This window comes from Podarcis muralis, chromosome 13, assembly GCF_964188315.1.
Source record: "Podarcis muralis chromosome 13, rPodMur119.hap1.1, whole genome shotgun sequence".
Classification (NCBI taxonomy): Eukaryota; Metazoa; Chordata; class Lepidosauria; order Squamata; family Lacertidae; genus Podarcis; species Podarcis muralis.
The window spans coordinates 54,653,021-54,941,378 of NC_135667.1; the positions used below are offsets into that span (position 1 = coordinate 54,653,021).

General features: G+C 44.0%; 4 protein-coding genes and 3 long non-coding RNA genes across 18 annotated transcripts; 5 read left to right on the forward strand and 2 right to left on the reverse strand.

Annotated features, from left to right (window-relative positions):
* Positions 1-6,141: 6,141 nt before the first annotated feature.
* On the forward strand, positions 6,142-41,317 carry TEX10 (testis expressed 10). Of its 7 annotated transcripts, none has more exons than XM_077917631.1 (16): positions 6,209-6,225; positions 8,657-8,728; positions 8,954-9,143; positions 10,909-11,621; positions 12,184-12,430; positions 12,614-12,726; positions 13,443-13,702; positions 16,327-16,462; positions 18,828-19,003; positions 20,605-20,782; positions 25,924-26,012; positions 27,800-27,933; positions 33,177-33,257; positions 35,983-36,164; positions 37,787-37,997; positions 41,101-41,317. In XM_077917631.1, exons 3-16 carry the CDS (start codon positions 8,964-8,966, stop codon positions 41,212-41,214), a joined length of 2,814 nt encoding a protein of 937 aa, XP_077773757.1. In that variant the 5' UTR covers positions 6,209-6,225; positions 8,657-8,728; positions 8,954-8,963; the 3' UTR covers positions 41,215-41,317. The 7 variants fall into 7 exon arrangements, with proteins under 7 accessions (XP_077773758.1, XP_077773761.1, XP_077773757.1 ...); XM_077917630.1 differs by having other exon boundaries at positions 6,211-6,229; XM_077917632.1 differs by lacking the exon at positions 8,657-8,728 and having other exon boundaries at positions 6,142-6,225.
* Positions 41,318-42,359: 1,042 nt separating this feature from the next.
* On the reverse strand, positions 42,360-107,267 carry INVS (inversin). 3 transcript variants are annotated; one of them, XM_028702156.2, is made up of 17 exons: positions 107,138-107,267; positions 98,220-98,354; positions 89,033-89,199; positions 73,166-73,339; positions 72,414-72,581; positions 71,793-71,973; positions 70,987-71,096; positions 67,307-67,478; positions 62,049-62,204; positions 60,762-60,991; positions 59,189-59,295; positions 55,953-56,165; positions 51,224-51,540; positions 48,892-49,651; positions 45,428-45,663; positions 44,349-44,432; positions 42,360-42,657 (listed from the first exon to the last, which is right to left on the reverse strand). In XM_028702156.2, exons 2-17 carry the CDS (start codon positions 98,323-98,325, stop codon positions 42,524-42,526), a joined length of 3,315 nt encoding a protein of 1,104 aa, XP_028557989.2. In that variant the 5' UTR covers positions 98,326-98,354; positions 107,138-107,267; the 3' UTR covers positions 42,360-42,523. The 3 variants fall into 3 exon arrangements, with proteins under 3 accessions (XP_028557989.2, XP_028557988.2, XP_028557991.2); XM_028702155.2 differs by having other exon boundaries at positions 48,892-49,654; XM_028702158.2 differs by lacking the exon at positions 98,220-98,354 and having other exon boundaries at positions 48,892-49,654; positions 107,138-107,230.
* Positions 107,268-107,509: 242 nt separating this feature from the next.
* On the forward strand, positions 107,510-140,525 carry ERP44 (endoplasmic reticulum protein 44). Its single transcript, XM_028702167.2, has 12 exons — positions 107,510-107,652; positions 119,325-119,397; positions 120,133-120,172; positions 120,554-120,669; positions 126,983-127,167; positions 127,917-128,032; positions 128,457-128,514; positions 130,789-130,905; positions 132,796-132,907; positions 134,398-134,539; positions 137,378-137,480; positions 140,012-140,525. Exons 1-12 carry the CDS (start codon positions 107,593-107,595, stop codon positions 140,111-140,113), a joined length of 1,224 nt encoding a protein of 407 aa, XP_028558000.1. The 5' UTR covers positions 107,510-107,592; the 3' UTR covers positions 140,114-140,525.
* A 30,073-nt stretch (positions 140,526-170,598) lies between these two features.
* On the reverse strand, positions 170,599-195,888 carry NR4A3 (nuclear receptor subfamily 4 group A member 3). 3 transcript variants are annotated; one of them, XM_077917636.1, is made up of 8 exons: positions 195,691-195,888; positions 193,253-193,387; positions 190,511-191,418; positions 187,073-187,202; positions 184,754-184,926; positions 178,717-178,916; positions 177,855-178,033; positions 170,599-173,616 (listed from the first exon to the last, which is right to left on the reverse strand). In XM_077917636.1, exons 3-8 carry the CDS (start codon positions 191,414-191,416, stop codon positions 173,354-173,356), a joined length of 1,851 nt encoding a protein of 616 aa, XP_077773762.1. In that variant the 5' UTR covers positions 191,417-191,418; positions 193,253-193,387; positions 195,691-195,888; the 3' UTR covers positions 170,599-173,353. The 3 variants fall into 3 exon arrangements, with proteins under 3 accessions (XP_077773762.1, XP_028559068.2, XP_028559067.2); XM_028703234.2 differs by having other exon boundaries at positions 173,479-173,616; positions 177,855-177,912; positions 195,691-195,825; XM_028703235.2 differs by lacking the exon at positions 193,253-193,387.
* Positions 195,889-197,885: 1,997 nt separating this feature from the next.
* On the forward strand, positions 197,886-201,834 carry LOC114581710 (uncharacterized). The gene is made up of 3 exons (XR_013390492.1): positions 197,886-198,511; positions 199,407-199,471; positions 201,597-201,834. It is a non-coding gene; the product is annotated as an uncharacterized LOC114581710 (long non-coding RNA).
* Positions 201,835-201,892: 58 nt separating this feature from the next.
* LOC144325169 (uncharacterized) lies at positions 201,893-210,108 on the forward strand. 2 transcript variants are annotated; one of them, XR_013390495.1, is made up of 4 exons: positions 201,893-202,624; positions 202,782-205,039; positions 206,084-206,187; positions 207,976-210,108. It is a non-coding gene; the product is annotated as an uncharacterized LOC144325169 (long non-coding RNA). The 2 variants fall into 2 exon arrangements; XR_013390494.1 differs by having other exon boundaries at positions 201,893-205,039.
* A 32,565-nt stretch (positions 210,109-242,673) lies between these two features.
* Positions 242,674-249,235, forward strand: LOC144325168 (uncharacterized). The gene is made up of 2 exons (XR_013390493.1): positions 242,674-244,204; positions 246,088-249,235. It is a non-coding gene; the product is annotated as an uncharacterized LOC144325168 (long non-coding RNA).
* The last annotated feature ends 39,123 nt before the right edge of the window (positions 249,236-288,358 follow it).

The window sequence follows — 288,358 nt, forward strand, 5'->3', positions numbered from 1 at the left end:
AACTCCTCATTGGTCAGGTGTTGATACAAACCCTCATGGTTGAATAAGCATTAGAACCCTGGTCTCCCATGTCACAGCCTGACACTCTAACCCAGGGGTAGTCAACCTTTTTATACCTACCACCCACTAATGCATCTTTCTTGATGGTAAAATTTCATTACCGCCCACCAGTGCTCGATGGAAGGAGGATTCAGCTTGTGTTGTAGAACCCCCTACCACCCACCCTGAATCCTGAAACGCCCACTAGTTGCCGGTAGAGACCAGGCTGACAACCCCTGCTCTAACCACTACACCACAATGGCTCTCAAAACTGGCTCTCCCTGGAGGGCATCAGGTTGGCCAAGGCTGCTTTAGCCCCATGCTGTGCTCTAACCATTTGTTGTTGTTGTTGTTAGTCGTTTAGTCGTGTCCGACTCTTCGTGACCCCATGGACCAGAGCACGCCAGGCACCTCTGTCCTCCATTACCTCCCACAGTTTGGTCAAACTCATGCTGGTAACCTCGAAAACACTATCCAACCATCTCGTCCTCTGTCGCCCCCTTCTCCTTGTCCCCTCCATCTTTCCCAACATCAGTGTCTTCTCCAGGGAGTCTTCTCTTCTCATGAGGTGGCCAAAGTACTGGAGCCTCAGCTTCACGATCTGTCCTTCCAGTGAGCACTCAGGGCTGATTTCCTTCAGAATGGATGCGTTTGATCTTCTTGCAGTCCTTGGGACTCTCAAGAGTCTCCTCCAGCACCAGAATTCAAAAGCATCAATTCTTCGGCGATCAGACTTCTTTATGGTCCAGCTCTCACTTCCATACATCACTACTGGGAAAACCATAGCTTTAACTATACGGACCTTTGTTGGCAAGGTGACGTCTCTACTTCTCAAGATGCTGTCTAGGCTTGTCATTGCCCTTCTCCCAAAAAGCAGGCGTCTTTTAATTTCGTGGCTGCTGTCACCATCTGCAGTGATCATGGAGCCCAAGAATGTAAAATTTCTCACTGCCTCCATTTCTTCCCTTTCTATTTGCCAGGAGGTGATGGGACCAGTGGCCATGATCTTCGTTTTTTTGATGTTGAGCTTCAGACCATATTTTGCGCTCAACTCTTTCACCCTCATTAAAAGGTTCTTTAATTCCTCCTCACTTTCTGCCATCAAGGTTGTGTCATCTGCATATCTGAGGTTGTTGATATTTCTTCCGTCAATCTTAATTCCAGTTTGGGATTCATCCAGCCCAGCCTTTCGCATGATATATTCTGCATATAAATTAAATAAGCAGGGAGACAACCATTAGTCTCCCGCTTTCACTGTTGTTTTATCTCCAGTATCTGGTATTCAGAGGAATATTGAACAGAAGGCTCCAACATAGAGGCTTATAACTGTTTATTGTTCCACCTGTCTTCAGTATAAAGATGCACAAAAATGTGGCTAATAAATATAATATTAGTAATAATGGTAGTAATAATAATAACAATAATGTATTGCTTATGGGTGATGAGCTGAAGAGGCCCTCATAATTTTTCACTTTCAGCCCCTAGACCTCAGCAAAAATAAACATTACTGGGGCCATGGACACACTTGGAAATTTGAGGAAATATCCTAGCTAACAAAAAATTACTGCCATGTTGGGACCACCATCCAGCTCCCCCAAAGCAATTCCTGTTGGTTTAACTCCCAGGCTAACCACTAGACTGCACTGTCTCTCCACTTGGACTGGAGCATTCTGGTGCTATGTTGCTAAACTTGGCAGACAATGTGGTCTAGTGATTTGGTCCGTGGGCTGCTTAAACACATCACTTGCATCTTGGAGGGAGCTGGGGGTAAATCATGGCCCCACAGCAGTTTTCTACTCAGGTTAACTTGGCTGTAATGCCAGAAGGGTATTATAAGGAAGCCCTGTATAGGGAATTTTTTAATGTTTGATGTCTTGCTGTGTTTGATTTTTTCAATTGCTGGAAGCCGCTCAGATGGTGGATATTATTACTGTTATTACTGCCATAATTTGAACATATTTTGTCAGAATAAAGACTTTTTTCATATATTCTTTAGTTGTCATGTGTGGATTTCTTAACTCTTGACTCCTTCGTTATGGAAAATGAAAATCAAGATACTTCAACTTAAATGCCGTACAATGTCACTCCTTACTACTGTAATGTAAGTATTGTGTCTCATGCTATTGAAAGATCTATGAATGATTTTTAGGTATACCTGAAAGGATGCTGGAGGATGCTCTCCATTAGATAACTCTATCTCTTGACGACAGTACACTGAATTTCCTGGAGAGAGGGATTGACTCTTAAAGTCTGTAATGTAGATGTGTTCTGGTAGTGTCTTCATTGAAATCTGGCATCCTCTTATAAAACAGTCCAGTTATAATCCTGAAGAATGGCATCCACCAGAATCACAAACTGGACTGATCCGTTCCGGGGGAGGGAGGGGGCAAGCTGGAATGTGGGGGAACTCTTTGTAATTGTGTTTATACACTGAAAATCAATAAAACTCCATATTAAAAAAATAAAAGAACATGTGAAGAGTCATTGGCCCATCTTGTCCAGCATCCTGTTCTCACAATGGCCAAACAGATGACTGTGGGAAAGAGGAAAGCAGCACAAAGCATTCTCTTTTGCAGTTTCCAGCAACTGGTGTTCAGAAACCTACTGCCTCTATCTGTGGAAGCAAGCTAGTAGCCATGAATTTGTCTAATCCTCTTTTAAAGCCATCTGAGTTGGGGGCCATCGCTGTCTCCTGGGCTTGGCCACAACAGAGTTTACTGCATGTTTGCAGCTGTTTACATTTCCATTTAATTTGCATAGTTCACATGACATTACCCTCAAACCACAACAGTCTAAATTATCTTCCTCTGTAAATTCGGGTTCACCTGATACAGGGATAAGCTGCAGGAGAAGTTGGGCTCCAAACTGCTCCACATTGGGGGTCACAGATTATTAGTTTTGGTTTCGGGGGTGTGTGTGGATGGATCAACTGTCACTTTCTACTACTCTGCTTTCCATTCTCACCCACTACTTTCATTTCTTTTCTGCCTGTGCTCATAGCTATTTGCAGTGCACTCCTGAATGGAGGATTTCCCCCCCTTTTGATTCCTCAGATTTGCACAAAACTGTAGAATGCTTTCTCACACTTCTTGGCCCAGGAATGCCACTGAATAATAATAATACGTATGTTGTGTAAAATAATAATTCTTTTGTTCTGTTCTGAACCTACTGTGGATCAGTGTAATTTGTTGACCTGAAGGTTTTGTGATCTTAATGGAAGAATGTTGTTCTAGCACATCTGCTTTTAATTGGTGAAACATTTCTACGCAGATGTGAACTGTGTCTTTTCTTAGATGGAAGCTTCAATTTAGAACATTTAAGAAACAGGATTGGCTTGAAACATGAACCTTTTCAAGTTTCTACCTTGTATCCTTCAACAATGGAGTTTAATAGATTGTCTTTCTCTCCCAGATTTTTTAAAAGAACAACCTCCTGTTCAACCTTCCAGTGAAGATATGGGAACAAAGTTGAAGTTCAAGCCATGATTTAAGTGAAAAGCATCACAGTTGGATGCAAACATCAGTACTAGCACACATAAAATTGGTTAGTTTGTGTCCACAATTAAAGAAGTACCTAGCGAATAGGCCTCTCCTGATGCTGAAACACAAGCACCAGCTGTGTTCTAAGGAACATTTATCAAATCCTACACCAGACAAGCCAGAGAGCCACTCAGACAGCTGCACCCAGTATCTCTCTTCCAGGATCATCGGCAACATCTGACAATGACGTACCTGCAGAATTTTTCAGAGGTATAAGAAACATGGAGGTTGATGAAGTTGCTGCCATCCTACACAAAATAACAGCATCAAACCCATCATTCAGTAGTAATTTTTTGTCTGCAAGCCACTTTGCAGCATATAATTATATTTAATATAATAGATATATAATGAATCAAATCAAATTTGAACCTTAGTGAGGCTGCTGAAGACATTTCTGTCAATCTTCCATTCTCTGACTCTCTTCACCACAAAGCCAATATCAATCCAAAAGTATTCCTATAGCCAGGAAAACCCAGCCATCTGTCTTTAGGGGTCTTCGCCCTGGCTGTGCAGTTTCCCTCTGTGGTCATGATAGCAATCCAGCCACTCAGTTCCATGTTAACCTGAAAGGCTGCCTGAGATCTGTATAGACACATAGACTATCTGGGGAAATAATACTATTTTTTTTAATTTTCAAAATAATTGCATATATTTTTGGAACAAAAGTAAACCAAACCCAAGAAACCCAACAGAGTTTCCCCCAGATCTCCAAATGTCCATTATGAAAGTGTATATTTCCATCCAATGACCACCACTTAGACTATAAATTTGTAAAACAGGTTTTTATTAAGTGATCCACAAGTTCGTATAAACCCTTGGAGCGGGACTTTGGTTTTCCGGAGTATTTGTGAACAAAATAAAACTCCACCAAGGGTCTTTGTACTTTGTTTGTCTTGTCAGTCTCAATGTGTGCACCAACTTTTCTGCAAGAGCAAAACACCATACTCTCTTGTACCAAGTGTTCAAGTTCACAACTTTTAGGAAATTCTGCTTTTGGAACTTTAGCCCTCTTAATATGGAAGCTGTTCATTCTTAATTTTTGTTTATGAGGAGCCAATTATGGCATTCTGCACATGTGTTGTAGCACGTGTTCTTAAATAAGTGCTGCACAAGCCCCATTTTGAAGGGGAAACAAGGTTATAAATGGCAGCCCTACCAAGTCTAAATGTCATCAGCCACCACAGCTGATGTGTAAGTATGCATACAATTGCAGCCGTTATAGGAAAACCCTTGGACTCACTGGAATTACCAAAGAAACCAGCCAGGAATAGACGAGCAAAACAGCAGTCAGTAGGCCTGTTGTTTTTTAGTCGTTTCCGACTCTTCGTGACCCTATGGACCAGAGCACGCCAGGCACTCCTGTCTTCCACTGCAAGAAGATCAAAGCTATCTATTCTGAAGGAAATCAGCCCTGAGTGCTCACTGGAAGGACAGATCCTGAAGCTGAGGCTCCAATACTTTGGCCACCTCATGAGAAGAGAAGACTCCCTGGAAAAGACCCTGATGCTGGGAAAGATGGAGGGCACAAGGAGAAGGGGACGACAGAGGACGAGATGGTGGGACAGTGTTCTTGAGGCTACCAGCATGAGTTTGACCAAACTGTGGGAGGCAGTGGAAGACAGGAGTGCCTGGCGTGCTCTGGTCCATGGGGTCACGAAGAGTCGGACACGGCTAAACGACTAAACAACAACAACAATTGGGTAGGCAACCTAAGGCCCATGGGCCGGAAGCGGCCTGTGGAGGTTGTTTGACCGGCTCACAAGCCACCCCTGAACCGAGCTGTCTGCTCTCACACTGCGCTAAACCGGCGTGGCGCGGGGACTCACTTTTGTGGCGCAGGAAATTGCATCTGCGCATGCACATATACTGAAAATCGTGTCTGCGCAGACGCCAAAAATCATGGGCACACTCACGTTCATGCGCAATCCAGCCCACAGTGGGATCGGCGCAGGACCGATCTGGCCCAGGCAAGATAAACCTTGCTGACCCCTAGTTTTAATGATACTCTCTGTGTGCGCGCGCACAATGTTTAAATTCTATCTATGTTTTATTTTTTCTTAAAATATATATGTACAGTGTAGGTACAGTGGTACCTCGGGTTAAGTACTTAATTCGTTCCGGAGGTCCTTTCTTAACCTGAAACTGTTCTTAACCTGAAGCACCACTTTAGCTAATGGGGCCTCCTGCTGCCGCCGCGCCACCGAAACACAATTTCTGTTCTCATCCTGAAGCAAAGTTCTTAACCTGAAGCACTATTTCTGGGGTAGCAGAGTCTGTAACCTGAAGCGTATGTAACCTGAAGCGTATGTAACCCGAGGTACCACCGTATACGTATTTGCTTTTAGCTGCTCTCATTTTTTCCTGCAAGATGCCTCGAGTCCCTGTCAGGCTGCTGTTCCACCTCCGCTCCTGAAGGCGGCGCCAGGCGCGAAGCCTCCCTTCCCCTCACGCGCTTTCCCCAGTCAGCGCTCCGCCTCCCTCTCCGGAGGAGGGTTCCCGGTGGACTACGCAGCTGCTGGGGGTCACGTGCTCCACTACGCCGCCCTGCTGATTGGGCGGGCGGGCGGCTTCTGGAAACCGTGGCTCCTCGTGACCCGGAAGGACTCCCGGAGCGCGTTTCCTTCGCTGCCGGCCGCGCGTGCAGGAGGTGGGTAAGTGGGAGAAGCTGCTTTCTTTCTTTCACTGCGCCGGCGCCGCCCCCGCTTCTTGCTTTTCCGTTGGTCACCCCGGTCCGTGACAGCCCCTCCCCCCCCGCGCTGCTGCTGCTTCTCGCTTGGCAGCGGGAGGGACGCGAGGAATCCGCCTCACGCCGCGACGGGACAATGGTTCCCTCCGGCTCAGTACTGTCTGCACTGGCTGGCAGCAGCAGCGGCGGCTCTCCGGGTTTTAGGCTTGGAGTCCCTTCTCCAGCCCTACCTGGGTCGCTGTGGCTCCTCGCCCTTAACGACAATAGTGGTCGTTCCGAAAGTCACTTTTGTCTAATTAAAACATCTATGGCCTTTTAAACCGGAGGGGGTGTGTTTTGTTTGTTTGATACTATACTTTTGTGTTTTTATATTGTAAATCTTTCTCCTGTGATCCTCAGATGAAAGGACGGTATGGAAATAGTAGTAGTAGTGAGCGCCGCAATCCCAGAGTCGGCCACGACTGGACCTAATGGTCAGGGGTCCCTTTACCTTTAATAATAATAATAATAATTACCCTGATGATAATCATGCTTAGGGGAGAGCCCTGAGACACGAGGGCATCACACACACACACACATATATAAATAAAGGTAAAGGGACCCCTGACCATTAGGTCCAGTTGCGGACAACTCTGGGGTTGCGGCGCTCATCTCGCTTTAATGGCCGAGGGAGCCGGGGTACAGCTTCCGGGTCATGTGGCCAGCATGACTAAGCCACTTCTGGCGAACCAGAGCAGCGCACGGAAACACCTTTCCACCGGAGTGGTACCTACTTATCTACTTGCACTTTGACATGCTTTCGAACTGCTAAGTTGACAGGAACAGGGACCGAGCAACAGGAGCTCACCCCATTGTGGGGATTTGAACTGCTGACCTTCTGATTGGCAAGTCCTAGGCTCTGTGGTTTAACCCACAGTGCCACCCGTGTCCCGTATCGATCTATCTATCTATCTAATTTCAGAAAGTTTTTGTTTACATACTGCATTCATTCCAAAATACAAAACAATATCTTTTAAGAGGTTCCCAACCCCTGGACTTCTCACCAGCCCCCCCTCTGGTTTCAAATCATTATCTCTTTTATTTTTACCTCTTTATACCTTTATCTGATTTATTCATCTCCCTTAATAAGGGACAGGCCCTTTCCTCAGGCTTTCAAGCTTCACACACACACACGGAAGTGAGGGCAAAAATGGTAAAAAAGCAGTTTTTGCAATGCCCAGAACAAAGTGATGAGTTCTAAATAAGTCTTTACGTGAAAGTTCCTGCCAGGCAGGTCTTTCCTTACTGGTGGTTTTTGCATGCACAGAAGTGATGCTTTTGGCCCATCCACCCTTGTTCCTCTGGGCCAATGGCAAAGTGTGGCATTCCCCTTCTGCTTCCCAGTCCCAGGCCAACTGGCCATTGGGGCCCAATGTTCTGATAGGGAGGTGGGAAGGCAAGCTTCCTGCAGCAGTTGCTTCATTGGTTGATAAGGTGGGGTTAGGTTGATTATGGTGGAGTTGTTCCTGAGATGCAGGGGTGTAACCTCCCAATGGCTCTTAAGAAATATGGCTGATAGTTGGGGCTAGAATATGCCTCCCTATTTTATCTTTGAAACAGCCATGCACTCTAGTTATCCAAAAAGGTTTCCTTTATATGGAAAACCGGTGTGTCAGGTTGAAGGTTAGTCTAAAACCCTTCCTCCAGGCACCTTAACTTCCTGAATGCTGATAAATTCTGTTTTTATCTGGTTGAGTTTTTGCTTATGTGACCTTCCTCTTGTGGTCTGAAACAAGCAGCCTAATTACAGATTTGCAGCTTAACTCTTAGAGGGAGTGATTTTGGCTCCGGGGTTTTGAACCAAAAGGTTCCCAGTTTGCATTCAATACTGTTCACTAATACAGGCATTGCCTCACGGGCAGTCGTTAGGAAATAATAAAAAAAATCAGTTCAAACCCAGAAATGGCAGGAGAGAGCTGGAAAGTCCCTGTGGCTTGCAGGGAGACCTTCCCTGGAGACCCAAAGAGACCAGCTGCTCAGCCCCTCCGTCTTAACAGCTGATGTGCAGGGTAGCGCAGTAGTAGCAGCCGCCACTTTTCCACGTGTCCTTCAGGCTCCTGCTGGAGGTTCAATTCTAGTCGTGGATATTTTTGAATGCAGTATTTTTTGTATGGATTTCAGAGAGAGCATTTAAAGGGTGCTCCCCACTTTATGCAATTTCAGTTATGCACGCAGGGGCCTGGAACATAACCCTCGCTTCAGTGGGGGGATGCATGTAAAAGCCTTCAACTGTTAATACCTTTTTAAAAAAATGTGAAGGTGCTAGGCTATGTTGATATTGATGATAAATGTTTTCTGTTGTGAACCCTTTGTATGTGGAGATGCACAGAATTTCTTTTGCCATCCATCACAGTACCTTACACTCTGAATTTTCAGAGTTGGATCTATTGTAACTTCATCCTGAACCCAAGAGAAACTTCATCAGGTAAGCTGCAGTGCCATGAAGAAGGCAGCCATTTCTAAATTTTTAGATGACTAGCATTAAGGAGTAGAGCATAAGGGTGTACATTTTGCAATTTCTTTTTAGATTATGTTGCGGACCCTGAAGAAAACCAGAAATTGACTTTGATTTCAAAATGAGTCTGAGTAATTGTTTGCTCAGTTTAGTTGCAGGAACTTTCCCCCCTTAAACATACATATTTTTCTACAGTGGCTTCAAAATGACAAAGAAAAGGAAACATCAAGAAGATTTTCATAAGGTGAAGCTAAAAGTTGGAAAAAAGAAGCCTAGACTAGAAAATGCAACAGATACAAACTTCAAAACAAGAGCCATACATCTATCCGAGCAGCTTAGAGAGGATGGAGTGCTTCCAACAAATAATAGAAAGCTTAACATAAAGGTACAGTGAAATACAAATTTATATGCCAGCAATTATTGTTGCACTTTTGAGTTCATTAGCATCTGTGAGACTAATTTTGATATAGTGTGAGATTTGTCAAGGGTTAACATACTACTGGAGATGCCAAAACATCGTATCTAGGAATCTGGACAGCTACATAGATAAGTTGGAGAAGACAATAAATTTCAAAATACCTAATCTTTTTAATTTTAGCATTATTGTTAAGCTGAAATCAGAGTTACAAGGACCCTTGCTGAATACAGTGGTACCTTTGGATACAAACAGGGATCCATTCCGGATCCCCATTCGCATCCTGAAACAAATGCAACCCACGTCCGCGTGTCTGCACGTGCACGGGTCACGACTTGCCGCTTCCGCACATGCGTGTGACATCATTTTGACCGCATGCGCGAGCGGCGAAACCCGGAAGGAACATGTTCCGTTACTTCCGGGTCGCCGTGAATTGCAACCCGAAAGCTCTCAACCTGAAGCACATTTAACCCTAGGTATGACTGTACCTTACAACCTCAGCTAATAATCTCTTACTGTGTCTTTGTTGTCATGAGGTGAGCTTCCTTAACCCAAAGCTGTATCAGTGGTGTTCAACGTCTCCATCTCATGAGTTGTATTGTTACAAGATAGATGCTTTTGAATACTGCTTTCTGTCACAAAGTGTCTTCACCATGTGGCAAAATTCCAACAGTGGTGAAGCCATCAGTGCCTTTAGAAGAGGCGAGTTCCATAAGAGTTGATTTGCCCAAGGTTGCACTATGAGCATGCTCTCTTGAAATGCATTGAGATTCTCAGGTACTTTGAATTATGTCCATCTTCCAGGTCTAGTCTATCAAGACTCTTGGTTATTTGAATGACCCTTGCGACCATTGTTGATAATCAGCTGATTATCAGCGGTTGCAGAGCGCTGATTGCCAGGATTTTCAAAGTCCAGGGCACAGGACTTTGCAGGTGTTGCCAATCAACTAATAGGTGGTGCCTATTTGGTGTACAGCGCAGGGCAAGTGGGCATGGCTTGGCCAACATGGGCTTGCAGACCAAATGGCAAGGCCTAGTAGGTCTGATTAGGACCGCAAGTCAGAGGTTCCCCACTACTGAACCAAGTCCTACTCCAAATAGACCCACTGAAATCAATGAACTTAACAGGACTTGCGTCCATGGATTTCAGTGGGTCTGCTCTGTGTTTGACTAATGTTCATTAGCTTTATTTTTAATTGTTCTACTATGATAAGATTTCTAAGCAACTGGGCTGGGTTTTATTTATATTCTGATTGTGTACTGAAGACCTATAAAGTTACATTCAATCTTAGCATTGATTGCCTTGGATTTTCATTGACTGCTTTGCAATTTAAAGCATAAACACTCTGTCATTTACGTAAATGCAGATTTATGTCTCCTGCTTGAATTCTAGTAATTTCTAAACATCGATTAAACAGCAAAGGTGACATCTAGCTCCGCCTCTGAGAAATGTTTGTTTTGATGTATGCAGCCTAAGTCTGTGCAGAAATAGGTACACTTAACTGAAATATGTGAGCTTATTTCCCCCAGTTGTGCAAAGGAAGAAATAGCATGCTTACAACATGTTTGATGGTTTCTTAATGTTTTAATGCTTTGTTTTTGCTGTGCTAGTGTGAAGGTTGCTTTTATTTCTTGCTTTGGAAGTGTATAAAACCTTTCAACCACAAATGTAATAGTTATAAGTTTGTGATGTAAATAGTTTTTTAAGCAATTACTAACTCTGTATTTCTTCTAGGATCTGCTTTCACAAATGAACCACTATAGTGCAGGAATTAAACAAAGTGCCCTTTTTGGACTCAAAGATCTGCTGTCCCAGTATCCATTCATCATTGATGCACACCTTTCAAATATACTAAGTGAGCTGGCAGCTGTGTTTACAGACAAAGATTCTGCTGTACGAGCAGCAGCAATCTGCCTCCTTAAGTTCTTGGCTCCAAAAATACGAGCTGAACACATCTCTCCATTTTTCCCATTACTTAGTGCACATCTTTCTAGTGCCATGACTCATATCAGCGAAGGAATTCAGGAGGATTCTTTGAAGGTATTGGACATTCTGTTGGAGGAATACCCTACTCTCCTGACGGATCGCAGTAGTGTGTTGCTGAATAACTTTGTAGAACTGATTTCTCATCAACAACTGTCAAAACAACTGAAAAACAAAGAGAAAATATGCTGGATGCTGTCTGTTAATCCTAATCGTAGGGTAACGTCGCAGCAATGGAGGCTTAATGTGTTGGTCAGGCTCCGAAAGTTCCTTCAGGTGCTGGTGGAAGGATCCAGTGAATTAGAAACTGACAGTGAAGGGCTACAACAGCCAAATGACAACCCACAAGTACCAAGAAACTCCTTGCATGTTAATTGGCAGGAATATGCCAGTGGCCAGCAGCACATCCAGTTGTATGAAAATGGTGGCCCACAACTCAGAATTCATTCATCCTTCAGGCTAAGGTAAGAAATAGCATGCTTACAACATGTTTGAAGGTTCATGCTTTGTCACTGATGTGAAACGTAGTGAGCAGGCTGCTGCTGACCAGAGCAATATAGTGAGGCTTATTGCAGTAATGCTGTGCAGTCACACACGTGGGTTTTGTGCAGAGCCTCTTTTGAGAAGACTGCAGACTTGGGCTGCCATTCATATGGGTGCCCCACGAGTTATGCTTATGCATCAAGGGGTGTGGCTCCCCCCTTTCTGCACCCAAATGAGTGTAATTGAGGAGGCTGGGTTTTCATTAGCTACTGCCTATACACGTTTCTCATGAATCACTCACTTTCATGGAGCAATGTAAGAATAATAGCACAATTATAACAGTAAATAACCTGTACATGGTCTCCTCCAAATTGACATCATTTTGTATAAATGGCTGTTCTCCTGACCAACTTTCATACATGCTCATACAGCTGGGTGTATACTACTTCAAAATAAGTCTTACTGTGTGCGTAGAATTATAACTCTGAATACATTTCTTTCTGTGCAGTAGTTTTGTAAAGACTGTTTTGGCCTTTGTTCTAGGTCTTTGGTAAGTATGACAGGCAGTGTTGAAAATGGCCTGTCATCTCCTGAGAATTTAAAACGATTTATTCAGATTATAATTCCATTGCTGCTTAATTGTTGGATTGAAGCATCGCCTGCACAGCTTGCGACTCCCATTCTTGGAAATCTTCTGGAACCTGGATCTCAGCAGCTAATGGAGCAAGTACTTGGCATCATATACCTGTTGTGGAAGCTTGTAAAGCAAAATGAAGATCGGGATGAAATGGTAAGAAACGGAAGTTGCTGAACTGATATGTCACAGGAAATTATTTGCATCCTTGTCCTCTTACCTAATCAAGTCTGGAAAGAAGCCATAAATTAGACCCTTATGATCTTTCCATTTGTATACCTTTCCTTAAAACTCTTAGCACTTGGAGAAAATTATTAATGTGTGGTGTCTTTCTTCTAGGAAGTGTGGGTTCGAGCAAATTACCTGAATGATTTCAAGCACCATTTCATGTCTCGTTTTCCTTACTCTTTCCAAGAAACAAGCAAGCACCGAAAGAAAGAGCCATTGAAAAGGTATTGCTTCTAAGACCAGGAAAGTCAGAGTTGAGTGGTTCCCTTTTCAGATAATCAGTAGGTTGTGATCCGAGTTCTTAAATTTTCACAACCATAGAAAAATCCTGGAGTAGCAATGGAGAAATCTCAGCAGTTGGTTGATCAACAGGCATTTTTCTCACCCCCATAATCCTCACTGTAAGGAATTTTTGTTGCTGTTAACTCAGAGTAACAGTAATTCCTTCATAAGTAATGCATAATGCAGTTTTGATCATAAGAGAATATTTTCAGACAATAAATTTGATTGAGTTCTGTTTTTTTTTATGTGTTTGATGTATGGTATTGCATAAGCCAACTAACTGGAGAGAGATACCTGTGTACTCCATAGTAATTTGTGCTTGTCCTATATGGATGAAAGACTGATTTATGCAACCAGCACTTTTCTCTTATACTGCGTTTGTTCAAATATGTGCTAAATTCTAGTTTTCCAGGAATAGTCCCCAGTGAACCTTGGGTTTGCAAGGTTTCTTCCTGCTTTTTGGCATTGCCACCAGGAGAAATTCAGAAGCTTACTCTTCTGTGTTCATGTTGCAGTGGAACCTGTTGAAACTTTTAAGGCTTTGGAGTATATGCCTTCTTATTTGACATCTATAGAGTTATGGGCCCCAGTAGAATTCTTCACTATTGAATAATACTTTGTGCCAGTTTTCATAAACACTTCTCTGTCTTTCATTTAGCAACAAGTATTGTATGACGTCGTCAAACATTGATCATCTCATGTTGAATTTAACCTTATGTGAAATCATGGTCTCATTGGCGAGTGCTTCAACACTGCAAATGGATTCTCATTGGCTAGATATGATTAGAAAGTTTGTGATAGAGACCCTCCACGATGGTTGTAAGCTCCCCCTGCACAGTGGCTGTAAGTTAAACAGTAAGCAATTGAATAAATTGCTCAAAGTGACTTGGAGACTTCTACAGATACAAATAAACAAAGGTAAGACCCACTGAGTGTACAGTCTTTGTCTATGCATTTACCAATATGTGGCATTTTTCTAGGCTATTTGCATTACTTCCCTTTGGTGAGCCAATCCAGAAGTGATTTAGAGCAGTTTTGTGCCTTAGATTAATACAGTTCACCTTCTCTCCTAACCATAAAAGATACGATCAGGACATGCACCCTTTTTGTATTTCAGAACTCACTGTGGTGCCAAACCACTGTTTGTAGCATGGGTTAGCAGCAGGAAAAAATGGTTGCATGCATCGTTTTACAGTGATAGATTCTCCATTTGAATATGCTTATAGGTACTAGACTTTAGAAATGTTTAGATTCCCCCCCCCCCTCTCATGATGTTCAATAAGGAAGTTACCAGCAGTGGATTTTATTGTAAGCTTAGAATTATAATGCAAGGCAAATTTGAGATATGCAAGACTGACACAGCTATGACATTCTTATAATGAAATTAGGCCAGGGTGATGTATCAAATACATCACCCAGGACTTGTTTGATGGCCAGAGCACAATGACACCTTCACCTGGTAGTATATCACAAGTGAAACAACCACCGCTCCTGAGTCCCTCCACCGTCAGCACATGGAGGGAGGAATGAGCTATGTCGGCCCCGGCCCCACGCTGAAATTGCCGCTGAAGAAGCTGAGGTGGTGTCACCCCAGTGCCTTGTAGAACCAGGGCAAATGCAACTTGTTCCCCCCCTTTAATTTTTCAACATGTGTTTTGTTTGCTACTTTGCCCTTCTAAAATACATGCAAGAAAAAGCAATGCAGTGGTACCTCGGGTTACATACGCTTCAGGTTACATACGCTTCAGGTTACATACGCTTCAGGTTACAGACTCCGCTAACCCATAAATAGTGCTTCAGGTTAAGAACTTTGCTTCAGGATGAGAACAGAAATCGTGCTCCGGTGGCAGCGGGAGGCCCCATAGGCTAAAGTGGTGCTTCAGGTTAAGAACAGTTTCAGGTTAAGAACGGACCTCCGGAATGAATTAAATACTTAATGCAAGGTACCACTGTATAGAGAAATTCAGATTTTATTTCATGGTTCACATACTTCAGCATTTATTGAAATAAGATTCCCTCCCCACCCTCCGTGTGTAAATTCAGGGCATCAGGCTGAAATATGATACTTTGCCTAGGAAACGTGGGATAGAAAGGCAATAAATAAAATCATAATGTATAATCTGGGGCTGTTAAAAGCCCAGATCTGTTATTTGATGTCCTGACAGCTTCCCTTCCATATTCCACGGAAATTACTGAACCATATTGAAATCTAGGGGGCAAAGGAGCTGACAGACAAACCTTTTCGGCAGCCGCTTGAAGCCTTTTCACTAGCCAGTCAGTGTAATTCTGTTTTCAAAGGTTTTAATATGTTTTTGTACACATATTGTGGTACAGGAATACTTGTATACTGTAGATAACGTAAATTTGTGGTGGCAGACGAGGGAATTTGGACGTAAGATATGATGGATAAGGCGTGTGCTCCTTTTGCATGCAAGGAGGATTTTAGAGGGCATACTGGCATGGAAGGATTGTGGGCATTTGTGATGCTTGCTGAGGGGGAAGAGGTTTCTCAGACCTAGAGTGGGAACTGGCAGACGAGGTAGCGGTGTACAGTGCTACCTCAGGTTAAATACTTAATTCGTTCCGGAGGTCCATTCTTAACCTGAAACTGTTCTTAACCTGAAGCACCGCTTTAGCCTCCTGTTGCTGCCACACCGCCAGAGCACGATTTCTGTTCTCATCCTGAAGCAAAGTTCTTAACCTGAAGCACTATTTCTGGGTTAGCGGAGTGTGTAACCTGCAGCATATGTAACTTGAGGTACCACTGTACTGATTAAAGGATTTTTATGTAGAAGGGGTGGAAGGCTAGCACATTAGAGATTGAATGCGAATGGGTATTTTCCCAGACACACACACACACACACACACACAGAGAGAGAGAGAGAGAGAGAGATGGAGATGTTAAAAACAGTGCATTTTCATAGTGAAAGCTTACGATGGGGAGACCTGCGTGTGTGCCAGGAGATGAGTCCTTGATGTAAGGACTATGATGAACTCTTTCTCTCTCCTGCTCCTCACATACTCCAAGTTGGGGAGACAGCAATGGCACTCTTTCTTTATCTTCAAGACAAGAGAATGTAACGTGTGCCATTTGGAAGTAGTCTCATTTTCATGATTAATTTTTTTTAGTAGCACTCTAGGTTTTCACATAGAAAAATGTGGTGTTTAAGAGTGGGAATCTCTTTGAGTTGCCATGGCAAAAAGAAAACGACTAATAAATGACATATATGTACCGGGGCAGGGGTGTATTTGTACATTGAGATCATAGCTGTCAACTTTTCCCTTTTCTTGCGAGGAATCCTATTCAGAATACGGGAATTTCCTTTGGCAGCTATGATTGAGATGTCAAGACACTCTAGCATGAAGATACAATAACATCCACACAATTGCATCTGATACCACACTGGCCTTTGCTATAGTTTCATAGTTACCCATTTTCATAGTTACCCAGATGTGTGGTTTGGTGCAAGAAATTGCTGAATACTTGTTCCAAAGAATGGAGAGGAGGTAAAACATCATTTTTCATTTGTCTTCCCTCTTAGTGGCAGCAGAGACGCTAATGAAAGCCGTGTATACTCTTTACCAGCAAAGAAACCTTTCTTTCCCTATTCGAACATTGCTTTTGAATTTTTTTAGCAGAGTTTATCAGAAGGAAGAGTTGAACCTTCATACGAACAGGTAACAATTATTATTTTTCATTTCAGCTTTCAGTTCAATTTCTCAAAGTATAAACTAGGCTTTATATTGATTTTTTTAAAATAAAAAAAATTGTCCATATAACCCAAATAAGAGAATAGAACAAACACATAAAAACTAAACCAAACCAAGGCTGGCATGGATGTTTATATTGTAAACTGCCCTGTTTACCTCGGATGAAGGGCTTTACATAAATTTAATAAATAATAGGAAGAAGGTTACATTCACAAGAAAAATGATAAAGCTGGTTTCCCTCCCCTTATGGTTTTGACTATTAAAATGAGGCTGTATTTTAAATTGCATTTTAACCTGTGTTTTAATTTTCCCCCCTTACTATGTTTTTACTGAAATTTTATTGGTGTTAGCCACCCTGAGCCCGGCTCTGGCCGGGGAGGGCGGGGTATAAATAAAATTTGGTATTAGTATTATTAATAAGATAGGAACAAGTAAGTGGAGAGTGTCCACAAGTAAGTGTGGTGCACACGACTTAAAACATCTACAGAAGTAAAAAACCTGTATTTCTGTACATAAAGGCTCTATATTACATCAAGAAAAAATTTCAATGATTTAGATGTTGCTTAATCCAGATTTCTTGAGAGGCTTGTGGAAGAGACAAATGTCAATTTTCTTTTTTTATGTATTCAATAAAATCCCACCAAACTGGGACAAAAGAGGTTACACTTGTTTTTCATTTCAAAAAACATGTGTACCATGTTTATTCAGTCATGCTCTCACGTGCGCTCATATTATTCACTCATGCTGGGAGAATGGAGGGGGGGATGCAGCAGCGTAGCTGGGGGGGAGGGCCTGGAGTTTTGCTCTGTGTCCATCAGCTTGTGTGCTGGTGATGGAGACCATTCTCTTGAAGCGTGGCCCTGTGGAGGAAGAAGGACTTGGTATCCTCCTGGCAGAGGTGGGGAATGGATGCCCAGTGTCCCTGCCCTGACATTGCTCCCAAAGAAAGCTTGGCCAACCCACTTCCGGACGAGACCATCTCCTTTCTGCTCTCATGCAGGAAGGTTCTTCTCCCATTCTCTGTTGACACTCAACTTGTAGGGTGTTCTCCCAGCTCCATGCAAATCTTTCCTTCCTCCTACCTGTTTTATTTACACAGACTGCTTCTCCAGGAGCCACATGTTCTGATGATCTTCAGAAAATTGTGTTGTTTAGAAAAAAAATATAAATGGCTTAAATAAAAAAATCCCTAAGGTGACATACATAAAACAGTTATCAATGATACACAAATGAAATCAGTGGAATTTAAAAATAGGTATACAGTGGTACTTCTGGTTGCGGACGGGATCCATTCCGGAGGTCCGGTTGGATCCTGAGGTTTCCGCAATCTGAGGACCGCTTCTGCGCATGCACGTGCGGTGAAACCCGATAAAATACTTTTGAGTTTGCCGTTCGTGCATCCTGAAGTAACCAGAGGGTTACATAAATGGAGGTATGACTACATAACTAAATTATATGTCTGGATAAACTTGCTAATTTTTAAAAATAAAAAGCAGGTGTCTGAAACAGTATAATGCGGGTGCCTGCCTAACGTTAATAAATGATTTCCAGCAGCTAACAGAATCAAAAGTGTGGCAGTGCAGAACAGAACACTCCAGAAGTAGGGATAGGAATTGGGTGGGAATACTAAAAATAAAGGAATGCTGAAGGCTTAAATTGTAATTTTGTTTGTTTATATATGATATGATCAGCCTTGAACACTTATGGAAATGTGTAAATCATATGTACTTAATTAGGGCAAGTTCTTTTTTTGAACCTTCTAGCTTGAGAGGGGAGGGTGGTTCTCAGTGTTTTCAGATGCTTCTTACTGTTTGCAAGTGGCAGTAGACTGGCCATGGGTTTTGCTTTTTCGTTTCCTTTATATCGTATTTGTGTTGTCTCATGGTAGCAACTGCCCATCAGCTACTACTGCCTGCCCCCCACCCCCCGCACCCCAAATGTCCATAGAACAGAATTGTCCTGCAATTCAGCATCATTCCAGGGACACTTGGGGGAGAAAGAGTGGGGGCTGCCATCATGCAATCAATCAATCAATCAATCAGTCAGTCAGTCAGTCAGTCAATCAATGAATGCAATAAATCAACTTAGGCCACAGTAAAAACACATTGTACACTTAAAAACCACAGAGGGAAACTGTCAGTGAGTACCTTGAGAAACAGTTCGACACTCTCTTCCATTGAGGAAATCCCTGCCAAAATTTGCCATGTGAAAATGGGCTGATGAATTGGGGCGGAGGGGTTCCTCCTCTTCAAAACCAAGTTTCCCATTCTCTGAAACCATATTCTAATACATATTCCTTTCCCCTTGCCTTTTCCTCCCTTGCACATACCAGAAGCAGGAGCAAAGTATTAACTCGTTGGCTGGCTGGTCTACCTCAACAACTTGTTCTTCTTGGTTTGAGAAACGCCGAGCTTTCGGACCAGTTGATTGGTACTATTTATTCGGCTGCATCCCGGGCAAACAAGGAAATCCTGCAAAGTTTGCAAGCTGCTGCTCCTCGAATTTACGGTACCTCATTTGCAGAACTTCTTAAATTAGCAATAAGGAATAAAGACTCTTGGTTTCTGAGGAATCCCAGATGATTATTTTTTGCTTTCTCCTCTCATAATAATAGGCTGCTTCCTTCATATTATGGAAAGCCATCACAGGAGCTGTAGTGTTCTTTGGAAGTGAGAAGTACATGTGCCAAATTAGTTTGTGGAAAGAAGAAATCTGGAGAAAATGCTATTCCCCCCCCCCAATAAACACACGCGCGCGCGCACACACACACACACACCATTATTTTTAAAAATTATATGTGCTTTCCCAGGCAAAGCCCTTCCAAAGCTGCTTACAAAAAAGTAGTTTCTTTTTTTAAACCAATATTGCTCTATTGCAATGTGTGACAGCTGTGGAAAAGGTGGATTTCATGCTAGAAATCATTAGGGAAAGGATTGAAAAGAAAACAGCCATATTTTAATGCCCTCCACCTACATGGGCCTTTGGTGTGATCCAGCTTCAGGTCTCTGGTGGCTTTAGTTACACCGTGTTAAATGCCCCTCAGATTTCCTGATTTCACACTTGTCAATTGGAATCCTGTAACCATCTCTCAATTGTATCATGGAAAAAAATCTGGAAAGGGAGCAAGAATTTGATAAATTGGTTTCAGGTGACGGATTGGGCAGGTGCAAAGGAAGAAACATGTGCTTTTCACTCTCCATTTGAAGATGCTGGCTGGATCTGGGTTTGTTCTTTGAAGAAAATTGAATAGTTCTTTGGCATCATTCAGTTTTAGCTGGTGTGCCTTCTTCCTGGGCTCTGTGCACAAGCAACACCCGGAACTTCCTAGAGCTAAGTGAATGAGTTCTGGTGGGACCTTACTCCTTGCCCCAGCCCCATGTACAGACTCAGAAGGGCTCCTGCTTCTCTCAGGTCCTTTTTGAAATCTGCAGTGGGAGCATCAAGCAGAGCCTTCTTTTCCCTCCATTCCTTTCTCTCTCAACTGCTTTTCTGACTTGTACATTGGTGTTCATTTTCATTCTGTTCTGTTTCCAATGGGTGTCATTGTGACTCTGGTCTTTTCATCTTTTATCAAGGCCCCCCAAGGGACTGCTGCTGCCCACTCAGTCTTTTTCCTGCTAGTTCCTGTCACCTGCTTCCCAGTGCCAACCACTGTCACATTTCCCCGTAGCTTTCTGGGAGGAATCTCTGTCCCTGAACTATGCAGCTTGACACGTTGATTGGACCTTGTGTGATAGGAATCTGGGCTCCAGGAGATAACTTCTTTGGGGTGGACAATGCTGAATCTGTTACTGCCTTGGTACCACCTGCCCTGGCTCTTTGTGTGTGGGATGGCACACACCATTAATAAGTGGGTAGGGTTGCCTAGCGGTAGCTGTGGTTCTCTGGAGTGGCCCCCGTGCAGTTACACAGCCCACCCTCTTTCTCCACAGTAGGTGAAATTTCAGCCTGCTCTTGCTCTGGGATTTCCTGATATGGCTCTTGTGGTGATGCAGCCAGTTTCTCCTTTACCGTAGTTTAGAGTGGAGCGCGGAAACTTCTGCCAGCTGAAAAAGCACCCCATTCTGAGGTTTTCAGATGATGTTAGCTGCTGATTCTTTTTTCCCCAGATCCACTAGATGGTGCTGTCGCTATTTTGCCAGAAGAATCACAACAATGTTTAGTCCAGCTGGTCTATTTTCTGCCACAATTACCAGGCAATCTGCTTTCTTCTCTCAGCCGCTGCTGCATTATGGGGAAACTGTCGGTAAAGTTATCGACTACTCTTATCGGGATAGTGCGTATGAGGTAAGCAACCTATCCAGTTTCGTTTTTCCATGGGCAAATTTGAATATTGAAGGAGAAGCTTAGTGTTGCATCTTCTCAAACCATAATTTGTCAATGTAATTTTGAAGGTGCGTGCACATGAAGTAAGGAAGAGGATGTGGAGAAACCATTGTGAGGGAAAGAGGGGAGCCGCTGTGGATGGGAAATGGAGGAGACGGCAGTGAAGGATCAGGAAAATAGATGAAACGGGTCAGTTGCATAAGGAAGGAATAAGCGAATTAGAGGGGGGATATATTCAAACCCTGAAATGCAGTTGAAAAATAGGGATGGAGGTTCATTGTGGGTGAAAGAAGTTGGAGAGGCAATGATATAAGGAGCAGGCTCTTGCTGTCCCAGCGAAAGGGAAGATACACCGCTGGCACTTTGACAGTCGTGCTGCTGCTATGTGCCTCACAGCAAAATGGCATGCTCTTAAAGGCAATCTGTTGTGACGGACAGCATTGACTGTGCCTAAATGCTATTACTTCTCTTCTTGCAAGCTCCCGAGGAACGATGACAGGAGCGTTCCCTCCCTCCCATGGAGATCTTGCAAGCTGGCGATTTTGCTGTGGGTTTAGGCTAGTTGTTAATCTGTCCCAAGGGCGCCCGTCATTCAGGCATCGTGTCTTTACCCATACTTTTGGAAAGGGGGCGAGGGGAGTTGCTGATTGAAAATGTTTTTTACTTGGATTGGTTATGGATTCTGTGTTGCCTGCTTTACTTTTGAAATATTGTTAATTGTGGTTTTAATAAACTTACATTCCCTACCCTAGAAGGCTTAAAATACGATCTTATCTCTGACAAAATACTGTTTCTAAAAAACCCCCACTGAGTTACTGTAGCAATCTGTTTTTACAAATAATACATTACAAAATGAAATGTTATTAACAAAATATATAAATGATTAAACTGCAATTTTATAGGGTTTATAGAGACCAAATCCCCATTGAAACATATAAATATGAATGTTAATAATGAAAGAGCAAATACATTTCAACATTGAGTCCTCTTCAGGAGCCAGATATGTTTACAGTTAAAATAGACTCAAATCATTGTGGTTAGTACTTTGGAGGAATATGCACAGTTTTTTACCTTAACTTCATTGTTCTTGCCCTGAGACCATTTGGTGAAAAGTGAGTTATAAGTATTTGAAATAAAAGAAACCACACCACGACGTTTTCCCTCAGGAGAGCTTAGCAGTTGCTTTCTGTGATTTCATTACATCTCCATTCTGCATTTCTTTGCCATGGAATCCAAGGTGACAGACATGTGGTTCTCCCATCTGGGCACTGACCATACCTGGACCTGCTTAGCTTCAGGAGGATGGTGGCCTTCTGTACTTTCAGAATACAGTGGTACCTCTGGATACGAACGGGATCCGTTCCGGAGCCCCGTTCGCATCTAAAAGCAAACGTAACTAGCGATAGCACGTCTGCGCACACGCGCGTCGCTTTTCCCTGCTTCTGCGCATGTGTGTGACGTCATTTTGAGCGCATGCGCAAGCGGCGAAACCTGGAAGTAACACGCTTCTCCCCGCTGCCGGCCCCACAAGCTCCTGGGGGAGAAGAGCGCTTCTCCCCGCTGCCGGCCCCACAAGCGCCTGGGGGGGAAATACATTTTTTTTTCTTTATTTCCCCCCCAAAAAAACTTGATGCGTCCTATGGGCCGGTGCGTCCTATGGGGCGAAAAATACGGTAACTTTCTTCTTCCTATTATTTATTAAATGCGCTGAACCCGAAGCGCATTCAACCCGAGGTATGACTGTATACCCTGGGACTTTATTTGGATGTTACAGAAGAAGTGGCCTAAGAACCTCCTTGCAGATTCATTTTCTGTGCGCAGAGCTGACCTCTTCCAGGTAGAAAACAACAGAAGCCCCTTAAGGTCTTGGGTCAGTACATTCCTCTGGAACGTCTGGTTATTTTTCTTTTACAAATATATTGTAGGAATAAAATAGCCGTTAATTAAAGACATGCTTGGAAGAAAGAATTGTCATACTGTTCTTCATAAAACATAATAAAAAGTGGTATTTTTATTTGGCCCTCATTTTGTTTGGTGAAATAATGATGTTTTCAAAGATGGAAATGTAAAGTTCACTGAAATGGCTCTTCGCACAAAGGAAGTAAAATTGCTGCTTCTAGTATTCTAAGCCATGGGTAGGCAAACTAAAGCCCGGTGGCCAGATCCGGCCCAATCGCCTTCTAAATCTGGCCCGTGGACAGTCCAGGAATCAGCGTGTTTTTACATGAGTAGAACGTGTGCTTTTATTTAAAATGCATCTCTGGGTTATTTGTGGGGCATAGGAATTCGTTCATCTTTCCCCCCAAAATATAGTCCAGCCCGCCACAAGGTCTGAGGGACAGTGGACCGGCCCCCTGCTGAAAAAAATAGCTGACCCCTGTTCTAAGCTATATATACTCAAGGGGCAGAACCACTTTCATCCAGCAAATCTGATCCAACATTGGTCATTCTTCCACAGGCCATTTTTGGCAGGTCATCTACCTGTGACATCAGGTGAATCTGCACCTGCTGGAAAGCAGCAGAGCTGGCATTGGGCACATTGGGAAGGGCTGCTCCCCATTGATCCTAGCTTGCAGGGCTTGCATTCGCCACTGTTTAAATTGGCCATCAGATGCAGGCCCTGTTTTTATTTCATTTCTATACTGCTGTAAATTGAAAAAGGGGGGGGGGGATACAAAAGTTACTTATAACCCATTAAAATATCAAATAAAACAATCCAGAATAAACCATTACTGAATAAAGTCAAGTGTAAATTATACATTTGAAGCAACATAATTAACAGGAAACTAAAATATTATCTTCAAGATTTCAAAAACATTACAAAGGAGGTCAGCTACAGACTGCCTATTTAACGCAGCAAAGTTGACAACAACAAAATCTTAAACATTTCAAAAGAAAACATCACTGAAGGAAGTAAAATATAAAATGCACATTTAAAACAGCATAATTAGCAAGGGAACAGTGTATTCAGACACATCTTTCCAATCCTTTTCAGCAGATGGAGGTTAACATTGTCACTAGATGGCACTGTGTGTCTTCTGTGTTGAATGGAGGTCTATATTACTCGTATTCTAAACCTCATCCTTCATATTTTTCATGCTTTTTAAGCAATTTGAAATAGAATAATAGATTCTTCTACTGCGTAGCTGCTATTGCCATTGGGTTTTTTACATTGCTATGTGCAAAATATTTGTTTAGAATTAAGTTTAGGCAGTGTAAGTGTCAAAATTATAATCTGGATACTTTAGTCAAGTGGATCCAAGCAGTTAGTGAGCAGATCTGTGGAAAAGTCTGTATTTTATCTTTATGCAGGTAATCTGAACATTTGACGCACCACATATTTACAAAGCATTGCAGCACAAACATGATACATTGCAGCTCATAGTTAACGAAACAGTATTTCACTGACATTGATATAATCTCTATTGTAGAGTAAGAAGTGACACCTTTTAGTCATAATCACATTGCTGAATGTGATTATTAGCCTTATAAAGGGTCATGGATGAGGTTTAACTAATTTTGCATCATCAGAAGAAACTAGTTGAAGGCAGAACAGATTAGCCAATGTCTAAATGCTCTGGTCCATGGGGTCACGAAGAGTTGGACACGACTAAACGACTAAACAACAACAACAAATGCAGCTGTGGTTGAGCATGTTGGTGTTAGCAAGTATTAGCAAGCAGTTGGTGGCATAAAGATAAAGGGACCCCTGACCATTAGGTTCAGTCGTGGCAGACTCTGGGGTTGCGGCGCTCATCTCGCTTTATTGGCCGAGGGAGCCGGTGTACAGCTTCCGGGTCATGTGGCCAGCATGACTAAGCCGCTTCTGGCGAACCAGAGCAGCGCACGGAAACGCCGTTTACCTTCCCGTGGAGTGGTACCTACTTATCTACTTGCACTTTGATGTGCTTTTGAACTGCTAGGTTGGCAGGAGCTGGGACTGAGCAATGGGAGCTTACCCCGTCAGGGGGATTCGAACCGCCGACCTTCTGATCGGCAAGCCCTAGGCTCTGTGGTTTAACCCACAGCGCCACCTTTATTAAATATTGTCTTCAGACACTATCTGCAGTTCCTTGAGATGTACCAGTGGACTCTTGGCAACGTTTTGCATGCAGGTCTTGCTATCCAAACACATTTTCTGTGTTCTTAGGAAATAGTTTGGTAGGCAAGCGTTCACATAACCAGTCAACGGTTTCCATTGCTTTCTATGGGGAAATTTCTAATGTGGTCTTGGCCATGGAATTTTGGCCCCACCTTGGTTTCTGGTGAAATGGCTGCAACAGACCAGCAAAACAGAAAAAAGTAAGGCTGTCTATTTGTTTTTAGTGCTGCACAGTTGTCCAACTCTTTGAATATTTGATTCTGCAGTGTGTATAGCAAGGTTTGGGTACTAATGCCTCGTGTTTGGATAAGTGGATTTTTGCAGAATGAGTGTTTGGATAGTGGGACCTGTGTATTTTCATAACTTTCTCTTTAGATGCTGGTTTTGGCATACCTTTTAGTTCCTTCTTGATCAAGAAGAGTCCATATACTGTGGTATAGATTTAGTATAATTTAGAAAAATATTTTGAGCTCATTTACCCTCCTGACTTTTAAAGAAATTTTTGAATAACTGCCAACACGATTTCATCTTTTTCTCCCCATTTGGCAGGTTCACAATCATACAATGAAAATTCAGGTGTTCACGTTTCATTCAAGAATGCATATAATTGTTATTAACCCTTATTTATGCTTCAAAATCACTTTTACAATATGAGGTTATTAAGAATGGATTGGATTCTTTGAAAACATTGTATTCATATTAATATCCCTTGCTCACTTTTTGCATTCTTTCCAACTTAGATTTTTACTTTCCTTTTGTAGAAAACAAAACCTAGTAAACACCTGAAAAAGGTTACAAGACCTGCTTTCCTGCTTATCTCTGCAGTGTTCCACCACCTGAGCCAGGCATATTTTGGATATTTAGTGGTTGGGTGAGGGAAAAGGGCTGTGAGATGACAGGCATGTGTGGAACAGTTCTACCCCTCCTCTACCATCACATCTTGTTCGGACTAGAATTTTCATGTATCCTAATAACCCTTCCTTTTAAAAAAATTAAATAGATCCTCTTTTGTGGGATGGAAGTACCCAGTGCAAGGCAACTCAGTGACTGATCTGGATTACTTCAGCTTCTTGTTTTCAACTCTTACAGGTAATCTGTGTGAATTTAATATTATTATTTTTTATTTCAGCATAATTTTGTTGAATTTCATTTAGGAAAAAATGCTGCATTAAGTAGATTGAAGGCGAGCATCCTGTAATGCCTTATAGAAACAATGGCTAATCATCAACATAAAAGCGAGAATTTATGAAGTGACTATTATAAGTGATCAAGCACTTCTGTGACTGCTTTATTCACCTACCTGCTGTCAGATTTCAGTTGCCTTCATTTTTTCACTGGGCAGTTTCTCTGCGGGCACCACTGGAGCTGTCTGGCATTGTTTTCTGTTTTAAGACCTTTTGAGATGTTTTATTTCCACAAGACCTGGCAGGTATCCTTTTGCTCTGTACTCCCAATTACCTCCCAGTAAAGTTTCTATTTTGTTATAGTGGTGAGTCCACTGTTTCAACAGTATTCTAGCAGTATTCTAGAACTATAACTAAGCTCAGCAGTATTCCAGAATTTCCCAAATAACTGCCACCAGTATGGTTCTGTACACCAGTCTTGCAGATGTATAAAAGCTGGCTGGATTATGGAGACAGAGGACCAGTAGCTCCTGAATGTCATAGTAAATTTATTTGTGTTTCCAGCATCCCCTCCATTCTTAAACTTTCCTTGCTACCAAAGAGCCTCATTAGTCCTTGATCCTCTTTCTTGTGTGCCCAAAATCCTGTCCTGCCCAAGTAATTCTTCTCATGCCCTTGTATGTCAATATTATTAATACCTTCCGCTTAATCACACTGTTCCCTGGCTTGCTTCAGACCATCATCATCTACAATACAAATATTAATGTGCAGCCACAACACAACCACAGTCTTTTTATATAACGCTTCAAATACGAAAAACTTTTTTAAATACCCTAAACCACTGATAGAGGTTAGCATCAGATCTGTTTGAAGGTTTACGTTTGTCTACCACTAGTATTGTTTTTAATTTCAGCTTAATTCACTATTAAAACCTAATTGTTAAGAAGTCTGGTTGTGAATCCACTCACCTAGTAGTAATCGCCCTGTTGAATTCAATAGGGTTTTCTTCTGATTAGTTGTGGCTAGGACTCGCAAAGTTTCATAGTGAGACCAGACTTGTCTTTAAAATGGCAAAACGTGAGAGTGAGTCATTAAAACTGAGCATTAGTAATGAATAGTTGGCTCAGTTAAGTCATTTCCCCTAGTTTTGAATAACACCCAGGCCCTCAGAGTTATGGGGTAGGATGCAAAGACACATGAAACTCATCCCATAAACCCTACGAAGCTTTCCTAAGCAGTAGCCAAATGATGAACTGCTTTTGAAACAAGAATGCTTCAAAGCATGGGAAGCTCAGTTGCTCAAGAAGTGGGATGTGGAACAACAATTCTACTTGTCTGGCACAAGCTACCAGCAGGAACTTAAGCAGTAGTTATCCCAGTCATTCTAAGGATTGGCTAAAGCTAATAATTTACTAAATTATCCCATGGAAATCTATGCGATTGTAAGCACATACTTAATGCTGTCTCATGGAAACTAATGGAGATTGTGCTTAACTTGGATCGTGTCCAGGGTGTAATACTGCTAGCATACTTTCCTGTTTGAAGATTTGTTTGTTTGCATGTTTAAGTATCATTCTGATTTTGACCGCAGGTCTTGTATATTTCCCTTTATACTTCACAAATATGAACTGTGGGATAAAATCTTTTTAATGAGTTGTTAACCAGTATTTTTTTATTATAGATGGAAAATAGCAGAATGGTAATTCCCTCTGGGGTCTGCTCCTAATGGGCTTCTCTCTCAACTTTTTCCAGGCTTCTCCCGAGAAGAGCTGACTAACCTGCAGAGCATCAGAGGGAGGCCACACATAAGCCAAACACAGCTCTCCCCGGTCCAGATCTACTTGACAGATCTGGATCAGTTTTCATATCACTGGGCAATGACAGAGGTAAGACTGTCCACACAGAGAATTCAGAGTTAAAATATCCTAGGCTGGCATGTCTGTAGGCTCAGTATTGGTGGTAAATGTTCTATAGGGAGTAAAAATATGTTTTTCCCTGACTACGTTGCTCGTGAGAGAAAAAGGATGCCAGTGTAGTGGCTAAAGCTGAATATTAGTGGTTTAGTGGTTCTTCAATAGCAGGCATAGACGGCCCAGCTAGAGTCTTTCCTTTTTTTCTGCAAGATATGGTGGCTGCACGCCCTCTTCACATCAGGGTGCATTGAAAGGTTTGCTGGCCATTGGTGTCCCCTAGGAACTCGGCAAGAGAGCCAGCGTGGTTAAGAGCGGTGGACTCGTAATCTGGTGAACCGGGTTCGATTCCCCGCTCCTCCACATGCAGCTGCTGGGTGACCTTGGGCCAGTCACACTTCTCTGAAGTCTCTCAGCCCCACTCACCTCACAGAGTGTTTGTTGTGGGAGAAGAAGGGAAAAGGAGATTGTTAGCTGCTTTGAGACTCCTTAGGGGAGTGAAAAGGCAGGATATCAAATCCAAACTCTTCCTCCTCCTCCTCCTCCTCCTCCTCCTCCTCCTCCTCCTCCTCCTCCTCCTCCTTCTTCAGGGTGGATTCACTTGATGCTCCTGTGCTGCTGCTAGTTCTGGGCTCAAACTCATAGGACCCTAGTTTTGATTTTGCACAGTCCTTCTCCAGTAGCTGAGCGAGAGTTCCATCTTGCTGGACTGTTCCCTGGGAACCATTGTCACATCTTCTGGCCCTGCCTTCTGAGCAGAAGTGCATACTGTTGAATTGTGCTTAGAGGTGACTCTTCTGTTAGAAGGCTGACATTGGATTCAGAATGGGGAATGGGCCTTGTCTTGAATTTGCACTGCCAGCAATGCCATCTTCTCACAGCTTATATAGCATTGCTTTTGCTTTGCTGTTGTGGTCAGTTTGAGGAGCAAGGTGAAAAACAGCCCATTTCATGTTTCCTTTCTGAAGTAGGAAATGAAAATAAGTGTACAGTGGTACCTCGGGTTACATACGCTTCAGGTTACACACTCCGCTAACCCAGAATTAGTGCTTCAGGTTAAGAACTTTGCTTCAGGATGAGAACAGAAATCGTGCTCCGGCGGCACGGCAGCAGCAGGAGGCCCCATTAGCTAAAGTGGTGCTTCAGGTTAAGAACAGTTTCAGGTTAAGTACAGACCTCCGGAACGAATTAAGTACTTAACCCAAGGTACCACTGTACTTTACAAACACATTAAGGCGTTGATTTCACTACAGTGTAACTCTCCATATTTTGGAGTCTTTGCCACCTGGAATGTAAGCTTAGGCGATTCATGCACTTTACGTACGTGATCTGCGGGATATTTGGTAAGAAATTATTTTTATTGAAATTTTTGCTGAATAAAGACTGAAAATAAAAGTGACAGGGCACAGTGACACAGTCAGTATGTGTAACTGCAAAAGAAGTTACAATGGTAAGTTATCACAAAGCTGCACCTTTGTGTGGAGCAAAGTTACATATAGCTTTCTTGAAGGTGTATCAGTCCATTGAGCCTGCAGGATGTTTATGGAAACAGAAGTAAATAAAAATATTCGGTCCAAATCAAGCAGTTCTTTGTGTTTTTAGAACTGCTCACGTGAGACATTGCCAACCAGTTGTAGGAAGATTGTAATGCTGTCTGGCTGGATCCCTTAGACACAGTGGTGCAAATTTTACTTTGTATGTTCTTCCAGAATAAAAATAGCAATGCTTTTATGTGATGTTATTTGCGTTTTCAAGCAATCCACAATCCCCTGAACAGTTATCTCTGTGTATCTGAAATACTCTGGGCATTGTTACCAGAGCTTTGAGCTTTCAGAAGATGCTTTTTAGCAGTGGCTTGGCTAAGCGCATGAGGTCCAGAAGGGAAGATACTCTTGAGTCAATGATGAGAAGCCCAAAGAATAACATTTGGGGGAAAAAGTTTAATATAGGGGGAAATATAAAAGTTGCATATAAGGCCATGTTGTTTAAGATAACAGGCTCATTTGGGGCAGATTGTGTTAAAAAATATTGTCATTACAGCATTCTTCATTTGAGCAAGTCCAGACTAGCCAGACATTTAATTTTATTACTGGGTGATTTGGGATATCCAGGAGAGTTCTTTTAGGCAAAGAGAGTTGTGAGTCTTTCACTGGTCCTACTGTTTTAATTGTCAGTATCCATATTTTTTTAAAAAATAATAATCTAAATGATAGTGTGATCATTTCATTTGGGATGGAATCTTCATTGGCCAGTTTTTGAATGGATAAAATGAGCTCAACACCCACAAAAATGTGTTTTGTTTGGTGTGAACTAAAATGTGGAGAAAGCCAATTGCATATTAGAAGTAGTTTTTGTAAAAAAAATGAGTTTATATTGCTGCTTGGACTTACCGTATTTTTCGCTCTATAGGACGCACTTTTTTCCCCTCCAAAAATGTAGGGGAAATGTGTGTGTGTCCTATGGAGTGAATGTAGGCTTCAGGAAGCTATCCGCAAGCCTTGGGAGCCCGGCAGGAACTCCCGCAGGGCTCCCAAGGCTTGCGGATAGCAGCCTGTTCTGGGGACTGGGGTCAGGGGAAGCTTAGGCTTCCCCAGCCCCGCGCCGGGGGGGGGAAAATATTTTTTTCTTTATTCCCCCCCCCCCAAAAAAAAACTAGGTGCGCCCTATGGGCCGGTGCGCCCTATAGAGTGAAAAATACGGTACTTTATCATAGCAGCTTTTGCCTTATAACTGCATTATGAACACTTTTGATACAAAAACTTTTCCTAATCCATGACTAGAGAAAAGACAGAAACATCCAGCACCACCGATGCTTGTCATGGAGGCTTCTGCCTGCAAACCAATCCAATAAATTTATTTATTAAATTTATATACTGCCCTTCATCCTAAGATCTCAGGGCGCCCAAGATAAAAATACAGGATAAAAGCACAAATAAATAGTTAGAATAAAAGCACAGCAAAACAATAATGCCCCCTCCCACAAACACATTTAAAAGGCCATAGAATATTAATCTGCCCAAGGCCTGGATGAAGAGGAACATTTTCGTCTAGCACCTAAAGATGTATAATAAAGGTGCCAGACAAACCTTCCTGGGGAGAGCATTCCACAAACGGGGAGCCACTGCAGAAAAGGCTCTTTCTTACGTGGCCACCCTCCTGACCTCTCATAGAGGAGACACTCGTAGAAGGGCCTCAGAGGATGATCACAGAGTCCGGGGTGGTTTATATGGTCAAATCAGGCTTCCTCAACTGGATGCCATCCAGATGTTTTGGACTGCAACTCTGATCAGCATGGCCAGTAATTAGAGATGGTTGGAGTTCAAAACATCTGGGAAGCACCAGGTTAGGGAAGCCTGCATTCGATGCTCAGTGAGCTGAGTTGAAGAGAATGAGCAGAAGAATTTATGGTTATATTCATTCACTTTGTAGATACTCAAGGATATGGAAAAAAGAGCTGTGGCAACAGTTGCAACCTATTTTTTAAGAACCACGGGGCACTAATTGCCCATATAATTTGTTTGAGCACATGCCTGGACTGTGTTGGGATTTTCTAAATCGGAAGGAAGGTAGTAAGATGAGTAAATGTTTTAAGTGTCAGCATAAATGGCAGTTGGGTTATGAGTGGGGAGGGAGGTTGTTTTCCAATTACAGGCAGGGAGTCTTCATTAGCATTGGATCTGTAGTCTCAATATTGACTGTAGCCAGAGAGCAATTTGATCCTTCTGTTGTCAGTGCTTTATCCCTCGAGGCTTCATGTCTACAGGTTTGTTGCCTTTCCAGATTGCAAGATAAGGTTTCTAAGGAATTGTCTATTTATGTCACTTAATTTTCACTGTAGCACTCACTGTTCAGTGCACAAAATGTTTCAGAGTTCTGACCTCAGAAAACAGAAAAAGATGTTATCCTTTACCTCTGTTTCGTTAGCATTTCAAAATATAGCGTTTAAGGCATGCTTGAATTCTTCTTTCCTTTGCCTATGTGACGCATCCGTTCATGGGTTGTTCGTCTCCCATTTGCACAAGGCAGGGACATGTGACTTGATGGCTTCCTCTATCCTGTCCCCTGTTGGCTCTTCTCCCAGTTCAAGCTGACAAGATGGATTAAAGCTTGCATAGCTTTGATCTATGAAGCTCAGCACATACTTTTGCACACTGTCCCAACCGCTACATCTCCCACTTTCACCACTAATGCTTCCATCACAGAGATCTGATAGGTACAATTACATTTGCCAGGTGTGCCTGGTAAAGAATAGACATGCATACCTTGGTTGAAGTGGCCTTCAGGAGGATAGTACTGCAACAGGTACTTTCCTTGATTTTAAGGAATCCCGGTTTGCATCCAGGAGCACATGCAACCTGTGCGTCCGTAACAAACAAATAACAGAGCTCTAGTTGCTCTTGTGTGGTGCATGATGGTATCCACTACCATACCTTGGATAATATACATGGTGGCTGCCCATATCCACTTAGCTCAGTTAGGCCCACACAGATTTCTTTGTCCAGGTTGATGTTCCTTCCTCCTTTCCCTGCTATCTCGCCCTGTCTGAACCTGGTACTGTTGAGGGCCTTCTTCTGCCGCAGGCTCAGCCACAGAACTGGACTGGAGGGAGTCAACAAGGGGAAGAGAACGGGGGAAGTAATCAAGCCACATGTCCCTTCCTGGGTGACGGAGGCGACCCTTAGCCTTCACTGTGAGTCACTGGTGATGCTTTCAGATGGTGAAGAGGATTCTAAAACCGTTAGTGTCTTGTAATGTGAGCAGGAAATGGAAGCCCTGCAGGACTTGACTTCCTTGTTTGTTTTTGCTTTTACGTCCCACCTTTCTTCTGAGGAGTTCAAAGCATAGTGTTTGTGCCTCCTCGCCATTTTTAGCCTCACAACGACCCTGTGAAGTAGGTTAGGCTGAGAGATGGTAACTGGGCCAGAGTCAGTGGTTTAACCCAGGCACAGGCAAACTCGGCCCTCCAGATGTTTTGGGACTACAACTCCCATGATCCCTAGCTAACAGGACCAGTGGTCAGGGATGATGGGAGTTGTAGTCCCAAAACATCTGGAGGGCCGAGTATGCCTATGCCTGGTTTTAACCTATATGACATGATTAAATGCAGCTTTTAGAATTCTGGAATATGTCACTTTTGACCATGTATCCACTATGACTTTGTAGAAACAAAGATGTAGATGTACAGTGAATATTGGCATTAATATTGTTGTTGTTAACAGGTGGTGACCCAGTGTCTGTCTACTATACCTTCAAGAAGCCAGTGCATAGATATTGTACAAAATGGCATTTGCAAATACCTGGTAGGTGGTAATTCTGAATATATTCTATGTTGGTTTTATTTAATTATTGTTTGTGATTGAAACTGTGGCCAATAAAAAGAGTTCGGTATGTGCAGATGTTCCTGCTAGGCTCATTTCTGGCCTTGCAGTTATACTCACTATCCATGTCTTAGTCTGTGAACAGTATATAATAGCAGTTTTCCTGTTCATAAGCGGTTGCAGAAACATTTCATCGCAGTCATGAAAGTCTTCATACTGTGTTTAAATATGTTATATTCCATGTTTCTTTATGGAAATTTCAAAATGACCAACAGCAAACTGTCATAAAAATGGAACAAATGACAACAAGGATTTTTTTTTTACTATCAGTTGGCCATCATTAGAAACCAGCAACAGCCACAGGCCATGAGCAGTAATGGAGGCATTGGGGAGAAGGGGCTTCCTTTGCGAGAGCAACAAAATGGCCTTTCTCTTCATGCCCACCAGCTGGCTGGCGCAACACCTCTGATGTTGATGAGTGGACAGGAAGGAATATGTACAAAGACGTTATCCTCGAGATAAATGGGGGCATTTTAGGGCTTTAAAATGAATCAATTACTAGTGAAAATAGAGCAGTACCAGGTAATTCTGTACTGACCAATGTAACATTTGCCGTCACTTTTACATAATATTTTTTGTGTTAGCTAATATTATTTAACTCCAGTGAACTGTAAACTATTTGTTAACTGCCTTAATCTTCCCTAAAAAAAATAATCAAGAAGTATGCCACACTTAGTTTAAATATTTTCTTTTTCTTGTGTTTTAAAAGAAGTAACAGTTTTGGCACATCAGTAATTTATCTATAACTTGTTTTCTCTAAAAGTATGAATCAGTCCCCCTCATCTGTGGCGATATGCATGAAGAACTTCTGTTTCATGGGCAAGAGCCAAACTTACGGTGTTATTTATTGGATACCCCGGAAAGAGGTTTTCCAGCAGATGACCTGTGTGCAATTCGATGTGAAAATTCATTTATAGACATCCACAAATGAATGCCTTCAAAGCAAGACCCTGGGCACATGACACTTCAGTATGCATTCACAAGTTGCAGGTCACATGTAGGAAGGTGTAATTCGAATCAGAGGATGAAGTGGTGGGTTTAGCATTGCAGGTAATCTGACCCTCACCACTTCTGCTATCAGGAGCAGCACGGGGTCACAGAAAACAATAAAAGCTGCATTCCTAAGAAGTGGTTCAAACCCACCCAGAGCAGGCTGTGCAGCCGTCTCTGAGACAACTGCTTCCAGGTGGACTGCTTTTCTTTTCGCTGGATTGTTTGTCCACATCCCATCCTTTACTGTCTCCAAACATTGATTCAGGGCATTCAGTGCATTACTAGAAACCCCTGACACTTCAGACCAAATCTTCAGACCAACAGTTTCATGTAGATGTTAGAAAGCATGGAAGACAAAACTCACTATGGCAGCACTCCCTAAGCTTAGGGGCCATGGTTCAGAGCAGCAGTCTCCCATCGTGACCTGCTGGATCCTTCGTTTCAGGAAAGACTCAGTTCCAGGAATGACTTGCTACAGTACCTCCCAGCCCCATTCTGGCAGGGTGACCTAGAGGGACAGCATAGTTGGTGATACATGCTCTTCTAAGCTGCACCAGAATCAAGCATTAATTGGCTCCCAACTTTTCAGCTGAAAAGGCTCTGCAAGGATTACAGATCAATAAAAACAAGACAGTTCCTGACCTCAGGTTTCAATTCTAAAAAATGGAACACAAAAGGAAAAAGGAATGGGGAGGGAAGAGGAAAAAGTGAACCAGGGCATTCATTATTTAAAGTTAGCAAGTTTTAAGACTTCATAGTTTCTCCCAACAAAAAAAATTAAATCTATCTACCAAAGTCAAACAGAAAGACAATGATAACAGAACCCTTCATGAACTATATTTCACTTCATTAGGACTGCCACTCTAGACAAGTGTTTTGTGAAAAACTTTGCCATGAATCCATAGCAACAGAATGGACATGAAGCTTGATGTCCTGATTTCTTTGTCATGTCTCTGCTGCTGACACCCAAGGCACAGACCGTGAGTGGGGACCCTCTCAGCCTCTGCCCAAGCATGGGTTTCTTAGGCCTATCTGCCTAGAGAGACCCTAGGAACTGTTGCCAGGCCACTCTCCTCTCTGGCCCTTCTGTGCACTTCACATGCTTTGGCCTGGCTGCAATGTGTCCGTGGACCCTGAGAATACATTTCTTGTCTGTCTGGACAGAGGCTAGAGCAGGCATCCCCAAACTGGGCCCTCCAGCTGTTTAGGGACTGCAGCTCCCATCATCCCTAGTTAACAGGACCAGTGGTCAGGGATGATGGGAATTGTAGTCCCAAAACTGCTGGAGGGAGGGCTGAGCTTGGGGGTGCCTGGGCTAGAGTTTGCAGGAGGTGTGCAGAAACTGGCCCGTTGTTCATCCTACCCACATAGTAACATTCTTCCGCTGTATTTTAAATCTGTGACGTGAGCTTCAGCCCACTGTACAAGGTAGTATGGAAGGTGTTTTGCTTGGCTGTTGCTAAATAAATAAGATGCCAGTTCATGGGATTAATGTGCTCAATCCTCAAAGGAAAAGAGGGGCAGGTTGTAAAATGTAACAGATTGAGGGGGAAATGAAGTTATTTTTAGAATTGTTCCTAGACACAGGCGCAAGCACAGCTAGGGCAGAAATGAGTGTCTGTGTGAAAGGTAATTTATTTGTTTTGTCTCCTAGGCAGGGTTGACTGTAATACCTGACAGTGCCGCTGGATCTGTTTTGTGTGCCATTAGTAAGCTCTTGGATCAGGCGTGCTTGCTTAATGAAAACCTTGCAAAGTTCCTAGCGTCTTTGTGTTACAGTCTCCTTTATCTCCTCTTAACGATAGAGAGAGAAGATACAGAACACCTGCAGAAGAGGTAAGCTTTTAATTTGAGGAATTCTCAGATATTGGCATCTGTAAAAAGGACTTTAGAAATACATATGAAATTTGCTTGTTTTACTTGAGGAATAAAATATCAGCCTGTACCTGTGCAAGTTTTTTTTATAAGGTTGATGGACTTCCATTTCATTGCACCACACTGAGGAATAAGTCAGCTGCATACCGCCAGCAATCACACAAATCTTTGGGATTTAGACTGTTGCCTTATTTAGTTTTCCAGGCTCCTTACGACAGGTTTGTGTGCTATAGCTTGCCCACCGGGAGTCCAAATTTTGCCTGTAAGGCCATGTCCCCCAAACACTGCCCCCTGCCCCACATCTGATGCTATATATGTCAGCTGTGGAGCAGGTAGGGATGTGGGTGCTGGTGCACACATGGGAGCCTTAAAGTGCACTTCAAGAAAGTAAGCTTTGGTTCTGCCGCCCTTGAGCTTATACGCGGGAGAGCCAAAGCCTGCTGGATTGGCTGTGTGCAGCGCTGTGAAATACTAACTTTGGCACTTCAAAGCGATTGTTGGGACAACAGGTGGGAAGCCACATGAGAATAGATCTTGGTGAAGATCTGACCCATGGAGCCAAAAGCAGGCTGGATTTCGAATATCAGCATTCTAAGACACTAGTTGCTTTAATTCTCTTCTAACCCTCTAGAGGGACGTGGGTGGCGCTGTGGGTTAAACCACAGAGCCTAGGACTTGCCGATCAGAAGGTCGGCGGTTCGAATCCCCGCGACAGGGTGAGCTCCTCCGCGACAGGGTGAGCTCCCACCCTGCCAACCTAGCAGTTTGAAAGCACCCTCCCAGCTCCTGCCAACCTAGCAGTTCGAAAGCACCTCAAAGTGCAAGTAGATAAATAGGTACCGCTCCAGCGGGAAGGTAAACGGCGTTTCCATGCGCTGCTCTGGTTCACTAGAAGCGGCTTAGTCATGCTGGCCACATGACCCGGAAGCTTTACGCCGGCTCCCTCAGCCAATAAAGCGAGATGAACTCCGCAACCCCAGAGTTGGTCACGACTGGACCTAACGGTCAGGGGTCCCTTTACCTTTACCTAACCCTCTAGAATGTTATTCCCAGTAAGCTCTTCTGAAACAATGTGCCTTTTAAAAACAAAACAAAACTGATTTTAAAGTAAGCGAGAGATAAATCAGACAGGAATGTTACCTCTGCAATTGGGATTTCTTTGATTGACTACCCTTTGTCCAAACGGTAGAAATCTTACTGTAACTTGCAGCGCCAGAATCTTGAACTGGGTCACGGCTCCTGTGTGCATGTTAGATATCAGGCAGTTTTAATTTGATAATCCGTTCTTTCTTGCACAATGTATTCACGGTTGACTATATAATTGACTCTATGTAGTTAAATATTAATAAGTATTTTAAAAATATTTTTTTAACTATAACTGGAGACAAATTGGTGGAAATGGTTTGCAAGTAACTTTAGTGTACCAGTTTTTGTCATTTTCTGTGCCATTTTCTTCCTAGAAACTATAGTACCCATTTTTGTTCTCCAGAGAGGTGGACTGAGAAAGTTAATTTGAGCTTAAATAACTCCCGTGCCCTTGGTTTCCCTTATAGACTCTCTGGCTGTGCTTTCTTCCTCTGCAGGGACGCATTGTGGAGCTGCTGCATTTCTGTGCTCACTGCCTCGCCTCGCGTATTGAGGCTGATGTTGCAGAGTCTTCAAGTGAGCAGAGTCTGTCCGGAGGAACTGCCTGTCCTTGCCCAGCTCCTCCGCTTGCTAATGCAGCACGGACAGCTTCGAAGTCATATGGTGACCAATGAACTTCTGGTGAAACAGATTGTCAAAGATATCACGGTAGGCACTCATGCTCAATCACTACTTGCTCAGGCTAGTTTTCAGCGTCCCTGATGGCCGTTTAACTTACCTTGGCCTGACGCACACACCTTGAAGCAGACGTGCTCCTATTTGCAAGCGAAGAGCAATGGGCCCTCTGAGAGCCAAGAGAATTTTCCTTTCCTCTCCTGGCCATCAGTGCTGTCTTCGGGTTGGTGGGGATTGTTTCCAAAGCGCCTGGATAACATGTTGGGGGAAGGCTGCTTTAAACTGTAAAGGGGCAGTCCCCCTGTTGAGAAACAGGGATGAGATTGAGAAAGGCACACCTGAGGGGCGTGTGCATTCTCTAGGCATACAGTGGTGCCTCGCAAGACGAAATTAATTCGTTCCGCAAGTTTTGTCGTCTTGCGATTTTTTTCGTCTTGCGAAGCACGGTGTCGGGAAAAGCTTCAAAAACCACCAAAGTCTTTAAAAACCTCAAAAAAGGCTACCACACCGCGTTCTATGAGTTGCTCCTCGAAGTCAAGTCGCAACTGTATTAATGGTGTTAAGAAAAAGGAAACAAACTTGCAAGACGTTTCCGTCTTGCGAAGCAAGCCCATAGGGAAAATCGTCTTGCGAAGCAGCTCAAAAAACCCTTTCGTCTAGCGAAGCATTCGTCTTGCGAGGTACCACTGTATCTCCCTGCTCCACTGGGCCCTAGGCTGAGCAAGCAGCTGTCCTTCCAGCTCCCATTTGCAGTGGGTGAGGGCTGTGCCGCCAAAGTCTGCTTGCAGCATATGCAGCTCTTAGTCCTTGCTGCTTTGAAGGGGACTTTCTTTAAAAAGCAGGGTCACCCCCCCCCCCCATATCTCAAGAATCCCCTTTATAAGGGGATTCTATCCCAGTGCTAGCCCTTTCCATGTTTCAAAGCTCAGTGTGTCCAAATACAATATATCCTGCTTGAAAATAAAAGGAGTGAACTATTAGAATGAACAGATGCTGGTTGCTACTTCTATATGTGTGTGAACCCGTCTCCATGAAATCATTAGCTTTGGGTCAATAGCAACCAAAAGTGGTGGAATGTTATTTCTCCTTTAATAAGCATAGCCTGGTACGTTCAACACGGTTTGCATTATAACACCTGAAGGGATAATTAGGGAAGTGTCCAAGTACAATGATACGATTTGGAAACATTGTTGCTTTATAAAAGCATTTTCTTTTAATTTACTAAATGCAACTGCTGATTAGCCTAAATAATTCCTCACAGCATACCAGGAAAGAGCCTAATTTATGTAATTCCAATTAACTGTGTTGCTGGAAACCATGGAAGGGGCAAGTATTGCTCTTGTGCTCCTATTTTGCCTGCTGGTTTCCCAGGCGCATCTGGTTAGGCGCTGTGAAACAGGATGCAGGACCAGAAGGGCCAAAGGCCTGATCCAGCAGGACTCTTCTTACATTCTTACGTAACTGTAATCCTCTCTCTTCCCTGCCCTGCCTACTTCATGAGAGAAGCCTGAAAAGTTGTACCCAGTGTTTATATTTTCAGAGATGGGAGTTCCAAGTTGTGTTTGAGAAAATAAATATGGCAATATTGTTTTCTCCATAACAAACACTAGTTCATGAAAAGCATCTAAACTAATGAAATTGTGATATTTATAAAAATATATACAGTGGTGCCCCGCAAGACGAATGCCTCGCAAGACGGAAAACCCGCTAGACGAAAGGGTTTTCCGTTTGCGATGCGCTTCGCAAGACGAATTTCCCTATGGGCTTGCTTCGCAAGACGAAAACGTCTTGCGAGTCTCGCCATTTCCCCCCCGCTTCCCCCCCTTTTTCAAAGCCGCTAAGCCACTAATAGCCTTTTAGCAGCTTAGCCGCTAATCCTTTAAGCCGCTAAATCGCTAATAGCGCTAATCCTCTTAGCCGCTAATGGGGTTGCTTCGCAAGACGAAAAAAACGCTAGACGAAGAGAATCGCGGAACGGATTCTTTTCGTCTTGCGAGGCACCACTGTACTGCCAACTTGTACAGCACTAGTATAGAATTTCAGGGTAGTTTACAATAATGTAGACAAGTACAATAAAACACCATAAAAACTATTCAAAATAATCATTAAAATGTCAGTCGCAAAACTATCCCACCATTGAGCTGGAGAGGCTGCAGTAGTATAGGTACCACATTTCACATAACGCCCTTCTGGTAGAGGGTGTTTACAGGAATAAGCTTTATTATGGGTCAACATGAGGAATGCACCCCAAGTTTGGGATTGTTAACTATTTTTAGAGAAGGGCAATCTGACCTTTGTTATAAAGAACTAATTACTTTTAGTAGCGGCACGCCTACTAGAGGCACAGAATTGGAAAGGATTGGAACATCTGTGTATCTCTCATTGGAGGGACGCAGGTGGCGCTGTGGTGACTCTAAACCACTTAGCCTCTTGGGCTTTCCGATCAGAAGATCGGCAGTTCGAATCCCCACTACGGAATGAGCTCCCATTGCTCTGTCCCAGCTCCTGCCAACCTAGCAATTCAAAAGCACACCAGTGCAAGTAGATAAATAGGTACCGCGGAGGCGGGAAGGTAGTGTTTCTATGTGCTCTGGCACTCATCAGTGTCCCACTGCGCCAGAAGCAGTTTAATCATGCCGGCCACATGACCTGGAAAGCTTTCTGCGGACAAACACCAGCTCCCTCGACCTGAAGCGAAATGAGCGCCACACCCCATAGTCACCCTTGACTGGACTTAACTATCCAGGGGTTCTTTACCCTTTTACCTTATACCTCCCATTGGAAACAGAATGTATGGGCTGTTGCTGTATCAGAAAAATTAACAAAGATTACATGCATTGAATAATATAAAAGATGTAGACGATTTTGTTGAAATATGGCATCCTTTTATAAAATACTTTACTGATAGTCCCGAAGAATAGCAACTACCAAAATCACAGATTGGGACTCTGGCAAACTTAACTAGATTGATCTGTCCAAGAGGAAGGCAAGGGGGGTTTTGTTTTTGTATCCCCTCTCTCTTTTTGTAATTGTTATACAGTATATAGGAAATCAATAAAACTATATTTATTTTGAAAAGTCAGAAGCAAGGGTATGTTGAAAAATTCCAAGCGGTAACTCTATTTTCTGTTTCTAGGTATTGAAGAGTGGCGAAGCTCAAGACCAGTGGCTGACAGACCTCCATTACTATTACAATATATACTTAGCCACACATCCCCCAGGATCTGGTGCAGCTGACACAGTATATTAAAGAGAACGACTGCATTTGATTGCAGGTCTCAGTGCAAAATGTCAATTTTCTGTGGAAATTGAAGTTACATTTCATTAAAAAGACTTTTTCATGTAAAAAGCTACTTTTCCTGTATTTGTACCAAAAATTCAAAAGCAGCTGGTTCTGAGCAGCATGCTGCCATCACTAAGGGCCAAACTATACATGATGTAAAACGTGTCTTTGCGTTTCAAAGGTGGAAAGTGTCTGCTGGTAAGACTGACAACTTCTGAAATTGCAGCAGGCCTGGAAGGGAAGCTTCCACTTCCCTCCTGCTGTGGTCCTCAGGAAAATCTCTTGTCTGAAGCTGGTGCAAAGGGGGATTTCTTTCCAGTGCAAATAGCAGCTACCCCATAAGCGTGCGGGGAGGAACTTTCACAGGGATGCTGCTAATGCAGAGGCCAGAAGAGAACTGTGCAGGAAGGTTCTTGCTCTACCCCTTAAGGGATACAGGGCATTTTAAAAGCTGCTTTTGGAGGAGAGTGCGCACTACGTTGGCTAGAGTGAATGAAGAGATTGTGGAGAAATGCCAGTTTCATTGAATGGCCTCCCAACTCCCGCCCCAGGCAAGTTTTGTAACACATTATTCTTGATGTATGTAGTAAAAAAAAAATCCTTTTGCATATTATTTTTCTTATAAAACTGAGGATTGTCTTAACTACCTTTTTATTATTAACCTGAGGTTTTGCCATCCTTGCTCATTTTCATAGTTCACAAAGTTCAAGCCAGAGTTGTCCAAACTAGCAGAGAGCTGCAAAACCTGTTGGATATTTTGGCGAATGCAGTGGTTTGATGAAAGATAATGACTTTATCTGTCAGCGTGGAACTGCTGACTTGTGACTACTTTTGAGCAAGGTGTCTTGAGTACTGTTGGTTCAGATCTGCCTCTCTAGGAAGGAAGGAAGGAAGGAAGGAAGGAAGGAAGGAAGGAAGGAAGGAAGGAAAGAGCAAATCATTGAGAATTTCAGCTGCCAGGCTGGTGCGAACCTTTTGGGCCTTGTATATTACTGATTAAAAAAAAGGAATTCTACTCAAACCTTGAGAAAATTGGTTGTGTGTTTTTTCATTTTATTTATAGGGTGACGGTGGGAGCATTCTAGTTGTTGCTAGTTCACTCAGAAAGCAGAAAGTTTTCAATAATGTAAAAGTTTAATGGATTTTACCGTTTTTTGAGAGTGGAAGTTTCAGAATCTGGAACAGTTTATGATCAGTTATGTGAATACAATGATGAAAATACTATTAAAGGTAATTTTAATATGTCCATATATAATTGATAGGCTCTCCTCTTATGCTATAGGTCAGTCTTGCTTTCATGCCTTGATCTGGTGTGCTTCATTTTTACTGTTGTTGTAGGTTTCATACTGGATGAAAATGGTCTAAATTTCCTTTTGTTTTCCAGCAGGCAAAGGTACTGCAATCCATTTTCTGCAAAGCAACTACAAATTAGTATGTTTGGCCAACAAGGAGTGAAAATACTTGACATTTCTCTCATTAATAAACTTTTATTGAGCACCAGAGCTACTTAAAGCTGCCTCATCCAACCAAAAACCATTAAACCATTCTTGAGGAACCTATATTTCTGCTTGCTCTTTAGGTTAGCCTGTCTAATTCAAACACTACCATTATAATACTCATCTGCAAAATTTTATTTAAAACATTTATTTACCACTAGGGCTTTTTTCCAGCTGAAACTCAGTTCCAGCACCTCTAAGGTGGTGCCATTGCCATTATAAGAGAACAAGGGAGGCATTCATGGCAAGTTCCAGCACCCCTTTTTACTAGAAATATAGTACTGTTTACCACTATTAGTTACACTGCACCTTGAAATTATTTATCACTTGAGGAGTCATTACTCCTTTGCCCAGTAAGAAGTGCTGCATACAGGTATCGGAAATGCAACACACACAACCATATTTTTTCAGTGTTTAAAGCTAAGTATAGCCAAGTTGCAATATATCCTATTAAAGGTCAAAAATGTGTAATTTTTATTACATTCTTATGAACCTTGAGTTACCTTCTAAGGATTCTCGCACTAAGTGTGCGAGGTCTGGGCTTTGAAAGCATTTTCCAAATCAAGTTTAGCAGAAGTTTACAAGAAAATTAAGTTGGATTTTTATTGGTATCCATCCCCTGCCTTTGGCACTTACACACCAACTGAATTATTCCACTTCTCAACAAGATGCCTTACTTTTAAAGGGAATGCTGGTTTACCTTTTGTATCACTTCTGCGACACACATCAAGTGGAATCAAATTCGCTCTAGAAACGTGTCAGATACACCCTATAAGCTCTGGTTGCTGGCAGTTCTGAACTTCTTTGAAAAACCTCATGCTTAAAGGAAAATGTACTGTCATCTTTAGACAGGGCAAAAGTTTTCTGAGTCACCGTCTGGTGAATGAAAGTACTGTTCTTAACAGACTGGGCAAAATCCCTATCACTGTCTTACTCATCACCAAGTTATGAAAAAGCGAATGCATCGAGAAATTGCAAGGCCTACAATTGGACTGTATGGAAAACTCAAGGGGGAGACTGGGTGGGGGGGGCACAAGTTGAATTAACATTTGAGGAAGTTTTAAGGTCTTGCATAGATGGCTGTGTGAAAGTTGGCAGGTGAGAAGTCTTGATAACTCCCCAAGCTATGTTCAGGAGGGCACAACAAAGAACCTTTCTGAGATTACAAAGGCCTCCAGTCACAGCAAGTTAACTGGGAGGGTGAAAACTAGAAGGGAGATCAACATTTCAGCGTCATCAAAATGAATTAATACCCTACACTACAATTTAATAATAAGGAACAATACCACTGTAATTTGCAGCCATCTACAGCATATTGTTAAGAAATGTTCATCCCAATTCCAAATAATCAATTGACCGACTTTTGTTGAGGAAGGTTTCCCGATTGTTGGTTTAATCCAAAATCTACACACTTTTGTAGCAAGAAATAAATTAAGTGCAAGTCCACCCCCTAATCTAGTGAATGGATCTGATCAATAAAACCGAAGGAATGAAGTAGTTTCTGGTGTTGTCTGGCCCATTCTGATTCTAAACCAAATATATCACATTTAATTAAGGGTACACCAGCTATCAACCAATTTTGACTTTTAGGCCAACAAGCGGTACCTGATAGTATCTGTAGTTCAGAAAGCTTGTATTTTGAAGAAGGAGGTCTCTCTGGATGATGCACTCTTCCCTCTTGAGAGCGCCCTTTAAGAACAAGTTTTCAAATCAAGTGTGAACATTTGTGCTTGCATTTCTACATTTTTCACTCTTTGTTCTACTGTAGTTATTGTTTGAGGGACGCGGGTGGTGCTGTGGGTAAAAGCCTCAGCGCCTAGGGCTTGCCGATCGAAAGGTCGGCGGTTCGAATCCCCGTGGTGGGGTGCGCTCCCATTGTTCGGTCCCAGCGCCTGCCAACCTAGCAGTTTGAAAGCACCCCCGGGTGCAAGTAGATAAATAGGGACCGCTTACTAGCGGGAAGGTAAACGGCGTTCCGTGTGCTGCGCTGGCTTGCCAGATGCAGCTTGTCATGCCGGCCACGTGACCCGGAAGTGTCTGCGGACAGTGCTGGCTCCCGGCCTCTAGAGTGAGATGAGCGCACAACCCTAGAGTCTGTCAAGACTGGCCCGTATGGGCAGGGGTACCTTTACCTTTACCTTTAGTTACTGTTCAGCTTTAGAGAGGGGGACATAACAAAACTGAACAGTGTAAATACAACTGCTAGCATGCTCATTTAACCTTTTGTTGCCACCCTTACTCTTAAGACCCGCTGCAATGCCCTCTGAGAATGCCACCTGAACAGGAAGCTTAAATGATGCCTGGGTTTTTATGTTGGGGGTCTCAGTGTGAGAGGCAGGGAAGAGTTAATTTCTCAAAAAAACCCTCCCAACACCCTGAACTCCAGTTAGGTTTTTAAAAAGCTTCCACTGGCACCAATGGAGGCTTTGTATTTATTTTTTTTTTAAGCCTAATTACATCTCAGGAAATGGCCAGGGTGAAGAGCAGGAGGTTCCTGCGAGCTGTGGGCAGTGGATTCCCAGCTCTGTTTCAAATATATTCAGATAGTGTACATCTGCAGGACAAATATATCCATTTCTGATGATGCTGGAGTTGCATTATGTTCCAACATTTTAAACTGGAGAATATGACACAAACAAATCCTTAACTCCTCAAAATAAGTACCCAAGAAAATGCTTTCCTACCGTATATCTGCTTCAAGGTGGATGGCTTCTGTGTAGAGTTTAAACCTGAGTTGCTTTTGTTCGTGGACTTAAGGCTTTTGCTGGAGGAAATTGATTTCAAAGGGGTTTGGCTCAGCTGCTTCCTCCAAGCAACCTCAATGCAAAAGGCAGCTGTTTCTTGTTGCCACTTCTCTTCGTTGTCCTTGCACAGCCGCTTGACACTAAAAAGCTGAAGAAACCGTCGCCTTAACTGGTAGCTGGAAGAAGAAAAGAAAGAGAGGAATGCTCATTTTTAAGTGTCCTCTTACCAACCCTAAAGTTTCCCATAAACCTCTTCACTTCATTAACTGGGAAAACAAAATTCCCCCTTAATTGGATCCCTTTTGTGGGATAAAGAGGTTTCTTCAGCAAAGGAAGGTCTGAGTTAAATAATAAGATCCATTAATTTGATATAACTAACATCAAACTTTAAGCTTGCCAGGCACGTATTTATGTTTTGTCTTAATTTACGAAGAACCTCCAATCCAGAAAGGGGAAAAACTCAATCAGACTAACAGCCTAGCAGCTCCCACCTCCTGAGGGTCTTTTTGGGGGGGTGTCCATGCTGCGCTCTTCTCCCAGACCTTTGATCTACAATCTATTGGGTGATTCAGGTTTTGAACCACATTTGTGCCATAGGAAGCCTGTTACGTCTTTAAAAGTGCCAAAACATGATTTGCATTATTTTTTATTAAAGTAGTATTATTTCGGTTTTGTTGATGCTCATAAATCTCTGCTAATTATGTTTAGTAATAGAAATACATGCCACCTTACTCAGTTGTTATACCGCAACATGTCTACTGTAGCTAACTGGCCACCCCTGCTTGCATTGTGGATTGGAATGAAAAGAGCGAAATCTCCTGCATGGAAACATTGCTCACGAAGTTCAGTTTATTTTGGTAGTTGTTGAGCTCAGAGGAAAGGCAAAGATGAATAATAAGGACTGGACAACACATAGATTGGTGAAGATCTGGATCTATATCACCCATTAATTTTGTATTTATGATGGGATGTGGTAAAATAATGTTGATAGCTATTTTCTGTGACCTGGTGTTCGTTTTGCAGGCATTTTATATCTGCTTTGCTACAATTAAATTATTACCAAGGGCAGCAAAGAACAGGGACTAGGAAGTTTGAAGGAAAAAACCACGAACTTAGACATTAACTGTGTGTTTCATCTATTGATAGGCCCGTGTTTGGATTGCAAGGAATGAACTTAGCTCCTAGGTTAGCCAGCATGCCACAATGTCACCTTAAGGACATGAGACTATTCTCACAGTGGCCTAGCAGATGCCCACAGGGAGAATTCAACTCCCGTGCCCTCTCCTCTCCTGTGGCTTCCAGCAGCTGGTATTTGGAAGTATTGCTGCCTCAAACTGTGGAGGCAGAGCAGAGCCATCATGGCTGGCTGCCAATGGCAGCCCTCTCCTCCATGAATCTGTCAAATTCTCTTATCAAGTCATCTAGGTCGGTGGCCATCGCTATGCACTACGTGAAGAAGCAATTCCTTGGCTTTGTTCTGAATCTTCCAACATTCAGTTTCACTGGAAGTCCGTGAGTCCTAGTGTTACCAGAGGGGGGGACTTTTCTCTATCCACTTTCTCCATGCCAGGCATAATACTTCTATCATACAAGTCTTATTAGAATAAAGTTATAAAATTGAACAAAAAAGGCAGCTGGCCCCTGCCCCCCCCCCCGGCCAGCTTAGTCCTCCGAGGCCCAAGGCAAGTGTACAGTGGTACCTCTTAGTTACGGACTCAATCTGTGCCATTTGCACCCCGAAAAGTCGATAACTAGAGCGCCGCTTCTGCTCATGTGCGAAGCGCGCAGAACGCTTCTGCGCACACACGCGTGGCGAAACCAGGAAGTATACCAACGCGGTTTGCCATGTTTGCAAGCCGAAAAGACGCACCATGAGCCTAACGCAACACGAGGTATGACTGTCCTTGGCTACCCTGCAAAGGCCTGCTTTTAGCATATCGCCTCTTACCTTTTCTCTAAACGAACAAGTCCCAAACGCTGCAACTTTTCTTCGTAGGGGAGTCGCTCCATCCCCTTGGATCATTTTGGTTTCCCTCTACTGAACCTTTTCCAACTCTACAACTATTATTTTTTAGGCGTGATGACCAGAACTGTACACAGTATTCCAAATGCGGTTGCACCATCAAATTGTATGATAACAGATTTAGTTTCAGCTGCTTTCTTAATGGAAAGCATGGAATTTGCCTTTTCCATGGGTCTACATCTTCACTGCGTTACCTATTGTGTCCCCAAGGTCTTGTTCTTGGTCTGTCACCACCAGTTCATGAGCATACACACAGATCCCACGTTCTGAGCACAATGCACTCCCAGGAAATCATTTGTTAGGCAAGCGTTCACGTAACAAGCTAGTAATTTCCATTTATTCCCCATGGGAACGTTTATCTCCCTAGTCCTGCCATGGCTTCTTCTAAAATGGCTGCAGCCAACCAGCAACAGAGAGACAACAGAAGATTTTGGACAGATCCCAGTGCCTGAATTAACTTGCAGGAGGCAAGTCTTAAGAACTTAGGCAGACGATTGTGATGAGGGAAGTTTTAGGCATAACAGACAAAATTAAAACAGACAAATCAATGGATCTGGACAGCATCCACCTGAAAGTTCTTTAAGAATTCAAATATGAAATTGCTGACGTTCTAACAAAAATATGTAACTAATCCCCCAGATCCAACCTCCATACCTGAGGGCTGGAAAGTAGCCAATATAACAAAAAGGTGGATCCTGGAAATTATAGGCCATATAGCTTAACATCTGTTCTGGCAAAACTGGTGGAAAGTATTGTTAAACATAAAATAACCAAGCATATAGAAGACCAAGTCTTGCTGAAGCAAAAGCCAGCATGGCTTCTTGCAAGGACAAGTTCTGTCTCAAAAACGTATTAGATGCACGTTCCCCTTTCACATGATATCTGAAAACATGGAAAGAGGATATTTGAGTCATGCATCCTTCACTGCCAAGTCCTTTTAATACATGAAGTGGCTAGAGGATGAAAAGAGATGCACTAATGCATTCGGCATAGCGGCTTGTTTTTCTACTGAATAGGCCTCCTTCCACTGCCCTTGATACATCAACTGCAAGCTTGGCTTCATGTTGATCAAAGAATGCCAGAACTTCAAGTACAGCCACAACTGTATAGGACTTGATGAAATGAGAAGTGGTAATTAAAATGAAATCAGCTAAACAAGAAGAAATAGCCAAGTGTCCCCTCATTTTGAGTTCTGTAAGCTGGGTATTGTTCAACATTCTCTGTTGCTTTTTCTGCTTTCTTTGTTTGATGGCGTATTTTATTGTGTACTCTTTATTTTACGTTTTGGTTGGTTGCCTTCATTTTGTGTTCTGCATCCCTCTCTGTATCTATACTGATGAAGGGTCAAAAATATTTGTAATAAAGCAAAATAAATGAGTACCTTCTCCAAGCCCGTTGAATTATTTCAGCAGCACAGTTCTTCTTTTGGAAGAGCTCCTTTCTTGCCCTTTCCTTCTCAATTACTTGCTTCAAGACCTCTGAAGGGACAGGTTCGGTAGCTGGGCTCTTGCAGTGAAGAAAGTGCAATTGATGTTCTGAATTCCTGGGTGCCGTTAGAGCTTGCCTGCTGGGTTTTGTACTGTCTCCATGGCCATTGTCCAGTGCCCGTCTGCTGGGTGTTACCTTTGCAGTCCTTGCATCATTGACCAGCAAAGGACAGACTTTGTTATTTGCCACCTTACCGGTTTGTGTAACGGCAGCACTTGAAAGCTCCTTTCTGATATTCACGCCTCTCACTTTGGCACTCCCAGGTCTGCTGAACCCAGCGCGGGACCATTTCTCATCATCTTTGCTTTTTGCCTTCTGCTGCTTGCCTTTAAGGGCCAGCTCAGAGTGTCTTGAATTCCTTGTGCTTCCATCAGTGCATTTACTATTCTGAACCCAAACTCCTGTTTCTTCACAATGGTCTATACTGTTGTTTAATGACTGACTTGGATTTTCTGATCTTTCCCCAGAAGTGGCAGCTTTAGCGCTAGAGTCGTGCCTTTTCCTGGCATGCGTGAAGGTGGCATTTGCTCTCACAGTAGGCTCCTTGTGCTTTTTACCATTCTTGCTAGCAGATACAACTTGAGGCCCATCATTTTCTCTACTGGAACGGGAAGGGGCGCAGACAGTCTTGCATTTGCTGTTTTCCCTGGATACTTCTTGGGAGACAAAGATAAATAATAATTTAAATAATTCTAATTTCCTACAAGCAGTTAGTCAGATTGACAAATACTGAGACACAATACAGTTAGGATAAATGTAAAAGCTTAATTGTATTCAAGGGGAATCATTTTTGGAAGTCAAGGTAGGGGACCCAGTTTTACAATTAAAACATTGTTTAAATGTTTCATAACTAAAATAAAAAGACCATGGAAGTTAGAGAACAAAGCATTCAAAAGGTCAAAACTGTTTTACGTACAGCTTTCTGCTAAGAATTTAATTCATGCTCATTGATAATGTTACCTGCTGATCTAATAGTTCATGGAACAAAGTGCATTATCAAAACTATTCAATACAGAACGTATTCATGCAATCACATATTCTCCTTATTCTATTCAATAAGAGCTTATGAAATGTAATTATAGTTTAATTAATTATATAATTCATTAAACAATTATATAATTGTTATGGCACTCATACAAAAGTTTCATACAAAGTTTCCTGGTCAGAAATCACCCCCTGGCTTGTATCACCCCCAATAAAGGAACATCCTTTGCAAGGGAAGCTCACAAAATACCAAAAGGAAATCCATTCTTCTGGAGATGCCAGGAGTGAATTTCACCCTCTTTTGATATTAAGGTAGCAAAGCAAAGAAACGGAAGCCTTGAAACTGGAGACTAGCTACCCACGACACCCTGGGCTCTCACCAGGCACCTTGCTGGAGAGGGGAGCTGTTGGCCTGCTCTCTGCTGTGCTGCAACACAAGCGCTGCAGAAGACCAGGGGGTGGCATTGCACTGGTCAGGTGACACAACAGCCCAATCATTTTTCAGCTGATCCTATAAAGCAGTGGACTCTGCCCATGGGCATAGCCAAGGGGGGCTGGGGTCAGCCGTCCCCCCTAAATTAAGTAAATCAATAAAAATGCTTAACCAATGTTTTCTCTCCCCCCCCCCCAACATAAAGCCTGCCTCCCCTAACAAATCCGGGCTACACCCATGAGTCTACCCTAATCCTGAGCCTCAAAAACTCACTGGCCAGACACTGACTGAGCTGCTCTTAGACTGCCCGTCCCTTACTCAATGGCAACCAGCCCTTATCAATGGGAGGCCCAGAGGATGGCAACATGGGAACGGACCTTTTTGTGGTGGCTCCCCACCTGTGGACAGCTCTCCCTAGGAAGGCTCAGCTGGCACCTTCAGTGCATATCTTTAGGCACCAGGCAAAAACATTCCTCTTCCCCCTTTGCCTGATTATAATGATCTATGGCCTTCTAAATGTGTCTGGGGCGTGTGTCGTTTGTTGGTGATGTTATATTATGGATTTTGTGTTTTTATACTGTAAACCAACCTATGATCTTCTGAAGAAGGGCAGTATATGATGATTTGTTAACTATTCTATATGATTTATGTTGTACTTGTGATGTTCTATTGTGTTCCATCATGCTATTATTATTTATTGCTTGTAAGCCGCTTTGGGATTGATTTGAATGAAAAGTAGCATAGAAATGTAATGAAACAAATCAAATATATAAATTTAATTAACAACAACAACACTGAGATTACAAACCCATTTCCTTTTTTTGATCTTCGCCAAACAGCTCTTCGGAGTGATGTTTGTTCTTGCTAGTCACTTTGTTTGGCAAGACTGTGGCTGAGTTTCTCTTGACTTTCCCTGTTTGGGTTTGACACAGGCTGCCAGAAGCAGGCCCTTTACCAAGGGCATCGCCCCCTTGCTGGGCGCAGCCTTGCGCCGCCTGAAGTCTCAAGGGACTCTTCTCTGTCTCAGAAGTTAACTGCTGCTGAGCCTGGCCCTTGCTGGACCTGGAGTTCCGCATTTCTTTCTGCAGTTCTGTGGCTTTCCTTCTGTTTTCCTCCTCACGTTTCCTATAAGCAATAGTTTATACTGTTCATTCAAACTGTCTGAAGCACAGTTTTAAAATGAAAGGCACTCCTGGAAACAGGAGAATTTACAGCAAACAAACAAGAATCCCCTCTCGTACCGCACTTTTCCTCTAGTGGATGAACAACCCTGTAAAGTGGTTTAGCATGAAAATTATAACACTGAAAACACACTATTGAATTACAAGGAAAAAACTAAAGGGCCTTACCCGTCTTACTTTCCCTGTACCGACTTGCCCCCCTAACCAGTAAGAAAATTATGAAAGGCCAGGAGCAATGCAGGACAACAAAGAGATGTTTCCTTTTTAAAAAGAAGCTTGGAAAAGGAGAGAGAAGGTGCAGGATTGCTCCTCTGTTCTCAGTTCAATACTGCTGCTGAGAACTCAGCAGGAAGCTGGATGGAAAAGATGAACCCCCTTTGGTTCTCACCATCAGCTTTAGAGATTTTGTAACATTGGGTCTGTGCTTTCGGGTGCCACTAGGTGCCATCTTGTTCTCAATGCTATTTAAGACCTACTATATAAGACAGTCATTAGGAAACTTGGGAGGACAGTATCACCAGTATTCCCCTTGTTCTCTGTATCATCTGAGTCAGGGGTGTTAATGCAGGTTCTGGACCAGTAATCTAGTGGTGGGCTGGATCGGAGCCAGGAAACAGAAGGTGAATCTTGTGGGTGGGTGGTTCCTGTGTCTGGGAATTAGGCACTTTGCCTATTGTGGATGGGGTCATTATCCTTCTGTGGGAACAGTTTGGGGGGTGGTAATAACCAGAAAGAGGGCCTTTTCTTTGGTAGCACTCACATTCTGGAACACGCTCCCCCCCCCCCCCCGCTTCAGGCAAAACGTACATAATTTGCAGTTCTTAAGTAAATTTTGATGACTTAATTGTATTCTGGTTTTCACTATATTGTATATTTTGATGCTATTGTTTTATATTTCACCCTACATCAAGATGCTCAAATATAAATATTTTAATTTAAATAAATAAATAAATAAATGATGCACCATGACCAAAAAAACTGTCTGCAGCAAAAAAATAAAGACTATAAAATGGACATGTAGCCCTGATATTTTTAAACTTTTAATGCTGCAACATGGGTTGTAGACTGCTGAGAAATGACAGGCTAGTTATGTGGCATGCCTTTATCGGTTGTTGTGATTCACAAGTAACAGCAAGAGGTGAAGTCAGTATAAGGGGTCAAGGAAAAGCCAGATTTTTATCTGTCATTGCTATCTTATCAAACAGCTGATTGAATCTGGGTGCGTGAAGAGCTGCTGACGGAGCCACAGACTGGGCAGGTTGAGGCACTTCAGCAGACAGCCTTTGGCACTGACAGAAGTGGCTCAGTCTCAAATAATAGTATCACCAAACAGAAAGCATATGGGTGTCTGTCTCGTACCCAGTATAGATCCGTCTGCCATTTTGATCTGATAAATTAGGCCTTGCTATTCACGGCACAATTATTTCCTTCTCTTTCAAAGAGGCACACAGGCGAGGGCTCCCCTCATCATTCCATAAAGGAAACAAGACAAGCAAGGTACATTCAGCTGCAGTAGAAGCCTTAGCCTTGTCACTCCAGAGTCCATCTGGCAGGCTGGCTAACAGAGCAATTCAACACAATGAAGAGTCACGTGGCTTCTTAAAGACCACAAATAATTAGTATTTTGCTACAAGCTTTTGTGAGCTAGAGCCTCTTTAACAGAAGCATGAAACAGGAAAACAGTAGCCTCAGTTGAGGTGTGTTTGTGATATATTCTCTCTCTCTCTCTCTCTCTCTCTCTCTCTCTCTCTCTCTCTCTCTCCATACCCCCACCCTCATGTACATATGTACACACAAACAAGCAATCATCGCCTGGTTTGTGTGGGGGAATGATCAAGTAGGCCCGATGCAAGAAATAGCTGTAGAGTGGTACCTCGGGTTAAGTACTTAATTCGTTCCGGAGGTCCGTTCTTAACCTGAAACTGTTCTTAACCTGAAGCACCACTTTAGCTAATGGGGCCTCCTGCTGCCGCCACACGATTTCTGTTCTCATCCTGAAGCAAAGTTCTTAACCCGAGGTACTATTTCTGGGTTAGCGGAGTCTGTAACCTGAAGCGTATGTAACCTGAGGTACTACTGTAGTAGGTACGTCACAGGTCATCATTAAATAAGATACCCAATCATTCTGGGCATGAAGCATTCCCAGGGCTAGAGGCCCCTGCTGCTAAACTGGAACACGATTATAGCCCTATTTTGGGCATTCTGTTTGCTCATGTGCAACTATGGAAGGCCTATCATGTGGCCCTGATCATTACCCAATTTACATGCCCACAGGCTTCAGGGCAAAGGTCTGGAGAGCCTCCTGTGCCCCTGAAGGTGCCCTGGATGAGTGAGAAGCCTGGCTGTGCAAAGTTCTAAACTGTGTGGAGAACCTCCGCCTCTCTGCTTCAGACCTGAACCCTGAAATTCATGGAAGGCTACAGTAAATATCCAAAGTGGGAAAAATAGTTTCTGTATTGGGTCACTCCTCGTCTCTAGTGAGTCACAATACAACAGTATCAAAATCTGTTAAAGAATTCTAACTCAACAGCTTCACTGAATTCAGATGCATTATTCCCAGCAAACTTCCCTTTATTGTTGCTGTCCTTGCCTAGTACATTGGTGCTAGGGAAGCCAAAACATGAGATGGATCTATTCGTGTGGATCTCCACTGGTTCAGAAGTCACCTCGTGGCAAAAGAAAATGTGGGAATATGCCTAATGTCCACAATCCAATATTACAGATAACAAAACCTTAAGTCAGAGTGAAGGCTAATAATGAGTAAAAATACTGCATTTTTCGCTCTATTGGACGCAGTTTTCCCCCTCCAAAAATTGAGGGGAAATGTGTGTGCGTCCTATGGAGCGAATGCAGGCTTGTGCCATAGGCTTGTGCACAACCCCTCCAGCAGGGAGAGGCTGCACGGGGCTAAAGAGTAAGCCAAAACAGTGAGCGGGATCCATCCCGCTCGCTGCCTTGGCTTGTTCCATAGCTGTGCGCAACCCCTCCGGCAAGGAGAGGCTGCACGGGGCTAAAGAGGAAGCCAAAACAGCAAGCGGGATCCATCCCGCTCTCTGCCTTGGCTTGTGCCATAGCTGTGCGCAACCCCTCCAGCAGGGAGAGGTTGTGCACAGCCTGTACGCTGCTCTTTGGGGTTGGGGGGGGGGGAAATATTTTTTTCCCTTGATTCCCCCCCCTAAAAACTGGGTGCGCCCTATGGTGCGAAAAATACGGTACTTACCGTATATACTCAAGTGTAAGCCGTCTTTTTCAGCATATTTTTTATGCTGAAAAAGCCCCCCTCGGCTTATACGCAAGTGAGGCAGGCTGTGGCGGAGGGACGAGTGGCGCCGTTTGTCCCTCCGCCACCACCTGCCTCTCGCAAGGGCAGGCACAGGAGCTGCTGTTGGGAGAGGCACTGCACTGCACTGCGCTTCTCCCAATGGCGGCTCCTATGCCTGTTCTTCTGTTCGGCGGCGGAGGAATGAGCAGCCTGCCCCTCCTCCGCCGCCTTTGCCCCAGTTGGCGGAGGAAGATGAACGAACAGCCTGAAAGCAGCCCTTTCTGGCTGCTTGTTCTTCCTCTGCCGCCGCCACCAGGTTTGTGGTGTGGTGAACCAGCTTCTACTTGAGTCAGTAAGTTTTCCCAGTTTTTTGTGGTAAAATTAGGTGCCTCGGCTTATATTCAGGTCTGCTTATACTTGAGTATGTAGGGTATTATTAAAATTAATAAAATGTGTAAGTAACATACATAGGTGCACTTATTTCAAAAGTTTATATCTACAGGTGGAGTTGATGTTATTTATTAGTTTGTTAATATTGTTTTACTCCCCATTCCTAAAGCTTTCTGGCACTCCTAGTGTTCTATTCCACTAATTCTACAGAGGCATTCCTTTTAAACCATCTCATTATTTGCTGCTGTAGCTTTTAACTTGCTTCTTGTTGTCTCCTCTTTATGCCTATCCTTTTAAAGCATGGGTAGGGAAACTAAGCCTGGGGGCTGGATCCAGCCCAGTGCCCAATCAGCCTTCTAAATCCGGCCTGGTCCGGGAATCAGCATGTTTTTAAATGAGTAGAATGTGCCCTTTTATTTAAAATGCATCTCTGGGTTATTTGTGGGGAATAGGAAATCATTCATTATTCTTTCCCCAGAATATAGTCCAGCTCCCCACAAGGTCTGAGGGACGGGGGACCGGATCCCTGCTGAAAAAGTTCGCTGACCCTTGTTTTAAAGTAATAAATCCAAAGTCAAAGGGAGAAAACCTACAGGAAAAAGCAACAGCAGAAATAGCAGATTTTCTGTACAATGGTATTCAGGGATTACTTCATTTTAAAGAGGTTATTTGTTGGGGTTTTGTTGCACATGTGCACCACTTACTTGGCAGCGGCATCCTTCCTCAGCTGTTCGTGCTTCATTAAAAGATTTTTCCTATCTTGGAAAGCTTTCCTAACTTTGTATCCTTTATAGACGGCCTGGATTTTTACAGCTGCAATGTCCTGTATGGCAGCTATGGATAGCGCACTGTGCTCCAACATGAACTGAATTACTTCATGATGAGCTCCCAGCAAGGCGTAATCAAGAGGCGTGTACCTAAAAGTAATAAAACATTAGTTCATATTTGAACCACAGGACAAGGAAATATTGTAATTAACAATATTTTAACAGTACATCAGCGCCACTGCTTTGTTGGATTCGGAATATTGTAGTATTATATGATTAATTATGCTGTTGCTTGCACTTGTGAAATGAAGAGCAGGGGAAATGATTCGGTGACAAAACAAGGAAGGAGGGCAATTGGTGTTGCAATTTCCTTGTTTTCTCTGGCAGAGAAATTGACGGTGGTGCAGCAGGGGTGTCTGGGCAGGTGGGATCAGGTCTCTCCTTGCTATGTATTTGGGGCACAGGCTGAAAAGGGGCTTCCAGCTACCATCAGCTGTAGCAGCCATTGGAACCAGAGGCCACTACATCTTCAAGCCATGTGGTCCATCATTAAATGGCAGCATAAACACTCCCCAACGTGCTAAACTGTCCCCATGCCGTATTTTCCCACAGCCAGTCAGCAGCGCCCACAGGACAACATTAGAAATCAGTGCAGGTGCAACTGAATAATCAAGAGCCATGACATCTTCACTAGCCTCCAGCTTTCACAGCCTGCTTTCAAGGCTAGCTTTCTCCAAATGGACAGAATAGTATCATTTTATTCTATAGCGGCAGATATAAAAGAAGAGTGTGAATGCGGAGGTTTCAGTCTAATACACTTACTTCAGAGTAAGTCACATTGAAGTCAGTGGGACTTATTTCTGAATAGACATGTATGGGATTGTGCTGTGAAATGCCCAAATGCTTTGAAACTTTGAAAAGAAGAGGTGAGAACTTCAAGAGCAGCTGTGATTTAAAAGTAGGCATTTATAATTTTTTTTTAATTTGTATCCCACTCATCTGACTGGGTTGCCCCGAAGAAGTAGATAAAATGATTCCAATCGATACAAGAAGCTTTTATTAATCAAATCATTTGTCTGCCATCACAGTACTCAGGAAGTGCTAACCAAGGAATCTTTTCAACTGACAAGAAAAGTAGCTTAGTGTTTCTATATTATTATTGCAGGAAACTGCAATTAAAATATGTTAATCCAAACAGACATGGTTACAGCAGATGGTTTAAGGTGGATGTGGGAAGGTGATGGACAGATGACTATCAATGAAGAGATGTGGATGTCAATGTGGAGGAATTTTTTTGTGAAATCAGTCCTGGCCTTGATGAAAGGGGCAGTACTTGAAATAATGCAAAAATGGCATCTCACACTGGTATGGGCAGCCCATATTAGCCCCTTCTCCTCACAAAAATGTTGGAGAGGGTGTGAAATGTTAGATTCTAATCAACACATGTAGTGGACACGTGGAAAAGTGGCTCAGTTCCGGGAGGAAGTATTTGTCCAATTAAAAGCACTTACTGGACAAAATGTATCTAAATATCCAGCTGGCTTTCCTCAATCTTTTTCATGGAGACATCATTAAATTACAGTTTAAACCTTTAATGAATTCTCTTCTACTAGCAGCCAGGCTTATAATAACAAGATACTGGAAGAAATTAAATAAACAGAATTGTACAGTTGGAAAGGACCCCGAGGATCATCTAGTCCAACCCTGTGCAATTCAGGAATCTTCTCTGACAAATGGACAAATGGAAAAATAAAATAACAACATAAAATTGACTCAAGGTCTGAAAGCACAAGACTCCTTTAGAACTGAATGGAACAGCTTTATCACGCACAGGGATAAAAATGAAAAGAGAGGACTTCCCTCACATTATAAAACATTCTGGTTAACTTGAACTGTTTATCGCCTTCTGTGTAAACAGTAGTTTGGGATAAGGACTTGTGTTATTTGGCTGTTAAATTGTACAATTAGAAAACAAACCAACTGCCCAATGAGGATTCATTGGCTATGGAATTTGGGGGGGGGGGGTTGCAAACTGGTGTGTGTGTGTGTGTGTGTGTTATGACTAGGGTCTTCAACAAAAGCACTCCATAGTATTTTCCTGCTGTGCTGAATATATATGTAATATTTATATACGTTTACATTTATTTTAAAGCTTACTCAATAAAAGCTGCTTCCTGCACACATTTTGCGCAAGTCCACTTGACAATAGCCAGTACCCATTCCATAGATTTATACAAACAGGATGCACAACAGTCACGCGAGGCAAAGGTGTCTACAAGCTTAAAGTTACCTGCTACAGACAAAACCAATCCATACATGATACATCAATTTGAACCGTTAGTGTCAGTGCACAAGATGGTCAAATTAAAGTTCTTCCTGATGGTAACCAGGAAGGACACAATACAGGAAAATACAGAAGAAAAGAGACAAAAGCCAACCAAATTGGACTTGCCACATGGTGATTGGCTGATAGTCAGATTAGAGTGTCTCAAACTGAAATGTCAATAGAAATTATAAGACAAAGAAGAGAGCCCAGAGATTTGAATGTCAAGATCCAAGATGAGTCTTGGAATGGCCTCTTCTGAAAAACAACATCTACAAACATTTATACCTGTTTTTAAATATTACAGCTAACTAGTTCAATTAATAGTTTTTAAAGTTCCAATCGAAAAGGTGGTCAATTAATTTTATCACAGTACAGGTCTGCTTAGCCCTCTTTTTATCATTAATCACATTGCTTCCAGGAGAGTATTTTGCATATGAAAGGTTACTCATGGAATCTCAACTTGCATAATGTGACTTTAAAATCTAAGAATCAGGCTGTTTATCATCATATTGGGATGCTTTACATAATTTGTGCAAATATGGTTCTCACCTAAAAACCCATCCCTTATCAGGGAAACAGCAAGAATCTGAAGGCAATTCTGGTCCCCCAATAGACCCCCAAATTGGAGAAAAGTTGAGACTCACTCCTATCCAAGTACCTCCCTCCATTTTATCTCCCATTGATTCTCCAATTGAATTCTCTTCTCCAATGGAAGAGGAAACATTTAAAAAATAATCACGAGGGACAAAATTCAAACCAGTGGCTTCCCAATCTGCAATGCTATAGCACCTTGCATTAAACAAACAAGAAGATGGAACATAAAGATAGTAGACAAATTATTCAATACCTTTCTTCATTGTTCTCCATATGGTTAGGAAAAGCACCAAATCCCAGCAGCAACTTTATAGCATCAAGGTAACCATTGTTGCACAACCAATGTAATGCTGTCCTTCCCTATAATCAGTAGGGCAGATGAAAAGTATGTAAAATAATTGCTTTACATTCTGAAACTTCAGTGCAAATATAAAAATGATCTGTTGGTATGTCAGCGCTATAGCGAAATTCAAATCACAATATTTTGAATACATATAAAACCAGGGCTAGCCCAAGACATTTTGCCACCTGAGGCGTATCACAAAATGGACAACCTGGACAACCACTTCAGAAGAATACCATGGTTGAGGGTATCAAAAGCTGCTGAGAAGCTTGGAAGGATTAAAAGAAAACATTTTCCTGATCTCTCTCCCAACAGACAATGAGAACTGCTGGTGCTAATTTCAAAGGATTATATTAATTGCAAACTGAATTATGTGCAAGTGGGTATCAATGATCTTCTAGCAGAAACCATCAGATCCTGGTGTGCTGAGCTCAGATGCTCTTCATCAGATGCTGTCTTTAAAATTAAAATATGTAACTAATTAAAAACTGAATACAGTGGTGCCTCGCAAGACGAAATTAACCCGTTCCGCGAGTCTCTTCGTCTTGCGGTTTTTTCGTCTTGCGAAGCACGGCTATTAGCGGCTTAGCGGCTTAGCGGCTATTAACGGCTTAGCGGCTATTAGCGGCTTAGCGGCTATTAGCGGCTTAGCGGCTATTAACGGCTTAGCGGCTTTAAGAAAAAGGAAACAAACTCGCAAGAACTTGCAAGACGTTTCGTCTTGCGAAGCAAGCCCATAGGGAAATTCGTCTTGTGGAACGACTCAAAAAACGGAAAACCCTTTCGTCTAGCGAGTTTTTCATCTTGCGAGGCATTCGTCTTGCGGGGCACCACTGTATAATTCTTAACTTGTCTAAATTGTTTTTAAAAATCCACAAGTCCTTCTCCTACTTATTATTAAAGGCAGTGCAACAATGGCAGGTTCAGGTGAGATCTCATGAGATTTCATGGAGTGCACCTGATCTCACCAGAAACCACCACCACTGCCACTTCTCTCCCAGTGAGGTGGGTAGGGTGCCAATGGGGGGGGGGTATTGCCTCTTGGGCTTCTACTGCCTGAGATGGCTGCCTCAGCCTGCCTCATGGGTGGGCCAGCCCTGCCTATATTGTGGCTGCAGCAACTAGGGGAAATTATTGGCACAATTAAATGAAACTGCCCCTGGTCACTGTATGGCACTCATTCCATTTGTGTTTTCCACTACCATTTGCACGTAATGTGAGGCATCCCTATCATTCTCATCCCAAGTCACTGGTGGTGGTGGCTAGGAAAATTCCCTAGGGGGTTGCCTCATTTCATGTGGCAAGTCCATCATGCAATGTTACAGTATGAGATGGGGACAGGGATCCCCCAAGGGGACGCCATCTTTGGTCCTATTCACATTTTGGTAACAATGCAAAGACAAGTTATCTCTAACAGTGGTGAGAAAAAGCAAGATTCAACGGCACCATTTTGATCTCATATTACAAAAAAGGAGACATGTACCTCATTATCTTGAATATTTGGATCTGCATTATTCTCCAACAGCACCACCATGCAATTAATGTAGCCTCCGTAGGCAGCACACTGCAATGGGGTTCTACCTGCATAATCCTGTACATTTGGATTTATTTTATTTTCTATCAATATCTGGCAAACATCAGGGTTTCCTCCCAGAGCTGCCCAGTGCAAGGGAGAGTGGCCATCTTGGTCAACCAAATCAACTCTTGCTCCTCCTGCAACAATAATAGATTTTTTGATTATCCAACGCTGTATGACGCCTGATTGTAGCAGCAGCTTATAAAACTGTACAAAACACAAGAAACAGTCTAAAAGGAGTGCCACAGTTCCACAGCAACACAAAAGACAGAACTGGCCACAGAATTCAGCTTCCTGAAAACACTGGTTTTAATTAAAACACAGACATGCTTCTAACCTACATGGGCTTGGAAGCTATTCTTGAAAGTATATGGGCAATACCTGCTGAAATTTCAGAGCCAGCGGAGTAGCTGAATGAGATTTCCAGAGGCTGAGGCTTCATAGCTCCTCTTCTTCTCCATGATTAGAAAAAACAATATAAACTAGGTAAATAGTAACAACTACAAAATAAGCTAAACTATCCACATTTCCTTGATTTATATAAAATTCAGTTTTTCTTGGTGAAGAATTTTGATTGTATATGACTGTCAAATCCTTTTAGTAGAGTATATAGAGCTTTGCCTGTTGGCTCCAAAAAGGCAACACCACACCTAACACAATGACAGAAGATTTGGATATTTGTGCCCCATTAGGCAAAGACCAGGAAAAGTTTTAGAATTAAAGATTGCCTAACCAAAAATGCCTGGCTGGAAGCCAATTCCAATATTATTTATGGGATTTAATGGAGAGAGAGAGCTTTTCAGAAACAAATTCCAAAACTAGCTTTGAAGTTTAGGCTCAATGACAAACTGTCCCTCTCAGTTAGTTTTAAAACATGACATATAAATACTGTTCAAACAGCCAATGAAAAACTCAGAGGCAACTTCTTCCACATTAATCTAATGTTATCAGCCTAAAGGATCAGCATAATCCAGATTTACCTCAAATGTAGCTTTAGGAAGTATTTTGGTGGAAGATCTAATTTTCTGCCCTGATCTTTCAGTGTAGATGCATGATAAATACCTTCTTTCAACTCTCTTCCTGTGCCAACTGGGGATTCACGTTCTTCTTGTCTGTCATTACTGTTTATTTCATTTCAAAAACTGAAGACAGCAGTGTTTCTATGAACAAGTCTATAAATGTGTCACAGCTGACCTTTAATGAGAGTCTGTATCACTTCTTTATGTCCCATCTCACAGGCGCGGAATAGGGGAGTGTGCTTCATGACGTCAGCAGCATCTACCTGGGCATCGTGTCTTAGCAGCAATTGCACGGTGCTGACATGGCCAGAAAGGGCAGCAGCATGTAATGCTGAAAGATGGACAAAAAAACAGGGCATGTAAAAATTAGAGGAGAGCAGTTAGAATTGTGAATGTGACAAAACTTAAACACCAGGGCAAGAAGGGGGATTTACATTCATCTTCACCTATTTTTTAACCTATGCATACAGCTTATGCATTCTTAATACTATCACTAAATAAATTGCTTAATACTATCACTAAATAAATAAAGACTCTGGAGAGTCCCATGGACTGCAAGAAGATCAAACGTATCCATTCTTAAGGAAATCAGCCCTGAGTGCTCCCTGGAAGGACAGATTATGAAGCTGAGGCTCCAATACTTTGGCCACCTCATGAGAAGAGAAGACTCCCTGGAAAAGACCCTGATGTTGGGAAAGATGGAGGGCACAAGGAGAAGGGGATGACAGAGGACGAGATGGTTGGACAGTGTTCTCAAAGCTACCAGCATGAGTTTGACCAAACTGCAGGAGGCAGCGGAAGACAGGAGCGCCTCGCGTGCTCTGGTGCAGGGAGTCATGGAGAGTCGGACACGACTAAACAACAACAACAACAAATAAATTGCACTAGCTGATGAAAAAGCTTAAGTTACGTTGGTGAAAAGAATCTAATCGGGTTACTGGCTGTTTAGAAAAAAAGAAGTCTGGCAAAATTGCCACCTGCTGCAGGAACTTGGCTGCATGGCCTGACCCTACTGTACATTCCAGATCCTGTTTTTCAGCACTACACTTGTGGAGCACAAGGCAGTAAACTACTCAACTGGTTGATGCATGAGATGTTTGCAACAATACATTTAAATAAAGGAGCAGCTATGTCAGCAAGGCCTGGTTTCTCCCCCTCCATCATTCATTCTGACGCAGGCAACTTGCTTCCAAGCCTCTGTTCAGTATTTCCTAGTAAGCTCATTTTTCTTGAAGGGAGTCACAGTGACTGAAGAGATTCTTCAGCCAGCTGGTCACAATGAAACCTTTGTTCCACCAACACTTAGATCCCTTTCCATTGTATATAGTGACGGCAAAGTTATAAAGCTGCCCCTGTGCTGCTCCTACGATACTAATCGACATTCTTTTCCCTTGGTATCATTTTGCTAGACAATAACAAATGTCTTGCAATTCTATTAAAACTTGAATTGAATGGACTCAAATGCAATGGTAGATCTGGGTTCAACTAAGCAAATTTCTTAGCATCCGTATCACAGACCCTTTTGGAAACATGTGCAGCTGGATATTATATACTTTAGCCCAACTTCTTCCAAATTTAAAATTGCCAAATGAGACATGATTATGGAAATTCTGTGTGGTTAAAGAGTAAAACCTCCGAGAGAGAGAGAGAGAGAGAGAGAGAGAGAGAGAGAGAGAGAGTCAGAGTCTAATTTTAAGAGCAAGGGTTGGGTAGGAGTGCAGAACTGCTGCACCTGCAGCTTTCCACTCCCCAAACACTTTTATTTTAGTTGAGGTTCATTCCAGTAAGAGAGCTCGGCTGAGGAGGAAAGCATTTGAGAAGAATAGCTAAGTGAAAATAAGTGTCAGCAAGTGGAGGGTTCTGCACTTGTTAAATGGTTTTTATTTCTTTTCATCATTTTTGGGAGAGGAGAGCATAAATCAAGTACCAACACATCAAAAGTTAATGATTACTAACAATGTGGGACCTTCCATTGGTGTACTTCAGCACATACATGTAAAATATTTAAAAGCAAACTTTCTAGAGCTTGCTGTGCACACAAGGCGGTCCTTGTATAGCCAATTGTTGATTGAGAAAAATAATTGATGAGTACCAAATATTAATATTATTAATTATTATATTATTAATTAATAATATAAAGAGGAGAGCACAAAATATGGTCTGAAGCTCAACATCAAAAAAACTAAGATCATGGCCACTGGTCCCATTACTTCCTGGCAAATAGAAGGGGAAGAAATGGAGGCAGTGAGAGATTTTACTTTCTTGGGCTCCATGATTACTGCAGATGGTGACAGCAGTCACAAAATTAAAAGATGCCTGCTTCTTGGGAGAAAAGCGATGACAAACCTAGACAGCATCTTACCTTGCCGACAAAGGTCCGTATAGTTAAAGCTATGGTTTTGCCAGTAGTGATGTATGGAAGTGAGAGCTGGACCATAAAGAAGGCTGATCGCCAAATAATTGATGCTTTTGAATTATGATGCTGGAGGAGACGCTTGAAAGTCCCATGGACTGCAAGATGATCAAACCTATCCATTCTTAAGGAAATCAACCCTGAGTGCTCACTGGAAGGACAGATCGTGAAGCTGAAGACTCCCTGGAAAAGACCCTGATGTTGGGAAAGATGGAGGGCACAAGGAGAAGGGGACGACAGAGGACGAGATGGTTGGACAGTGTTCTCGAAGCTACCAGCCTGAGTTTGACCAAACTGCAAGAGGCAGTGGAAGACAGGAGTGCCTGGCGTGCTCTGGTCCATGGGGTCATGAAGAGTCGGACATGACTAAATGACTAAACAACAACAACAACAACCAAACTTTTGTGAATAAATGTTGATTTGATAAATGTATGAAAAGTCTGCTCTGGTGGGCAAGTTACTCCACTAGTGACACTGGTCATTTTCTTTCATGTCATCCCAATTTAGTGAGGGCTCTAGGAAGTTTCCAGTATTTAGCTGCCTTCATTCTTGAATCTAAATGGAGAAAAAAGGTCACTCCCTTGCGTTCACAGGAAATGCAAGATGCACCATAAGAGAAAAATAGCATGTGAAGCAAAGACTAAGAGATCTATCCTGGATGAAGGCACAACTCAAAGGGGCTGTGCACTCCTCAGCACTATTTGCATTTCCTGCCTTCATACATTAGATGGTGATATAGTCCATCTACCTACCTCATGGACTGACACCCATGGAAGTGGCCTAATCACAGTCATGACAACTGTGAATGAGGCGACTTATCTGGAATGCATTACTAAGGCACGGACACACTGGGCTGACCTGGGTTCACCTAGCTGTATCGGCTCAGGTACAAAGACAGGTTGGAGGGTCAAGAGAACAGTGGCAGTAGAGCTGCCATCATCCACAGGAGTTCCATCTTCCTTGCCAGAAAGCCAGTTTGCTTAGGTACCAGCTTTGAAAAGTTGTTACTGCTAAAAGGAAAGAGAGAGACAGAGACAGAACAGTGATTCTGCTGGTGTAACGTCCATCCTTCTGCACTGTGTGACCTTGTAAAGGTGATCACAGATGTGGTGTTGGAGTGCCCCCAGATTGTAGTTCTGGGGAACTTCAATATTTATTCTGTGGTTGCCTTAGTAGGGCCAGCTCAGGATTTCATTAAGCCATGACAGCCATTGGTCTGTCTCAATACATCATGAGGCATACCTGCTGTGTTTTTAGAGTGGGCTAGTTGTTTTCCAGCTGCAGGGGGAGTTATCAGATTACTTTCTGGTCAAACATGGACAGGAAGTGACTGTTCGCCTTGCAGAGGTAGAGGACTAGTTGTTATGCTCTGGCAGAAGACTTGTGGAATCTGACATTGCTGGTGCTCCTGTTGAAGCTATGGTCTCACTAGAATGGTGAGATGGAAAGAGCCATGACAGCTCCAGGGCACCCTCTCCAGTGGTGTGAAGTCCAAAGTTCAGTGGTTTTCTGTGGAACTTTGAACTACGAAGCAGTTGGATGACAGATGGAGTGCAAGTCTCACACCAAGACCGACCAAACACAGAAAAGAGAACATAATTGAATCTACCATGTGACAGTGATGGCAGCAAAGGTGGCTCACTTTGCTACCAATATTGTGTCATTGAGCAACTGTCCAGCAGCTTAAAAAAAAAATTCTATTGAGTTTTCAAGAATAACTAAATACATAAGCATAGGAAATGATCTGTTCAATAAAGTATGCAGATACAATTGCCTTACACTGTCATACTTGCTTCACTCAGCAAACATACACAGAACTACTATAACAAATACACTAACTGAAACAAAACTCTCTCTCTCTCTCTCCTAACCAACTGACTCTTGGGTTCCAAATGTCATAAGAATATCCCATTACTCCTCAGCAGGTCAGCAGAGCTTTCAAGAATTTTGAGGGAGCTGCTGGCTTTTGAGTCACAGCTAGGAGCCATCACAAACCTGACGCCTGCTGTGACAAATTTGCAAGGCATCTGGAGGATAAGACACGATTTTGACACTACACATAGTGCAGGTTCTAGTGAGATGTCAAATACAAGCATCTGATAATGTTCTGTGAGAAGCCACGGGTTTGGACAGCTAGAGATTTGGAACCTGGTGCCATCAAAATGCAGGTGACACCCAGCTCTACTTTTCTATTCCATCTGAACCAGATGAAGTGGTATCAATTCTAAATTGCTTTCTGGAGGCAGTACTAATGACCAACAAACTGAAGCTCAATCCTGAAAAGAGGGTAGCATTATTGGTCAGCAGTGTCTGTGTCCAGGAATTTGGTGTGCATCCTGCTCTAGATGATACGGCAGTTCCTCTGGGGTAAGCCCATGATCTGGGGGTATTCTTTGATTCAGAAAGTTTCATCCCTAATATCACCATCATGTTTAACATTCCTTTAATCATTAATCATAGCTATATTATACTTATTCTATAAAAAAGATTTATGGCCATCCAAAGGTTTATGGCCATGTTCATGTTGTATATCCAATGATTCTGTATATCAACCAGTCATAGTTTAGTTAGTAAACTTTATCTCCATTTATCATCACATTTTTTGAATTTTCAGACCAGGTTCTGAAGAGCTGCCTTAGCTGTGTCCAAAGGCTTGAATGCAAAAATCGTTCCCCACCTCCTCAGTGCCATTAGGAAAATGGACTGCATTTGAAACTTCTATCAGTTTCCAAAACAGTTTTGCCATGCAGCTTGGAGGGAAACTGCTGTTCAAGACATAATAGTCCCTCTTGGATGGGGGTTTGGGGAGGGATTCTAGCATTAACCTACAGCAACTATTCTCCCTTTTGATTAATCTACAATCCATCCTATTTTGCTCAATACAATCTTTTGCTCATTGTACAATACTTGTACAATGCATCCTTAGAGAATCCAGAATTCATATTGCATACATGAGTGTTCAAAACAGTAGTGCACCTACCAAGTTTATAAGAACTTCAAAAGTATGTTAGTTTTCTTACCTGTGCCACCATATTTGTCTGCCATGTTGATATCAATGTCCAATTTTAAATTCAGCATTGTCTGGATGACATCGTTGCTGCCTTTCCCAGCAGCCCACATAAAAGATGTTCTTCCCTCAAGATCTGAATCATCTTTCACAGAAGGATGCTTCAAAAATGCTTCCACGGTTTCCTAGACCACAAATCTTCTCTGAATAAGGATGGTATTGAAATGAAAATAATATATGGCTCTAGGGTTCACAAATCAAACTATTGTCACATCATAGCAAGGATTTTTTGCTTAAGCAAGAAAACTTCATTCTTCCTTTCAAGGAAACATCACAAGTTTCACAATGGTTTGGAAATATTGCCATTAAAAGAGCATTGGGGGATTCTGAGTCCTCAACACTATTTAAACCTATTAGGCTTCACTCTTTTTTTTAAAAAAACAACAACAACCCTAACTGTTTAGTATTCCTAATAAAGTGAAAAAGTGGGTTGTGGATTTCAGTCAAATTAGCCTCTCTTTCTTAATTTTTAAAAAGACTACCAAGCCTTTTAAATAATTTGCTAGGCTTCCATTATTGTACTTCACTGCTGTGTATGACACAAAATTCATACAAATGTATAATACAGCCTCCATGATGACAAATGTATCCACAGCAGCATTCGTTCTGTTTATTGAATTTAGATATTTTCACAAGTTCCTCAAACTTTATTTTTAAAGCTCTCTGAGGACTGGTTCGCACAATATTGTTCTGTACATGAAAAAGCATCCCCAGCTATAACTTAGATGGACAAACGTACCACATAAACCACGTGACGGGAACTGCTGCCAGCCAGCCATCTCCATAATCACCTTGTACACATTTATGTTTGTCTGCAGGACATGTGCCCGAGAATGGTCAGGACTGTTCACATGTACAAGTAAAATATTGTGTGAACAGATTCCGAGATGTTTCATTTTGTTGCACTGTATGGCATGCAACAAATCCTTACTTGTTAATATGCAATGAAGTCATCATGTTTTACTGAAAGACAGTTGGAATGCACCCCTGGTAAGCTACGCCTCGATGGGAGAAGATGCAGATAAACTTCTCTCCCTTCTCTCATCTCTCTCTTTCTCTCTCTCTTTTCAAAGACCAAGACCTGTCCTAGATATTACTTCCCTGGCACAACAAAGTAGATGTGCATACAAACTTCTTGGCTTTTGACATATGTTCACAATGCTGCTGTCTTCCTTCCCTGCCAAAAGGCAACAGAACAAACTGTTAAGGCTATACAAGCCCTTAATCAAAAAGGTAAAAAGCGTTATTTAAGCTGAGCCAAAGTTTCATGCTTCCCACACTGTATCCGCTACACCAAACCTTCTCTTTAATCATGGAGTAAAAGACCTACTCTTCTTCATGAGAAAACGCATTTTGCCGCTCAGGCTCTCAGCAATACCAGATGGTTGATCCTTTTCTTAATCAGACCTTGACAGTTTTAGGGTGGATACCAAAACATGATATATTTCATGATGTATATTTACTCCTCAGTTCCTCCCAATCCAGGGCCAGCCTGCCCCTGAGACAGAGGGAAGCAGCCTGCCTCAGGCGGCAGAATCCTGGGGGGGGGGGGGGGGGTGAGGCAGTGCCCTGGCGGGCAACTTAACGGACTTGGGTTCATTCATTTCGGTGGGTCTGCTCTGAGCAACTGTAATTAGTTGGCTTAGTTGGAATTGGACAATAGCTTTTTATTTCAAAAGCACCTGGAAAGCAGGATTGCTATCTTTTGTTGTAAACATTTATTCCACTTTGCCTAAGGAAAACAGGCTTCCATATTGATTCAAAAACATGGCAAAGCCTTTTTGATCAAAGGTAACAATGCAACAAAAGAAGTGTGTGCACACCATAAGAATAGAAACATCGCCCAAATCTCCATTTTCTTAACAATGTTCTTTTATCCGCTGCCAACACACCTTAGTGTAAAAGTGTTTTCACCAGAAGTCAGGCCAATTAATGACAGGACTTGGAAAAAAGAACAATTGGTGCTACCTGAAGTGGAGATTTGGGAGTGGAATGCTGGAGCCAATGGGGTGATGCGGGCAGGAGCAAAGCTTTGCGGAAAATAGGCTTGTTCCCCTCAGCTTTTCAGATTCGCCAAGCAGCAAGTATCGACCGAGTCCTGAAAGAATAAAATTCCCTGCCTATTTTCCCCCTCTCTCTTGGCTCGATGAAGCGAAAGGAACAGTGTTAGGTATCTGTGAGTAAGGGAAATAAAGAACTGACAGGCCACAAACCTCCATCAGTGTAGAGCACCCCAGGGTGGGGCCCATTGGTGCCAACATCCCACTCCCAAATCTCCACCAGGTAAGACTAATTGTTCTATCTGTATTGTGGGATGCTGGAACCAATGGGGTGAGACATACCATAACAAGTCACTACCACTCAAGTCTTTTGTCTGTGATGTCACGGAGTTGGGTGTCCGCCTCATGGGGAACCAGATTCCGAGAGAAAAGATTTAGTACGGGGTTTTAATATAGGCCAAATACTCAGGGTCTAAGGAATATAACTTGTCTGCCAAGATAGTATTCTTTTTAGAACGCATAGGAGCGTCAAGCTCAGCCTTGGTTACAGCCTTCAAAATAGAAGGAGCTAGCATAAAATTGGAAGAGGAGTGACTGTCAGTTAACAAAGACACATCACTCTCTGGCTTGGAAGATGTAGCTTTATCTGATTGAGAAGTTAACTCAAGAGCATGCATTATTTTGCGCTTCAGAATGGGGGCGCTGGCCTCTTGAAATATCAGATATGGGTTCTTCATGGGTTGAACCCTCACTCCAATCGTCCTCCATGTCCATATCTAAGTGAAAGAGATAGGCACACACAGAGAGAAAGGGCAACTCAATACACTTAATTCCATTGCAACCTGGTTAATTAGGAGGAGGAACAATAGGCTCACAATCCCTCTCCGTTTGTCACTCCATGAACCAGGGGAGGAATGGCAGAAGCAATGCAGCTGTCCCTTAAAGGGCTAAAACTATTCAGGCCGTTTAAATAAGCTGCTGTGGGGGGAGTGGATGAACTCAACTGCCATGTTCTCAGTTGCCACAGCAGCGAACCGGGAGATTGTGGTATACTACTGCCAAGCCACACACTCCCATCGCTGTTAAAAACGTACCGGGAGGGGGAGAAGAGCCTCTTGCCACTCACTCCTGTGCCCTTTGAGAGAAATGCAATCGGAGAGGGCTGGAGAGGGGAGGGCGGGGATGCCAGGCAGGAAGGAACTGCTTCGCCCGATGCTGAGGTGGCAACAGAAGAAATTGTCATACAAGAAGTTTGTAGAAAATAAAGACAGGTGACCTCAGCAATGGAGGTGACCGAGTTAGAAATGGGAGGCGGTGCGCGGGAAGCTAGACTGCACCCTGCAAGCGGCGGCCAAAAAGTGCCTCAGCCACAGTCAAAAGCCAGGGGCAGAAAAACTAGGTTTTAATGGAAAAAATAAACAAAATAAATAAGTAAATCCAACAGCGGGGGTCGAGGCTTATCTGAAGCAGGAGAGCCGAGGAGAACGCTCTGCTGCGTCAGGCAGGAGAAAAAACTGAGGTGAAGGTGCCCATTTCCCACAAAGCGTTGCTCCTGCCTGCATCACCCCGCTGGCTCCAGCATCCCATGATACAAATCAGAGATACTTCAACATAACCTGTTTGTTTCACGTACAGCAAAGTTACTCTGTGCTGCATAGTGTAAAGGTGTTGCCCCTTGGCTGTCAGATGGGATGGTCCCAAACTTGTTTCTTTCCAAAAGAAGGTGGACAATCTGCGCATGGCCTAAAAGAGAGAGCAGAATACATATTACTTAGCTCACTATATGTGCTCCAGATTTCTTCCCTCATCCTATGAGGATGTTGTTATCTCTGTTTCCACCAGCGCATGTGCATCAGTGCAGGGACCTATCTATTTTAGTTATGGAGCTCTGTAAAATGCAGCATTGATACAAATAAGTAGGAAGTAGGAAGTTACAAAAAGCCGAGCAAAGCTGGCAAATTTGGGCTGTTCAACAACATGTTATCTGCTCATTTCCCTCACTGACAGATCAGCAGTATGACTGCTAAATCTAGAACCGTACAAATCTGACAAGCAACCGTATCTGTGTGCATCTTAATCAACCTCAAGATTCTCCTTCGCCAAGTCGCACTGCATGTTATGTGGAGGGCTGTAGATCAGTGGTACAGTCCGTGCTTTGCATGGAGAAGGTCTGAATCTCAATCCCTAGTATCTTCAGCTATAACTGGGAAAGACCGATAACTGGAGAGCCGCTGCCAGCCAAAGTGTGTCAACAATACTGAGCTAGCTGGACCAATAGTCAGAGTTAGGATAAAGCAGCCTTTATGATCCTGTTTCCCCCTCTTTCACACCAGTCAAACTTCTTCAATGTTTCAAGCTCCAATTTAGGAAATTCGAGTTCCACAAAATTGATATATATACCCAAGAAGAAATTTAGAAATTTAGTCACTCAGTATTTACCCAGTAAAGCTGCCCAGTGCAAGGGAGTTCGAAATAAATTATCATAAGAGGTGACATTGCAACCTTCATAGGAGGTCAACAGATCAGCAACAGCTACATTCCCATCAGCAACTGCAAAGTGAAGGGGAGTTCGTCCTTCGTAGTCTTGCCAGTTCAGCAGAGATTCAGTTGGAGCAGCATCCTAGTTGCAAAAGTGCCAGGTAGATAAGGTGCGATTAGCATTAAGAGATCGTAGCAGCTATGAGAGGATGGTTTTACAATTAAGAGGTTACATGAAAGCTGCATGTACTCAAGACATTTAAACCCAAAATTACGTTAGGGAGGTGCTTGCTGGCCAGGCTTCAATTTGACCTGGGGTGGGAGGGATGGCAATGGACTTAAAGAAGAGGCACCTTGCCCAGGGCTCTCTCAAATCTAGCAGCACCAGTGTGAATCCACGTTAATAAGTGAAGTTGGGAGGCATTCAAAAGGACGTTAGAGTGTCTCTTGTGACAGAGACAACCCTTACGACTATGAGCCCTAAAACGATTCCAGGTACTCTTTGTGGTGCCTACATACAACTGCCACTGAAAAAAAGGTACATCAGATCAGATAGGTATTCATTTGAAAAGAAATCCTTACCAAAATGCACTTGACAGTATGAACTGCACTTGGATCCTTGTGGTTAGCAGCCCAATGAAGTGGAATTTTGCCTTCAATATCTGGGATTCCAATATTAGAATCATGTTTGATCAGAAGTTTCACATGCTCTGGATTATTGTAATAGGCACTCCAGTGAAGAGCAGTTTGCTGGGGGTAATTAGAAGAGATGCACAGTAAAATGAAATAAACATTCTGCTTTTGTGAACTTCAGAAACCATGTAAAATGAACAATTTACAAATTATGGAGACTGAGGACAGTCGAAAGTGAGGGAATGCTGGTTTATCAGAGGCTCTGGGTTTACTTCTGTTTAGTCTCTGGATGCGACCAACTGCACAGAAATGATCTCAAGTATGCTGTACATAAAACACAGAGGGGAGTTCAGGATTCATTCCAAGCGCACAATGACATGAGAAAGTGGGATACAAAACGATATCCACTATGCATTACTTGGTACAATGAAAAAGGGAGTTGATTCAAAGTGACAATCCTGAATCAGTAGTCTGATGGAGTGAATTGAAAACTGATGGCTAACTGAAATGCTGATCCCACATGGAAGTGAATGCAAAGTCTCTACCTTTCATAGCATGTGCAGCTGATTTGGGGAGGGGCACAAGTACCAGTTCCCTGGCAGTAAAGAAAGTTCCAATGTTTGTTCTGGTCAGATGACACAGAGACCATTAAGAGGAGCCAGAGGTTTCAGCAACAGTAAAAGTTACAAGTCTGATTTTACCTTGTTTTTGTCCTGCGTATCTACTTCTCCTGGTGCCATGTATTTAAGCAACAAAGCCAAGCACTTAGGACTCTTGTGCCGTGTAGCTAAGTGTAACGGAGTGATTTCTTCCAAATCCTTCTTCATCCAGTTTGCTCTACGAGCAAGTAAAAGCTTCATAAAGCGATAATTTCCCTAAGCAATGTAACAAGGAAGGGGAAGAATAAAGTTAATTTCAATGAATAAAAAGCGTTATGAAACCAACATGTAATAATTTTGAAAAGCAATCATTAGAGGTAATGGCAATATATAGTCTATAGTCCTGTGGACAGGTGACTAGAATCATAGGATTGTAGAGTTGGAAGGTTACCCTGAGGGTCATTCTGGTCCAACTCCCTTGCGGTCTTGACTATGCTACCACTCAGTGGATTTGTAACTGGCTGACTGACCGAACCCAAAGGGTGCTCATCAATGGTTCCTCTTCATCCTGGAGAAGAGTGACTAGTGGGGTGCCACAGGGTTCTGTCTTGGGCCCGGTCTTATTCAACATCTTTATCAACGACTTGGATGATGGACTCAAGGGCATCCTGATCAAATTTGCAGATGACACCAAACTGGGAGGGGTGGCTAACACCCCAGAGGACAGGATCACACTTCAAAACGACCTTGACAGATTAGAGAACTGGGCCAAAACAAACAAGATGAACTTTAACAGGGAGAAATGTAAAGTATTGCACTTGGGCAAAAAAAATGAAAGGCACAAATACAAGATGGGTGACACCTGGCTTGAGAGCAGTACATGTGAAAAGGATCTAGGAGTCTTGGTTGACCACAAACTTGACATGAGCCAACAGTGTGACGCGGCAGCTAAAAAAGCCAATGCAATTCTGGGCTGCATCAATAGGAGTATAGCATCTAGATCAAGGGAAGTAACAGTGCCACTGTATTCTGCTCTGGTCAGACCTCACCTGGAGTACTGTGTCCAGTTCTGGGCACCACAGTTCAAGAAGGACACTGACAAACTGGAACGTGCCCAGAGGAGGGCAACCAAAATGGTCAAAGGCCTGGAAACGATGCCTTATGAGGAACGGCTAAGGGAGCTGGGCATGTTTAGCCTGGAGAAAGGGAGGTTAAGGGGTGATATGATAGCCATGTTCAAATATATAAAAGGATGTCATATAGAGGAGGGAGAAAGGTTGTTTTCTGCCGCTCCAGAGAAGCGGACACGGAGCAATGGATCCAAACTACAAGAAAGAAGATTCCACCTAAACATTAGGAAGAACTTCCTGACAGTAAGAGCTGTTTGACAGTGGAATTTGCTGCCAAGGAGTGTGGTGGAGTCTCCTTCTTTGGAGGTCTTTCAGCAGAGGCTTGACAACCATATGTCAGGAGTGCTCTGATGGTGTTTCCTGCTTGGCAGGGGGTTGGACTCGATGGCCCTTGTGGTCTCTTCCAACTCTATGATTCTATGATTCCCTGGAATGCAGAAATATCAACAAAAGCATCCATGACAGGTGGCCATCCAACCTCTCCTTAAAATCCTCCAATGAAGGAGTCCTCAAGCTTCTGAGGGAATCTATTCCACTGTCTAACACTTCTTACTGTTAGAAAGTTCTTCCTACTGTTTAGTCAGGATCTCTATCCTTGTAACTTGAATCCATTTGTTCGAGTCCTACCCTCTGGAACAGCAGAAAACAAGCTTCCATGTGACAGCACTTTAGATATTTTAAGATGACTATCATATATCTCCTCTCAGTCTTCTTGTCTCCAGGCTAAAAAGGTAAAGGTAAAGGACCGCTGGCAGTTAAGTCCAGTCATGAATGACTCTGGGGTTGTGGTGCTCATCTCGCTTTACTGGCCGAGGGAGCTGATGTTTGTCCGCAGAGTTTTTCCGGGTCATGTGGCCAGCATGACTAAGACGCTTCTGGTGAAACCAGAGCAGCGCACGGAAATGCCGTTTACCTTCCCGCCGGAGCGGTACCTATTTGCACTTTGACGTGCTTTCGAACTGCTAGGTTGGCAGGAGCTGGAACCGACCAACAGGAGCTCACCTCGTCGCGGGGATTTGAACCGCTGACCTTCTGATCAGCAAGCCCTAGGCTCAGTGGTTTAGACCAGTGTTCCCCAACCTTGGGCCTACAACTGTTTTTGGACTACAACTCCCATCATCCCTTGCTAGCAAGACCAGTGGTCAAGGATGATGGGAATTGTAGTCCAAAAACGGCTGGAGGCCCAAGGTTGGGGAACACTGGTTTAGACCACAGCGCCATCTGCGTCCCGCCTGTCTCCAGGCTAAACACACCCAACTCCCTCAACCATTTCCCCTAAGGCTTGGCCTCAAGACTCTTGATCATCTTGGTAGCCCTCTGTGCACATTCCAGCCTGTCAATATCCTTCTTAAATTATGGCACCCAGAATTGGACACAGTACTCCAGGTGTGGTCTGACCAAGGCAGAACAGAGTGGCACTGTTACTTCCCTTGATCTGGACACTATACTTCTGTTGATGAAGCCTAGAATAGCATTAGCTTTTTTTTTTTTTTTGCTGCTGCATCACACTGTTGTCTGATGTTCAGCTTATGGTCTACTAAGACCCTCTAGATCCTTTTCATACATACTACAGGCAACCCCAAGTCAAAGTAGTAGGTTGTCATTACTTTCTCCTAATCAGCCAGGATCTAGAGTAACACAGTTTTTAGATTATTGTTAGTTTTTGAACAAGTTATCTGTCTAATTCTTTCTTATAGTTTTGTCCTGAGTGTTGAATGGCTTGCACAAAGTTTACATTTCATCCATTGAAAAAGGTGGCGGGGGGGGGGTTGAGCCACTTGGTTGGCTAGAGATAAGTGTTTTAAACCTTTCCCACATCAGTAATTTCTTAAGATTTTTCTTATCAATGGGGAGTTCATTCATTCAGATAAAAATTCATAACCATAGAAACCACAGTGAATGTTAACTATCACTTAGTAGGATGTGCTTCCAGTACCATCTTACTCTGGGATATACTTTTAAGAGACTTGATGCTGAATACAGAAAAGTAAGCAACTACTAGTGTTTCTCCCCACAGGTAGCACACTTGCAGAAAGCCTTCGGGCAGGGGTGCCAGCCAAGCAGTACTCAAAATAGAAGGTTTTGCAAAATATATACTGCATCTTGAGAAAGTACTCCAGAGGAAATTATTTGAATTGGGAAGCCTTACCCAGAAATACTTTACCACATGTTAAAATCTAGGAAACCATCTGGTGGTAATTAGATTTATTAACCATATATGTGTTCTCCTGAAAATGTTCTATTGAGAGGGATAATACTTGCTTTGAAATTAAATCTAGCTACAGGAATTTGGATAAATTGAATAAATATTCCCAGAATGAAGCAATTTTCTGAATTAAAGATGAAATGATAAATTCTGTAATTAATTAAAATATTTTTAAAGCAAAGAAACTCTTTTCTAATGTCATTACTAAAATCAAACCTAACATAAAACATTAACTTGATAGATGCAAATTCATTATCATGTAAATTAAGAGATGTTCTTTGCTTTCTATTATTATTATTTTTAGCGCAAGTTTCCAAAATTATGGAGCCTCATCAAAACAAAATGCTTCCATACTTTGAAATAAGAGTTTTCTTGTTGAATATTTTTGTTAAGAAAATAACAGATAAATAAATAGATGGATAATATAAAGAGAAAAAGTGGAATTAAAAATTGAATCTGTCTATCAGTTCTTCCTTCAAGGAGAATCATGCAGTGAGGAGATTATAATAGGATATTATCTTAAGCAGGGGACTGGAATTATTTTACCCTTCAAGTCAAAAGGCATCTATTTGAGGGAGGGTGACCCTTCAGCTAGAGAACTGTCAATGTTGCTTTGGGGGAGAATGTGAGTTTCCATAGATATTGAACAAAAAAGGATTGTAGATTTATATTCATGTGGAAGTATTCCCAGTGATTTCAGTTTAACTTTTGAATAAGCATGATAGGAATTACAAAATTAATTTACTGGTTTTTAAATACACTCAGTGGAATTAATAAAATAGTAATTATATTTTTAACAATAGTGGGAAGAATAGGAAAGAAGACTGAATTGTTCTTGTTTAGTCTGATATAACCTCTTGGGAATTACCTAAGTAACAAAGTACCTCCCTGACTTTTATAAGACATCTGAAGGCAGCCCTGTTTGGGGAAGTTTTTAGAAGAGTTTGGATTTGATATCCCGCCTTTCACTCCCTTTAAGGAGTCTCAAAGCGGCTAACATTCTCCTTTCCCTTCCTCCCCCACAACAAACACTCTGTGGGGTGAGTGGGGCTGAGAGACTTCAAAGAAGTGTGACTGGCCCAAGGTCACCCAGCAGCTGCATGTGGAGGAGCAGGGAATTGAACCCGGTTCCCCAGATTACGAGACTACCGCTCTTAACCACTACACCACACTGGCTCTCAGTGTTTGATGTTTTATCGTGTTTTTAATATTCTATTGGGAGCTGGGGAAACCCAGCCAGATGGGTAGGGTGTAAATAAATTATTATGATTATGATGATTGTTATGATAGTTAAAATTATTATTAATTATCATTATCACAGTACTGGAGCAGGACCTGGGAGTCCAGGATACAAATGCCCATGCGTTCATGAAGTTTCATGGGTGACACTGGGTGAGTCACAAACAGGGTCGATGGGAAGGGGGGAAACCATATACATCACTGTAATGGTTCTATGGGTTGCTCGTGCGTAAGCCTGTGCCAACACCTGGCTGGGTTGCCTGAGTGAACCTTTCCTGTCCGGACAGCCACTCACCCGTGGCTGTCTCAATTGCTGGCAGAATCCGTCAGTGGGCGTTTCTTAAACTTCTTCCAGCAAAGAAGCTCTTTGACGCCCAGTCTCCTCCTACTCTCCCTGCGCGGAAGCCTTCTGCGCAAGGAAGGCGTAGGCAGCAGAGGACCCTTCCTCTCCCCGCTGGTCCCCGGTAATGAGTCATGTGACCCCCTCTCTGATTCCCCCATCTGCCCCCCTTCTCCACTGGAGCTACGCTGATTCCCTTCCCCAGAAGATGGGCTGCCTCTCCCAATCCCGGGACGCTCTCTGGGATCCCTCTGGAGCTTGCTCTCTCCCTCCGTCACTGATGGCAGTTCCCTGACAATCACCTTCAGCTCCTTGGAGGAAAAGTGGGGTATGAATGCAATAATAAATAAATGAACATACCAAGCCTCAAACAGACTATCAATCTGGATAGCCAGAGCCCCTGAAACTGGAGTTTGAGACAGCTTCTCCGCCAGGCAAATTCCTCTGGGAAACCTGCCCCAGTTACAACAGGGTCCTCATCTTCCCCAGGGAGATGACTAAAGCCACTCTAAGGCGTTTGTTGTATCGGATGGATTTCCACTGACACGTCATGTGTGAATGCGTGGATGGAGATGATAGTGCTTCCAATGAAAATTCCATATTGGAAAGCCATCTAATTCAATGGGCATAATGTATATAACCAACAACTGTTGACTTAGAGTCACACATTACTACAAATGTTTTCTGGTTTCATTTGCACAGTACAACCCTCACTCTTCACGCACAGAAACAAATGCTACAGGATAAATGTTTGGTCATTCCTGGTGATCGGTTTATTTCAAAGAAATTATTTTTCAAATCCGTATACTGCTGTTCTGGCGCAGATATTGGTGCTTACTTCTGAATACAACTGAAAACTTACCCTGTAGTTACTTATTGATAGCATATTATTGATGTGGTTGTTCCTGAAAATGATCTCATTTGTGTAGAGTTTAGTGAAAGCCACACTGCAGGTCACTGAAAGTGCATGTTTAAATCCACCACAAACTAAGTATGTTTAGAAGTAGTGACAAGTTGCCAGCATCTTCTCTGTTACTGTGGGATTTTAGGAGGCCAATGCTTTTTCCCTTGACAGAACTGATATAACAAACACTATGGCTTTTTATAAGGCTGATAGAATATAGGACCTTATAAACTAAATCAGTGATGTCACATGTCAATTTAATAGTGAATATGATTGAATTAGATAACTAGTAGAATTGTAAAACACCTTCTTTAACATAAATTGCTGCTTAGTGAAAGCATTCCATGTGTGGCTAATCCTTTTCAAGTCAATGATGGCAACAGCACCACCCATCTTAACAGTGGACCTACGGTAAATCTTAAGGAAAGTGCCCTTTTGGCAATGTCACCTTCACCATCCAGGACACCAAAGACAGAACTCTCAGCACACAAAAGGAAACTCGGCTGAAAGGCAATTTTATTAGTCACTTTCCAAGTTTAAAGAGTTTGTCTGTCTGGCAAAGCAACCTAGGCAGCAAACCAGCCAAGAACATCTGCGACTTGGAACCCATTCTGGTGATCAACTGTGGTTTCACTGAAAGCAAGGCAGCATGCTTAGCTGCTCTACGGCTGAAATGTTACAACATTTCTTCTACAAATGCCCACTGAAACCTTAGCTTTGTTCAGTTAGTTTCCATAGGAATAAGCTGAACTATCAAGTGGTGCACCGTGAAAGGGTACATGTACAAGCACAGTAAAAATGAGAGGAAAGAGGCCACTTCTCCGTGTACTTTTCCTCTTTAAACTGAACCTTTGACTTTTGAGCTCACTGAGCACAACTGGTGCAATATTTCCTTGCTCTGCTTGTTGTTCAAAAGCATGTGCTGAAATTTATCGGAAACAATTGACTGCTTTCAGTTCAATTCTCTAGCATAATGCGTAAAACGTTGTCATTTCCAAGTCATTTTAGGTGCTGTTAATAGTGGTTTTAGTAGGTTTCCTCCATTACTCTTTTAGATCAGTTCAGGCAGAAGCTTCTAAAAACAATTAATCTTGCATGAATTTAAGACACAAGATAAAACACACATCCACTTACACATAAACACTTACAGTAGCTTCTATTGAAATCTGATTCCGAATTATTTTGAGCTAGTATCATATGTGGGCTTATTACAAGGCTGACCCAAAGAGAGGGACGACTCAAGACCATTTTGTTGCAGTAGTAAATACACATCATGTTGCCTATTTTTTGCTATGGCCAGTGGCGTAGCGTGGGTTGTCAGCACCCGGGACAAGGCAAGTAATTTGCGCCCCCTAACCCGTGGATTTGCGCCCCCTAACCTGTGGATTTGCCCTAACCCCAGATGTTGCGCCCGGTGGGGCCGGCCCCCCCTGCACCCCCCACGCTACGCCACTGGCTATGGCAATAGCTTCTGAGCTTATCACTCAGTATCACTGGGCTCAACATATATACTGGAGGTTTTCCAAGCAGCAATGATCTTTATACACTTTGGAGCACTGACAATACTTGTCCCTATGCCAAAATAATTAGCTTATATATAGCTTAGTGATTTAGGTAGCTATGCGGTAAACTAGGGAGGATATACTGGAGCACTCATTCCCAAAAGTGGCTTCTTCCAAAGCATATAAGTCTACGAATGTTTTTTCTGTGGCCCATGTGACCTACAGTTCTCATGATAGAAGCAGCTTATTCAGTGGAGTGTGCTGTGAAGTGTATTGGAGTGACTAAGCGGAGTGCCAATGTAAGTCTTGATCCATGTGGATAGAAAAGAATTAGATACTTTCTTCCTCATGGTAGAGAAGTGAATGGAGACAAACAGTAGCGGCTTGTTTAATGACCTGAGCGTGGGAGATGTAGATGTAGATCCTCCTTGATGTCCAAGCCCACTTCATAAGAGTGGGATGGTTTGAGGCAAAGGTAAGATCATTTATTAAGCCATACAGAAGACCTTGCGGATAAAGATTAAGTCTGGGTGAAAAATTACTTAAGCACTGTGGAAAATGGAACGGTAGTCTTTGACAGAGAGATCGCTGCATTCTGAAACCCTCTGTGTGGTGGAGATGGCTGCTAGGAAAACCACTTTTAAAGAAAGAATCTGGAGTGAAGCCATATGAGGGGTTTAAAGGGTGACTTTTGTAGTGCTTGGAGAATTTTGTGGAGATTCCAGAATGGGAAACTGTGGATTATAGGTGCATTCAAGAGAGTTGTTTGTTGCAAAAAATATCTTAAGTAGAAGCTGTCTCGTGATGGGGCAGATGCACAGCTTTGACACAGCTAGTAAACTGTATAAGCTAATAAAAATATTTTCCCAGTTGTGTTATTTTAGCATGCAGCCAGAAAGTTTTTCTACCGATATTCAAGTACCAAGAGCCAGATCAGTTTTAGCGAAGGGACAGTCAGAGGAATTCATCTCCAAGAGGAGGATTGCATGCAACAGGATCAAAGAAACAACAGGAGTAGTTCTAGCACTACTGAGTCTGAAACCTTTCAAGTAAACACAACGTCTCTAACAAGATAATCTATTTTTCAGACATGCACAGGTACAGGGCAGCACTATAAATATCAGAAGGAGATTCAAAAATTTTACAAGACAATGACTCAATAGTGATATATTTCAGAAGTACAGCTCTTGGTGACGGTAGTGGCTTAGGACTCCCAGATGAATGGGAGTAGAGAAAACAGGCAGGTTTCATTTTTATTGATATAATATTTTGGACAAGGGAATTAAGCCATTGACATATGACTTTAACATTAATTTTCATGCATTAGGAGGGCCCTTAAAAACGAATGTTTTAAGATGTCATTACTTTAGAACATCATTGTCCATTGGTTACAGAATCTGTAGGGAACCTTCTGCAATTAGATTAACTAAGGAAATTCCCTGAATGCAGGGCAAGGCTACATACTGCCAATAAGCACAGAATCCCCAACGGTATGTTTTCTTTGTTAAGCAAGTGGAAATTCAGAAGACATCTCCAAGTGAGAAACATGGAGGGTGTAGAAAGGTGTTTAATCCTTCCCTTGGAACAGCCTTTCTCAACCTGTGGGTCCCCAGATGTTGTTGAACTACAACTCCCATCACCCCTAGCTAGCAAGGCCAGAGCTCAGGGATGATGGGAGTTGTAGTCCAACAATATCTGGGGACCCACAGGTTCAGAACCACCGCCTTAGAAGATGGCCACAAAAGGAAATGTCCAGAGCATGAACCTTCATCATCTGTGCATAGCTTGGGTCTCCCAACACCTGTAGTACCAGGGACTATCTTGGGCAGCTGTGTGCACATGTACATACATAATACTTATTTATCTGGGGTGGCAAAATCATTTGAGCCACTTGAAAACTGTTGAAGATGGTGCTTCTAAAGTTCTTAAACTGACATATAGGCAAGACCTTCAAAATCTGCCTTTAAATGGAAATATATTTAAAAAGGGAGCGGGTGGCGCTGTGGTCTAAACCATTGAGCCTCTTGGGCTTGATGACTGGAAGGTCAGTGGTTCAAATTCCCGTGACGGGGTGAGCTCTGTCCCAGCTTCTGCCAACCTAGTAGTTCGAAAGCACACCAGTGCAAGTTAGATAAATATGTACTGCACTGCTATGGCGGGAACGTAAACGCCATTTCTGTGTGCTCTGGCTTCCGTCGCGCCAGAAGCGATTTAGTCATGCTGGCCACATGACCCAGAAAGGTGTCTGTGGACATATGCCGGCTCCCTCGGCCTGAAGCGAGATGAGCGCCACACCCCATAGTCGCCTTTGACTGGACTTAACTGTCCAGGGGTCCTTTACCTTTTACCTTTATATTTAAATGGTCTTTTCCCCCCTCAAAGCAACTGCATGGGTTTTGTCAAGCAATAGTTTGCATTAAGGCTTCATGATCATGCAACAATTGTAATGAAACACTGTACTGATCTTTTGTTAGGGTTGTATCTAATGATAGTCCTACTCAGAATACATCCACTAAAATTAACAGACATTACTAACTTAGGTTTTTAAATTTCAGTGCTATATTCCAGGAGGATTGTACCACACCCTGTACTAGGTCTCTATTGTCAGCCGATAATTTTCAACAAAATGGACTTGGTAAAGGCAAATAAAATTTTAAAAAGTATATTGAGGGGAGACTTCTTAATACCTTTTAAATGGAAAAGATGATTTTAAAATTATACCTTTCTTAATGGAATATCTCCTGAATGAATCCCATGAAAACCATAAGAAATCTTTCTTCAAAGAATATCAAATGGGTAAAAAAAGAAAAAGAAATGTTTCAACTACCAAAATGATGCAATGGTGAATTCTTTATGTGCTTCATAGGAGCACACTGAAGTTCTGGGCATGCATTATTACTGCTGAGATCCCTTCAAATAATTATTATTTACAAAAATATTGTAGTTCTTTCTGAAACATCTCCTTCCTTTATGGTTGGTTTTAATATCTTTCAAGTTGAAAACTTTCAAATTTATATAACCTCCATCTGAGTAGTTAAAATTGCTTTTACCTAAGATATAAATAATCAGCCAGAACTTGTATTATGTTACCAGCAGAGTTTCCTACCAAAAAAAGAGAGTATCATTTCAAGTTACACAGGTTCATTAACTACATGGACGTATAATTAAACAACAACAAAAAAGAGGTCAAAGCATACATTAACCTATGTTACTTCCCCCATCTATTACATTTTCAAAAGCTTCTGTATGACTTCACTCTGCAAGCTGTGAAAGACCAACCATCCACCTTCTTTTCAGTATGAATAAGGTTGACACCTGACAGCTTCACATAGCTGACAGGGTTATACAACAGCCCACCCTCCCTATTCTCAATCCAATTAGACCTCTAATCCTCCAGATGAAAGGCCCAACTACTCACGTTCTTCATGACAACGACAGCTATTGATTATTTGTCACTGCAGCTAACACCTTCTCTGTGGAGGCCACTCTGACAGAAGCAAACCTCCCAAATTAGACAGCACTTTATCTGCCCTGGAGGCCAAATGGCACAACAAGTAAAGGCTAATAAATGGTATAAAAATGAACAAATCATAACATTATGACAGGTTGATCGTTGCCAGTAGTTTCACAACTCAAGCTTGACGCTCTGCTAGACCTGCTCCTTCTTTTCTCTCTTCCAATTGTGCTCCAACTTTGACTGAATTAAAGGCCAGAACAATTAAGGCATTTGACCAGCAAGGGTAAGCTGGAATGGAAGTATTGCCAAGGGACACAGATGTCAATAGCAGACTACCCATTTGTCAATACAAACATTCGAGACATGCAAATGCTGATGTCCTGGTTCTCCACTAGGTTGCACTGATGCCCTTCATAAACAGCTCAAACGGGAACTGATGAAATTAACTTCCCAGACTTGTAATTTTCTGTTAAGAGGAGGATTTTTAGGAATATAAAACGGAGTTTTCATTAAAGACAGTGCAAATCTATTTATAAAAAGAAATATTTGCGACACTTTATAGTTGCACAGTAAAATCTGTGTCAGAAATGTTTTCTTAAAGCCCGAGAAGAAGGATTTATGTATTAAGAATGACATGATAAATTTAACTGTCACAATAAATGACAAAGAAAGCTTGACTATTCTAGGGTTCTCATACCGTGCTCCTATAGAGCAATCCTATACAGTGTCTACTAAGAAGGAAGTGCCCTGGGTTCAATGGGACCTATTTGCAGGTCTATAGGATTCCAGCCCTAATTTCTTTTTTTTTTTTTGAATATTTTACTCAAGAAATTAGCAATTTAAAATGTTTTAGCTGCTGCTTCCTCCTCAACAATACTTATGTTTATAATGTTTAGACTTCAAAGAGTTACTTTAGACAAATCCAAGTGTTTGAGCATATCTAGTAGGATTTTCTGGCTTTTTCCTTAAACATCAGACCCTTATGCCCCATCACAAATGGCTTCTGGTATCAGTTTCACAAACTGTTTGCGACTGACTGGGTTCAGTCAACACTTAAGGATCTTAATATCCTGCATTTCTCTTCCCCACTTGTACTCTAAACGGGCACATATAGCCCCAGAGACCAAGCTTAAAACTGACCAATTATGAATTCTAAGTTATTTAAGAAAAAAACCCTGAGTTGGTACTATACTGAACAAAAAATCACCACCAGGGAACTTGCATTCAATAGATAATGTAGGGATGGTGGGAGAGTGAGGGTAGGTTGCTGTGGAGCTGCAGGAGAAGGCAGGCGTGGGATATAGCTCAAGAAATACCATATTTTTCACTCTATAGGACACACTTTCTCCCCTCCAAAAATTAAGGGGAAATGTGTGTGCGTCCTATGGAGCAAATGCAGGCTCCTTGATTTCAGCGACAGCAACGTGAAGCCTCCGAAGCGCAGAGGGAGCTCTCCCTCCGTGCTCCGGAGGCTTCGCGTTGCTTTCGCTGAAGCCTGGAGAGCGAGAGGGGTCGGTGCGCACCGAACCCTCTCGCTCTCCAGGCTTCAGGGGTAGCTGCCTGAAGCCTCCGGAGCGCAGCGGGAACTCACACTGCGCTCCGAAGGCTTCGGGTTCCTTTTGCTGAAGCCAGGAGAGCAAGACTCTCCTGGCTTCAGCAGAGAGAGAGAGCTGCGCAGCGCCCCTTCAGCGAAGCGGGAGGAGAAATGGAAGGGGCTCCGTTTCTCTTGCCGCTTCGCTGAAGGGGCGCTGAGCAGAGAGGGGGAGAATTTTTTTTTTTCTTGTTCTCCCCCTCTAAAACAAGGTGCGTCCTATGGTCTGGTGTGTCCTATAGAGCGGAAAAATACGGTACTTTTCTGAACTAGCACTTTCTGAGTACAAAAAGAAAGAAGTGACTCAACAGGGGGAAGGATTCATTTCTTTCTAGGCATGGAAGAAGACAAACAAAAAACAGTGGAAATTGGAAATGCCCTCACTATCAGGGCTGGCACACCTGTGAGAAAAGGTGAGGCAACCACCTCAGACGGCAGGATCTGCAGGGGCAGCAGATCTGACCTCCAAGGAATGCATCAACCGCTGCTGCCACCGCCACCGGAACAGCAATGGCTGCAGTGTACTCTGTTGAGGCCAGATATGCCACTTCCTCAGCAAGCCCCCAATGCCACCTCTACAGCGGGTTCTTGGCAAATGGAAGGTGCTTCTTATCTCCTCCCACCCTTCTTCCCGATGTAGACCTTCCCTGGCAGGGCGATGGCATCACTTTGTGGTTTGCCTCAGGTGCCAAAATATCTTGAGCCGGCCCTGCTCCCTATGATCGAGCCAAACATATATTTTTCTCTCCATGGTCAACTGTCATTCTGCACCTATGAAAATAAGCTCGCTAGTAAAAGCTTCCCCACTCTCTGATGTCACTGAGAAACCTCCCCCCCAAACATAAGCACTTTAAAAAAGTTTCCTTTAAAAAAAGAAAACAAATGCAATAAATGAATGACCACATGAGTTTGGATTTGATATCCCGCCTTTCACTCCCTTTAAGGAGTCTCAAAGCGGCTAACATTCTCCTTTCCCTTCCTCCCCCACAACAAACACTCTGTGAGGTGAGTGAGGCTGAGAGACTTCAGAGAAGTGTGACTGGCCCAAGGTCACCCAGCGGCTGCATGTGGAGGAGCAGGGAATCGAACCTGGTTCACCAGATTACGAGACTACCGCTCTTAACCACTGCACCACACTGGCTCTCTCTGTTTCTCTCCCTCCACCCAAGTGGGGCTAATAGCAACTTTGATCGGAAGATGGATTAAAACTACCTCCCAAACAGCTGCTCTGAATAAATAGAAAAGGTGATTGAGTGTAGGTTGGCCATATTCTAGCCCAGTCTGGTATCCTAATTTGAATGCCATGCAAATTAATTCCTAATTATAAAGATCAGGTTGAGCTGGAAAATGGTTTTTCCACTCCAAATCTTTCCTTCAAAATTTGCTTAACAGCGTAAGCACAGATTATTGGGCTCTTCTTAGAATACATGGGAAATATGTAACTGGACTTCCAAAGGATAAATAAAAACATTAAAAAATACAGCAATGTTACTCTAAAAGTAATCCTCAACTCACTTGCATAGGCTACAGTGTCCTTCATAATCAATCTTTCTTTTTTTCTCTTGGACTGAACTTTTCAAAAAAAATCTGTATGTGTATCTCTTTCGGTAATCTTTATTTACACTTTTAAGTGACACTTTTACCTCTAGAAAGGAGTGTGGGGTACAAAGCTCAAAGGTAGGCTATACGCAATTAGCAATTTAACCTGTTGCATTTCTACATGGCAACAGGGTTTGGGCTGGGTGTTCATCAGTATGCAGATGATACCCAGCTCTACCTCTCTTTTAAATCAGAACCAGTGAAGGCAATGAATGTCCTGTTTGAGTGTCCGGAGGCAGTTGAAGGATGGATTGAGAATGAATCCTAACAAGACAGAAGTACAGTAGCACTGCAGCTTACGTTACCCTCGGCTTACGTAAACTTCGGGTTGCGAAAGCGGCAAACCCGGAAGTGTTTTGCCCTGTGTGCATTCGCAGAAGCGCTCTACCGTGCTCCGTGCATGCACAGAAGCAGACATCCCCCCCCCCGGTTGCGGAAACCTCGGGATTCACAACTGGAGGTACCACTGTACTATTTTTAGGAGATAGGGAGTGGGCAAGGGTGGGGGACTCCCTGGTCCTGAATGGTGTAACTGTGCCCCTAAAGGACCAGGTGCTCAGCCTGGGAGTCATTTTGGACTCACAGCTGTCCTTGGAGGCGCAGGTCAATTCTGTGTCCAGGGCAGTTGTTTACCAGCTCCATCTGGTATGCAGGCTGAGACCCTATCTGACCGCAGACTGTCTCGCCAGAGTGGTGCATGCTCTAGTTATCTCTCGCTTGGACTATTGCAATCACTCTACATGGGGCTACCTTTGAAGGTGACCCAGAAACTACAACTAATCCAGAATGCGGCAGCTAGACTAGTGACTGGGAGTGGCCACGGAGACTATATAACACCGGTCCTGAAAGCCCTATATTGACTCCCAGTACGTCTCCAAGCACAATTCAAAGTGTTGGTGCTGACTTTTAAAGCCCTAAACAGCCTCGGCCCAGTATACCTGAAGAAGCGTCTCCATTTCCATCGTTCAACCCGGACACTGAGGTCCAGCTCCGAGGGCCTTCTGGCGGTTCCCTTACTGCGAGAAGTGAGGTTACAGGGAACCAGGCAGAGGGCCTTCTCGGTAGTGGCGCCCGCCCTGCAGAACGCCCTCCTATCAGATGTCATCAGCGTTCAACTGAATTTTTTTCTTATCTTCCCAAGCTCCAACTTCACATTTCATGAAACAGCATGTCATTTTATAATAAAACACTTCTAAAAATTAATCTCAAGGTGTTACCAAATGCATTTTTCTCTTTATTTAAATGTACATTTACCAGAGCCATCATATGAAATATCTTAATCCTGAAGCACTTACTATACATCTTGCATTTATATTTTTAGTCATGAGTGTAATGCTTAATGCACACATACTTTTAAGTAAACAACTAGTGATATTTTTAGCATTATTGAACTCCTGAGTGAGTAGCAGATTCTTTGCAAATCTGGAAATAAAATATTTAAAACTAAGATCTGATTTCTCTGCTAGTGACATTGTCAGCTAAACATCTGGATACAAAGAACAACTTTGTGTGAATTCACAGACTTGTGAAATTTGATAGGTCTTCCACTTTGAACAGCAGACTACCCCGACATATCCAAAACATGGCGTGGTAGAAAGGAAGGCTACTACAGTGGTACCTTGGGTTACATACGCTTCAGGTTACAGACTCTGCTAACCCAGAAATATTACCTTGGGTTTAGAACTTTGCTTCAGGATGAGAACAGAAATTGCACGGCACAGCAGGAGGCCCCATTAGCTAAAGTGGTGCTTCAGGTTAAGAACAGTTTCAGGTTAAGAACAGACCTCCAGAACGAATTAAGTTCTTAACCCGAGGTACCACTGTATTTGAGAAAGGGACATTCAAAATTTTAGATTTACAATGCTAGTTACACATTTCTTTGGAATCTGGTCTTGGAACATCATTTAGACTGCAATCCTATATACGCAGTTACCCGGGAATAAGCCCCAGTGAACCCAACAGAACTTACTTCTGAGTAGGCATGTGAGATTGTATTGTTACCTTTTGTGCAGCAAGATGGAGAGCTGTTCTCTGGTTAAGGTCGACTTTATTTACGTCTATTCCTGTCTTCAACAAAGCCTCAGCACAGTCTAGCCTATCCGCCAACACACAGTACATTAGTGGAGTTCTCCCAAACTGGTCCTCTTTGTCCTTCAGATCAGGATTACCTATAAGAACAACAAAGTGAATTGCAGTGCTGGCTTTACGTAAATTTGTTAAATATGTACATCTATTGTATATTTTGGGTAGAAAAAAGTTTGTCTGGTTTCTTATACATTTGGGCAACACTTAAGATCTCTTAAACAAATTTGACATGTTTCCTGAGGTCAGGGATCAGATTTTTTTTGTCTATTTTGGGATTCTATCCTGGATGACATTTTAAAAGAAAATGTCAGACAGTCTTTTAAAAACTGCAAAATATGGACACCACTAAGGATAGTAGTAGTTGTTGTTTTCTACACCAACTTTTTCCCTGACAGGGACTAAAAACACAGAAAAAAAGCATCATTAAAAAACAATCAAATATTGATAGAATTATATATATATATATCTACACACACACACACACACACACACACACTTATACATATGCTATAAAAATAATTACAATGAAAACAGCACAGCACCAGCCCTTTCATTAAAAGCAAGAAGGACAAGGAAGGAGCCAGTCTGGCTTCTCTAGAGAGGGAGTTCCAAAGTCTGGGAGCAGCCTCCGAGAAGGACCTTTCCCGTGTCCCCATCAAGCATGCCTGTGAAAGTGGTGGAACCAAGAGAGGGTTTTATCTACCGGTACATTTAGATACCAATGACAACTCAACCTTTCAAAGCTACACTTATCAATGAGGGTTGCTGCTGGCTTCTGAGAATTCCTGAGCAATGCATGTTAGTTTTCTATATAATTGAAAAGAGAGCACACTAGCTATCTTAAGAGGAAAATAAAGGGTTATGGTGATATAGAAAATAGGGGTAGATGGCTTTTGCTGCCCAACTTCCCAAAGGAACTGTCCTCTAAGTCTATGATCCGTCAGAGATGACAGGATGGTGGCAGGATGCAGTGAAAACAAGGCAAATCTTTATTTTTCTGCTGCAACAGAGTCCCCCCCCCCCCCCTCGCACAGATGTAAGAGAGACCAAGAACAAAGTGTGCAGGAACATTTAAAGACTTTTGAAATTGCCCACCCCTTAGCCCAAGGCCACCCAAAAAGCATCATACATATAGGTGAAACTTGAAAAATTAGAATATCCTGGAAAAGTTCATTTATTTCAGTAATTCAACTTAAAAGGTGAAACTCATATATGAGATACTCATGACACGCAAAGCGAGATATGTCAAGCCTTTATTTGTTATAACTGTGATGATTATGGTGTACAGCTGATGAAAACCCCAAATTAACAATCTCAGAAAATTAGAATATTAAATGAAATCAGCAAAACAAGGATTGCAAATAGAGCAATATTGGACCTCTGAGAAGTAGAAGCATGCATATGTACTCAGTACTTGGTTTGGGCCCCTTTTGCATCAATTACTGCCTCAATGTGGCGTGGCATGGATGCTATCAGCCTGTGGCACTGCTGAGGTGTTATGGAAGACCAGGAAGCTTCAATAGCCGCCTTCAGCTCTTCTGCATTGCTCTGTCTCATGTCTCTCATCTTTCTCTTGTATCTTTCTCTTGGCAATGCCCCATAGATTCAGGTCAAGTGAGTTTGCTGGCCAATCAAGCACAGTAATCCCATGGGCATTGAACCAGGTTTTGGTACTTTGGGCAATGTGGGCAGGTGCCAAGTCCTGCTGGAAAATGAAGTCAGCATCCCCATAAAGCTCGTCTGCGGAAGGAAGCACAAAGTGCTCCAAAATCTCCTGGTAGACGGCTGTGTTGACCCTGGACTTAATGAAGCACAGTGGACCAACACCAGCTGATGACATGGCTCCCCAAATCAACAGAGACTGCGGAAACTTCACACTGGACTTCAAGCATCTGGCATTGTGGGCCTCCCCATTCTTCCTCCAGACTCTGGGTCCTTGGTTTCCAAATGAGATGAAAAATTGCTCTCATCAGAAAAGAGGACTTGGGACCACTGAGCAACAGACCAGTTCTTTTTTTCTTTAGCCCAGGTAAGACGCTTCTGACGTTGTTTCTTGTTCAGGAGCGGCTTGACAAGAGGAATACGACATTTGAAGCCCATCTCCAGGATCCATCTGTGTGTGGTGGCTCTTGATGCACTAACTCCAGCCTCAGTCCACTCCTTGTGAAAATCCCCAACACGTTTGAAAAGTCTTTTCCTGACATTCCTCTCCAGGCTGCGGTCATCCCTGCTGCTTGTGCACCTTTTTCTTCCACACTTTTCCCTTCCACAGAACTCTCCATTAATGTGCTTTGATACAGCACTTTGGGAACATCCAACTTCTTCTGCAATTACTTTTTGAGGCTTTCCCTCCTTATGGACGGTCTCAATGATGGCTTTCTGCACAACTGTCAGGTCAGCAGCCTTCCCCATGATTGTGCTTCCTACTGAACCAGACTGAGAGACCATTTCAAGGCTCAGGAACCCATTGGAGGTGTTATGGATTGAATAGCTACTGCACCTTTTCACAATATTCTAATTTTCTGAGATTGTTAATTTGGGGTTTTCATCAGCTGTACGCCATAATCATCACAATTATAACAAATAAAGGCTTGACATATCTCGCTTACATTACAGAAGGAGGTGGTCTGCCACAGAAATAATGGGAGACAGGAGAGAAGCAGCACTCTCAAATTTCTGTGGGAGACCACCTGATCCATCTTCACTGACTGCATTACCTGGGTAGACTGGTCATTCCTTTCAGATAGTAAATACTTAAGTTCCTGAATCTCTTTCACAAATTTACATCTATTGACAGTTTGCTCAACTTAACAGAAACCTGCCAGACTAGATTTGCAGGAAGGGGGTAAACCCCCTAGATTCCAGGCAGTTTTGTTAATGGGATTTGCAAGTGAAAAGATAATTGGAAAGCTTTCCCCATTTCCTCCTACTGAAGTGGAACATTTGAAGTCACTTTGGGAGAGTAAAAATGGCTTCTATATTGCTCTTGTGTGCTATTTCAGATGTGTGGTTTATATACTTATGTATTCATGTTTACCTTGTGCATTTATGAACACTTATTCAATATTTGATACCTTAGAATTCTTATAACAATGGCCTCGTTTGTTGCTAGGGTGGCCAGCAGACTAGAAAAACAGACAAACACAACATGGAATTCTCCCGTACCTTTCCTTAACAGGAGAAATCAGCAGGTAAAGCTGAACATGAAGATAACGATTATCACCTGCTCATATCTGCCCATAGAGGGGGAAGTCAGAAATGAGTAACTATAAATTGGCATATTTCAATGTAGCTGCACTATTAAAAATGCAAACAGATAAATCTGTACTAGGTTTTGAAATCATGAAGGATAGACAACACAAAATAGGACCAGTTACATTTTCAAGTGGTAAAGCTTTTTCTGGGCTAATCTGCTTCAAAGTGGGGATTACATGTCTAAATGTGCTGCAAGGAAGTGAGGATAGGGGACCCTGAATTTTTTTAAAAAGGAAACACAATGGGGGAAGCCTAGGTGGAACCTTTCTCACTAATACAGTGGTACCTTGGTCCTCAAATCTGTTTTGGAAGCCCGTTCGGTTCTGAAACGTTCAAAAACTGAGGCACTGCTTCCCATTGGTTGCAAGAGCTTCTTGCACTCAGTGGAAGCTGCATCGCATGTTCAGGTTCCAAAAAGCATTCGAAAATGGAAGCATTTACTTCCGAGTTTTTGGCGTTCAAGAACCGAAATGTTTGGGAACCAAGCTCCACTGTATTTTAATCTTATATGTGCAGGAAGGGTTTTTTTTATGAACAGGTATTATTTAGGAAAAACCTTTATCAATTTATCAATTTATTCTGCTGACAGTACAAACTGATCTTTAGTGGGGGGGGGGTATTATAACTTTTATAGAGCAGAACAGAAGGGGCAAAAATAAAGAGCAGTATTACCCCCCCCCCCAAGATCCAATTAGTTCAAAAAAGAGAAATTTAAAAACAGTGTACTTCATGGTCTGGGTCACGAGAAGTTATTGCAGAATGTATCATACAATCTAGCACAGGGTGGAAACTTAAAAAATAATCACCTTGGCTTGAATCCTAACATTCCTTCTGTGAACATAATAGATTTCCCTCTTCTGACTTCTATTGCTAGCCCTTCTACATGCCCAAAGAATCCATTCCTGGAGTTGGAGAACCTATGTGATAGTTATGGGATATGGTACAGGGGTTGCAGATGAAGGGGGAAATTGGCAGCGATCGCCCACCTCCTATTATTATCCTCAATTTATTAATCATCTTAATTGAGCCTTAATTAATCCTTAGTTTAGCAATCACCTCATGGTGATGAACAATTAAAAACAGCAAAAAGAGAAGATCAATTTAAAACAAAATTAAAACGATTCAAAATAGACACTCCTCTCAAATACTTATTGGTTCAGCTGGAAAATATTATTATTAGTGTATAGAGGAGCAACTTAGGATCTAAGGCATAGTTTATTTCAAGTACTATCTTACACTATTTATTTGGCTACAAACAATGCAAGTTGTGTATTAAATTGGTTGACTTCTCAGGCTGCAAACATAAGACCTGAAACAACAGGTCCATGAGCTCTGCACTACTGAGGTGGCATGATTCCTAAATGTGCAACATAACGAATGAAACCTGAAACTTGCAAGAGCCTAGGGCTCGCCGAACAGAAGGTTGGCGGTTTGAATCCTGGCAACGGGATGAGCTCCTGTTGCTTGGTCCCTGCTCCTGCTAACCTAGCAGTTAAAAAGCACGTCAAAGTGCAAGTAGATAAATAGGTACCACTCTGGCGGAAGGTAAACGGTGTTTCTGTGCGCTGCTCTGGTTTGCCAGAAGCGGCTTAGTCATGCTGGCCACATGACCCGGAAGCTGTACACCGGCTCCCTCGGCTAGTAAAGCGAGATGAGCGCCGCAACCCCAGAGTCATCCGCGACTGGACCTAATGGTCAGGGCTCCCTTTACCTTTACCTATGTACCGTATTTTTCGCTCTATAACACGCACCAGACCATAACACGCATGTAGTTTTTAGAGGAGGAAAACAAGAAAAAAAATATTCTACACGAAAAAGTGGATGTATGATTTTTGTGGTTCATGCTGTGGCCACAGACATGTGATCTGATGGTGAGTTTGGGGTAGCCCAATGCAAAAATCCTGAGGATCCATGTGGATCCATGTTTGTAACCACGTTTTTGCACCACTGCGGCCCCAGGCAGCAGTGGGTGCGTGATTTTTTTTGGTGCAACCTGTAGCCATGGACATGCTATGTGATCTGAATTTGGGGTGACCCAGTGCAAAAATCCTGAGGATCCATGTGGATCTGTGCTTTGTAACCACGTTTTAAGTGGGGAGGGAAGGAAAAGCACTCAAGGGACAAGGAGCACGCGTGGGGTGGGTGGAGAAGGATGCTGTTAATAATGCAGGAGAGGGGTATAAGGGGAGAAGGCTCCTCTCCTCTCCCGCTTTGCTCCTTTAAAGCAAGCAAGCTCTGCTTCTCTCCCTCCTCCCCAGCTCGCTGAAAAACTTTGCTGCTATTTAACCAGCTGAGTGGGGAGGAGAGAGGGACAGAGAGCCTGCTTGCTTTAAAGGAGCCAACCGGACAGGAGCCGCTTACACTCGTGTAAGCGGCTCCTCTCCTCTCCCGCTTTGCTCCTTTAAAGCAAGCAAGCTCTCTGTCCCTCTTTCCTCCCCACTCAGCGGCTCTTCTCCCGCTTTGCTGTTTCAAAGCGAGCCACGGAGGAGGGAAGGAAGGGGAACCATGGATCCTCTGCTCACGACTGCAGCAGATCCCCCCGCCATCCGTAGGCATTCGCTCCATAACACACACAGACATTTCCCCTTACTTTCTAGGAGGGAAAAAGTGAGTGTTATGGTGCAAAAAATATGGTATCTCTCCCTACCTGAACAGAGCTTCTCTACAGCTTCTATTGTTAATAAGGAAACAGGATACCTCACCATTATACCACAGTTCAAGAAGGACACTGACAAACTGGAACGTGTCCAGAGGAGGGCAACCAAAATGGTCAAAGTCCTGGAAACGATGCCTTATGAGGAATGGCTAAGGGAGCTGGGCATGTTTAGCCTGGAGAAGAGGAGGTTAAGGGGTGATATGATAGCCATGTTCAAATATATAAAAGGATGTCATATAGAGGAGGGAGAAAGGTTGTTTTCTGCTGCTCCAGAGAACCGGACACGGAGCAATGGATCCAAACTACAAGAAAGAAGATTCCACCTAAACATTAGGAAGAACTTCCTGACAGTAAGAGCTGTTTGACAGTGGAATTTGCTGCCAAGGAGTGTGGTGGAGTCTCCTTCTTTGGAGGTCTTTAAGCAGAGGCTTGACAACCATATGTCAGGAGTGCTCTGATGGGGTTTCCTGCTTGGCAGGGGGTTGGACTCGATGGCCCTTGTGGTCTATTCCAACTCTATGATTCTATGATTCTACGATCAAAGCCGGTTTCTTAGATTGGTAAGGTATTTCTAGGTTATGCTACCAATCTTTAGGCTCCTCTGGCAACAATGTCCTTTGTCCAAGTATTCGTGTTTTGAGGGCCCCATTGACTTGGGGTTAGTACGTTGAGGGCTGCATGCCAGCAGTCAGCTGAACTAAAGCCAAAAATGTGCGGAAACAGTAATGGCCGGTGCTCATTGAGGCTAGTATGGTGGAAGGCAGCATGACCAACAGTAGGCAGAGCTACAGCAAATGGCAGGAAGAGTCAATTAATTCTAGTTTTCTCCCTATCTTCATCCCTGCTGAGTTCCACAAGGGCAGAGTAAGGACTAGCAGGAAGAAGCTGACAGGCAGTGCCACTCCTTGGACTGGTCGTAAAGTAGGAGAAACTGGCTGAGGCCATGTTGACGTCCCTTTCTCTCTACTGGACAAGCTTCCACCGGTCAAAAAACAAAAGCATTTTTTATGAACTAATTTCGAAGAAAAACCACCACGCTAGAATTATGGAAAGCAACTGAAAGTAATTCCATGCATACACACACCCTGACTTTAGAGCAGAGGTTCCCAGACTTTGGCCTACTGCCCTCTTTTCAGAGGGAAAAAATACTCAGTGCCCCCCTGGAAATCGACCTTCTTTAAGCAAATAAACAGAAAGATGCACCAACAAATTTGCATTCTTAGATGTATCTAGAGATTTCTACCTATGTCCTAAGACATAGTAAAGAAAGACGTTGCTGTAAATAAGACACCTTGAAGCTTGAAATTATAAAATCATTTCATCATCAATCTTTATTACGGTCCAGAGACCCAACAAATCATTACAAAGCAATACACCATTCATACAGTCTACCTCCAGGTTAAACAAGCATTTTGTTCAGAATATAGGGATCATTTGTTCTTGCAACCACCGATAAAAACTTTGCCACTGCTAATGTTCTAGCATTTGTCTGGTCTTCCAATAGGAACCTGTCAGGGGTTCAGGGACAGAGGCACAGGTGAGGGAGGAGGCGGAGAGCGAGGGGGAAGAATCCCAGGGCAGCGAGGAGGAGGATGACAATGACTTGAGGGATTCCATGAGTCTTTCAAGTGAGTCGGAGGATTCCCAGAAGGGGGCGCCTGTGGTCAGGCCAAGAGGAGTCACAGGGGGGACTCGTCAGGAGCAGGGGACCAGCGGGGGAACCCAGAGTGGGAGCTGGGAGTCGGGACCGGCTTCTGCGCCAGAGCGCAGTGAAGGGGGTGGAGATTCCAGAGTGACAGGGGAAGCAGGTCCCAAAGCAGAGAGGGAGGGGAGATCGGAGCAAGACATCCTCCCGGAAGGGGAGGGGAGTAGTGCAGGGAGTAGTGTAACTGTCAAGAGGAAGGTTAGAGGTTGCGAACGCGCGCCAAGTTCAAATGTGGAGGCGCGCGGAAGTACAGGGAGCCCGGAGGAGGAGCCAGGTCCCAAAGCACGCAGGAGGGGGGAAGAGCTGTCTGGGGATTCCGCGTCAGGGGAATCCAGGAGGGGCGAAACCCCAGGGGGCAGGAAGACCCTGCGGAAAAGGAAAGAAAGGAAGAGGTGGAGCAGCACAAGCCTCTTAAAGTGGTGCAGAGGCGGGACTGACTCAGAGGGGACTTCAGCGGTCTAAGCGTAACAGACGTGGGGCTGCGCGCCTCGGCTGTGGAGCGTACAATGCACTTCAATAAACATCTTTGTATATAAACTGGACTTGGCGTTGGTCTCTTGTGAGCTGGGACCTGAGGCAGCCCTGACAGAACCTGACATACTGAGCCTCTGATTTTCCCGGGAAAGGTACCAGCAAGGGTAGTATCAGTTCAGTCCTGGCTTGCTCTTATTTTGCACAATGCAACAAAATATGTTTTATGGAATCGATGTCTTGAGCACACGAGCAAAGTCTGTCCTGGTAGGGAACTCCTCTTATTTATTAATAAATGATTTATAAAATCATTTATTAAAACAACCATAGTAACATCCGCATTACACAGAGAAAATGATGATAACAAAGGATAATATTAAAATAACAAATTACAGATAACACTTCCCAAGCCTGGGTGAACCCCAAAAGGGTTCACTCAAGCCTGGGAAAAACACACAACCGCCAGATCCAGGAGAAGCATTGCCGCCATCCTGCTACGGCGCCGACCTGACGGTAAGTGTCATTACACAGCAGATGAAACATGTAAGAACAGTTCTTCAAAATGTTCTTCTCTTCTATCTTTATGCTTCTACCATCCCCTTATTTTTATCCCAATGCCCCCCAATTGCACCCAAAGCTACTACCACCCCCTGGATTGTTCCAGTGTCCCCCAAGGGGCAGTACTGACCACTTTGGGAAACACTGCTTTAGAGTGTTACACACAAGAATGGAAAGAGGAAGAGAGAGTTGGCAGAAGCCTACCAATCGGTTCTCTGATGGGCTGGGCTCTTCCTAAGCCACAGAACCAAGAAAAAGCTAAAAACAGAACTGCAACTTAAATGCTATTGCTTCTAATGGATTTGAAATTACATAAAAAGACAGGGATGGGATTAAAAACAGCATGAGGAGAAAGTCAAAGATAAATGCATAACTAATTTGGAATCTGGAATATATATGTAAAGATTTTAAAGTTTAAAAGAAATTTGACTCTGAAAAGAGAGGGAAAACATTTTTACCTGCTATCTGTTTTAGAAGAGCGCTCTTATGTCCATTAACAGCAGCGGCGTGAACTTGAGATGCTAGTGAGGAGCCACTGAGCAGCCAAGCCTCAGAAACATTCATACTCTTCTCTGAGAGTTCAGATGTTAAACCTGCATTGCATAAAAACATTATTATTATCATTATGATAACAATGATGGTTACTATAACTTTGTGCAAAAAAGAATGCAGTTTTATTGATGCAACACTCAACATATTTTCATACTTTAATTACATTTTTTTCATTTTTCATTTTAGATTTTCAAAGCTTGATTCTTCTATACAAGCTTTACATAGCAATGGATTCAGTCACAGCTATGTAGTTATCAATCAAGAACCTCTGCTATTATTTTAATGTAAACTACTTCATTTGTCCCACAAGCCCACTTTGTTTCGACATACTTGGGAGTTAATTTGAACTCCCATACTGAGCATTTAGGACCAACAAGTGGCATTAAATTTGCACATTCAGTTCTGTGAGGAAGAGAAAAATAAATGATTTATATTCATGGCAAACCTGATTCAAAAAGATGCTGCTACACGGCAATATGCTACAGTGGAAAGACTAGCGCTTAGGCAGACAATTTTGTCACCATAGGGAGATGGGGAAATGATTAGAAGTCTTAAAGTCTCATACAACCACATGAGTCATACAACCACATGGATAAACATTAATAGATATTAAATAATAAACTTGGGGGAAATAAGGAAGTTTAAGCAATGTTTCAGCAGAGCCAGCGACAAAGAGCACTGTAGCTATTAGATGCAATGAGAATTTGAGACGGTGAGCACAGAAATGGATTTGGGGCACCTATATAAAATTATTTCTTAGTCGTGAAGCTGATGGGCTGGCCTTTCGCAATTGTGCTTTAAGCTATCTCAAACAGGGAAATGGGAGGGGGGATTCTGGTTCCCTAGCACTCATCTCCTCTCTATGTAAGGCACACTATCCACCTCCATCTATGTCTATCTCTGCAATAGGACTTATTTTAAGTTTATTGTCCACGCAACACAGACTTGGGTAGTCTATGTAGTTTTCAACAACTAGCCACCTTGCTATTTTATATTTCTGTGCCGCTACTTCATAACACAAGCCCATTTCTCTTTACTGTCCACCATTTTGTGTAAACAATAAACACTGTGTAAATAAATATTTTGTTTTGTATTCATCAGTTCTTGCCAATTCCTTCAAGCAAGCAAGACAATATTGGCATTTCTTGATTAGTAGTAAACTAGTGCAATAACCACTGCAATGTGATTATCATCTCCAGATTAAAGGTTATCTAATGATCAGTTTCATAAACACATGTGTATTTGAGAATACACACAAGCAGATCTATTAACAGCTTTTCAACAGGGCAGGCTGTTTGAAGCATTACTACCTAAGTTTTGTGACAACTTCACTTCCATTTTGTTTCCAAGCCCAATGCAAAGTGTGTTTTGATTCTTAAAGTCTTAAATGCTCTGGGCCAATGCTTAAGGGCCAATTTCTCCTATATAACTTGCTCAGAGGTTTTAATGGACAGGGCAAATTTCTACAATGTGACCTGGCAACTTTACTTGTGAAAACTCAATAGCACTAACTCTCTTAATTGACCTCATGTAGGGTGGCCAAATGCGAAAAAAATGGGCAGGGCTCCTGCAAGATTAACAACTACACCTGCAAGCTGCACTAGCTGAAATGTTCACAACTATTAAAAATGAAGGAGTCCTGCCCTTTTTTCCACCTGGCCACTCAATCCTCTAAAACTTATCTCTGTACAAATCCCCAAGTGTTCTGGTGGGAGCAATACTGCTGCGAGCCAAATTGTGCACCTTCAGCAGCAGCAGCAGCAGCAGCAGCAGCAGCAGCAGCCCAATACTCTGAAACAGAGCATGTAAAGCTTTTCCAGGCATGAAAATAAGTCCTGAGCTGCTTAACTTTTGCATCTCATGCTATTATTAAAGTTCTAGGAATGGCACGGGGCGGGGGGAAGAAACCCAATTTCATGTGATGCTCATTCACACACCGTATTTATTCAACAAAGGTCCGTATAGTAAAAGCTATGGTTTTCCCAGTGAATGATGTATGGAAGTGAGAGCTGGACCATAAAGAAGGCTGATCGCCGAAGAATTGATGCTTTTGAATTCTGGTGCTGGAGGAGACTCTTGAGAGTCCCATGGACTGCAAGAAGATCAAACCTCTCCATTCTTAAGGAAATCAGCCCTGAGTGCTCACTAGAAGGACAGATCCTGAAGCTGAGGCTCTAATACTTTGGTCACCTCATGAGAAGAGAAGACTCCCTGGAAAAGACCCTGACATTGGGAAAGATGGAGGGCACAAGGAGAAGGGGACGACAGAGGACGAGATGGTTGGATAGTGTCTTCGAAGCTACCAGCATGAGTTTGACCAAACTGCAGGAGGCAGTGGAAGACAGAAGTGCCTTGTGTGCTCTGGTCCATGGGGTCACGAAGAGTCGGACACGACTAAACGACTAAACAACAACAAATGGGCCATTAAATCTAAGGCGCACCTCAATTTTCAAAACCTTGAAACCCAAAAAGTATTTGCTGGCAAATGTAAATTCGCTATTCAATCTAATGTGCACCCTAATTTTCACAACATAATTTGGCAAAAAAAAAGTGCATTAGACTCGAGTAAATATGGTATATGTTCTCCCATCTTTTTGTTTACTTTTAACAAAAGCAGCCATGAGGATGCAATATTGAGGTGAGAGGAACAGATTCTTACACTTTTTATCTCCATAGGACTCCACAACAAAATGTTGCAGTGTGTACCTGGTATGTGTTATCTGAGCCACTGGATCAGGGATTATTTTTTTAAAAAAAAACTACCAAATGAGTACCAAAAACAGGAGTCCCTGCCCTAATGTGGCTTTTTATGCTTTGTGCAAAATTCCTTAAAAGGTTCTGAACAAGTTGAGTACAATTGTGGTTGATCTGGCCTGGGGGCAGAGGTTGGAGGAAATATCTGAAGAGGCAATTCAAGTAGACTGACCTCTGATACAATCTGAAAAGTATTAAAGTTGCTGGGCGGGAGGGTGACTGGCAATCCAAACCCAGCCTTACCTCTTGGTGTGCAGTATTGACCCTGCAGGACTGCTCTAAGCTTTTCTATGTCAGCACAGCCCTGCAATATGGGTGCAGACTGAACTACTCTGCTGCAGGGCTGTTGTATACGTACTGCTCATTCAGCAAGGTGGAGATAACATAGGAAATAAAAGAACTGAATGAAATTGCAGGGCTTTTGCACTCTCTACATTTCAGGCCAACACTCAATGATCAACAGGGATAAAATACCAGTAGACAACACTGCATGTTTGTTATAAACCACTCAGAGCCCAATCTACAATATTCAGTGTGCACTACACTACAGGGCTGTTTCCAACCTGCAATATGGATAATGAATTAATTTGCTTTGGAATGTGCATTAGCACATTTCTAAGAATCAGGTTAGAAACCCAAGAAACTTTTCTCTATGCTGTACCTTTTGGGATAGGTCACTGGGGTGTTCAAATGCATCTTCAGGAGCTGTGTATAACAGAGGCTGCTGAAACGTCCTCTTCTCTACAACTACTTCTGCTGAAGGAACCATGCCTCCTTTTGCATCTGGTTAACCAATCAGATAAACTCCTAGCTACAGTAAAATCTTGGATTTCTCCATTGAGTTCTACAGGTGAAACTCAAAAAATTAGAATATCATGGAAAAGTTAATTTATTTCAGTAATTCAACTTAAAAGGTGAAACTACTATATGAGATGAACTCATGACATGCAAAGTGAGATATGTCAAGCCATTGTTATAATTGTGATGATTATGGCGTACAGCTGATGAAAACCCCAAATTAACAATCTCAGAAAATTAGAATATTAAATGAAATCAGCAAAACAAGGATTGCAAATAGAGCAATATTGGACCTCTGAGAAGTAGAAGCATGCAGTACTTGGTTTGGGCCCCTTTTGCATCAATTACTGCCTCAATGAGGCATGGCATGGATGCCATCAGCCTGTGGCACTGCTGAGGCGTTATGGAAGACCAGGATGCTTCAATAGCAGCCTTCAGTTCTTCTGCATTGCTCGGTCTCATGTCTCTAATCTTTCTCTTGGCAATGCCCCATAGATTCTCTATGGGGTTCAGGTCAAGCGAGTTTGCTGGCCAATCAAGCACAGTAATCCCATTTTTTTGGACACTACTATAAAAATACAGGATGGGCGCATAGACACCACCTTATACCGTAAACCAACTGACCGACAAACATATCTACATGCCTCTAGCTACCATCCCAAACATACCAAACAGTCCATTGTATATAGCCAGGCACTACGTTACAGCCGTATCTGTTCCAATTCTACAGACAGAGACTCTCACCTAAGAGATCTACAGCAAACCTTTTTAGAACTAAAATACCCAGCAGATGAAGTTAAACAACAGATCAACAGAGCCAGACTGATACCCAGAGAGAACTTGCTGCCAGACAGACCCAAAAAAGAAAATAACAGAACACCTCTAGTCGTCACATACAGCTCCCAAGTTAAAACAGTACAACGCATCATCAAAGATCTACAACCTCTCCTGGACAATGACAGTTCTCTTTCTCAAGCTCTGGGAGGAAGACCTTTCATTGCCTACAGACAGCCACCCAATCTTAAACAACTCCTAACCCACAATAATACTACAACCAGACTTAACACGGACACTGGCACCAGAGCCTGCAATAAACCCAGATGCCAACTTTGCTGCCACATACACCCGGACAACACCATTACTGGCCCCAACAACATCACACATACCATCTCGGGACTATTTAATTGCTCATCGTCTAACATTGTGTATGCCATCAAATGCCAACAGTGCCCTTCAGCTCTCTATATTGGACAAACAGGCCAAACCTTACGCCAAAGAATAAACGGACATAAATCTGACATCAAGAATCACAAGACAGAGAAACCAGTAGGAGAACACTTCAATCTCCCAGGACATTCTATACAAGATCTCAAAGTAGCTGTTTTACTACAAAGGAATTTCAGAAATAGACTGGAAAGAGAAGCTGCTGAATTGCAACTCATTACCAAACTTAAAACCATGGACAGACCTGGTCTGAACAAAGACATTGGATTCTTATCTCATTATACATGACAAAGCCATTTTTCACCTTCTCACCCCTTGCTTTTTCCTGTAAGACCTATTGCAGTCGTTAAGAGTCGTCAACAGGCTCATCACAGCTATCTGCCAATCACCCATTCCCACCACCCTTCTGAGTAATACCCCTCCCCACCTTCTCACTATATAGAAGGATCTGGCAACTTCTGTTTCAGTGTATCTGAAGAAGTGTGCATGCACATGAAAGCTCATACCAAGAACTAACTTAGTTGGTCTTTAAGGTGCTACTGGAAGGAATTTTTTTTGTTTTGACTATGGCAGACCAACACGGCTACCTATCTGTAACCAGTAATCCCATGGGCATTGAACCAGGTTTGGGTACTTTTGGCAGTGTGGGCAGATGCCAGGTCCTGCTGGAAAATGAAGTCAGCATCCCCATAAAGCTCGTCTGCGGAAGGAAGCATGTAGCGCTCCAAAATCTCCTGGTAGACGGCTGCATTAACCTTGGACTTAATGAAGCACAGTGGACGAACACCAGCTGATGACATGGTTCCCCAAATCAACAGACTGTGGAAACTTCACACTGGACTTCAAGCATCTGGCATTGTGGGCCTCCCCATTCTTCCTCCAGACTCTGGGTCCTTGGTTTCCAAATGAGATGCAAAAGTTGCTCTCATCAGAAAAGAGGACTTGGGACCACTGAGCAACAGACCAGTTCTTTTTTTCTTTAGCCCAGGTAGGACGCTTCTGACGTTGTTTCTTGTTCAGGAGCGGCTTGACAAGAGGAATACGACATTTGAAGCCCATCTCCAGGATCCTTCTGTGTGTGGTGGATCTTGATGCACTAACTCCAGCCTCAGTCCATTCCTTGTGAAAATCCCCAACACGTTTGAAAAGTATTTTCCCGACATTCCTCTCCAGGCTGCAGTCATCCCTGCTGCTTGTGCACCTTTTTCTTCCACATTTTCCCTTCCACAGAACTTTCCATTAATGTGCTTCGATACAGCACTTTGGGTACATCCAACTTCTTCTGCAATTACTTTTTGAGGCTTTCCCTCAATGATGGCTTTCTGTACAACTGTCAGGTCAGCAGCCTTCCTTATGACTGTGCTTCCTACTGAACCAGACTGAGAGACCATTTCAAGGCTCAGGAACCCATTGCAGGTGTTATGGATTGAATAGCTAACTGCACTTTTTCACAATATTCTAATTTTCTGAGATTGTTAATTTGGGGTTTTCATCAGCTGTACGCCATGATCATCACAATTATAACAAATAAAGGCTTGACATATCTTGCTTTGCATGTCATGAGTTTATCTCATATATTAGTTTCACCTTTTAAGTTGAATTACTGAAATAAATGAACTTTTCCACGATATTCTAATTTTTTGAGTTTCACCTATATGGATAGTTCTCATTCTCATTCCTGGGGAGATTTAAAAGTAGCTTTTCAATGTGAACCAGGAGATGAGCTATCCAGACAAGAAAAAACAACTAGAAGGTTCTTTGTACACTTTTAGTATGCCAAGTGTCTCCTCTTCCCTTTTGAGACACTCCATTCTATTAAACTTCCACACCAGTGTCAGATAGGTCACAGATGGTGCATTACATGTTTGAACACCCGGGCAGTCAACCTCAAAAGTGAGTGGGATAGACCGGAAGTTATGGACAGAGGAAACAACTTATTTATTTATTGCATTTATATCCCACCTTTTTCTCCAAGGAGTTAAAGGTGGTGAACAGGATTCCACCCTCTGCATTTAATCCCACTAACGACCCATGAGATAAGTTAGGTAGTGACTGGCCCAAGACTATCCAGTGAATTTCATACTCAAGTGGGGATTTGAACCCTAGTTTCCCCCCAGCCTGACACTCTAACCACTACAGTGTGCTTGAAAGAAGTAGGAGTCAGAATGACAGAGTGTGAAGCACATTTGTCACATTCAATATTTATACTGCTTTCTTTTATCCCTTATATATTGAATTCAGATTGTAATGCAATACATACAATATGTAAAAAAATAAAAGCAGTGAGAAATCATACAGCATCTAGCACATTGCAATGGTTACAAGAAGTAGAAAAATCATTAAGTGGTCTGCCCAGGCCCTCAGGAATTTTCAAGTGGTGCAAGACTGGGGGGAGTTGGGAACCACTGGAATAGACTCAATTTAGATTTTCCTCCTTTAGTACCCAAGTGTCACCCCGGAGAATTTCAACCTTTAAAAACCAAACATTTTCAGGGAATCTTAAGATCCCTTCCTTGCCTGCCCCATAGCTGAGAATTTTTGTTGTTGTTGTTGTTTAGTCGTTTAGTCGTGTCCGACTCTTCGTGACCCCATGGACCAGAGCACGGCAGGCACTCCTGTCCTCCACTACCTCCCGCAGTTTGGTCAAACTCATGCTGGTAACCTCGAAAACACTGTCCAACCATCTCGTCCTCTGTCGCCCCCTTCTCCTTGTGCCCTCCATCTTTCCCAGCATCAGTGTCTTCTCCAGGGAGTCTTCTCTTCTCACGAGGTGGCCAAAGTACTGGAGCCTCAGCTTCACGATCTGTCCTTCCAGTGAGCACTCAGGGCTGATTTCCTTAAGAATGGATGCGTTTGATCTTCTTGCAGTCCATGGGACTCTCAAGAGTCTTCTCCAGCACCATAATTCAAAAGCATCCATTCTTCGGCGATCAGCCTTCTTTATGGTCCAGCTCTCACTTCCATACATCACTACTGGGAAAACCATGGCTTTAACTATACGGACCTTTGTTGGCAAGGTGACGTCTCTACCACTGAATAGCATTTCCTATAAAGCAAGCTGCTTCAAATCGGTCCACAATGTACAGAAAATGTTCTGGGGAGAAGAGGAGGCTGTAGGCTTGCAGGGGTTCATCCTTTGGTGCAAGAAGGGGGTAAATCCCAGCAGATATGCTTGCACGAGAACAAGCTGTAATGTTCCCACCCACACTGGCCGTAGCCCACGAGTCTGAGGGGCCCAGGTGGCAAGTGCCAGGTTGGGCTGGTTGGGACCTGGGTTAAAATCCCTGTGGAGCCCTGAAATTCACAGGGCACATCCAAGATGAGTTTTGGCACCTGAGGCGGAAAATCCATGCTGTTTTGTGAGGAATGAAGCCGCCTGAAATCTGGCGCCCAAACCAGCTGCTTGAGGCAGCCAGCCCTCTCTCACTTTAAGATGTCAAAGAGAACAACAACTACCAGACTTTGAGAAGACATCTGAAGGCAGCCCTGTTTAGGGAAGCTTTTAATGTTTGATGGATTACAGTATTTTTATATATATTTTTGGAGGCCGCCCAGAGTGGCTGGGGAAGCCCAGCCAGATGGGTGGGGTATAAATAATAAATAATTATCATCATCATCATCATCATCATCATCATCTCCTGGCAAGGCTGATCCTGCTGCCGGGAAGCTTTAGCGCAAGCCTGTCTCCCTCCCTTCCCTACGATGATGGGCTCTTACTCCCCGCAAGAACCGCCGCCCACGAGCCCCGGGGCCGAAGAGGCAGCCGGTGCAGAAGGAGCGAAGCGGCGCAGGCCCACCTTGGCCCGCCGGCGGCGCCTCTCGGCCGGGCGACCTACTTCGCAGGGTTGTTGTGTTGCGGAGGGAGCGAGCGGGGGAAAGCCGCTTGCCAGGACAAAACAGCGACAGAGCAAGAGGAAATCCTATGGCTACCGGTGGTCCTTATTCCACAGCGACCCCCCTTCCCAAAGAAGGCGCCCAGCAGGACAGCACCACACACGCGCGCCCCCGGCTGCGTGCACACGTTCGCTCTCCTCCCCGTGTCACCTACCTCACAAGCTCCTCTCCTCAAGGAAGACACCCCTCCCCTCAAAGCGGCCTTTTCGCCAGCCCAGGCCACCCCTTCCCGCCGCCTCACGGAGCCGCTCGCCAGCCGGGCCCTCGGGCCCTGCCGCTCCGCCTGGCGGCCAGAGAGGGCGCTCGCCCCAGCGCGCCGGGCCCGGCCTGCCGCCGCCGCCAAAGCCGCTAACTCGGGGGACGTTTCCCGGCGTGCCTTCGAACCCGGAACTGGGCGTCGGTTCGCGTGAGGGGAAAGGGGGCGGGCGGGAGGAAGGGGAGGCGGCGCAGAGCGAGAGCCGACCTCCTCGCGTCTTCCTCCTCCCCGTGTCGCCGCCCGCCCGCCCGCCGCGCACTTCCCCTGGAGGCCGGGGGCAAAGGGAGCCACAGAGCCGGAGCGGCAGGGAGACCGAGCCACCCACCGCCTCACCCCCCCGCCCGCCCCCCGCCATGAGAGCTGCCGCCATCTTCCCCGAGCCCGGGGGCCGCCGCCGCCTCCTCCTCTTTCTGGTGAGCTGAGGGGAGAAGGAAGGAGGGCGGGCGGGTGTGTGGCAGGGGGGCAGAGCTGCCTGAGGCGGAGATACTGGGGGGCGGGCGGGGGGGGGGTGTTGCTGTTCTGTGGGGGCGCTGGGTCCTCCCGGCTCGCCCGGTATCCCTGTGAAACCGGGTCGGGGTGGGGCGGCCGCTAGCGCTGGTGTGGCTCAGCCTGATAGGCTGCCGGCTCCTCAGACCCGGAATCGGCCCGGCAGCCGGCGTGGGGGCGCGGTGCTCGGCCCGGCTCGCTGAGGGGAAGGCAGGCCAGACCCCAGACCCATCTGAGAAGCCCAGCTGAGGAGGCCCTGGGGGGCTTCAGAAGAGGGTCAGGGGAAGACGACTGTAGCATGGCTTACACAGCGGGAGGCAGCCCCGCTGAAGTGTGTTTTATTGTGTGTTCGTGGGTCTCCTCTCTCTGTATCGCGCAACTATGGCACGAAATGAGTTGCGCTGCTTGGATGCCTTTGGTCAGGGCTGTTGGGTCCGAGATGTGGTTCAAGAGCCCAAGGAGGCGTTGTGCGAGGCCTTGGTCTACAAAGTTGCCACCGTCTAATGTCCTCCAGATTCGTAGAGGGTAAGGGCCACTTCTGCACCTGCAGGGTGTAGGTGGCTGTCCTTTACAGGTTGCTAGATTCCTGATTTCAGTTCTTTCATATAAAAGACTTCATGGAATGCTGCATGATTATTAAAAATCCAGTAAACTCTATGCACCATCTTTATCTTCAAGGCCATAACACGGTACATCTAGAGATTGTAAGTAATGTGAAGGAGATTATACGTTGAAATATTTTAGTTGATATTTTAGATTGTAAAATCCTATTTTATCTAATTTATCTATTGTTTTACCTTGTGGGCTTATAGCCGAATAAAGTATTATCACATATCACGGTGTAGGTGGCTGTCCTTTATAGGGATTCAGACTTCACAACTCCTCAAGGAACCAGGGTCCCAGTTAGGAGTTGCGGCCGAGAAAGACCAGGGTTGGAGGGGGGAGACTTGTTTTGGACACACCTCCCCCCCCCAGCCCCAAGTCCAGTTTGAAGTGTGAAAGTCAGGCTATGTCAACCTGTGGAACTTGCTCCGACAGGAGGCAGGGATGACACCAACTTGGATGACTTTACAGGAGGATTAGAAGAATTTGTGGAGGAGAAGAGGTCTATCAAGGGCTACTAGCCATGGTGGCTATACTTTTCCATCCACAGTTGGAGCCAGCTTCTGAATGCTAGTTGCTGGAAACCACAGGTGGTGTGTGTGTGTGTGTGTCTGCCTACCTGCCTGCCACTGTTCTGTATCGCTTAACTAGTGCATAAAATAAGTGATGCTGCTTGAATTTTTTGGTCAAAGCTCTTTTGCTCTGAGGTGTGATTAAAATACCAAGGCAGTGTTAAGTGATGTCTGGGGTGCAAAATGCCACCATCTAATTTCCTCCAGACTCTGAGAAGTAAGGATCACTTCCATATCTGTTGAGTGGGGATGGCTTAAGGTAGGCCCAAGACATTTTGGCACCTGAGGCAAACCACAAAATGGTGCCCCACCCCTCTCCAAGGAAGAAGGGGTGAGGGAAGATCTACATCAGGAACATGGAGGGAATAAAGATTGGGATCTGCTGCCCCTGGGAATGCTGCCACCTGAGAGGTCACCTTACCTCATGGGTGAACTGTCCCTGGAGAGTGCTTTCTGTTACAGGGATTTAAACTTTATAACTCCTGAAGAACAATGGTGCTCAGTCTGTTCTGGCAGGAATTGGTTTGTGTGTGATGCGGAGTTGGATAAATTTAGAATTATTACTATTCTGTGCTTAAAATGAATGATTTTAACTGTCTGAAAAGATTATTTGATAACAACTCCTTCCTGCTTCCTTGTGTCCCTGATTGACCCTTTTGATCATTCTTTGTCTGAGAGGTAATTCTACTGTGACATCCCTGTACGAAAGATGCAAGTATAGAGTTGGCTGGGATGTAGGGAACAGCTACAGTTGGGGGACTTCATCACATCAGTGAAAATCAAATTTTAGTCTGGTGCATAGATCTACAGAGTTCAGCTTCTTGAAATAGATCTGCAATATCCATATATCGGGCTCTTTTTTGGCCTTTTATAATGATAGCTTTTTCTGTACCTCTTTCTTTAAGGTTAGATGAACTTGGACTGTGACATGAACAAACCAAGAATTCTGTTATTGCTTCTTTCAGTGAAACATTTGGGAACCTCTTTAAGAGGTGGATGATAATGTGATGGTTGGCTTGTCAATGGATAGGAATTACTGATAGCAAAAAAGAGGAGTGAGAGCTGATGGCCCTTAGGTTTGATTCCCTTACTAGGAGCACACAGAGCTATATTAATTTATGGAAATTGCAGTTGCTCATAAGAAATTTTTAAACAATTTATCATGACTGCTTCTCTTATAGTCTGATTCAAGCATGCATGCTTAGAAGTCCAATTGATTACCTCTGGGCAAGTATGCTTAGGATCACAGCTGTGGTTGCACCAAAAAACAAAAAGTAGTTAGAATGGCATTAACTACTCACTCCTTTCTTTCCTGTGGTTGCAATGTGCTTTGTGTAATTTATAAATGATACTACCTTGTTGAGTTTCCTAAATCTGGACATGTGGAAAATCTATATTTACAGTATCTTAATGCTGAATCACCTTCATTTTTCTTAAACCAAGTAGTATTTACACAGAGCACCTGAGACAGGTGTTAAAAACTCAGATATATAAGCTGGGCACCAAATGACTCCTTAAACCAGGGCTACGGTCATCAAAAAGGAATGTCTAGTTGCTGTTTGGGGGCCAGATGGCTTGAAGTCATATTTTTCAATAAAAGTTTTTGGTTCCTGAAATTTGTTCTGATTGTGCAGATAAAATATAGTGGATCGAATTCTACAGAATGTGTTGTTAGTGTGTGAAAACAGGCTAGTTCCAAGGATTCCCAGGCATCCTCCAGATGGTGGAGACGTCTGGTGCTATTCTGGCGCCTGGGCATCTTGGTCACAAGTGGCCAATAGCCAGGTGCAAAATGTGCCTTGCGGATTTTGAATGCTGCCTTAGACATGGGTCTACAGTCCTGCAATCAAGTATGGTCTTTTAACTTCAGGTTTGTAATTCAAGGTTGTTTATTAAAATAAAGCAAGAAAAAGGAAATATCAGAAAGTGAATTAAAAAAAACACAGTAATTTTCTAACTGATTCTTTCTCTAACACCTTATCTCACTGTGACTTTCATCAGGCAGCAGCATCCTTGCAGAGTGATTTGGCAGTGGCAACCAGGGTACCTTAAGCTATCCACTTTGAAGACATGCACCAAGTGATTTGATTGACAAGGGGAAAGTTAACACCCAAACAAATAGGTTTCATTGTAAGTTCAGAACTTACTCATTCCTTAGCCCATGAAAGTAGTTTTAGGTGGCATAAATTGGGAAGGTTGTCTCTTTGGTTCCTGTCAGACAAGTTTAAAGGGCAAAACAGCCTTGTGTGTCTATGTATTGTTAACCTTGTCTAATGGAAGATAGGTTTTTATCAGACATAATGCTGAAGGAACAAAGTGTTGAAGCAGCTTTGATTTTCATCACAGGTATTCGTCAGATTAGTACAACAGGAGAGTCCTGTAAAAATTGACTGGTGCTGTTTCTGTCTTTCTTACTCAACCAAAACTAAGTCATCTAATTTTATTATTTCTCATGAACAAGCTGAGAGATAAGTAGCACTTAAATGCTGAAGGGGGTGGGTGGGATGGAATATGAATCCGCCCTTTTCAAAAAGACTTGGCTTGTTTCAAATCGGGCCACAATCCTATCAAGTTTGGGTCTGATTCGAAATGCTTTCCTTTCTTGAGCATAAAAAAAACAGCTGCTGAATCAAGCAAAACCATAAACAGTGTTGCCAGAGGAAACAAGAACTGGCCAAGAGATTTTGATATCTGGTTTGCACTTAACACTAAACCACATTAGAATGTGCCACACCCCTTCCCCCTTATCTCACATCGCCATATTAAAGGGCTTTGCTAGCATTTAGTTTCCCTTTCAGAGAATCATAGCTTAGCATGTACAAACCATAGAATCATAGAATTGTAGAGTTGGAATTGACTGCAAGAGTTAGCTAGTCAGCCATCTTCATAACCCATGGTTTGAATTTGGCTTGTTTAAAAATTGCCTAGAAGATTTCAGACTACATTCTGTGAGTCTTACGTCATTTGAAGCCAGGATTATTTGGAAGTGAACATGAACGCTAGGAAAGTCCTTTTGCCAACTGCATAGGAGAAGAGTAGGGGAGAGCACAAAAGTTGGAGGCTTCACTCAGGCCAGTTTGGCTCACGCACATAGTGTATGGTTTAATGTTATATGTGAACCAGAACAAATTGTGCTTGCCAGTCTTTTGTAGTTGAAAAAGACCAAATTGTATTTCTCAAGTTCCATTTCTTAGTCATATGGTTAACAGAACTTTGACTACAAAATCTTTGCAATAGAGACCAAGGTATGGTGGGACTGAGTTGTATTAACCAGCTTCTGTAGTTGCAGAAATATCTCCAAAGATAGTAACATAAGAAGCTGTCTTATACCAAGTCATTGACCATTGATTCACCTAGCTTAGTATTATCCACTGATTGGCAGTGGCACCCCAAATTTTCAGTCAAGGGATCTTTCCATGTTTATCTGTAGATGCTGGAGACTAATCCTGGGACCAGTGTTCTTCCACTTATACTAATCTCTTTATTGTTACCACTATACTCTACTCTTTATTGTTAACATATACTTGTTAAGGATATACGTACTCTATCCTTAACATATACTTTGAGGCTTCAAAGCACATACATTTCAATAATCCTTGAGTGTAAGCCAGGCACAAAAAATGGCACCCAGACTTTTAGAGGTGCTCACAAATGGAGAATCTTCAGGCACAAAATGTGCTGGAGTCCTGCTAATTTCAAACTCTGCACACATCAAGGCGACCTCAACTTCTTACAGCTTTTGTATCTGGATGCCAGGGGAATAATTATATGACATACATGACCAGGCAAGTGGCTAGTGAGCAAATGGCCCAGTTTGCATTTCAAATTAATTCAAACCTGAAAATGAAACGAAGTGTGGTTTAAATGAAGTTTTCATTATGGTCCTCTCTGGGTGCCGCAAAACAAACCAGAGTCTGCCTTGTTATGGCAGGCTTGTATGTCATGATAAGCCAGACTCTGGCTTGTTGTGAGGCAGGTATGGGGAAGAATCACAGCAAGAACTTTTCAGTAGTGTGCACCAGCATTCTGCATATTCACATTAAATGCTGTTGGGGTTTTTTAAACTGTGATCAAATGTGATGTGTGAACCAGCTCAATGCTTTGAAAGCTGTTGAGCAAATGATGCAGATTAAGATTCCATTTAAATATTGAGTGAGCCTTTAATTGAGTTATTACTGTGTGTTTTCTGCCGTCTCTTGAGCTGTGCCGTCACCTGATGATTAAAAACAAATTATGGATTTTATGGTACATGGCTCTGGTTTTGGAAGGCAGTTCCTGTATTAATTTCATTAGTGTATGGATTATGTTTCATGTGGGATACACTTAGGAAAAATGATGAATTGGGGGTATCTGAGAGGGTAAGGAGAACAATCAAATAGTGAACATGGAGAAAGCAAAAATTATAGAAGCTAGAAGAATAGGGAACAAAATAATTAAGAGCTTGTTTTTATTGATAACTGATCCATGCTGATCAGATCAAAGTACATTTAGAATATGTACATTTAGAATATGTTGTATTAACATAGCTGGAAAAAAATAAAAATCCTGGTACTAGCATCAAATAGTATGCTCCATTCTAGTACTGTATTCCAGAGTTAGAAAAAATGCTAGTATTCAGCGTTATTTTTAAAGCCCAATATAAACATATTGTGTGTTTATATAAACTGATACAAACTTGCTGTGTGAGTTTTGATATCTGCAAGTACTGAATAAGACAGAAGCAACTAGGTAGTTTTGGTTTTGGATGGTGTTTTAAGTGACGCTTAAAGGATATCATAAATTGAGCTCATGGTATTTTGAGCAATATTTGTATATTTAAATGGGTACATGTTGCTTTGTGCTAATAAGTATGTTTGTAATAATGTGAGTACTTCCCTGTTCTTATTTCAGTTACCAGTTTCCACTCAGCAGTTACTGGTAGAAATTTTTGTGTACAGAGATCAAAGAGATAGGAGTCTACTTATAAAATGTGATTGTGGAAATTAGCTCACTGTTGTTCTAGGACTGCTGTAGTACTTAAAGGAGCATATTTAATAGTAGCAAAAAGCATGCTAACTTACAAAGGTTTATGCTATTTGTGTATATTCAAGGGCTGGTTTAACCCAAACATTCAGTGGAATCCTTGACACACTGCCTGATGAAAGCCTGAGTGATGTACAAAAGGTGAAACCAGGGAACATTGCTGAAGGGAAGAAAATTGACATGGAGACTTCTTAGGGAAGCGATAGATTTGTGGACTGACTCTTCCTGTTCATGTGGATTCTTGAGACAACAGCATTCACACATCATGGTAAACTGTATAGTGATGTAGTGTGCACTCACCCACTTTGTTCATCCTTGCTATTGTGGGGAAAACAAACCATGATCCCTAATTTAGCATTGTGTCTAAACTGGGAACTGTGGTTTTGCTTCAAACAGCACTAAGCGTTGGTTTGGAGCAAGACAAAGCACAGTCCTTGATTCCAAAACAGTAAGCTTCTTTTAATCCTCAGGGTAGAGCAAAACAGCTCAGTTCAGCACATTCATGTTAAACTGTTAACTGTGACATGCATACTGAGCCTCTATATCTGATAGGCTGCAAGGAATTAGAGTACAAGAATGGAATAAATATGTCTTCTAATTCTGTGGCTTCAATCTGATGCTACCTTTGCCCAGATCCTTAACTGTTGTTTTTTAATACAAGCCAACAGTTGTAACAAAAAGTTATAGTTAAGTAAAAATGTATCCGTTTTAGACTCCTAAGGAGTACAGTAACAGTTTTCAGGACATTGCCCTGTTCACCTTACATCCTGATTTCAGACATTGTGATACGTATCAAAATATCACAATGTTTATCATGATGTAGGAAGCCAGACATCGCTCAGCCCTAGTGAAGTGTGAGAGCAATTTTCAAATGAAAAGTGCTGAACCCTTCCTCTGGCCCACCCGTCCTTGTAACTTTTCTCCTACCTGGGCTTACTTCTAGTCTTGAAGCCCCTGAGATGGGAATGGGTGGACAGAGCTTCCTCAGCACTGCTTCGCCACTTGAAATTCTCATACCGTCACCCATGCCTTACAGCTGTTCAGCAGCCTACTTCTGAAGACTTACCTTTTATATTTTCTGTCATCACATCTTATTCTGCTGACCAACTTTGGTTTGCCCTGATGTACATAATACAGTCAACTGTAAGAAGGTTTCTGACCCCGTTTTGGATATGTTGTAATTTCTAATTTTGTGTCTAGTAGCCCTTTTCACTTCAGCAACACCTTTGCTCATTAAGCTTTCCTGACAGGAGGTTGGGTTTCTATTTAGGGCTAATTGAGAGAACTGTGCTGGAAATGTATGTAAATGGCATTTAAGAGAGGCTTAGGAGTAACGATTTCATGGTTGGAGAGTTTCTGCAACACCACTGTATTGGAGATTAATGATTTAAAGATGTTCACCTTAGATAGCCCCAGATCCCTTGTGTATGTACATAGTCATGTCAGGTTATATGTCTGTCAATGTTCATATAGTACTTAAAAGCATAACTTTTGTAATACAGGGAGGTCAGGCCCAGGTCCCAGGCCCACCAGACTCTTTTCTCCACAGAGCTTCTAGCAGGTAGTACCTGACTGCCCAAATGATTGAAGGAGCCCAGGGTTATGTTTTCAGTACTGATCTTCTTTATTCAACCAAATTTGTATATCACTTGATGTATTGAACTTCTAAGTGGTTTACTACAAATGAAATATTAAAATTACCAGCAATTCCATCCAGCTGGTGTTATTTAAGATCATGAGTCTAGGGACAGATAGATAAACAATACCATAGAACTACATAAGCCAATGGTATACTTTAATACTGCTACACATGCCCATCTGTGGAAGTGAAAAAACATGATAAAAGGGTTAGGGGAGATCTATTGGCAACACGCGGGTGGCGCTGTGGGTAAAAGCCTCAGCGTCTAGGGCTTGCTGATCGAAAGGTTGGCGGTTTGAATCCCCACGGCGGGGTGCACTCCCGTTGTTCGGTCCCAGCGCCTGCCAACCTAGCAGTTCGAAAGCACCCCCGGGTGCAAGTAGATAAATAGGGACCGCTTACTAGCGGGAAGGTAAACGGCGTTCCGTGTGCGGCTCTGGCTCGCCAGAGCAGCGATGTCATGCTGGCCACGTGACCCGGAAGTGTCTCCGGACAGCACTGGCCCCCCGGCCTCTTGAGTGAGATGGGCACACAACCCTAGAGTCTGTCAAGACTGGCCCATATGGGCAGGGGTACCTTTACCTTTACCTTTATTGGCAACACTGCTTAGCACTCTTACTCTTTATTGTTAAACTCCTTAACATATTGTCTATCCTCATACTTCAAGGCTTCAAAGCACATACATTTCGGTAATCTTTGAATGTCAGCCAGGTGCAAAAAATGGCACCCAGACCTTTTGAGGTGCTCACAAATGGAGAATCTTTAGGCACAAAATGCACCTGGCGCCCTGCTAATTTCGAACCCTGATACCAAGGAGCCAAATGGGCTCCACAAAATGGGAGAGAGTGTTCAGGGGCGATCATGTCAACAGCCTGAGTCATTCAGGTGTTCCAGGGGTTGCCCAGGGCTTCAAAAGTAGCACCAGTCATATCAGTCGGAAATTCCCTCAGAGCCGTCTGGAAACCCATTGAATCCATCTGCCCGCGAGGGTGGACCATCCTAATAGGTCCCCCGCCTGTTCAGAGGGGGTATAGTTCCCAAGTATACAGCCTGGACCTTCGGGCAAAGTTACTTCAAGGGATAACCTGAGTCTGTCCATTTTAGGAAACGCTTTTTTTGCATGCCACTAATTTCTGAGGTGCAGTTGATGGTTTTTCTGTAGTGGGCTCAGAGGACTTTTTCTGTGGTGGTACCCATGATGTGGAATCCTCTGCCATGTGAAGTCAGATTACAGTATATACTTTTCCAGCAAGCCTTGGGTTTTCTTGCTACTTAGATTTCTCTCTTCGACTATAGCTTCCCTAGCATTTTATTGCTGCTCTTGTGTTTTTTTTTTATATTGCAAGTGTTGCTTCACATTATTGCTGATCATGAAATGTTTATACTACTAGCTGCTTCGGGTATTTGAACTGGAAAGAGAAAGTCACTCTAAAGAAAATAAACTAGTTTGTGTGGGATTTTACGTGCACCTTGTTAAACATGTAGCAGAATTACCATTTTTTGCAGAAAAGAGCTTAATGCAAGAGAAAGTGTTGTAATCCTGTTTAGTCAAGGCTAAACCACAAACGAAGTTCTAGCTAGGATTTGCTAATGAAAACTACTGAAATATATTTAGCAATTTGGCCTGCTTAATGAAAGGAAACCTAACAATGTGTATTGCCTTGACTATCAAAAGAAATGCATTTTTTAGGTAAAGAGAAATGTCATTGGTTATTGCAGAACAAAAGTTTAAATTGTTCCAGTATTCAGGACATAGAAACATTTGTGATACTGCAGAATTGTTCTGTATGCCCACTCCACTGCATTAACCTTTGATTATCAGATGAATTTGATGTCTCGTTTAACCTTAATTAAGCACACTTCCCCATTTCTGTATTTCAGCAGTATGTCTTTTTAGTTTTTCTAATAAATCTTGTTCAGACTGCAAGGTGCAGTTAATACCTTGCACCATAAATTAGTTATCTGTCCTCTACAGTACTGTACTTAAATTTTCCTTTCACTTAAATTGCTAGTAGGCTTAGAGTAAATTCAGCAGTAAAAAGGGATATCGAGATTAAAATGAGAAAAAGAAGCTATGGATGGATTATAATATGCAGCAGCAATTGATATTTGGAGGAAACCATGGAAGGGTGGAAGGGAGGTCAGTGATTATAATGTATTGTTGTTATTGATGTCTGAAGAACTGTATTGTTGAAAAAAATGCAAATAACTTATTGGGGTTTTTTTAATCGTCTCAGTAGTTTTGCTGAATTTCTGCAATTTTCATCCTGTGCCAGGTGTGGGTGGGTGGGTTTAATGTAGGAAATTCCAAAACTTTTCATTTCATTCTTAACCAAAATGTTTTAATACATTGTTTTGCAATTAATACATTTGCAATTAATACATTTGCTTTATTGGCAATGATACCTTCTTAACCTTAAAAAAAAGCTTCTCCTCCTGTGTTTCCGTTTCCTTTTTCTTTCATTAGGTAGATCCAGCAAAATATTTAAACTAATCCTATGCTTTTGGGAAGGGACGCGGGTGGCACTGTGGGTTAAACCACAGAGCCTAGGACTTGCTGATCAGAAGGTGGGCGGTTCGAATCCCCGCGACGGGGTGAGCTCCCGTTGCTCTTTCCCTGCTCCTGCCAACCTAGCAGTTCAAAAGCAAAGTGCAAGTAGATAAATAGGTACCGCTCCGGCGGGAAGGTAAACGGTGTTTCAGTGCACTGCTCTGGTTCGCCAGAAGCGGCTCAGTCATGCTGGTCACATGACCCGGAAGCTGTACGTCAGCTTCCTTGGCCAATAAAGCGAGATGAGCGCCGCAACCCCATAGTCATCTGCAACAGAACCTAATGGTCAGGGGTCCCTTTACCTTTACCTTTATGCTTTTGGGCATGTTTTAATTTTATTGAATTAGCATAATACCTATTTTGACCATATCTGTGTATCTCCTATTTCCACCCTTATATTTTCCATGGTTTACTACAGTTCCCCCCTTTTATTGTAACTTATGTATTTATGTTCTTAATTAATATATTTATTCATTAAAATTTTATCCCACCCTTCCTCCCAAATGAGCCCTGGGCAGCAAACTTCAAAATGCTAAAGGCCCCACTATTTTAGTTACATTAAACCAGAAAAGAGTAACAAACATCTCCAGACATATATGTGGAGATCTTTCGCTTAACTTTAAGATTTCTTTCTAAAGTAAAGCCTGGCAAGTCTTTTAAAATACATAAATGAATTTCCAGACTTAGCATTTTGCCTTTGCATATTTGCTCCTTTTCCTGGATATTAGGATGGACTTTTGTTGTGCCATCAACACTGTGTAAACTTGGATTGTGTTTCATATTTCTTGAGCTCACTGCACATGTTGAAGCAGCAGTGTGGATGTTTTGCAACAAAGAACCGTACACACGTGGATCTCTACTGGGCTGGAACCCCTACAGTATCATGTAGATGTTCATGCTGAATATTGAGTAATACCCCTCCCCACCTTCTCACTATATAGAAGGATCTGGCAACTTCTGTTTCAGTGTATCTGAAGAAGTGTGCATGCACACGAAAGCTCATACCAAGAACTAACTTAGTTGGTCTTTAAGGTGCTACTGGAAGGATTTTTTTTTTGTCATGCTGAATATGTGAGAGTCACCTACATGACCTGCCCTGTTCTTTTAATGCATGGAGCTCCCATCATTATAATACAAGGAGGAGGATTTGACCAAGAAAGAGTGATATGGATAAATGTCAGATTATTTATTAAAACGTGTGTACTTTTGCAGGTGTCCTGGTTTTTTAATCCAGCAAGAAGTGAAATAACAAGCCTCGATGGTGGGAATATAGATGATACTTTAAGTAAGTATGCAAACCTTTGCCCTGTTGTTTTTATACAAATACATTTGCTTTTCTCAAGCAATATATTGTTGAATTCATTTTTGGTATGTGTTCCTGCCAGCATTCAGAGTCATAAGAAAGAGAGCTAATGCAAGAATCCTAAATTGAGCGCAACAGTGACAGATAAAAATTGCTAAAAAAACTGCTTTTATCTTTGGAACTCAGTAACACTGGAGAAGCTTCATAACGCAAATCTAAAAGTAAAATCAAAGTTACACTGCAGTCCTAGGCACATACAGTATATTCAGAAGTAAGCACTGAGTTTAGTGGGGTTCACTTTCTCATCAGTATCCATAATTGCAACCCTTACTTCCCAATTATAAGTTTGGTTTTGTGTGTGAAAAGTGTGACTGTGTAATGCTAATTTTACCAGGACAGGTTCAAGGTTCTTACATTAATTTACAAGGCCACTGACAACTGGTGTCCAAATGTACGTACCTTTACAGCATAGAGCAACACATTCCAGGAGAAAGAGAGAATAAATGGGGAGGAAAGTTAGCCTAGTAATTCAGGTTTTGTAACTAAAGCTAGCTCAAACTTTGAATTCATATATGCTCAAATTCTCTCTATTGCAATTCTGGGAGCTGTAATGTCAAGATTGATTTTGTGTGTGTGTATGTGCGCGCGCGTGCCTAGTTAGGCCTTGGTTTTCTGCTGTCGCAACATTTAACAATAAAATGTCATTCTTTCCTTTAGACAATGCAGATGTTGCTTTAGTGAATTTTTATGCTGATTGGTAAGTATTTCTTCTATTGGACCAACACAGTACTTTCAAACTTCTGCAATTGTAAGACTCAAAACAGAAATTAGACAATGTTAAATTTATTATATTTAATTAGCAAAACATACAAAATATTTTCTCAATCTGCTTTTAAACTTCTAGTAGATATATTTTATTTGTGTCTAATGTAGCCTATCAGCATGGCCAGGTGGTATTTCCCAGGAGTAGACCCTTAGAACTAGAAACTGCCTTGGGCTCCCCCGCTTGCTCCCCTCCATGTGGGTGGGAATGACAATCCACAGTAGAATTACTGCTTCAAATGGTGCTATACATGGAATCCCCAGATATTTTATTTTCAGCAATTGGACCTTTTTTTTGTATTCTCCCTTTCAACAGGTGTCGTTTTAGTCAAATGCTGCATCCTATTTTTGAGGAAGCTTCTAATGTCATTAAAGAGGATTTCCCAGATAAGAATCAAGTTGTGTTTGCCAGAGTAGATTGTGATCAGCACTGTGAGTAATCCTTTTTCATTCAGCTGTTACCATTTGAAATGTCTTGTTGTGCAAATTCAAGTCTTGAAACCTCTTTAGAGCAAGTACAAGCTTTTGCAGTGGTTTAAAAAAAGGATATCTAGTAAAACGAATTATAAATATATTTCCAAAGAGAGGAATTTCTACAAACCTCATATGTAAAGGCTGCCCATAACCTGCATTATTCAATACAGTTTCCCCAAGCTTGAAATTGCATTCTCTTGCAAATATGTTTTTAAGAAAATATAATGAAATAAAATGCAGGGGTTTGTGGTATTGGGAAAAGTAGGTCTGTGTATACCTTCCCTAATCTAAAATTGGAAAGAAATATACAGAAATCTCTTACTTGTGAGGTGCTTTTTCAGCACGAAGGGGTCTGGTTCTCTTTTACATAGAAAAGCAGCCCTAACTCAGTGTTTGATACACGGTCATGATTCACGTTTAAAAGACAATGGCTTGGATCCTAAGATAAATGGATTCTGTTCAAGGAGGTTCATTGAAGGAAAATGTCCCATTTCATTCTACGCCCACCATCTTCCTTCTAGGGAGACATTTTTGGGCATCACAGATTACTGCAGCAGGAAGAAGGGGGCAGGAAACATAACATGAAGTTAAGGTATCTTGCAATCCAAGCTTTCAAGTCTTGGTTTGAACATGTTTGGTTTCTATTTGGCTTCCCTTTAAATCAGGATATATTTTTTAAAACCCTTAACTTCGATTTTTTTTAAAAAAAACCCATCTATCCTCCAATACACATGAGTGTTACTCTCTGTGCATCATAATGGGTACAGTTCGTTATGCCTGATTACGCCAGTAATGGGTATGGTTGACCCAGCCACAGAACAGCAAATTGAGCCATATAATGAGCTGCCATTTAAACTGTCTCATGTCACCCTTCTGTGTTTACTGTATAGCATCACATACTATAAAGATTCTGAATTGAGTATTCTTTTCCCTTAATAGTAGACATGAGCTTTTTCATAACAAAACTCAACATCTTTGGTTTCTGAGTGTATAGTATACGTTGGCTTTTAGTGGTGTTAATTGGGCAGAGGCATCATTTGCAATGCAAATAGCATTCCCCTTGTGAAACTGCAGTCTCTTCTTAACTGCATTCACAGTGGTCAGGCTCTCAAATCTATCTTCTCTTTGTGCACTGGTGCTAAAGCCTACTGTGGGCCCTAGCAGCTCCATCCTTCCAGTCTGTGAGGCCCGGCAAATTAAAAAGAATTATTGATGTCCTGCACAAGGTTTGATACCTAACGACAAAATGTCATTTTACTTGCCCTCACAACCAATATAAAGATGTTCTGTTGGGAGGATGTGTAGATTCAGTTCTTAAAATTCCGAAGGCATTAGTGCTTTTCTCTTTTACCATGCTGCTTAAAAGAACAAAAAAGCGGGTAGTGTAGGAAATTGGGTGCTGAGACTGTGGTTGATTGGAAGGGTTTAATTGGTGAGGCTGCCTGGAAATTAAATACACTTTAATTTTTGGTTAACATGATTGTGGAGTTTTGCTGTAATACTGTGGAGTTTTGCTGTAATACTGTGGGAAAGGGTTGGAAAAGGAAAGAATGCCTTATTATTGTTGTTTTTTATTATTATTATTATTATTATTATTATTATTATTATGGCATGCTGCAGATATAATGAAAGGAGTCTCTTAACAGTGATTGAACAGTCAAGAGCAGCCTACCAAATAAAGTGCTTCCTTTCCTGAATTAATATGATCTGGTTGCTGGTAGCAGAAAGTTGCAGGTGTCTGCTGGAAACTGTCAGAGCTTTTTTCCCCATTGGTCTTAGTGGTTCGTTGCGCCAGGGTGCCGGCCTCTCAGGGGCACCCTAGGGAGTGGGGGAGCTGCACGGCTTTGCCGGCAGCCTCCCCTTTCCCTGCGCGCCCACCAGCTGCGCCCCGCCAACTATATGGCTGGTGTGCATGCATCTTTCTTCCCAAGCCTCCACAGGAGGAGAGCGATCCCCGCTGAGGCTTAGGAGGAAAGCTGCGCGCAGCTTCCCTCCCAAGCCTCTGCATCTGCTAAAGACGTCCCTGCTCCCGGTCACTGTTCTCCTCCTGCTTCCTGGCAAAAGGCGGTGTGCAGCCTTCTCGGGCGCCCCGACGCCAGAGAGCATGTCCACCAGCACGTTTTCCTACTAGATCGCTGCCACCACACCGGAGATCGGGGTGGTGGGGGAGGGAGAGGACATTTTCCACCGCCCCCTCTCTTGTTTTGGAGTTGCCGGGGGGGCACCACGGCGCCAGATATGCAAGCTCATGCACACATGTAATGGGGTTTGCTAAATGTACACCTGTAGATCCCCCCTCCCCCCATTATATGTTTCCAATTATTCAGTGTGCCAGCTATACCAGTTTCAGGTAGGAGTCTTTTGGAAGTCAGCAACAAGTACTTTGATGAACAACACATGTTGTTGATGAATAAAAATCATAAGATTGTTTGCACTTTTATGTTTTCAATTTTAGAAGTATATTGTAGTAGCTATAATTGTGTTGACTCCACTTGTATCACATGTCAAGGTTTAATGAAATTATTTAAGATGTTCACTGTTTGACTTGTGAATTAGTTCAAACAGCATTTCATGTCTTTGCATTTTTTATACTTTTCTGAAAGATAATTTCCAAAGGCACTGCTGATGGTATGCTAACCCTACTGTCTCTAGATGGTGGTTTTGGTAGTCTGTATACAGTTTAGGGAAATGATTCAGAAGTTTGTCCATAACCTCATACACCATAAATGTCCCTCATCAAATTGTGTGCTGGCTTTGTTGCAGCAATCCTAGTTTGCATTAATCTGTTGTTTCCTGATAATATTCAAACTGAGGAGCTCTGTTTTAATGTTGGTTAGCAGACCAGGATAACATTGAACCAGAGTTGCTTGACTTAGCTATAAGAGGAAATGTTGTCTTAATGAAGCAGGATGAAGCCCAGAGTGGGAGTAGGAGAGGAAGCTGCAAGGGGGAAAAGCATGAATGAGGTTTAAGAAGCTGTTATTTACTATCTGAACATGGCTACTCTGAAGCCCCCTGAAGCAGGTAGGTGGGTAGGCAGGAGGCTGCAGACCAGGCGAATGTATTCAGAACTGCCTGCTGTTCTTGCCATGGGACATTTGGATCCATCCTCCATTGATCTTACAAGCTTACTTTACAAACTATCCGTTGGTATGGCACTGTACTTCAGCTGCAATTTTTGTTTCAGATAGTTTTAACCTTTCTTGTCACAAGCTATTTTAATTGGCTATTCATATCCCAGCAGAATATGATGGTTTAAATTATTTCTAAAATCTGGAATAATTTGTCCTGCCTTCTACAGGGGAGCAGAATTGGTTGTTTTGCTCCTGAGTTTCACTCAGGTTATTAGCCTTGGCAGCGTTCAGGTCTGTGTTCACTACAATGGCTCTTGCTACCTTTGCAAGGGCAGATGGCCCAAAGGAAGCACAGGCACTAGCATTGACTGCATCCATGCAGAGGTAGCGGATAATGTCTCATATGTCCAAGGGATTCAGATAGAGAAAAAGAGTGGGGAACCCTTTCCAGCTGGAAGTCTGGATCCTAAGCTACTCCCGCCCTCATAGGCCATTTTGACAAATAAGCAAGGCTGGCCACCTCTCAGTCACCTGGTGCCAAAATGACCCTGATGTCATATAAGCAAAAAGTAACCCCCCCCCCCTTTGTGGGCATGGCCCAAGCTATATATGCAGAGGAAGATCCTTTGTGTTGTTGAATTCAACTTAACAACACAAAGGATCTTCCTCTGCATATAAGTGCAAGCCCCACTTTGGATTGAAATTGGCTGCACTGTGGAAGTCCCTAGTGGGCTACCTGTCATCAGGTTGCCAAGAAACAAATGGGAGCACATTTTAAGGCTTCCAGTTGTTTGGCATCAAGGTGTAGGACAGGTGGTGTAGTTTGAGGGAAATGGCCTGATAGAAGAAGGGCCAGTGCACCTGTATCTTGAGCAATGGCCATCATATACCAGCTGTTTGCCAATTGTTGTGCTGTTTTCCCAATGAGTTTATCAGCAACTTCTCCGACATGGAACATGGTGTGACAGTTCTGTTTAGGTACTCCCCAGCATGTCCACAAATGTTTGCTTTTCTGGTTTAAGAGGATGGGTTGTTGGCTTAAAGACACTACAATCATACCTCAGGTTACAGACGCTTCAGGTTGCGCATTTTTGGGTTATGGACACGCCGAAACCCGGAAGTACCGGAACAGGTTACTTCCGGGTTTTGGTGCTCGCACATGCGCAGAAGTACCGAATCACGACCCACGCGTGCGCAGTCGCAGCGCTGCAGGTTGCGAACGTGCCTCCTACACGGATCACGTTCGCAACCCAAGCGTCCACTGTACTGACTTCATAAAAACTTCACTGTTAAATTGTATTAAAGCTACATGTTAAAGCTATGGGAGATGCATAGCTTTAATACTGGCATCAAAACCAGTGGCATTTCCATAGTATTCTTTAATATAGGTACCATATTGACCAAGCACATCCTCACACATTCCCTCTTTTGTCCATGAAGTAAGATGGATATATGATGTTGAGACAAGGAGGAATATCGGTCTTCTTCTATTGTGCACCAACAGGATACCACAGTTCATCTCAAGATACGGAAGCAGAAAATGTGTATAGAGAGAACACATGTGTATTCCCTCTCCTGCCATTGATTGCATGGACTTTATGCAAAGTATAAGGTTATCAGGCTCTGGTCCTCAGATGCCTGTGGTTTTCAGAGTTGATCAACTTTAGTCCAGGTTGAAGAATTCCTAAGTGGTTGGATCTTCTTACCTTGTTCTCTATTCCTCCACCCACAATCTAACTGGTTACGACTTTGCCTGTGGCTGTTGAACAGGAGCACCTCTTGGAATTGGGCCCATCTGAGTAGGTGGTTCAGATAATGTAGACATCCACAGATCTTCCATAACTGTCCATAACTTGGACAGGGTTTGTTTGCTGTATAGTGTAGGTGTCAGACAGTCACCCCCCATTGCTATAGAGGTACCTCATGTCTTTAGAATCATGCAAGATGGATTGGGTCAGGGTTTCACACACACACACACACACACACACACACACACACACACAAAAGGCAGCTGTTGGCAGTAGAAAGAGTTCTCCATACCAACATCGACAGCCCCTTTGCAGGGCACCCTTTTGTCAGACACTTATTCAAAGGAGCCGCCATTGTGTCTGAACCAATGAAGCATAGGTCCCCCCAATGAGATTTACTTTTGGTGCATGGAGGCCCCTCTTGGATCCATCTTTATAATGGAAGTAACCTACAAGTGTCAGATTCCATCTTTTGAGGGAAACAGCTATCACTGCAACACTAGACAGTAATACACATCTGGAGTATGTACAGGGCAGCCATTTGGGTGAACCTTACCTCATGTTAGAAATAAGTTAACTCCTTTTGTAAACGTCTAACATCTCTAGTCCCCTCTGACTTGAATAACACTTGAGTCCAATTTTCAATTCTCTTTCCTATTTTGAGTTTAACTGTCTGATTCATATTTCTCTGGGATTGTTACTGCCATAATCACATGAAGTATTTTTTAAAAAACCTATATATACAAAATTACCTTAAGAGAAGGTTTAAAGAAAATTAAAGGTAACTGAAATTAGGTATGTCAGCCTCTTAAAATGTAGGTGATTAACAGCTAATTTAGCTAATTGGTTAAATTAGGTTAAGTGCTAAATTACTGCAGTCAAAACCCAATTAATAGTATGAGGTTCTTGAACAAGGGCAAGTTTGTGTTAAAAGTGTTTTAAAAGGTGCTCGTTTGCTAAGAAGCAAATTCTGATCAAATTCCTTAATGTGTGTACTGTACTTATTACCTCAACTACACAGTGGTCTGACTGGACATCTGAAGTGCATATTGGGAAAACATAACCTTCCTACACTTGAATTACTGGTCTAGCATTGGGGTTAAACCCTTCCCATATTTCTGACAGTGACTACATGTCAAAACAAGGCATTTTGTTAAGGATTACTGTTTATAGTACAATATTAAGGGTTATTTATAGTACAAGGTCCCAACTACACACATTGGTATTTGGGGTCTGAAATACCCCATTAGTTAAAAGCAACCATACATAGAAAAAGTTGGGATTCTGACTGACCCATATTCTGGAAGTTTGTGGTTTTAAAAGAATAAACTTTAATTACTTCTCTCATGATATTTAAAAGAAGGGGATAGCAGCATTATTGGTTAAAGAATACTAACTCTATACATTTAAATTTGCATATTTTCAAATGTTTCTTAATTACTTTTTCAGCGGACATAGCTCAAAGGTACAGGATAAGCAAATATCCAACTCTAAAATTGTTCCGGAATGGAATGATGATGAAGAGAGAATATCGGGGTCAGAGATCGGTGACAGCCATAGCAGATTATATCCGACAACAGAAAAGTAATCCTATTCGAGAAATACTCAGCTTGGAAGAAATTAAGTCTCTAGATGTGAGTGCCCCCGCTCTGTCTGTCTGTCTGTCTGTCTCCCTTTCATTTCAGTATGTTAAATGACAATGTCTAACTTAGGAAATGCATGTTTGCCACTTAGGAAGTTCTGCCTGTTTCATAGTCAGTGACAACTGTTACACAAATGCTCTATATTTGTGGTATTAAGGCACATTTGTATGTAACGCTAAACAATGGTTGACTCTTCTCTACTCTGTGTTCTCCACTCTGTTAAGAATCCTGGCTGAACATGGACAAGTCAAATGAACTCTGAATTAAACCAGCTGTGGTTAGTTAAAGAAGTCAGCTTCATAAGCCTTGTTTAAATTGACCAGAGGGTTTTTTGACTCACAATATTTGGTTCATACTTAATGCTAAACTAGCATCCTTTGAAAAGGAAGTTGAATCCTTCTGGCTGCCTAGCAAAGAAAGGGAGAGAGGTGTGATTTGCTCAGGTTTCTTCTAGCATGTGCAAAAAGCAGTGAACCTATGACTTAACATGCAAACCTGCCCTTAGTGGCTTATTTTTTATGGCTTTCTTGATAATGTAATCGGATGTCAGATATGCTAACTTTAGACAAGTAATCCATTTTGCAACAAAGAGGGACTTTGTATTCATTATATATTCATAAAACTTTAGCGTATCCTGACACTCCATTTGGTCACAAATTGGAATCATTTTCCCCCCGGCTCAAGGACTGAAGGTTAAATGAAAATTCGAATTATAATGCCTCATGTGTTTTTTGTTACAGCACAGTAAAAGAAATATTATTGGATACTTTGAACACAAAGACTCTGATAATTACAAGACTTTTGAAAGAGTAGCAAATATTTTGCATGATGACTGTGTCTTCCTTGCTGCATTTGGGTAAGATTTTTGTTGTTGTTAAAAAAAACACAATGATATATTTGGGTAGCTCAAATACTACTGTATTAAATGCAGAAGAGTAGCATTAATTCACTGAGACCACACATCAATGAATACATGATTCCATAAGATATATTTCTCTAGCATCCCTCCAGAAATCCTGCTGACAGGAATCTTAAAAACTAGGGACACTTGCTTCCAAAATCTGAATTTGAAGGTATTATCTCCTCAAAGAAGCTACTCTATGTCCCTTTTTTGTAATCTCCTCATACTCTGCCATGGGGAAAAAACTGTCTGGCTTGGTTTGCAGTAGAGACTGGGATACTAACTGTAAATCTGCTCCTTGCCCTGTATTTTGTAAGTGTACTTAACCTTGAGTGTACTTAACCTTAATAAGAAGATAAATTGTAACTACCTGTCTTAGGTCTGTTTCCAAACCAGAACGATTTAGTGGGGACAACGTGATCTATAAGCCACCTGGGGTGAGTTTCAATATTTTTCTATCCCTTATCCTTATATTTGATAAAGTAGCTAGCCCAAATCATGTAGTCCTCATATTAGATTTGGTGCTTCCTGCCAATCGGAGAATGTTAAAGTTGCAGTTTTCTAGTGAATTCAGCTAGAGGTGTCTGGGGTTTTTTACCACCTGATTGTGGAGATGCCCAAGATTGAAACAGGGAATTAATATCTACTCACCCAACATAGATACGACACCAAATATATGGTAGGCACCTCTGGTAATGGTGTTCCACAAGTTGCTTGCAACACACCTATTCATCCGCACATTCCTGAGCACTAGCTTTTAGTTCTAGCTCTATTGTAAATTCTATGGTAATGGTGTTTGTTTAGTATTTTACTGTTTTACTGTGCTACTTTTTAATCCTATAAACTGCTTTGTTTTGATTGGAAGCTGTTGTATAAATGTTTAGATAAATGAGATACAGTGGTGCCTCGCAAGACGAAATTAATTCGTTCCGCAAGTTTTTTCTTCTTGCGAGTTTTTCGTCTTGCGAAGCACGGTTTCCCATAGGAATGCATTGAAAATCAATTAATGCGTTCCTATGGAGACCGCCTTCAGACCAGGTCCAGGGACAGTCTGTCCCCAGACCTCTTCTGAAGGCTGGCGGGGGGAGAAGGACTTTTCTCCCCACCGCCAGCCTTCAGAACAGCCTTCTGAAGGCTGGCGGTGGGAAGAAAAGCCCTTCTCCCGCCACCAGCCTTCAGAAGAGCTGCGCACCTTCCCCTCTGTTCCCGGACCTGTCCTGAAGGCTTGCGGTGGGAGGAGGGCTTTCCTCCCCACCGCCAACATTCAGAATGCTGTTCTGAATGTTGGCGGTGGGGAGGAAAAACCCTCCTCCCACCGCAAGCCCCGGGAACAGAGGAGAAGCGCTGCGCGCCTTCTCCTCTGTTCCCGGACCTCCCACCACAAGCCTTCAGGACAGGTCTGGGAACAGAGGAGAAGGTGCGCTGCGCTTCCCCGCTGTCCCAGGAGATTTCCCTATGGGCTTTCGTCTTGCGAAGCAAGCCCATAGGGAAATTCGTCTTGCGAAGCCTCTAAAAATCGGAAAACCCTTTCGTCTTGCGGGTTTTTCGTTTAGCGAGGCATTCGTCTTGCAGGGTACCACTGTAAATAGATTAAGTTATTGATTGTCTAGGTGCTTTAGAAATCTAACAGTTGAAACTTCCAAAGAGGAAGATTGTGTAGTGACTCTGGAATTCCTCAGTAAAAAAAGAAAGTTTGGATGTGTGCTACTAGCTCCACATTTTGAAGCCATTAAAAAAAACAACCACACACACCATATAACAGTGTGTATTGCAGAAGAGATCATTCACAAATCTGACTCCTTAAATTTAACAAAAGATGTAATCATTTTCTTCCTTATAGCATTTTTGGATGTGAAACTTTGATGTAGCATTTCAGAACTAGTGTATACCTCCATAGCTGCCTTGGGCAGGGTGGGGGTGTCCCTTGGAACTGAATGTCATAAAAAATACATACATTTTTAATTCTATAGAGCAGGCATGTCCAACTCCCAAGAGACTGCGATCTACTCCCAGTATAAAAAAACTGGCAGTGATCTACCCATTGTCATTGGAGAGAGGAGGCGTGTGCATGGGGTGGGTGGATTGCCCAGAGTTGTTGAGCTTTTGGGGGGTAGGATTATCCAGAGTTCTTCAGCTTTTATTTGTTAACCTTCAGTAAACTTTATTTAATCCCACAATCGATAAGGGTCCCGCAATCTACCAGGATCAGCTGGGGATCTACCGGTAGATCACGATGTACTGGTTGGGCATGCCTGCTATAGAGAGTTAGAAAATCTTAGTAGTAAACACTGTATTATTGTTCATGGTACTATTGATGGTCCAGATCAGTCATCTATGTCTGGCACCTTTTTAAAGAGCCAAGCTTTCCCAAGTCTCAAAGATGCTTTTGAAAACAGCATCCTATTGAGAACTTACCCCCTCCTAGGTGTAGTGTCTAGGTGTTCTCTCCATGTGATCTTGCAGGATCATGCTGTTCTTTCCCATGCCCCTGCTTGATGCCGTTGGCGGCTGCTGGCAAGCAGGGTGTGAGGAACCTTGCAACATGTTGCTGCCTAGACTCTATGGCAGGGGTAGAAGGAGCTTGCCACAGGATGCTGTGCTCTATGGCATCTCCATCACAGAACATTACAATATGTATATTTTAACGGTGCACAATGTTCTTGTTTTTTCCCTACTGGTGATTTGACAAAACAACCATCCCCTTTCAACAGGAAAATGCTCCAGATATGGTTTACTTGGGCTCTATGACCAATTTTGACTTGGCTTATGCATGGACTCAAGATAAATGTGTTCCACTTGTTCGTGAAATTACATTTGAGAATGGAGAGGTAAGGAGTGTCTGATTATTCAATCTTTCTGGGTATTTAAGTGAGAAACTGTGATAAACATGTTTGGGTGTCAAAAAACCACTTGACACATGCTCTCCATTTACTTTATGATATCATATTTTTAGCTATAAATTCCCAAAGTCTGATATATTCTTAAGTTATAGCAAATGTTGTTTGTACAGAATGATGGCTTGTATTTGAATAGTATATACTTGCATACCCTACTCATATGGTTATGCAGTGGCGGAGGAATGGGGGTGCGGGCCACCCCCGGGTGTCATCACTGATGTGTGACAAAATGACAAAAATATGAGGTTTTTTTTTAAAAATGGGCTCACGAAAGTTCAGTCAGCAAACATAACGAAACGCAGCTGGTACAGGGCACCACACCATAGGGCTGGCACTTACCATGGGGTCTGCAGTGTGCCATAGCCATGTGTCTCTCCTGGGAGTGACGTGGTGGCTTGCGTGTCTGCAGGCTCCGCGCTGCCTAAAACGGCAGCGTGGGACCTGCATCTGCCCTCCGCCTCTCCCTCAGCCGCCCTACAGCTGAGGGGGAGGCGGCAGAGAGGCTCCATGCAGCGCCCCCACCCCGGCTGCAGGGCGCGCACGTCACACACAGCACCCGAGTGGCTAGCTCCGCCGCTGCGGTTCTGCAGATTTTTGTTGTGTTTTCTTGGTTGCAGCATAAGTAAATGTGTTAGTGTGGTGATCTAGTGTAAAAGTATACAGGAACTGAGGAGAAAAACAAGCTGTTAGGTACAGGTGTCATCCCCTCCCCCCCCCCCCATTTATGTGCATCAACTCATGCATTACTATGCTCAGAAATAAATAAATCAGTTGGCTGCTCCCGCCTACTGCCAAGATCCTCACTCCCTGTGCAGTGGAGCATGTTTCCATATAAACACACCAGCCCAGCCCCAGCTGCAGCATCAAACTCAAGGTGTGAGCAGGCCCGCAGTGTCGCCACACCCCATATGTACTTGCCCATGTGCCGCACAAGCTGCGCATCCCTGCCTTGACTGCTGCTGCCAATGCCAGTCTGCTGAGCCTCAGACAATAGAGATAGGTAGGAAGAGGGGACCAGAGAACATAGTTTGAGCTATATATAAAAATATGCCCAGTGAACAAAGCAACACATTAGAGCTCGTTGGTTTATTGGGTGGCTGGTAGGCGCTCATTCCATGTGATGTTGTCCTGCTGGAATGGAAGGAACACCTGGAATAATTTAGGTCTGAGGTGGTTAGCAGAACAAGGAGAGCACCTGAATCCAGCTTGAGGCCAAAACCTTATCTCCCTTACCCCCACGTGGGTTACTTCTTCAAGCAGTTCGCACCTATCCAGACATGCCTGAGTTTGGTAAATAAGTTAGTAAAAAGCATCCTGACATATCAGCCAATGTGTGCTTTTTGCTGTCTCCTGGGGTTTTGAATCAGTTGCTCAACATTGCTTTTATGCTGTTCCAAATATATCTTTTAACTACTGGAACAAGTAAAATTTTACTCCTCTGTTTTTAACAAATGATGGCTTTCCTTAGTTGGCCATATGTATATACCATGAACCTGATAAAACCTCATTCTGGCTTACACTTGGTATTTCAGTTTCCCCATTAGAAGTATCTGAACTCCCAGCTCATGAAAATGTTTAGCCTTTTTTTGTTTTGGAGACTGTTCCCATGTTAAAACAAAGATTTATTTGAAGTGTTGCAGGCTCATCTGAATAGTTATGTTTTGTACCTTGAAAGCTCTGTCCACTCTAATTTGAATACTCCTTTACATAATATGCCAAGAGTTGATAAACATGGAAGTCCTGCAGATTCAGCTGAAAATGTAAGGAAAAAGTGGTAGAAAACGGAAATCACTCTTTGCCAATTCTTCTCTCTCCACATAGGAATTGACAGAAGAGGGTCTTCCTTTTCTTATACTCTTTCATATGAAAGATGACACAGAAAGTCTAGAGAAGTTCCAGCAGGAAGTTGCACGGCAGTTAATAAGTGAAAAGGGTAGGTGTGTGTTGTTGCCTTGCACTTTGCATTTAATTCCGTTTGTGTGTGTTGCCTTTGAATCCAGAAAACAACCTTAATTGACAAATCAGAATTTATTTATTTTTTGCTGTGAGTGAAAGAGATCCTCTAGAATGGGGCAGGGTAACCTGTCACCCTCCAGATGTTGTTGGACAACAGCTCCCATCATTCCTAATCCTTGGCTATGCTAAGTCCAACAGCATCTAGAGGGCCAAAGGCTCTCCAGCCTTGTTCTACATCCTATCTTCATCAGTACCCACAGTGGCAGCTTTATGTTACAACCACTCAAGTCAGTAGACTACAGTCGGTCAACTTCCACATAAACGGGTTAAGGGTCTATAAGAATATAAAGACAAAAGAAGAGCCTTTCTGGATCATACCAAAGTCTCATCTGTGGCCAACCAGATGCCTGTGGGAAGCCCAGAAGCAAGATCCATAACATTTTCCTGTGCAGCATCCTCTGCAAACTTCGTAGCTCACATACGTGATTAGGGTTATGTCCTCAGCAGCATAGGGCTGTTCTTTGCATTTTTGAGAATGGGCTTGGGGATCTTTAAAATTCATGCCTCATGTGCAGAGCACCTGTAACGTGCTGCTATTGGTGGTAGCTGACTTGCCAGGGTTTGAGTCAAAACGGGGATATGGGGAATGGAGCTACTTTAAGCAACACCTGAGGCTGCAAAACGGGTGTATGTGTGAAGGTGCTGAAAAGTGGTGGAAGCTGATGAAATGGGACATGGGATGAGCCTACTGATATCACTGCAAGGTGATATCTAACTCACACTTGCAGTAGATCAACTTAAATCAATGGACTTCAGTTACTTAAGTTACTTGGCCAACTCTTAATCTGACTAACACTGGATTCACAGTCTAAATTGACAAGACCTTTTTCTAAAAAAGGAAAAAACAAGAACTGAGCTTGAAATAGAGGAGGTAAGGAAAAGGCTAGAAGGAAAGCAATTGAAAAATGTTTCTGACGAGTCCTTGCTTAGGATAAAGAAAGCTCACATAGAAATCTATATTAGGGAACATTTCTTCACCATGCTTCATCCCAAATTGAGAATGGAGTTGCATGGGGCATGTGTAATTATTTCTACAACTGACTGCAAAAAATGGCTGTTTACATACTTTGCAGACACTTCCAGCTGTATTCCATGGCTTCCCAATGCATTTATGTGAGGATAATATGAATGTAGGCAGTAGTTTCATGTTGATTATCTACGGACACTTTGTATGGTTTCTGCTTAAGTAGAAAATTCATCACCTTTGTGGTGGCGCAAGGTTAATAATGGATGTTATAAAAAGAGTTCCTTTATAATTGGTCTGTTGTGGATGTCACATGGAAATATGTCTACCAACACGTGGGCATATTTCTACCAGTCATTATCTAAAGACCTACTAAATATACTGTTGTTTGTTGTGACTTACATTTTTAAAAAACAAACTAAAGTTTGCTTCTGAATTTCAAGGTACGATAAACTTTTTACATGCTGATTGTGACAAGTTCAGACATCCACTCCTCCACATTCAGAAGACTCCAGCAGACTGTCCTGTTATTGCTATTGACAGTTTTAGGCACATGTATGTCTTCCCAGACTTCAGCGATGTGGCGTGAGTAGATGATTTCTTTTCTCTTGGCCGTCCAGCCTTGAAAAGAGGGAGGGGACGCATGTGGGGAGAAGGAGAGGGTGGACAACCAATGCCTTTTTCATATTATGTAGCAGCGTGTAAAAATAAATGCTTACCCCAGTCCCACCAGCCACTCTGGGTTTGGATGTATTAAAAGGTAAAGGTACCCCTGCCCGTACAGGCCAGTCTTGACAGACTCTAGGGTTGTGCGCCCATCTCACTCAAGAGGCCGGGGGCCAGCGCTGTCCGGAGACACTTCCGGGTCACGTGGCCAGCGTGACAAAGCTGCATCTGGCGAGCCAGAGCCGCACACGGAAACGCCGTTTACCTTCCCGCTAGTAAGCGGTCCCTATTTATCTACTTGCACCCGGGAGTGCTTTCAAACTGCTAGGTTGGCAGGCACTGGGACCGAGCAACGGGAGCGCACCCCGCCGCGGGGATTCGAACCGCCGACCTTTCAATCGGCAAGCCCTAGGCGCTGAGGCTTTTACCCACAGCGCCACCCGCGTCCCTTTGGATGTATTAGAACAACACAAAATGCAATCAGCATTCAAGGCCCCTCATCCCCAGTACAATAATTGAATGCTAAAATGTGCTGGATTTTAGAGAGCCCCCTGTGGGTGTTCACACAGCTATCATGCATGCCGTTTCCCCCTTCCTGCTGTAGTTTCTCTGCACTGCTGGATTCTGCTCCACCTGGTCCCCCTGTGTTGCGGCTTTGGGCAACATACAGTGCTACAATAGGAAGGAGGGGCTTTTGGATTCTGAAAAACAATTTGGATTCTGACCGTTTTTTTAAGGAAAAGAGAATGGATTGTTCTGAAAGGAGCACACGGTAGATTCTCAAAGTAGCATAGGCAGGGATGATCAGATGCTTTTGAAGAAGAAAACAAATATAAATAACTGGAGGGATACGTCCCAGAGGTTGCCTCTCACAGTGATGCCATTACCCAAATCTATGGTGCAACCACCATTGGAGCACTGTGCACAGTTCTAGTTGCCTCAAAAATATCCTCAAAACAATATCCTCAAAAAGGATATTGTTGTTGGAAAAGGTACAGAAAAGGGTTGCGAAGACGATCAAGGGGATAGAGCAACTCCCCCGTGAAGAAAGGTTGCTGTGTTTGGGATTTTTTATTTTAGAGACAAGACATAGCATGATGGAAGTCTATAAAAGTCTGCATGCCATAGAGAAAGCGGGTAGAGAAAAGTTATCCCTTTCTGATAACACGAGAACTCGCAGTGAAGCTGAATGTGGAAAGGTTTGGTACAGGTAAAAGAAAGGATTTCTTCACGCAGCACATAGTCAAAGTGTGGAATTTGCTCCCCCAGGAGACAGTGATGGCAACCAACTTGGATAGATTTAAAATAGAATTAGGCAAATTCATGGAAATGGAGAGGGCTACCAATGGCTATTAGTTGGATGGCTATGCTCTGCCTTTACAGGAGCAGAGAAATGCTTGTGTGCTCATGTTCTGCTTCTTGGGTGCGCACTGTGAGAACAGGATGCTGGACCGCATGGGCCATTGGCCTGTTCCAGAAGGCTAGTCTTACGTTCTTCTGAAGTCTCACCCTCTGACTTGAACCATGATGGGGTGCCCCTCCCCCATGGACCAAGAGGGTGCAATTCATTTGCAGGACCAGTAGCAAGGGAAGTAGAAGGTTGTTAGCCCTGGCCTTATCTTGTATATTGTCATGATAGAGACAAATGTTCTGAGCCTCCTGGTTTGGGCTCTCTTCATATTGCAGTGTTATACTACTGTGTTTCCTAGATTTCTGTATTTAGCACTTAACATACTACTGGCTTAAGCCCCTAATCTTCAGCGTTGTGACGCTGACAACATACAGAACACTGGTTGCTGCATTCAAGCATTCTTTGATGTGGGGAAACAGTAGATGATCTCTGAAGAAATTTAAACTGATACGCCATCAGTGTTCATCTCTGGTGTCTATGCAATTACTCAAGCACTGGAGAAGCTTTCAAAGGCATTTTTGTCAATACAGCTACCTGACAGTCATTTGTATTTGTGAACTGTGCATTTGGCACCTGCTGTTCTCTGCTGTATTGTAGTAAGCAGGGGGCTGAAGGGAACATACAATGAAGTTATTGGGTTGGCCAGCTCTGTGGGAATTAATGAAGGGAATAAATGCTTGCTGTGTCCTCAGGAGCAAGGAAGAAAAAAGAGCTATTGGAGTAGCTTGCCCCAGGCCCTAGTCTAGCTCTCAAGCCAGTATTATTGACTTTAAAAAAAACACCTTGGCCATATGAAATATAATCATACATTTTTTATTTTAGATTTTGTTTAGGATTTAGCTATTTTGGAACGCAGTTTTTGTATGAAAGGCTAGATGCTTTTTTCAAAGGGACAGGATGATTGTCTTTTGTAAGTCCACCCTAAATGCAAGCCTCCCATCCTTTTTATTAGCATAGAAAATACAGATTACATAGGCAAATAGGAAAAAGAATAAAGTGAGACTGGGGAAAGAAAATTAGTGTGCTAGGAAAAGGAGGGAAAGCTGGATAATGGACCAAAAGTAGAACAGGTATAAACCAGCAATACTGCAGTGCTCAGTGAATTCCATATGAACTTGCTTGGTACTTGTACTCTCTTTGCCAGCATTTAAACATGCTTTTAGAACTATTTTTTTTTATTCCAGAAGGCAATCATATTGTATTGTGAGCAGCCTTAGGTTTGATTACATCATAGAAAGGCAGAGTGCCTCTTCCCAGACCCCAGACCCCAAAGGTGTCGTGAGCATTCTGGATTTTGTTCAACTTTATCATTTTTATTTGTGTGGATTTTTTTGTCTTTGTTTCAGTACTCCAGGTAAACTCAAGCAATTTGTACTAGATTTGCACTCTGGGAAACTGCACAGGGAATTTCACCATGGCCCAGATCCAACTGATGTAGCACCTGGTCAGGTAAGAGCAAGCACTTTAGTCCTGCCCTGCTGGGCGAGGTCTGAAATTGGCAGTATTAAAGCAAGCATGAGCTTTCTGTTCTCCATGGGAAGACTGTGTGGTTCAGAAGGAATTATTTGCCATATGCGGGGGGGGGGGGGATATTGATCTTTACCACATCAAAAGTTGAGCTTAAATTTATATATTGAATATAAGTAATTATCATTAAAACTTAGTAATTTTTAATCCTGTACACACACACTATTTATTTAAACTACACTTTCTTCCTAAGGGGATCAGAAAAACAGTAAAACAATATAAACATACAACAGTCAACACTCAGTGTCCCCAAAATACCTAGGAAGGCTCAGAAAGCCTTGATAGAGTTTTAACTGCCCTAAGCACAGTGAAGGGAGCCATAAAAATTTCCCAGGAGGAGACAGTTCCAGAGACAGTGAGCCATCACAGAGAAGGCCCTCACACACATGGTCACCTTGTGAAAGGGATTCTCTTAACATCATTGGGTCCAGCAAGATTTTTTAATAGATTGATCTACCATCTGCTTGAGGCTCTTGATAGTATTGTTCTCTGCTGAAGAGTGGCATTACCACTGCAGCAACTCACAGGGCCACTCCCTGTGTGTCAGCTTTGGCCAGGATGGGTAAAGGTCTAGGGCAGGGATTGTCAATCCAATGGGTAGATCACTGCCAGGTTTTTTTTATTGTGGGAGTAGATCACAGTCTCTTGTAAGTTGAACATCCCTGGTCTAGGGCAAAGGTAGAATTCAAGTAGAACAAAATCCATCAAAACAGGGCATCCAAGTTGGAACAAATGCAAGGATTTTATCTCCAAAGTGTATTGCAAAAGAGTTACAGCAAGTTGTCCCCAGGGAATTGCCTCCACAGGGAACTTTGATCTCCTGCAATGGTTCCTCTGGACCATTCTGTGCAGATGCAGTGATGGTGGGAAGAGAACTCTTGGCCACCATGAAGTAGGTTCTACAGTGGGCTGGAGGCAGCTGGGGACCTGCCAACTGCCATTTCCGGTCGCATCCCAACAATTGCAACAGGGAGTTCCATTAGCGTGAGCAGTTTCTGAGCTCTGGGCACAGTACTGCGCCTAAGATTTCAGATTAAAAGTGCAGAATGGAAGAAAAGGAAGACCTTTTTCTGCCTTCTCACTTCCAGCTACTCTGATGACTGGAAAAGAGACACTCTTAAGAATATTGGGAGGGGGGGGGTTGACCATGCGAAAAATGAACATACCTTATTTTTTGCCCTATCGGGCGCACTGGCCCATAGGGCGCACCTTGTTTTTTGGGGGGGAAATAAAAAAAAATTTATCCCCCCCCCAGCCCCCAGAACAGGCTGCTATCCGCAAGCCTTCCGAGCCTGGCGGGTACTCCCACCGGGCTCGCAACGCTTGCGGATAGCTTCCTGAAGCCTGGAGAGCGAGAGGGGTCGGTGCGCACCGACGCCTCTCGCTCTCCAGGCTTCAGCAAAAGCCTGCATTCGCCCCATAGGACGCACACACATTTCCCCCTTATTTTTGGAGGGGGAAAAGTGCGTCCTACAGGGCGAAAATTACGGTAATATTTTTCATTCATTTTCAGCTTTGTATTCTTGTTATAAAAAAGCGCACTTAGACATTTTGTTGTTGCGCCCGTAACCTAGGCTTAAGGTGCCATTTAGCTCCTAGCTTTCATATCTCAGTTTCTAACACTGGCATGACCTGTTGCCTGGGAGGACCTGGATGAACTGGAGTTAAAAACAACAACCACCCTATTAGCATACTTCACTCAGTAATAGTCTGGCTGCCAACCCCCCCCCCTACCTTCCTGCTACCTGAGACAGCTTCTGTGGCTGAATCCCCCAGAGCAGCTCCCCTTCTCCACAAACACGTAAGGCTAGTCTGAAGGCAGGTGAGGCTTTCATCTTATTGCAGCTAAGTAGTTCTGCATCTAGTCAGTGTCTGGATGGATGACTGCCTGGATACCAGATGTACACAACCTTGAGTTCCAAGGTGGAAGAAAGGGAGGGTATAACTGTAATAAAATGCCAGAGGACGATACCAAAACCAGAGCTATCCAAACTAAACAGACATTGGCTTCAGAATAAGAGGGCCAGTGGTAAAGGTTGTGTTTAGAAGGGTAACTTGGGGAGGGGAGAGAGGGTGTGCATGGGTGTCATTTCCTGAAGACGCTTAAATGTGTTTTGGGGGGTGATCCAAGGGAGGAAAAAATATTGAGCGTGGGCAGGAGAGATGAGCTTTCTGTGAAATGGGTGCTCTGTTGGAGCAGAGAACTTGTGGATTCGAAAGAGGGGTGTTGAGTTTTGGAGTTCCGACTCCACCTCTGCCTTGTCCTCATTTTGCTGAGCAAGTTTTTGTTTCAGTCTTGCCAGTTTCCCTTTTGGGAAACGGGTATGTGACTGATGGCAACCATTCTGTGACAGTGCCCATGACATCATCAAATTTTCAAATGGGTCCAGAATGGTTAGTGACTCCTAGTCCATATCTTCTTTATAGCATATCTGTGATTTTGTTCTTTCCAGCCACTTCAAGACATAGTCAGCAGCCCACCTGAAAGTTCATTCCAGAAGCTAGCACCCAGTGGACATAGATACACCTTATTGCGGGAAAAAGATGAACTCTGAAAGCTCGAAACCATCTCATAAGCCTTTCAAAACAGCAGCCGTGACTCCTGTGGGGTGGAAATAGGAAACCTATATTTTCATAAATTTTCTGTGTTTTTATTTTTAATCTTTTTTTTTTCTTTGCTCCCTGCGGTTTGTAAATACGTTAGTGTCATTTTGGACAGCATCTTTCCAAAGTTCTTATTTCATCAAATGGTAAAGTAAAACTTTTTTTAAAATCCAAATGAAGGTGTTGACATGGCCAGCAACATGCTGTTAACTTGCACTATCCCATTAACAGGACTTCTAGGTTTCCTTTGGTGTAATCTGACCGCCTTATCCTTTACTTCCACATGAACATCATTTTGTTAATTTGTTTATTGATGGGCTATTCTGGATACTTGGGAGGGAAATAAATTACAATTTTACATAATTTGTGTTGTGGTTCCTTTGTGTGTGTGTGTGTGTGTGTGTGTGTGTGTGTGTGTGTGTGTGTGTGTTTTTAAAGGAGTGGGAAGAGAATGGAGAAAAATTCATCGGCCCTCTTACAAACTCAGCCACTGTGATGCTGGAAAAAAAAGAAATCAGCTATGGGATAACTGCTTTAAAATAAAATAAAAAAACAGAAAGATGATAAATTTTGAGAAGTGTACCTATAACAGTTATGCTTTGTAAGTATTTAGAAAATGTTTACAAGGACAAAGAAATGTTAAACTATTCCAGATCTTCTGACACTTTAAGCTAGTGAAAGAAAGAACTTGCCTGAGTGCTGCTTACTGTTAGCATATCAACATTTTCGTACCATTATTTTAATCTGATATCTTTTCTGTAAACCGCCCTGTGGTCCTCGAGTGAAGGATGGCATATAAATTTAATACTGGTTTATAAAAAACATAATGCCTGAACCCTGAACCCAACAGCTACTACTTTCATGACAGTCAGTTTCAGTACAATTTGTTTGATAGCTGCCTTTTAAAATCTAATTTCCATAGCAATAGTTTTAATTGCTATCCAGATTGATTGGTAGACGTGACTGAACAGTTTGGAATTTCACACATTCAGAAAAAGATTGTGACAGGTCTCTTCTAGGGCACAGTGTGAGGTGTGGAAGAACATGCAGTTCAAGTGGTCTCCAACATAAAAAATGCTCTGCATAGAAAGCTAGTACACTGGGGAACAGTTTTCACTAGAACCTGTCTTTCTGACATGCTACCTTCCCATCCACAGGGGAATTTTGCTATGGGTGGGTTGTTGAGTAATCCTCAGATGCATCTCAAAGTAGTACAGTCTGAAGGAGGAGTGGGGTTTGGCTTTGAACTTCACTGCTGCCATTAATAGTTTGGGAACAGTCTATCACCTGGAGCTCCATAGAATTATAGAACTGGTTGAGTTGGAAGGGACCAGGAGGGTCATCTCAGTCCAACTCCCTGCAGTTCAGGAATCTTTTGCCCAAAGTGGGGGTCAAACCTATAACCCTGAGATTAAGAGCCTCGGGCTCCGCTGACTTGAGTGGAAAGGCAGCATGTAGATTGTTGCTCACCGCTATCTGAAATACAAATGAACAATTTTGCTTAATATTCAGTTAAAGGATTTTGGAGGAACTCAAAATTAGTTGTACAGATCTGTGGCATAGATGGAGACATGGATCATTGCACGATGTTTCAGACTCTATGGGGTTCTCACATAGAGGCAATGTACCTCTGAATGGGTATCGCTCCTTGGGGTGGGGGGGTGATACATTAATGCAGCCCCGTATGGGCTGCCACCATGTAATGGGGTGTGTGTGTGTAAAGATGCAGTGGGGGGAGGCACTGGTTGCAAAACTTTGTGCAAAGTCAGCCTTACATTTGACTCACATTTCAGGCAACCTATCACATCTTTAAACAATGGCTGATCTAATTGAAAACTGAGAGTAAATATGGGGTCACCTGCCTGTGCTTACAGTAAATTGTAGAAACTACTGTTAAACAATGGTAGAATCACGCTAAAGGGATTCTTGTTTGTAGTGGTGGTTTTTCATATGTGCACAACCTTTGGCAAGCAACTGTACCAGATCAGGCAAAACACCCAACATTCTTACCAACTTCCGCTTGTTCCGAAGAAAGGCTTAACTTTCCAGCATCTCTTTCCCACAATGGCTAACTGGGTGCCTCTGAGACCAGCCCCCCCCCCCCAAGAAACAAAAGCAGGACATCAGCACAGTAGCCCTCTCTTGCTCTTCTTGCTAATATTGCCACAATTCAGAGGCCTACTGCCTCTGTTCCTGGATGCAGCGTAGAGTCATCATAACAGCCATGAGTTGAGTAGCAGCTTGATAGCCTTGTTGATATGAGCCAGTTTGATCTCATTTCCTCTTGAGAAAATAGCATACAAGTATTAAAGTAAAATGGCCTTTCCACCCATAATTTGTCACATCCTCTTATAAGGCACTCCATAGGTTGGCATTAAATACCATAGTTTAACTATGTACTGTGTGGAGAAGTACTTTTGTCTGTCCTAAATCTCCCACCATTTCGTTTCATTGGATGGCCCCCAGGCTTCCCAAAGATCATCTAGAGCAGTGTTTCCCAACCTTTTTTGGGCAAAGGCACACTTGTTTCATGAAAAAAATCTCGAGGCACACCACCATTACAGCCCCGTGACGTCAGCGCGCAGCGTCACGCCGGGAGGGACGCACGAAAGTGTAAGTTTCAATTTCCCCCCCTCCCCCTTGCCTTCCTTCTGTGCCAACCGCCAAAAAGCCAAGAAAAAAGCCAAGACTTTAGGGCAGCAGGTCGACACGGAAGAAGCTCCTACCTAAGGACAGGTGCAACGGCCGTGTCCTCTTCTGCCACACTTGGCAGCCCTGCCTCACGGTCGTGACTCCCACCCTGATTTCTCCCCGCAGGTCGAGCGGCACAGGCAGCCCAATGTGTCCAGCCCAGACACAAGCCCCGCTTCCCCACTCTAGATCCTGAATGCGACCAAGTGCTCTGGACTCCCGAGCAGGGTGGGAAAGAGGACTCGCATCTGGTAGCCTCCGGGCTCCTCGCCTGCTCGAGGGATGGCATTGCAGGCAAGCTGCCGGCCGTCGCCATCGCCGCCCCCTCATGCGAGTGGACCTGCCCGGAGTGGTGGGCCGGGGGAGGCTCGCTCTCTGTGGGGATGTGGCCCGCACGCGCGGCCCCGCTTCCTCCTGCCCAGGGCTGAGCACCTTACCCGCGATCTCGGTCTCGCGCACGCGGATCCCACTTATTCTGAAGCTCGCGCCACTAGCCGGGGCTCTCACACCGTGCCAGGGCGAGGCGGCGCGGCCCACTGACGTCATCGCGGCTCGCCGCCGCCCTCGACTTCCCTGTTCCCTCCCCTCCCTCGGGTCGCCGTGGTTACCGAGGACTGCAAGCTGCTCGGGCAAGCGTGGGGCATTAAGTGGGAGAAGGAAAATTAAAATTAAAACTCGCCTGAAGGCCGCCTCTCCGGATATCTTTCGAATTTTTTAATTTTTCCCGCGGCACACCAGGCAACGTCTCGCGGCACACTAGTGTGCCGCAGAACACCGGTTGGGAAACACTGATCTAGAGGAATGGTAAGAACTTTGTTTAGTCAGACTTATTATTCTTTTAGGGTGATTTGATTATTCCTTTAAGCATGCTTTAAAAAGATGGGATGGAGGAAAAAGAATCATAGAATCATAGAGTTGGAATAGACCACAAGGGCCATCGAGTCCAACCCCCTGCCAAGCAGGAAACACCATCAGAGCACTCCTGACATATGGTTGTCAAGCCTCTGCTTAAAGACCTCCAAAGAAGGAGACTCCACCACACTCCTTGGCAGCAAATTCCACTGTCGAACAGCTCTTACTGTCAGGAAGTTCTTCCTAATGTTTAGGTGGAATCTTCTTTCTTGTAGTTTGGATCCATTGCTCCGTGTCCGCTTCTCTGGAGCAGCAGAAAACAACCTTTCTCCCTCCTCTATATGACATCCTTTTATATATTTGAACATGGCTATCGTATCACCCCTTAACCTCCTCTTCTCCAGGCTAAACATGCCCAGCTCCCTTAGCCGTTCCTCATAAGGCATCGTTTCCAGGCCTTTGACCATTTTGGTTGCCCTCCTCTGGACACGTTCCAGTTTGTCAGTGTCCTTCTTGAACTGTGGTGCCCAGAACTGGACACAGTACTCCAGGTGAGGTCTGACCAGAGCAGAATACAGTGGCACTATTACTTCCCTTGATCTAGATGCTATACTCCTATTGATGCAGCCCAGAATTGCATTGGCTTTTTTAGCTGCCGCGTCACACTGTTGGCTCATGTCAAGTTTGTGGTCAACCAAGACTCCTAGATCCTTTTCACATGTCCTGCTCTCAAGCCAGGTGTCCCCCATCTTGTATTTGTGCCTCTCATTTTTTTTGCCCAAGTGCAATACTTTACATTTCTCCCTGTTAAAGTTCATCTTGTTTGTTTTGGCCCAGTTCTCTAATCCAGTGTTTCCCAACCTTGTGCCTCCAGCTGTTTTTGGACTACAATTCCCATCATCCCTTGCCACTGGTCTTGCTAGTCAGGGATGATGGGAGTTGTAGTTCAAAAACAGCTGGAGGCACAAGGTTGGGAAACACTGCATTCTGTCAAGGTCGTTTTGAAGTGTGATCCTGTCCTCTGGGGTGTTAGCCACCCCTCCCAGTTTGGTGTCATCTGCAAATTTGATCAGGATGCCCTTGAGTCCATCATCCAAGTCTTGGCCATCTGCTGCCTTGGTTAGAAGCAGATTAGCAGTGGCTTCTTTCACTGTTTTCTTAAACCACATTCCTTAGTCAACCCTAATTGCATTGTCAGACATGCCCCAACCATTCTATGAAGATTGGTTGTATTCTAAGTTTAGTGATGCAAAGAGATGCCTGTCTAATATGGTTGGTTGCCCCAGGTAGTGAGCACGAGTACTACAAAGGAACCTGGGCACTTGGACACGTCAATCCCTAGCCTTAAATCAACTGGCCTTACAGAGCGCACTTGGAGCACAATCCAGCCACAGTTAAGCACTTTAAGATCTCATTGATTTTAATAGCGCATGCTTAACTCTAGCACTGCAATCAATGGAGCGCCCATGTGCTTGCCTCCCTCTGACTAGAAATGAATTAAGGACTGCCCAAATGGCAAAGTGCCTCCTAGATCAATATCCACTGTAAGAATTTTACTAGATGTTTCATCCAGAGGAAATTACTGAAGAAACTCTGTCCGTAACTTTACCTGACTATGAAGCCCATAATAATGTATTTTGCTCCTTAATCAAGTGAAGACAACAAACACAGGAAGCTCATTTTCCTTCCAAAGTGAATGTTTCAGCAGTTTCTACACAATTTATGTATGCCCTCAAATGTATGGGAGTTGGTTGCATATATTTATATATATTGTATTTATATATGGTGACCTCTATCATTAATTGTCTAATTAGAGTGCTCCTCTCTGTTTTTTAAGTGGGAAAGGCTGTGAAGATCGGGCATTGTTGTACAGTCATTGTGTAACATGAAGCTTTGTGTGACAAAGTGATCTGTGGAGTGCAAATTGTGTTGCTCTCTCTTTGCCTGCCTCCAGCTGGCTGCTTGAGCGAGGACTACGACTTCAAAGAGGCTGGTTATTCAGCTCTTTAGGAAATAAATGCTTCTAGGTAGGGTCACTTACCTTACATGGATTAATTGCAAAAACAAAACAAAATCCACATTTCTTTCTTAAAAACCATTGCTTTAATTTTATAAAATAATATTTAAAACATGCTAGTTTTACTGTCATGAAGAAATCCCACACTGATTAAAATGTGCCCACCAAAAGGGGTTTTGTGCTCAGTTCAGTAAGTTGCATATAATATATGGTCACCAAACTCCTTGGGGACAGAAGCCAGTGTCATCACCAACCAGTTAGTTACAATGATGTGAAGACCAGCCTGTTGTTTCCCAGTGTTAAAAGCTGGTTTTTATTCAATCCTTCATTGTGTTTAGGTTGTGTAATTTCCCAGAAAACTCAGTAACGATAGAGATAAAACGGACATTTATGTATGTATGTATGAATTAAAGCCGAAACAGTGACATATCTGGCATGTGACTCTTGCTGGTATCTACCCTGTAGAGAAGTTTAGGAGAACCAATGACAAGTGTAACACAATGAGATATTTGGGCACCAGGCCCCTTGCACTCCTAAAATAATACAGGAATGTGTTGGCAGCTCTTAATTTTCTCCATGGAAATACTTTGTGAATATTAAATACTGATCCATGCATTAAAATGAGGTGATTAGGTAGTACTGCCGCTCCTTTATTACCATTAAAGGTAAACGTAAAAAGGTAAAGGATCCCTGGATGTTTAAGTCCAGTCAAAGGCGAATAGGGGGTGTAGTGCTCATCTCGCTTTCGGGCCGAGGGAGCCAGCGTTTGTCTGCTTTCCGGGTCATGTGGCCAGCATGATTAAACCGCTTCTGGCGCAACGGGACACCGTGACGGAAACCAGAGTGCACAGAAGCTCTGTTTACCTTTACCTCACCATTGCTCTATGCTGAAAAGTATAATTCTTTGGGGGTTTTTTAGAATATCTTCGGGTATAGGGCGGTATAGAAATAAAATAATAATAATAATTTGTTTTAATTCAAGAGCACCTTTCAGGGCTACCCAATCTGCTTCTCTAACAGGGAGAGCCCTAAGGCTCACATCCAACTTAAGTGGAAGGGATTGTGGTAATATAGCAGGTTGGGTAATGTAATTAAAACAAAGGCCATTTATCTTATGTAAAGTACTGTATTTTATTTACAAGTGCCCAGTGGTGTAGCGTGGGTTGTCAGCACCCGGGGCAAGGCAAGTAATTTGCGCCCCCTAACCCGTGGATTTGCGCCCCCTAACCTGTGGATTTGCCCTAACCCCAGATGTTGCGCCCGGTGTGCCTGGCCCCCCCTGCACCCCCCACGCTACGCCACTGCAAGTGCCATTTTATTTAAAATTATGTTCCATGTAAATTTGCCACAGCTTTGGCTTTTTAACGGCCCTTGCTATTCCACTATGTCCACCAGGTTATCAAAATTTTGACAGGTACTAGTATAGGTTCTTAAGGGACACGGGTGGCGCTGTGGGTAAAAGCCTCAGCGCCTAGGGCTTGCCGATCGAAAGGTCGGCGGTTCGAATCCCCGCAGCGGGGTGCGCTCCCGTCGCTCGGTCCCAGCGCCTGCCAACCTAGCAGTTCAAAAGCACCCCCAGGTGCAAGTAGATAAATAGAGACCGCTTTCTAGCAGGAAGGTAAACGCCGTTTCCGTGTGCGGCTCTGGCTTGCCAGATGCAGTTTGTCACGCTGGCCACGTGACCCGGAAGTGTCTGCGGACAGCGCTGGCCCCCGGCCTCTTGAGTGAGATGGGCGCACAACCCCAGAGTCTGGCAAGACTGGCCCGTACGGGCAGGGGTACCTTTACCTTTAGTATAGGTTCTTAACTGTGACTCTCCCTCCCCTCCCTCTCTCACACTGTGTGTGTTTAATTCACTAATCTGTAAGGCTTATGTAGGCACCAATTATGTGGGGAATATTTTCAAGCCCCATGTGGGAGGTGCATTGCTACAGGTGCCTGCTTTTAACAGGATTTCCCCCTTAGAGGCAGCGAAATACAAGCTGGCAGCTCTGCCTGCGGCAGGTGCGCTTATTGGTAGAATAGCGAGGTGCCCCATTTGGACTTCTAGCGGGTTTCAAAGTGCCAAGAGCTGCAGCTGCTTCACAGGTCTAAAACCAATGCAGAAAAAGAGAACAAAGAATGATCAAGGAAGTCTCCACCAGCTGCCCCAAATAGAAGATGCAACGGAAAGCTCCACAGTTTTTACCCAATTGTCCAACATAAACATACCAATAGTAGCATGCCTCAGTTTTTTTGGTCCAAATTTCATGGTTATAGGAAAGGGTCACACCTATAGGTATGTCTCTCAAACCCTATAATGAAATATTAAAATGTTACACATAAAATGGTTGAAGGGTTTTATTTAAGTTGCATAACAATGTGCCAATTATTACTTTCCAACTCGCCAATTTAACAGTTTAAAATTCCTGCATGGGTTCCTGATCTTCACAAGACACACTAGCAGTCCCATCCCTGGCATTGCTCAGGGATTGTAAGAAAACAAAAAATCAGTGCGGTTTTGAAAGGTTCAGTTTATTATATTGATTCAAAAAGTAATCAGATGTTAGCCAGATGAAAACCTGCACCTGCACCTTGAGAACCATCATGCAAAGTTTAGTTGTGAGATATTAAGAGGTGTCCAAATGCACAGCAGACAAAATATATGTTGACTTTCCAAAATATATGTTGCCTTGAAGTGTCATGTAAAAAAATAGAAAAAAAAGACCAACCTGGAAAAGCATAAAAGCCCTCTGAAAAATATTATATTTTTCCTGCTTTTGAAGAAAAAGTTGTGCAGTTGGCAAAGTGAAGGACTTTGGACCACCACAATTTGGTTGTGATCTATCTGAGGTTTCTGGGGAAGACAATGGGAAATGGGTGGGGAGGGAGGGGGCAGGAATGAAGGGGCTTGGTCTATCTCTGCCATTAATGTTACGATTGACAATAAATTTAATTTGCAATACATTTCTTAGATCTTCAAGCCCAGGAGTAAATTTCATTCGAAATTTCCTACTGGAACTTGTCAAAGAGCCTCTATTCCAAACACTCTGTAATGAGAACAAGAGTCCTTATACAGGATTGCTATGTAATGCAAAGCATATGTACATTTGTATATGGAATGGGACCTACTCCATCTTTTAAAGTAAGTTTTTAATAGAAATGCAACATGATGTTCATATAAAACTATAAAAATATGAAAAACATGATGTTTGTCTATTGTTTGGATTAAAATGCTACTACTCAAAATAATACCGATTTCCCACCAAAATAAAGATCTCATGCTAGTGTTTGTTAACATCAACATTTCCCTAAGCAATTAATTAAACATAATATTTTTAACTAATATTATTTAAATACATTTAACTGTAAGCTTGGATGATCAGAAAATAAGCTTTCTGGACAAAAAGAATCCTAGTTTGGTACACATGTGGATACCAAATTACACCTTTGTGATGTATATTATTACACTGTCCTAAAATCCTTACGGGATAAAGGTAAAGGTAAAGGGACCCCTGACCGTTAGGTCCAGTCACGGACAACTGTAGGGTTGCGGTGCTCATCTTGCCGGCGTACAGCTGGTCATGTGGCCAGCATGACTAAGCCGCTTCTGGCGAACCAGAGCAGCAGACAGAAACGCCGTTTACCTTCCTGCTAGAGCGGTACCTATTTATCTACTTGCACTTTGATGTGCTTTCGAACTGCTAGGTGGGCAGGAGCTGGGACTGAGCAACGGGAGCTCACCACAGCGCCACCCACGTCCCTTACGGGATAAAGGAGGTATATAAATATTTAAAATAAAATAAAATCTCTCTTCATCAGACTTGTCAGTCTTTAGTGCATCTGAACTCTGTAGCTATTCCTCATCAATTTGTGTCTATTCATTGCATCCACATGGTAGGGATTTATTCAGTGGCTATTACCTGCAGAGCCATGAGATTTGATCATGAGTTGCAATTATATGGCACCTAATAGAAGAGCTGTGGGTGCAGGATTGGGAGTGGGTCAAAGCTTATTGTGGTGAGAACACTGCCAGTTCAAAAGGGCAAGAGGTTTGGGGTAGTTGCAAATCTCTTTTTTTAAAACCCCTTTATTTTCCTCTAAAGAATCCATAAACATCCCTGCAGTAAAACCAATATTAATATTCCATATGTACCAAGCGAAACATAAACAAGCCCCACTAACTGCTGACCTTGAGTGGGACCCCGGTCTCAGTTCTGCAAAGTCTCAGCCATCTGCTGCAGACCCTCCAAGTGTCCCTCTTTTCCAGGGACATCCCTGATTTAGAGAAGCCGTCCCAATTTCTGATTTGAACCCGGAATGTCCCACTTTTTCTTAGGACGTCCTTATTTTCATTGGAGAAATGTTGGAGGGTATAGAGTTATCCGACCCCCGAGCTGTCTGAAGGGGAAGTTTTTAAAATGTTTAATGTTTTATTGTGTTATTATATATGTTGGAAGCTGCTCAGAATGGCTGGGGCAACCAGTAAGATGCGTGGGGTATAAATAGTAAAAATATCATCATGGAATGGGACATCCCTATTTTCATGGGATAAATGTTGGAGGGTCTGCTGCTGCTGGCTGCACAAGTGCAACCTCTGGGCAAAGCAGTGGTGTAGGAAGTGTCTCCCAAAGAAGGGGCCCAACAAGCTTTTCCTTGCCAGACTGATTGACAGGTCCTGCCAACAGTGGTGCTGCCAGGAAGGAGGATAAGCCCAGGGGCGCCTTTCAAGGCCATGAGAGAGCCTGCATCCCTCTGTCCCAGTCTCCCTGCTCCTGCAAAAGGGAATGGAACAACTGGGCACTCGGAAACCCCCCCAAATCCTTGAGCATTGTTCAGTTCTCCTCGAGGTGCCAACTTGATTCTTAGACTAAGCCACATGCTTGCTCATCTGTGCATTTTTGGACATTATATCATCTGCTGAGCTTTATTGTCACACCTCTTGAGGTGGTTCTTAAGGAAAGTGGTGACCGTAACTTTGGTATGAAAGAGAGCTTTAACATTTATTACCTGTCTTGCTTGAGATGTGGATTTTCAGATGTAGGTCGTCACTGTTGTCTTCTCCAAGATGGTAGCCCAACTGGTCTAAGTGTGTTAGCAGAGGAAGAGGAAGGAGGCGATGTTTGCCTATTCACCCTGCATCCCTCTGCAATAGTGTGGGGCAGAGGTGCCCAAACTTTTTTCAAAGAGGGCCAGATTTGATGAAATGAACATGCGTGAGGGCCGACCAAAGTTACTGAGCTTTTTTTAGGATTGAAGTTGCTGAGTCTTTTTTAGGATTTTACGCCAGGACATATACTGCCTTGGGACCGGGTTAAATCAACTGGCGGGCCAGATTAGGCCCCCGAAATGGACTTTGGACATGCCTGGTGTAGGGAGTAGCAGAAGAGTATGGAGGGGAAATCAGAGAAGAGCCGCAACTCATTTGCCCTGGTCCACTGGATCAAAGGGCCTTGTGTTCATGGAAACGCTCCTTCAGATCCAGCTCATTGTTTCCCAACCTTTGGTTAACAGCAAGGTATGCTTCACTGTTGAACGTGGAAAAGTAATTTTCAGAGGTGAGAATTACCTGCCAACAGAAGGACCCCTGTGTCCCTGCACTATTGACTGTTTAGGTCTACTTCTTGTTTGAAAGGAGGCAAACCTGAGCAGTGACGTAAACATACAATGGGCCTCTGGAGGTGGATAATTCTGCTGTGCCTCTGTATTCGGAGTGGTTAAAAACACCAACCCTTTGGGCAGAATTACCCATCCTCAGCAGGCACTGAGTGGATGAGGTAAGGTGGCAATGGGAAGACACCAGAGATGTAGCAGGAAACACATTAAAGGAGGCTTTGGATTCCAGGAGCCTCACAGAATCATAGAACTGTAGCATTTGAAGGGAACCCAGGGTCATCTAGTCCAACCCCCTGTGATGCAGGAATCTCAACTGAGGCATCTGTGACAGATGGCCCTCCAACCTCTGCTTAAAAACCTGCCAAGAAGGAGAGTCTGTCACCTTCCAAATGAGTCCATTCCATGAGTTACTGGGTGTATTTATAATGGCATATGATATTAGCAAGATATATTCAATTGCACTAGTGTGCCCTGAAACACAGTTTGGGAATTACTAATCTAATGCTATTGCCCTATCATGCCATTTTAACACCTGCCTACTTTGGTCGTTCGAATCCCTGCGACGGGGTGAGCTCTCATTGCTTGGTCCCTGCTCCTGCCAACCTAGCAGTTTGAAAGCACATCAAAGTGCAAGTAGATAAATAGGTACCACTCTGGCAGGAAGGTAAACAGCGTTTCCGTGCGCTGCTCTGGTTCGCCAGAAGTGGCTTAGTCATGCTGGCCACATGACCCGGAAGCTGTACGCCGGCTCCCTCGGCCAGTAAAGTGACATGAGTGCCACAACCCCAGAGTTGTCTGCTACTGGACCTAATGGTCAGGGGTCCCTTTGCCTATACCTTTTACTTCAGTAAAAGTTATTTCAAACTTTTATCAAGGTCCTGTGCAGCAGGAAAAGCTGATGCACGTTAAAGAGGGAGCGGGTACAGTGGAGACTTTTTTGCGAGTAAGTTTGCCAGTTGCATTTTGCTGTTATTTGATCTATCTTGGGGAAAGTATGCAAAAGACCTCCCTAAACCTCAACCCATTTCTTTGGAAGTAAATCCTGCTGTTCCTAGTGCGGCTTTCTTCCATTTAAGCATCAGGGTTGCAGCCAGTCCCATATTGACTATTTGGGCCTTGATATGTCTGTAGCACCACTGCTCTTCCAGCTCATGGTGGGCCGGTTCTTTAACCCTTCCCTGGGTTTTGCCGCTGTTTCATTAGAAAGAGAAACAGAGCAGTCTCGCCACAAGGCTTTAGGCAAGAGAAGTTATTTTCTGGCAATTTGGATGTGACAGGACATTATGAGATAGATTGATCTCCCTCGCTCCCCCTACTACCTATGGGTCATTTTTTCCTTATTTCCTTAATTGCTGGTTCCTTCGCAGTAAAGACGGCGGATCAATTGGGTTAATATAGAAGATTGCTGGGAGGCAGAGTGCCATTGATTCGCCAGCAGGAGCGGAGCCCGGCCTTCCTCAAGTTTTTGGTTCCCTCTTCAACATTCACAGCAGCACTGTTGACATGGTTTTCAATCCTGTCAATCTTCTCCTGCTGAGACTAGATGCAAAGGAATTACGAGTGAGGTTCCCTGCTGGGAAGCGGCAGTAAGCCAATACACACCATTTTAATGTCTGTAATCAGGGACCCCACAGCCGCTTTCAGCTGGTACACTCTGCAGCCATGCAGCCTTAATGGCAGTTCATTAATAGCTTCTGATAAACCGTACTGGAAGCACAAAATTATATAGAGTGTGGAATTTAACTATTAGGCGATAAACAGAGAAATGTTGCATAAAGGATTGCTAAAAGTTAAAGAAAACAATGGATGGACTGCATTATTTATGGTTCTACTATTATGTGAATAGATGGGCGTGCTCTGTATGGAGACTCATCGCAGCACACAAATACTTGTTTGGATTTCCCCCGCAGGACACATCCTGCTTCATAAAGAGTGGCATCTAGAATGTTGCCCAAATTTCAGAGTAGAGAGAACAACCTGAGATGTCTGAGTCTGTAGCAAGGGAAGGGAAGCTTCTCCTGATGGCCGAGGAGGCCCTGTGTGACATGGTGCCAGAGGGAGCAGCCAAACACCCTTCGAACATGGGGGAGTCGGTGCCTATGCTCTGTGCTGTGTGTTCTTTTTTGTGCCCGTGTCTTTAAAAGAGCTCTCCAAATACAAGGTAGACTATCAGAGGTGGGGCTGGCTCAATACATTTTGCTGCCTGAGATGGTGTCCCACCCTGAGGCACATGCAGAAGGCAATTGGACTGGTAGTTGAATCTTGCTCCACCACTGTTGATAGGACAGTGTCTTCCACTGCACTTGAGGCCAGCAGGCTAGTGTAGGCAGTAAAAGGCAGACCACATGGCACTCACGGCGCTGTCCCCTCACCGTACCTCAGCATCTGCTGCCTAAGGCAGCTGCCTCACTCTGCTTCAGAGGGCCGGCCCTGACCAGAGGAGATATTTGAGATCTAAGCAGATCATGCTACTCTTTGTGGTCTCTGTCCAGTAATACATATGGGCTTTGAACATTGAAGCATGTGGAAACATCTAGAAACAATAAAAGCCTTCCGGGCCCCTACCCTTGAGCAGGGAAACCTTGTGGTCCCTACAGTTCAATAGTTTTGCTCTGAGGAGAGTTATCATACCACCACTTGCCATAGGTTAGGGTGATACACCATTTCGCCCCAAAACCTTTAATGGACTAAGATTCCACCCAATGCCTTTTCCACCAAAGGTTGTGACATTTGCTATGTGGATGACAAAACCTTCAAATGGGCCCAGTTAGTCTTCAGGCAAATTCCTCCCTGACTCTGCATATGGCAACCATTAATTAACTATAGCAAGGTCAATACACAAGGTGCTCAAGAAGGCAAGCAAGATGAGCAGGCAGGTGAGACAACAACATCAAGGGAGGGTGAGCAGGTTGCTCCTCGGACAACTGCACTCCCAAACTCAGGTGCAGCTGGCTTTTATTTCCAAGTGGTGGACTGTAGTGGAAACTTCCACCCTCAAATCATCTGCCCAGTCTTGGCCTCCACCCCTTTCCCTGACTGGGCACTTCAAATTTGGTGTTGGCTGGTTATTCCTCCGTCCATAGCAGCCAGCTGGGAAAGGAGCCTATGGCTGGCCTCCATGGAAACACTTTCTCATCCCCCCAGTGGTGTGAGGGGAAGCCACAACAGGCTGTGCCACCCCAGAGCAGGGTAAGTGGCCATTTCGAGAGGGGCAAGAGAATCGCACAAGATCTGTTTCAACTTTAGGAGGACTGTCTCAGAGCCTTTTGGGATGCAGAGTGACAGAGTTTACCCCAAGCCATCCTGTTGCAGGGAAATAAAATGGAATAAAAAGGAGCCTTTGTGTATAAGGCTAGTATCAGGAAGGGGCCACAGTTCCAGCAGCGGCAAGTACTGGGAGGAGTCTGAGAATCACACAACATAGAGAGGACCCTTGCGAGTGGGACGGGAGACACCAGAGAAGCCCCAACTTCTGAGCTGCCTGGTAGCCGCTTTTAATGCCAAATCTGAGCTTAGTAATAGAATGAAAACAAAGATGGGCTTTTCAGGTGGACACCTCAAGCCATTGAAATTTTGTGACCATCTCTGGCTCAAGGCTTCCAAAGGATGTTTAACCTTATGTGATAAGGGAAGCCAAAGATATACAGTGAAAGCAGAAAGTAATGAAGGGATTTGTCAGATGTTGCAGCAATGCTTACCTGAACATGCACTACCTGAGTTAGTATAATGGAGGCCATGGGCATAACCAGGATTTTCGTTTGTGGGGGGCAAAATTGACGTGATTGGTCAGTTAGTTAAGTATTTCTATTGTTTCACTTGATCGGGGCAGGGGCAGCTGCGCCCATGGAGGCACTCTCATTGCCTCTCCTGGTCCAACTTCCATCCTTGATGCAGTCTACCTGATTTAATACAAGCAAATAGCAAAGGAGGCCTGCTCTGCTCTGCCAAATCACAAACTGCAACTGCTGATTAGAGCTATGTGCAGGGATTTTGATACAAAACAATTTTACCAATATAAGCAACAAATGTGAAGGAATAAACTAGATCCTGTTCAATGGCTGAAATTAAAAAGTAGAGCCTTCAACACAGAAAAACAGATGTGCTAGATTAATTGGGGGGGGGGGGCATGTCAGCAGAAAGACTGGTTCTATGAATGACGCGGGTGGCGCTGTGGGTAAAAGCCTCAGTGCCTAGGACTTGCCGATCGAAAGGTCGGCGGTTCGAATCCCCGCAGCGGGGTGTGCTCCCATCGCTTGGTCCCAGCGCCTGCCAACCTAGCAGTTCGAAAGCACCCCCAGGTGCAAGTAGATAAATAGGGACCGCTTACTAGCGGGAAGGTAAACGGCGTTCCGTGTGCTGCGCTGGCTCGCCAGATGCAGCTTGTCACGCTGGCCACGTGACCCGGAAGTGTCTGCGGACAGCGCTGGCTCCCGGCCTATAGAGTGAGATGAGCGCACAACCCTAGAGTCTGGCAAGACTGGCCCTTACGGGCAGGGGTACCTTCACCTTTACCTATGAATGAGGCAACGTATTCGAGAAGGCACTGCCCTAGAAGCCAACCTCCATTCTTCAGCAGTGTAAAGGACCAGGACTAAGCCATTACTGTATAATGCGATTCTAGTGGCACATTGCAGGAGTCACTGTATATAGGATTGCCGCCTGGCAGATACACGCGCGTGCGCGCGCGCGCGCACACACACACACACACACACACAGAAGCAGTGTACTTGCCCAGTATCGTAAGTAGAATGGGTGCAGAGGGAATCGCAGAGCGAATTGCATGTGTCAGTGGGCAGAAAGTGTGCCTAAGTGTGGGATCCTGCCATGTCAGACCAAACAAGAATCCAGAAGGCCGGTGCTATCACTGGAGCCCTTGCAACCCAGTGTGGATCCCACAGTCATGGCTGTAGGAGATCCTTGTCCAGGAGGCAAAAGGGAGCTGACATCCTTTGGGTGCCAATAGCCCCCTCAGCGACCATGTAGCACCACGTGAATGAGACGTGCAAGTAGGTGGAACCTCAAAACAGCACTTAAGGTAGTTTGGGCTGAGCATTTGTCGCTGGTTCGCCACAATCCAGCCCAAGCGCCAGACATTTTGCCTCTCTCGGCTAAGGCATTCTTCTCTATGGGGAGCTTGAATTAGGGCCCCACAATAAAAGCCTTCTAATCTCCTATTCGTTTTACTGGAAACAAGAGAATTGCATTTATATCTATCCTTTTATTTGCACTTTCAATGATGGTCAAAACTACAATAAAAGTAATTATTATATGTAAACTGAAAATTCATAAAAATGTCTAATTTGCACGTGGATTATACATAGAGTGGCTGTGCATATATTTGTCTAAAACCTGTGGCAGAAACCTTAGATCAATATTTACTTAAGAATTCCTAATGTATTTTTACAGCATCTAATTTTCCGAGCAAAGTGTGTTGTAGAGAACATTTGGTAGTAAAATAATTAATCTGATTTCTTTGCAAACAAACAGAACACTAGCTCATTGGTAAACATTTAAACAGCTTACAGCAAACACATTGTACATGTCGTATAATTTATCAAGTGTCCCAGACTTCTATTTAATTAAAACAAAGAACTAGTCTATTTCTTGTTTCCGTGGACAGAACTATTTATTATATGCTGCTGCTATCAGGTGGGTGCGCAATCATGAACACATTCCACTTTAATGTATAATTCAATTCTTTCAAGTTAAAATGTGGAGGGAAACAGGCTTTTAAGAAGAACCAACCTGAAGCTTCAATTCTGTGCCTTTTACTCAACCCAGTCATTTTAATGCTCACAAAAATAATACAACTATTTGCAGCTGGGGTAGTGAACCTTCGTTCCTCCATAAGCTGCCGGACTACATCTCCTATCATCCCTGACCATTGTTTATGCTCACTAGGGCTGATGGAAGTTGTCAGTCAACAACATCTGGCGGGCCACAGGTTCCCATCCCTGATTCAAGCCACTAATAGACTTCACCCCAATCCAGGCGAAGATGCTTATCCCTCTGAAATTAATGGGATTTCAGCTGTAGGGCTAATAACCCATTCTAACTCTAGCCATTGTTTGCTACCATCATAATTAGTTGCACAAACCTTTTCCATTTGCAACACATTGCAGATTGGGAATCTCCAATCAGCTGCCACTTTACTCTAGGCCAGTGTTTGCCAAGCCTTTTCCAAATAAATAGTTTAACCATATTCTGTCATTGTTTTATTTTCTTTGGTGCCATCTATAGAGGGAAAACCAGAAACAACCAAATTAGCCTTTGAAGTACGTTCGTTTTGATCCCTAACCAGGAAAGTAGCAAGAGCTCTCTCTTTTTTCATAAACGCTTTGATTTGGTTTTTACAAAACAGCAGTAGCAACGACAACACAAAGTTCTACAGTGTCTGTTCAGGTGGATAATTGTTTTCCATATCAAAATATGTTTATGTTTTCATGTTCATTTCAGCCCATTCCCGACTGCACTGTGAGAAAAGGACAGTGCCTGTACCCGTTGGGAAAGACTGTCATTGTCATACTCTCCATTGTCATGATGCTTCATTTTGTGTGGTTCCTTTTCCATTTGTGTATCCTTGCCCATTCTTCTACCTTCCAGTTCTCTGCAACAATGTGGCTTCCCGCGACGAATATACAAAACAACATTTCTTTGTATGGTAATACTGTGCTTTGTCCACCAACCTTTTCAACAGAGTTAACATACAGAAGGATGCTTTGCTGTTTGAATGGGAGAACAATTTTCTCACATTCCACAGATACTTTCTCCAATAAAGTATGTAGAAGAAGGTCCATCTAGCCTTGTAATCTTTCCCCCATGGCCCTTGTGCCATCACTCAGATTTAACGTTTTAGGTGTCTAAGGCCAGTGGTGAAGGACCTTTCAGGTATATTCTTTTATCCTAGCTGACACTTGATATGGCTTTTTATGCCATGGTGCATTCTATAGCTCCTTTGCAATATTTATTCTTAGATCCTTCTCTCAGCATCCCTTTAATCTCACTAGAGAGTCTGTATTTTCTTTGTCAAGCAGGAGAGAGAGAGAGAGAGAGAGAGAGAGAGAGAGAGAGAGAGCCTTCCCCTCTGCTCCTGGCATTGGCCTTCTCTTAGGATAGTCACGTTAGCAAGATGGTTAAATGCAAGCTGGACAGTGTTGGTTGGCTGGAGTGCCATAGGGCTTTTGCAGTTCGAGATTCTTATTATAAACGAACTGGATCCTTGAAAGCATTGGTATGAATCTTGAACAGCACATATCTCAACTAAAGAAGAGGCTTGAAGTGCTTGAATTGCATAATGGCTTGACGTATGTGACAACTAAATAGATGGAAAATATTCACACTATTATTTTTACTTTGTTACATTTTATTTTACCTTCTATTTAAAAATTCTGTCATGATTTGCTCTGACTTCAGAAAAACTTGTAATCTTTTTTAAGAATCAAACTCGGGAAAGATTATTTCTTCTTTGCCTGTGAATAATTTTTCCATCGTATAGTAAGTGGTCAAAGAGAATTTCTGCATTAAAATGTTGAAGCACATATATGTATGTCTGCTTTTCTAAAGATTTATTAAAAACGTTTTTTTATATAGCTTTTAAATATTCATTCTTCCTCACTTTCAAAACCTATCAAAGTGTAAATAGCATCCTGCTGCAATTCAATATCAAATCTAGAGCAGCTCTGCTGACAGGTGCTTTTCTTAGCAAAGGGGTATTGGAAACAGTGAATGAAATCCCCATTTCTGGTATACGTCTGTGTCTCTTTACTGCAAATGGAGCTTTCATTCTGTGTCTTCAATATCCTTTTGCTTAAAAAAACCCCACACCAGTTGGTAGCATTGCTCTAGATTTGAACTTGTTGACAAAAGAATATAAAAAGGTAAAAGGTAAAGGTACCCCTGCCCGTATGGGCCAGTCTTGACAGACTCTAGGGTTGTGCGCTCATCTCACTCTAGAGGCCAGGGGCCAGCGCTGTCCGGAGACACTTCCGGGTCACGTGGCCAGCATGACGAAGCTGCTCTGGTGAGCCAGCGCAGCACACGGAACGCCGTTTACCTTCCCGCCAGTAAGCGGTCCCTATTTATCTACTTGCACCCGGGGGTGCTTTCGAACTGCTAGGTTGGCAGGCGCTGGGACCGAGCAGCGGGAGGGCACCCCGCCGCAGGGATTCGAACCGCCGACCTTTCGATCGGCAAGCCCTAGGCGCTGAGGCTTTAACCCACAGCGCCACCTGCGTCCCTGACAAAAGAATATACTGCACCACGATTCCCCTATCCTCCTGTTTTTAAAGAGTAAAGGAGGACTGCACTTTGGGGGGGGGGAATCAAAATGGTAAAAGAAGGTGAGAGTAACAGCGAAGGAAGTAGCAGAAGTAAATCAACAGATTTGAGAGCTACTGCTTTAATAATAATAATAATAATAATAATAATAATAATAATAATAATTTATTATTTATACCCCGCCCAATAAATAATTTATTATTTATACCCCGCACCCTGGGCGGTTTCCAACAGAACACTAAAATACAATAACCTATTAAACATTAAATCTTCCCTAAAGAGGGCTGCCTTCAGATGTCTTCTAAAAGTTTGGTAGTTATTTTTCTCTTTGACATCTGGTGGGAGGGCATTCCACGGGGCAGGCGCCACTACCGAGAAGGCCCTCTGCCTGGTTCCCTGTAACTTGGCTTCTCGCAGAGAGGGAACTGCCAGAAGGCCCTCAATACTGGACCTCAGTGTCCGGGCAGAACAATGGGGGTGGAGATGCTCCTTCAGGTATACAGGACCAAGGCCGTTTAGGGCTTTAAAGGTCAGCACCAACATTTTTAATTGTGCTCGGAAACATGCTGGGAGCCAATGCAGATCTCTCAGGACCAGTGATATGTGATCCTGGCGGCTGCTCCCAGTCTCCAGTCTAGCTGCCGCATTCTGGATTAGTTGTAGTTTCTGGCTCACCTTCAAAGGTAGCCCCACATAGAGCGCATTGCAGTAGCCCAAGCAAGAGATAACTAGAGCGGGCACCACTCTGGCAAGACAGTCCGCGGGCAGGTAGGGCCTCAGCCTGCGTACCAGATGGAGCTGGTAAACAGCTGCCCTGGACACAGAATTGACCTGTGCCTCCATGGACAGCTGCGAGTCCAAAATGACTCCCAGGCTGCACACCAGGTCCTTCAGGAGCACAGTTACCACATTCAGGACCAGGGAGTCCTCCACACCTGCCTGCCTCCTGTCCCCCCCAAACAGTACTTCTGTCTTGTCAGGATTCAACCTCAATCTGTTATCCACCATTCATCCTCCAACCACCTCCAGACACTCACACAGGACCTTCACCGCCTTCACTGGTTCTGATTTGAAAGAGAGGTAGACTGCTTCCACCCTTTTGACTGCTTCCACCCTTGAGAAAGGCCTGAGTTTTCAAACTTTGCTCCATGCAAACACTCCCATGCTGCAAAATATATTTTCTGGTAAACGTCCTCATTTGCCACCTTGAATATTGTGACTCTGACCAGAAGGCAGAAATAAAAATTTTAAAGATGAGTGCTAATAAAATTAGACGTCGGTACTTTCATTCAGGAAGGGACGCGGGTGGCGCTGTGGGTAAAAGCCTCAGCGCCTAGGGCTTGCCGATCGAAAGGTTGGCGGTTCGAATCCCCGCGGCGGGGTTGCTCGGTCCCAGCGCCTGCCAACCTAGCAGTTCGAAAGCACCCCCAGGTGCAAGTAGATAAATAGGGACCGCTTACTGGCGGGAAGGTAAATGGCGTTTCCGTGTGCTGCGCTGGCTCGCCAGATGCAGCTTTGTCACGCTGGCCACGTGACCCGGAAGTGTCTCCGGACAGCGCTGGCCCCCGGCCTCTTGAGTGAGATGGGCGCACAACCCCAGAGTCTGTCAAGACTGGCCAGTACGGGCAGGGGTACCTTTACCTTTACTTTCATTCAGCATTCCTTTGCCTAACTACCACACTCCAGTGTCTAGTTTTCAGCATTCAGCTATTTAGTTAACTTTTGGGAGAGTCAAAAGTAGCTCAAAATTGGCTTACCTTTCTGGTGAGCTCTCTTATTCTTCCCTGCTCTGAAACTGGCTTTATCTCTCCTGAATATAAAATATCAGATGGTCTGCAAAGGAAGTGTGTGGATTGGAGCAGCTAGCATTCCCCTCATTTCCAACTTGTAGAATAATTTATTTTGTATAACCTGCCAACATATTAAAAAATGGAGGGGTGTTCGGCCAGTAAACACAATTGTAGCGGAGTGGGCATGTAACTGTGTGCAGACGCCGTATGATGTCTGCGCAACACACATCAGTTCTCTTTGGTTCTGAAAATTTGTGTACATGTCATCATTATTGCCTCTGTGCAGTGCTCTGCACCAGTTACAGATTTTCACAGTGGAGATTTTTGTTTCGTTTCCTGACTACCTCTTCATTTTTATAATCCTAGTATTTTAGACATGTTGCCAAAGTGCCACTCTACTTGACCCGTGTGAACTGTGTCCCTGGCTGGGACATGCACTCAGTGAAAGTTAGTGGCTTTGGGAAATAAAAGCATTTGTTCATTCTGGTCGGTTTTGGACCTTTTAAACCAGGGAATCTTGTGAGAATGCTTTATGTACCTGCTGGATACATGATTTGGCTAGTGGATGGTAACTATGAAGACAAAGCTCTATATAGCCCGTGCTATATTTTCTTGCTGACATATGTATTTCAAACAGAAAGTTGTTGTTAAAACCCCTCTGTTATACTGGAAGGCATCCGTTTAAAGATCATTTAACAGTCTTAAAAGGTAAAGGGTAAAGGGACCCCTGACCATTAGGTCCAGTCACAGACGACTCTGGGGTTGCGACACTCATCTTGCTTTATTGGCCGAGGGAGCCGGCGTACAGCTTCTGGGTCATGTGGCCAGCATGACTAAGCCGCTTCTGGCAAACCAGAGCAGCGCACGGAAACGCCATTTACCTTTCCATTAGAGTGGTACCTATTTATCTACTTGCACTTTGACGTGCTTTCGAACTGCTAGGTTGGCAGGAGCTGGGACCGAGCAACGGGAGCTTACCCCGTTGCGGGGATTCGAACCACCGACCTTCTGATCGGCAAGTCCTAGGCTCTGTGGTTTAACCCACAGTGCCACCCATGTCCCATTGAACAGTCTTAGCTTCCATTTAATATGTAGGACTTAATGACGTGGACTGGAGAATTTGGGATGTCTCTAAATGTTGGCTTATTTTATCTGTGGAGTACAGATTAGAGCCCCATACTGATGGTAGTCCTACTGCCGAGTTGTTCTGAGAACTGAAAGATCACCCTTTTTTTCAGACGGTTGCCACTGCTAGATATGGGTGAAAGCTGTGACTGCTGAGGATCGGTATTTACCCTGGTGCAGTGGGGAGAGAGATGTCCTGGTGGGTCATCCATGCATTATAATTGACAGACAGTGTTAGAAACAGGGAGGAAGCTGTAAGCACTCTCAGCATGGGTGTTATCCAAACTGGCTGAATTATTCATTTGTGAATATATTAACACATAAATTTAGCCTTCTCTACACAAAGCGTCAAGAAATGGATCCTCATTCCTAAGAATGAGTGGATTGATCTTACTATTTGTGAGCTACTTTGATTGAGCTCAGATTTCTTTCCCTTTTTTGCAGGCAGTTCACATGAATAAATTGGTGCTTTTCCTCCCTGGTAGAACCGGGTCTACTCAAAATTGAGCTGACAGCCTATTTGTAATACATTTCCCCCCACAAAGCACTCAAGATGCAGACAAAACAACAACCAACTGCCATAATTTTTCTCCTACGTTTCAGTACCCATTGTGACATCACATTGACAGGATCATAGGGTCACTTTCATACAAATCCTTTATTACATAAAGTAACCGAAGATGGTGGACCATATATGTAGTGCAAGGCAAATAAAAGCGTCATAACACCCAGCCTGTGGTTTAACATCATATCAACGTGGGTATCATGGGACACATCGAATGCTTTCCTGTGATTTTAAGCTATTTCTAATTTGTTCTGAACAAATCGACAGTCAGTCATAAGCAAACAATCAAAAACCCCAACATGAATCTTAACATTCACATAACAAGATTTAGAAAATATATTTTTAAAGCTTTTTGTTTTTAGTGAAAACTACACAACTGTGTAAAAAAAGAAACCTTTGGACATGATACTGATAAAGACTCTCCTCCCTGAAAGAGAGGAGAGTGGTTGTGGGCGGGAGCCCGAGCACCGCCCAGCAGGGGGTGTTGCCCCCTGCCTCCAGCAAACCTGGCTGGTGCTCACGCCCCCCCCCGGTGGCCACCCAACCAGGTGCCCCGGTGGGGGCGTGTTCAGCAGCCTTTTGCTGCAGCGCCAGCCTTTCCCTGGCCTCATTCCTCGTCGTCGTCCCGTCACGAGTCACCCACCCTCCACTCCCTTTTAGTTAGGGCTTAGGTCATTGGCCTTGCTATGGACCTTAGGTTGGTCGCCCTGGTTGCCTGGGGGACCTGGTAGGAGTTTTTCCATTTGGCATTAGGCTTTTTGGTTTTTTCGCCTACCTCGTAGCAATCGTCACAACTTTTGTGGTATTGGTGGGTAGGTTAGGCATTGGAATAATGTGTTGTGGTGTGTCGAAGTGCTAGGTGTGGCCATCGCCTATGCCTTCAATTTTTAGGGGTATTCCGTTAAAGGAATCTGGCGGTCGTGTATTCTGTCCGATGCCTGCTTGGCGGGAGGCCATGGCACGACCCTCGGTGACATCAGGGGTGAGCTTATAGTTGGATTAGCATCAACAGGTGATGAACCCCTGGTGAATAAACCCACTTGTTTCGATCCAATGCCTAAGCCAATACCTTTTCATTGCTGTAATCAATAAAGTTGTGGCCTTTTCTAGCCCATTAACCTTATATCACGTGTCCTTGTGTCTTCATTTCACTTCGCGGGGGTCGGGCCCTCGAACCACAAGCGTAAATTATAACAATGTGAATTACAACCAATTCTTCATATTTTCCATCTTCAGTTACACAGAGGGAGCAAATCCCTTATGGTCACATCCACACCACATATCTGAATCACATTTAAAGCACATGGCTTTTCCCAAAGCATGCTGGGAAATGTAGTTTACCCCTCACAGTGCTGCAGCTATGATTTCTTTCATCTCTCATGTGGGCTGATGTGTATTCCTGCACTCTCATCCTCCTCAAGTGCCCAAGTCTCAAAAGCCTCCTTTGGCAAAAGGTGTGACACTAGGGAAGCCTTAAAATTTCTTGCTCATCAACCTGTGCTAGCACAACCAGCAGAAGACTCACTCTTCTGAAAGTCGATAATTAACTCTCAATTCCTCAGTTCCCCATATGCTACGTGGCAAGAAATTCCCACAGAACATGTGAGCCTTGCAAATCACAGTAGAGGAAGTTGTCTGTGGGGTTATGGTTACTGCTGATAGCTCCAGCCATAATGCATTCCTGGAAAAGGGGCTTACTCAAAGCTGCAGAACACGGGTGTGTCTGGATTGCCTGATAAAGCCAGTATTTCTAATGTTATTTGTGCTGAATGCAAGGGCGAGCAGTTCTTCGGTTGCACAAATGTTGCCATGTTTTGCACCTGTAGGACACTGGAATTGCTGCAGGTACACTTCATCACAGGGATGCGGGTGGTGCTGTTGGGTTAAACCACATAGCCTAGGACGATCAGAGGGTCTGCGGTTCAAATCCCCACAACGGGGTGAGCTCCCATTGCTTAGTCCCAGCTCCTGCCAACCTAGCAGTTCGAAAGCACGTCAAAGTGCAAGTAGATAAATAGGTACCGCTCCGGCGGGAAGGTAAACGGTGTTTCCGTGCACTGCTCTGGTTCGCCAGAAGCGGCTTAGTCATGCTGGCCACATGACCCAGAAGCTGTCCGCCGGCTCCCTCGGCCAGTAAAGCGAGATGAGCGCTGCAACCCCAGAGTTGTCCGCGACTGGACCTAATGGTCAGGGGTCCCTTTACCTTTTACACTTCATCACAAAAGTGACAAAAATGACCCCTGGTTTACTCAGGCCCTTCATGAAGATGCCCACTGGCCTGCAACAGCACCCACTTAAGGGGCTGAACAGACTTCTTTAGCAGTGCTGGAAAAAGGGTTAAGGAGCACATGAAATGTCAGACTGATTTTCATATGTGCTGAGAAAAATCTCCCCAGAACAGATTTCTGCCCCACCCCTGAACCATATTTTTTAATCCATTCTAATTCTTTGCACTCATCAAGGTATCAATTTAATGCATGTTTATGTCATAAAATTTATATATTGTTTGATTGTAATAAGAAATAAACCTCAAAGCCATTGACAAAACTTTGCCTTTTGCTTTGGGATGTAGAAGCCCAAATATTTAAACATCCTAGCAAATCTTGGCAACACTATTGCTTGAGTTGTTGTTAGTTTAGGGACTGCATTAAGAAATTAATTCTCAGAATTAATTTTAAGACTTGGCACTGTCCTATCTCTGTCATAACAGCCATATCATCTCTATATTAAGTTTAAGAAATGCTCTTTGCCCCCCACCCAAGTAGCCCACGATGTTCCAGTTCTGCCTTAATGCAATAGCTTGGGGCTCAGTGAGCAGCAATAACAGAGGACAACCCTATTTAGTGTCCCAGGCACAGGGCTGAGTCCCATTAATGTAGCAAGTGAAGAGCTGAGTTGTCCAGTGGGCAGGAGACTTTGGGTGGGGCAGAACAGGAGGGTGCCTTGTAGGGGCTTGTGTCTGAGAGTGTACATAAATAAAGGAAATAAAATCATGGCTGAACTTCAACCCGAGCCTCTTCTGTTCTATGTGCCTTCTAAATTAATTTATAAAAGCAATGCTATTTTTCTAGAAAAAGAGATGCCGGAACACACCAGGAATGCCTCCCTTGTAGTTTTACAGTGGCACTGGTACCCACCTGAAAAGAGCCAGAACAGAGTTCCAGCAAGTTCTAGCTTAAAAAAAAAAGCCCTGTATAAAAGTAATAATTAAGAATGATTTTCCCAAGTAAAGCACCCTTTATAGGTTTCTTTGAACCTGAAGTACATGAAGGGTATGTCACGGGCAAGTGAAATTGAAATGAAGAAGTTTTGGGAAAAGTTCTGGAAACTACTATGCATTTTCATTCTATGTACACGAGAAACCAGCAGTAAATTCCACCGAATTCAATTCCACTTGCTCAGGGAGACGTGTGTTTAAGGACTGCAACCGCATTGGCCCAAGTTCCTTTTTCCTTGTTAGCTTTCTGCTCTTAGGCTGGTTGGAATGACTCTATCCAATGCCTGTGAACAATTGAGGTAACAAATGCAGCACACCAGTTGCTACTAGAGCGATTTAATAATAAGAGATGCCTAAACAAGCAGCAGCAGCAGCTGGCATTGTATTTAATGACTCTGTTTTGTTCTCATATTCTTCACTTTTTGAGGGCCCAGCCACATCCTCTGCTTGATATTTTTTGAGCTTTGAAAGCCTGGGGTCACAGCCAAAATTCCAAGACATGCTGGAGTTTTTACACAAAGAATTTTGTCGTGATGTTCTGCATGTGTTGTGGGAAGGGAGAGAATGCCTGGCGACAAGAGAAAGTTCAAGTATTAAACTGGTAGGTTGGAGGTTGGAGGTAACCAAGAAACCAGCTTCTGCAGAAGGCTAGACCCACGCCGCCCAAAGTGTATGTGTGTGTGCGCGCACACACACACACTTTAGAAGGACTTCTGCTCAGTATATTTGGTTATTAAAGATAATATTTATCTACAGGTTGACTACAAGCTGAAAGGTAAATAACCGGCAGACGTCAGATGGGAGACAATGTTGGTATAATTTGGTTTGCTTGCATCTACACTTAAGATTAGTCACAGTGCTAGAGGTGGCTTGTTTGTCCACCCCACTGTTCTTTCTTCCCATAAGGTTTCATTAAAACTTTTTCATGATAAAGGTGAAGGTACCCCTGCCCGTACAGGCCAGTCTTGACAGACTCTGGGGTTGTGCGCTCATCTCACTCAAGAGGCTGCGAGCCAGCGCTGTCCGCAGACACTTCCGGGTCACGTGGCCAGCGTGACAAAGCTGCATCTGGCGAGCCAGCGCAGCACACGGAAACGCCGTTTACCTTCCCGCCAGTAAGCAGTCCCTATTTATCTACTTGCACCCAGGGGTGCTTTCGAACTGCTAGGTTGGCAGGCGCTGGGACCGAGCAACGGGAGCACACCCCGCCGCGGGGATTCGAACCGCCGACCTTTCGATCGGCAAGCCCTAGGCGCTGAGGCTTTTACCCACAGCGCCACCCGCGTCCCTTTTTTCATGATACAGCAAGGTAAAGGAAACTCATCTAAATAAAAACAAAAACAGAGAAAGGGAAATGCAAAGTCTTCCTTACGGGGTCCTCGCTGCGAAAGCACATTCACCCGGTGCTATACCAGCTGCACTGGCTCCTGGTGGAGTACAGGATCAGGTTTAAGGTGCTGGTTTTAACCTTTAAAGCCCTAAACAGCCTAGGACCCTCGTACCTACAGGACCACCTCTCCTGGTATGTCCCACGGAGGACCTTACAGTCTTCAAACAAAAACATCTTGGAGGTCCCGGGCTGCAGGGAGGTTAGACTGGCCTCAACCAGAGCCAGGGCTTTTTCAGCCGTGGCCCCGATCTGGTGGAACGCTCTGTCCCAAGAGACTAGGGCCCTGTGGGACTTGACATCTTTCCACAGGGCCTGCAAGACAGAGCTGTTCCACTAGACCTTTGGCCAAGGCACAGTCTGACCCCCTCCTTTTGGTGATCCTCACAGAACTCTAGCCCATTCATTTTAGAATGAATTGATTTTAGAATGCTGTGTTACTTTTATTGTTGTTAGCTGCTCTGAGCCCGGCTTCGGCTGGGGAGGGCAGGATATAAATAAAATATTATTTTTATGTACTGAAGTTCTCACCCGGGGCCAGCAGGGGGATAATGTAGATAGTTTTCACTCAGGTCCACATATGCAAATAAGGGATTGAAAGTGACGTTCAGTGATTGGAAAGTTACAGAAAATGGTTACTGTTGCGTTCTAGTGGAGCTCTATATAAGCAGGCTGGCTGAACCCTTCAGTTCAGTTCTGATCTGGCCTGTGAATAAACAAGAGCTGTTTGAAGAATCGCTGTGTCGTCTGATATGTTCACCCACAACTTAACATTCATTCATTCATTCATTCATTCATTTACTACTACTCTCTCAAAGGTAGCTCTTACCCCTTGTCTCACACAGAAAGGGGTGGCTTCTCCCAGCTCTCACCTGGGAGCTTCCCTGTCTTCTCCCAGTCTCCCACCTCCAGAGGTCTTCCCTTCCCTGTCCCTCTCTCAGGATCTTCCACCCAAGCACCACCTTCAGGTGCACCACCCTGTTCTTGCTTACAAACCGGAAATGGGCTTCACTCTCTTTCTCTGCATGCCGGAGGAAGAAATTGACATAGGTGTCATTGTTGCCGGATTAGTTTGACACACTGCCCGGTAGTTGATGGGGGACTTTTAGCATTAGACTATCACGATGCAATGCTGGTTCAGACAAACCCATATTCTGATTGTGACGCTATACAGCAGTGAAAGTGACTGAAAATGGACATTTTTGTAAACAGGCTGCTTAAACTCAGCAGGCACAACTCCTCTGGCGCATCCTGCAAGCTTTGGCTCATTTTTATAGTAATACTCCTGTGTTAAAAGTGAAGCGAAGCCAACTGAAGTTTAAATTGCAACGGTAAATGCAAAATCTAAGACTGCTTAAGGGCTATGAAAAATCTGGTATATCCCAAACTGTCAATTATATTATTAGCATTTGACATCAGTCTTGTGTACAGTGGCAACTCATAGCATGCGGTGTGGTAGCCTTTTTTGAGGTTTTTGAAGACTTCGGTGATTTTTGAAGCTTTTCCAAAACTTTTCCGACACCGTGCTTCGCAAGACGAAAAAACTCGCGGAACGAATTAATTTCGTCTTGCGAGGCACCACTGTATGTCACTTTTGATGTCACTACAGTCTGATGTAAAAGACATTCAGGCCCACTGACTCCAGTATCTGGGGCAAGGAAGAGGTTTGAGGTACAGTGGTGCCTCGCAAGACAAAATTAATTCGTTCCGCAAGTTTTTTCGTCTTGTGATTTTTTCGTCTTGCGAAGCACGGTTTCGGGAAAGTTTTGGAAAAGCTTCAAAAATCACCAAAGTCTTTAAAAACCTCAAAAAAGGCTACCACACCGCGTTCTATGAGTTGCTCCTCGAAGTCAAGTTGCAACTGTATTAACGGTGTTAAGAAAAAGGAAACAAACTTGCAAGACGTTTCTGTCTTGCGAAGCAAGCCCATAGGGAAAATCGTCTTGCGAAGCAGCTCAAAAAACCAAAAAACCCTTTCGTCTTGTGAGTTTTCCGTCTTGCGAGGCATTCGTCTTGCGAGGTACCACTGTATTATTATTTTTTTAGTAATGTCCCAGTCTTTGCTTGGGTTAAGATTAGAAGCAAGGCTCACCATTCATCTTCATAGCATCCTGAGATTCCTTTTGATTTTTCTTGGGTTTGCAACCCTTTGCACAAACAGGTGATATCCCCCCCCCCCAACGTTAATTATTACAAGTACTGAGTAATCCGAATATTCTTGGGCAGGTCCAATGTGACAGAACTGTGGAAAGTTACTCGCATATAAACAATTTTAGCACTGCACAAAATAAGTAAGTCAAATCATGAGGTGCTCCCCATAGCACATTTCAAAAGGAAAGTGGGCTGTACATTTTTAAATACTTTTGGCAATCATGTTTTGAATTTAAATATGTGTATTGATATAAGCTTTCTAATTCTTAATTCACTTTAAATAAATGAATTAATAATGAGAAAGCTTATATTAACACACATTCTGCTGGTCGGGTGTGGAATCAGTAGAAACAACTGTTTTTCATGTCCTGGTCAAAGATCATGCATTCTCATGGATGCACAAAAATAATGTGTGCATTATGGACATTAAACTGTTGAACTGGTGGTCTAAAAAACACAAACTGTACTTATGCTTCCCCCACTGCTCTGGCAGGACTTATGATAGCAGAAAAAACCAAATCAGTAAAATAAAAAATGAAAAAATGAAAGCCCACATACTGCATATATATCCTCTATAATGAATAGTAAGGTTATCAAGAGGCTGCGCTTTTCAATGCAATGATTTATTTCTCAAGATACGCAAACCAAGTTCCTGCTAATTTTTCAGTGTTCTAAGCTTGCTCCCAGGTTTTAAACCACAGCAGATCTAAGAGATAAAAAAAATCACATCATAATTCAGCAAAATTCAATACAAATAGGGCCTCTGGGGGAAAAGTTAATTCAATTTAATCATTTTAATTTACACTGGATATGTAGAAGAGCATTTCTTTCAACCCTACAGGTTAACACATTCACAAAACAGAAGCATTGCTGTTAGAGGAACAGAAAACTTCTGAAGCACTCTGTTATCTGAAATAGAAATAAAAACAAGGCACTCTCCATTAACAGCTGTAATATTCCTGATTTTAGTATATGAAACAAGGCATGTTCACACTGAGAAGTTTCTAAGAAAAGTAGTAGCAGAACTGGCTTTGCATTTCGTTTCGTTTTTCACTCTTGAGATTTGTCAGTGACTATCCTGTATGAACAAACTGATCAACTTAAAAAAATAATTACCCATAGGTAACAAAGATGATGTCCCCCCCCCCCCAAAAAAAAAATCTATGGAACTGAAACACAAATGATCGCAGGAAATTTAACTGTGGGAATATTTATTATGCCATGGATGAGTTATCATCACTGTCTCTGAGCCCCGGAAATTTGGACAGCTCAGAAATTAACTGAATGGAGAAGGGATTCTGAGAAGTGTTTTGAACTAATTCTGTACCACAAACTTTCAAAAATGTTTGCATTTTATTTGAATATTGAAAATATATTAACTAAAAAAATTCTTACAACTACAAAAGCATATTCTTTCTAATAAACTTTGTTTGCCTATTATTATAAAAAAGCAACCCTTCATATCCCATTTACTGCCAAATGAGAACTGTGGTTTGTGTGTCTCCAGAAAGAGAATGAAAGTGAAAAATTAAATTACTGTCAGAGGTTCTTATTACCTCTAGTGAGTTATATATTTTGCACATGTGGCAAACACATTAGCATGCCTTTTAAATTCTCTTCTGATTGGGTGCATGAATTCAAAATCAAAATACGATTGCTTTACAGTTCAACAAGTAAAATTTACCTGCAATAAAAAGCTGTTTCCTCAGATATTTAATCATGCTATTCTGTTTGCCCATGAAGTCAATACTAAAAAAGCAGTAATTTTTAAAATATCTGAAGGAAAACTGAAAATATAACTTATAATATAACTTTTCCTGTTGATACCATTACCAGTCTTGAGAATAATAATATGTTTCCCCCCAAAAGCACACCCAAATATAAAGATAAAATACCAGCCTTTTTAAAAGTGAGATAATAACTTGATATCTAGGTTGTCCAATGCATCTATTAGGCAGTTAATTTGGCATCTGTTTGATTGTATAATTTCTATACAGTTTTTTAAAAAAATACAAAATTACTGTAGACCGTTAACAAAAAAAGATACTGGGGCATGAAATTGACATTCAAAATGTTTTCTTTTCTTCGTCTTTTTAGCAAAATGACCAATCTTAACTTAATACAGTGCATATAATCTTTTTTTTGTAAAGAACTAAAATATTTAAATATTATTTATGTTACCAAACATGAGCAAATTTTTTAATATCAAAGTGCTAAATTGTACTGCCTTAAAAGTCACTGCAAATAAAACAGTAAGATAAAGTTTACTTGTGGAAGGATGAATTTTATATACAGCTGGTTAATAGAAATGCACACCTATATGTGTGTGTGAACTACCCACACTCAACTGAATCAGTGTGAATGCACTATTTTGTTGATCTGTGTAACGCGGCTCCCAGGAGCGGGCAGTCATTGCAATAAATACAGGCGAAGTTTTACAATATATTATGCATGCAAATATTTATACAAATAAAGACACTATGCAACAAATAGTTTCATATTAATATAGCATCAACAGTATAAACATACAAAATAGGGAGTACATACACGGAATGTTTAAAATGCAGCCCACTAAAACCTTTCTAGCATTTACATTCAGACTATTTTTTACAAGACTTGCTCTTCTTCCAAACTGTCTTGTATCCTTACTAATCAATTTGCTAAATTCAGTTCTAAACTGTAACTATGCATGGTGCTGACCCTTTCGGTTGCTATGCATCGTGACTTACTTCGTAAGAATGTGGCCTCATCACAAATTGCTTCTTTCTGCCTTTCCTCTCCACTCCACTCCACCCCCACCCCCATATTGGCATGTTAGTAAGTCATGTTACATGGATCCAAAGTTTGGGAAACTTTATCATGGAAGTTAGTGCATGTAAAAACTATGCCCCCCCCCCACTCTTGCTATTTCCATTTACTTTTTATATTAAAATAAATTATAATTAACAAACAAGACTTTAAAAATTGCACTTGACCATGGGAGTTAACAGCCGTTGTCATTTTGCTATATCAGATTGATACGAAACATGAATCAACATTAGAAAAAAAGAGAGAGAATTTTTCATTTGTGCCAGGTTAATGTGCCCTTGGTACAGGAAGTATGCTAAAGGTATAAACTATAAAAGACATACTACCTGCATGAACAATTTGCCATTGTTACTGTTTTCAAACACTACTATTTTCAAACACACAGCATCTACAATTTTCTGCTCACCACTTAAGATGAGGTGCTATGCAATAGATTTTTTCCTGCTGGGGTAGCATCGTTCAAAAGTGCCATATTAGTGATTAAAAAACAAAAACTGCACTCAACGCTCCCTCTCTCCAGTTTCCTAGCTCCAGACCTGTAGATACATTTTAGGCAGCTTGCAAGGAAATTCATTAGGCGAAGTCCAATGCTCAGGGCTGGAATTGCTTTTCCCGCCGGTTAAATGAGAGCAGCATTGTTAGCATAAAGTTTTCAGTCTTTTTTTTTTTTTGCCTGCTCTGGTAGACAGTTGCCCTTCACGAGGGTAATTTGAACCTCAGAATGGTAAGGTATCCAGAAACAGTTTGTCAATAATGGAAGGAGGCGGCACCAAATCTTCCAATTTCAGGTAAAAGATCCGCTGCAGTCCGAGGGTGCAGAGGGAGCGCAAGTCAGCAAGGACCCCAAGCACTTTGGACTCCACAGGCTCAAAAAGTTGTCCTTTGCTTTGGCAGCTGAAGGCCAAGTGATCTTTAAAGCCGCTCATGATCTTGTTGCATAGTTCATGCACTTTCTTTGGTTCTTTTAAGCCATGTCGTTCTGCAAAGCAACAGGAGAGAACGCAAGTGAGCACCCATGTTTTATGATCAATTTGTCAGCTCCTCTTATTTATACTAAAAGGCTGCTCATTACTAACTACATTACATAGTTACTACAGTACAGAGATGTGAATGTCAGGGTGAGGTGTGGCAGTTAAAGACATGCACTAGTTTGGTTTTAAAACACCACTAATGTCTTTAAAAAATGCCTTCTCCAGTTAAGAGACCAAAATGTTTATGCGGCCACAGGTGAAGAGAAAGGGATCTAGATGATGTATACATAATTTTAGTGCCATAGTTTCATTGGAGGATTTGATGGCAGAACTGTCACAGAAGGTGTTTTGGAGATCTCCCAGCTTCCCTACCAGTTGTGAATACTCTATAACTATGGCAACCATTATTTATTCAGTGAATTCAAGTGGAGATCAATATCCACTGTGAGCTCCATCAGTGCTAGGCCTGGAATTCCATCAGGAATTCAGACACTCTTCTAAGAAATGAAAAGCACCTCAACCAAGCTTTGCTATTTTGATTATCTTCTACTTCTTGCAGCTTATTTACCTGTAAAAAGGGCTGGAGAGAAAGCAATCTCCAAGCCAGATATTTCAGGGCTGGGAAAAAATGATTTTATTGCCTTGTGTAAAGTGCTATATTAGAAAACCCTGAATCTTAAGAAAAGCTTTCCCTATACTCCACCTTCCACCAAACTTGTGACAAACGGTAGGTGGTAACAGATATGGAAAACATAAGAAGGTCCTTCTAGGCCTTTATAAGGTTTTCCGGAGAAGCCTCCAGGAAGCCCATCAACTGGAGAGGTAGCCCTCCTTGATTGTTGCTTTCTCTCTCCTGCTAATTGGTACTCTGCACCATATTGCCTGGGAAGAGAAAGTTGCACGTCGAGGACCCCCAGGCCACCCCCAATAACTCACACTTCACACATCAATTTTTGTTTAAGGTTTTTGGCATGAATTTGGCCACAACTTTATTTAAACACACACACGTGAGTGGTTGGTTAGGCATTGGTTACGACTATCTGTCCTTGCCGCAGGGACAGAACTGACCTCCGGATTCCAGTGGAAGCCCTTGCCCCAGGGACAGAACTGACCACTGGAATCCAGTGGAAGCCCTTGCCCCAGGGACAGAACTGACCTCCGGATTCCAGCGGAAGCCGTTGCCCCAGGGACAGAACTGACCTCCGGATTCCAGCGGAAGCCCTTGCCCCAGGGACAGAACTGACCTCCGGATTCCAGTGGAAGCCCTTGCCCCAGGGACAGAACTGACCTCTGGATTCCAGCGGAAGCCCTTGCCCCAGGGACAGAACTGACCTCCGGATTCCAGCGGAAGCCCTTGCCCCAGGGACAGAACTGACCTCCGGATTCCAGCGGAAGCCCTTGCCCCAGGGACAGAACTGACCTCCGGATTCCAGCGGAAGCCCTTGCCCCAGGGACAGAACTGACCTCCGGATTCCAGCGGAAGCCCTTGCCCCAGGGACAGAACTGACCTCCGGATTCCAGTGGAAGCCCTTGCCCCAGGGACAGAACTGACCGCCGGATTCCAGTGGAAGCCCTTGCCCCAGGGACAGAACTGACCTCTGAATTCCAGCGGAAGCCCTTGCCCCAGGGACAGAACTGACCTCCGGATTCCAGTGGAAGCCAGCCAGGGAGAACCATATTGGGGAGAAATGAAGCTGGACATCTCTCACCCTCATGCGCTCTGGGGCTTGCACGGCCCAAGTCCGATGCCAGGGACTAGGACGAAAGGGATTGCAAGCCCCTGGATTCCTTTAACGGAATTCCTTTTCCGCACCACCATTGGAGGGGTAGGCACTTACCCCTCCACCAACCAATTTGAACCAATGCCTAACTGCCAACCTTACAAGTTGTGACGATTTGCTACGGAGTAGGCAAAAACCAAATGGCAACAGCCAATCAGCCAAATGGACAAAATTCCTACCAGGCCCCTGCCCCAAAAGCAGACGACCCCATGACAGGCATAGCAAGGTCAGAGGACAACGAACCCCCCCCCCCCCTTTTCAGGGAGGGTGGGCAGGTGATCCGGTGCACGCAGCCCAAGAGAAGGCCCCAGGCTGCGAGCCCTGCATTGAAGACCTCTGACCCCTCCCACACTTTAGCAACATAACATTCTCCCCAGCCACACTCCTTGCCCAATCACAGCATGTGGCCAATATGCCCAACAACAGTGGGGTGGCCTTTTTGGCCCCCACCGCAACACATGCTCTCTATTATGGAGAACACGCTTTACCACGTTCTCTTTTACAGGGACAGTAAGCCAGTGGCCCATGAGGCTGGAGGTGACTTGCCAAGAAGTGCTTGTCTGAGAGAGAGACTTTTTGAGAGACGCGGGTGGCGCTGTGGGTTAAAGCCTCAGCGCCTAGGACTTGCCGATCGAAAGGTCGGCGGTTCGAATCCCCGCGGCGGGGTGCGCTCCCATCGTTCGGTCCCAGCGCCTGCCAACCTAGCAGTTCGAAAGCACCTTCGGGTGCAAGTAGATAAATAGGGACCGCTTTCTAGCGGGAAGGTAAACGGCGTTCCGTGTGCTGCGCTGGCTCGCCAGATGCAGCTTGTCATGCTGGCCACGTGACCCGGAAGTGTCTCCGGACAGCGCTGGCTCCCGGCCTATAGAGTGAGATGAGCGCACAACCCCAGAGTCTGGCAAGACTGGCCCGTACGGGCAGGGGTACCTTTACCTTTATGTCTGATGAAGTGTGTGTGCTGCATGTCAAGTGCATGGGCGCGTCTGCAATGGCCACCCCCACTGCTGGCATGGAAGGGTGGCTGGCAGCCCATGTGGCCTAGCCCTCGGGCCAGAAAAGGACAGCCTCCCTTGCCCTGGGAGTCATTCCAGGGGGAAACTTCAATCCTGTTGGTTCTCCTGGACCCCTTGGCAGCTTTTTATACCACAGTAAAGGTAAAGGGACCCCTGACTGTGAGGTCCAGTCACAGATGACTCTGGGGTTGCAGCGCTCATCTTGCTTTATTGGCCGAGGGAGCCGGCGTACAGCTTCCGGGTCATGTGGCCAGCATGACTAAGCCGCTTCTGGCGAACCACAGCAGCGCAGAGAAACGCCGTTTACCTTCCCGCCAGAGCGGTGCCTATTTTTTATCTACTTGCACTTTGACGTGCTTTCGAACTGCTAGGTGGGCAGGAGCAGGGACCGAGCAACGGGAGCTCACCCTGTTGCGGGGATTCGAACCGCTGACCTTCTGATCGGCAAGTCCTAGGCTCTGTGGTTTAACCCACAGAGCCACCCATGTCCCTCTTCATACCACAGTATTCTTCTGTAAATGGTTTTGGGAACCTGGGGGCTTTGCTTGTTCCTGGAGAGTAAGACCTAGAAGCAGGACCCTTGTTCTATATGAAGCCGCAGACAAAATCTCACTTAGAGATTTGGGCAGTGGAGGCATCAAGATTCTGATGCTAGGATTGCTTCCATGCACCCCCAAGGAGACAGTGGAAAGCGTGGGTCTCTGCTTCATCTGTTGCAAGGGATACAACAGGCTGAAGTTTTATCCATACCACGTGGACCTGATAGTGGGCTGATGGTCTGATTTGGGTTAGGAGTCTTGAACGCACTCCCCCGAAAAAGGAGTGCCTCACCCACAAGCCATGCGCCAGGGGAAATGGCCTACCAGCGCATGCTGGCCAATAAAACTCTTCTGCAGGGAGTGTTGCTGTGTTACGCATTTCTTCCTGCTGCGCAGTTCCAAATGAAAGTGGCAGGATTTGGCCCAAGATCAGTAGAGCTGAAATCCAGGACTTATTCCAACATATCATTGATTTCACAGGAATTTAGGCAGACTAACTTTGATCAGGACTGAACACAAATCACATTCTTAGCAAGAAGGTCCTTTCTCCAATGAAATATTTACTGCCGCCTATGATTTGCCCCTGACTGAAGACAAAGAAGTATCAGTTAACGAATAAATAATGCCAGAAACTTACAGGACTGAGAACGTGTAATGCAATTTTTCGGCAAGTGAAATATCACAGAGAAAATGATCTCATGGAAAACATAGCAGTAAGGGCTTTATGAACTGGAATTCACTATTGCAACTCTTGCTAGTCTAGCCTTTGCAAGCATTTAAGAATGACATATCTTTTTAGAATATTGTAAAAGTGGATGGGCACTTACTGAAACACCTTATTATCTCTAAATAATATTAGCAGAGAGATTTTTTTTAAAATCAAGAGATTTTTAAAAATTGAAAGTGCTCTTACCTGTCATCATACTTAGAGCTGATAAGCATGCTAAGGCTGGGATGTCAAGGTTGAGGCTCTGTAAATTTAAGGAAAAGTCTTTAATTGAGTCGAGCCACTCCCCAAATCCACGAAGGCACTGAAGTCTATGAAGCACAAGTCCATTGCAGAAAACAAATTTATCTTCAGCAGTGTCAGATCTTGAATGTAAAAAGACACACGTTATGAACGTTGTTAGAGTGGCATGTGCCATTGTTAACAGCACATCATTTGCACACTAGTACATGTTTACTTGGAAAGAAGTCTGAATAAAATGGATTGGCAAGACTGAATCTTTGGGGCAGGTCTACAAAAACAGCCGATCACATAGTAATCCCATTTCAGCCGAGCTGCAAATCCCTGAAAAAACATGCAAGAACCCTTCTCCTGCGCATCTAATTTTGCGTATGTAGGGAGAAGGGTTTGTTTGTGTTTTAATGGGAGTCCTTCAGTCATGCTTGCAGTAAATGTCTATGGGACACTTCTATCATGTTTGCACTCAACTTTCCTTTACCCACCTCTGCACAATCAAAGCAGCTTTTACAAAGTTATGCCAAGAAGAAAAGAAAAAAACCACACGCAGAGAAGGGATCAAGAATTCCAATTATCCAGGGGAATCTTTTCTTGACTCATAATTTACTTGGCACGCGAATTAAGCCCTTGACCAAGTAAACAAGTCTGACTGACACATGTCAGCCTAGAGATCCTGCCTATTCCAAAGGCAGAGCTCAACTTGCACAGCTCTCTATTAAAGTTTTAGAAACAACAGAGCTAATGACCTCACACTTATATTTTAAAATATTAATAAGTCATGACATCTCGACAAAATGAACCTCGGATTTACCTGATGGACATTCTCAATACAAAGAGCTCCAAAAACGCTGATTCTATGAGTAGAGTTTGATCTTCCTTTGGGAGGTCTGTAAATCCTGGGATTTTTTCTGCCCAGACCCTGGATATGTCAATGGAGGCAGTGAGAAGATTATAGAATTGTTGCACATGTTCTGCATCTGTACCTGTGGAAGTCTGCTCAGTGGAACAGTACTAGAATGAAATTATTTTTGAAAAGAGAAAAGGGGAAATACGTTTTTGAGAAATATCACAGTATTCTTCTTAACCTCTTTTCTGCCAAGCAAAAGCAGATTTTATACAAATTGTCAGGTGTGCTTTGTTTTTATATGTGTAGCTCTGAATGCTTATTCTACACAGACACAGTAAAGATGACAATTCATAAGCACCTCAACTCCTAAATCATGCCTCAGGGCTTCCTGACTCTTACATGAGAGTTGTATCAGTCAAAAGCATCCTTTAATCAGCCCGCTTTGCTGCCATTACAGTCTCTCTGAAACTAAAATGGTTATGAGAGCTGGCGTGGACTTTATGTATTATTTACTTATATATTTGTACCTCACCCTTTAGCCAAAAAGGCTCCTGGAGCAGTTGCGGCAGTTCCTGCCCTCCTGCTCACAATCTAAAAAGATACAGTGGTACCTCGCAAGACGAATGCCTCGCAAGACAAAAAACTCGCTAGACGAAAGGTTTTTCCGTTTTCGAGTTGCCTCGCAAGACGAATTTCCCTATGGGCTTGCTTCGCAAGACGAAAACATCTCGTGACTTTGTTTCCTTTGTCTAAATAATAATTCGCAAGACGAAAAATTCGCTAGACGGCAAAACTTGCGGAACGAATTAATTTCGTCTTGCGGGGCACCACTGTACAACATGTAAGGAAAAGGGAGTGGGAGGGAGGAGGGTAAAGCAAACTCCAGTTCTTAAAGGCAAGGGAGATCTGGGTTTAACACCCCTGCTTGCCCATCAAGCGTACTGGGTGACTCTGGGCTATTGGCTCAAACTAATCTATCCCACAGAATGACTGGTAGTATAGTACTCCAAAAAACTAATCTAGAACATGAACCAAACACTTGACAGGGCTGGCCCCAAGACATTTTGGCACCTGAGGTAAACCACAGAATGGTACTCTCCTCACCAGGGAAGAAAAGGGGAGTGAAGATCTTCATCAAGAACAGGGGTGGGTGGGTCTGGCCTCCAAGGAGCCCACTGCAGCTGCTGTGGTGCTGCAGTGCGTGATCTGGTCTTTGGAGACCAGTTCTGCCGCCCCTGTGGATCCTGCCATCTGAGGCAGTCGCCTCACCTCGCCTCATGGGCAGTCTGGCCCCGCATTCGCATCGCTCAAAAGGGCCATCAGACATGCTCTTTTATAACAATGTGAAAGTGATGTTTGAGCAAATGCATACTAATGCTAAAACGTTGAGGTGGAAATGCACACTGTGCGTTACCTGGGTTTTGCTTTGCCTAAAACCCCCATCTCAAGTTCTCGTCTCTAAATTTGTAGGATCAATTACTTTGTGGGTTGTGGGAATGTTTTCCTGATCCCAACTGCAGCAGCTAGTGCCAAGGGGAGCTAGGAGCCCAGGAACGTCAAAGAAAGCCACAAGAAGGCCACCCCGACTTAGAAGAATGATGCCACCATTCCCCACATCCCATTTCCTTCAATTGCTTGCAGATCAGTTCCCATCATCTTCCACTATCTCCTAATTCTTCATCTCCGCCCTTTAAAAGCATGTTCTGCTACAGCTACAGGATATACAACTGTGAGGCCAAGCTATACTGGGTACCAACAGAGTTGCCAGAGAAGTTCATCTAAAGTGAAATTCAGGGGGAAATCTGGACGATTCCACTCAGGTGAAACTTTTCTAAGAATGTCAAGGGAAGTTAAAAGAAAACTGGAATGACCTGAAACATTTTTGAAGGGCAGGGCTGCACAACTTATTACTGCCATATTTAGGGGCAAAGGCCCACTTCAGATTTCCCCTTGACAATATATTTATGTCTGAAAGTTTAAAAAACAACTTTTCGCTAGCTTTTCACAAATAATATTTCTTGACAAGCATGTTAGCATTCCCATTTGATAGATCTACAAACAGGGGCTTGAATACTTAATCAGAGATGGGGAGCCTGAAGCCCTCCGGAAATCACTGGACTGCATCTCCCACAATCCCTGACCAATGACCACCATGGCTGGTGCTGATGGGAGCTGGAGTTCTGCTGGACAAGTTGGTTAAGTGGCCTTCATGTTTACACCCCCCCCCCCATTTTAGGACTCCACGGTTAAGCAGGGAATATATAAACGACTTGTAAGTTTGCATGCCAGGATGACGGCCGGATATGTAATTAGCGAGTGTAAAAAAATTAAGTGGCTGGGGAGCGGGGTGCTATAAAAGAAACATATTGAAATGTGTCTCCAAGAGGGTTGCCAGGATCTCCCCCAACCATGATGCATTTTTTTTAATTAAAATAAAAACTTGCTGGCTGTATTTGTTCCAGTGTATTTGTTACTAGATGTCATGCCTCTTTGTACTGAATTTTACTGGCCTGTGACCATAATAAATTGCTTGCCTAAAATATATTTATTTTCTAAGCAGATAAAAGTGATGCTTGTTATCAGCACGGCTTCTTTGCAGGTTGAACTTGAAACCTAAATGCACATGTGCAGTGGCAGAGATTACTGCTGCTGTTACTCTCTTGCCGCATCCTTCCCATAGCTCCTCTTCGCCTTTCTGCTGCAATTTGCAGAACCTCAGTCCCTGCCCCCTACAGCAGATGGGGGGAGGGGGAGGGGGTGACTAATGAGATCTGGGAAGCAAGGGGCTGGGTGGCAAGAACTCAAATGCATTATTGGTAAAAGGTGTGATCTCTGGTTTGCAAGTTGCAACCTGGCAGCCCTTGCTAATATCTTTTGTCCTCCCTAACCAATAAAAACAGTGCCACGAGAAAGAAAGAAGCACAATTGAATTCTTGTGAACTAAAGGCAATTTAATGTGGAAACACAGCAAAGTTGTTGTTTTTTGTTTTTAGTCTCCCTAAAGAGTATTACCAGCCAAGAGGCTTAACAGTGCAGATCCCCAAAGATTCTGGGGGTTCAGAGGCCCATCCAGCTCCTGCTGTCTACCATGGTGTAAGCCCCTAGGCTGAATGCACCAACCACTCCAGTGAACGGCAGGTGCTGCCAGTGGCGTAGCGTGGGTTGTCAGCACCCGGGGCAAGGCAAGTAATTTCTGCCCCCTAACCCGTGGATTTGCGCCCCCTAACCTGTGGATTTGCCCTAACCCCAGATGTTGCGCCCGGTGCGGCCGGCCCCCCCTGCACCCCCCACGCTACGCCACTGGGTGCTGCTCGGAAACTTTAGTGGAGATTGTGTATTGATTGGGGGTATATCTGGTGTAGAAATGTGTTGCAGAAATTTTATTAATTGTATATAAAAGGAAGGGGAGTTAAAAGGTTGCCAACTGTTTATTAGAGAGAGAGAAACTGATGGGGGAAAAAACAACCAGATGTGGCCCAAGCTAGCATAATGTCTATTAAGTATGTCACCAATGTAAACATCAGAAATGTAAATGTAAAACTTCTGAATTTAGATCCTACTAAATTGGTTGGGTTGTGCCTGTCTCAGCTGCCACATTACTACTGAAACTTTAAGCTGTCTATGTTTGCTTGATTTGATATCCTTAGTAATCCAAAAGTATATTTTAAGTTTGTTGTTTTAAAAGGAAGGAAGGGGAAGGAATTCACTTCCAAAAGGCTGAGTTATGTTAATCATATTTTGTGGTCCTTAGTCACAAGCCTTCCCTCCAGTTCCAGTTGAGTGCAATGCAGTTTGCTGCACACTGTCCTGTGACTCTTGCGGTAAAGGGCAGTATAAAAATACCTAACTAAACAAACCTCCAGCTGGGACTCACTTTTGGTTTTCAAGCCTGACTGTGGGGGTATATATTGCCCAGGGGGCATTTGCAGGATAGAATGAGCAAGTTGAGAAGGAGCTCAGTTTTCCCTCCTGCCGGTGGTCCCCTGCAAATGCTGTCATTTTGACTCTAGTCTTGTGAAGGTAACACAAGGTTTGAAACCCTGGGTTTAGCGCTAGGCAAGCTCTCCTTGTTAATTTATGATCTCCCAGAGTCACTTCATGGGGCAGAATTCTCACTGAACTCAACAAGAGTTTTGTCTGAATAAAAAAATGGTTTAGGGATAGATTCTCGTCGCCTTGACACAGTGCATGTCTGAAATGGAGTTGGAACAGTGTAAAAACAGGTGGGAGACCCGAATGAGGCCTGATGCCCTTGAAAGGGTTTCCTCCTAGTGACTGCTTTTTGAAAGCCAGTTTCTAAATATACTGTTGCTATGGGTTGGGTAAGCTAATACCAGCCCTAAAACATTAGCAGCAAGTCAAAATAAATTCTAGCATAACTGTATAGCGTCTAAGGATCATCAATTCAAGTTATCTAGGATGACTCTGGCTCAAAATCCTGGCTGGTCATGAAACTACTGTTCTGTGTTAGAAGGTCCACACTGATTCTACAAAGTATTTAATAAAGATGAACCAGCCCTATGTAAGGCATGTGGAAAAACTGGGCAAACATATTTAGCCAATAGTTAATACTAATCAATAGTTAATATTAAACGAATTTTATTTAACAAAATTTTGCTAAGCTGTGCTGACTGCTCAAAGTTTATGTACCCAGGTAAATCTAAAATGCTGATCAGCAATACGATCTTGGAACAAAATATTGCCAATTAAAACATAATCAGCATGTTTACACAGGCTTCTCAACAAGAGTTGCATTCTGCAATAGGACTCATGAAATCCAACTGAAATCTTAAGTGCTCACTCTCAAACTACTTCTGTGTAAACAGATGCTCCACCAAAAAAATCACATGCATTAGAACTACACAAAAGCAGCGGATACTAACCATCGTGAATAAAATACAAAAATATTTTATTCTCCAATCCCCAAAAGTTACTTGGAAGTAGGCCCCACTGATTATGTTAATTGGGAAACATGTTTAGGTTCTGGGTCCCGATCTCCACCCCCAAGGCAGCTTTAACTATTATTTGTGTACATAACTAACTTTAATGCTCCAGATTGCAAACCATCCCAAATGAAACACACCGAATGAAAGCATAAAATTATGATAAGATTTATGACTAGGGATTTGTCAAGCGGTGGGCTATCTTTTCATTTTGAGGTGATGGCTTTTCACTTCAGAGACAAAGCACATTCCTGAGGTCAGAGTCTCGCTTTCACTTAAGATACAGGAAGCCCACAAGTTACACAGGGGTTAAATTCTGGGCATGGTGCCTAAAGCCAAAATCACATATAGTCAAAGCACATTGGATGTGGGTGCGATTGCCAAAGTCTTTTCACCTGGGTGCCACTTGCCCCCTTTCTAATTTTTTTATTTTTATTCTTATTAATTACTTTTTTTAAAATTTGGCCAAGCGCATAAAGCTGAATGCGCACAAGTTAAATGTGCCTAACTTGCGGGCTTACTGTATGTGGAAATTTTGAAATGGTGGAAGATTGGGCCCAATAGTGCTGGCTGATGTATATGAGAAACCACGGAAAAATTCCAGTCTTCCTTACTCCTTGGTTCTAACCACAGTTACTAATTGGATTTAAGGGGACTTACTTCCAAGTAAAGATGCAAATGACTGGACTGAAAGACACTTATGATTCACAAATCATTTAAATTTCACGGGGTTCCTTTTGTTACTTTCTGCTCTCTGTATTACAGAATCATGCATGAAGCCCTGACCAATTTCAGGAATAAAATGAAACCATTCTGCAGCATTGCTGCAACCAAAGACAACTTCTGGCAAAATGCTATACAGTCACAAAGCACCCCTTACTGCGGCGAGAAACCACCCACTTGTTCTACCTGCATCCGGCATTTACCGGTATTTCATACATTAAAACACAACGGTTGGTAAAGAATCCTATGTATCAGCTGGCCAAATATATTTGCTAAAAGCCATTGGTCATAAAAAACAACAACACTAATTCTATATAGAAAAGCACAAAACCTACTCTGGAATAATCAAGCTCTCTGGGTGCGGAATCGGATAACGCTTGCACAAGAGCATTCATCATACTGACTGGAGGAGAAGGTGGCGAGGGCTGAGGAAGCTCTGGCTGCAAAGGGCTCTTTGGTTTGGAAGGCAATCGGCCTCTTCTCCCTTTCAAACTGTCGGTACGGACAACTGATCAAGGAGGAGAGAAAAGAAAAAACACACACCATCAGTCTTCAGAGGCAAATTCCAAGAAGATACACGTGAACATGACACGGTCAGCTTTTTGCCTAATTAATACGAGGGAAATCAAAACAGACAAGAAAGCTGTCTATCGATCTCCCTTCCTTAAACATGCAGTTTTCAGTTCACAGCAGTTACACAAATGGAGATTATGTAAAACAACAACAGCAACAACACTTATTGTACCAATAGTCAGTATTCACTAGAGCACTATCCTGTCTATTCTGTAACATTTATAGGCAAGGGGGGGGCGGAGATTACAGGCATTTTATGAGTCTTGCATGATTTAAATTTGTACATGCTTGATTGTCATGCGTTAACCACAGCACTGCTAAAAACGAATACTTTTGCATTTGCAATTAGCACTAAAGATACAAGAGATAGCCATATATAAAAATGAAATATAATATTGACAAATACATCTTGTAACTGACTGAAAACATGAACTAGATGCCAATTCTCTTGAAGTATTCAGCTCAGTCTGTATTAATGATTTTAGATAAAACAAGACTGTCAACAATTCAACAGTTTTACAGAGCTATTTTTGATACGTCTACTTAGAAGTTAGTCCCATTGATTTCAATGAGACTTACTCCCAGTTAAGTGTGCACAGGGCTGCAGCCACACACTTCCTGGGTAAATGCCACTGAACCCAATTGGGCTTACTTCTGAGAAGACAGAGTGCTGCATATCAAGCTTCTTTATTTTACTCCTTTCTCCCAAGGAGCCTGACATGGTGTACATGATTCTCCTCCATTTTATCCTCACAGCAACCCTGAAAGGTAGGCTATGGCGAGAGATTGTGACTGGCCAAGATCGGGGATCTTAATGGTTGGACAGGGAACTACCAGCTCCTAGTCTGACACTCGAGCCAGTGGCTCTGACAAATTATTTGCTTTCCAACTGATTGAACAATACACATAAAATTCAACCCTCAGTATAATTATTTTAGATACCGATGGGAGTTAAAAATAGCTTCCACACATAAGTGGAGGAAAGCCAAATATTAAATTGCCATTGCCTTTGGTGGGAACACATGAAAGGGCTTTTTCTGTGGTGGTGCCCCATCTGTGGAACTCTCTGCCCCAAGGGGTTCGGTTATTCTGCCTCTTTATTTGTGGTTCTGCTGACAACTGGTAACTTTTTTTAAAAAAAGCTTTTGATTCTGTGGATATATTGCCTGCCAGCAACTGTGTCAGTGGCCTTAAAGTTAGCCATGACTAACTTATAAGTCAGTCTACTGATTTCACTGGGTCTTGGAGTATGACTTAAGCACCCTTTGTGCTTCTGCTGCCGTTTTTTTAGTTTTGCTAATTTGTATTTTGTTGTTGCATTTAAGTCATAAGGTACATTCAGCAATTCCTTCGTGTGGGGGATGTAGTTTATTTTCTAATCAACAAAACAAATAACATATTTTTCTTGGAAATGTCCTTTTACGGGAAAACACCAAAACTAAACATAGCCTTTTAAAAAAACAAACACCCAAATCACATTGATTAAAATGTGACCTCACCATTTCAAATTAGCCCCAACATTAATCTATTAAAACTTCTACTGATAAATCTCTATATTTAATGGATAAAAAGGCTTGCAGCCCTGAAACACTATTATCAATTATGATAGCAAAAAGGATATTATTTGCTTGTTTCATGTCTATAAAGTACCTAATAATTTTGAGAAAAGGAAAGTGGCAGTATTTACATGAATATGATGAGAGTACAATGCAATAAGATCCATTCAACATAGCAGGGCTTTTTTCTAACTAGGCTATGTATAGGATTGGGCTATTCAAATAGAGGGAGACAGGACTCAATGAAACAAGAACTATGTAAAAAAGCAAGGAGTGCAGACTAAATAATTGGTGTGGAAAACCTTCCTTTTCAAAGTTCTACTTTCCTGCTCCCATATCTAAAGAACCTCTGAACAATCCATGTTATTTGGAATAAGTCATTGTTGTAAAGTCATTGTTACGCAACGTGTAAGAACAAGGACATCCACTGTTATTTCTAAAAATCACAATTCCTTTAGGGTCCCTCCTTTTGCACTCAAGCCGTTTTGTAGTCTGATGTGCAGGCTAATAATAGCAAACTCTTACCTTCTTTTACCATGCCGACACTGAGACACTTCTGAAATCGGCAGTATTGACATCTGTTTCGACGGCGCTTATCCACTGGGCAATTTTTATTAGCCAGGCAAACATATTTTGCATTTTTCTGAACTGTCCTCTAGGAAGATACAATGCAAGAAAGAGTGAGCCGGGACCTGACAAGTTGCATTTTAATTACAGTGTGAAAAGTGACAGTGCAATTCACATAATTAAATAAAATTAATTTCCTAACACACTAGCCTCCAGGAAAAACAATTTTATTAGTGTTAGCTACTGACAATGAAAATCGACGGTGGTTGAGAAGCTGGGCTCAGGAGACAGCCAACTGCTAAATGATAAAATCATATCTGAAATTACCAGGTCATCGCATCATACCTTTGGGGAACGTATTATCTGGGCTTTTAATATTCCTCTGAGAACAATTTTTACTTGGTTCATTCCCTTGATTATTACTGACCTTATTAAAATAGAATCAAAATTACCTGAAGATTGATCTCTCTTGCTATCAAGATAACTGGTTTAGATTTATCTCACTACTTCAATTATTAGATATCAAAATAACTGGTTTAATTCATCGTTGCCATAAACAAAGAATATATAAAACACAAAGAGAAGCAAATGTACAATATATAAATCTGTAAGTTAAATTATACAAGTATTACCATGGGCTCACAACAAAATTTTAAAAATAGGGGGCATGATTCAACCAAAGTTAGGTACTTTTCAGTCAAATTTATTTCAATGGAAGCGTTAAGCTGAAGTCCTTTTCTCATATATATGGGGTTTTTTTTAAGGAGTTAACTGTCTATGGTTAAATAATGTTTGCATGGAATTATTTTACTATTTTTTCATTCTTTTGTTTCTTGCCTGCCCTTCACTCTAAGATCCCAGGATGGGTTGCAGCATTAAAATACAATATAATTTTTTTTAAAAGCAACTTTCAGCCATAAATGCAAGGTGGGTCATAAAAAACACACAAACCTCAATTATTAAGATTAAACTTGGGTTTTGTTAAATGTAAGGAAAACAGATACTATAATGTATTCAGACATCTAAAGTAAAATGAAAGGGGTTTTTATTTCCTTCTAATAATATTACTTATTACTTTAACCAAGAGCTGAAAAAGGATTGCTATGTGCTTGTCTTTATATAACAGCATATTTTTAAAACCTAGTAGATGACTTTGCTATACTATAACTTGCACATTAAATACTCAGCGTGGGAAATTCTTGCTATAAAGGGACCAAGTTTCAACTGTCTAAGGGAAGATTTCTGTGGTTTATTGCAGGCCAAAATTAGGGCTTTAACAGCAAAAGCCTGATAAATATGCTGCAAATATATTATCGCTAAGTAGTGACCATACCATAATATAAAACATGTTTCCAACAGAGGCAATAGGAAAGCAACTGATCCCTTAAGTTGATACTGAAGCTCTAGGAAGTTTGGAGCTCAAGGCATGGCCAATTTCTTTGGGCATGTCCTACTGAAATGACCAGAAAGTTACACCCGCCTCTTCCTCTCAATGGACATGCAGAAGAGAACTCTCTGGCAACATGTGTCCCTTGACCCCAAGGAAAAACAGGGCAGGCTGACGTTTCAGTATCAAGAGCTAAAGCAACCTTGTACATCCTCAAATACACAACATAGTCTGAAAAACAAGTCAACCAACATATTTATGGAAACATGATATGTGAAACAACTGTGTATAGCACACACAATTTGTTTCACATTCATTTAACATTTCGAGAGCACCTCTCTTCTCAGTCCTATTAGAAAATACAGGTCTGTGTTTTCACCCTGAAACTGAGCCTGAGAGAGGTGGAGTGTTCTCAGCCTAAGGCCACTTGGCTTAGTGAAATTGAAGAGAAAACTCTTAGATGTATTTGCCTGTTTCCCTACACTGAGGTACAATCCTTTACCCATTCACCTCACATGCTGAACATGATTTGCAGAACAAGTCAAACAACATACTTTATTATACACGAAACAAAGATGGTGTATAATAAAATATATAAAATGTATATAATAAACATATAGATATATTTGTATAATGCATTTATGTGAGAGAGTGTATTTTCAATATATATCTGAAATATATATTTCAGATATATTGTCTTAGAAATCACCTGGGACTTAATTTCAAGTCAAGAATAGGATTGCACTGTGAAGGTATTAGGCGCCTTCTCCGCGGTTGCCCAGGCTGCTCCATAGGTCACTTTCAGCAGGGCACTGGTGTCAGGCACTGGTGTTAACCTTTAGAGCCCTGAGCAGTTTGGGACCCGAGGACTGTAAGGGCTGCCTAATTCCACGTGTTGTTTCTCTGTCATGCTCCAACTACCACCTGAGGCCTTGCTTCAGATCTCTCCGCACTGGGAGGAAAGACTGGTGTCAGTGAGCTTTCTCTGCTGTTGTGTCCACACTGCTGGGTGAGATTCGGCGGTCCTGTCATTATACCGCTTTAGGTGGTTGGTGAAAAGGCCCCTGGCTTTATAATTAAATAATTTGCTGGCTTAGTTTTGTATTTATTCAATGGCTGTTTTGGAATCATCAAATGCGCTTTTAGTTTTCTGATATTTTGATTCTGTGGTTGACTTTAATTTGGGGATTATTTGAATCTTACTTTCATATTGTTCCATTACTGATTTGTTAGCTATCTTGCATTTCCCCAGAAAAATCAGGTAGGGTAATTTCTTTTAAAAAATAAATAAATGAACAATGTAAAAGCTTCAGAGCAGACACAATATTCAGCAGAAACTGGTTGCAACCAAGACCCATGGAAAGCAACCAAACTTGTTCCATTGAAATGTGCAGGTTTTAATCCACATCCACTTAGAAGTACCATTGTTTTCAATGGGGCCTCCTCACAAATAAGGCTGCAATCCTAAACACACGTAGCAATCCTTAAACCCTCCTTAACACAATGGGACTTACTTTTACCTAAACATGTACACACAGATCCTGCTCTCCAAACACAATGCGTTCTCAGGAAATTGCTAGGCGAATATCTGCATAACGAGTCATGACTTCGAATGCATTCCTGACCACAGAATTTTGACTCCAAAATGAGGAAAAGACCTGGGAAACCCCTCTAAATCCTTGCAAGGAAGAGGGGGAAAGTTTTCTTAGTTGTCAAATCTCTCCCCCTCCTCCAACCAGAGTTTCTGGAGAAATGGGTGCCGCAACCCAGAAAAACACAAAAAGGAGACTTGTTTAAGGCTGCTTATCTGTTTACAGCACTACACACAGGTCTGACTCTTTGAATATCTGAATCTGCACTATGTATAGCGAGGTTTGGGTACTAAATCCTCGTGCTCAGATAAGTGAATTTTTGCACAACGAGAACTGGGATAGCAGGCCCTGCGTGTATTGGTTTACGCTGCTACTGGCTGAAGGGGAGAGCGGAGGGCTCACATTGGCGGTTCTTACCTTGAAGAAGCCTTTGCAGCCCTCGCATGTCCGCACGCCATAGTGCTGGCAGGCAGCATTGTCCCCACACACGGCGCAAGTGCCCTCCCCTGAGGAAGAGCTTCTGCTGGGTGGGGAGGGAAGACCACTGCTGCTACCGCTGCTCTCCCCCAGAAGACTGGAAGCGGCTGCATTGAGACCCAGCGGCGAGAAGGCTAAGGCGGCTCCTCTCTTGGACAACGGGAGCCCGTACGGGTGGTTTTCCATGGCGGCTTGGCCGGCGGGGGGTCTATCCGATCCCATGGGCAGGCTCAAGGCAGTGGCATCGTAGCACATGTGGGTGCCGGCAGGTGGCGTGTGGGGCGGCGAATGCTTGAAGTGAAAGAGTGGGAAGCGGCCGGGCCCCGTTTTCATGGGGGCAGCGCTCATCAGGTGGCCAGGGGCCATGCAGGTCTGTGCTGGCGGAAGAGGCGGCGGCTGCGGCTCGTCCCAGGGGGCCTGGTGTGGGGGGAACCCGGGGGTGGTGGGTGTGGAGGGCGGGGACTGCTTGAAGTACATGGAGGTGTTCACAGCCATGCCTTCATCAGCAGAGGGAGGCAAGGATGGGTGGTAGCCATGCAGCCGACTGTCTTCCATCTTGACGAGGGGCCTCTGGCTGGCGGAAGAGGAAGGCGAAGAGGACTGCATTTGGTATAAGCAGGAGGGCTTGAGCTCATAATTCCCAGCATAGCCCTCCATAAAAGTGCTGAAGCTGGGCAGAGAGGTGGTGGCAGTGGCACTGATCTCAGCCCCGCTCATCTCCATGGTCAACTTGGTGTAGTCCGGGTTCATGATCTCGGGGTTGTACTCCGAGCCATAGGTGAAGGTCTGAGCTGCATAACTTGAGCCAGGGGGCGAAGGGCTGTACTGGGCCTGCACGCAGGGCATATCTGCAAGGGCAAAGAGGAAAGGGTCCATTAGCAACGGCTGAACTCCCAAGTTTTCTCATCAGTACTTGTTCCTTGTGTTACTTTATTGCAAGTCCAACTAAAACACATTCCCTCCCTTCTGCCTCGGATATGCTTCGAAATGTGACAAAATGAAACAAATTTTCTACTTGGAAAATACTTCTGTGCTGGCCGGGGGGGGGGGGTGCGTGCGAAAAAGAGGCATGCATATGACTGGTGCGCTATCTCTCAGTTCAGTTTCAGGCAATGAAAGATACAGAAGTCCAATGGGACTTACTCCAAAGTAACTGGATATAGCGTTGCAGCCTGAAAGGTTCTCCACATAAGGAGTTCCTCACATTTGTGGCAGCCCCTCGAATGAATGTGGGAATTGCACATCCCATAATGTGCAAAAGTTAACACTGGCTTTCAGGCAGCTGGATCAAGTGAGCAGAGTTACTCAGCGTTTTCCAATGATATAACGACAGAATTCATCTCCCCAGCCCCTTGACTGCTTAAATTTCAGTTATTTTTAATATATCAATCAAGAAGCAAAAGAAGAACTAATAGGCTCTGAACAATTAGGTCCTAATACCCAAGCTGGGAGGGGGCAGGGGGAGAAATCAAAATATCAAGACATTACAAAAAGAGAGAAAAAGGAAAATGTTTGTCAGTGGTATAGAAAGAAAGAACATATACCAGAGATAAATGGTTACTGCTGTTGGATCTGCATATTGATATTTTTATAATTTGAAGCTTGTTATTGTGAAGGTAAATCAAACTAGCTTTAACACCAGCAACAATGCTATGATAGCACTGTAAATGCCCATATAAGAATCTTAATAAAATATAATAAATATACCATTTTATTTTGTGTTATTTTCATTGATACTTTAATGAAACTGAAACTGTGAAAAAGATTAAACACATGCAATAAAACATTAAATCATCAAGTTTTAGTATCAGTTTTTGAGGACTAAAAGAGACCTTTTGGTAAAGGGGAAGAACATACTGTATGCTGCATATTTATTATGCATGACAGGAGATTTAGGCTTCTTGTCTATTTCAAGATAAATGTAAAGGAACCAAACAAATCCACAATTCTCATAATGGCCTTCCCCATTTAAATAGCAGCTCCTCTTTCTTAATTTGTAAAACAACTTCTTGCTTTCATTTCAATTTTTCCATTAAAATCCATAAATAAATGTAAGTAGTTGGGATCCTACAAAACATACCTAGCTCTGCTGAGCTTTGCAAATGTTCTGGCAGTTTTACTGTTGCCCCACTATAAGGAAAGTTGCCCTATAAACAGTTATTTAAGATTTAACATTCATGTTTATAGTGAAATATGTTTTGCAGATTTTAACTACTGGGATTCGCAAAGAAAGAGAACTCAGGCTGCAACCCTAAACACTTACTAAGGGAGTAAGCAAAAAAGCGAGGCTTAACTTCCAATAAAAGATGCACCCAGGAGCGTTCTACCTTCTTTCTGACTGAAAACTACTCCCAAGAAAACTCTCGACTTTAAATTGTGTGCTGCGCATCTAATTTTTATATACAGTATATAGAGGAGGCTCAGAGACCTCTCTCCAAGTTTCCTTTCCTTTCTTTTGGAAAACGCCCTCTTTCACCTCCAGACCAAGACGAGAAGCCCCCGAGCAACATCCATGCCTTGGGCAGGAAAGCCCCCTTCGCCCGGGAGAGAGGCGCTTTCCCGAAGAAAGCAAAGGGCGCCGCTTGACATTTGGGCGCGCGGAGGAGCCGCGCTGGGAAGGGGAAGCGGGCTGAGTCCCGGGGAGGCCCCGGCGCGCTCCTCCGGGCTGGGCGCCGCCGTTACCTGGACGGTGACTTGCTGGCCGAATGGTGCGGACAGCGGGCTGGGCGGCGGGGGCGGCGGCGGGCGGGGGCGGCGCTGGCTCGTCGGCGTCGGGCTGGCGGGGGCTCCCCGGAGAGGGCTCTTCCGACCTGGACTCTGCAAGACGGAGACAAGGGAGTCGGCGGGGGCAGCGGGTGGGATCCCGGGGCCGGAGGAAGGGGTCTGGGGAGAGGCGGACGCCTGCCGTCCAGGCAAGTCCGGGGAGCCCTCGAGGGGGACGTCCAGGCGGCAGCAGCGGCCACCCCCGTCTCTACCCGAGGCGCTTTTATTAAGGCGAAAGGCCAGCTCGAAACCTGCCGCAAGGCTTCCCTGATCTTGCAGCCCAGGCTGCTCTGGACCGAGCCACACCCGACCCAATTTCTGGCCAAGTGCGCCCCTGCCCGCCCCTCGAGGGGAGTCGGCATGGGGGGGGGCGTGTGTCGAGACTGGGGGCTTCCCCCGACGCCTGGCCCTCCCGCGCCAGTGGCCAAAGGAAAGCGACCCCGGAGCGCCACCTCCCACCCCCAGCCGCTGGGCGAAGGCGAGAGGGGCGCAACCTTTGCTCGCCTTCGTCTCCTCGAAGAGGGGCGCCCTTCTAGGGCGGCATCGTGCCCTCGGGGATGCCCATGCGCTGTGCCCGGAGAAGGTCCCTTCTGCCCCAACAACCCCGTCGAGGGGGCGGAGGGCTCTCTTCCCCAGAAGAGCCTCGCTTGGCTCCCCTTCCGCTGGGCGCGCAAGGCACCAACTTTCAACCAAGTTCAAACTGAGCTCCGCGCAGGAGTCACATCGGGGCCCCTGAACCGCCCCCGGCCGCCTTGGGGTGGGAGCGGCCGATCCCAGCGCCAGAAGCTCTCCCGGACCCAGGGGCAGCTTCGCTTCCACCTTCTCAGCACCAGAGACCCACCCAACTCCTTGGCTCAGGCTGCCCACCACCCACCAGCTGAGGACCAGGGCTGGAGGGGCCGGCTGGGCTGCCCCGGCTCGACGTCTCAAAGTCCCGCGCCCCCTGGGGACTCTCGTCTCTCAAGCCCGCGGCGCCCCTCCTTTCCTCCCAAGGACGCGAAGTACTGGCGTCCCCCAAGCATCGCGCCCTCAGCCGTCGCCCCCAGCCCCCCCCCGGTTCCTAAGTGGGCAAGGGACGGGCTGGCACCCTTGGCAAGCTGAACAGGCGAGGGGGGCTGCCACCCGCTCCCCTCTTTCCCGGTTAGCCAGAGGTATCGCCAGGGAGAAGGATGGGCTGGCAAGGAGAAAGCAAACTTCGCAAGGAGGAAGCGAAGGAAACCCCGGGAGTTTGCTGAGCCCCCGCCCTCCCACCAAGTGACTGTCCGACGGGGTCTCAAAGGACTTGAACATGGCAGGCGAACCAGGAGCCGGTCCGTCAAGAGCGCTCAATCCAAGCGGCAGCCCTCCGGCGCGCCTTTTGAAAAGCGAAGCGACTCCAGTCCCACCTGTGGAAACCCTTCCTCCGGAATCCCCGATGGGGGGCTGCTGGCGGGTCCTCTGCCGGGACACTCCTCCCAAAAAACCACCATCCTCCTTACTTTCAAGTTAGACACTGTCCATTCGAAAAGCCCCTTCTTCGCTCGGCATCCGCCTCCATCCCGCTCTCCCCAGAAGGGCTTGGGCATCGCCGCACCCCGGACGAGGGGGCATTCTGCAGGGGCTCAGAGGCCGGGCGAAGACCCCCGCCCCGGGGCCAGTCCGCCTCGCCCCCCGAGAGCCCGGCTCGGCGCCTGCCGCTGGCCTCGGGCGAGCCGGGAAAGGCACCCGGCACGCGGCTGGCGGGGCGCTCGGCCGCAGCGCGGCGGGACCCGCCCAACAACCTGCTTCCGATGGGCCGCCTCGAGCAAGGGGCACGTGCAGGATGCCTGCGAGGGCGGATCTCGACCCGGGACGAGAAAGGGTCTCTCCGCTTCACTTCAGGAGCTGGCCTGCTTCCCCACCATCGCCAAACCGGCCGGGTTCCCAGGAGGGACCCGCCGAGCCGAGCCGAGAAGGGAGCCACCCACTTCCTCGCCGGCCGAAAAGTGCCGCCGCTCCCCGCGCGCAACTCCAGCCTGCCTCTTTCGGCGCCCCAACCAGGCGCCTCTCCCCGCGCTCCGCTCTCTCCCGCGCCCCCCTCGGCCTCCGGCCCCCTCGCGCCGCGAAGCCCACCCCCGAAGGACCCCGCGCGCCTCCTGCCCGCCCCCCGCCGGGAAGCTCCGCTGCCCCAGAGCAGGACAGGTCGCCGCCCTCCGGCCCGAGCCCCCCGCGCGCCATCCCCATGACAACGCCAAGCAGCCGGCGGCGGGAGCGGCGGGCGCAACCCGGAGCCGCCGCCGCCTCTTTCCCGGGCGCCCCGCGTCCCGCCGCCAGAAGAGGAGCCCCCAAACTTCGCGCAAGTGGCCGGGCTGGCCGGGCGCCGCGCCTCGCCTACGTACTGGGGCGCTGTGGCGGTTCCGTCTTTACATGCAGTTTGTCCCGCGCCTGGTTCCCCGAGAAGCCGCAGCAGCAGGTGGGCGCTGTGGGGAGGCGCGGCGGGCGGGCAGGGAGCCGGCGGCTGGGGCCAAGCGGCAGTCCGGGGGGGATGCGCCGCCCCGAGGCATGGGGCGCGGGCGCGGCGGCGGCGGAGCGAGGCGCCTCGGAAAGGCCGCCGGGGCGAGCCGCTCCCAGCCCGTCCGCGTCGGTCGGCGGCGAAGGCGGCTCCGGCTCCGGCTCCGCAGCGCGCGCGCCACCTCTCCCTCTCGCCGCTCTCCCTGCGCGCCGCGCGTCATTTATGCGAGAGGAGCCCTAGCGGCCTCTTCATACAGCGGCTGGAATGCGAGACGTCAATCGTGACGCCATGGGAGCCTGACGCGCCTGACCCCCGCCCCCCCGCCCCCCCCGCGCGGCGTGGGGACGCGCACACACGTGTGCGGGCGACCCGGCTCTCGGGCCGGAGGAGCCCCGAGGAGGAGAGCGCGGCTCGGGGCCAAGACGGCGCTCAGGGGGTCCGAGGACGTGGGAAACAATGGCTGGCTGGAAGTGCCAGAACGAGATCAGCTCCTGTATGGACACACAGAGACGCACCGTCGAGATCTGTCGCTCCGAAATATTATACATACAGATTTTATTAATATGGTGTGTATGTTTGTGTCATATTTGAGAGGGCCACACCGTACTCAATTCAAATATGTGTGCATTGCAATTCAAATATGTGTGCGCGCCTTGTGGTTGTGGGGTGGGGCTTACCTAAGTCCCCCAATATTTTATATCCCCTGACTTGTGTGTATGTGTATATTTTGCACGGGGGGGGGGAGCGCTCGTTATTGCACTTCCAAGTGTAATAATAATAATATTTTTTTATTGTTTGTACCTGCCCATCTGACATCAACAAAATATTAAAAACACCATAAGGCTGCCTTCTTCTAAAAGTTGTGCAGGCATTTAGCTCTTTGACATCTGACGGGAGGGCGTTGCACAGGGAGGGGGCCACCACCGAGAAGGCCCTCTGCCTGGTTCCCTGTTGCTTCATTTATGGCATGCAGGGAAGCGCCACAAGGCCCTGGAGCTGGACCTCAGTGTCCGGGCTGAATGACAGGGGTGCGGACGCTCCTTCAGGTATGCAGGGCCAGGTACTGTCTAGATATACGTAGATAGTGGCAGTGCAAGAACGAGCTCGGAGGAGCTCCCTTCGTTGCTGGGCGACCTTCCGGGCTCCAACAATATTCACTGGGGCCCCTTTAGCCGCCCCATCATTTTTGCTGCCACGTCCAGCTGATGTCTTCCTTGCGCCGGGCCCCTTGCCTTTGGCAGGACGGCGGAGAAGGAGGCGCGGACTTCTACGCGAGACGGTGGAGAGCGTCCAGAATGCCCGGCCAGGTGAAAGGGGGACGGACACTTTCCCTTTTGCTCCGCCCGGATAGACTGGCTCCGCTGCTGCTGCGGAGGAGCAGGAAATCTGGCGGAATCCCGGAAGAGACTCGAGCCTGGCACACGCGTCCACACGCGCCTTCCTCTCCCGGGAAAGTATTCCTGCAGGTTGCGGGAGAGAGTGTGGACCCGAGGCGGGGAAGGCGAGAGGCGCTGCAAAACCCCCTTTGCGCCCGAGAATACTTGGTCTGCGAGACTCCCCCCCCCCCCAGGCTTTGTTTAGGCGGGTTAAGTCTCGTTGCCTGAACGTGTGAATGGGGATGGTTCCCCCGGCCACCTTGCACCGGACCAGGCTGTGCGCATCTGCCCGGGCACTTCCGTGCGCACCTGTTTCTCCGCTGCTTCGCCCGGCACAGCAGCTCCGCCGTGCGCGCTGGTCGCGCAGCGCCGAGACGGAAAGGGATCCGGCCAGCGCGCAGCCCTCGCCCCGGCCCCCCCCCCCCTCCTCGCACCGAGGGAGCCCCGTCCGGGAGCCAATGGGCGCGGGGACGTCAGCGCGCGGCCCCGGCCCTCGTGACCCCGCGCCCAATCCCAGCCCCGGACGCGGCGGGCTCCCGGCCAGGCGGGGCGGGGCCGGGGAGGCTTGACGCAGAGGAAGGCGCGTGATTGACGCAAGCGGCCAGGCTAAATTTAGCCCCCGCGGAGCCGGTTGCGCGCGGCGGGGCCGGGGGCGCGCCGGGCGGGTCCCGAGGCGGCGGCGGCGGCTGCGCTCCGGCTTGGCCCCCGCTCCGCCCGCGCGCAAGGGAGAGCTATTTCGGGAGCGCCGGGCGAGCCAAAGATAGCGCGGGCGGGAAGTATTTATAGCGCAGCGCCTCCGCCGCCGCTTTTCCGGGGCGGGGAGAGGAAAATGCCGAGCCGGAGCCTCTGCCCCCGGGGCGAGAGCCGGAGCAGGGCTTCCCCGCGCGGGCGGGGGAGGCGGAGACGCCGGGGCTGCCCCGGGCCAGCCTGACGCAATGGCGAGCGGACGGGGATCTCCCTGCCGGGGCGGGGACTCCGCCCGGAGCCGCGGAGCTGGGTGCCGCTCCTTGCCCGGAGGGGGCCGCTGCCCTCTCGCCAAGGGAAAGGGACTTGCAGCGAAGCCGCCGAGTCCAGAAAGCCGGAGCGGGACCAAACAACCTCCTGCACCCTCCGGGCACTTGCTCGGGCGCATCTGGGGGCAGCGCTGGAACGGCCGATCCGCGACCGGTGGAGACGCGGGGGCGGACATGAGGATGTGCCGTGCACGTGCACGCAGAAGAAAGGCTCCCTGAAGTCATAGAGGATTGGCTCCCTAATAAATACCCGTAGAATTGCAGCCCGACCCTACCTGTGTTTACTCGGAAGTAAGCCTTCTATTGGATTTGCTAGCAGGTAAGTGTGCACAGGATTGTAGCTCTAGGGCAGCATTCTATGCGGTATTTACTTGAAAGTAAGTCCTCACGAGTTCGGTGGGACTTGTTTACTTGTTGTAAGTGACTGAATGGTTTTTCTCCGGTCCTTGCTGCAAACCAAACAGTCTTCCCATATCCTGGTACTGACAGCCCTGGAGGAGAAAAGCAAAACGTGTGAATACACCTTTAACATGCTAATAGCGAAATATGCACATGTATGCATTTTAAAAAGTAGGGTCCAGTTGCACTGGGGTTGCTGCAGTCCATATGCATAAGTCCATATGCATCTCAGGAATCTTGGTTACATTCCATAAGATTCCAGCTGGGATGTTTGCTTTTGAGACCCCTTGCAGCTGATAAAAGTTGCAAATGGGTGGCTTCCCCTGTTTGCCCATGCAGTTCCTCATCGTGTAAGGGTTAAGGCATAAGGAGAAAACAGGCAGCTGGTCATAGGAGTCAGGCTTTTGCTTATGCATCCTGGAAGCCTTTCGGCAGATGCAGGCATGCTTTTCTTTCATTTATTTAAAAGCAATCTTCTGATCAGACAGATGACCAGATAAGTTCCATGAGCCAGTGGAGCAGAAGCTGTAAATCTTTGTGGTGGGTTTTTTTGGGGGTGGTGGTGGTGGTTCTTTTTTATCACCATGTCAAATGGAATATTGTTGCCATTTTCCAGATGGGTACACCACACACACTCCCCCCCCCCCCCGCATTTGTTCCTTGGTGGCTCCGGGGCCAGTGACTCCATGCTGCCCTCTACTGCTGGACATCATAGTACCTGCAGTAAATGCAAAGAGTTCATTTCCTCCCGGGGGTGCCATGGCTGTAAGGTTCCTTGGTGTGTGGGGATTAATCTTCAGCTGTTTTTCCTGCAGGCCCAGAAGAGAGACCATTCCCCACAACTTCTGTCGCCGATTGCCAGCCACACTCTGAATGAAAGGCAAGTTGGAGGGCTAGGAGAAGTCACGTGGGAGGGGCCCGTTCTCCTTCAAAGTGATGAGTGAGTGAAGGGACCTGGGACTGCAATAAGGGTGGGGTGGCCTAACCTTGAGCAGTCCTGTGCAGGGGGGCAGGGGCAGTTCAAACACCCCGACGCCCCCTGGGCATTAAGTAGGTGTGAGCGCCTAACTTGAGTGCCGGCCCATCATACAACTTTTGTGGAGGGGGAAGAGCAGGAAACCCCCCTGTGATTGGCTCAGAACTTTAGTGCTTTATAAGGAGGTTTCTGTTTTCAGCATAGCCAGTCGCTCTGCAAGACCCCTTCTGAATAATGTTTTCTCTTTCTCTGTGGTTAACTTCCTCTAACTATACTGTTTTGGAGAGTTTGGGGGTATTTCTCCTCCTTTTCCATGCTAAGAAAGTTCCTTTTTAATGGAGGGCAGGAAGAAAAAAAAATGCTCTTGTGCAAATACTCTCCCTTGTTTGTGGTTTTTTCTTTCTGAATCTGGTTCAGAAAACTGGATAACCCCCCTCCCCTGGCCAAATTCTGCCCCATGTAGCTTTCGTCAGGTCCCCCCCCCCCCCTAAGTTTCTAGCTGGAAAGTCTTTGCACATTTGCAGCCCTTGGTTGGTGGACGCTCTCTCTCTTACAGTTAATTTTTTTCTTCATACCTGGGTAACTGCTAAATCTTGAGAAACCCCAGCCTTGTCTGCAGAAAGCCTTCTTTCATTGTCCGACTGATCAGCACAGCCCCACTGTTAAAAATGTAATCGGATCAGGGAAGGAATTGGGCTTTGCACAAGAGAAAACATAAACAAACTACAGATAGAGACTGTTGCAGGTGTGCATGTGCGTGTTCTGTAAGTTGACTTTATCCTACGAAGAGACTTCTGGGGGATAAATCAGTGCCCAGTTGATGGGAGAGAAAAGCAAACAGGTGGTCCACGTTACTGTATGAACACTGACTGGCAATAATGCCCTGAATCCTGAACTACAGAGAATAAGGCAATGAGGAGTCGTGAGGATGAAGGCACATGGCGCAGGCTTCAACTGCAGTTTCTCTCATTAAAACTATTACTGCAGTCTGATTAAAGACACTGTAATTGAGCTTTCACCTAAATATAAAGGTAAAGGGACCCCTGACCAATAGGTCTAGTCGTGGCCGACTCTGGGGTTGTGGTGCTCATCTCACTTTATTGGCCGAGGGAGCCGGCGTACAGCTTCCGGGTCATGTGGCCAGCATGACTAAGCCGCTACGGGCGAACCAGAGCAGCTCACGGAAACACCATTTACCTTCCCGCCGGAGCGGTACCTATTTATCTACTTGCACTTTGATATGCTTTCGAACTGCTAGGTTGGCAGGAGCAGGGACCAAGGAATGGGAGCTCACCCCGTCGCAGGGATTTGAACCGCCAACCTTCTGACCGACAAGTCCTAGGCTCTATGGTTTAACCCACAGCGCCATTTTGAACCAAGAAGCATGTTCTCTTTGTTTTTAGATGATGCTTGCATGTGTCTTCTTAAGAGGCATTCCTTCTGTGTGAGAGTAAAATGAGAATGCCTCTTTTGTAACAGTATATGCCACCTGCAGGGACGCGGGTGGCGCTGTGGGTAAAAGCCTCAGCGCCTAGGGCTTGCCGATCGAAAGGTCGGTGGTTCGAATCCCCGCGGTGGGGTGCGCTCCCGTTGTTCAGTCCCAGCGCCTGCCAACCTAGCAGTTCGAAAGCACCCCCGGGTGCAAGTAGATAAATAGGGACCGCTTACTAGCGGGAAGATAAACGGTGTTTCCGTGTGCTGCGCTGGCTCGCCAGAGCAGCGATGTCACGCTGGCCACATGACCCGGAAGTGTCTCCGGACAGCGCTGGCCCCCGGCCTCTTGAGTGAGATGGGCGCACAACCCTAGAGTCTGTCAAGACTGGCCCGTACGGGCAGGGGTACCTTTACCTTTATGCCACCTGCAGTTTTTATATATACATTTGTGTTGCAAAATCTATATTTCCCTTAACAGGGACACTTTTTGATTCAATGATTTTTTTAAAAAAGGTTTACTCTAAATCATTAATTAATTAAATGTTGCAGCCTTGATTACCGCCCCTTTTCTTTTTACTTACTTTGTCTTTTATAGGGTTGAGCGCTGATACTGAAAATCCATGCCGAGCCCTGACACAAATTAAGGCCAAGCAACAATGAGGTAATGTAAGAGGGGTAAGACAAGGAATGGGCTCGCAACTAGATGCATTATACCGTAAAAGGAAATGTCGTCATAGTAGTAGTAATATGTATATTTATATATTTATACCCCACCTTTTTCCCTGACGGGGACTCCAGGCAGCTGATAGATAAAAGAAGAGCTAAAAACAAAGAAAGAAAAATTAAAAAAACAATTAAACATTGTCAGAGTTAAAAGTATATATTATGTAGATACATTAAAACCATACAGATAATCACAATAAAAACATTACAGCACCAGCCCTTTCATCAAAAGCCATCAATTCCCCAAAGCCTGTTGGAACCTGCTGGCAGAAGGGCCACAAGGAGGGAGAATCATTCAAATAATTGCACCGCTAGCAACATTTTCACATTTGAGTATGAAATCAGCTTAAATTTTTTTGTTTGTGCTGTTTATAGACCACCCATTGACCAAGGTCTTGTGGGCGGTTATTGAAAACCAACAAAGCACAAATACACCTCAACAGAAAGATTAATATACATAGAGTGGCCCTTGCATCTTCACCAAAGCTGGCTTTGTCCTGGCCGTCCAGGAATTGTGACTCTGCCAAAGGCAGAGGTAAGTTGTTACTGGACAAATCCTTTAGGGCTTTCAGTTTTTCTCCTTCTACTGCAAATGTAAAACAGCCCCTAATGAAAATATAAAGCAAGCTAGTTCACAGTCTAAATTTATTTTCCTGTCCAAACTCAAATATTAGAAGATTTCAGACCTCTCTCTCTCTCTCTCTCTCTCTCTCTCACTCTCTCTCACACACACACAAACAAAATATGAGAGGTGTTTCCTAAGCCTCATGAAAACATACTTAGGCTTAAGATGGTTATGTTTTGAGCATGAGTGAAGCTTTTAATTATAAAGCCCTCCTGCTGTTAATACTTGAGCTGAGGTTACAGCATACTGATATTTCTGTGAGAAAGTAGCTGAAGGTAAACTGGGTCACTTTGGTAAACTTAAGGTCATGTTACTGCCATGCAGTTTATCTGATCTCTGAAAAGTGTTCAGAATTCAGCACTAAAGCTGTTGGTGGTTGTCATCCAGAGACTATGACACAGAACTGCCTTGGCTACCAGTTTGTGGGCCCAGTTCAAAATGCTGATGGCCTTCTTTAAAGGCCTAAACTGTACTGGACACACACTGCCTCCCCCCAAAAGCCACAATAGTCCAAGTAACAAAGAGCCAGACATTGTCTTTCACAAACAGGTCACCCCATTCCTGATCCCCACGATTCTCCACAACTCTGTGGGACTCTGGGGGCTTCTTGTCAGCAGCCCGACTTAAATTAGGTGATTGTATCTGTACTTGCCCATAATGTTTGACAGCATTAAAACATGTGAGGTGTCACCTTTGATAGAGTCTTCTCTCTGACTTCTCCAGGTTCTTGTTCCATAGTTTCAAACACTGTTCTGTGGGAAATTGCTGTCTCATGTAGCTATAGCATGTGTAATGCTAGTTAATGCAAAAAGCAATTAAGACCACAGAGTTGTATTGCTAGACACAGCTAGGTCATGTCCCTCACCTGGAAGGAAGGGAGTTAAGTTTCCTGCTTTGGTCATTCTCTTTCACCATGTGAACTCTCAGATAAAGTTTGTGCCTGAGCCTGAACTTGCCCACTATTAGTTCAGACCACGTGCTTAGAGCTCTTTCATTATATTTTGTATCCCAAGATTTTTGCCTGTGTTTATATGCTGCTGCATGGATAAATGCATGAACCTGACTTTTGGAACTTTGTAAGTAAAGCATTTTAAAACTTCCCAAGGTGTGTGGTCTGTTCAGTGCTAAGAGGGGTAGAAATGGGGAAGCTCTGGTAGCGACTCAGAACAAGAAGTTTAAAAGGTTTAACAAGCTATATTCCCACAATATGCTGCTGCTTGTGACTTTTAAATCTCTGCTGGGGGCTCTCTGTTGCCGGAGAGCATGTTTATCCCCACGCTTTAGATCTAGGGATCCAGACAATTCTTTTATTAATTACCCCACACGTATGATCTACATCTATGAATCTATTTTCCCCACCTGCTCATCTGATCCAGCAATTCCCAAGCTCACCCAGGTAATCCTGTTTGCTGTCACAATCTTTTGATTCTCTTTCAACCATACTGTATTCTATAACTTTCAGAGACAAACCCCTGGGGTTTTGTGTGATGTTCATTATCAGTTCTTCAAACATGATTAAATGTCTGCTTCCTTGCTCGCATTATTATAACTGGGTTCAGCAAGAAGCTGCTTAAATCGGAACAGGTTACTGACAAACTGTACATCTTAACAGACTATAGTCTTCATGAATGACACAGATTATGAAGCAATAACTTTGTGTAGGGGTACCAGATGAGGTTGCCCTCTCCCCTCGCCCCTCCCCTTATTTCTTCTTTCCTTGAAACCCTGGCCCAATGATTAAGAGATGGCTGGGGGACTCAGGATCGCCTCTCCAGTCTGCTCATGGATGAGATGGCTGCCCTGGTGCCAGGTCCTTCAAAGTGGCCCCTCGGGATTATGCACACCTTATATCAGGTTGGAACACTGGGTGGTCATAATAACAATTTCTCTAAATCCGAATCTTAATCAATATAATCTCCTAACATCTGTATCTATCTGTTCTTTAAATTTCTCAGTTACTGGGATGTCAATGTAGAAAAATTAGGGTGTGTGTGTGTGGACCTTTATCCTGAATTGCCCTGCCCCCACCCATTTTTAAAGGAAAATTGAAAAAGACACTAAGTCATGGTCCAAACTCTTCCTCTTGGATATGTTTACTTCACTGAAGATGGCAGTCCTGCCCAAGCTGTTGTCCTCGCTTGTTCCTGTGGCTTGAACAATCAGGGTGGGAAACTCTGACAAATTGATTCTGAAGAGTGGGTGGGATTTCCCGCACATCCAACTCTTATGATTCTTTTCAGAGTAAGTATTTATTATCCTCGCTCTGGAATGACCTGCTTAAGCCTTGGGGTGACTTGGAGGCCTGTAATTGGAATAGCACCTTGACCCAGACAGTTTCCCTCTTCCCACAAGAAATGAAAGGGGGTTGAGAACTCCTTTTTTTGGGTGGAATTCACAGAGGAATCTTGCTCCTCCCATCTCTCTTGTTCTTCCCTTCTTACATTGTCATCCCCCTTTCTGTTGTCAACGTAGAGGGCCACTTTGAAGAATCTTAAAACACAGGGAATTGTTCTTGTTTCTATCATGATAATATTCCCTTTTCAGAAGAGCAACTCAAAGGCAAGTTGGAGGGCCCCTCTGTGAACTGGGTGTCTATATATTGGATTCATTGCTTTTTCTCAAACGGGACAGTCAAGTATCTGGGTCGCTGCCTGATTCAGCGGACAACTGCTTAGAAGCCACTTTGGCAAGTAAGCAGCATGTAAATAAATAAAGTGTGAACAATGGACTCAGAAAATGCACAGGGTGAAAGAGGGTGGTGGGATCCTTGCCGGAAGATGCTGGGACCACCTTTTAAAACATCCTGCCTCAGAATTCTACAAATGTCCCCATTTGAGATCCAAGAGATTCATGTTAGCACCACCTGTGACGTTGCAAGATATCCTGGGGTCTTCTGGTCATCAGATGGTGCAGCTTAGCCGCTCAGGCAGCAAAATGTCTTGGGGGGTGTGTGTGGCTCCAGTAAATTAGGTTGCACCACTGTTGTGAAGTAAGAATCAAATATAAAGGTCAGACAGAAACCAGAGCCCTTGTTTACAAAATACACACTGCTGACAGGGGAATTGTGTGTTCTGTCCCCACCGCCACCCCCCAAGTCTGCACACTGCATTTCCTCCGCAGAAAAGTGGTGCTGGAGTAGATCCAGATTAAGTGGTCCACACAAAGGTATGACATCTAAACTGCTGCTTCCATCAGAGAAGCTATTTTTCAGCACTAGCACAATGAGGAAGATTTGCCAAAAACACTCACTGCAGACAAAGCCCGAAGCAGTTCGTTTCACCCTTTCTTTGGTGCTTCTGTGAATGAATTGAGCACCCATGCATGTGCTCAGCAAAGCACTCAAGGCAGAGCCAAACATACTTTAAGGATAAAGCGAGTGAAGAACCCGAGTGCTGCTTTCTCAAAGGCAGTTGCTAGGGAAGATTAAAGATCTCTCCAGGGAACTGCATGCTGTCATCAGCTCAAAGCTCTCACAGAAGCTGAGCTTCTTATGTTCACTGCAATAAAAGCTACAGCACACAGGACATCATCTTGCCATGAGAGGTTTTGTCAAACAGCCCAAGGCCAGAGAAAGTCAGCAGCCTAAGCTGTTTCAGAAGAGCTTTTCTCCAGTCCCAACAGTTGTCCTCATACCCAATAGAAAACACTTATTTGGTAATAGTATAAAATATAACATATTATAAAATTATATTAAATAATAGGAAATGTTTATTTTATCGTCCTATTTATTATAGGGCCATAGTCATGGTTAAGTGAAGTCAACTGAATTGCATCCCACCATTACAATGAGAAATCGGGAGGGGAGTTGATGGTTCAACAGATCGGCAGTGTGGAAGCAGTAAGTATGAAGGTGGTTTCTGCCGAACTTGGGGTAGAAAAGAGAGGAAATGGGTTATTTTGAATTAGTTAAATGACATGTATTGTGCATTTTTCTTCCATAGACTTTGCTGGGGTGGATTTTCCAGAATGATTTATCCAATTATTTTGGGGTGTATCCAGCTAGGTTCTGCTCAAGAGTAGATGTATGGAAATTAATGGACCTAAGTTAGTCATGTCATTAATTTTGGTGGGTCTGCTTTGAGTAGGTTTAACATTGGATACAATCCAATGCATTTTGGGGAAATGGGTCATTGTTTTAGGTCAGTTGGTTGTACTTGTACCCATGAGTTGTGTTTGTAATTTTTATTTAAAAGGCACTTTGTTGGCCAGTGTTAATCAATGGACTTGTTGGGGCTACTGTTGCTAGGCAGTACTTCTGGCCAGTCTGGGACAATAGAAGCTTGCTGTTACTAGGCAGGATTCTCACATCCCAAACTTCAGCCTGCAGTTTGCAGTTCAGGTAGAAGTTAGGTATGAAAGGAGGAGGGGAAAGCAAATCATGGGAGATGAATACAAATAGTTTGAGATGAATGCAGGGAGGGAAAGGAAGTTAGGTATGAAAGGAGGTGGGGAAAGCAAATCACAGGAGATAAATAGAAATAGTTTGAGAAGAATGGGGAGAGGGAAAGGAAAATGATATCACAGATGCACAGCAACTGGATTCCATTTTTTATTGAAAAAAAATATTTTTATTGCTTTTATATATAGATAAACTATAGCAAAACATAAGAAGCATGAAGCGGGGACCAGGTGTACAAGCAAAAAACAGGATGTATACCAAATTTTCACATATTAATGTCCAAAATGTTTTTTTGTGCCATATAGGGAGTTAGTTACATGTATATAAATCCAAAGCACTATCAACAACAAAGTAAGGAGACTTTCAGATTTCTGTGTCTAGAAGCCCATATGTGGACGCAAGCTGGAGAAAGGTCCGCCCTTCCTTGATTTGTTTAAGGAACAAACCTTTGCCTTGTGGCATAAAATGCATCAGGTGTCTTTAGTCCGTTTAGTGTTCTCAGTTGGTGGGTTATCTTGCCCAGAGTTGCTGTTTTCGACATATTTCTATGCCATAATGTTAATGTCCAAGTCTGTTGAGGTTTTCCATATTTTGGCAGTTGATGGATGGGCTGCAGCATTGAGAAAGATGTGCAATTCTTTAAATTTAATGTCAGTCTTAGGACCCACAATTATAGGTAATAGTAGCCATTGAGAAGTACATTCGTTGTATTCTTTTAGTTTATTAGCAGTTTCCCAGAACAGAGCTACTAGGCAATACCCCATTCCTACAATTTTGCCAACAAGCCAGTGAAATCTCTGATGTTACGTGAGGAAGTTGCACAGGTGTCCTACCCTACCTGTGCCAAAGCTTAATTGTACTCTTTCTCTCTAATGTATGCTGGCAGAGGCTCTGCTGTTCTGCTATCTCAGGAGACTTCGGCTTGCAAAGTGAGACATTCACCATCCCTCCTCTCCCTAGCAGTGCAAAATCAGCTCCAGAGGGCTGGAACATCACCTGGGGAAGATTTTGAGGGTGTAAAAGGAGAGAAGAGGAAACTTCATTGTGTGAGTGGAAATTAGTGCATGCCGTGTTGGATGCAACCCACAGGCTGGAAAGTTTTGAATTCCCACATCTTAACTCTGATGACTACTAGCTGTTGTGATTAATAGGTAAAAGGTAAAGGAGCTTTGGATGGTTAAGTAAAGTCAAAGGTGACTGAGGTTGCGGCACTCATCTCCCTTTCAGGCCGAGGGAGACGGTGTTTATCCACAGACAGCTTTCTGGGTCGTGTGGCCAGCATGACTAAATCGCTTCTGCCGCAACGAAACACCGTGATGGAAACCAGAGTGCACGGAAATGCCGTTTACCTTCCCGCCACAGCGGTACCTGTTTATCTACTTGCACTGGTGTGCTTTTAAACTGCTAGGTTGGCAGGAGCTGGGACATAGCTGGAGCTCACCCAGTTGCAAGGATTCGAACCGCCGGCCTTCTGATCTGCAAGCCCAGGAGGCACAGTGGTTTAGACTACAGCGCCACCCGCATCCCTATTAGTGATTAATAAATTGATGATGATAATAGTGATGGTAGGTCTCAAATCAGCCTTTGATTTGATAACCCAAGGCAGAAGTTGTCAACCTTTTTGAGTCCACAGCTCCCCTGACCAACTGCGTTTTTTCTGGGAGACCCTTCCTTGTGGAGGGTTCCCTCAGCCTCCTCTCCCCTTTCCTCAAGAATCTTTGCCTGCTTGCTTACTCACTCTGAGGCCACCTGGCTCCCGGCAAAAAGCTCTCAGCTCCCCTGGCCAGCCCCAGAGTCTGCTTTCGCCTGGAGAACTTGTAGCCTGGGCCGCTACAAAAACACAGCTGTGCAAGCCTTTGGGTGGCAGAGACACGAGAGGGCATCAGAGGAGGGAAGGAAGGAAAGAGGGAGAGAGGCCAGTGTTGCTCACGGCGTGCCTGACCACCATTCAAGACGCCCCAGGGTGCTGTGGCGCACTGGTTGAAAACCACTCACCTAGGGGATGGTTGCAGAACAACCGAAAGAGTGCCTCAATTGATAAAAGTCTGTTTTATCTCACGGAACAATTACAGTTGGAAAGTAGAATGGAAATCAGATGTTGTGTAGGAGGTCCTCTGTCAAATTCTGTTGCAACTGCGAGAGGAATTAGTGTTGTAGTCTAGCTCCCCTTGTTCCCTGATTTAACTCTCCAGAACGTCATAAACTGAAAATTTGCAGAAGCCAGAATGCCTCCAGACTCATGTATGTGGACAATGCAGCCCTTCTCTCAAACACAGTTAGGCCTGAAACATGTATTAGAGGGATGTTCTAACCTTTACGTATAAGAATGAAGCTCTTGCAATTAGTTAAGACTAAGGGGTTTTTTTGCTTATTCTTAAAAAGTAATGAAAGATAAATGGCTCTTTTGATGGCTACCTAGGTGTTTTTAACTTTTTATGATTTTATTGTTTGGTTTCATATTTTTATATTGTTAACAGCTGTGGTATATCTTTATGATACAGCAGTATAATAAATATTTTTAATAAATAAATAAAGCTATTGTATAGTTCTCTATCTGCAAATCCCTGAAGAGGATGCAGAGGGAGTTTGGCCTACATGCAGTAACACTGTCCTGCTGTGGAAGACAATCGGTAGGGTTATTTTTGACTACAGTGGAACTTTGGGTTACGTACCGTCCTCCTTATGAATTCTTTGGGTAACGAGCTCCGCTAACCCGGAAGTAGATGCCCCTTGTTGTGAACTTTGCCCCGGGGTGCGAGCAGAAGTCGCGTGCTGGCAGAGGCCCCATTAGCGAAAGCGCACCTCATGTTAAGAACGGTTTCAGCTTAAGAACGGACCTCTGGAACGAATTACGTTTGTAACCGGAGGTACCGCTGTATTGCAGAAAGAACTGGACAAATGATGGGGCTCAAGCTGAGAGCCCAGCCTTGTTATCACTATTAATAAGGAGCTACTTCACAAAGAATGTATTGGGATGCTCTTGGCTGCAGCAAAGATGGAGGTGGATAAGCATTGGAAAGATGGGGAGGAACTTTCCACTAAAGAGTAGATCGAATGAGCAAGGAACATTATTTTAGCTGAAGAACCTGCACATCAAATTAGGCAAGGGATTGGGGGGGGGGGAATGATTTATTCATGACAACATGGTATCCATTTATTGTTTATGCTCCATTTATTGTTTATGCCATCAAAGATTTATCACTATGTAGTCTGCCTAATTCTTGGAGCAAGTTTTGGCAGTTTTTTTTCTGAATGAGGAAAACAATTGTTAAGATTTTTGTAGTGTAAGACATGAAGAAAATGGACCAGCAGTTCCAATAAAATTTGTAAAACATTATTGGAATAAAGTGATAGCTCTCATCTTGGTTTATTGCTGTTTACAGTTTGTTAATACCAATGTTTTGTGGGATAAATCAGCCTCATATAACCAACATGCGTAACTCTAATGAATGCACTAAGAGGTTAAGACCATAGAGTAAGCTGTCCTGCCAGGCTTACCTAGGACACTGCCCCTCACCTTGGGAGGAACGGCTACCAAACTCTTTGTTCTCTCACTTCCACCATATGAACCCTACTAGTAAGGAGGTCTAAGCTGGATGTGTGGCTTAATCAAGCTATTTTTGTGATTCTATACAAATAATTTAGAAACTTACAATTTTTTAATCCAAGTTAAACTGCCTGTCTTTTTTTTGCTGCTGTATGGAAAAGCACATGAATCTGACCTCTGAGGAGTTTGTAAGTAAACAGTTTTTAACTTACCAAACGTGTGGTCTCTTTCTGTGCTATGGAAAGTGGGGAATTTTGGAAGCAACTTAGAAGGGGATATTTTAAAGTACTAACTGCCTATATTTCCACACTTTACTATGCTGCATATATTGTGATTTTAAATCTCTGCTGGGGCTCTCACCTAAAAGTACTTGCCCCAAACCTGGATCTTGGCATCCAGGAAATTCTCCTTTTCATTATACCTAAAATATTTCTCCTTTTAACCAAAAAATGACATGTTTTCTGGGGCATTACAAAAAAAATTCCTTCCAGTAGCACCTTAAAGACCAACTAAGTTAGTTCTTGGTATGAGCTTTCGTGTGCATGCACACGAAAGCTCATACCAAGAACTAACTTAGTTGGTCTTTAAGGTGCTACTGGAAGGAATTTTTTTTGTTTTGACTATGGCAGACCAACACAGCTACCTATCTGTTTCTGGGGCATTGTCTGCATCCTGTCATCAGGAAGATTGGAGCTGTCATAAGAACTGTTAGTTAATCAACGAAGTTCTCAGGCCCTGATCCACAAAAAGTGCTTGTGCATGTCCTCTTCCCAGGCAGATAGCCAGGTGCTTTGGCAGTGACTCTGAAGATCCTCTTTGGCTTGCTCTCCTGTTCCGATGGTCTTCTTGGGTGTTGGAGAACTGACTAGGAACCCAGGCAGCTGGGTAAGGACCTCCAGTCCTGGGGCAGGGATAGCTCCTCAGGTTCATTGGTAGTATGGAGATCTGCTGGAGGTTCCAGCTGCCCTTGTTCCTTTTTTGAGGAGACCTCAGGTTATCAGTCTGAGCAACGCTGAATCCTAACAGCCTGAGAAATAAATAGCAATATATTAAATAGTAAAAATCATCACGACCACCTTGCCACCATGAAAGAGGTGCATGAGTTTGCTTGGTTCCCTCTTCCCTACCCATCCCACTTTCCTTTTGTGTTGTGCCTTTTCAGTTGAAGGCTTGCATTATTTTTGTTGATAGAAGCTGCTTTGGGATCTTTTTCAGCTGAAGAGTGGAAGTATAAATGCAGTGAGTGAATGGATTGATGAATAATAATAAATATAACAAGCCTCTCTCCCACAGTAAATGGAGCAGTGATAGAATTAGAAGAGGTATGCCTCTGTAGCCTTATAGCTTGGTTAAAGAACAGGAAGCAGAGAGTAGGCATCCATGGACAGCTGTCACCATGGATGGATGTAAGAAGTGGAGTCCCCTGTAACTTGTTCAAAAATGATCCGGAGCAGGTAGTGAACTGTATGATGGTTTGGTTTCCTGATGAGACCAAATTATTCAGGCAGGTAAAAGCAAAAGGAATCAAGGGTAGCTCCAAACCAGGTGATTAGTCATTAAAATAGTAGATACAGTTCATTCAGAGCTGGCACCAGGTTTGAGAAGGCCCTGGGGAATGTGGGTTCCATCCTCTCTCAGTGGGTCCTGGTGGACTTACTTAGCTGTGGTGACAGGGCTGCAAGGTGACTTGGTTTAGTCACCATGTTTCAATATTAGGTTCACAGTATAAAAATACAAAAAAAACCAACAACAAAAATACATAATAAAAACAGGAACAACAATAATGCACACCAATAACTCCTCCCTCTCATTTAAAAGGACACAGACTGTTAATCCGTCCAAGGCCTGGTTGAAGAACATTTTCGCCTGGCGCCTAAAGATCATGAAGGCCTCAGGCGAGTCTCTGGGGAGAACATTTGACAAATGGGGAACCACTGCAAAAAAAAGGTTAAACAGGTACAGTGGACCCTCCAGATACGAATTAAATTTGTTCCAGGGGTCCGTCCACAACCCGAAAAGTCCGTAGGCAGAGGTGCTGCTTCTGCACATGCATGCGGTGTGATTGAGCGCTTCTGTGCATGCGCATGTGGCGAAACCTGGAAGTATACACTTCTGGGTTTGCCGTGTTCGTAACCCAAAAGTTTTGTATCCAGAGCGGTACGTAACTAGAGGGTCCACTGTACTGGCTGCAAAGACATCCATGATCATGTTTCCTGAGTTACAGAGGAAGAGAAATGAGTTGAGTGTAATTCCTATATGACCAACACAATGAATGTAAAGGACAAAGAGAGGAAAGATAATTCAGGGATAACCTCTTCCAAAATTAATGACCAGGTGGAATGGTCAATGCAGTCTGAGAGGGAAGGCAGTTATAGGGGGATAGCAAGATGAGTCTTTGCAAGATGAATAATGCATCTGAAGTTTAATAGTGTTTGGGTGAATTAACAAAATTCTAACCCATTGTGGCGTGATTGCACTGCACGTTTCTTGGAGACTCTGCAGACTGACTGGAGTATGTGCACAGAATGTACAAAGCAGGATATGCATGTTCCTCAAGGCCTGTTGGGAATTATCTATATAAGGGCCAGATAATATACAAAATTCAGCTGAGATGTGTACTTTGCCCAAAGGCAAGTTTATGTCTATTGACTGGTAAATGTACACAGTTCCCTCTTCATTGAAGGTTTATGTGTATATTCTCCATGAGGCCTGGTGAATGTGCACAATGGCTGGCTGTTATACACATTAACCACTCCATTTATATTCCACTTAACACACACAGGTTTAGATTAGTATCTATTGTGAGCAGTAATGGTAACTTCTCTCTCAAAAATGTATAGTATTATCATTCAAAAATGAATAATGGAACACTATGTAGATTATCATCATCATCATTACAGTTCTTGAAGCCCCAGAGAGATTGCATAGCTCCTTGTATAAACAAAACTGTTTTCCTATTTCCTATGAAAGCTGTTCTTCCAGCCTACCCCTTCAAGTCTGCATCAAAGAATGACATATTTCTGACGTATTGCGTCACAAAGAGCCATTCTGTCTACCAGGAACAATCACATGGAAGCAGCTTTTCTGTTCTAAAATGAAAGGCCAAAATTGGGTTGAATAGCCTTTCTACAACCACAGTAGAACGTATCGCCTCACAATTGTACAATGATCCACAATATTAAGTGCTGATAGCTATTTAAAAATGCTTGCAGGGGAAAAAACAGCAGCTTTCTCTCCACACCTCCATGTAGATATATTCCAAAATACAGTTATTATGGGAACAGGTTAAATGTGAGATAAGCCTGATTCATACAACAGAAACTCAGCTTCTTCCAAAAGACGGTTTGCTGGGTATACTGGCAAAAGAAAGAGCCTGAACAGTCTGTCTAAAATGTGTCATTTTATTCGTGCTGGGGAAAGGGGTGGGGGAGACTTACATTTAACAATTAGCAGTCTAATCAGTCTATTCAGTTTATCTCAGCAAATAGCAAGTATATCCATATCCCCACTCCTGGAATTACTAACATACTGTTGCAACATGAATGGAAGGAAAGGACTGGTTCACACATGGCATTTCATCACTTGATGGCTGCAACATCACTTGATGGTTTGCATGTCTGGATGTTCCATCCCCAGATCCATTCAGCACAGACCAAACTGCTTAATATGCAAGTATGCACCTAGGCCATCGTAATTCTGATTCCTGTTACTGCGTCCATGGGGCAAGAGGAGTGTGCCGTTAATATGCTAATCTTTTGTGGTAAGTGGGTATTCCAATTAATTAAAATATTAAATAAAGATTGGGGAAACAGGTCATTAACCCATGATGGGCATGATGGCCTGTCATCATCCTATGCAGAATTTTAAGTTTTCAGGGGAGGTATGGTATCTGACAGATCCTGAAGCTGAGGCTCCAGTACTTTGGCCACCTCATGACAAGAGAAGGCTCCCTGGAAAAGACCCTGATGTTGGGAAAGATAGAGGGCGCAAGGAGAAGGGGACGACAGAGGACGAGATGGTGGGACAGTGTTCTTGAAGCTACCAGCATGAGTTTGACCAAATTGTGGGAGGCAGTGGAAGACAGGAGTGCCTGGCGTGCTCTGATCCAGGGGGTCACAAAGAGTTGGACACGACTAAATGACTAAACAACAACAACATGGTATCTGACATAACATCTGTTTTGCAGCAGCTGCATTCCTAGTATATGTCCCCTATTATGGCTCAGAGGATCAGCAGGTGAACACCTCTGGTCTGGTTCCATCTTGGTTCAAGTGGAGCTCATCCCTTTTGGACAGCCCCAGCTTGTCCTAAAGCACTGCCCAGTGCCCAGCGAACCCCAAATACCCCAAATGCAGTGATTTAAGTCTCAGTGAATTAATGACGAAGGTAATCATAGCAATGTCATTTCCTGATGACGTGGACAAGGTGTGGGGAATAAGAATCACATATCAAAGTTTCTCCACTTTTCACCCAGACTCTCACATGAGAATGAGGAAATCCCAGCATGTGGAATAATGCAAATGCTTTTGAAACACACTCATTCTGCATTGCATAAGGGACCTTCCTTGGAAGTTTGCTGCGAGATGAGAGATCTGTTATTTGGGGATGGCTCTTTCCACCTGCCTTGCCCCAACCTCTGGCCCTGGGAACCTTTAGGAGGAAGCTTCTTCCTGCACTGTGAGGAGAACTGGGTGGGAGACACAGAAATTTAAGAACTACCTTTAAGAGAGGACTCCGCATTCTACGTTCGGTTTGTGTTTTTTGTAGCTGCTTTTGTGTTTTATTTGGATTAGTCTTCTATATCCTATTGCATTATGAATAACTTTAATTTAAAAAATCACATGCAGAACTGTGAGGAGAACTTGTGGTCTGTTGTGGCCGCATAAATGGGTTGCTAATTGACCTAATGTTGCTAATTGACCAAATGGTCAATAATGGTGAACCTATGCTCACTTTTTAATATTTTTAAAATGAATTGTTAATGGTTGAATTAATAATTCTACAATTGAATTTGATATTGTAGTTTATTGTGTATTACAATTCTGTTTCTGTAGACTCTATTTTCTGTAAACTGCTTTGGGTACAAATTTTGGGTTTGTGGAAAATGCAGCGCATATATATAAATCGAAAATAACTTCTTTTATTACTAGGTAAACTAGAGGCCACATAAGCAATTGCACTTTCTTTTCTTCTTGTCTGTCCATTTTATAGTTTTGAAAATATTCAACCATTCAGCCTAAAAATAACATTTTATTTCAGAATTTTGTACTTGATTCAAAAAAACTTTTCACTAGTTAAATCAACCCTATTTTATTAGAGTTAAGTTTAATCAATTGATTAATGCTTTAGCTAGTGGGGGGGGGGAACCTTTTTGAATCGGATACAAAATTTTGAAATAAAATATTATTTTAGGCTGAACGGTTGAGTATTTTCAGCCATCTAAAAACTGATCTACTTCCACTTTAAAAAAAGAGACAACAGCCCAAAGCAACCAACTGGCTGTTTCAAAGGGACCAAGTATATCTTTGATACGGTAATTACATTTTCTCAATTTGTAAGCTCTTTAAGCTGTGGTAGGGATTGTATAATAGGCACAAGTGAGCTAAAAATACATTTCATATTTAACTGCCTAATAACCGGCAACTGAGGGAAACAGGAGCCAAATATGAAAACAGGAAGTTCCCCTCCGCAAGCTGCATTCTTCTGATAGGTAGGATTTCTTAAAGCCTTTGCTAAAATAATAACCCCCTTCAAGTTTTAAATAAAAGCAGAGTTGTTGGCCATTGTTTATAGCTCTGCGTAGCTGAAAAGCAGTGACCGTATTATATTAAGAGGAGCTTAACTGAGTCCTGGGAACAGGCGCTAAATTTAGCACCTTTATTTGCAACAGTAAAAGGCTTCAGTTTTAAATTCCGTTTTGACTCAGTAATTTGGTGCCGATACCCTATGTGGTCTGCATGTAGCAAAGTGACCCCGATTCCAAATCTAACTTGAGTCTGAAATGATGGGATAGATTTTGTTAAGTTGGGCCCTGCTAGGCCTTCGCTGGGGACGTGGGTGGCGCTGTGGGTTAAACCACAGAGCCTAGGGCTTGCCGATCAGAAGGTCGGCGGTTCGAATCCCCATGACAGGGTGAGCTCCCGTTGCTAGGTCCCTGCTTCTGCCCACCTAGCAGTTTGAAAGCACGTCAAAGTGCAAGTAGATAAATAGGTACCGCTCTGGCGGGAAGGTAAATGGCGTTTCCGTGCGCTGCTCTGGTTCACCAGAAGCGGCTTAGTCATGCTGGCCACTTGACCCAGAAGCTGATGAGCGCCGCAACCCCAGAGTCAGCCATGACTGGACCTAACGGTCAGGGCTGCCTTTACCTTTACCTTAGGCCTTCGCTATCTACTCCTCCAAGCTGTTTGTTCCGGTTTAGAACTAAAGAGCAGGTTTTCCCTGGGAAAGGAGCAGGACAAGGCAGAAACTTCTGACCCGTGCCTAGGAAGCACAGGGCAAGCGGCAGTGTCAATTTTGGTGTAAACTGCGTGGAACTTTCTGCAAGGAGAAACTCACTAAGACCTGGGCGGAAAGTGAAAAAAGCGTACTTAGCAGGTGCAACGTGCGGGAGGAGGAAGATGCGGGAGGTGACCGGGGGATGGTTTGGGTGAGGGGGCCTGCACAAAAGGGGAGGGAGGAGGCAGGGACCTGGGAGTGAAGGGGAACATGGACGCAAAGTGGGACTGCAGAGCAGAAGAGAGAAGCGGCTTCGGGTCTGGGGTTGGGAAAGGGAAAGGCAGCTTGTACGAGGTGAGAAGAGGGAGCTGCATGGAGTTAATGGTGAGGGAAATCACTGGCGGAGGAACCATAGCTGTCAACTTTCAGATTTGAAAATAAGGGATCAGCAGCCTCACTTGTCCGGGGACAGTCTACGGGATATCTAACAATCCGGGATAGCAGTGGGAAGCAGCGGGAAACGGCGCTGGAGTAAGGGAATTTCCCGCAAAAAAAGGGAAGGTTGACAGCTATGGTAGGAATGGGAGTACAGAGCGAGCGGCCCACCCCTGGCACCACTATTCCGATAGGGTGCCATCGCGGCGGCCACCCTGGACACGTGCCACGCACCCCTGCGCGCTGGGTACCACACCCCTGTGGGTGGTGTGCCACGCCCTCGTGGGTGGTGTGCCACACCCCTGGGATGTGCACCATGCCCCCACAAGCAGTGTGCCATGCCACACCCCCGCAGGCGGCATGCCACGTCCCCAAGAGGTGCGTCATGCCCCCGTGGGCACCAGCTGTGCCCCCGCCTGCTCTCCACCTCCGTTAGCGGAGCATGCATCTTCACCCCTGGGAGGAATGGCAGGGATGCAGCCCTGAGTAACCTCATAGAATACAAGTCCGGTCACCTCTCTTGGTGCAGCGGCTTTCCCCGATGGTGGAATTCAAACAGCAGTGCCCTTCCTGATAGTGGAGCGGGCATATGCGCCCACTGCCTATCAAGAGCTGGATCTTAGCCTGCCCTCTACACTGGCGAATGGGGATGCAGGCTAGGATGTGGGTGGAGCCAACAGAGCCGACGGTGGGCTTCCCTCCCGCCCCCTGCCCATTTAAGCAGCCCACCCCTGGGGCACAGCCTGTTTGTTCCTGCGCCAGGTTCCCCCCCATCCCCCCCACCCACGGTTCATGCTGATAGGCAATGACTTTGCTGTGGCCACGGTGGTCACCGTTCTTTACGGGGCCTGGTAGGAATTTGCCCAGCGGGCTAATTGGCACTGACCTGGTGGTTTTGCCTGCCTCATAGCAATTCGTCACAACTGGTTGAGCACTGGGGCAATCCCTTGCTTGGGACGGAGAGGAGGTTGTAGTCCCTGCCTGCCCCTCCAAACTCTGGGGTAGCCCATTAAAGGGATCCGGGGAGAGTGGTCAGGGCCAAAGGCACTCCCCCAGATGGCGGTCCCTGCGGGGGGGGGGGGGGGTGTCACCCTATTTGATGTAAGTCTTAGTAACCCTTGCCTGGATTGACCACGCATCACTTCCGGCGGATGGGCCGGAAGTAGTTAGATTGCCCCTTGCCCAAACCAAACCTCTTTCATCTGTATTCAATAAAGTGGTGGCTTGTTTTTACCCCAAACACAGTCTTATTGGTCTCTTATTTATATGGGTTGGGGTCTGGGAAGTCCGATGCCTGGTCCTGCAACAGTGCTGCCAAGGGGAGTAGTACTATTACCTTTTGGTGACCCCAGAGGCAGCTGGCTTATTGCGAAGCTATGGGCCGGAAGTTATTGTCCATTTTTAAGCACACACTGCCTGGGCTTTTTCTCCCTGGGCTGCTCCTTTACCAACCGCACTGGTAGTTAGATGGGGGGGGGGGACTCTCAGCCAGACCTGTACTCCGGCGCGGTGGAGGGGGCCCTGAGTGTGGTGTCTTCTCCTTCTGGTCTCAGCAATTTACGTTTGAAAAATAAAATCTGATATTCTCAGGTTTCCAGTTTAGCCAACTGCTAAGAATAAACCTTTGTTGTAAGCCACTTATGCTTCAATCTTTTTCATGTTTCCTTAGAAGTAAACGGCACTGTTCTAAATTTGTTCCCAGGTAAACGTGCAGAGGCTTGCAATTTCTGCCATCCTGAGTTGTTCTCATGTAATCGTGTTTTGTAAAATGATCATAAACAAACTTGAAAACACAGAGCTCTACATTCAGTACAAAACAAAGCGGTATGGGACCTTTGAGAGCTCTTTGGGCTTCCTGGTTTGAGTATTTGTGTGGAACCAGGGCTTGGGGTGAGTCACTTGCTTCTTTTCTGCTAAAAAAGCCAATTGCAACTTTATCAAAATCTGCAATTTTCAGAGGATTCAGGCTGAATGAATGACCGCTAGTATTCACTAGTCAGTTTTGTTTGCTTTTTTGCTAGTGAAAATCGCAGTACAAGTTGGCAATAACAATAATATGAATGGATGGACGTTATATTAAAAATGACAATTGACCAGCGAGATTCTTTACAAAATGAAAGAGTTTGAAGTGGACATTTAAAATTATAGCACAGAGGTGACTGGGATTTATATGAAGCTTAATTATTTTTAGCGACTGCATTTTGAAATTAAGATATTTGGCACTACAGTTTGTCTCTAAAGCAGAAAACGGATGTGTTTTACATTTCTTTGAACAAGAAATTCATGACACACTATGTGAAACCAGGAATGAACCCTGGAATGAGACATATTCCCCCAAGGAAGACTTGTTGTGTCTGAATAGGTTAGTTCCACTGTGTTAGCTTTAAAAGTGTGATTTTTACCTGGTACTATATAGGATATTTACTTGAAAGGATATTTTAACCCTCTTGTGGCCAGGCAGACTTGTATATATGCCCTCTCTAAAGCACGTTCATATAGGAGCAAACCTAGTTATAAAACGAGGCAAAATAGTAATATTTTGGGAGAACAAATAAGGAGGATTCCCCTCATGCGACAATTTAAAAATAATTCAGCAACAGCAGCATATTTCATTTTTTATTTACTTATCTCTCCATGTAGCATGTACCATGTGGAACAAACCTTAAGAATGGATAGGATCCGTAAATTAGCTAGCTGTCAGAACCCAGGACCCCTGCTTTCTGTGCTATATTTTTCAGAGAGTTAATGGAGCATAAGTTGCTAAAAGTGTGAAATGGGAAGTTCCTGATTCAAATATCACCTCAAGCAGCCATCCAGTTGCCTTAAGCAATCCATTGTTCTGCCTGCCTTCTCTCCCCATTTCAGGTATGAGCGTAGCAATACTGGATTGTTACAGGACTGTTGTAAGACTTATGGCTGTAATAAGTGTGGCACACCTGAAATGCGCTGCGTAACTGCTAACTGCTGTCTTCAGACAGCCTAGCCCCCGAAACCCTGCATATTCCATCAATATAAGCTTGTCCTCTGCCCTGATCCTCATTTTATTCCCAAGGTGGAATCTGTGTCCAAAGTTCTGTGCCCAAATGGTTTTGCCTTCCCTCTGAGCTCCTCCTTCTTGTTCTCAAGAGCATATATGACATTCACTGGATGTCAGTCGTGCCCTGCAGTTTTATTTGGATCCAACAGTGAAATTTAGGAAATCGGAGTCCCTCCTTGTGGCATTTTCAGGGGCTTCCAAAGGTATAAATGTGTCCACAGCCACGATTTCTTGATGTGCAAGTCTGCTCCCTCTGGAATGACTGCTCACTTTTTCAGGGAAGCAGCTGCCGCAGCTGCTTGCAGGTGTAGTTTTCCTATCATAGATATTTGCTGGGCATCCACTTGGGCCTCGCCACACACTTTTGTAAAACACTGCAGAATAGATTTACTTTCATCAGCCGATGGAGCCTTTGGCAGAAAGCTTCTCCAGAGGGTTTCTGCTGCAGTAAGTAAAGGCAGAGGAAACCCAAGCAGGTCTGAAGGAGGCTCCTCTGATATATATCTACAAGGAATGTCTTCTGTCCCTATCTGGCAAAAATGGAAATTGTACTTAATGAGAATTTCTATTTGGAGATAGGGACAGAGGGCACCGCTCCTTTCTCTGTGTTTTCCCCTTCTGGAGTGAGATTGCTGATGTAGGACTTCTGCTGCTGTCTTACATATTGCACACATTATTTGAGTACTGGTGTATGCCCAGTTTTGTTATGTCTAGGACCAGGTCTCCTTCTTTGCTATTTCTCTGGCTTGAAGTTGTTGTTCTCATCTGGTTGGCAGCCAGGTTCTGCAGACATGGGATTTGGGGTCGAGGAGTTGTCTTCATTCTTGCCAGTCAGTCTGGAGGGCAGGAGCTGAACAGTTCTGAAGATCCTGCCCCTCATAGCCAGTGGGAGGAATCATCCTTACAAGGAATGCCCTCCATCCCTATTTTCAAATAAATTCCCAATTCCCCCCCTCAATCATATATTTCTGTTTCCTTAAGAATGGATTTAAAATATTTTCTTCTTCCTATTAACGGATTGTATATATAGATCAGGAAGCAGAAAAAAACAGAATTTGTATTTTGAACAAGATATACAGTGGTACCTCTGGATGTGAATGGGATCAGTTCCGGAGCCCCGATCACATCCTGAAGCGAATGTAACCCATGTCTGCGCGGGTTGCGATTCGCCGCTTCCGCGTGACGTCATTTTGAGCATCTGCGCATGCGCGAGCGGCGAAACCTGGAAGTAATGCACTGTTACTTCCAGGTCGCCTCGGAGCGCAACCCAAAAATATTCATCCCGAAGCTACTTCAACTTGAGGTATGAATGTAGTCCATTCTCTCTCTCCAATCTTTCACTATGATACCTGGGAACTGTCCATAGGCTTTGGGAAGTTACACAAGGGCTTTGTGTACCTTCCCTTTTAAAGTGTGTGTACATTTTGTTTTTACCGCCGCAGACCTCTTCATTATGAAGTGCATCAATTCTCACACGTTATAGACTGAGAAACAGAAATCTCAGCAGATACTATACAGACAGCTTCCTGTTTGCACTCTACTTGCACGCAACTGCTCACATGGACAGTGCCAGGAACCTGGAAGTGGGGAGCACCATGTAGAATCCTGGCTCATGAGGAGACCCTCCCCAGAGCCCGAAGAGGATGTCCTCTTCAGGCTCCGGGGAGGGTCTCCTCATGAGCTGGAGGTGGAGTGGGGCTTTGTTGAGTCTGCTCAGCCTCCCCGCCTAACAGCTGACATGCAGGGTAGTGCAGAAGCCGATGCCGTGTCCTTGCATGTCAGCTGAGCAAGCCCCGCTGCCCCTCCTGCTCACGTGTTGAGCTGCGCAGCTGACAGGCGGGGAAGCCTGTATCATAAAATTGTAGAGTTGGAAGGGATTTTGAGGACTATCCAGCCCAACCCCCTACAATGTCATATGAGCACCGTCTCCCAGAAAGTACTCCTGTACAAATGTCATCAAAATGAACAGGACACCTGGGTGCCTTCTGTTCAGCTGGCCTGGGAGTACTCACTGGTAGATAAGGTAAAAGGTAAAGGTACCCCTGCCCGTACGGGCCAGTCTTGCCAGACTCTGGGGTTGTGCGCCCATCTCACTCAAGAGGCCGGGGGCCAGCGCTGTCCGGAGACACTTCCGGGTCATGTGGCCAGCGTGACATCGCTGCTCTGGCAGCCGTTTACCTTCCCGCTAGTAAGCGGTCCCTATTTAACCCTAACCCTAACCCGGAGGAGCTTTCGAACTGCTAGGTTGGCAGGCGCTGGGACCGAGCAACGGGAGCGCACCCCGCCGCGGGGATTCGAACCGCCCACCTTTCGATCGGCAAGCCCTAGGCGCTGAGGCTTTTACCCACAGCGCCACCCGCGTCCCGTCAGTAGATACTGACCCATAATTTGTTTACAAGTAAATCCTGACAGGGAATTCAGCCTCTTTCTTTCCTTTTGAAAATGACCGTATTTGTTGTCTTGCTGTCAACATTTTACATGATTTAACATTCCAGGGTTACTCTGCCCATCTGTAGTTGGCAGGGGGAAAACTGAGCAGGCCGAACTGTTGTGCTTTGCTTTTCTGTGAAATATGGAAAGAATGTAAAGTTGTTGTTGTTGTTGTTGTTGTTGTTGTTGTTGTTGTTGTTGTTGTTGTTGTTGCAGGCCTCAGACAAAGCAACACAAAAACGTACATTGAGCTTTCAAACAGGCTTCAGGCTACCACACACTAAGCATATTGTGTCTGTCTCCATTTCTTATTCTTTCTCATTACTTCCAGTCTTTAGGAGGAACTGCAGTTGAAGGACTGAGTTGAAATTACGAAAGAAAGTGATGAGTCACGCTGCTTTCCCCAATAGCTTCTAAATCTGAAGACCCGACTACATCATGGCTTCTGCCTTGCTATATCCGTGGGAAGGGGAGGGGGCACAAAATTATACTAGTATGTTAGCCTGAGGTTCCCAGTTTCCAGCTTGTGTGTGTGATTACCTAATATTCCTTCCCAGCTGTTTCTTAACATTACTCATACCAGTCTAAAGCAACTCTCTTCTCACTTTCCTCACTAAGCATAGTTTCCCTTCGTGGGCTGTTTAGAATGCTTTTTTGTGTCTGTGCACTACAGTTGCCTCAAACTGGCACTGATTTAGGTAATAATAGTTACAAGCTCAACAGGGAAATATGTAATCAAAATAACCTTGCTCATGCTAAGCTTTATTCACCATATTCCCCATTTCCACAAAAGCGGAAAGGAAAGAAAAAGGCAGGCTGCCACAAGTCTTATTTTATCTTACCAGGCAAGCGTTTATCAGGGGCTGCCCAGGAAAGTGCATGAACGGAGAGGCATGATTCAAATGCACAAATGGTGGAGCTGTGAAATCTTAGAGTTGGGAGGGACCCAGGGGTCATCTAGTCCAACCCCCCTGAAATGCAGGAATCTACGCAGGAATTTCCATGGTATTTTGGAAATAATGAGCCAAATGGTTGGCTGTGATGTGAGGTCTTAAAACATGGGTTGCCAGTCTTTCTGAGCCAACAGGCACATTTGGAGAAGGCGCTGTGGTCGCCAGTCGTTAAATGGCTGCCATGGAGGTGTGGCCTAACACAAAATGACGGGGCCACAAAATGGTTTGGGCATGCCGCCCCCTCCCTCAATGAAGAAAACGTGCAGTAGCTACTAGTTCAGAATGGATGTGTGTGTGTGTGTGTGTGTGTCCACGTGTCCACTCCTGGCAGCCAGCGAAATGTGCTGTGTTCAATGAGCCAGTACAAACAGAACCTGAGCAGTCTACTGTATTGTGAATTGTGAATTTCTGAGGAGATATCTTCTGAGACCTTTCCTGGGGGGAGCAGGGTGCTGCTGGCCAGCACAGTGGTGTCTGTGGGTGCTGCACCAACTTTTTAAAGCTCTTGAGAAGGCATGACTATTGAAACACGTTCAGAGATATGACTGTGTCAAGGCACAGTGATATGTTTGCGTGCACATCCAAACCTATGTGGCTTGATTGTCAAGGAACAATCTGCTGAGCTGAGGGTTTCCATTGCTCTTCCACGGAACGTGGTCTTGGAGTAGAAAGTGACCTAATGTGGACAGTCGGAGCTTGAAGATAGTGGGTCACTTCTACTGCTCTTCTCTGGCTGCTGCGATTCAGTGCTATATTGCCTCTAATTCTGGGGGTGGCATTTAGCCATGGCCATTAATAGCCATTGGTAACCCCCTCATCCATGAGTTTGTCTAATCCTCTTTTAACTCTTGTGACTAATAGCCTTTACTGTGTGGTAGTGAGTGCCATACAGTGGTGCCTCGCAAGACGAAATTAATTCGTTCCGCAAGTTTTTTCTTCTTGCGAGTTTTTCGTCTTGCGAAGCACGGTTTCCCATAGGAATGCATTGAAAATCAATTAATGCGTTCCTATGGAAACCGCTTGCCAGGCTGGCGGTGCAGAGAAGGGCTTTTCTCCCCACCGCAAGCCTTCAGGACAGGTACGGGAACAGAGGGGAAGGCGCGCAGCGCTTCTCCTCTGTTCCCGGGGCTTGCGGTGGGAGGAGGGTTTTTCCTCCCCACTGCCAACATTCAGAACAGCCTTCCGAAGCCTGGCGGCGGGGCGGAGAGACCTCCTCCCGCCGTCAGGCTTCGGAGACTCCTTCCGAAGCCTGGCGGCGGGAGGAGGTCTCTCTGCCCCGCCGCCAGGCTTCGGAGCAGCCTTCCGAAGGCTGGCGGCGGGAGGAGGTCTTTCCGCCCCACCGCCAGGCTTCGGAGCATCCTTCCGAAGGCTGGTGGCGGGAGGAGGTCTTTCCGCCCCACCGCCAGCCTTCGGAGGAGGTCCGAGGACAGTGGGGAAGAGGCGCTGCGCTTCCCCGCTGTCCCGGAGATTTCCCTATGGGCTTTCGTCTTGCGAAGGAAGCCCATAGGGAAATTTGTTTTGCGAAGTGCCTCCAAAACGGAAAACCCTTTCGTCTAGCGGGTTTTCCGTCTTGCGAGGCGTTTGTCTTGCAGGGCACCACTGTATATTAATTAGGTGTTCTGTGTATTTTCTTCTGTCTGTCCTAAAATGGGCTCTTAATCAGTTTTACTAGGTGACCTCCACTCTGGCATCATGAGAAAGGGAGAGAAAAAAACAACTTATCACTATCCACTTCTTCTACACCTTGCACACTTCCACAAACATCTTTATGATGCTCTTTTTTCTCAACTGAACATTCTTAAATGTTGGACGTCTTTCATTGTAGGGACTGCCTCCTGGTTCCTTGATCCTTTTGACTGCACCTTTCCCAGCTCTGTGATATCCTTTCTGAGGTGGGAAGATGGTGACCCATGTTATTCCAAGTGTGGACACGTCAGGCATTTGTGTAAAGTTAAAGGCAGTTTTATTTCCAGCCCCTTCCCTAAGAATCCCTAGCAAGTTATTTGCCCTTTTCACAGCTGCCGCATGCTGGGTCAACATTTCTCAAAGTATCTGCCATGGCAACCGAGAAAGCTTCCCTTATACCACGTCAGCCCGGCCTTTGGCACACCTTGTTTGCTATTGTCTCTGCAAAAAGGTTGCAGATGACTTTGAGTAACGTGTGCGGTTCTAGGGTCACTGTCATCTCAAAAAGAGGATTGTTTTTAACAGTTTAAAATCCTTCAACAGCAAAAGCGGAACTCTTAACCACGGCCAAAGCGCAGCACTGTCCACAACTTTGCTCCTACTGTCATCTCTATCTACAGAGACATGGTGGTAGCAGCGCCAGCGGAATTGTGGGCAATATATATCTGTGCATCACCCCTGACACTAGAGTAAATGTTACGTCAGGCCTCTCCCCCAAGATGCATGCTCCTTGCATGCTTCCAGGTGTTGATTATTTAGCAGCACCCAAGAGAGGCTGTTCTGCTTTAAAATGGAACGAAACCCGTATCCAAATTCCCAGCTGTCTGTAACCAAGCAGACAGTCCCCATTTCCCTAACTCCAAATGTTGGGTGGCGGCAGGGGGTGGGGGCCGTGTGTGTGACTGAGACCTGTGTGTGTGATAAGGGTCAGATATTCCCTCCCCCCCCCCCCCCGCACTGTACTCCTGATTGTGATTCCTCCCCCAACTCTCGTGGCACTGCAATTTAGGAAGAAAAGAGAAAGAAACAGATATGAAGGCGCTGGTATTTAAAAAGAGAAGGGTTGATTCCCTCAAGGAGAGGGAAAACAAATGGCTATAGCAGCCTTGGAAATAGTCTTTGTGCCGGAGTCAGCTGAGCAGCAACACAAGAGGTCACCTGCACCTGGAGAAATTGCACAGCCATTCCTTTGATAATTTAAAAAGTTGTATTTTCGGAGCTCTTAAACATGAAACTCAACACACACGCAGACACAAAATGAGAGGGGGATGTTTCGTTCATGACATTGTGGAGCTGCCTTTTCAAAAGTATGTGAAAAAAGCATGGCAACACCACAGTAAATGCTCAGTGTGCAAGAGGCCCGGTTTACGTGCGCTTAAGCGTTAAGCGATTTGGTCTCTAGTTTCCCAGGTTGCTAAAAACAAACCCAAAAACTGCGTTCGATGGACTGCTCTTCAAGCATGTGGTGTGGAGGCCCCTTTTAGGGACAGCTTGCAAAGTTTGGTTAGCTTAGCAATTTCACGCAAAATTGGTACAGAGCGCCTTATTTTGGTACACTTGACACTGTGAAATCTAAGGGCCATTTGTCACAAGATGCAGGGGCAAACCTGGGACTGGTACATGGGCACTCAAAGCAGGAGCTGTAGCCCTGCTCATTATTGTATGACACAAGCATTTATTGCACACTTACACTTTATATCCTTTCATAGTATACACAAAGCTTCTTAGACGTACATCTAAAAAGGTAATGTGCAAAACGGCCCTATCAGCCAAAGCAGCTTCAATGGGCTGAGCACTACGTAATGCATAATGCTCATGGAAAGCACTACGAATGCTCATGGAAAGAAAACATTGCAATATATTATTATATCACAGGGGAACCTTTAGTATGATAAATATTTCATCAGGATAGTAGGCCAAGGATTCTTGGACTCATATGCAGTCTTTCCTAGGGCACATGGAAAAACTACCTTTTTGAGTCTTTAAAAGCGTGAGCTCCCATTGGACAGAAACAAAGAGAGGAATAATAAACTGATAACTTTGCAGTGGGGTCTCCGTTGTGCATAAGATGTTAAAGTGGCCTTCCTGAGAAAGCTGTGGGAGCCAGTGAACGCTCCAAGGCTCAGGGAAAGGAGTGAAAAGAATTGAACAGAATGCATTCTGCTGAAGTAAAAAGTGACAATTTGAAAAAGGGAATGTCGTTCTGAAGGGGGATGAATCAACGCTTGCTCTGAGTCACCCTCAAATCCATAGCTGCCCCTTCGTGCAATGCTTGAGATCACACCCTTGCACTCTCTGTTAATCAAGCTGGATTAATCATATCTTCTTGATTTTGCATTTATGATTAATAACAATTTGTTATAATTTCCAACCTTACCTTATTAATATCAGCTAAAGGCATTATTATTTACTAGAATAAAGACATTTCAGTAAAATGCCTAGCATATGTTTCGGTAGAGAGGACATTTAATTCCTGGGAGCTGAACAACTTTGTTGTGTAACGATGTACTGTACTATTTCTGCTTATCACTGTGAAATAAAGGAGTTTTGCAATAAAAAGTTTTTTGTTCTTAACATAACATTTAAGATAAATTGTTAATAAAAGACCCATGGTTGATAGAGAGGAAGCAAAGCCAAACAAGTACCAGAAATATATATATTTTAAAGCTCTTGCAATGCTTTTATATCTAACAGCATTAACGTTTATGCTTATAGGCTGCTTAACGCAGCTGTCATGTTGGGTTTCATTTGGCCCTCCGGCAGCCTTCCTCATTTGTCTGAGACCAAAACATTCAAGCTGTCTGTCACAGCAGTGTGATCTTTTGATCCAATGGGAAAGCAGAGTTTCTGTCATATTCAGGAAACATCCGTCACATGATCTTCAACAAAGCAACTGTGTCATGCACTGGTAAATTCTGCCCATTGCAAATACGTAAGTGTGTCCTATAAATTAGGATGTCAGGTTCCTGCAAATAGAACCCCTATTTCTTCCATAGTGTTTCGTAGAAAGCTTAAAATGCAAAGAACAGCAAATGGGTTTCTCAAGGAATGCTGCTGATCATGTTAAAAAGTATTTTAAAGCTGATTCAGCAAAAAATAGTATTTTGGGTACACTGGACTCCACAGCATCTTTTCAAGAAGCTATTGTTTTCTAATTCAGGTAGATGCTGGAGGTGTAATGCTGCGGTACATGACGTGGGCTTCTCGAGTGATAGCGTCTTTTTGGTTGGAAGTTGTCCATATTGTTGCACGGACCCCACTTTCCGAGCAGTGAGGGACTCCAGGGATGCCTGTGATGCCTGTGATTAATTATATTTGTATACCACCCTTCACCCAAAGGTCACAGGGTGGTTCGCAGCATAAAAATACAAAAGGAAAACACAAAACAAATAATAAAACAGAAACAAAAGCAAAACAACAACAACACAATACCCCCCCAGACACAATAAAAAAGCGTTTGACTGTTAATCTGCCGAAGGCCTAGTTGAAGAGGAATGTTTTCACCTGGCACCTAAAGGTGTATAGGGAAGATGCCAAACAAGCCTCCCTGGGGAGAGCATTCCACAAGTGGGGAACCACTGCAGAAAAGGCCCTGTTCTTGTGTTGCCACCTTCCAGACCTCATGGAGGAGACACATGGAGAAGGCCTCCAACGAAGATCGCAGGGTCTGGGTCGGTTCATATGGGGAGATGCAGTTCTTGAGATATTGCTGTCCTGAGGGTTGACCCAGGGTTCGGTTTCCTAGGAATGAAGGTCAATGGAGACTGTGGTGTCATTGTGATATATGGTTTTATTTACACACAAATACAACCTGAGCATAGGATGGAGGGGCCCAAAGTGTTAAAACAGAACTTGCCTCTGCATTTGGTTTCCAGGAAGGCCCCATCACAGCACAGAGCAAGACATGCCCCCTCTGTGCTTGGCTTCCAGCACGGGCAGCCTCCCCCGACCTCGGCCTATTATTCTCCATCCTAAGATGACATGGCATCCAACCTGGAGAAGTGGGGAAAGACCCACCCATTTGTCTGTATGGCAACCTTTAGGGGCAAGTAAATGGCAGTACTGAACCGGCCAACCAAAGACATTACCTTAACAAAGCAAGTGGCTTGGCTGGTTCATCAGGTTTCCCCTCATAGATACTAACCTCACATATACAGGCTCTATGACTATCATCCAGACTGAACACCACCACCTGTTACAGCAAAGCTATAACAATATTAATTTTCCACTGGAGAAATTCTTGATGTTTGCAGATGTCCATGTACTTTTGAATTCTATCCCTGTTGTATGGGAATTGACTATTGGAGAATGAAAAAGGACTCTACCAGACCTTGTGGTTGCTAAGAGACATGCTTCGAGCCACGTAGGATAGATATTCACCATCTATTATGTAATAGACTGAAGATTAACATCCCTGCTACATTTGTGCGTACTTCATTGATCTGCCACACAAGAGTTGCTCTTTGCTCCAGATAGAGGAAGGGGTGTTCTCAAGATGGGGGTGCTGGTGGAAAACACCCTACCATCCTGGTGAAGTTTGGACTTACAGTTCTGATCTTTCCCTCCAGGGGTGGTGGAATGATTCAGATAGTCTGCACCCAGAAACTAATGGAACCCAATGGATTCTTAAGTGCCCTGTTTTTTTCTTCCCAGCAGCTAGAGTAGACGACCCCTTTGAAGCCCCATCTCACCGTTTAACAGTGAGACCCTTCAGGCTCTTGAAATGGTTACCCCTGAGCACAATGTCTGGTGCTGTGGAACCTGCCCTGCACAACTGATATGCCCAGGAACTAAGGGTTGGGTACACCACAAGTGGCAGAAAGTGTGCTTTTAACCTGACTGAGCGCAAGTGAAACCGTATAATCATGTTTAGTGTATGGCAATGAGGCAGTAAAGGAGGCTCACTTCTCTGCCTCCATCTCTGTGCCAATGCACAGAGTATAGGAAACAAGCAAGACAAATCTGAGCTCTTAATATGGGAGTATTAACATGAGTCAACAGGGTGATGCAATAGCAAAAAAAGAGGCTAATGCTATTCTAGGCTATATCAACAAAAGTATACTGTCCAGATCAAGGGAAGTAATAGACAGCCCCAAATCACTCTGGATGGGCTGATCCAGTGCAGCCTCAATATACTTTTGGGGGTAAAGTTTACTTTATTTTTATAGGAGTCTCTCAGTCTGATTTGCCAAAAGCCTGAACCACCTGGATTGGCCCAATTTGGTTCAGGATCCAAATCACTGAAAAGGATGAACCAAATGCCCTTGCTACAGTGTAAGTGTCAGTGAGCAAGGGTGCAAACTTGATTAAAATATCGGGGGACCCAGGTAAGCCCTGCCCCCACATAATCTATCACATGACATAGTGCACACACACACCATTTGAATGGCAATGCACATCAACTTTGGGGCTCCCCCATCCCATTCAAAAAATTTTTTTGTTGGGGGGCAAAGGGATCTTGGCCTCTAGGCATTGACTCCTATGTCAGCGAGTTAAGATTTTGTAGTGGATTGTCCTGCTACTTATTGTACGGTCGGCAAGAACTACTGACCTCCATTGAGAAAGCAGCCGCTGATACAAAAGGAGCAAAGCACGATTTGTGTTCATTTGGCTTTTGTGTGTGGGGGGGGTGGGAGTGTCTGACAGGAATCGGAAAAACAACTTTTTTAAAAAAAAATGAAAACCCTAGAAAGGGGAAACCCACAACTCATTCCCCCCCCCCCCTCCCAGCTGCGGCAGAAGCCAGCACTGAGAACTGAGAACATTTTTACCATTTGTTTCATATCCCTAGCTTTGGCCTGGGCGGTTGCTCATTGCAGTATTTCCAGGGAGGTCAGGTCTTGAGATTAGGGCAAGTACATTTAAAAATAAATAAATGAAAGAGTGGAAAGCAGAACCCGACATTATGACACAAGAAGCTATTTTCCATATTTGCTTGTTATCGAAGAACTGGAATCTGTACTGACGAAGATAATGTGATGTCACTCTTTAATCTGGCAAGCCTGCGGAAACCACTTCCTCGTGTGTAGGCTGGCGGTCTCATGATTGCCATTTAATTCTGAAATGCTCATTGAAATGATGTAAGAAAACAAGCTTTGCTGTTATGTGTGTGTTTTTAATAATAATGAATGAACTCTATTATGAAATTCTCTCCAGCTATGTTAGGAAGTATGCTGGTTATTCAACAAAACATACTGATTATCTAAAAGCAACGAGTAAAGGCAGGGTTGAGGGGCAGAGCATGTGAGCTTCAAATTGTACAGAGCTGGTTCCTGATTTTAACTCTTTCTCCCAGAAACACAGAAAATTTCCTTATGACTGAAGTACAGTGAGTGAAATTTAAACCCAAGTTACCAAAACAAGGATGTCTGAAAAAATTATATGCTGTTGGGAGAAACACAGTTAAGAACCACCTCTGTACATTAACATTAACTTCTCCTGTGTGTGTGTGTGTGTGTGTGTGTGTGTGTGTTTTGTGGGGGCCTGGATGCAGGTTTCTTTTTCCTCCAAATATTGAACTGTATGTGAGGGTGGAATTTCACATGGCATGGTGCATAATGACCTCACTATAATTCTGTGTTGCTACCCCTCCATTCTCCTCCTCTGGCATGACTGAGGAGACTGGAAGAATCTGATTCCATTTCCAACTTTCAATTCCAAACAAGCCAAGATGAAGCCATGGCTTGTTGGATAAATTGTAGTTTAAACTAACCATTGTTTGTCCTGGTTGAGAAAAAAATGAGAAACAGTGGTTAGTTGAAAAGGGAATTAGATGCCTCCTTGGGGTGAAGGGAGGAAAGAACAGGATTGTGTGTGTTTAGTGTTTAAAATATGGTTCAGTGACTATTACAAAGGAAGTTGTGAGTGGCAGCTGGTAGGGCAACTAGGAGATTGCATAGGTGGAGCCACTGCTCCCCCCCTAAAAATGTTTAGGGGTACTCTCATTTTCCTTCTCATATTGAAATACTGCCCCTCAATGAGACCAAACTTAGATTCACAAAATGTTTAGGGGTATGTGTCCCCCCAGGAAAAAAAGCACTGTGTGGAGTAGGGAACAATGAAAAGGTGCCAAACATAACTGTTAACCAGAAGCTCCATAAACTTCCAAACCTATGGGAAAAGTTTGTTTCCCTCCTCCAGCTGATTCACTTTAAGGTCTTTCCAGAGTATGGAATAAAGTGGAATAAGCTCTAGGCTCTGGGAGAGCAGGGCTAAAATTACCACTCAGCCATGAAGCTCAACGTGAGACTTTGAGCAAGTCACTGTCTCTCGGCCTAGCCTACCTCGCAGGCTGGTTGTGAAGATGACATGGGGAAATGGAAAACCATGAATGCTACCTTGAGAGGCTTGGAGAGAAGGGGGGAATATATATACGCAAAAGATCTCCAGCCTGACTCTCCTTGATTCTGAAGGGGGGGGGGCTAGGTTTGGAATAATACAAATTCACAATTGGGACACAGTCAGGATAGTCTGGCCTACGCAGGTCCCTGCAAATCCAATGTGTGGGGCTCTGCTGGGACAGAATTGGCTGGGTGGGTTGAATTATTATTTTATGTATTTATTAAATTTATATACTGCCCTTCATCTGATGATCACAGGGCAATGTACAATGCAGAAACACAATGCAGGAAGGGAGTTCCAAAGTCTGGGAGCAACCCAGCTTGTGTCCTCTCCCAAGAAAGGGTGTGTGGGATGTCTCTATTTTCTTTGGAGAAATGTTGGGGATGGGGTGGTATGGTATGGTGGCAACTTCACTCCTGCTAAAGGGACGGAGTGGCATTCACAGGGTTTTGTGTGTGGAATATCAGCCATGGCATGGTTCAGTTCCTTGGAAGTCTTGAGTGGTGGTTCCCTTTCTTCACATCCACCACTTGATAACTGCTCTTTCAAGGAATGGCTTGGGCGCACGAATGTGGCCAGAGCAGTGCTGACACCACAGATGGTGCTTTCTCCAACTCTTCATATGGGAAGTACTAGTCCTGAATAGCTGATATGATTACTTTTAAAACTGAAGTCAAACACAGTCATTAGCCGTCATTTGTCAGCCCACTTTCCTTCGCCATCATCCCTTGGGAGTTTTTATAAGGTGAGATTCACCTGCGACAAGACCAGCAAGGCCTCCCAAGTTTTAGCCTAGCACTTTTCAGCACCAGAACTCTCTTCCTCTTTCATGGTTCTCTGATAGGAGTGTTTTTGACAGTACTACAAGCCGAACACTACAGGGCCTCCACTGTGGGAATGGCTATGTTTTTCTACAGAGAAATTTCCTGTCATGTTGAATTTACAGACACATTGGCGCTGGAAGGCTTTCCTAAGGAGCATAAAACCAGCTGTACGGAGCGACTGTTCTTCAGATTGTTGCCTGCTGCTTTCTTAGCAAGGCAGAAGTGAGGAAACCTTTGTCTGATCAATCAGCCCTTACAGGCACCAGAGTGCGGCTTGGGGTTCTCTTGCAACTTCTCTCTGTAATCCAATATATCTACTGAAAATTGGGGCCCAATGTCAACTTTATTGCAAAGGGAAAAAAATATCTGTCATTTAATGCATATGAACAGTGTATTGAACATGTCAACAATCAAAGTTATAATCAGAGGAACATCCCCAAAATTGCATGGATGGCTGTCATTCTAATGCGATCTAGCACGGAACTTTGGCAAATGCACACTATATTATCTACATCAGCAAAATGCATCTGTTACTCTCCACCTCCAGTAATTTTAGAGACCTAGGATACATGTACTGGTGTACATTTGCCATCAAATCACAAATATCACAAAATACAATACAGCATCCAAATACATTTCATTTGTGTTATGCCTCGTCGGTGAGGTTTCTGTGAGAAAAAGCAGGCGAATTGCAATACCTGACACCAGGCCACTTGACACTCTGATCCTGTTGTTTTCTGCAGCTGCCCTGGCCGTTCTTGCAGCTGTTCTGAGACTTGCACCTACATGCACTAACAAGCCCCGGAGGGCTTGTGCCACGACTGCTTTAACAGGTCAGTTTTCTGAAATTACCCGTCCCTAGTTTTCTGCTCCTTGGGAGAAAGGCGATGGCAAACCTAGACAACATCTTAAAAAGCAGAGACATCACCTTGCCAACAAAAGTCCGTATAGTAAAAGCTATGGTTTTCCCAGTAGTGATGTATGGAAGTGAGAGCTGGACCATAAAGAAGGCTGATCGCCGAAGAATTGATGCTTTTGAATTATGGTGCTGGAGGAGACTCTTGAGAGTCCCATGGACTGCAAGAAGATCAAACCTCTCCATTCTGAAGGAAATCAGCCCTGAGTGCTCACTGGAAGGACAGATCCTGAAGCTGAGGATCCAATACTTTGGCCACCTCATGAGAAGAGAAGACTCCCTGGAAAAGACCCTGATGTTGGGAAAGATGGAGGGCACAAGGAGAAGGGGATGACAGAGGATGAGATGGTTAGATGGTGTTCTTGAAGCTACCAGCATGAGTCTGACCAAACTGCGGGAGGCAGTGGAAGACAGGAGTGCCTGGCGTGCTCTGTTCCAGGGGGTCACGAAGAGTCGGACACGACTAAACGACTAAACAACAACAAAAGTTTTCTGCTCATAAACCATTTCAATGTCTATCCAAACACTGTCCATCAGTTTTGTACCTAGTTTATCCATGAGCTCCGGCTTGTTGGTCTTGTTAGCTCCTCCTTTCTTTGAACAGCTTTGCTACCTGTGAAGCTCACCTGCATGCCCAACACCTTGCGACCATCTCAGAGGTACTTCCGAAAAAGATAATTCACATACATGTCACAAATTGCCTTGGCACAGAGGGGCTACATTTTATTCGGTCTTTAAGAAGTGGACCACCATCTAAACTTCCACAACAAGGAAAACTTAATGGACTCTCCTCTAATTTCACTGCCCATTATGGCCCACTATGATTCAACAAGGATGGGCTCACTTGCCTTTCTCAGGAGTCCAGAAGTGATGATGGTTTCTGACACAACTGATATTTGAAGTTTTGTGAGATATCTTCACTTGTACTCTTTGCTCCCAAAACCAAACGTTGAAGAAGTAACTGTAGATGTGTATGTATGGTCTCAGATCCTACTTCCACAGCATTAGTTATGGTAAGTGTTACAGTGTAACAGCTGCAACTTGATTTCCTCTCTTGAATGTGTATTGTGAAGTACTTTTCTCCCAGCTATTGACCTCAAAATATTCTTCCCAACATCTTTACAATGTAACTGTTGACCTAACAACCACTCCATTTGCTGTTTCATAGAGATGGGTAATTGCTGAATGAGTTTCTATCCTGGAGACAATCACAGATAATATGAGTGTCTACACCACCTACTTCCTGCCTGGAAGTGGTGCTGTAACTTCTGTTTCTTTCTGCACAGGTTGGCACTGCTAGGAGCTTACCCATGTGTAAAACCTCCAGTAGCGCTCTTCAGATTCCTCATAAATACTTGTTGAGTTGAGAGAACTGAAGAGAGCCTTGCTAAGCACTGAGCTGTCTGGGGAATGCAATGGCCAGGTGAAAACAGCATGTGTGCATCTCATGAACAAGAACTGCTGCCTATAGATGTAGACCGAATCTGAATACAGGCCATCATTAGTTGCTTCAGAGTATAAGGCCATGCCTAGCACAGACTGCCAGCGAAGACACCTGTCAGGGGTGCTGGAGACATCCCAAGACAGCCTGGCTCCCTGCAACTCACCACCTGCCTGGAATTAAGGCCAGGTGCCCTGAAGGAGGACACAAATGAAAAGAGAGGCGTGGGAGCGCCATTTCTGACTTAGAAGCAGCAGAGAATGCTAAGGAAGGGGGAAGGATGAACAGAGGAAGATTTAATGGGAGGAAAAGAAGCAGAAAGAAATACCAACGAAGGAACATTATAAGAAGGGTTACGCCATCTTCATCTCTCACCTATGATGAGTTGTGGCTCTTAGATCCAAGGACAGGGACCCAAAGGGGCTTCAAGCCCCTTTCTCAGACATGAAATGGGGCTAAGATGTTGTGGCCTTAAAAGCGTCACAATGCCAACTTCCTGTTGATTCACCTATAAGGAATTTCCATAAAATAGCAACCCTTTCCATGTGCAGCAGCCACAGACGAACTGTATGAGGATGAGTCATAGACTTCTTTGTGGTATCAGTTCTTTGCTGAGATCTGAACAGTGCATCTGTGAAGGATAGCCCCTGCTTATGCTACTTGACACCATATTAATACTGTAAAGTTGTTTCATCTAACTCATTATCTATAGTTCTAAGGTTGATTCTTCACTGAAGCCACTGGTTGCACATCAATGGCTGGCATTGGTACCTACACCTGCACCACAGCTATCCACTCCCAAGGTCTGTTTTGCTGTTGTTGCCTTTGTAACAACAGCATCTGAAGCAGCATCTGCCAAGGAAAGTGACCTCTTCCCACTTACTTTATGGTCATGCCAATATATGTGCAATGCTACAGGAAGCATTAACCAGTTCAAGGGCTTCCTGTAGTCCTGATTCAGCCATCAAATACATTAAAAAACACCCATCTTTGTGTGAAAGCCACCTAGACATTGTACCTTGATTGTACCTTGTTCACTTTTTTCAGGTTTTCCGGTACAATTAGTTAAGTGTTTTCCACCGCAGACATTGATTAGGGTTGACGTAGCTTATTTGCATGCAAATTTTTGAGTCTAGTTAGATAAAGGTCCTATCCGTGGCAGTCGTACCAGTTATTAGTAGAAATCTGACTGAAATCTTGGCAAGAAGTGTTATTTTATGCATAGTCTGGGTCAGGCCAGGCCCTGTTGGTCTTGGAGAGCTCAATGGTTGTAAGAGGTTCCATAGCAAGACAGGTTTTCAAATGGGGTCATGGGATCGTAAGACATAACTTTGGTCTATCAGAAGGTCCTTTCAATAAGTCCCATCTGGAGCACTGGCTTATGAAGACGGCTTGTGCAGTCCCACAGGAGATCCCACAGACTGAAGCTTTGAGCAAATGCAGTAAGCAAGAGAAGATGAATTTTGCTGATGTGCAGGATCCTTTTTACATGAGTTTACCAAAGTTCAGTGCTAGGTTGCATTAGAATGTGTTAGGATATCTGCCATATCAGGAGAAACTGGCCACTCTCCAGGCACCCGGCATGATCTCCTGGTGACCTCCCTGTCTGCATTCCCCGGCAGATGCAGGCAAGGTCACGATCGGCGATCCTCCTCAACGTGAGAAGAACACACCACTCTCTCCCCCCCCCTCCCAGGCAGGGGGAAAGAGAGAGACAGAAAAGTATTCACATGCCTTTATTTCTGTCTTTGCAGCATTACAGAGAAACACGTCCTCTCTCATCAGACTCCATCAGTAGAGAGAGTCTAAACTCCACCTCCTGTACTTCCTGTAAAAGTCATATTACACTCTGAGCTAATTCCGGTGCTTTGCACTGAAATAGACTCTCCCTCTGTTCCCATGGAACAGTTCCAACATTCCCATTATGTTTTGCTTTCAAGCCACCTGCTGCTCGCAGTTGCATTGCATCCATATCGTAACAGAATGGAGGCCATCTTTGAAGTCTCCGATTTTTAGAAATGTTCCTGTAATTATAATTGTCTGGTTTTTTTTCATGATTAAGATATTGCTTGTGTGAATAAGTCAGGTTTGGTTTGTTTTGCAAACCATTTCAAGTTAAGCTACTGGGCTACAGTTGGGAGGGAGTGCTAAGGATTTTACTGCCATCTACTGACACTAAAATATTGGAGTAGTGTTTTGGTCTTTACCTTCCTCATTTTTGGCAACCAGTTTGGTTCAGGTTACCTGCAACATAATGCAAGCCATCAAGATCTAGAGACCTTTATATCTAGAGACATGTGGTCCGTCAGCAGACGTTACCTGTGGACCCTCCTGAGGAGATGGAGAGCCTCAGTTTCAGTAGGCTGGTTTGTTTAAGGACAGTGGGTGACTCAGCCTCATCGTTAGAAATTTTTTTCTCAACTTGTTTTTTGTTTCCAAATAATAAAAAAATGGTAAATCAAGAATGCCTGAATGCTACTAAGCTGATCTCCAACCTAAACACTACTTTTAAAAAGCCTTGAGTCCAATGACCAATTAATGTGTATTACATTAATCTTTAACCACAGTCTGCTTTCCAGCTCAAAAAATGGTTTTTAAGTTAATTGATAACAGAAATCAACCATTCCCCAGAGTAGCAAGGCTGCACCTGTTCCAAGAGTGAGTGGCTCTCTGATTTCTAGTTATAGCAGATGCCCCTGAGGCAGCCTGTGCCTTTGGCATCCTTATTTTACAGATGAAACCATTTTGCACCGATAAAAGAAATTCCCAGGTAGAACTGAACAAATATAGGAACTTTGCCAGTATCGGAAAGTTTTAAATGTTGCCATTCAATGTGCAATTTCACATTTGAAATTCAAACAAAGAATTTGAAATTTAATCTAAAAAATCGGCATTTGATTGTTGTAGCTTTCATTTATTTATTACATTTATGAGGTACTTCATAAAAAAGTCCCTAAAAACCAAACAATATTGCTCAATAAATTAATAAATCAATCAAATAGCATCTTCCACTGCATGTCAACTATCAGATAAGGTCAAATATTAAATAATAATTTTATGCCATTTTCCCCATGGAACATCAGCACAAGTGCACCTGCCCATAACATCTCTTATTTGGTATAATGCTGTCGCTGATGTTTTAACAGGCAGGAATAAAACTGCAGGTTTCCCTGGGACAAATGGCATCAGTGGGCAGATTTCTTGCACCAGATGATGTGGCAGAATGTGGCACTTGTCTCAGGTTGTGGGACATAATCAATGGATACGTAGAACTATGCTGCAGATGGGTTACCTTGACTAGGGGGTGACCTTGCAATTCACTTTGTAGCTTTAAAACACATGAGAAAGCAGAGACGAAGTACGTAGCTGTGGCTTTGCTCCCCTGTTCTTTCCTGGGGCTTCTGTTCACAGCCCTCCACATTCTGCTTGGCGCAAGCCAGACCCCAGATGTATCAGGAGGGGAAGAAGTAGACAAAAGAGCTGTGGAAGGAAGAGCGAGTCTGAAGGCTTCTGTTTCCTCAGAACTTCTGCGGCAACAGTGTGAATCTCTAGGTTGCACTGGGTTGCCTCTGGCACACCTGTGTGTGTCAGAGGCGAGTCCCTCCAAGCATGGGTTGGGCTGCTCAAGAACCTTGCCCTAGAAGGGAAGCATAGCTGTCAAGTGTCCCTTATTTGAAGGGACAGTCCCTTATTCTAGTGCCATGTCCCGCTGCTGTCCCTTATTGATGGATGTCCCTTAAATGATGTCCCTTAAATTTCAAAGGAAGCAGCTCCTCTCCCTCCCTCCCTGCCGGTCAGGGAGGAGGGAGGCTCTAACTGTGTTGCTTGGCTGTGTTGCTCTCCCAATAAGAAGTCTAAGAACGACTGTGGGGTGGAGCTTGCATCCCTTGTGTGTGGCTAGTTAATGCAAGCTGAGGAGGTTTTTGAATCCTGGACGCCATTTTGTTGCACGTGCTGCTGCAAACTTTGCAGTGCAAAGCCAGGCCGGGGAGCCATCTTAAGTTGAGGCTGCATAGGCCTTGTGGTGCATGTGATTCAGATTCTATTCAGTTGAACCTCTGGCTACAAAGTTGGTTGGACAGTGTTCTCGAAGCTACCAGCATGAGTTTGACAGGAAGACTGGAGTGCCTGGAACAGGTGAGGCTGCAGGTCCCTTATTTTGGCTGCGGGTCCCTTATTTTCAAATCTGTAAGTTGACAGCTATGAAGGGAAGGTTGGCATTAACCACCTCCCTGGGCCAGCCAGCTGCCCTCTCCCTGCTAGTTTTTATCAGCCAAGAGGGTCCAGGGTCCAGAGTGCAAGTGGTCACCCTGACTGATCCCAGCACCTTGTCTACGTCTTCAAGCCATACTAACGGAAACTTATCTGGTGTAACAGGAGTGCTCTGGACACCACTCAAGATTCCAGTCTGAATTTCTCCTAATATACACGTTTGCATGCAATTTTGCATACTCATCACATCTTTGCAAAGCAATTTCCCCTTACATAAAATAAATAAATAAATTGTATTCTGCGCCCTCTCAACTAATATCTGCATTTTTGTACACATTACTTGGCTAGAGAACTGCACTGCAAAATTTGGGTTTTGGATTGTATATTGTTTTGCAAAGTGTGGATTAGATAGGCTTGCCTTTAAATGCAAGCAGAATCAAATCCGCTCTCCCTCATTCCTAGCTGTGGCTAACTGTATTTTTTCTTTTTAATGTAAAAGTTACAGGACCCTGACCAGCCTAGCTAGCACTGAGTGGCTTAAAACGTGCTTTTGTAAGCATACATTGCACTGTAGTTTGCTACAAAGCAGCGCATTTTAACAACATTTGTTGTGATTACTACGTACCTGGCAGGATGTGCAATGTTCACTGCCTACATACTTTATTTTTGTGTGATATAGAAACCTATAAATTAATTCCTAAACAACATAATGCAGACCAGTGAGCCTTAGAAATTAGTCAACAATAGGTCCTTACTTCAGCGTCACTCTGCATGGCTCAGGAAGGGTTGAGAAACTATGTTTATTGCTTCTGACAGACATCTTCTGATCAGTGTCAGCAGGAGGATCAAGCTGCTAGGGCAAGAAAGGAAGGCAAAAGAAAACCACTGATAGTTAGCAGCTGTTTGCAGCTGATTTGATCCTGAACAGCTAAGTCAGTCCTTCCACCAGCAGAATAAAGCTTCTAGCAAGAAATAACTGCAGTCCTTCCATCCCCCGTGATCCTTCCTATTTGTCCCTGAGGATTCCCCAGAGGCCACCCTCTTCGCTGGGCCTGCTCTGACTCCATCTCACTTGCTTCAGTGTGGCTGGAATTGGTCCTTGAAGTGGAACGATGCCTCTTGCTTGAGAGATGTGCCCACATGTGACTTTGTGGCTGGAATGCATCAATAATAATAATAATAATAATAATTTATTATTTATACCCCACCCATCTGGCTGGGCTTCCCCAGCCACTCTGGGCGGCTTCCAACAAAATATTAAAATACAGTAATGCATCAAACATTAAAAGCTTCCCTTCAGATGTCTTCTAAAACTCTGGTAGTTGTTGTTCTCTTTGACAACTGGTGGGAGGGTGTTCCACAGGGCGGGTGCCACCACTGAGAAGGCCCTCTGCCTGGTTCCCTGTAACTTGGCTTCTTGCAGTGAGGGAACTGCCAGAAGGCCCTCGGAGCTGGACCTCAGTGTCCGGGCAGAACAAAGGTGAGATCCACCTGCTTGACTCCACCCACTTTTGTCTCTGGTCCTGCCCACCTGCAGAAGACTGCATATAAGGGAATGTGGCCCTGCAGCTTAAAGAAAAAGGGTCTCCAACCCTTCTATGGGAAGTCTTGGGAGTATCCATCACAAGGGATATTTCCCTGTGAGGGGAGTACTGGAGTCTTATAGTGGTTTGTTGTAGTTACAGTAAAATCTGTTTGTTTTTAAATTTACAGGTGGGTCATGGTGAAGCTGGGGCAGGCATACCCCCCCCCCCCAGATGGATAACACTATTCTTTACAGCATCATCAGAGCCTCACCCCCCAAGCAAAAAGTATACAAAACAAGTCCCTTGAATATTTTGGTTGCAGCTAGCGACAAAACTCAGACCTCCCACCTCCTTTCCTGGCTGCATTCAAATTGCTAGCTGGTTCCCTCCAGCTCCACCCCAATAGGAATGGTGTGTGCAGTAACTAGTAGACCCCAGCCATCAAAAACGATTAATACTCGTTTAATCAAGCACTTTTTACCTTTCAGTGCCCATTAGGAAATGCTCTTTGGGCAGACCTCTTTTCACAAACATAACGCTACGCCCATAAAAAATATAATGCATCAAAATTAGTCAGCAACACAGTTAGTAGGTTTAAAAAGCAACAACCCTTAATGATTTGACAGCCTGCTAAAATGAGTAATAATGGGGGGGGGGAGAGAAATACACCCTCTGTATTTGCATAATATTAAGGGATCAGGCAGACTACCAGGTATCAAAGGTGAGCTCTCTGTTTCAATAGGCATTTGGAATCTGACTGCTTTTCGTAAAAGGGCTGGGGCTGTGCTGGTTTCATTGTAATTATTTGTATGTTTTAAACAGATATACCTGTATATAAAATCCATTGATGTTTAATTGTATTTTAATGATCGATTTGTCTATGTTTGTAGAGATTCTTAAAGGTAAAGGTAAAGGACTCCTGACAGTTAAGTCCAGTCGCGAACGACTCTGGGGTTGTGGCGCTCATCTCGCTTTACTGGCCGAGGGAGCCAACGTTTGTCCACAGACAGTTTTCCTGGGTCATGTGACCAGCATGACTAAGCTGCTTTTGGCGAACCAGAGCAGCGCACGGAAACGCTGTTTACCTTCCCGCCGGAGTGGTACCTATTTATCTACTTGCACTTTGATGTGTTTTCGAGCTGCTAGTGTGGCATCTGAATATAGACTGCATTTTTAATCAAGGCATATATTGGCTTATATTTGATCAGGTTCCTAAATTAAATGGGCTTAGATTTTCAAATGTTTCATGCCAGGCAAGAAGGCCAACTGTTTATAGAGAAAACCTTGGCCATTCTCCTAAGACAAGGGGCCCCCCCTTTGATTTATAGCAGAAAACAATTCTCAAAGTCATAAAAGCTGGAATTACAGGTTAAAGAGCAAGGTTACGGAAAATAAAACCATGTGCCTTAAACTTGAGCCAGATCTTCTTTCTAAGGTTAAAAGGCCAAGACCAAATGGAGAAGCATCTAGCTGGCAGAAAGAGAGGCTTTTTGGGAAGTCTTTTTAAAGCATTTTTGGGAAGTCTTTTAAAACTGTTTCTTTCTTAAACTGAGAGAGTTTGAGGAAGAGCTAATGGAAAACAACTAGCTGGAGTATGAACAGAGGAAGAGGCTTTTTATTTCCTATTTTATTTTGAGGCTGGAAAGGAGGGTGAAAGGGGGGGGTGAACTGAAGAGGTTCCTTTTAAAAGCTGTTTTTTACTGAGTTCCTTCCCTTCTACTTTGAGAAGCTTTATTCTTTTAAAAGGTTACCTATGATAATGTATGAAATATATTATCTTAAATATATTGGTTTAAATGTAATTATGCAAAGGATCTAGAAAGAAAGAAATGTTAAATTCTTATTTCATAGAGTCATATTGCTGTAGGAGACCAGGGGGGCAGATGAGCCTAGCCCCCCTGCCAGAAATGAGACGCCATCCGAGCAGTTCTGATATATATGGTTGTCAGACATTTGTTTAGAAACCTTCATATGAAGTAGATCTTTCAATGTTGATGTGAAACTCAAGATCCTTGACATATGTTTAAGATAAAAATTTAAGATTAACCATTTGTTTTAGAAGGCAAGGAGGGCAAAGAGGTGAGCTGGTAATTAAGATTCCTTGTTGAGACACATGTAAAGATATATTAATACTTGTTTGCCAATTATAAATGGAAGGAAATATAGCTCTTTGTCTCCCATAAAAGGCAATAGGAAATGAGTGTATTTTTGTGATTGGTCATACCAATCAGCCAATAGGAATTCCAACCAGGCTGGTTGGACAGATGCAGCCAGAGGAGAAGCAAAGGGGGCTGGATTAAGGAAATATAAGTGCTGGCCATAATGGCAGGAGGCCAGGCCAGAGCTTGGTAATCATATACCACTGTGCCTCACATTTATTTGTCTGACAAATAAATTATTATTTTAATTTCTCTGTTGCTGCGTTGAATATTTCATTCCAGCTAAGCGTTAACCACAAGCAGGGTGCTACATTTTATGGTGCCGTGACTCGGATAAGTGGTCTGCTGGAACGCAGCCCCTTCGCCTACTGAGCAGGGTACAAGACAGAGGATCACTCACTGCCTACTCAGCGCGCAATGGAAAATTTTTTTCCAGGGGAACGCAGCAGTCTCGTCTGTCTGATACCCTGCCCACCGACGGCGACGGACCGGGGGGAAACGGAACCAGCTAAGGGTAAGTGCACTAAAGGGTTTTGGCCCTCCAATTAATTGGGAGGAAGAGAAGTCCTGATCAAACTTCTGCGTCTCAGTAAAGGGGAACTGAGTACGCTAGGTGGCTGGGTACATCAGATGGTGATCTGGTGTAGGGCAAAAGGGAAGATTGGGAGGTAGAGTGTGGGTGAAGTATCTTGCGCATTGCATGTGTGAGAAAGTACAATGTGTAGCTGACCTAAGTGTGGAGTGAGTGCTACTTCGTTTCCCAGTAAGGTGTGTGTGTGAGTGACTGAGTGGATACTTCACAGGGCCATACAATGGGAGTTGGGGGTTCAAAGGGGGGAAATACACCTCTTGAATGTATGTGAAATAATTTTAAGAAAGCCTTCTCAGGGGCATATGGAGTCAAAAGGACGCCAGAGCGCTTGAGAACGTTATGTGAACTAGAATGGCCAAAACAAAATACTGAATGGCCATTTCAAGGAACCTTTGATATAAATTTAGTAAGCAAACTTTGGTCTAACATCACCAAAGAAACTGGAGGGTGCCCAGAACAATTTTCATATATAGATTCCTGGCTGAGCACATTAAATAAAAATCCTCCATGGATAAGGGAATGCAAAGTCCAACGATGCAAATTATTGGCTGTAAAAGCCAAAGCTAGGAAAGGAATCTTGCCAAACAAATTCAAACCCTCCACCAGTTGTAACCCCAAGGCAAGAAAGTGGAATGAATAATGGGGGTGGAGTCATAGAACTTGATTCCTTGATAGATTATGATAAATATCTTCAGGAGGCATTGGAGTCCTATAATGAAGCCCAAGCAGAAGTGGTTATTCCATCTGTGAGTCCCAGTAGAACTCCATCTACAGTCTCCTTTAGTGGAACAACTGATTGCCTACCCCAAACCCCTGTACATCCAAGTCCTAGAGAATTATTACAGAAGTTACAGGGAGACCTTAATCGGTCAGCAAGCAATACAGCTAGGCGTATAGAGCTGCCAAAAGAACGCCTTGGGACAAATACCATCCCCTATGATTTGAGGCCCCTAGAGCAAAGTGAAGAAAAAGGTCACGTAGTAGCCCCTCTCAGAAGAGTATTTGATGCACTTGAGGAGCCTGTGCTGGTTAATGGGCAACCTGGACCACGGCCACCTCGAACTTCGACCCTGCAATGTATTCCATTCACAACTACAGTCTGATGAATTGGAAAACGCCCCATCTTTCGCAGAAAAACCTCAGGCTATGATGGACTTGGTGACTTCAATAGTAATACTCTCTTCACCACTGAGGAAAGGAGAGACATAATTGAAAAGGCACAGATATATTTGCGTGAGCAGGCCAGAGTGGGAAATATTTATAATATTGACCGTCATCTCCAAGACAACTTTCCCTTGGAAGATCCTAATTGGGATCCAAACAATGCAATTCACCTGGCCAGACTTACCACCTACCGCCAGACGCTTGTGCAAGGTATTTGCAGGGCATGCCAGAAGCCCACTAATGTGTCTAAAGTTTCAGGAGGGTAGATGTGTTACCCATAACACTGTTTCGTGTTCGGTGCGCACCCACAAAAAGACTTAAGTTGTCACCTTTTGAGCTCCTGTATGGGAGGCCGCCCTCCTTTGTTCAGGATATTCCAACTGACCTCAAACAAATAGGAGACCATGTGACACAGGGATAAGTGCAATCTCTCTCCCGTGTTTTTGTCTCTCTCCCGTGTTTGTTTGTTTGTTGTTGTTTTTTTCTTAACAGGTGGGCCCTCAAGCACACGCCGTGCAGCATTGCCAAGCCGATTCATCAGCTCCAGGCTGGCATAGCATATGGGTGAAAGAGTGGAAAACGTGATCCACTTGCACCTAAGTGGCGTAGACCTTACACCGTCTTGCTTTCTACTCCAACAGCGGTGAAGGTAGCTGAGGTGACCCCCTGGATTCATCACTCTCGTTTGAAGAAGTCTGAAGGCAGTTGGACGTGCAAAGGTGACCCCTCTAATCCTTTAAAACTGACTCTTTCTAAAAACCCCTGTATCTAGCCCTACCGGTAACGGGTTAGGTCACGGGCAACATTAGACGACCGGCCTGCTGCAGCCACAACTTGGAAGCTGGCTGACCTGCGCACGCCTGAAGCTTGAGGAGCGTCTGAACCAGCGACTGTGAGCGGGAAGATTCTCTTATACAATTGATTGACTGCCCCCTTGTGGAACAATTATCAGAGATATTACACATTGGGGATCCTTGGGATATATGTTTTGGTCTTGGTAGTTCCCCATTTCTGTCACTGGGGGAATTATATTGGGACTAATAGTTTTATGCTATCACAATAAGGTAATCTTTTGTGGAAGGAATGCATATGCTAGACATCAACATGATTTTATTATTAATCCTGATCCCTTGGTAAGGGGAAGGGTCCTTGAATCTGACCAAATTTGTTAAATATGGATTCAGCCATGACCACAATATGTGGGTAGGCTTAGCTGAAATGGTAGGCAATGTGGCAAATAGGACCAATTGCCTTGTTTGCTCTCTTGGGCCAGATGATTCAGAGGGAGGTATGCCCTTATTACTGATACCATTAAATGCCATTGGTATGGTAAGCGAAATGCCACACCAAACAGAAGTACAGAATTTCCCCGGATGGAACTCAACTATACCTGTACAAGGGGAATTCTGTGTACATAAATCATCAGATGCAGCTGATTCTACCATGATAGGCTCTTCTCATTGTCACTATACTTGGGATTATATTAAGAATAGTCATACCTGGGCACACGGTACTACCTATCGAACTCGGAATACCTTGCCCTGTGCACCTCCTTTTATTCATGCATGGAAAGTGGTATGGAACATAACTGTGACAGAGAAAGGCAATCTAACATACTGCACTGTGAACTCTATACCCCTTTTGATATTTCGCCTTATACACTCCACATACCAAAAAAACCTCAGACCCGATGGTTGTGGTGGATATGTGGAGAATGGGCATACAAGAAACTCCCTTCCAAATGGAGTGGGACTTGTTTCCTGGGATGGGTATTACCACCAATGTGGATTTGCCCACTAGTTCAGCTAAGCGAACACGAAGGAATGCTGATATTTCTCGTATAGCAGGAGGAAGTACCCAAAGTTGGAGCGGTACTAATGATTGGCCACCAGAGCGCATTATAGCCTATTATGATCCTGCCTCCTGGAATCCTGGTGAGCTCATACAAGGGGCACGGGATCCTATTTATAATCTAAACAGAATAATTCGATTACAAGCAGTAGTGGAACTTGTAACCAATGCAATGGCCCAGAGTTTGAGACTTATTGCATAACAGCTGGATGAAAGTAGAGCCGCTATTTTGCAGCTGAAAATGGGAATGGATTATGTACTTGCCAAGCAGGGAGGTCTATGTGGAGTCTTGAACTTGACAGGGAATGCCTGTTGCTTTAACATTTCTGATAATGGTGAGGCAATCCGTGTGTTGGCTACAAAGATGGAGAATATAGCACATGTCCCAGTATAAACATGGGAAGGATGGGATATGGGATGGCTCACCAATTGGTTACTTAATGTCACAGGACTCAAAGGGATACTATTGTCTTGCTTGTTTTTCTTGACGGTAGTAATAATGGTTTTATGTATGATGCCATGTATCATCTCATGTTTTAGACGTACAATTAGCAAGATGATTTCGAATGAAACTCTACCTCATATCATGGCCCTATACAGAGCTTTAACTTAGGAAGATCAAGCTATCAAGGACGCTTTGTAGCCAGGTCCTTGAGCTTGAAAGGGGGGAATGTGGCATCTGAATATAGACTGCATTTTTAATCAAGGCATATATTGGCTTATATTTGATCAGGTTCCTAAATTAAATGGGCTTAGATTTTCAAATGTTTCATGCCAGGCAAGAAGGCCAACTGTTTATAGAGAAAACCTTGGCCATTCTCCTAAGACAAGGGGCCCCCCCTTTGATTTATAGCAGAAAACAATTCTCAAAGTCATAAAAGCTGGAATTACAGGTTAAAGAGCAAGGTTACGGAAAATAAAACCATGTGCCTTAAACTTGAGCCAGATCTTCTTTCTAAGGTTAAAAGGCCAAGACCAAATGGAGAAGCATCTAGCTGGCAGAAAGAGAGGCTTTTTGGGAAGTCTTTTTAAAGCATTTTTGGGAAGTCTTTTAAAACTGTTTCTTTCTTAAACTGAGAGAGTTTGAGGAAGAGCTAATGGAAAACAACTAGCTGGAGTATGAACAGAGGAAGAGGCTTTTTATTTCCTATTTTATTTTGAGGCTGGAAAGGAGGGTGAAAGGGGGGGGTGAACTGAAGAGGTTCCTTTTAAAAGCTGTTTTTTACTGAGTTCCTTCCCTTCTACTTTGAGAAGCTTTATTCTTTTAAAAGGTTACCTATGATAATGTATGAAATATATTATCTTAAATATATTGGTTTAAATGTAATTATGCAAAGGATCTAGAAAGAAAGAAATGTTAAATTCTTATTTCATAGAGTCATATTGCTGTAGGAGACCAGGGGGGCAGATGAGCCTAGCCCCCCTGCCAGAAATGAGACGCCATCCGAGCAGTTCTGATATATATGGTTGTCAGACATTTGTTTAGAAACCTTCATATGAAGTAGATCTTTCAATGTTGATGTGAAACTCAAGATCCTTGACATATGTTTAAGATAAAAATTTAAGATTAACCATTTGTTTTAGAAGGCAAGGAGGGCAAAGAGGTGAGCTGGTAATTAAGATTCCTTGTTGAGACACATGTAAAGATATATTAATACTTGTTTGCCAATTATAAATGGAAGGAAATATAGCTCTTTGTCTCCCATAAAAGGCAATAGGAAATGAGTGTATTTTTGTGATTGGTCATACCAATCAGCCAATAGGAATTCCAACCAGGCTGGTTGGACAGATGCAGCCAGAGGAGAAGCAAAGGGGGCTGGATTAAGGAAATATAAGTGCTGGCCATAATGGCAGGAGGCCAGGCCAGAGCTTGGTAATCATATACCACTGTGCCTCACATTTATTTGTCTGACAAATAAATTATTATTTTAATTTCTCTGTTGCTGCGTTGAATATTTCATTCCAGCTAAGCGTTAACCACAAGCAGGGTGCTACACTAGGTTGGCAGGAGCAGGGACCGAGCAACAGGAGCTCACCCCATTGCGGGGATGCGAACTGCCAACCTTCTGATCGGCAAGCCCTAGGCTCTGTGGTTTACACCACAGCGCCACCCGTGATTCTTACCTTTATCTATAAGCTGACTTGAGTCCCATCAGGGGAAGCAAACAAATAATAAACAAACAAACAAATAATAAATATGTGGGAACAGTAAGGCAGCCTGACCATCTAGATCAGGGGTGGCTTGGGAGCTGCATTCACCATTTGCAACCTTCCAGGGGCTGCGTCTCAGCAGTGAGTTTGCCCCAAAGTGGTACACAACAGCCCCCCCCATCAGCTGACCCATGCAAATCAGCTGAGGAGGAGGATTTCTTTCCCCCCTCCATTCATCAGAAGACTGCTCTGGTGGCCAGAATGGGGTGGGGTGATTTACACACACCTCAGAGTGCTGGCCAGCTTTATTGAATACTGTACCAGCATTATGGTGCAGATTGTACCTTCCCCAAATCCTTGTCCCTAGATTCTCATAAAGCACAGGCCTAGCCAATAGAGCTACCCAGTCCTAGCCCTATTGAATTACGTGGGGCTTACTCTCAAATACGTGGGTTAGAATCCACGTAGCTATTTGTGTTCATATGTTTAATTGGCATAATTCCTCCAATCAATTTTGAATTTAGGACATGTAGGATAAGGAAATTCATTTATTTGCCAACTATCTTGTAGTACTTTTCCCCCCCTTCATGTCATGTGTACATTCCTGAGGCTTTCCTTCAAATACTTTAATTCTGGAACCTTGCCTGAGCAACAGGTATGATTGTAGTTGCTGCTTCGCATTGTAATTCCTATTATATGTTGAAATATGACATGATGTTTTTGTTTTTATTACGTATTGTCTGGTTTTCATATATTGTGATTTTATGTTGCCAACTGCCCTGAGATCTATGGGCAGTATGCAAATTTTGATGAAGAACATCATTCCCACGATGAAGAGCACTTTAAAAATAAAAAGGTTTGTGGTGCTGAGAGAGAACTGAAAAATGGACTGCCCTCCCAAAGCCCTACTGGTTCTCATTGGTATTTGCAGGCCCCCTACTGGGAGGCAGATGTGGCAGGAGCAGCAAAGAAAGTCAAGACACTGTCTTCATAGCTGTCAACTTTTCCCTTTTCTTGCGAGGAATCCTATTCGGAATAAGGGGATTTCCCTTAAAAAAAGGGAAACGTTGACAGCTATGACTATTTTGGGATCGAAATGGCCACAACTTTTTATTGATTATACAGTAGATGTAAGTAGGTTTTGGCACAGGAACAGGGTAATCAACCAATCCAGTTGCTGGCTGATACTCTATCAGGGTTGATCCTGGAGTTAAGGACACTCCCCCCAAGACACAGATCTATAGGGCAATCCTGCCAGGCTGCCACTTGTGGGGTTCTGTGGTCCGTTGGCTCCCATCTGGGCTTTCAGACAGAAGCCAGCCCCTGGACCCCTTTACTGGGGTACCCTGAATTTGATCCTGGCTTGTGGTGGGGTGGTGGGGCACCCACCTCCAAGTTTAGACTAAGTATCCTGACAGATGGGCTCCTCTTGCAAAGTCCTGCTGCTTCTCACTGGTATTTATGATTGCTAGGCACAGCAATAGGACAGCAATTTTCACACGCACAGCTCCTAAACCTGGTCTCATCCTATACTTTGCTTGTACATACTGTACATACAGGACTTCTCATTTATCTCTGCTGAATTTCAGCTTGTTGGGTTTTACTCACTAACCTTTCAGGATAATTTTGAGTGTTGGTTCTACTATGGTACTAGCTATCTATTTGGGTCATCTGAAAATTTGTCCAAGTCACTTATAGAAAGCTTGAACCACACAGGGACAAGGACAAAGTCCTACATCACAATGTCCCACACTTTTCTTAGGCAGTGATCAGTTTTAGGGAGATTACCATTTCTCTGGGATTTTGCTATTCTCATCCTTGTTGTTACCAGAGAATTATTGGCTTATTAATATGGATAAAAACAAGTATTGCACATTGTATGCCTATCATATAATATATATAGTAACACATGAGACTTGACACATGTGCTATTATATATGTGTGTACAATGTGCAATACAGTACTTGCTTCTATTAATATTAATAAGCCATGGAAAACTAAAGATGTGTAAGGTAATAGAGGGGAATAAGAAGAAGAAGAAGAGTTTGGATTTGATATCCCGCTTTATCACTACCCTAAGGAGTCTCAAAGCGGCTAACAATCTCTTTTCCCTTCCTCCCCCACAACAAACACTCTGTGAGGTGAGTGAGGCTGAGAGACTTCAGAGAAGTGTGACTGGCCCAAGGTCACCCAGCAGCTGCATGTGGAAGAGCGGGGATGCGAACCCAGTTCACCAGATTACGAGACTACCGCTCTTAACCACTACACTACACTGGCTCCCAACACAATCACCTGGTGACAATCCAGTCCAGCTGTTGCCAGTGACCTGAGATCTAAGATGTCTCCAGGACACTGAGTGTTTTGCCTTGGTAGAGCATACCATGTTCGTGACATCTGCTGGGAAGTCTAGAAAGGATGAATAAGTAAGTACAGTACTTACAGGAGTAAGTACAGGATGTTAAATTATTGAAAATTGAAAATAAAATATGAAAAATATTAATAAGCCAATATTTTAATCCTTTAATCCATGAGCCATATCCTATCTATCTATTTATCTGCAAATGCTTTTCAACATTCTGTAGTCCCAGTTCAATCGGTTACACATAAACAAGGCTTCCGTGTGACACTAATTGAACAAGAACATGAGTGGGGTGGCACATCAGCTTGCATGGAAGAACATGGGCTGGGAATTTGGGGTGCACACCAGAATGCATATGCTGTCCACAGGAATACAGCATGGAGAGACCGTAGCCTTACCAGTTGGATGTGCAGTTGCATGCCCACCCCCCTTGTGCCCCCAGCAAGTGCCATGTGCACAGAAGACTGGTGTGGATCCCCTTAGCCAGATCAGAGCATATTTCTGTGATGGATTTGGTGATGCTTCCAGTGATACAGGGTTGTTTTTTTTTTTAGTTTTATGTTAAAAGGTCAACAAAGCATAATCGTTTTTGAAGAGAACTGTATCACTTCATGTCTCAAACACTAATTAAAGAACTCCACTCGACGTTCATGTGAAGGCCCACATCAAGCAGTTAATGCAACTTGTTACTGCAAGATTTGTTCTGACATATCCCTTGCAGCAGAGTAAGATGGGAAGAAGGCATTTCTTTAGAGACTGCCAATAGGCAGCCAATAAGAAGCGAAGGGGCTTTTGCTTAATGAGATTAAAGATTTTTGCTGACATCCTAATTAAATCATCTTGAAATACAAATGTCTTCACCCAGAAAAGTAAGAACTCAGAACTAGTTCCACTCCTCCTTCACCAAATGCTTCCAGGCCATATATCTCAACCATCCATAAACTCAAAATGATGTGTGCTAGGAGATTAGCTTATGCACTCTTCCCGGCTAATTTTTAGCACCACCAGCCAAGCCAGGAAAACAACAACAACTTAAGAATTAACTTGTTTAAAGCATAAAGCAAAGCCATCATTTTAGCTCCCCAGAACAGTAACAGATGTGTGTAAAACACAGGTTGTGAAAAAGATGGCAAGGGCTTCTCAAAGGGCATATCAAAAGCTCCTCACTGAGCTCAGTAGCAACAGATAATGTCACTTACACCGAAATGCGCTTTAATTTGCATGAGGACTTTAAAAAAAAGCAGACAAACATCTGTGAAAATGTGGAGAAGTAAACTCAATATTGGGAAAATGAGACTCAGAGACACCAGAATGGACAGATTTGCTCATTCCTAGTAGTCATGTGCATGCAGGATCTATCTGTGGGCTGAATCCTGAAGCATGACAGCTTTCATGCATATGCTGAAGTTTTGGGAGCAGGGGCTAAGAAGTGAAATAAACATTTTAAGCACTAACACATTTTTTACAAGGCACCCCCCCAAGCCTCTCCAAAACACAAATAAGGGACAATTAAAGGGTAAATCTTTACCAGGAACCAAGACTAACCCATTGGAAAGAAGATAGTCTTATTTTGGTTGCTTCCAGGCGATGTGTTTATTCAGCATTCATTCTGACTTGTTTGAGGGGAGGTAAATTTCCAGTGCATTTCCCCCTATCACTTTTCTTACTAAAAAGAAAAAAGTCAAATTTGGGGGCTGGGGTTTTTGTAGTGTAAGAGCTCCAAATCAATTTAAATGGCAGAACCTGAATTTTCCAATATGTGCGTGAATCCCATGTGCAAAAAATGATAGCCTAGAAGTGCCCTGTATCTCAAAGGGACGTGTTTTGGTCAATGGCCTCACATTCAGAATCTATTTGGAACATTTGGGTAGCTTAGGGGCAACATATTTTGCCAGTGGTAATGTGGCCTAAAGCATCCAGCAATTTTGGAAGTCGCATTCTAGGACAATTGGCATGAAGATTGCAGAAGATTTTATCTTTGGAAAGCTGGTAAGTTAAATCCATCTCCAGCAGGAAGAGAGAATCGTTTCTCCCCAAAAGCGGAGATTATTGTTAGCCATTCCAGAATGCTAACTGTTAAAGCATTCACTCTCAGAGATACTCTAATGAAGACTGAAGGTTTATATAGGCTTGGTTGGTCCCCATGGTAACAGCCTTTCTACTGGGTTACCATAGGAATGGTAAAAGCCTCTATAAACCTCCATTAATAGAGCATATACTCTCTCCAAGCCGACTCCTAGAGAATACACCTTAAATATTCAATAATTAAGGGAAATGGGTTCTGCTTGTCGTGAAAGCTTCCAACAGTTTCAATAGCTAGATATTAGTTTACATTAGAAATTGAAGCCATGTAGAATTTCACAAGTCACATTAGGGGTGAGTAGTATTAAGAAGGAAACAATCTATAGCTAAATGTGTAGCTGACCATACTCAGCCACAGGTCAAGGGCAATGTTCAACTTCTCTGAAAATAGTTCAAATGCTTTGGTTATCAGTCTCTATAGATCCTCCCCAAGCCCAGTTAAATTAAAGTTTTGGTGAACAAAGGTTCTCCTATAGTAAATAAGTTTCATTAAAATAACCCCGGCTAAATAAAAAGGACCACCAGCTAATTAGTCACTTCAGTTTTGCAAACATTTCAAAAGAGCTTTTGTTTTTCTAGAGCCATAAATTCTATCTCTTTAAATCTGCCGTGCTTGTAACAGAGCTAGTACTTGAAAATGTGCCAATTATCTTAGATAACTCAATGAGATTTCCATTTTGTTAACCTCAACGACTGAAACACCCAAGGCATTTCCTACAATAAGAACAACCAGCGCAGGTTTCAATACAGTTTTGGCAATGCTCGGGCAGCTGTATCTATGGCAGCAGGTCCATAAAACCACCAATGATGGAACATTCGATTATACCAACGACTTTTCCAAACAAGATTGCATTATTTTTTGTCTTGTTCACATAAATACGTGATGAGCTGGCAAAATGGTTCCAGGATTGTACAGCTTCAAACAGTTGAATGCTTCCCAAGAGGAAAATAAATCTTTGCACACCCAAACTAGTAGAAGGCAAGCTTTGAATTCTTTACCCAGACATCTGGGGTTGTCCGTACAGAGTACTTTTTATAGAAATTTATTCAACCTTGGTGTTTCTCCTACTTTCAGTCTGGAATGGCACAGCCCAGGCACAAATTTACCAGTTGACTTGTACTCGTGTTATGGAATAAGCTACCCTCTACAATACAGCAGGCCTTGAGGGTGGTGTGATCCTGTCACTTACTGAAAACCTACTTCTCTCCCCAGGTGTTTTCCTGATCACTGTTGCCAGTTTGTAATGACTCCAATTCTGTTATGTTCCTATGCTGGTTGCTTTTTTTTTAAATGAATGGTAATTTCCACAAACAAACAGTTTTTTAATGGCTGAATTTAATTTTCATAAATCAAACTGAGTAATTCTTCATATATTCAAATTCAGTTTTGGCATCTTTAGCCAAAAGTGTCTAAGAGGCTAAGAGTCTTGGAGGAAGAGTCTTCTTCTTTGGCGATCACTCATAGCCGAGTAAGATTGTTTTCCATAAACACGGTTTCAACAATGAGTCCGTAAGTGACTGTGGAGGCCAGTTATGGATCCACACATCCTTCCATAGTGGGGACATTGGTTTCCGGGCGGGAGTTGACCACGGTGTGGATTTGCCAAGCATGCCCTCCTCTTAGCAAGTTTCTCCCTTGCGTCCTGAGTTCAAGTGTCTTCAAAGCCCATGACACCTTTCGTAAAGGCTGTTCTCCAATTGCAGCGCTTGCAGGCAAATGTTTCCCAATTGTTGGTGTTTATACTACATTCTTAAAGATTTGTCTTTAAACCGCTTTTGTTGACCACCAGCATTACGCTTTCCATTTCTAAGTTCGGAATAGAGTAGTTGCTTTGGAAGATGATAATCAGGCATCCGCACAACATGACCAGTCCAATGAACTTGATGTTGAAGAATCATTGCTTCAACACTGGTGATCTTTGCTTCTTCCAGTACACTGGTATTAGACGATACAGGTGGCTCTGGAAGAATGGTCAGCAACCTGGCTTTTGCTAAGGAGGTGTCACTGAATGGATTGGCCAAAGGGGGAGGAGAGAACCATTTGGGAATCAGGGTTCAGCTTCCCTCCTCCTTTCACTGGTTGAAGATGAACATAAATGAGAATTACTCAGCCAGTTTTCTCCTGTGGCTGGTGCTGGAAAAACACAGAGGCCAGATTTGCTCTCTGCATGAATTCAAAGCTGTTGAATTGTCTAGAGTAAGATTAGTTGGGATGCTATTTCTGTGAGCCTTTTCACCTTATGCTGAGCCTGCTTATACATGTACAGTGGTACCTCGGTTTAAGAATAGTCCGGTTTAAGAACGATTCGGTTTACAAACTCCGCAAAACTGGAAGTAGTGTCTTGGTTTGAGAAATTTACCTTGGTCTAAGAACAGAATCCGAATGGTGGAAGGGCACCAGTGGCAGGAGGCCTCATAAGGGAAAGTGCATTTGTAAATAAATCAATATTTTATCATAGAAATGTCATATGTTTCCCGTGGATTTCATTCCAAGGAAACCAAACCTTAGGAATGCACTTGAAATCTCTTGCTGCTGGGAGGGTGGTGTGTGTGTGTGAGAGAGTATCTATATGCTGCCTCCCAAGAGAACCCCCCACATTTAGAAAAAGGTCCTGCATCCCACCCTTATGAGGGGGTATTCTGAGCCCTTGGGATCCCTTATGGTCACATGACTTTGGGTTGCTTGTTGCTCATTTATGTGCTTAAATAAAAGTTGAGTTGAGGCTTGAAGTCTACGAGTCCTTTCATAATGGGAATCTATCTGATATGTTGGATGGTTGTGCTGCTGACAGAATTTTCAGCAGATGAATCTATCTTCATTCAACCCTTTCCCCATTAGATGTGTGCACAATCTTTGGCCATGGCTTAGCCTCTCTGAGCTCTGCCACCTGCGCTCTCTTGTCTGCACCCCTGATGGAAGGAATGGGTCACCCTAACAAAATAAATGAATGAATGAATGCACAGGATTCTGTTGAGCGGTTTTGGTCCTTTTGGGAAGCAAGCAAATAATTCAAGCCATGGAGCAGTGCCTTTTATTCCCTGGGAGCAACGAAGAAAGAACATTTGATCTAAGAAGATCTCGTAGCAGCTCAGCAACAGAAGTTGTTTGTCTCTTCTCTGGGACCAACACAGCTAAAACATCCCAACACTGCTAAATATAACCATACTCATTTTAAGTTTTTAGATTACTGGCAGAAAATGAACACTTCATAAAAGATTAGCACATTTTAACATCTGGCACCCTGTATTTTTATATTCTGAAAGTTTCACATGTTTGGGCATACCAGGAAAAAACAGCACGGCACCAAAAATGCTCAGTTTTCATTGGGTTCTTATTTTTCCTCAGATATGCCATACAGCAATGTATTAACATATAAAATACAATGAAATTTAGGCTTTTATTAAAACCAAGACTTCCATGGATTAAAAGCAAAACCAAACCTCCCTTTATCTTTTTAGTTGCCCTTCTCTAAACCTTTTCCAACTCTACAACATCCTTTTTGAGGCAAAGTGACCATAACTGTACACAGAATTCCAGATGTGGTCACATCATAAATTTGTACAACAGCATTATGATATTGACAATTTTATTTTCCTTTCCTAATGATTTCGAGCATGGATTTTGCCTTTTTGATAGCTGCTGCACACTGTGCTCTCATCCTTTTCAGGAAAACACAGATATCCCTCTGCTCACATAGCACTGCACCACCCAGTCGCCTGCTGGTCAAACTATAAATAAAGTTGCGTTGAAGGACTAAAAATGTAGGTAGGTCCGCCTCAGTTTGGGGCTGGACCTTCTTAACAGAGAGGTCCCTGATTTTGGCCAAATCAATTAAATTATTTGCCAGTTGCCAATGAATGTCTTCTCCAGTCAGGATTCACAGGAAGACCCTGGACATTGGGGAATGGGTGTTTCCAGGGGTTCCCAAGGAGCTATGAAGCCATGCAACAGTGGGTTTCAACACAGCTGGCTTTTAACATTACAGGATAGATTTGATACAGAACAGAGCAGAAAGATGAGCACATTCTCAGCCGAAGTAATCTTAACTTAAGTAGTAGTAGTTACAGCAGAGGAGGTGTCAAGAGCCATCAGCCATCTCTTGATTAGACCAATGGGATAAGCCAATGGGGCCTCCTGTGAGGGGAGAAGGACAAACTGGCCTCTCTTGGATTGACCAATTTATACTATTTTACCATCCCACAGTCTGGACTATAACCAAATTCTGACCTTTACCAGAGAACAGCTATTTACATCCCATCTCTCCCCACTCCCACCCTCCACATCTCAAAATGAACCTTCCACGTGATCAGGCTGAATGCACCTGAATTGTGGAAAACAGACTTTTTTTATTAAGATTGTGTACAAAGTATTCAAGCACATCCCAATATGTCCAGACTGGACATGTCCAGACCCCTTACTTTCATTCAAAACATTGTGTCCCTGTTAGTCCCATCAAACCACAAAACTTATGTCTAATCATGTCAAGACTTCAAATTCAGATGTCAGGTTCCATGTTTGTGTCTCATTCACTGATGACCTATAGGAACTTTATATCAAACTTATCTCCACCTGCTACACCAAAGTAGATATTATCTGGCTAAAATTAAATCAATTCTTGAGATTCCTTCGATTTCAGGAAGCATATCCTAGCCATCTGAAACCAGGGTGGGAGGGGATATTTTTTTAAATCTCTAAGTCAGCTTTTTGTCAGATATTTGGAGCACTATATAGACAAAATCGTTTGGTGGAAACCTGGTGAAGAACAACAGCTTTTTTGTTGCTAAATACCACAATGGAAACTGGCACCGATTTGTATCCAAGTATTTGGATGCCATGCTCTAGTCTGTGCCTCATATACTATTGAATAAGCAGGTTACTAACTGCTGTAACCATGTAAGACATAAAATGGTCACTCAGGAACGGACTGACAGGGCTGCCTGTCGGGGAGTAAAACAAAAAGGATTTCTGCTCTGTTTGTGGGGCTGCTGCTAAAAACATATATGCAAGATTCTGAAGAATAGCCGTGGTTATTTGGTGTCCCAGACTGATTTTGCAAATCTAGTTCTGTTATGAGCTCCTATTTGATGCTATTTTTTCCTCATGTTTTGCCCTGGAACTTCCACACTGAAGGCAGCTTCCCAATTAAGCTGGCTTCTTCCGTTGCCTTCTGCATGGTGGAATAAAATTGGTCCTACCAATTCAGTGTCTTTGTAGGTCACCGTTGTGAGCAGATGAGTTGCAGCAGATGAAGCAGGAATGAAGCAAAGGTACTGGAATATTTGCTTCGAGTTTGATCAATTCTAGCACAGGAAATGTTTGCGCTTTTACCTTGTGATTATCTGGCAGGCTCTGTTAAAGATGGGTCCTTTAGTTACAGACCCTCCTAGTGTCCTTATTTTCCAGGGGCGTCCCTGATTTAGAGAAACCGTCCCGGTTTATGATTTGAATGTCCCACTTTTCCTTAGGATGTCCCTATTTTCATTGGAGAAATATTGGAGGGGATGGAGTTATCTGACCCTCGAGCCGTCTGAAAGCAATCCTGTATAGGGAAGTATTTTTTTAAATGTTTTAATATATGTTGGAAGCTGCCCAGAGTGGCTGGGTCAACCCTGTCAGATGGGTGGGGTATAAATAGTAAAATTATCATTATTGAATGGGAAGTCTCTATTTTCATCAGAGAAATGTTGGAGGGTATGTGGTTATAATAAAAAAAATAAAATAATATGTTTTTCTGTATTAAGACCCACACTTCATTAACAAATATATATATATATATATGTATATATGCTTTCGTAGATTTTCACGGGTATAGGAATGCAGGTTTTGGTGTCCTCGGGTGTCTTCCCGTGTAAAAGTTGGGGTGTCTAGGCGACGTTTCGACGAGGTCTCACTCGTCATCTTCAGGCTGGTGCTTTCGGCTTCTTGTTACTGGAACAGAGCAGGATCTCAGTGTTTGAGTTCCTATAAATACTGTTGAGGGGTGTGGTGTATAGCCTCCAATGTTCTGGGCAGAGAGGAAGTTCCCAGGCTAGTGTGCCTTTTCTTCTTTTGTTCCTTAATTGCTTGAGGGATATCTTGAGTGATTTCTTGAGTGATATCCTGAGTACCACTTAGGTGGGTCATTAGGTATGGATTAGTTGCTAAAGCCTTTGTGTCTTGACCTCTTGAACTTTGTGAAGAGTTTTTCTGAGAAGATGGCTGTACTGCATTTAGTTGTGCTCTGGCTTGGCTTCGTGTATAGGGGCGAGCTGTGGTTTTGTGGCCTGTGCCAGCCAGATCTGTGTAGGGATTGCAGGGGGGTGCAGCATCCGGAGGTGCCACCATGGTTTGGCTACTGGATGGTGTCTGTAATTTATCTGTGGAGAGGGTCTGGGTTTGGGTCTGGTGTGGTTGATTGGTGATGGCGTTCTGTGTGCCTCTGGATCTGGTGTCAGTTTTTGTGGGGAGGGCTAATTTCCAGATGTCTGGCAAGCGGGATGTGTCGTCACGCTTGTTCATGTTGTGAGGGTGTTTCTCTATCTCGATGGCTTCCATGATTATTCTCTTGTGGTGATGTTCCATGTTAGAGAGCAATTTGGAATCTGCAAAATTAATTTCGTGTCCTGTTTCTTTCATGTGTTGGAAAAGAGAGGAAGTTTTTTCTTCTTTTTTGACGGCATTCTTGTGTTCTGCGATACGTGCATTTATTCGTCTGTTTGTTTGTCCAATGTACGTGGCTGGGCAGACTTTGCAGGGTATTTCATAGACCCCTTGGTTTTCCAACTGGATTTTATCCTTGGGGTTTCTGAGGATATTGGCTATTTTTTGGTTGGCGCAAAAGGCTGTATATATATATACACACACACTATAATATACAATAATAAAAGAGGACAAAATTGTCATTTTATAATGGAACAAGTTAATCTCACATACATTTCATGCTATTAACATTTTAAAAATATTAATTTGTGAAGTTGTTCACACCAATATCTGAAAAACCCACTTCTCTTTTTACATATGCTGTGAATTGACTCCATTTATTTAATTCTTCTGGATAATTAATTCCATTCTTCATCACTGTTGACAATTTAATCAAGCTCCGTTGTTCCCATTTTTTTTTATTACAACCCCTAAATATGTTACCGTCTCTTTTGCTGGTATATCCTGCAACCCACCTTTAAGAACCAAACTCTTGCAGTTTTGCCAAATGGACTTTTCTCTTATTTTGATACCTGCAACCTTCCCTTGCCATCCATAATTCTTCAGCTACTTCTCCTTGTGCTGAGGCAGCCTGTGTCCAGATAGGTTTTCCCACTGGCTGCCTATTATTTGAAAATACTTGGCTGGAGGCAAGTATTCCCTGAATACAAAAGGCCCTTAGCTAGGTGGCATCCTACCTTTCAAATTGTACTCTGGTGTAATTTCATTAATGTCATCCAGCCTTTCAGGAATCTGGATGTTTATTCACACATCTGCCTCTCACTATGACCTCAACAGCAATAATAATAATAATAATAATAGTAGTAATAATAATAATAATAATAATAATAATAATAATAATAATAATTTATTATTTATACCCCGCCCATCTGGCTGGTCTTCCCCAGCCACTCTGGGCAGCTTCCAACCAAATATTAAAATACAGCAATACATCAAACATTAAAAGTTTCCCTAAACAGGGCTGCCTTCAGATGTCTTCTAAAAGTTTGGTAGTTGTTGTTCTCTTTGACATCTGGTGGGAGGGCGTTCCACAGGGTGGGTGCCACTACCGAGAAGGCCCTCTGCCTGGTTCCCTGTAGTTTGATATATGGTAAGTAGCTACCTAGGATAGGACTTTTAGACTGCAATGTCCAGAATTTGGAGCAGACTCCAAAAAGAGTTGCTTGATTTTCGGCAGGCCTTGAAGGTGATTTTATTTATGTGGGCCTTCTGCAGAACTTTGGTTTTCTGAATTCTGCTACTGTTCCATAGCCATGTTTTTTGGCAAATAAATCAATTCTTGTTCCTTAGGGACTATTCATGTTAACACGGTAATAAAAAAACTAATGTTCCATAGCCTTTGTCCCATGAAGGCAGAGTAATGTCATTGGGGCTCCAGAAAGTGGAACCATGTGAGATCACGTTACTCCTTCCCACCCAATCATAGAGAGGGGCTGGGAGGGACCATGTTGACTTGATGTGAAGGACCAATGCCATTTCCCCTCCCTGCCCTCTGGCCTACAAATGTGGTCGCAAAGAAGTGAAACAGCATGGATCCTTCCTGTACCTTACATCCGGTTAAGGGTATTGCTTTGCATTTTGTGTTGAAAAGCCTCTAACACAGCCTTTCTCAACCTGTGGGTCCCCAGATGTTGTTGAGCTACAACTCCCATCACCCCCAGCTAGCAAGGCCAGAGCTCAGGGATGATGGGAATTGTAGTCCAGCAACATCTGGGGACCCAGAGGTTGAGAACCGCTGCTCTAACAGCTTGCAAACAATGCATTTCAGAGCACAGGCACTCCCTTGCACCTAGGCAAACCTGCATTTCACATATGCAACTCATCCTTATTTTATCGAACAGCTGCCTTAAAATTAGATATTTGTCAGCTGTGAAGTTGCTCCCTAATATGGTACAATATAGTCGATCTTTACGCACGTTCATATGTTATTTGCATAAAAACATTCCATAGAATTAAATATTTTCCGATGTATCTAATAATGGTAACCTGCATTTCTAGGGAAAGCTTTTCACAGATGGATGCCAGCATGCTGTCAAAAATTTGTTGTTGGTTATTCAGTAAATAAATATGTGATTATTTATTTCTGCAAGTGCAGTGGTAGCTTCCTGATATATGCTTCAATTTGACCTCTCATAAATTGCTGCCCCAAAATCTTCAGTTTCAGAAGACTCTCGACACTTTGGCGAACAAACACTTAGATATTACCCCCCTCTTAAAAATCATTACAGAACACACACCCCCTGCAGATTTTGCTATAATTGAGGTGGAACTACACACATGTGCTGGCACTGGCACATGACACTTGAAAGTGTCTTATTCCAAAACGAAACATCGGTTCAGCCACGATGCTATGGCATCTCAAAGGTGACAGCTCTCCCAGTTGTATTTGGGAAACACAAACTGAAATATACTCTGAGTCTAGAGTGGATTTCATGCTCTTTATTCAGCTCATAGTGGTGAGGAGGAATGAATGTTCCCTCAAGTATCTGCTTTATATACATTATTTACACAATGGGCTGCACGTGATTGGCTAATTCCGGAATTCTCCTGTAGGCCAATCAGGTTGTAGATTCACTTGAATCTGGAGCTGGATTGGGTGGCTCCTGCAGACCAATCATACTGCTGCATTGTTCTAGGACCAATCAGACTGCTGCATTTTGGATCCTATTGTTCTAGGACCAATCAGACTGCTGCATTTTGGGTCCTATTCAACTCAGTACATAACACAAACCTTTTCCATTTATGTATATACTGGCAATTACTGGCAAGGGGATGCACAGGAAAGCGGACAGAATTGCAGCAGTTTGTGAAGACTACATGTACAAACTTGACTCACTGTGGTGAGTGAGTGAATAAGATTAGCACCCACTGTTGTGCTTCTTTCTTCTCAGGTTTGAATACACATCTGTTGTAAGTGTAGCTCAGTGAATGAGAACATGTGCTTGTTTGCAAAGGTTTCAGGTTCAAACCTGGCCATCTCATTTTTTTTAAAAGGTTCAAGAAGACGTAGAAGGGCTAGACAAGACCTCTGCCTGAGTCCCCAAAGAGTAGAAGTACGGTAGATATTACTAGGCTGAATGGATCAGGGCTTTTTTTCAGCTGGTACTTAGTTCTGGCACTTTTCAGCTGGGTTCTACTGTCCTTATAAGAGAATAAGGGAGGCATTCATGATATGTTTCAGCACCTCTTTTTCTCGAAAAATAGCACTGGTAAAAGGTAAAGGACCCCTGGACGGTTAAGTCCAGTCAAAGGCAACTATGGGGTTGCATCACTCATCTCCCTTTCAGGCCGAGGGAGCCAGCGTTTGTCCACAGACAGCTTTCCAGGTCATGTGGCCAACATGACTAAACTGCTTCTGGCGCAACAGAACACCGTGACAGAAACCAGGGCGCACGGAAACGCCGTTTACCTTCCCGCTGCAGTGGTACCTATTTATCTACTTGCATTGGCATGCTTTTGAACTGCTAGGTTGGCAAGAGCTGGGACAGAACAATGGGTGCTCACCCTATTGCATCAATTCAAACCGCCAACCTTCTAATCGGAAAGCCCAAGAGGCTCAGTGGTTTAGAGTTAGACCACAGCACCACCCGTGTCCCTACAATAGCACTGGTGTCGATGCACTGGATGGCCTGCTATAAGGCAGTTTACTATGGGCTCATCCACACTTCCGCTTGCCCAGAAAGCACGGGTGCAAGAGGTTTTCTCCTTGCCCTTCTCCTTTCCCAGGGAAAACTCGTTTTTTTAGCTCTAAATTGGAACAAACTGAATTCAAATACTAGGAAATAGTCCTACTTTGACTGACAGTGACAGTATCGCTGTCGACACTCTTTCCCCCCTCTTGTTGGCATCCGTCTGTCTCGAGGGGTGAAGCCAAACCAGTGGGGAATCACAGGGCCTGCTGTGGATGCAGAGGCCAGTGACTTGTAACTCCTGCCTCCCACATGGCTTTTGCTGCATCAGCAACACCGAAGGGACCTTTCCAGAGTACAAGCCTGGGCAGAATGAATGGAGGTCCTGGGCTGCCCAGATGACTTGGCCTTGCTGATGTGGTCCACAGGAAAGCAGAGCAATATGTTTGGCATCAGTTTGGCTGCAGGAGTTGCTGGAAGGAGGCTGTCTTAGGGACTAGCGGAGCAGCGTGTGTGGCAGGTGCCTGGGGGGTGCATGCGGGGAGGGGGACACAGAGAAGGGGCTTGGAGGACAAGCGCAGGGTCATGGAATTGTAGAGATGGAAGGGAGCACGAGGGTCATCTAGGCCAACCCCCTGCAAGGCAGGAATCTTTTGCCCAACCTGGGGCTCAGATCTAGGACCCTGAGATTAGAAGTCTCGTGCACTGAGCTATGGGATCGTATGGGGAGAGGTGGTCCTTAAATTATTAAGGTCCTCAGTCATGTAAGGCTTTATAGGTTAGCACCAGTACTTTGAATTGGGTCCTAAAACTAATTGGCAGCCAGTGCCATGTAGCCAGGAACTCAGCTGTTGATGTTTCCAAACTGTCTTCAGAGGCAGCCCCACATATAATGTATTGTAGTTATCTAACCTAGAGGTTACCAGAGCATAGGCCACAGAAGTTAGGACATCCCTGTTCAGATGGGGTGCCGAAGCTGATGGAAGTCACTCTGCACCACTGAGGACACCTGTATTTCTCAAAGAGAGCTTTACGGTGACTTCCCGTCATATTCTTACTGCCCTCTTCCAACTCTGCCCTGCCCCCTTTCTTCTGAACTACGGGGTGCTGTTAAGGACTAGGTACTGCTAATGTCTCAAAACTCAAACTCAAAGTTAACAGGATTCAACAGAATTTTTCCCAAAACAATTGCCCTCTCCTCTCTTCATTTGGCCCCCATGCCCTCCCCAGTTCTGCTCTGGTGTGGGGAGAAACCCACAACATATTTAGGGGGCTTATGATGAGTAGAGAAGGAGCAGAGGTTCTGCCACGCAGCCAGAACTACTTCATTGGCTACCACCCCATCTAAGTATTTGCGTATACTGAGAACTGAATACAACAGAGAACAAAAAGCAGCCATTGTCAACATGCTCCTCTTTCTTGGAAGCTTTCAGAAGTAATTAGCTGGCCACCCACAAGAATGTTGCTGCTGTTGTCTGCCTGCGGAAATGATGCACCAGAATTACCTTTTGTGAGAAGATTGATTTGTGCTATCTTTTTATAGCCGCTGACAGCAAAGACATACAATTTAAGAAACCCGTAACTGGCGGCAATGGGCAGCTGGTGGGCTCCATTGGGCTTGGTGGGGCAAAAGCAAGCCTGCCCCATACGCAAGCCGAAGAAATTTTGGCAAGCTACCTTAAGGAAAGACACAACACAAGATGGATTAGTGTTCTGACTGATTCTGTGATGCAGTGGCCTAGCCAGTTAATCTTTAATATTTGAGTTTTTTTGAGCAGTTTAGGGTAATTTATGGTGAAGCCACAGAATCTACTTCAAAAACAAAACCAAGCCTTCTCGAAGCAGTTGAGTATTCAGTCTGTTGACAGGCAGAATTTAGAATAAAAAGGTTACTCACAGTTTGGCTGTGCTTTCTTTGGGCTCTCTCTTGTGCTTCTGCCAAATAGCTCGCTAGGATCAGATTTGATTAAAATGGCAATGCTCTCTGCTACTTGAATGTAATTAGAACCATTCATTACAGCATTAGCTGACAGTTTGGCAACCTGTAAAATTTTCTGAATATGGAGAGTATTCCATGGAAACGGTTCAAGGGATGAAATCAAGAAAAGAGGCCTTCTTGAACTACGTTTAATGGATTACCCTCCATATTCGGGAAGGTTCACAGGTTATTAGAACAACTACAAGGCCTGCTGAATAGACTGCCTGCACTGCACAGTTCATGGAAAAACAGGATGGAATTGGACTGGGGAGATTCTATTTTTTAAAAGTAGTATTTACAACTCCTACCACTTTATGAGGTGGCTGTACATTATGACTTTGGGGCGGGGGTCAGCCATATCCCTCATTGCGAGAAGTAAGGTTACAGGGAACCAGGCAGAGGGCCTTCTCGGTAGTGGCACCTGCCCTGTGGAACGCCCTCCCAGCAGATGTCAAAGCAATAAACAACTATTTTACTTTTAAAAGACAACTGAAGGCAGCCCTCTTTAGGGAAGTTTTTAATGTTTGATGCTGTACTGTTTTTAATATTCAGTTGGCAGCCGCCCAGAATGGCTGGGGAAACCCAGCCAGATGGGCGGGGTATAAACAATAAATTATTATTATTATTATTATTATTATTATTATTATTATTATTATTATTATTATATCCCCCCCTCAAATCTCCCTGAGAGTGATGGGGTGTCATCAAGCCCCATCAACACGGGACATTGCTGTGTTCCTTTCAATGTATGTGGTGGTAGAAGCCACCTTAGCTCGCCACTCGCCCATGCATCTGGATGTACTTTTGTAAACTCAGATGAGTGGCACCTCTTAGGTAAATGCTGGCACACTTCAAGGAATCTGGCCTTGTGTGGGTTCCATTGATCCAATTTGTACATTTCTCCCAGGCAGTGTGGACTGGGAGAGTCCATTACGGAATCCCAGTGCACTGGAATCTGCTTCCACCCCCAGGAGAGAAATGTCAACACATGTGCCCATTAACTTGTATGGATCAAGGAAAAGGGGTTGGACCCTCTAGGAAGAAATAAAATCCCCCTTCTGCCTCAAAGTTCTGGAGTGGGAGGGTCAACGTGTCATTCCTTATTTTAGCCTCTTCTCTTTTTGTCATCTAGTTGCACGGAAGAGGGGCAAAGACTTTGCAGAGAAATACCCTCCAAATAACAGGTTGGAAGGGGGTGGGGGAGACTTTTTTTTAAATGCAGCACAAGAATCTGAGCTAGTTTTTAATACAGTCATACCTCAGGTTAAATATACTTCAGGTTGAGCGTTTTCAGGTTCCTCTCTGCAGCGACCCGGAAGTAACGCATTCTGTTACTTCTGGGTTTTGCCGCTCGCGCATGCGCAGACGCACAAAATGACATCACATGCATGCGCGGAAGCGGCAAAACGCGGCCCATGCACGTGCAGACGTGCAGTCACGTGTTATGTTCTACTCAGGATGCGAATGGGGCTCTGGAATGGATCCCGTTCACATCCAGAGGTATCACTGTAGTTATAATTTTACCAAGGTACAGGCAGGCACCTGCAACTATTTCGGATAGTTTTTTTCTTATTACACACCTAGGTAGCCATCATATCGTAGTTATGACTAAATGACTCTTGGGGTCCCATCCAGCCCTATGATTTCACAGCTGTAGAAAAAGAGACTGCTAAAGGGATCTGACTAATTGGACAAGTTGAGTCCAAGAGATGACTCTTGGCTGGGAGGACGGGCCTTTGCATAGCTAAAAAGATGCCCCAAAAGAGCTAATGGCTGGAGATCCCTCTGGAAGGGAGCATATCTCGCTTCTCCTCTCCCCTGGCTAGAGGTGGTGCCTATAGTGCGAAAGAGAACCATAGACTGGCAAGGTTGGAACAGGATCTGAAAGAGACAGGGGCCTGACTCTGCCTTCTGTGAAAATCCAGGACTAAGCAAACCTTGTACTGCAGAAACCCCCATTAGCCTCCAGTGATCATGCTGGAACCTCCTGGAACCTCTCACCACTCATTTCATGGTGAATATAAGAATAAAATACCATGGTAAAGGTAAAGGTACCCCTGACCGTTAGGTCCAGTTGTGGACGACTCTAGGGTTGCGCGCTCATTTCGCTTTATTGGCCGAGGGAGCCGGCGTACAGCTTCCAGGTCATGTGGCCAGCAGGACTAAGCCGCTTCTGGAGAACCAGAGCAGCGCACAGAAATGCTGTTTACCTTCCCGCTGCTTTCAAACTGCTAGGTTGGCAGGAGCAGGGACTGTGCAGGGAGCTCACTCCGTCGCAGGGATTTGATCAGCAAGCCCTAGGCTCTGTGGTTTAGACCACAGTGCCACCCGCGTCCCTTTAAAAATACCATGGTACAGTTCAACAATGCTAGCAGAGGAAGCAGAAGGAAATTTATTTGGAAATCTTTTTCAACCTAGTTTCTGCCGCATTGTGGGGCAAGGCTTCCTGTTTTGCTTTAAATTTTATGGATAAACCCCGCAACTTCTAGGCACAAGCGAATGTGTTAAAATAAGGAAGGCAATAAAGCATCCCATTTCTTGAAACTATATCTCTGTTGTGCAATATTGTATGGTTGAGTACATTTTTCTTATTTGCTGTGATTTTCTCATGCCTCCTCAGCCTCTGCACTGTTGCCCAGGAACTGTTAAAACAGAGCAAATAATGCTATTCTCAAAGGGGTTTGACCCACATGAAACCACAATGCAACTATGCCTCTTGATTTCATTGTAGCTATTCATGCAATTATGGTAAGCAAGATTTAGCACAAAGTATTCGAAATCACAGGATCGTATTCAGAGAAAACATGGAGCCTCTTTAGCTGTGTTCCCTTCCCATTGTGCCCTTGATGGGAAGGGAGGGCAGAAGATTAGATTAATGAGCTAAGTATTGTGCAGAGTTCTGTGATTTGCTTTTTATGGTGGTGGGGTTTGGATGCTGGAAAAATGCTAGATGGCTGATGTCTATTCATGTGCGGTGAGAGGGCTTGTGTACTGCAAGTGGAGGGAGTGCCTTGCTCTACAATCCTGTCCATGTGGCCTGGATCAGCAGGGCAAAGAACCATTTAGTTTCCCCTTCCCCACAAACACATCTTTTAACTTTTCTCCACAGGAGTAAACAGGCAGCTCTTCTCTTTTATGGGAGGACCAAGGAAGGTTCATCATAGACCTGACCAGGTGAGGGCTAAACCTATCCCTTAAGATCCCAGCCATGGAGAACTGAGTTTGCCTCTAACTGCACAGCCCTGTCTTGGCTTCAGTCTGTTGGTTATGCAGAGTGTGATGGGATTTTGAAAGTGTGGGACAGGATGTCAAGAACTGGCATTTATATTTGAACATATGGGTAAGGTAAAGGAACCCCTGACCGTTAGGTCCTGTCACGGATGACTCTGGGGTTACATGCTCATCTCGCTCTATAGGCCAAGGGAGCCGGCGTTTGTCCGCAGACAGCTTCCGTGTCATGTGGCCAGCATGACTAAGCCACTTCTGGCGAACCAGACAAGCGCACGGAAACGCCGTTTACCTTCCCGCTGGAGCGGTACCTATTTATCTACTTGCACTTTGACATGCTTTCAAACTGCTAGGTTGGCAGGAGCAGGGACTGAGCAACGGGAGCTCACCCCGTCGCGGGGATTCGAACCGCCGACCTTCCGATCGGCAAGCCCTAGGCTCTTTGGTTTAGACTACAGTGCCACCCACGTCCCTGAACATATGGGTAGTGGGCTACTAAACTTGCATGAATAGCTGAGGATTGCCCCTGTCCCTCCTCAAAAAAATTAAGGATTGCGTCCCTTACATTATGTAATGTTTATGGGAAAAACTAATGGTAATGTTTGCTTTCCCCCCTTGCAATATATGGTATGAGTTTTTAATTTTTTTTAAAAAACCTCTTATTTCTACCTTTTCCAAAGCGGCAAGAAATACAGCACAACCTTCACATGGTGAGTTTTCTTTGGAGGAGAGATGCCTGGAGTTGTGTGGCTTCATCGTAATAATCTGTTCAATTACAAATCTGCTGATTGGGCTGGTACCCTGGAGTATAAAACCAAGCATGTTGTAGACAGTACCACATTCGCAGCAAGATGGGTTTTGCTGACCCCACCTGACCCTTGCAATACTAATGGGCTTCTAGTGCTCTGCAATGCAAAATTTTCTGCTCCCACAAAAGCTCTCTTGGCTCTGGAAAAGAGCACTGAGTTCAGATCCCACCATCCTTTCTGCAGGTGAGCGTGACCTTATTCATTCTAGACAGATATATTCCTTATTTATATTATAATAAGGACAGTTTTTGAATACTGGGGTGGGGCAGCCCAGGATGTTCATACACACTGCCCAGGCCACTTTGAAGAAGAAGAAGAGTTTGGATTTGATATCCCGCTTTATCACTCCCCTAAGGAATCTCAAAGCGGCTAACAATCTCCTTTCCCTTCCTCCCCCACAACAAACACTCTGTGAGGTGAGTGGGGCTGAGAGACTTCAGAGAAGTGTGACTGGCCCAAGGTCACCCAGCAGCTGCATGTGGAGGAGCAGGGAATCGAACCCGGTTCACCAGATTATGAGTCCACCACTCTTAACCACTACACCACACTGGTGTTGCTAATGCAGCAAAAACAACACGGGAGTCAGCAGTTACGAGTTACTGGTCTCTGCAGCCACAGCAGGCGCTGTGATTCTCCAGTGGTTTGACTTCAGTCCCAGAGGCATGCTCCATTGCCTCTTGAGACAGACAGATGCCAACAACAGGGAAGAGGCAAGGTGGAGTGAAAGAAGCATTTTGGTGTTCTTTTAACTGGCTCCTATAACTCATGGCAGCCTCTTTAAGCAATTTCTTCCAGGCACAGGCAGTTGGTTACACAGCTCCTGTGTCCCACATTCTTCTTGCTCCAGTTGCCACCATTGCCCAAGTCTTCCTGGCTTCCTAAGGTTGTCTACATCAACCCTTTGTCTCCTGCTGTCTCAGCACAACAGAAACTCAGTGCCCAAGCTCATGCTGAGAAGGGGAGGACCCTTTCTCTGCCTCTTTAGTGAGTGTATCTCCATTTGTATGGGTGCTTGATATAGGCTTATTCCAAGCAAAACCATTACCTTGTGATTGCAGAGATTAGTGTTGTGAAAAATAAAAATAACTGAATCTGTGCAAGGCATTTGAACCCAAAAGACCATTTGGTGTAGGAAGGTCCACAAGTTAGATCAGTTCATTTCCATTCATAACAAAGCCCTTTTTATCCTCATGTTACCCTTACCAGATGGGTGACTTAAATAACTGCAAAACAAAAAAAATTCCTTCCAGTAGCACCTTAAAGACCAACTAAGTTAGTTCTTGGTATGAGCTTTCGTGTGCATGCACACTTCTTCAGATACACTGAAACAGAAGTTGCCAGATCCTTCTATATAAGGATCCTTCTATATATCTGGCAACTTCTGTTTCAGTGTATCTGAAGAAGTGTGCATGCACACGAAAGCTCATACCAAGAACTAACTTAGTTGGTCTTTAAGGTGCTACTGGAAGGAATTTTTTTTGTTTTGACTATGGCAGACCAACACGGCTACCCATCTGTAACTTAAATAACTGCAGTAAAGGTAATTCAATAGCCTCACTTGGCAGCTCATCATGACCCTCCCTGCTTATGGAATTATCCAGATTTTTCTGTGGTTTTTTTAAGGTTACATTTCCCGTGTTAGATCTTCATTTAACAGCTTCTTTATCATCTTTTTATTTTTTGGTTGACTAATGAGACTAATTTGCATCTAGTCTGGCATCATTTTCTTTTTCAGATGCAAAAAGACTGACCCTCTTTATTACAGCATAACCCCAGTGCTTATCTGTAATTTCTGCTTATCTGAATTTAAACTGAATACTTTAATAAATTTAACCCTGGATTTGCTGGGCAGTAGCTGGGCCAGGCTTGTGAGGAAGAACCCAAGCCCAGACATCAAGGGAGCACTTTCTAACGCCCTAAGATCAGTGTCCTGGAAGCTGGAGCCTGAAGTACAATGAGCAGAATATCCAGGTGATCGCCTGGGTGATGGGCCATTAAGGAAACAAAGGAAAGTGGATCTGTGCGAGATTGCAGATGTGTGGAGCCCCTTCCCTCAACTGGCTGGTAGCCAGAAAAAGACAGTGATGCGACTTAGAAGTGAAGCAGCAAGCTGGAGAAAGAAACGGCAATGCTTAATTTCTGCTTGAATCCAAGGTTGCAGCTATGTGGGAAGAAAGGACTTCTTGGTGTGTTAATGCCATGAACACCTCCATCCTAGGCTCAGGTTGTATATATATGTGTAAATAAACCATATATCATAAAGTTACCCCACTGTGTCTCATTCCTGAAAGCACAAGGTAAAGGGACCCCTGATGATTAGGTCCAGTCGTGACCGACTCTGGGGTTGCGGCGCTCATCTCGCTTTATTGGCCGAGGGAGCCGGCATACAGCTTCCGGGTCATGTGGCCAGCATGACTAAGCCACTTCTGGCGAACCAGAGCAGCGCACAGAAACACCGTTTACCTTCCCACAGGAGTGGTACCTATTTATCTACTTGCACTTTGACAAACTGCTAGGTTGGCAGGAGCAGGGACCACGCAATGGGAGCTAGGTCCTAGGTTCTGTGGTTTAACCCACAGTGCCACCTGTGTCCCTCCCAAAAGCACAAACCCTGGGTAAATGCCTGGAACCTCTGCAATCTTGCACCATTCAGAGATTTGGGTGGCATGCACCAATATGCAGTATTTTCATGTGTAAAACCAACAATAGATAGTTTGAATTAGAATATTAAGAGAAAACAGAAGTCAGAAGAACAATGGTGCCCACAAGCTTGGAACAGGGCAAGGGTGGCATTGGGTGAGCCACTATCTCAAGATTCCCAGCTTTCTTTCTTTTCTTTTTTAAAAAAGGCATAGCACTTGTAGAATCTGAGATAGGAGACAAAATGTGCAGGTACTATTCACATTTGTTTTGTGAGAAACTAGCCTGCTCTCACCTTTCCATGTTTTCAATCAATGAATGAAGTCATAGCAATGATTAACACTATGGAAAGCAGTTCTAGCCAAACGTTAGACAAAGAAAAGGCTAGAGTGAAAACACCCATTTTCAAAGTTCTAGAGAAGGACATTCCTGATTTGTTTTTAAGCTTTTTCTGCTGGTCTTCCCTGATGGAAAAGTGATTGCTGCCCTGTAGAAAACAATTCAGGTATCCAGGATTTTTGTGTAGCTGTAGCTTGTCAATCCAGAAACAAAAGGTAGCCTCAAAGAGAGGAGTTCATAATCTTTCCAACTCACATTTTAAGGTTTTAAGAAGAGCCTGATGGGCCAGATGCCTCAGTCTCCCCTCCTGCAGTTTCCAGCAATTGGTATTCAGAAGCACTACTTACTCTGACCATTTCATATGTGTTTTATGCATTTGAAAAACATTTAAAAAATTACTTTGTCAATGCCGATGCAGATAAAACTCACACCCATACTGTAGGGAGTGGGGCTCTGGCTGAGAAAGTGTGGGCCAAGTTAGCCCTGCAAAATAACCAAGTGTTTTGTTATAAGAAAATAACTGCTCCTTTCCCCTTATGGGGTGCCCAAGAGCCCATATAGAGTCCTTTTGTAGGTTCTCTGTCGGTAGGAGAAAATAACAGGCCAACCAGAGAATATTGAGAAACAAAGCAGCTGGTAAGCCTGATCTTTATTAACTGTTACAACAGGGTCCTCACTCACCACATGCATGAGGGTGGAGGAACTCAGAACAACGGTGCACACAGTCTTATATAGACTTTTTGAAACTGCCACCCTGCAGCCCAAGACCCCCCCCCCCCCCGCCAATTCATCATACATACATCACAGAAGGGGTGGTCTACAGCAGAATCCTGTCTGGCAGGAAACCTGTTGATGGGTTTACCTGGAGAGTCTGGCTATTCTTTTGTGATGATAAATACTTAATTGCTGAGTCCAGGTCACAGGATCACCCTATTCATATCTTAAATGTGCCCTTAAGGCAGGTTTTCCCATTTCCATCCAAACTGCAGAGGAATATTTGAGGTCAATTTGGGAGAGACAAAATGGTTTCAGAACTTTTTTTCCTGTACTGTTTCAGACATGTGGTTTATATATTTATGTATGTGTTTGCCTGGTACATTTATTCATTTACCGGTATTTTATACCTTGGACCTTATAATTCTCATAACGGTTTTTATACGCAGTGATGGCTGGTGGCTGCCAAACCTGGCACGGCCAAAGAGGTCATGGAGACTCGACCAAGTTGTTTTGGCTTTCTCCTCATCCTCCTCCCTTGTAAAGTTACTGTGAACACTTAAGCATTGCACTTTGACAAATACTTAGCATCTAACTGATTTGAAAACTCTCTTAAGGTAAAGGTAAAGGTACCCCTGCCCATACGGGCCAGTCTTGCCAGACTCTGGGGTTGTGCGCCCATCTCACTCAAGAGGCCGGGGGCCAGCGCTGTCCGGAGACACTTCCGGGTCATGTGGCCAGCGTGACATCGCTGCTCTGGCGAGCCAGAGCCGCACACGGAAACGCTGTTTACCTTCCCGCTAGAAAGCGGTCCCTATTTATCTACTTGCACCCGGGGGTGCTTTCGAACTGCTAGGTTGGCAGGCGGGAAACTCTCTTACTTTGGTTCAAATGGGTCCCTGCTGTTCTTCTCCTTCCCTTCTTATCTTCCTCCTTTGCAAAGGAACAGTAGACACTTAAACACTGCAGTCTTAGAAATACTTAACCCCAGGGTGTCTTACCTTGGCTCAGAATGTGCCCTTGCTGCCACAATTTCTATTACGGGATCATTGCACAACAGGGATGGGCCACCCAGGAGACAAGGTGGCAGGATCCACAGGGGCAGAAGATGTAGAACTTTATTCCCACCCCACCCCTTTCCTGATTTAGATATTCACTCACCCCTTTTTCCCTAGTGGGGAGTGGGAATGCCATTCTGTAGTTTTCCTCAGGTGCCAACATGTATTGGGTTGGCCCTGTGGCATACACTACTTAAAAATAGAATTTAGCCGAATTCAATGGGGATTGCCGCCTGATAAGCATGAAGCCTGAATTAGTTGGCCTTAAAGGTGCCACAGGGACTGCTGACAAGGGTCACCATATAGATTTCCAGAGAAAATTATTCCCTCTCCCAGCTTATTCACTTCTACCTTTTCCTTCTAGAATATGAGGTGTAGGTGCAGGTAACTCGCTTGTTTTGTTGTTTTACTTCTGTGATCACAGCTTTGTGTTGTGGGGAGGGGAAATAAAAAAATAAACAGAGAGGGGAGGAAACCCACCCTCCCTTCATTTACTCCCCCACCTGTGCAAAGCTGGTCTTACATGGCTTTGGCATTTGGAAGAAGATGCGAGGGCTCTGGCAGTAGGGCTTGTCATTTAGGAGGTGATAATTAAATTCTGCAATTCTTTTCAGTGAGGGGGGGGTGTCTTAAAAATACGTTTTTGGGTGCTATTATTTTTGTGATTGGACAACATTTAGCTTGGTAAGTCTACATTTTATGAAGAAGTACTGAGCTGCTGTTGAAAAAACAAGAATTTTAATTTTACCTTCTGAAAATGTTAAAAGGTAAAGGGTAAAGGGACCCTTGACCATTAGGTCCAGTCGTGGCCGACTCTGGGGTTGTGGCGCTCATCTCACTTTATTGGCCAAGGGAGCCGGCGTACAGCTTCCAGGTCATGTGGCCAGCATGACTAAGCCGCTTCTGGCAAACCAAAGCAGCGCGTGGAAACACCGTTTACCTTCCCGCCGGAGCAGTACCTATTTATCTACTTGCACTTTGACATGCTTTCGAACTGCTAATTTGGCAGGAGCAGGGACCGAGCAACGGGAGCTCACCCCGTCGCAGGGATTCGAACCACCGACCTTCTGATCGGCAAGTCATAGGCTTAACCCACAGCGCCACCCGCATCCCTTCTGAAAATGTTAGGTAATGCTAAATAATAATAAGAAATAACAACAACAATAACAACATAATACTATAACTGCAAGGACTTGGCAATCATTTTTAACTATTTCTATGCAACTCTACACACATTTTACTTACCAAGCGAAACTAAATTATTTCGATTTAACCAAAATATCTTTTGAATTCCTGTCATGTTACGACTTTTCAGCACCACTCATTTTTGAAAGCTGAAAATGGAAAAAGTCAACATGCCCTACTCTGGCAGAGTCCCAGAGCCCTCGTGCCTCCTTCCCAAAGTTGGGCAAGTGCTTGCTAGGTTTTGGGAAGGCGGCGGGAGGACTGTGGGCCCCTGGCAGAGCCCCCACACCACCTCCCCCAAGCCCAATAAGCAGCTCTCCACCTTGCAGGGGAGCCAGTTCTGGGAGTTCCCGGCTTTACACGTTTTTGCATATATGTGTGGACCTGTGTATATGTGTGGAAATGCATCAGGAAGACAAAAATGTACGGAGGAGCTAGTGATCTGACACGGTTACCCTTCCTGCCTCTGTTCCTTCCCCCTCCCTCCCTCTTGTTAAGTTTTTTGATGATGTGAGAACAGTCTTTAATGTCCTCGTGAAGCCCCCCCCCCAGCTGCCTTATTCAGTTGTGGAGGATAATGCTGGGTACCTTCTTTGATGCTGGACATTGTTTTGAGAAAGCGAGGCATTGGGAGGGGGTGGCTAGTGGATGATCTGCACGTAGCCAGTCTTGGAAGCCACACAGGTTGTCTACAGAATCGGACGGTTTGGGCAGAGTTTCTTTTAAGCTTGTGCATGGACTGATCGGCTGCAGGGCCCTGCAAACTGAGGCTACCTGGGGGAGTCATTTCACCGCTTCTTGAGGGCTTCCAAGTGGCAGGTTGAAGGGCTTGCTTGGTATGTATACATTGCTTGCTGATTTAGAATAAAATATTTAATCTTCTCACACACTTGTGTATTTTGTATTGCTTCTGAATCTCAGTTTAAAAGGACCACCTTGCCTTTGGCAAGACAACCCCTGCCACTGAGCCCTTGCGAAAAATGCAAGTTACCTGTATATTAAATGGACTAGGATCTGAGGGACCAGGGTTGAAAACACCACTTGGTTCTATGAAACACGATGTGTGGTTTGGGCATGTTCCCTCTTTCTCAGCTTAAGCCACTTCACAGTGTTCTTGTGAGAATAACACGGGGAAAAGAAGACCCATGAATGCTACCTTGAGAACCTCAGGGGAAAGGTGGAATGGATAGAAACATTTTCAGTGTATTTTTATAGAAAAAGAGGTGCCAGAACTCACCACGAATGCCTCCCTTGTTCTCTTACAATGGCAATGGTGCCCACCTGAGAGGTGTTGGAACTGAGTTCTGGTGTGTTCTGGCTGAAAAAAGCCCTGAACTTAAGTCTGATAAATTGGGACTAATCAGCATATATGTAATTATCAAAAAAGCCCAACCTAAAATCAATTTTGCCCATGAGGCCAATCCTCCAAACCATGCTCTCCACCCACAGGCCTTTAGGTGTGGGGCAGGTACAGACATAGCTTCAAAGGAACTATTGGGAGCTTAAAGTGAGCTCTGAATTATTCCTTTGTTTGAAGCAAGATATCTGCCTCCACCATCTATTAGCGGATGAGCAGTGAGGGCTGGCTTTGCTTAGGGAGCACTTTGCAAGCATCTGCAGCACCAAGGAGAACTCCTCACATACCTGGTGCCTGCAAAAACCAGGCTTCTTTCTTCCCATCAGCAAACAAGGGGAAGAAGCGTGCTTTTCAGAGAGACCAGCTGCGGGAGGGGCTTCTCCTTCAGCCCATGAGCCTGATTAGGCCTACGGAGCCTCTCCATTTGGCCCACAGGGTCATTTCGGCCAAGCTGGATCATATAACCTGTACCTGCTGAGTTATATCACACCAAGTGCAGGGCAGGTAAGGACTGAAAGGGGCTTGTAGGCACTGTTGATCAGCTTACCCCAAATCACCTTGCAAAGTGTTGCTTTGCATGACTGTCAAGTCTTCTGAACTGTCAAGTCTTCTGAAGCAAGGGGCATTGCAGGACCTGACCATCAGCAGATCGTTGGGCCATGTAGAACACTCCGAAGACCCTTGCAAGCCAAATCAGGCTCTAGTGACACCACTGTGACTCCAGATGATCTACAGGTGGGTGGCCTTGTCAAGCTTGACCCACGAGGGTTGAGTAGACAAGGATCCAGCCCACTGATCAGATCTAGTTCCCCTTATCCCTGCCTTACAACAGTGAAAAGAAAAACTCCCAATTTCTTGCAAAACCGCACAAAATGAGGAATAAAATACAATAGCTTGATGGTGCACAGTGTAGCTATTTCCATGGGGAAAAGTGAAGTGCAATAGTCCAACACATCCTGCGCAACAGCAAGCTACTCAGGCTGTTATAAAACAACATGCAAACATCATTCAGAAAACGCCACTCTCATGAAAACTAGCTTATTCCGTCCTCAGTAAAATATCCGCTATTGTAGAGAGATATCTTGGGCATGTTAAATTGAAAATGGCCACATGGAGTGCCTGGAGGCTGTTGGAGGATGGATGGCGGCTAACAGATTGAGGTTGAATCCTGACAAGACAGAAGTACTGTTTTTGGGGGACAGGGGGCGGGCGGGTGTGGGGGATTCCCTGGTCCTGAATGGGGTAACTGTGCCCTTGAAGGACCAGGTGCGCAGCCTTGGAGTCATTTTGGACTCACAGCTGTCCATGGAGGCACAGGTTAATTCTGTGTCCAGGGCAGCTGTCTACCAGCTCCACCTGGTACGCAAGCTAAGACCCTACCTGCCCGCGGACTGTCTTGCCAGAGTGGTGCATGCTCTGGTTATCTCCCGCTTGGACTACTGCAACGCGCTCTACGTGGGGCTACCTTTGAAGGTGACCCGGAAACTACAACTAATCCAGAATGCAGCAGCTAGACTGATGACTGGGAGCGGCCGTCGAGACCATATAACACCGGTCTTGAAAGACCTACACTGGCTCCCAGTACGTTTCTGAGCACAATTCAAAGTGTTGGTGCTGACCTTTAAAGCCCTAAACAGCCTCGGTCCAGTATACCTGAAGGAGCGTCTCCACCCCCATCGTTCAGCCCGGGCACTGAGATCCAGTGCCGAGGGCCTTCTGGCAGTTCCCTCATTGCGAGAAGTAAGGTTACAGGGAACCAGGCAGAGGGTTAGCAATAAACAACTATTTTACTTTTAAAAGTCATCTGAAGGCAGCCCTCTTTAGGGAAGTTTTTAATGTTTGATACTGTACTGTTTTTAATATTCAGTTGGAAGCCGCCCAGAGTGGCTGGGGAAACCCAGCCAGATGGGCGGGGTATAAATAATAAATTATTATTATTATTATTATTATTATTATTATTATTATTATTATTATGGATCATTGGGGAGACCACATACCCTAATTTTCCTCCAAACTAAGACTGGTTTCTCTCGGCAGTTCCAAGCATCCTTGTTCCGTGCTGTGCCTAAAATAAACCTGAGCTGTGCCTTTATGTTAATTATCTGTTCTCTACAAGCTGTTCTGTGATAAGATACTGTACAACACTACAGTGACATACCTTTCTCCAGCCCCTCCACCCCCAGCCACACACAGCAGCTCATATGATGGTTATTTAATATCCATGACTCACAGTCCACAGGACTAGGATTCTCGCCAGCTGGGATTTGTTCTAAGTGGTGCAAAATGACAAACAGGGCATGAGACGCAGCTCAGATACTAAGCAACTGGCCCCCCAATTATTATTTTAAAAGGGTCACAGCTCTTCCCAATGAAAGGGAACACTTGCAAAAACCCCACACACTAAAATAACCAGAAAAATAATATCTGCTAAAGAAAAGTGTAAACCAGGGGTCAGCAGACTTTTTCAGCAGGGGGCCGGTCCACTGTCCCTCAGACCTTGTGGGGGGCCAGACTATATTTTTTGGGGGGAAATGAACGAATTCCTATGCCCAACAAATAACCCAGAGATGCATTTTAAATAAAAGGGCACATTCTACTCATTTAAAAACACACTGATTCCCGGACCGTCCATGGGCCGGATTTAGAAGGTGATTGGGCTGGATCCGGCCCCCGGGCCTTAGTTTGCCTACCCATGGTGTAAACCAAAACCTCAAAAGTGTACTGCAATAGTGACCACCTAAATTATAATATCTCAGATAGCAGATCTGGGAAACACCCCTCTCTGTCTGAGAAAATGCTGTCTGTCAGAGCCACACTCAGCTAGTTGGTCTGATTCCATATTCCACACTCAGTGGAAATGTTTTTGTTATGTATTAAAGTCCTCACCCTGGCCACCAGGAGTATCGTGTATGTAGTTTTCACTCAGGTCCACATCAGTTATTTCAGGCGGCAAACTCTGGGTTGTTGTTGCTACAATGTTGACAGCCGGCTGCCTATAAAAGCAGGCCGGCTGAGCTGTTTGCTGTTCAGTTCTGTTCCAGCTTACAAATAAAGATCTGTTTGAAGAATCGCTGTGTCGTCTGATATGTTCACCCACAACTTAACACTTTTAATGTCTAATACAGTGGTACCTCGGGTTACATACGCTTCAGGTTACATACACTTCAGATTACTGACTCCGCTAACCCAGAAATAGTGCTTCAGGTTAAGAACTTTGCTTCAGGATGAGAACAGAAATCGGGCTCCAGCGGCGTGGCGGCAGCAGGAGGCCCCATTAGCTAAAGTGGTGCTTCAGTTTAAGAACAGTTTCAGGTTCAGAACAGACCTCTGGAACGAATTTAGTACTTAACCCGAGGTACCACTGTAATGGTTTCGTAGTGAGTAGAAGGCATTATGCTGAATGGAAAAGCATTTAATAATAGAATTACCACACATGCTGAAGCAGAAGCATCCTGGCTTCTGGAAGGATAAGTCCCGTCTCACTAACCTTTTGGAATCCTTTGAGAGTGTCAACAAGCATATAGACAGAGGTGATCCAGTTGACATATGTAGACTTTCAAAAAGTATTTAACAACGACCTCTGAGGAAGCTTAGCAGTCATGGAATAAGACAAGTAATCTTATGGGTCAGTAATTTGGTAAGAAACAGGAAGCAGAGAGGAGAAATAAATAGACCGTTCTCCTAATTGAGGGATGTAGGAAATGGATATTCCCAAGGATTAGGACCTATGTTTTCTATCTTCTTCAGGTTGTGGAGATAGACACTACAGTGGTAGTTGGGTACTTGGGTTACAGACGCTTCAGGTTACAGATGCTTCAGGTTACAGTCTCCGCTAACCCAGAAATAGTATCTCGGGTTAAGAACTTTGCTTCAGGATGAGAACAGAAATCGTGCGGTGGCAGCAGGAGGCCCCATTAGCTAAAGTGGTAACTCAGTTAAGAACGGACCTCCAGAACGAATTGAGTTCTTAACCCGAGGTACCACTGTATTCTTGTTGGTGGGCAGGGAGTGAATGGGATCTCTGCTACAAGGATAGCACTACTGTTGTTGCAGAGATACTCTATAATGGGTACATTGAACCTTCCAAAGACATGATGATGGTACATTGTATGGCAACATGTGAAAACCAGTCAACTTGCACTATGCCGTATGCTTTGCCAGAGCTTAAATAAACCTAGTGGTAAACATGTATTAGGGCTGCAGTGGAGGTTCACAGGATTAATGTACATACACCCCCAGTGCTGTTTTTCTAGAAAAAGAAGTGCCAGAGCTCACCATGAGCGCCTCCATTGTTCTCTAATAATGGCAATGGCGCCTGAACTGAGAGGTGCCAGAGCTCAGTTCCTGCAAGTTCCTGCTGAAAAAAAGCCCTGACCCCCCACCTCAAATTCATTACACATAGAGGCTTAAAATGTTAGTTGTCTATGTCTAGGGATTATTTCTCACGAGGGAGCACTCCATCATGTGAGCCATCACATTGGTTAACTGCCCGAGTGAGGCCTGAAAAAACTGCAAGTTATCAAGACTCTGCCAATTGTGAATGCCTATTCTATAAACACACCTGCCCAGGAAAAGAGGAACTTCAACTTTAGATGAAGCGTTGTTAGTTATGCACACCAACATTTTGGGGTGGTCTTCAACTAAATTTTATTTGGCTTGGGCCCAATGAAATGAATGAACACGACCAGGTTAAGACCATTAACTTCAGTGGGAATACTCTGAGTAACACATTACCACCTTAAAACACAGCTAAGGTCTTTCTTTTCCTCAGTTTGGAGGTGAAGCTAGTTTGAGGGAAATGCATCACAACACAATATTTCATTTACCGTAAAAAACAGCATGATAGATACAGAATGCATACAGATTGTGGCTAGCATCATGTAAAAAAAAAACAACCCAGTGGTGGGAGCACCCTGGAGCCAGAGTAAACAGGATTTGGTACATAGCCTTAGTTAAAGGCTTCCAACTTTTCTGAGGCCAGCTTTCCTCAGAGTACCTCTCAGTACTTTGTGCCTATCAAGCTTAACAGTATCTGAAGAAATAGTCATTGTCCTATGAGGCTTTGCTATGAAGTTCAAACTCTGTGTTTTTTGTGTTAGAATTTCTTCTAAACCATTGGTTCATAACTGAAAGCATACTAGATTCACTGGCATCAAATATTTATCCTGTATTTTTTACATTTTTTATGCAAAATTTTAATGCTACTTTCAGAAAACCCAACCTTCAGACATTCTCTTGTTCATTTCAGGCTGTGGCTCTCAAAAGCAGACTCTGTGGCTTCATCAACAACCAGTCTTCCCCCTTCTCCTACCAGCAAATGTTTTATCGCCTGGCCTGATGAAGAATTCTGAAGCACTCGAAAACCTGCACACTAGTTTCATATCATCATAGAGTTGTAGAGTTGGGAGGGATCACAAGGGTAATCAAGTTCAACCTGTGCAATGCAAGAATCTTTTGCCCAACGTGGGGCTCAAATCCACGACTCTGAGATTAAGAGTCTCATGCTCTACTCTACTGAGTTTATGCAATCTTAGATTCAAGGATGTGGTTCTTCTACTGAAGAACTTTAATCTCTGAGGGAACATGGCTTCCAGCTGTTCGATAAGAAGAAGTCGCCAAATTTGGCTCCCTTTAATTCACTGCACCACTAAAATTAACCTCCAGCCTTGTCAAAATAAAAACTGCCTAGTTCTTTTTATTCCTGTTTTCCACCAACCAAAGAATCCGTGTGTATCACCTAAGGATGGATGTTGAGAGACCAGAGTGCACATGCTGTCCCCACATGGTTTCTCCCTCACGCTGACCAGAAGGCAAGTTGGACAGGCCAGAAACTGGGACTGAGGAAACCTCTGAGGAGAAGAAGGCAGGCAATTTGGTTCCTCGTCTCCCAGTCTCAATAGCTATCCTGTCCTGGGGATGAAATGCAAATTTATGAATCATTAGTGGCCAGATTTACTTGTTTTCCTGTATACTTCTATTTATGTTTTTTTTTTTATTGGACTAACAACAACAGGCATTGTACCCTGGAAATGCATAGCTTGTCGGTAAACTTTTCTAATAAATTGAGTTCCCAAACTTTGGAAGACCAAAAAGAAATATTGGCTCTATTCAGATCTCTTCAAAAACAAATCCCTGTGACTCTAGCTGCTGTCAAAAAAGGAACAATTAGCTCTTTAATATGTACCGTATAGTAAGATGAGCTTCCTCAAAAATAGGTAACTTTTTTCTTTCTGAATCATGTCTGTTAGATTGCAGGCCTACGGGCAGAGACAGTATTGTTTTGTTAATCTGTCTACAAAGCCTAGCAAACTCTTGCACCTTCTTTGACCCATACATGTGCACTAACTAGCAGCCGTACCTCATGTTTCAGAACACATTTTTGTTTTTTTTAATAAAAAATTTCTTACCCTGCCCTTCACCATAAAGTTTCAATATAATCATAAAACTAAAAACAAGAACAATTCCAAAAAAAGCACAGTATAAGTTAAACAAAACAGAGATGTGAGTCCCAGAAAAATGCTTGAGTTGTCAAAAGCAAGGAGGATACCCTAGAAGATACACAACCAAGATTCTAGGTGCCCCTCAGTGGGGAGGGAGTCCCCCAATTTACAGTAAGTGCAGACACAGAAAAAGGCCTCTCCTGAACTACCATTCTCTGCACTTCTGAGGCTGCTACTCATAACATCGAGCAGGGTCTGTATGGATGGAGACAAATATTGGGCTACCTTTGGCTAATTTATTGTTTCTACTGCATGATTTACTTATGCCTGCACAAGTCCCTTCTGGCTGCAACAAGGGGCGGGTGCACTTATGGGCAGCACCTCCACCATGGATGAGCACATATGTATTTACCCAGCATGCAAGACACGACCAATTCGTATTTTGGGCGCTTGATCATCACCCATTGGATTCCCAGAATAAGGTCATTTATCTGACAGGCAAAGAGGCTCCTTTTCACTTTTGGTGTAAGTGACTTTTGCCTCTGTCAGTGTGCCACTGTTTTTCAGGGATGACCACAGTTCTGTAGAATCACTGCACCAAATGCAGGCTATGAGCCAGTGTCCCCCAACCTGGTGCCCTCCAGATATTTTGAACTGCAGTTCCCATCATTGCCAGCCGGCATAGTCAATGGGCAGGAATAACGTGAGGGCTTGGAGGGCATCAGGTTAGAGAAGGGTTCTGTAAAGCCTCTAAAGAAATTTTAAGCAGCCTACAGTAGCTATAGGATTTTAACAAGGTAATCGTAATCAACACAGTCCACATCTTGGTCTGCTGTGCTTCCCAGCTCCATTCATGTGCTTGGTATGAATTCCCTTACATAATCAGCCACCCCCAAGAGCTGCTTGGACTGGGCTGGGACATCATTTCAATACTTGCAACCTTTCACAGCAGAGATCACATCTCCCAGAAATGTCAGTTCAGTCACCCCGAACGCACGGGTTTCCTTCCTTAAATTTGCAGCTCTTGTCGTTTCTTAAGACCTTCCCAAATCCTTTGGCCACATTTAGCTCAGGCAGAACCCCAAACATTAATTTTTGTCCATTGATGCATCCCTTCATCATTGTGCTTGTATATATGATTCAGACAGGGGAGGCTGATGCTGTTGGGATGCAAGACACAAAGTGATACCTCCCAAAGGGAGTTTTACATGGACAAAGTTTGGGGTTGCCCTCTGTGACCTGTAACTGCTAAAAGTCTGAAGAGGCATCTAGTTTACTGAAAAATAGCCATTCACAAATTATGCCATTATGTCCTCTCTAGTGGGGAGTCTGAAATTCTTTTTCTAGGTAAGACATGTTTAGGTTTCTGGGATTACAACATACTCACACATTTCCATTAGACGTACTAAAATGGTTACAGTGGCCGACCAGTCTGCTGGTTCCTGAATCTTTGGAATCTACCTGTAAAGCAGGGGTAGCTACTATGTTGGTCATACAGCCTCCCCCAGAAGTCCTCCTTCCTGTGGTCTGCAGGAACTCCCCCCTCCACAATATTTGTCAATGACATCATTTTGGGGGGAGGCTTTTTTAAAAAAATAAATCCCTGTGGTTTTTCACCTTCTGCATTGTTCCTGGTGTTGGCTGAGTGCCCCGCAGCTAGTTTTAGATATTTATGAATCCAGTTCCTTCCCTCCCCGTTTCACATTGTTTCTACCGCAGCTTCTGCTGCTCTTTGCTTCCATGTTCAGAACTCAACTGGTGATCAGTGAACACTCACTGCTTGCTGCCTGCAATTTCCTCTAGTGCTAGTAGCCCTAGTGGTGTTGAGTCATTGGCTGGTGAGGCTCCAGCTGCTTGCAGGACCCATCATGGAAGTTGCCAGATGTTTTCGGTCAGGCAGCTGCTGCCAATCAACTGTTGTGAGAGCAAATGGGAGTGTTCACTTCTCTTTGTCAAGCGATAGAGAAAGCCAAAGCAGTCAGTGGCAGGCGATGGAGAGGCAATGAGACAATCTAATTTACATCAGCAACTTTAAGCAAAGGGCAAACATTGGTGCTTTTTCCAGCAACTGGTCAATATTGTTGTTGTTGGCATCCACCTGTCTCAAGAGACGATGGAGTGTACCTCCGGGATGTGTGTGATGTCAAACTGTTGTGTTAGCAGCCCTGAAGTGGCCTGGAGGTCCTGGGCTGCCCAGATGAAAAGACCCCTCTCTCAGCCTCACAGATGTGGTCCAAAGGAAAGCAGAGCAGTACATTTGGCACCAGCTTGGCTGGAGGTAAAAGGTAAAGGGACCCCTGACCATTAGGTCCAGTCGTGGCCAACTCTGGGGTTGCGGCGCTCATCTCGCTTTATTGACTGAGGGAGCCGGCGTACAGCTATCTGGGTCATGTGGCCAGCATGACTAAGCCGCTTCTGGCGAACCAGAGCAGCACACAGAAACTCTGTTTACCTTCCCGCTGGAGCGGTACCTATTTTATCTACTTGCACTTTGACGTGCTTTCGAACTGCTAGGTTGGCAGGAGCAGGGACTGAGCAACGGGAGCTCACCCCATCACAGGGATTTGAACCGCCGACCTTCTGATCGGCAAGTCCTAGTCTCTGTGGTTTAACCCACAGCGAGTTGCTGGAAAAAGGAGTACAAGGCACCATCCAGCCACCTTAGGGACTCCACTCTGGATTTGTGTAGGCTTTACTTTATAAAACCCCAGCTTACGAATGGAACACACTCAAACAGGGTGGAAAGGGTGAAATGGCTGCTGAGTGATACTGATAACTTCGTAACTTATAAAGTAGAACTATATGCGTTGGCAGCTAAAAAGATCAGGAGAAAAGAACTAGATAAAATAGCGGTCAGTTGCAAAGGTGATTCGGACATTTAAGCTGGCATATTCTACCTGAGAACCCCCTGCTATTCTATCGTATGCAACAAATAACTTCTAGGAGACGTGACTGTGGCTTATTGTATTTGCAGTGCCTGATGTCTTTATGGTTATTGTTGCTTTTCTTTTTGTTCCCTTTGTGAATGATGCCATGGCCTTTGGCTAGTGCAATAAAGTTTATGATGATGGTGTGCATGGGTAGGCAAACTAAGGCCTGGGGGATGGATCTGGCCCAATCGCCTTCTAAATCCGGCCCACGGACGGTCTGGAAATCAGTGTGTTTTTACATGAGTAGAATGTGTCCTTTTATTAAAATGCATCTCTGGGTTATTTGTGGGGCATAGGAATTTGTTCATTCCCCCCCCCAAAAAAATATATAGTCCGGTCCCCAACAAGGTCTGAGGGACAGTGGGCCGGCCCCCTGCTGAAAAAGTTTGCTGACCCCTTAGTGTTTACTTCTGAGCCTTTTCTTCTCCCAAAGATATCCCGCAAGGGAGCAACACATCATATACGCCAACTGGCTAGTAAAAAGTAGATAATTTTAAAAGGTATGCTTAATAATCCACTTCGGGAGGCAGTGGAAGACAGGCGTGCCTGGCGTGCTCTGGTCCATGGGTCATGAAGAGTCGGACACGACTAAATGACTAAACAACAACAACATGTTTAATAATCATTGAAGGGCAGGGAGGAGGGGGGGTTAAACTCTGACGGTGTAGCGGTCTTGTTGAATTTAATGAGGCAAATAGGTGTGTGATTTTGGCTTCATTATTTATTTAATGAAATTTACACACCATTTGATTGTAAAAAAAATATATCTCCAAGTGGTTTACAAAAAGAGACAATGATAAAATCCAGAAAGATTCACAACCCTACTTTAAAACATATAAAAGCTGAAATACTTAGAAAGTTGAGGCAATTTTAATCTATTTTAGTATCTGGGTAGGCTTGTCTAAATGGGACGTGGGTGGCGCTGTGGGTAAAAGCCTCAGCGCCTAGGGCTTGCTGATCGAAAGGTCGGCGGTTCGAATCCCCGCGGTGGGGTGCGCTCCCGTTGCTCGGTCCCAGCGCCTGCCAACCTAGCAGTTCGAAAGCACCCCCGGGTGCAAGTAGATAAATAGGGACCGCTTACTAGCGGGAAGGTAAATGGCGTTTCCGTGTGCGGCGCTGGCTCGCCAGATGCAGCTTGTCACGCTGGCCACGTGACCCGGAAGTGTCTCTGGACAGTGCTGGCCCCCGGCCTCTTGAGTGAGATGGGCGCACAACCCTAGAGTCTGTCAAGACTGGCCCGTACGGGCAGGGGTACCTTTACCTTTAGGCTTGTCTAAACAAGAATGTTTTAAGTAGGTGCCAGTGAAGCAGTCTGCTTGATCTCAACAGGCAGGGAGTTCCGAAGTGTAGGCACTGCCACACTAAACGATTGAGGTCTTTCAAATTTGGGATGGGTATTATGCGGCACCTATTGCAGTGCCAATTCTGCCAACCAAAGTGGCCGGGTGGGCACGTGTGGGAA

What these genes read in the sequence shown, in the direction of transcription:
- TEX10 (XM_077917632.1), top strand. Translation starts at nt 8,964, where the DNA reads ATGACAAAGAAAAGGAAACATCAAGAAGATTTTCATAAGGTGAAGCTA. An exon ending in AAGAAAGAGCCATTGAAAAG is followed by an intron (nt 12,727 to 13,442) that starts GTATTGCTTCTA and finishes TCTTTCATTTAG; the next exon opens with CAACAAGTATTGTATGACGT. An exon ending in TTGAACCTTCATACGAACAG is followed by an intron (nt 16,463 to 18,827) that starts GTAACAATTATT and finishes TGCACATACCAG; the next exon opens with AAGCAGGAGCAAAGTATTAA.
- INVS (XM_028702155.2), bottom strand. Translation starts at nt 98,325, where the DNA reads ATGAATGTTTCTGAGGCTTGGCTGCTCAGTGGCTCCTCACTAGCATCT. An exon ending in CAAATATTCAAGATAATGAG is followed by an intron (nt 59,296 to 60,761) that starts GTACATGTCTCC and finishes TACTGATTATAG; the next exon opens with GGAAGGACAGCATTACATTG. An exon ending in AGATCAAAAAAAGGAAATGG is followed by an intron (nt 49,655 to 51,223) that starts GTTTGTAATCTC and finishes TTGTCTCCCAAG; the next exon opens with AAGTATCCAGGGAAAACAGC.
- ERP44 (XM_028702167.2), top strand. Translation starts at nt 107,593, where the DNA reads ATGAGAGCTGCCGCCATCTTCCCCGAGCCCGGGGGCCGCCGCCGCCTC. An exon ending in GCCGCCTCCTCCTCTTTCTG is followed by an intron (nt 107,653 to 119,324) that starts GTGAGCTGAGGG and finishes GTACTTTTGCAG; the next exon opens with GTGTCCTGGTTTTTTAATCC. An exon ending in TGATCTATAAGCCACCTGGG is followed by an intron (nt 128,515 to 130,788) that starts GTGAGTTTCAAT and finishes CCCTTTCAACAG; the next exon opens with GAAAATGCTCCAGATATGGT.
- NR4A3 (XM_028703235.2), bottom strand. Translation starts at nt 191,416, where the DNA reads ATGCCCTGCGTGCAGGCCCAGTACAGCCCTTCGCCCCCTGGCTCAAGT. An exon ending in GCTGCAAAGGCTTCTTCAAG is followed by an intron (nt 187,203 to 190,510) that starts GTAAGAACCGCC and finishes GTATCTTCCTAG; the next exon opens with AGGACAGTTCAGAAAAATGC. An exon ending in GAGAGCTTGATTATTCCAGA is followed by an intron (nt 178,917 to 184,753) that starts GTAGGTTTTGTG and finishes ATTTCATTCTAG; the next exon opens with TACTGTTCCACTGAGCAGAC.